This window comes from Schistocerca americana, chromosome 5, assembly GCF_021461395.2.
Source record: "Schistocerca americana isolate TAMUIC-IGC-003095 chromosome 5, iqSchAmer2.1, whole genome shotgun sequence".
Classification (NCBI taxonomy): Eukaryota; Metazoa; Arthropoda; class Insecta; order Orthoptera; family Acrididae; genus Schistocerca; species Schistocerca americana.
Genome location: NC_060123.1, coordinates 335,762,466 through 336,050,823, shown reverse-complemented (window position 1 = coordinate 336,050,823; position 288,358 = coordinate 335,762,466). Strand labels below are relative to the sequence as shown.

At 39.6% G+C, this 288,358-nt stretch overlaps 2 protein-coding genes across 2 annotated transcripts; one reads left to right on the top strand and one right to left on the bottom strand.

The window, feature by feature from the left end:
* Window positions 1-66,014: 66,014 nt before the first annotated feature.
* Window positions 66,015-186,623, bottom strand: LOC124615331 (golgin subfamily A member 2-like). The gene is made up of 14 exons (XM_047143130.1): window positions 186,294-186,623; window positions 185,977-186,138; window positions 155,767-156,768; window positions 119,889-120,084; window positions 112,446-112,753; window positions 107,510-107,704; window positions 102,369-102,593; window positions 84,593-84,811; window positions 83,747-83,853; window positions 75,511-75,661; window positions 75,171-75,363; window positions 67,254-67,433; window positions 66,935-67,174; window positions 66,015-66,780 (listed from the first exon to the last, which is right to left on the bottom strand). Exons 1-14 carry the CDS (start codon window positions 186,339-186,341, stop codon window positions 66,566-66,568), a joined length of 3,441 nt encoding a protein of 1,146 aa, XP_046999086.1. The 5' UTR covers window positions 186,342-186,623; the 3' UTR covers window positions 66,015-66,565.
* A 44-nt stretch (window positions 186,624-186,667) lies between these two features.
* Window positions 186,668-277,634, top strand: LOC124615332 (N-terminal Xaa-Pro-Lys N-methyltransferase 1). The gene is made up of 5 exons (XM_047143131.1): window positions 186,668-186,832; window positions 211,813-212,002; window positions 240,249-240,432; window positions 260,190-260,298; window positions 277,251-277,634. Coding segments are annotated over exons 1-5 (756 nt in total). The 5' UTR covers window positions 186,668-186,830; the 3' UTR covers window positions 277,522-277,634.
* Window positions 277,635-288,358: the final 10,724 nt, after the last annotated feature.

Genomic DNA, 288,358 nt, shown 5'->3' with positions numbered 1-288,358 from the left:
CCTGTTCAATACTTCCTCATTAGTTATGTGATCTACCCATCTAATCTTCAGCATTCTTCTGTAGCACCACATTTTGAATGTGTCTATTCTCTTCTTGTCCAAACTATTTATCGTCCATGTTTCACTTCCATACATGGCTACACTCCATACAAATACTTTCAGAAATGACTTCCTGACACTTAAATCTATACTCGATGTTAACACATGTCTCTTCTTCAGAAAAGCTTTCCTTGCCATTGCCAGTCTACATTTTATATCCTCTCTACTTCGACCATCATCAGTTATTTTGCTCCCCAAATAGCAAAACTCCTTTACTACTTTAAGTGTTTCATTTCCTAATCTAATTCCCTCAGCATCACCTGACTTAATTCGACTACATTCCATTATCCTCGTTTTGCTTTTGTTGATGTTCATCTTATATCCTCCTTTCAAGACACTGTCCATTCCGTTCAACTGCTCTTCCAAGTCCTTTGCTGTCTCTGACAGAATTACAATGTCATCAGCGAACCTCAAAGTTTTTATTTCTTCTCCATGGATTTTAATACCTACTCCAAATTTTTCTTTTGTTTCCTTTACTGCTTGCTCAATATACAGATTGAACAACATCGGGGAGAGGCTACAACCCTGTCTTACTCCCTTCCCAACCACTGCTTCCCTTTCATGTCCCTCGACTCTTATAACTGCCATCTGGTTTCTGTACAAATTGTAAATAGCCTTTCGCTCCCTGTATTTTACCCCTGCCACCTTCAGAATTTGAAATAGAGTATTCCAATCAACATTGTCAAAAGCTTTCTCTAAGTCTACAAATGCTAGAAATGTAGGTTTGCCTTTCCTTAATCTAGCTTCTAAGATAAGTCGTTGGGTCAGTATTGCCTCACGTGTTCCAATATTTCTACAGAATCCAAACTGATCATCTCCGAGGTCGGCCTCTACCACTTTTTCCATTCGTCTGTAAAGAATTCGTGTTAGTATTTTGCAGCTGTGACTTATTAAACTGATAGTTTGGTAATTTTCACATCTGTCAACACCTGCTTTCTTTGGGATTGGAATTATTATATTCTTCTTGAAGTCTGAGGGTATTTCGCCTGTTTCATACATCTTGCTCACCAGATGGTAGAGTTTTGTCAGGACTGGCTCTCCCAAGGCTGTCAGTAGTTCCAATGGAATGTTGTCTATTCCGGGGGCCTTGTTTCGACTCAGGTCTTTCAGTGCTCTGTCAAACTCTTCACGCAGTATTGTATCTCCCATTTCATCTTCATCTACATCCTCTTCCATTTCCATAATATTGTCCTCAAGCACATCGCCCTTGTATAGACCCTCTATATACTCCTTCCACCTTTCTGCTTTCCCTTCTTTTCTTAGAACTGGGTTTCCATCTGAGCTCTTGATATTCATACAAGTCGTTCTCTTTTCTCCAAAGGTCTCTTTAATTTTCCTGTAGGCAGTATCTATCTTACCCCTAGTGAGATAAGCCTCTACATCCTTACATTTGTCCTCTAGCCATCCCTGCTTAGCCATTTTGCGCTTCCTGTCAATCTCATTTTTGAGACGTTTGTATTCCTTTTTGCCTGCTTCATTTACTGCATTTTTATATTTTCTCCTTTCATCAATTAAATTCAATATTTCTTCTGTTACCCAAGGATTTCTACTAGCCCTCGTCTTTTTACCTACTTGATCCTCTGCTGCCTTCACTACTCCATCCCTCAAAGCTACCCATTCTTCTTCTACTGTATTTCTTTCCCCCATTCCTGTCAATTGCTCCCTTATGCTCTCCCTGAAACTCTGTACAACCTCTGGTTCTTTCAGTTTATCCAGGTCCCATTTCCTTAAATTCCCACCTTTTTGCAGTTTCTTCAGTTTTAATCTACAGGTCATAACCAATAGATTGTGGTCAGAGTCCACATCTGCCCCTGGAAATGTCTTACAATTTAAAACCTGGTTCCTAAATCTCTGTCTTACCATTATATAATCTATCTGATACCTTTCAGTATCTCCAGGGTTCTTCCATGTATACAACCTTCTATCATGATTCTTAAACCAAGTGTTAGCTATGATTATGTTGTGCTCTGTGCAAAATTCTACCAGGCGGCTTCCTCTTTCATTTCTTAGCACCAATCCATATTCACCGACTATGTTTCCTTCTCTCTCTTTTCCTACACTCGAATTCCAGTCGCCCATGACTATTAAATTTTCGTCTCCCTTCACTATCTGAATAATTTCTTTTATTTCATCATACATTTCTTCAATTTCTTCATCATCTGCAGAGCTAGTTGGCATATAAACTTGTACTACTGTAGTAGGTGTGGGCTTCGTATCTATCTTGGCCACAATAATGCATTCACTATGCTGTTTGTAGTAGCTTACCCGCATTCCTATTTTCCTATTCATTATTAAACCTACTCCTGCATTACCCCTATTTGATTTTGTGTTTATAACCCTGTAGTCACCTGACCAGAAGTCTTGTTCCTCCTACCACCGAACTTCACTAATTCCCACTAGATCTAACTTCAACCTATCCATTTCCCTTTTTAAATTTTCTAACCTACCTGCCCTATTAAGGGATTTGACATTCCACGCTCCGATCCGTAGAACGCCAGTTTTCTTTCTCCTGATAACGACATCCTCCTGAGTAGTCCCCGCCCGGAGATCCAAATGGGGGACTATTTTACCTCCAGAATATTTTACCCAAGAGGACGTCATCATCATTTAATCATACAGTAAAGCTGCATGCCCTCGGGAAAAATTACGGCTGTAGTTTCCCCTTGCTTTCAGTCGTTCACAGTACCAGCACAGCAAGGCCGTTTTGGTTATTGCTACAAGGCCAGATCAGTCAATCATCCAGACTGTTGCCCTTGCAACTACTGAAAAGGCTGCTGCCCCTCTTCAGGAACCACACGTTTGTCTGGCCTCTCAACAGATACCCCTCCGTTGTGGTTGCACCTACGGTACGGCTATCTGTATCGCTGAGGCACGCAAGCCTCCCCACCAACGGCAAGGTCCATGGTTCATGGGGGGGGGGGGGGGGGGGGGAGTGTCTAATAGCAACTATGAAATCCAACAGAAATTCTGCCGAGCAGCTATAGGGGGGTGGGCTGATGGTAAAAGCTGTCATTAGGATCAGGTGCTGGTCAGGCAGCGATGGTGAATGCCATCTGCAGTGCCCTTGGGAAATACCACTGCACTGGCTGACAACATCCGCAGCCCCTGTGGAAAGGACCACGCAGTAGAATTTCACATCTGCAATGCTCAAAGGATTAAGACCTCATTTGGGAACACAGCTCTTACATCATCAAACTTTTGAAAATACAGAAAACGATTTGCATACAATATGTAAAATTGGTTCCAGAGAGTACTGTCATTCTATCTTTACTAGACTCAGTCTACTGACTGTCGTAAACCTGTACATGTGCATCTGTGTAATATTTGTGAAAAACAGTAACATGAAAGGTGTTGTCAAGGAAGAAATTTGTGACTAAAATACTAAGGCAGATTATGGCATACCAATATACAGGCTAACAAAATATTGGTAACTCACACAAAGTGAATACTTTTAAAGTCATTCCTGCAACTAGAATGGCAATAACACTGAATTTTGGAAACAACAAAGTTGAGCAGGATCAATTTTTGGACAGGCAAGACTTCCCTGCATAAATGGATTAGTGGCATTATTGCCACTCCACCTACTACAAAAATGTTTGGTATGATAAAAATGCATTATAGTCATGCCTGTCACAGACATCTGAACATCAAATGTGCAAGCCATTATATAATAATAATAATAATAATAAATGCAGACTTTGCAAACAATAAATAGAAACAGTAGATCACATCACAAGCGGATGTACAATACTAGCAAATGCAGAATACCCCAGAAGACATGACAATGTAGCAAAAATAATACAACAACAGCTTGCCTTACAACATAAACTTATAAAACAACACGTTCCCACATACAAGTATGCACCACAAAATGTACTGGAGAATGATGAATACAAATTATACTGGAACAGAACCATTATAACAGATAAAACAACACCACATAACAAACCTGGCATCATACTCACCAATAAAAAGAAGAAATTAACACAACTAATCAAAATATCCATACCCAATACAACAAATATACAAAAAAAAAAAAAAAACAGGAGAAAAAAATGAAAAATACATCCAACTGGCTGAGGAAGTCAATGACATGTGGCATCAGGATAAAGTTGACATTATACCAATTATACTATCAACTACAGGAGTCATACCACACAATATCCACCAGTACATCAATGCAATACAGCTACATCCAAACTTATATGTACAACTACAGAAATCCGTAATTATTGATACATGTTCAATTACCCGAAAGTTCCTAAATGCAATATAACATATACCGTACAGTGAAAAGGAAGTCATGCTTGATCAAGGTCCGCGTCACTTTCCATTTTTTACCAGACATAATGTCTGAGAAAAGAAAGAAAGAATAATAATAATAATAATAATAATAATTTTATTGTCTTTAAGCCATTACAGCAATAGACAAAGTCATACACATAATACAATACAGTACAGTACATGCAATAAAAGAACAGAATTGTTAAGAACTTTACAGTTTAATATCACAGGTCATGAAATCCTTTATATTGTAGAATGGGTTTACAACTAACCAGTCATAAAGTGTTTGTTTGTGTTGTTGGTCTGGTAAATTTTGTATAGCTTGTGGAAGTTTGTTAAATAATTTGTGGCCCATAAGTTCATAACTGTTAACTGATTTTGACAGTCTGTGGTAGGGCATATAGATAGAGCTGTTTGTCCTAGTGCTGTAACAATGTATATTTGCCCTGTGTTTTACTTTAGGTAAGTTCTTTTTTGTGTAGATTAAAACATAATAAATATATAGGTTTATTACTGTCATGATTTTTTGTTGAGTGAACAAAGGTTTACAATGAGCCTTGTATGGTGAGCCTGTAATTATCCTAATAGCTTTCTTTTGCAGCAATAGTATATCATGCACACAAGTGGAGTTTCCCCATAAAATAATGCCATAGGATATGATGCTTTGGAAAAATGAGTAGTAAGATACTCTAACATAATTTTTAGGTACACAGCGCATTAATTGCCTTAACAAATAGATTACCCTAGACAATTTACCACTAATATACTTAATATGTGGATTCCAACAAAGTTTATCATCCAAATATACCCCCAAAAATTTAACACAACTAGGATCATCCGACGGAAACTTGTCTTTTAAACTAAATACCATCTGCTGGGTTTTGCTTTCATTAAGCAAGAACCAATTTGCTTTAGACCAGAGTGAAGCTTGCTCAATTGTCTCTGTAACACATGTTTTAAGGCTATTAAGATTATTACTGCTGTTCAGAAACGTTGTATCATCAGCATAGAGTACTGTTCTGGATTTAATAAATGATGGCAGGTCATTTATCATTATTAGGAAAAGGAAAGGGCCCAGCACGGATCCCTGCGGAATACCTACCTTAACTTGTTCTATGCTGGACATTTCTTTCCCAACACAGATGGCTTGCTTATGGTTTTGTAAATATGATTAATAGCTTAAGGCTGTTACCTTTAACACCATAAAAGTCCATTTTTTCGTGTAGTAGTGTATGTTCTACACAGTCAAAGGCTTTGCTTAGGTCACAAAAAGTCACTTGAGCAAAGCATTTATCTTCAAATACTTGATGGATGTATTTAACAACATTGTCTATGGCATCAATGGTTGACAGGTTTTTCTTAAAGCCATACTGTGATCCACTTATTAATCCTATGTTATCAAAGTAAACAGATAATTGTTGGTAAATATGAAGAGGACATCGGAGCAGAACACCTTTGCAACCATGGCGGCACGTGAGACACCCTGATGTATTTTCAGCTGACACCTTAGAGAGAATATGGATGCTCAAGCTTCCACTGTCATTGCATGTTACACTGTTTCAAGAGAGCGTGAGACCACAGATATCAAATTACACTTGGCTGATAGACTCCATGCAGTATTGCAATTACACAGGGAAGTAGATTTGAACAAGATAAATATTACTAATACTACACAGGGAGCTAACCTGCCACAGCAGGAGAGGAGTGGTTCTGCAGAAGTACAAACACTTACAAACTCGTACAAGGCTGGCAGTGTGAGATGTCATGAATCATGAAATTGACAGAGATGATGCAGAATACCAATTAACTGAGCTTAAATGCAAGCAGCTGACTCCTCCTGATAGAAGACTGTTGACCTGAGGTTCTTGGCCTTGAAAATAGAGCATATCAACACATCGCATAATGGCAGCTCATCACCAATGGGAATTTTTTGGTTTCATGAGAAATTCAGAGCAACAGCATGAAAATGTGTTCCCCTTGCAATTTCACATATCAGCAACAACATACTACTATTGGTGTCATGGACAACTGGAGTCAGTCATGCCATGTACGCCGCCACTCTGCTCCTCTCAGCTTGCACGGTCATCACTGCTCCCATCATTTAAATTTTTTAAAAATGAAGATTTTTAAATTTTAACTACCGCTTTCACCAGGTGATGGTACATTGGACATGAAAGGTGGGGGGTGGCTACAGGAAATGTTCATCATTATCATGTTATAAATAGCGTATATTGCCTGAGGATGCACCAATAAGTGGTGCGAAACTGGTCGTAGATTTAATAAAAATCATTGATACAGCCAGTGCAGAATTTTCTTTGGAAAAATGTTGAAGTTTAGCTGTGGTTGCCTGCCCTACAAAACAACTGGAGTGAAGCCTACAAGGTGTAAAGGACCAGGATAACATTTAGTTTTTTCAGCTTAAGGACCTTAGGATTTACACAGGGGATAGGGTGTGTATTCATCGCTTTCTGGTAGACTCTGGTTTTGCATTAAGCACTGTACCATGGGAACATTACCTCTCAGGCATAAAATCAATAAGGTCCTTGCTACATGCCATTAATGACACACCTGCGTGTCTTTGCAGAATAAGTCATGTCACAGTAGTTGTTGGTCGCAGTACACTTTCAACTGGAATTTTGTGATAGCAGATGTATCTGCAGACAATGGCCTCACCACAGTACCAGTTCTTGTCAGATACCAAAGTTAGGCTAGCACTTGGATGGATGACCATATGGGCTGACAAGCACTGTTGACAAGTGGTGTGCACTTAACCATTCTGAGATCGATTGAGGAGCTACTACTAGACTGAGAAATAGTGGCTCTGGTCACAAAAACTGACAATGGTGGGAGAGCAGTGTGCTGACCATATGCCCCTCCATATCTGCATCCAGTGATGCCTATTGGCTGAGGATAACATGGCTGGCACTCAGTACCGTTGGGCCTTCTGAGGCCTGTTTGGCTGGAGAGAGAGAGAGAGAGAGAGAGAGAGAGAGAGAGATGTATTTGTACCAATTATACAGGGGCAGATTTTATTTGTTACCTGTGCTTTCACTAGACTTAGGAAAAGGAATGATTATTTGTTCGGTTACTGGAAATTCAGTGCAGAGACACATGGACAATTTAGGTGCAACAACATGGGGAGATAAAAGAAAATGGTTGATGAGAATTATAGTCAATACAGAAAGGAGGCTGCCAGGACTCACACCAAATGAGAGGAGATGGCACACCTGAAAGCTTAAATGCAATCAGAAAATTCAGAATTACAGGAAGCAATAAGGAATTGTCTAGAATAGTTGGACTGAATACACAAGAGATTAGCAGCCTTGCAGTGCCAGGAGCAGCAGCAGCCACAGTTTCAGTTGGGGTAGCATATTGACACACTAGGTTGGGAAAGACGAAATGCACAGGTCAGTGGAGTGCAAGCCACCAAGATTTTATCTGGTTATGTTGACAAAAGAAAACACATGGTCAGTGCAATATGCAGACAAAAAGCATTCGGAGATGTTGTTCAAGGGACACAAGGTCCCTCAGTCTATGTCAAGGCAAGAAGATTTGCATCAGACAGATGTTGGGCAGCTAAACAAATTGTAAACAGACTTTTGCACTTAGGCATAGACCAGCCTTCTGCTAGTAACTGGGCATCGCCAATCCATTTAGTGCCTAAGAAGGATGGTTTTTATAATTGTGTGGAGATTGCTGATTACTTAACTCCCATACTAGACTAGATAGGTGTCCTATTCCCAAATTACAGGAGTGTTCACGTGCTCTGGCAGGTGCAACTATGTTTAGCATGATAGATTACAAGAAAGGTCTACCATCAAATTCCAATGGCGTCAAATGGAAGAATGGCCTCTTTGAATTCATGTGAATGCCTTACAAGTTAAAAAAATGCAGTCCAGACATGGCAGAAAATGAGAAAGGCAATCAGCAATAGGCACCCCAGATTGCTGTCATGCACAAACATGAGACATGAATCACACTAGTTTTGCCCCAGTTACATACAGCAGTGGAAGACTGTATGTGCTAGATTGTTCAAGCAACCAATACTTTCTCACTGACATTGTGACAGCATAGAATGCTTACTGGGTGCAGATTTCCTCTGATGTTTGCATCTTTCTAGCGACTTGGCACAGGGTACTCTCCTACACCACAGCAGTGGAGAGTCTGTTACGGGTATCATCAGCATACCACTGTCATTCACACAACTACCTTCAATCAACCTTGAAATTAACTTGCAGCCATTTTACCCCATCCCTGCACATAATAACTGCCAACAGATGCTCCTGGATATTATGACAGATCACCCATTGTCGTAATGACATCAGGTGAGAGACACTCAGCTCACGTGAAGAGAATCGTGACCTATGATCCAAAATCTGTGCAATTGCAGATGAGGTTAATGCTGCACACTCTTACTTGCAGCACCTCATACACGAGCAGCCATATCATTCCAACATTGCCATCACAAGTGAGACAGTGAGCACTGAGGTGCCGAACAACACACACACACACACACACACACACACACACACACACACACACACATCATTGGGGCAGCCTGCAACACCCGTACCATCACCAACACAGGTCAGTCCAATGCATTTCTCGCATGGTGCTTGTGCGCTCTCCCCTGCCTGGCATGACTCCCCACCCCTCAGGACTCATGTGCCATTTCAGTGAAGTGCTACCAGCACAAAGACTAGCCTGGGAAGACTTTGTGCAGCTAAGTCTGCTATAGATGAATTATTACAGGCTGGAACTGTCAAACAGTCTGACAGTCCTTAGGGCTTCAGCCATTCATTTCAACCCAAAAAAGGACATTGCGGTGATGCCCGTATGATTCTCGACAGCTATCTGATCCTGACCATTTATGGCTTCATCCATACCTTAACAGGTGACAGTGTTTTTAGTGTTTCAGATCATAGAAAGGTGCACTTGCAGATTCTTGTGGACAAGGAGGATATACCCAAGACAGTAATTATCACTACATTTTGGTTTTATGAATTTCTTTACATGAACTAAGGCATGAGAAAAGCAATATAGACTTGACAGAGGTTTATAGACAACATTCTCTTTAAGGTCACCTTCTGCTATGCATACCTCCACACAATGTGTTAGTCATTTCCACTTCCCCACATGAACATGAACAGCATCTCAAATTCATTTAAAAAAACACTGCAACATTTTGGTTTGTCATCAGTGATGACAAGTGTCAGCTGAGGGAACCTGAAGTTACCTTCTTTGGTTATTCCATAAGCAATGATTGGAGTATATAGGCCACCAAATACTGATGTAATGCTGTTTATGAATAAACTTAGTAGTGTTGTTGGTCAGGCCGGTTATAATGACCTTACTAGATTAGGTGACTTTAATATAGATGCAAACTCAAATAGTATAGTAAACTTGAAACTCAGTGATGTACTGACCTCGTACAGTCTTGCAAATATAGTGAACTCTGACACCAGAGTAATGGACACATGTTCCACTAGAATAGATTATGCTATAATCAACAAAGATGTTATAGATAAGGTAAATTACAGTAACTTAGATTTCCTTTATTCTGACCACTTCTGTTAGGTGATAGAATACATAAATCCAGTTGTGCCTAAAATCACAAAAATTATGCTACAGAAACAAATGCTGAATACCTCAAATGCTCTTAAAGGCAAACTTGCAAATGAGAAATGGGATTCTGTGTACCAGATAAAAGGGTCGGATGAGAAATGGAATGAATTCTACTCAACCCTACTGCATCATTATGAATATAGTTGTCCAGTCAGAGAGATCCAGAAGGTAGTTAAACACTGTCAGAATGGAAGTCATCCTAGGCAGAGACACCCACCAAATTTGATTAGGCTCAGGCAGCAAGTACATGATCTAAATCAGCTATATAGAGCTACTACTATGCAGGTTTTCAAGGAAAAATACAATAGGGCCAAGCAAACTTTTAAAACTGAAGTTGTTAACCTAAGGAAGCAGATCAAAAGCAAAACAATAGAACAGTCTGACAACATAAGCAAAGCATCTTGGAAGCTGATTGACAAATACCGAAAAGGTCCCAACAAGATGAACATGGAACCACTCAGCATAAGACATGAAGGTAACATAATGAAAAACTCAGATACTATATGTAATATTTTTAGTGACTACTACATTTCTGGCAAACAATCAACCCATATTATAGATTCACAGGTAGAGACCCGATGCCATCTCAACCAGTGTACCGAATTTGAATTTGTGGAAGTGAATGAGCAAGAGGTTTGCAGGGCAATATACATGCTAAAGAAAAAAAATTCATTTTCGTGGGATGGCGTATCCAGTGCCATTACTAAAGAGTGCTTAAAAGAAATCTCTAAACCTCTTACTCACCTGATTTATTTGCAGCATTAGAGAAAACATGTATCCACGGTTCTAAAAATGAGTGCAGTGAAACCAGTGTATAAAAAGGGAAGTAAAGAAGGTATCTCCAACTATAGACAAATATCATTAATCCCCACTTTTAGTAAGATATTCGAAAGCTTTATCCTTTCTCAGCCACATGCCTTTTTCACAAAACATAAACTGTTTGTAGATTCACAGCAGGTCTTCAGAAAAGAGCTAAGTATAACCACAGCAGTTACACAGTTCATCCATGAAGTTAAGTGTCTGTTGGACCAGAAGATGCAGACTGCAGGTATATTTTTGGACCTGACAAGAGCATTTGATACAATAAACCATAGGATACTTCTTAAAAAGCTAAAATCTTATAGTATTGGCGATCAAGCCATGAATCTTCTAACCACATACCTACTGAATCGTAAGCAAAGCACTAAATTGTCATACAAACTAGATAACAAAATCATGAACTCCCAGTCCACCAGTGTACCTGTATTACAAGGTGTACCACAAGGCACAATCCCTGGACCCTTTCTCTTCCTTACATATTTATATAAACAACATTGCACAACCCATTAACTCCCATATTGTAAGCTATGCAGATGACACATCAATCTTATTCTATGGAAGTGAATCTAATGAGCTAGAATCTCTTGCTACTAGTAGTGTAACAGAAGTAACAAAATACTTCAATGATCAGGGACTCAAGATGAATGTCACCAAAACTCAACTACTGACATTTAAAACAGGCACTTCTCACCACAACAATATGAATGGTGTGGGTAATATCTCTGCAACAGAAAATGGTAACTGTAAATTCCTGGTGTGTATGTTGATGAAAATTTGCAGTGGACATACCACATTAATTTCGTATGCAGAAAAGTCAGTAGTGACATATATCTCCTCAGCCAGCTTGCAAAGATAGTTCCTAGCCAAGCACTGAAATTGGTATATTATGGAACACTTAACCCCTTTCTCAGTTACAGAATTGAATTATGGGGCTGTGCAGCTGATGTACATTTAAAAAGAATGCTGCTACTACTACAGAAAAGAGCAATAATATATTGCATGGGATGGGACATAGAGACACATGTCATGAAGCGTTTGCACAGCACAAATATCTGACAATATATTCACTGTACATCTTCAGAATAGTTGTATTTTTTATAAGTCAACCAACAGAAGCTATCAAGGGCAGTGATGTGCATGATCACAACACTAGAACAAAGTGTAACTATTTCCACAACAGAACAACATTAAAAATGACTGATAGAAGTCCATATATCAGTGGTTTGATTTCGTATAACAAGCTACCAAACGCTCTAAGAATGTACACGGGAAATGTTCTTAAAACTAAATTAAAATCTTTTCTAATAGCAAAATGTTTATATCCTTTCAACTAATTTTAAGATAGTGATTGTAACATGAGCGATTAGCATATCAGTTGTAATGTGATAAATGTAAAAAATAGGCATAAGAGGCAACAGCTACAGAATATAGTGCATTTTATAAGTGTAAATATAACCATAGTATTAAGTCTGATGTTTGCAAAAGCCATCATTACAATGGCTCCATGCAAAGAAAATGTAAATAAAAATAAATAAATAAATAAATAATTAAATATGGCCTACTATGCAATGCACAGAACTCATCCGCTAGCTGCCACAAAACTATGATGAATTACACAAATTTCTTGAAATGCTGAACTTTTATCATCAGCATTCACCTCACACAGCTGCACTCAAGCACTATTAACGAATGCTCTGGTGGGCAAATACACATCTGGTCATGAGACCTTGTATGGACTTGGCAGATGCAATGAGCATTCAATGGGATCAAAGACAGCCTCTCTCAGCTATGACATCATCTCACTCCCTTCTAACCAACCTTCTATTGATCATTCTAGTGTGAGTGCTTCTGCCATTGGCATGCTGCTACAGCAGACAATAGCAGATGTACACTAACAGCTAAATTTTTCTCTAAGGAAATAACTGATTCGCAGCATAAGTGGTCGGCCTACGATAGAGAATTTTTCACAGTGTATGAAGTGATGCACCGTGTCAGAGATAATTATGATGGCAGAGCACTTACCATCTATGATACTCACCCATTTCTGGTAGACTCCATCCAAACTTATCAAAAGACTGCTGCTTGTGGTACTTTCGGCATCTAGATTATATTGTACTGTTTTCAATTGATGTCTGACATCTTCAAGGTGGAGGCACCATTGTTGTAGATTATCTCTCCTAGATCAATACTCTCTCAATGGATACTGACTGTGATGAGCTGGCCAAGGCAGAATTACAGGAGACACAACTACTCAGCCTCCTAGGCAACACCACAACTGACTTGCAAATCAAATCTTGCACTATTGCTGGTTCATAAGCACAAGTTTTGTGTGTCATGTCACAGAACTGTCTCATACCCCTTGTCCCATTCATTATGCCGAAGGCTATTTTCAGCTTACTGCATGGGCTGCCACACGTGTGGCCAGACGTGAAATGTGGCTCTAAATTGGTGTGATTAATTCATCCAAATGATAAAAATCTTAGTCATGTAGGTAAGGCAATTGCAAATGTTAATGCTAGGTGTCTTGTTATGGTAAAAATATATGGAAATAGTCCTATGAATTTATTAAATTGTATTATAATAAAAATTGAAATAAAGATGAATGTTGTTCCATTAAATGATTTGGGTCCTAATAAGGTTTTGAATTCATTGTGTAAGTTTAAATTTAATTTATTTCAAGTGATATTAATCTGTGATGGTGTGAGTCAGAACAATGATGGAATTAGTATTAGTCCTAAGAATATTCTAGTTCAATTTAATAACAGATTAAAGACATTAGTAGATGGGTCAGATATTGAGAATAAATTTTTCATTTTCAGGTTAGGTATTTTATTTCAACTGTTCTTTTTTCTGCTCCTTTATTAAGGTTATGTTTAAAAGAGAAAAAGTTTATTTGGTTAAATAAAATCAAAGTGGCTGAGTATATAATAAATAGGGAGAATCATATAAGTGACAGTATTTGAGGGATTTAGATTAATAGTTCCCCATCAGATGTAGATGTTAGTTTACTATTCTTTGGTTTAAGTGACCATTCCTTACTTTCAGTCATCTGATGTTTCAAGGTGTACTAATTATTTAGTTATAATAATATGACATTCCATCCTGGATTTACCATTGTTTGACTTAATTAATTAGTTCATTTTGATTGACACTCTGCTGCTATATTTTAACTAACTCCTCAGATTATCTTAGATAATCATTTGATGAATAAGTTCACTGAAGTTCTTTCAATTACAGTTGGTATAAACCTATGATTTGCATTCAAAAATTTCTGAGCATTGACCAAAAAATAATCCCAGCCAATTTATTGTAAGTGTTCCTCAGTTTATTTGTTCAAATGTGGCATCAATTTTAACTCCTAAAGTAGACACTACTCGTGGGTGAAGACCATCTGAAGCTCTTGTTACTTGCACTTGTTTATTTATAGGTAAAATTATTCAATTATCTACATTCAATAGTCGGAATCCATCCTTTTCCAGGTCTTGTTATGGAGTTGTATAGGTGTCAAATTCTGCATCTATAAAGTCCGAAAACTCATATCTTCAGTATCATTGTCATCCAATTGTTTTAAGTGTGGTTATTGCATCTATTGAATCATCAAGTAAATACAGTAAGCGTAATGAAGGTAATGCAATAAAAATTAGAGTAATAGCTGGTAACGCTGTTCAGTAGTTTCAATTAAGTGTCAATGAATTATATTTGAGTTTGTATAGGCATTGAATAGTATGTAGTTAAGAGCACAATGTACAATTACTGTAATTAATAATAGTACAACTTTGGTATGGTCGTGGAAGGGTGATAATTGCTCCATTAATGTGAAGCTCTGCCTTTAAAGGATAAATTTGATCACGTTGCTATTAAAATTTTTCTAATAAAATATTAAACCTATATTTGTAGAGCTTAAATCTACTGCACTAATATGCCATATTAAAATCCAGAAATTACTGGTAGTTTGAGTAACTGTGCTCTGCAGAGTGATTATTTTGCAGTCCAGTTGTGTCCACCCCCCATTAGCTGAGTGGTCAGCACGACGGAATGCCACGCCAAGGGGCCCCGGTTCGATTCCCGGCTGAGGAAGGAGATTTTCTCCACTCAGGGACTGGGAGTCGTGTTCCCCTCATCATCATTTCATTCCCATCTCCGATGTGCAAGTCACCCAATGTGGTGTTGAATGCAATATGTACTTGCCCTCGGCGGCCAAACTTCCCCAAATGCGGGACTCCTGGTCCACAATGCTGTAACCTCATTTCCATTCATTCAGTCGTGAATAAGAAAATAAATCCTGGAGCTGATAGTAATGCAGGGTCAAACTTTAACATCATTCCATATAATGCTGCTAGTCATCTGAATATCTTAATTACTGTTGGTATGGCAATAATTATTGTTGCTGATGTAAAATATACTCAAATATTGACATCCATTTCTACTGTACATATATGATGTTGATGATGATGTTTGGTTTGTGGGGCACTCAATTGCGCATTCATCAGCACCCATACAAAGTCCCTATTTTTACACAGTCCAGTTTTTTCATAATCCAATCTAGCCACTGTCACGAATGATGATGATGATGATGATGATGATGATGATGAAATGATGAGGACAAACACCCAGTCCCCAGGCAGAGAAAATCCCCAACCCAGCTGGGAATCAAACCAGAGACCCCATGATCCAAAGACAGCAACACCAGCCACTAGACCACGAGCTGTGGACATCTACGATGTGCTCATATGATGAATCTTATTAGTCCAATTGATAGCATACCATAAATTATACCTAGTGTTCTGAATGATTCAATTTTTCCTCTGTCCTGACGTACAATATGTGAAATAATACCAAATTCTGGTAAAAATAAAATATAGGCCTCTGGATGGCCAAAGAATCAGAATAGGTGTTGATATACAAGAGGATCTCTCCCTCCTGCTGGGTCAAAGAATGATGTATTTAGGATTCAGTCAGTTAATGGAATAGTAATAGCACCCGCTGGAACAGTAAACGAAAGAAGAAGATCTCTAATAGCAACAGATCAAACAAATAACTGTGTTTAATTTGAAGTTATACTTTCTGATCAAATATTAATTGCTGTTGTAATAAAATTTATTGCCTCAAGAATGGATGAAACACCTGCTGAGTCTAATGAGAAAATTGCTTAGTCTATTGAGGCCCCTCCAAGGACAATAACCACTGCTAGTGAGGGGTAAACTGTTCATCCTGTACCAGTGCCATTATTTACTATAGAAGATGTAAGAAGAAGGGTTAATGAAGGTGGTAGTAATCAAAAACTTGTATTATTTATTCAGGGAAATGCTATGCTTGATGCTCCAATTATTAATGGTACAAGTCAATTACCAAATCCACAAATTATAATAGGTATTACTGTAAAGAAAATTATTACAAATGTGTGGGCTGTAATAACAACATTTTAGACTTGATCACTTGTATGAATATAAAGAGCTCAGATGGAAACCCAGTTCTAAGCAAAGAAGGGAAAGCAGAAAGGTGGAAGGAGTATATAGAGGGTCTATACAAGGGGGAGGTACTTCAGGACAATATTATGAAAATGGAAGGGGGTGTAGATGAAGCTGAAATGGGAGATATGATACTGCCTGAAGAGTTTGACAGAGCACTGAAAGGCCTGAACATTCCATTAGAACTACTGACAGCCTTGGGAGAGCCAGTCCTGAGAAAACTCCACCATCTGGTGAGCAAGATGTATGAGACAGGCAAAATACCCTCAGACTTCAAGAAGAATATAATAATTCCAATCCCAAAGAAAGCAGGTGTTGATAGATGTGAAAATTACCAACCTATCAGTTTAATAAGTCACGGCTGCAAAATACTATAACGAATTCCTTACAGACGAATGGAAAAACTGGTAGAAGTTGAACTCGGAGAAGATCAGTTTGGATTCTGTAGAAATATTGTAACACTTGAGGCAATACTGGCCATGCGACTTATCTTAGAAGATAGATTAAGGAAGGGCAAACCTACATTTCTAGCATTTGTAGACTTAGAGAAAGCTTTTGACAATGTTGACTGGAATACTCTCTTTCAAATTCTGAAGGTGGCAGGGGTAAAATACAGGGAGTGAAAGGCTATTTACAATTTATACAGAAACCAGATGGCAGTTATAAGAGTTGAGGGACATGAAAGGGAAGCAGTGGTTGGGAAGGGAGTGAGACAGGGATGTAGCCTATCCTCAAGTTATTCAATCAGTATATTGAGCAAGCAGTAAAGGAAACAAAAGAAAAATTCAGAGTAGAAGAATAATTTGGAGTAGTAATTAAAATCCATGGAGAAGAAATCAAAACTTTGAGGTTTGTCAATGACATTGTAATTCTGTCAGAGACAGCAAAGGGCCTGGAAGAGCAGCTGAACCGAATGGACAGTGTCTTGAAAGGAGGATACAAAATGAACATCAACAAAACCAAAATGAGGATAATGGAATGTAGTTAAATTAAATCAGGTGATGCTGTGGGAATTAGATTAGGAAATGATACACTTATAGTAGCAAAGTAGTAAATGAGTTTTGCTATTTGGGGAGCAAAATAACTGATGATGGTTGAAGTAGAGAGGATATAAAATGTAGACTGGCAATGGCAAGGAAAGCGTTTCTGAAGAAGAGAAATTTGTTAACATCGAGTATAGATTTAAGTGTCAGGATGTCGTTTCTGAAAGTATTTGTATGGAGTGTAGCCATGTATGGAAGTGAAACATGGACGATAAATAGTTTAGACGAGAAGAGAATAGAAGATTTCGAAATGTGGTGGAATGCTCAAGATTAGATGGGTAGATCACATAACTAATGAGGAGGTACTGAATAGAATTGGAGAGAAGAGAAATTTGTAGCACAACTTGGCTAGAAGAAGTGATTGGTTGGTAGGGCATATTCTGAGGCATCAAGGGATCACCAATTTAGCATTGGAGGGCAGTGTGGAGGGTAAAAATCGTAAAGGGAGACTAAGGGATGAATACACTACACAGATTCAGAAGGATGTAGGTTGCAGTAGGTACTGGGAGATGAAGAAGCTTGCACAGGATAGAGTAGCGGGGAGGGCTGCATCAAACCAGTCTCAGGACTGAAGACCACTACAACTACATCTCCAATTAGAGATCTGGGTTGTCATAATTCGACATGAATAAGTATTCTTATTGATGTTCCTACTAATCCTGCTCCTGCACCAGATAGAAAATATAAAGTAGCATTGTCCTTATGCTTTATTGAGAATAATCATTTTTACAGTAAGATAGCTTACGTTATAGGTGGTAGGCTGTAAATCTATTTATGAGATACTTTCTCTCTTATCATCATTGGTCTTATATTCAATTATGATTCTAGACTGTAATTCTAAAGCTGTAAATTTTTACTAAGGCGTAAGGGATCATTCTTTTAACTACGACTTTGAAGGTTAGTAGTTTAATTAACTTAAGTTCTTAGTATAGTGAAATTAAGGTTGATGTTGAAATTAATTGTATTGTTGAAATTATTACTGTTCTAGGAAGAATGAATCTTGATTTTTGGGACTTAATTTTTATTGATCATGAGTTATCAGTGTATGATATAATGAGTGCTGAAAATATAATTTGTACATAATAACAAAGTGTAATAATAGTTAGTACTACTATAATTGCTATAAGGGTTGTTATGTTATTCTCCATAAATGATTGTATAACACTTCATTTTGGTTAAAATCTGAGGAAGGGGGGTAGCCCCCAAGTGATAGCCATGATAAGAATATTATAAATTTAGTGTCTGTTTTCATATTTCTTTCTGAATAAGTTTGATCTATAAAGAATAAATTTATTTGTTTAAATAATAAATCCATGATTAATTGAAGTAGTGAGTAGATAATAAAATGTAATTCTAAAGTGTTTTGTTTAACAGTTAATAATTCTTAGGATAATAATTCAAATGCATGTTCTTTGTTGAATACAATATTAGAGTACTATTATATTGGAGTGATTTTTTTTCATGTTATTAGTGTCACAGAATTATTTCAACTTGATGCATCCAAGCTTGTACAGCCTGACAGTGTTCTAAAGTAGGCCATCATGCACACCCAAAACACAGCCATTATTTGATACCCAAGTCCGCTTGCTACATGTTCACCTGGATCTTGATGGGCCCCTCCCTGAATCAGAAGGCTTCCGTCACAATGATGGCATCTGTTTGCTTATGTATTTCTAATTTTGGTTGGCCTGCCTCTATCATGACTGACCAAGGCTGCCAATTAAAATCAGCACTCTTCGCCTAGCTCTGCAACTTGTGCAGTGTTCAGTACTTCCGAAACACAGCATTTCACAGTCAAAGTGACGGCTTACTGTAGCACCGGCACTGCACCCTTATAACAGCACTTATGTGTCATGGAGGTGATTGGATGGAAACCTTGCTGTGGGTGCTCTTAGGTGTGTGTTTAGTGTATCGGTAAGACCTCCACACCTCCCAGCAGAAATCCTGTGTGCTTAACCCCTCACACTACAAGCAAAAGTAGTATCACCAACACAACTACCAATGAACTAGCAACTGCTTATACTCATCAGCGAGGTTAAGCAGCACATTGCACACCACAGGATACCACCACTGCAGGAACATGGATCACACAAAATATTTGTTCATCAAGCTGTAAAGGACTGAGTCGTCATGCTGAGGGGTGACACAGACCATTATGCCTTGTAACTATCTTATTCTGTCCCCCACAGAATGATAAAGTGGAGGGACGACACCTTTGATATTCTACTCCACAGAAAACTGACAACTGTTATAGTGAATCAGCTCAAGCCTGCATGGATACTATGTGATACCTCCAGTACAGCTGACAACACTACTGCCCACACAGATGCCAATATGCACATTGCCCAAGACAACATTAGTGCATTGGGTACGTTGAATGAGAGCCATATCTTTGAGTATGACTCGATGGGCACCCTTCTCAACCAGAGAATGTGTTAGTCGATGATTTCCTCGTTGTTGAAGAACAGTACAGGGAATGGCAGGCTGATGAAGGAATCTCTTCCTAGACAATTCGCTTTCAGCTATAAACTCTTCCTTAAAGTCAACACGGACATGATTATGTCATTGTTATTTGCTGACAGAAACCTTTCAATTGCCATTGCAAGGAAACAATTTCAGCTTCAGTGAGCGCTAATAGAGTGCAATAAAATTCCAACTACAACCTCGTTGTGAAGTGTTACATGCAGTTTGGGCAAAGGACACTTCATATTCCTTGTGTAGAATGAGGAAAAATGATCATCACAGAATGATATTAAGTAGGGAGTAAGTGGCAGAATATATCATGTGCGGGGATGTTTATTTTCGTATGTGCAGACATGAAATGGGAGGTGTGGAATACAAGAAAAAGGTTAGAGATGGTGACAAATAAATCACTTCACCTGCTGTGGGCAGCTACTTTTATGTTTTGGCATCATCACTTGGAAGTGGCTGGACTGTCAAAGAGCAACAGCGCTCCCCAAGAATGAAAACAAAAGACAAGGTGGTTTTGTGATGAATGATATACATTGTAATCTGAATTGTCATGTTGAGCCTTTGAGGTATATGTTGTAGGAACGTTGCATTCTATTCAAATTCAATAGTACACCCATTCATGGAAATGTATGTTTGTAAAAGGAACGTAGTGGATATTCTTTTATTGTGATATGACTAGAGGTTACCTTCTTTTGCTCCAGTAACAGATGCAGAATGTGTTGAAGTCAAGCCGTTCCTCCGCTACACATGGGCTTTCCGGGGCACTGATTAGTGGGACCTCTATTGCAAGAGTGTCAACTACAGCAATTGGATTAAAAGAAAAAGGTAAATACATCAGGCATTACATCAGGTGACAGATCTTATGAAGTGTTGTGGCTGTGCTTCAGCTAAAAGAAGGAAGCCAGCAGTTACCTAAAACCCTAAACTGACAAGAACCACACTTCATTTGGCCCCCAGTGTACAGGACATGTAGCATGTAGCAAACTGGATGCGGAACATTGTAGCAAAAAGCAGAAAATAAAGAACTGTGAATTTGCAAAAGCTCAAAATTCAATGAGTAATAAATCACAGCATGGCTAAGAGGAATGAGGATTGAAGAAAAGTAGAAGCTATAAGTGAATGGACATAAAATTCTGTAACAGTCCATTAAGAAGAAAGCGAAAGGAAATATCAGAACAATTAGTGAAATCTGAAGACAAACCATACTTATACAATTGTGGTACAAGTATGGTGGCAACTTCATGAGTCAAGTAAACAATGTCAACACATGAATAAAGGAATGTTTTAACTATGACTCAGTAATTTCTCGGCCGGTTAGGTTGAGAAGGATTTATGGTGGGTTTGCCAAAGAAGATTTTGAATCTTGACATTACAGTAGTAGCTGAGCAAAACTGCAGGGGTGCTGCTGTATGACACAGTGCAGTCTACTTGTCACTGTGTTCAAGATATCGGCAGAAGCGGGTGGTGCAAATCATCGCGATACATGGCCATGGACATGCAGTTGCATCAGTTACATGACATGAGAGTGCAGTTCATTGGAAAGGGTGAGTTGTTCGTAAAATACAGAAAACCTATTTGAAAACTTTTTTCATCCAGACAGTAACACAGTGCTTCAGAGTTATCATGTTTAAGAAAACTGTGCGGAAATAGAAGGTACATAACAGAGAATGTTTGTATTGTATGCCAGTCATAACTAGAAAAATGGCCACGGAGGCTCCAGATGGGTTAATGGTTTATGGAAACAACAGTCTGATGAAATGAATTCAGATTTTAAGAAATTAACTGACAAAGTAGATTCAACAAATAAGAAACTGTCTCACACTAGGAATGAATTATCTGACTAAGTAGATACTAATGTTAAGGAATGATCTGACAAAGTAGATTCTAATATCAAGAAATTATCTGATGAGATGGATTCTAATATTAAGGAACTATCTATAAAGTAGAGTCTAAAAGTAATGAACTGTCTGTCAAAGTAGAAAATACAAAAGGAGAACTAAAATTAGAGATGACAGAGCATGTCAAACAGGAAATAGAAGCTAAATTAACTAACATTGCAAGTACTTTCATCCAGTTGACTCATGAGTTGAAGGATGAGATCAATAAACAATGCGAGTAGTTCACAAGGAAGTAAAAGAGCAATTCAAATGATTAGATGGTAATACGAACAAAATAGGTCAATTTACCTTTAGAGAATTCTACCAGGTTAAAGAGCAAATCTCACAGGTGAATGAGTGTGTAAAGAATTGTGCAAAGAATTTAGAGAAATATGTAATCTGGGGGAACGGTTATACAAATTTGTAAATTCTACAGTACAGGAGAAAGCAGAATCACTTAATACTAACATTCTTGTTAAGGAAGGTGCTGAATTTGTTGGAACATATACCATTAAACAAGCAAACACCATGTAATGCATTATCTGCAAGAGTATTTTTAAGATGTAAACTATGATGTCTATTAACTGATAATAGGTCACAATTTATTAGCCATAATTTTAAAGAATTCTTGGTTTAGGAAGGAAAACACACATAAGTATCTCCAAGTGTAGCCCACAAACTAGTTCATGCAAGTGTGTTATGAAGAAATTAGGATGACTGTGTAAAACGTACTGTTCTACGAGGCACACTACCTGGGCACAACTAGTTCATGAATTTCAAGAAATCCTTAATGAATTACCACATATGTCAACAGGTTTAGCTCCTGTAGAAATTATAAATAAAACCGTTATAAGAGAGCCCTTATTAGAACTGTTTACATGACCAATTTCACCAGAACTTGACCCGGAAAAGTTGCAAGAAATGGTACAAGAGAATCTGATCACACAGACACAAAAAAAGAGTCAGAACTTTTAATGATAAGGCTATTGTACCAACCATTCAAATAAATGGTTTGATGTTAGTACACGATTTTCATCATAACTAGAATTTAAAAAAGGAAATGAGTAAATTTTTTCAGCTTTACAATGGACCTTTCAAAGTTCAGAATATACCACATCCAAAAACAGTATATGTAATAGACCCTGATACAGGGCACAGTAAAGGATTATACAATATAAATATAATTAAAAAGATTTAAGGCCCTAGGAGAGTTCACGCCATTTGCAAATTCTGTGGATTGATGACCACAAGCCTTCTGAGTTACACTTTTTCTGTATTTCTATCGTAGTTTCCTTGGGGGCAGTTTTTATCTTCATTGAATAATTTATTACATTTTATTGATATTATTCCTTCTACTATCGCTTCTACAGAATTAAAAAAGAGGAATAAATACAACACTGACAGCTGTATGCATGGCATCTAATGTTTATCCAATAATAATTGCATTAGTACATTTATGAAGATAGCCCTGAACTTAGTTAATAAACTTAACTATGAACTAACATTTCAAGGAAAATTCTGAAGATTTATGATGTACATGTTGTACTTAAAAAGCCACGAATAAGAGCGATTTTAGCTCCATTATCATATGACAGTAATAGAAAGTGACACATGTTAGCCATGCCACATATTGTAGGGGATAGAAGGCAAGACAAACTGATGGCATGCTAAAGTGCATACCTGATTCAGAAGCAAGATATGAAGAGTTAACAAGAGAATGAGAAGGCTGAATAACTAGTAACTTTTGTATTGTGTAAATCAAGTGATTATAAACAAACAATGAAAAATCCAGGATGGAATGTAACAATCTAGTAATTATAAGAAAGTAAAGGATGACCTATGATTATCCATAAGTAGAAAGGAAGATACATATGCATAAGAAGTATGTGTACTGATGTTATATATGTTACAACAGGAAACAATAGGAGTATTTATTGACTTTTCAAAAGCTTTTGACATGGTGGACCATAAAATTCTGCTATCAAAGCTTGAAAGATACGGTATTTGAGGTCTGTCCAACAAGTGGATCAGTTCCTTCCTGACTAATCATAAGCAGGCAGTGTGCATCAAGCACACAAATATTGAACTAAAAACTGTATCTAATCACTTATCTGACTATAAACAAATTAAATGTGGTGTACCTCAAGGATCAGTAATGGGACCCCTTCTGTTTCTTCTGTACATAAATGATCTAAGCTTAAATGGTGATGCATGCAAAACAATCATATTTGCAGATGACACCACGATTATACTAAAAGGAGACGACGATTAACAGTTACAGCAGACAGTAAACACGGTCACGAAACAACTTGGCAGCTGGGCACAGAGTAATCAGCTTGTAATAAACAGTAAGAAAACCATTGCTCTAAAATTCCACAATGTTCTTAACAAGGACATTTTTATCCCATCAGTCTCTATCAGTGATGAACCAGTTGGTAACAATACTGAAGCCAAATTCTTAGGACTTTGGCTGCAGAGTAACATCAGATGGAATAAGCATATTGAATATCTCAATGCAGAACTGAGCAAAACATGTTACCTTCTTTGTTCATTAAAATCATGCTGTAGTGAGAAAATAGTATTGCATGCATATCATGCATACTTTCATTCTCGTCTTAGATATGGGGTCACCTTCTGGGGAAACTCCAAAACAGCTAATAGCATTCTTAAATTACAAAAAAGGGCCATAAGAATCTTGTTTGGGTGCAAGCCTAGAGACTCTTGTAAACCCCTGTTTAAGAACTCTGGTATTCCTCTATTACCATGTGTATACATTATGGAAACCCTTTTGCTCTTTAAAGTAAATGTAATAGGCAAGGACTGGAGACTGCAAAAAAACGGTGATATACATGATCACTTTACCAGGCAAAACAGAAACTTACATATGACTCAAATCAGCACAGCACTGTGCCAAAAAGGTACTTTTCACATGGGAGTTAAGATTTATAACAGACTTTTGAAAACATAAAAGCTATCACTGAGGTCAATACATTTGGAAAATCTCTAAAGTCATATTTACAGCATCACTGCTTTTACTCCATTGAAGAATATTTAAATTTATGAAATGTGTTATATAAATACTTATGTGTAAAGTGTATTATTGTAACCTTAAATATGTATGCCTTGAAATGACTTTCAGCCTGTCTATTTATAACTTGACTTGTTCAATGTCTTATGCATAAGCTGCTATGTAGACAACAGGACCAATAAAAAAATACAATACAATACAATTACAAACAAAAGTAAGAAAAAAACCTTAGAAGAGAGGAGTTAAGATATTTGGACAGAGAACAATTAGGTAATGTCAGCAGAAAGCAATTACGGATCATTTAGAGTGAGAAAATATAGTTAAAGGGGGCTGGTAACTATGTTGACTGACGAAGTTAAGATGGGGCATACCCAAGTAACAAATGAGGTGTAGGAGAGGAAAAGGATAGGCGGGTCTGTAGGAGGAATGGCCTATATCTCAGTGTGGTGAAACTATGGTAGGAATGACCTGTACCATTTACTGTTGGTAGGAGAGAGGTAAAGTTAGAAAGATCCTTAGAAAAAATGGTCTATATCTTGGTATGGTGAATCCACTGAGGAAATTAGCTGTACCACATGCTCTTTTGGGGAAATAAGGGTACATCCACATTTATAATAGTATACAGGTTTGACACAGTGTAAGTGCAGTGAATAGAGAAGCTGTATAATGAGTGATGGTCACAATATGAAGCAAACTAGTTCTATAATCGAATGGATTTACCTGATAGTGGAGATGAAAATGGTTGGAGCAGGAATGTTTCATGTTTGTTCACTAAAGCTTGTACTGAGATTTGTCTCTAGAGGCCAAATAGCAGGCATATACCTGACAAACAACTCCTCATGTAATACACACACACACACACACAAAGCGTAGTTTAACTAAAATGAATCAACAAAACTAAAATGACTTGTTATTACAAATAAAGTTTATTCCCTTTTAAAGAAGAAAATAGTATCAAGTGCTTTTAAGTAATTAGGTTGTTCATAGATGTATGTTAAAGAGAAATTAAATTTCTTTTTGAGACTGTGAGAGGTCCCGATGTCTTTCCTTTAAGTGGGAGAATATGAAGTGTTACATGTCGTTTGGGCAAATAACATTTCACACTTCTTCTGTAGTACAAGGAAAGATGATTGTGACAGAATAATATTAAGTAGAGGGTATAAGGAGGTTGTTTGTGTTGTTGCCCCTGCATGATAATTCCATGAAATATTTGTCACGATTTGTAAGCAGTGGGTCCTTGAGGTAGAGAAATAGGCAAGCACCGATAAGTAAGTTTAAACAGTTTATTAACAAAAGACTGATTATAAAACACACACATGACACGCACCCATGATCACTGTGTCTGACATCCTAAACAGGATAATTACGGTCGTATCGAAAGGCTCCATGGTGAGCTAAGAAAAAAGACATATTCGTGCCTGAGGTCGCACTAGTTATATCAGCGTGCTACCAACAGCAGCCAGTTGCATACTCCCCTGTGGCGCACTGCAGCTGGATGTCTATTGACCAAGTAAATTGTCAGCATAGCAAGATAGGTCAGCTGGCGAGCACGTGTTACCTACTGTACAGCTATGTACAAACCCATAGACTCTTACATCACTCTCCTCAGAGAAAAAGAGCAACCGTAGGTGGCTCAAAATGACCTCCTGGGCATTATGAATCTATTTCACCGTTTGTGGCATTGCAACATGTATTTCATTTGCAGACACAGTAACGTTCGGTACAGAGAAGCGAGCTTTCAGGATGACAATTTCATACATAACAAATGCTGTTGACAAAAGACAAATTAGTAAAAGCAATAAAAACACAATTGTGACAATCAAGTATGCATTAACATTACTGGATGAATTGAAGGACTTAATTCTATTTGCTGCTTCAATGAAGTTTAACTCATTATTGGAAGAAATTACATTTTCATGGACATCCTGAATTAAATCATTCTCTTCAGTAAAACTTGATAAGGAATGCTTTCCATATGTTAATATGTATGAATCATTGTAATAAACAGATAACATTCTCGTTAATGGCAAATGTCCACTTTCATGAAATGTAGTTGGCAATACACTAAGCATATCAAATAGTTCACATGATAAATCACAATGTGTGGCATTCAAGATTAAGCCACTATTATTCAATTTGAGTGTAAAGAGTAGCTCAGGCATATCATAATTTTTACATGTAAATGTGATGTCAAGGGTGGAGTTAAATGAGAAAATTATACCTTCAGAACATTGTTTAAGAAATGGGTGATAAAGATGCGTTAAAATTCTAGGGCAGTCATCTCTTGGTATGATTCATAAACAATTCTTTCTCGCAGTTGTACACTCTACTATCTAAGAATGCTGCTGATTCAGGGCAGATTAACTTATGACTACATTTACACATATGCAAATCATTTTCTTTTAGGGACATGAAATATCTTCGATCCTTGCTTATCAGTAGATAATCATTTAGTATGTACTTTACATGAATACCTGCCTGTCTCCATTTCACAGGGTAAGTATAAATCTTATTCATTTCTAAATTATACTTTGATCTAGCAATGGGTATGGAAACAATAACAGTTAATTCATCTTCAATAATTAAAGCGCATGTGGTGGTTAACTTGTAGTAAGCACATAAATTGTGTGTTAACAGGGTAAATCTTAGTATATGTTGCATCTACAGGGTGTTTCAAAAATGACCGGTATATTTGAAACGGCAATAAAAACTAAACGAGCAGCGATAGAAATACACCGTTTGTTGCAATATGCTTGGGACAACAGTACATTTTCAGGCAGACAAACTTTCGAAATTACAGTAGTTACAATTTTCAACAGCAGATGGCGCTGCGGTCTGGGAAACTCTATAGTACGATATTTTCCACATATCCACCATGCGTAGCAATAATACGGCGTAGTCTCTGAATGAAATTACCCGAAATCTTTGACAACGTGTCTGGCGGAATGGCTTCACATGCAGATGAGATGTACTGCTTCAGCTGTTCAATTGTTTCTGGATTCTGGCGGTACACCTGGTCTTTCAAGTGTCCCCACAGAAAGAAGTCACAGGGGTTCATGTCTGGCGAATAGGGAGGCCAATCCACGCCGCCTCCTGTATGTTTCGGATAGCCCAAAGCAATCACACGATCATCGAAATATTCATTCAGGAAATTAAAGACGTCGGCCGTGCGATGTGGCCAGGCACCATCTTGCATAAACCACGAGGTGTTCGCAGTGTCGTCTAAGGCAGTTTGTACCGCCACAAATTCACGAAGAATGTCCAGATAGCGTGATGCAGTAATCGTTTCGGATCTGAAAAATGGGCCAATGATTCCTTTGGAAGAAATGGCGGCCCAGACTAGTACTTTTTGAGGATGCAGGGACGATGGGACTGCAACATGGGGCTTTTCGGTTCCCCATATGCGCCAGTTCTGTTTATTGACGAAGCCGTCCAGGTAAAAATAAACTTCGTCAGTAAACCAAATGCTGCCCACATGCATATCGCCGTCATCAATCCTGTGCACTATATCGTTAGCGAATGTCTCTCGTGCAGCAATGGTAGCGGCGCTGAGGGGTTGCCGCGTTTGAATTTTGTATGGATAGAGGTGTAAACTCTGGCGCATGAGACGATACGTGGACGTTGGCGTCATTTGGACCGCAGCTGCAACACGGCGAACGGAAACCCGAGGCCGCTGTTGGATCACCTGCTGCACTAGCTGCGCGTTGCCCTCTGTGGTTGCCTTTCCAGCACGTTCATCCGTCACGTTCCCAGTCCGTTGAAATTTTTCAAACAGATCCTTTATTGTATCGCTTCTCGGTCCTTTGGTTACATTAAACCTCCGTTGAAAACTTCGTCTTGCTGCAACAACACTGTGTTCTAGGCGGTGGAATTCCAACACCAGAAAAATCCTCTGTTCTAAGGAATAAACCATGTTGTCTACAGCACACTTGCACGTTGTGAACAGCACACTCTTACAGCAGAAAGACGACGTACAGAATGGCGCACCCACAGACTGCGTTGTCTTCTATATCTTACACATCACTTGCAGCGCCATCTGTTGTTGAAAATTGTAACTACTGTAATTTCGAAAGTTTGTCCTCCTGAAAATGTACTGTTGTCCCAAGCATATTGCAACAAACGGTGTATTTCTATCGCTGCTCGTTTAGTTTTTATTGCCGTTTCAAATATACCGGTCATTTTTGAAACACCCTGTAGCTTTCATTCAATTAATAGAAGGAGCTGTAGAAATTGTTCTGAACTACTTTCTAAGGCTATTCTTAAGTTAAGAGCATCGATTCTAACATTTGATAAACTCCCAATAATCCTTAACAAAAGAGTGTTTAAATCCAAGTGTGCACTCACAGCATTTAATCCTTGGAATAGTTCTGGGATTTTTGCATTCATTTCATTGCAAATTGCATGGATATGTCAGTTAAATTGCTTTACAGTCTGTTCAATGAAAACTGTGTGGTTAGTAATGGTTCTTTGCATATTCTTTAATATCATAATTGCAATTCAATTCAATTCAATTTTTATTATCACATAACATGCCTTATACAATCAAAGATTGTGACATAGGTCACTTGTCAGTCTTACACTATATATAATAATACTAAAAATAGACAATAAACTAATAATATATATCGTGTAACAAAATCAAAGAAGTATTTTAATTACAATAATAATGCATTGTGGCCATTCACATAATCTTCTACACTGTAGTAACATTTATCTTTCAGATATTTTTCCAGGTCTCTTTTGGTACCTTTTACATTTGGGTCATCCATATCTTTCCATATGTTATTTACAAATTTCATGCCCATGTAGTATGGGGTTTTTTCATATGATTTTAAACAGTAGGTAGGTAACATGTAGCTCGTTCTATATCTAGTATCATATTGATGCAAGAAGAAGTTGCCCTCAAAAAGTTGTGGGTTTCTTTTCATGAAAGTGAGAGTTTCATTGATGTATATGCTTGGAATGCTCATTAGATCTAGTTTTACAAATAAGGGTTTGCAATGTTGCTTTAGTTTTGCTTCCACCATTGTTCGGATGATTCTTTTTTGTAGTCTAAAAGTTCTAAGTAAATTTGTTTTCTTCAGATCCCCAGAAAATTATACTATACCTAATGACTGAAACAAAATACACATTATATACAGTTTTTCTTACAGCTAAATCAGTAATACTATACAAGATATTCATAATATATACAAGGCTATTCAGTCGACTCAGTATATTGTCCACATGGTGACTCCATAACAGGCTTTTATTGACTAATACACCAAGGAATTTGACACAGTCTGCAGTCTCTAATTTTTTGTCCATACACTTTATTTCACTTATAGACTGTGCAGATTGTTTTGTGGTGAAATGAACAATTTCTGTTTTTGTAAAATTTAATGTCAAGTTATTGTTTTTGACCCATGCCTCCACTTCCCCAAGTGTTTGTTCAATATGACGAATTAGGTCTACCTGATTTTTACAACAGACTACAGTTGTTGAGTCATCTGCATAGAGGATAGTACCAGACTGGACCTGACATGGCATATCATTAATATAATACAGAAAAAGTAGTGGCCCTAATATTGAACCTTGTGGAACACCTAATTGAGTGTGTGTGTGTGTGTGTGTGTGTGTGTGTGTGTGTGTGTGTGTGTGTGTGTGTGTGTGTCCAGCCAGAGAGAAATTTCTTGCCATTGATGTTAATAAGTACTCTTTGTTTTCTGGTTGCCAAGTATGATGACATCCAGCTAAGAGATTTGCCTTGAAAACCATAGCGTGCCAATTTTTGGAGAAGCAGGTCATGATTTACTGTGTCGAAGGCTTTGGACAGCTCACAAAAGATGACACACACCTTCTATCATCAAGACATCTGCTGACTTGTGTGACTAATTCATTTATTGCATGGATTGTGCTGCAGCTTTTTCTGAAGCCATATTGATTGCCTAAGATAATGCTGTTAGATGAATTGTGATTTTCGATCTGATCACATGCAGCTCTCTCAAATATTTTTGAGAAAATTGGTAACAGTGAGATTGGCCTATAGTTGTCCAATTCATCTTGTTTGCCTTTTTTATGTATGGGCAGAACTTCTGCATATTTTAATCGATCTGGGAAACATCCCTCAGCAAAAGATTAGTTGATTATGAAAGAGAGTGGATATGCAATACTGTGTCAGACTATTTTTATTATTTCAGTGGGGACTTCATCCTACCCCGCAGATTTTGAATTTTTTAGGGACATTATGATTTTGATGACATCTAAGATGGAAACATGAGAAAACTTAAAACATGGGCAATTGCTGTCTGTCATATTGGGCTTTGTTTTTGGTGGTGAACAGTCACCAAATTTGTAACAGTTTATGAAAATGTAATTGAATGATTCACAAATGGCACTGGGTTCTGTAACAGCTCTACCATTTATCACTATTTTAGAAGGTCATTTTCTCTCTGCCTCACTGCCAACTTCACTTCTTATAACAGACCAAACAGCTTTCGATTTGTTTTTTGTATTTGAAATCAAGTTATTATTCACAGTATGTTTTGCTAGTTTTACTATTTGTCGAATGTTCTTTTGTATGTGCTTACATACTTAACAAATTGAGGGCTTTGATTTACTTATGCCTCCATATGCAGTTTCCTCTTAGTAGCACTAGACACTCTAATTCCTTTTCTTACCCAGGATCTACTTTTTTGGGACCTGATCCTCACTGTTACAAATGGGAAGCATTCATTGAATATACCCAAGAATTCAGTTAAAAAGTTATTGTAATTGTCACTTGTGGAAGTGTGTTTGCTGACTGTCCACTTGGTTCGACTTAGTTTTTTGCAAAATACTTCCACATTTTCTTGACTGAAATTTCTACATCTTTTTGTTGTGCCGACTGAATTTTGCTTTGGTAGTGATACAAATAGTGCTTTATGGTCTGATACTCTTAGATCTAGAAGAAACTTTTCCTTTACATAATAATTATAACTACTTACAATGTTGTCAATACATGTTGCAGAGGTTGCTGTAATTCTTGTATACTGATCAAAATTGAGATTTAGCCTACTTGTGGCTACCATATTCTTTAAGTGTGAAGAAAATTTGTCATCAGTCCTTAGATCAATTAGAGATGTTAGTTGAATTTATACTGGACTGTTGTTCAAGAGCTAATATTTTGCCTTTAACTTCCAGTAGATCTCAACTAGTTAAAATACCAAATACAGTATGAAGGATACTCCCTCCAAATTCAAACCAGGCACGTTTACACCTAATTAAAGTTTTGTGTGGCAAAAGCCTTAAAAAACAGTAAATCTCTTGTTCATAATTAGCAAATGTAGACTCTACCTGCATTTTGGCTGTGATCTAGTTATTATATCAAGATGTACCCGTTTCCAAAATTGTATCATTACCCTTAACAGAATGAATTAGATCAATTTGCTTCTTTACAGAATTGAACTGTTGCTGGATTTTACTCAGATTGTACTTGAGTACAAGTTTTGCATTACTTGTTGAAACTACCATGTCTGACCGTTGTTCAAACAAAACACCTGTACTCTGTGGTGCTATTACTACAGTGTTGGTAGAATACACTATCATAGCAAACATTAGAATAAAAATAAACATGGTTAATCAGTTCCAAATACTAGAGTTAACAAGGAACATAAAATAAATGAGTTGCTTGTGGTAACCTGTGGAATAAAAGGTTTAGTTTCACTTGTGCACTCGTGTAATAGCTTCAATACTAAATTTTCACAACACATTCACATGAGCACATGACTGAAATACACACGCATTGCACTCTCACCCAATACACACATTTACACAGATTGTAGGGGTGTCTGGAACAGGATCTCTCAGAACGTGGCGATGCCTCGGCCTTGAAGTGTGGACTGTGACCTTGCAATTCTCGCTTCCTGGGTTTGAGAACAGCGGGTCTGCCTCTTGGTCGGTCCTCATTGTCTTGCGATGATACAGGAAATCTATGCAGAAATGGCTTTACACGATTGACATGAAATGACAGTCGAACGAAAGGGCAATTGGAGCTTAAGAGTGAGTGGCGACAACACCTCCAAGATTGGATATGGTCCTTTCCAAAACTTCTCAAACTTTTTGACTTGACTCTTCTTTAACACCACGTTGCTCAGATACACAAGATCTCCAACTCGATACTGTGGCACTGCTGCTTGGCAGTCATGTTGTCTTGCTTGCTGAAGAAAGGATTGATGATTTCACTGTTTCACTCCCCTCCATGATTCCTTTAGTTTGCGTTCTAGATCCCTTACATGTTCATTGCTAATTCTGGCAGTTAATCATGCAAAGTCCAAGGGTGAATGCATTCTTCTTCTGTAGACAATCTCATATGGACTTAGGCCAGTTGAGCTGTGAATCTTGGAATTGTAAAAACTTACCAAGTACGGTAAACAGACATCCCAATTGTCGTGTTTGCTGCCCACATAATGGCTAACCATTTTAATAATTGTTCTGTGGGCTCGCTCGACTCTTCCATTTTAGTCAGGGTGCGCTGGTGTAGTCCTTAACTAAGTTATTTGCATGAGCTTATGAGTCTGTTTAAGTAATTCATTCATAAAATTCGTTCCTTGATCACTAATTATACTTAATGGTGATCCAAACATAAGAATCCATTCTTTTACAAAAACTTTAGCTATAGTCTCAGCACTTTGATCAGGTGTTAGTATCGTGAGAAGATATCTAAAGAAATGATCTAACATTGACAATATGTATTTGTTTCCATCTTTAGTCTTAGGCAACAGTCCCACAACATCTAGTCATACTCTTTCAAACAGTTCACTTGTCTCTGGCAGTTCTTGCAATGGTGCTCTACTTTTTTCTATATTATTCTGTCTGTTACAGGAATCACATTGTGAAACAAACACAAAAACATCAGATTTGTGGCTTGGTCACCAAAACATTTGAGCTGTTTTAATGTTTGCTGCTTTTTTATTGCAATGTCCTGATGACAAAGAATCATGTTGTTCTCTCATGATTCGTTCTTTCATGCTTTCTTGAATAACTAGGTGGTTACCTTTACTAGTGATTTTGTACAATAATCCATTGATTTCGACAAAACGTTGGTCATTTTTCCATAATCTGCATTATGGATCTTCTTCTTGAGCTGCCCTTAGCTCTTCTTCTTGACTTATTGTAACAGAAACATTGACTTTTCAACTCATTGCATCAGCATTCACATGTTGTTTACCAGGTCAGTGAATAACCTTAAATTGGTACTCACTCAGTCTTAATGCCCATCTTGTTAACCTGGAACTTGGATCCTTTAAGTTCAATAACCATTTAAGTGCAGCATGGTCTGTAATAACTGTAAATTCTCTTCCTGTTAAGAAACATCCGTTATGTGTTATACCAAAAACCAAAGCACAAAGCTTCTTCTCAGTAGTAGTATAATTACATTCTGCTTTGTTTAATTGCCTGGAAGCAAAAGAGATTGGATGTTCATGACCATCAGCTTCTTGAGACAAGATTGCACCTATGGAAAAATTGGATGCATCTTTTGAAAGAATAAAAGGTGTACTGAAATCTGGATAGGCTAACACTGGGACTGTGGTTAGAGCAGTTTTAAGTTCTTAAATTGCATTTTTGCATTCTGTTGGCTCCTTTCTTCAGTAGCTGTGTCATTAGACATGCTATATTCGCATAACCAGCTATAAATTGTCTGTAGAAATTTGTCAATCCCAAGAATGATTGTAGTTCTTTCAAATTCTGTGGTTCAGAAAAATTCTTTACATCTTCAATTAACTTTGGATCAGGTCAAACACCTTCATTGGTTACAACATGACCAAGGTAGTTAACCTTACTTTGTGCAAAATGACATTTATCTATTGATAAGGACAGGTTTGCATTTCTTATAAGCTCAAAAACAGCTTGTAGTCTCTCAGTATGTGCTTGATGTTTTCACCAAAAATTATTACATCGAGGTAAACAAGTGCTTGTGTTGGGGTGAGCCCTCATAAAACTGAATCCATCAGGCATTGAAATGTAGCTCTAGCATTACGAAGTCCAAATGGCATACGAAGATACTTGTATACTTCTGTTGCAGTTACAAATGAAGTTTTCGATTGATCATCTGGATGCACTGTTAACTGGTGATAACCACTTGTTAAATGACATACTGAAAAAATTTAACATGTGGCCAAGTAATCCAAGGTTTGCATTAAATTTGGTAAGGGTAAATGTTGGGTCACAGCATTCAAAGATCGGTAATCAACACAAAAACAGAACTGTGGTTCTCCAGAAATTGATTTCTTCTTTACAATTACAACAGGCAAACACCATGGTGGGTCTGAAGGGTCTCTTGGTTTTATAATTCCAGCTTCTAATTGTTCTTTAATCATGTCTTCTACCAGCTCTCTTTGACTAAATGGTATTCAGTAAGGTTCTGTATGATTGGTGCTGCATTCCCTGTATGAATACGATGCTGAACTAAAGGAGTGACAGGTAAATTTGCACGTTCTCAGAATAAATATGCATTCTCCAGCAAAACAGGTGCTAAAATCTTCTGTTCATCAGCTGTCAAATGTTCTATCTTCTTCCAAATCTTGCACTTCAGTTCATAATTAACTTCGTCTCCTCGTTGCAATTTTGCGGTACTGTTACAAAAATCTGTGTTTATAACTGCAGCATTTGTTACCTCATCTGGAATCTGTATTACATCACTTTTACTTACGCTCAGCACTTCAGCAACTTTCATTCCTTATGCAAAACAACATCCTCATTACTCATATTTGTTATTGTAACTGGAACTTTTGCGACATTCTGTCTCACCATGTCTCATTAGCGGACAAGAAATCAAACCCAAGTACACCAACGTAATGCGTTTCATTTTTTGAAACTACTTGCACCCTTGCTGTGTATTTACCTTTATTTTTATTTTCACCTTCATCTTGGCCTTGGCCAAGAATTAATTCTACATCAGCTTCTCCATAGTTACGTAGTTTCCTCTGTTTAACCCTCGCACTTTTAATAGCAGCAGTTCAATTTATCCCTTTTATCTATGCAACAAAACAATTAATGAGGTCTTTGCTCCTGTGTCAATAAGTAGTTTGATGTTTCTCCTATGATATACAGCATGTATCATGAAGTCATTTTGGTCTGATTTTCGCTAGAACTAACATGAATCACTGTCTTTGGCAGGGGGTGGACAGAGTGGTAGCCCGTACGTCCCTGTACTCTTTTAAAGATCTGGCAGATTGTCTGTTGTTCGCATTACCTTTCTTCTTGTTCCAACAATCTCTCAAAACATGACACTGCATCCCACAATGATACCAGATTCGATTCTCTTTACAATCCTTATGCTTGTGACCCAACTTATTGCATCTGTAGCATTGTGCTGTTGTGTTTAAAACTCTGCGTTCTTGTTTCTGCATCTCATTCAGTCGTCTTAGTGCTTCAATGAAACCAACAGCTGATTCTACTGCTTCCTGAAACGTTTTACATCATGCCAATCTAATAGATTTGCTTACTTCCTCTCTGTACAACCCATGAATAAATGTGTACAAGGCTCTCTGGTCGCCTTCAAACAACTAAATGTGATTTTCATTTTCATCTTCTACTAACTAGTACGTTTGAGCATTGATGTTTCGAATTCTGTCAGCAAACTGCTTGATAGATTTGTCTCATCACATTTGCAAACTGTAAAGCTGCTCTCTGTAAAATCTGATCACGTTTTTACATTGAAATCTCTGAACAACAACTGTTCTAAACTCATTTCATGCACGTAGGCTCCACGCTAATGAAATCTTGTGCTGCTCCCTGAATTCTTAATTTGGCAACCACTAGCTTATCGGAATCTGTCCCTGATCCTAACAGGGCGCCACCTTCAAGTTAACAAAAAACCGCTTTCACATCATCTTCGGATTTCCTGCTAAACACTGGTACTGACGGCAATAATGAAAAATTCTTTATTGTAGTTGTACTGCATGAACTATCATTTGAAAATTCTTTCAGAATGTTACGGTTGCTTCTTTCTATTTTTAACTGTTGAATCTCTTCTTACAGTTCATTAATAACAGTTTGTAGACCGACAATGTTACTCTGACTGGATTGTGGCATTTTGTCTAATTTAATGCCAATGAATCACTAAAGTGTAAAATAAAAATCCATCACTGCCTTTCATATTCTAGCCAAACTGGAGTAGACCAACCTGAATTCCAGCGTTGGATGTTTCTGCATAGTCGGAAGATGTTCATGCTGCTGCTGCTCGAAGTTCATGTTGTGCTGCACCTCTTCAGGACTGTAGGTTTTCCATAATGATCCCCATGCTGACACCACTTCTATAAGGAGGTTGTTTGCCTTGTTGCCTCCAGATGATAATTACATGAAATATGTGTCAGGATTTGTAAGCAGTGGGTCCTTGAGGTACAGAAATACAAGAGCACCGAGAAGTAAGTTTAAACAGTTTATTAAAAAAAAAAGGCTGATTATAAAACATGCACGCTATGTGCACCCATCATCACTGTGTCTGACATCCTAACACCAGCTAATTACGGTCATATTGAAAGGCTCCATGGTGAGCTATGAAAAAAGACATATTCGCGCCTGAGGCCATGCTAGTTATATTGGCGCGCTGCCGACGGCGGCCAGTCGCTTACTCTCCTGTGGCACACTGCAGCCGGACACACGTCTACTGATGAAGCAAATTGTCAGCATTCCAAGATAGGTCAGTTGGCGAGCGTGTGTTACATACTGTACGGCTACATACAACCCCATAGACCCTTACAAGAGTAAGTTTCAGAACATATACTGTGCACAGGTATTTGTTTTTGTATGGGCAGACATTAAATGGGAGGTGTGGAATACAAGAAAATGGTAAGAGGTGGCAACAAATAAATGGCTTCACCTGCAGTGGGAGGGGCCTTTTACATATTGGTGTTGCGGCTTGGCAGTGGCTTGACCATCAAAGAGCAGCCTCGCTCTCCAAGAATGAAAACAGAAGACTAGATGGTTTTCTGACTAATGAAATGTATTGTAATCTGGATTGTCATGTAGAGCCTTCTAGGTGTATGTCATATAAAATCTGTGTTCTACTCAAATTTATGAGTCCATTAATGATCTATACACTCATTGATGGAAACATAAGTTTGTAAAAGGAATGTAGAGGATGTGCTTTTTCATGTTATGAGTAAAGGGTATCTTCTTTTGATCCAATAACAGCTGTAGAATGTGAAGAAGTAAGCCTTTCCTTGGCTACATGTACTATTTCAGAGGCACTGATTAGCAGGACCTTTGCTTCAAGAGAGCCAGCTACTGCAACCAGATTAAAAGAAAAAGGTAAACACATCAGGTGTTATGTAAGATGACAGATCAAATGAAGTATTCTGACTCAGTTTCAACTGCAAGGAGCAACCCAGCAGCTACATAAAACCCTAAAACAACAAGAAAACACTTCAGTTGCTTCCACAGCCCAGCTTCCTGCTCTCCCACTCCTCTTCAATGCAGACCGCCTACCATGCTATGGCTGACCATGCTGTCCCCCTCCTCCCCTTGTTCAATATCACCTGTGTTAAGATATGACATAGAACCTAAGCCACAACCTCTCTACCACCACGTTGAAAACAGCAGCCAGTCGTGGCATGTTGGGTCATGTGGTCCTGCACAAAGATGATGTCACTCACAGTGAGCTATGGGTACCACCTCCACCCCCTTCAGTTCTCTGCAATTGTGGGGGTCTATCTATTGCCTTAGCAAACTTTTTGATCAGAGGGGCAAAGTTCTGATATGCCACTATCTTTGACTGGCAGTTCACTCTGATCGAGAGCTCTGTGCATGTAGGCTCAACTGTGTACTGCGGTATTGCCAGATAAAGTGTACATTATCTGCACTTGCTGCTTACATTATTCACTACAAGTATTCCTATGCATATCCTCTTCATGCATGGAAGAGACATTGGAAGGGTTCAGGGTGATTATATGACGGTAATGCTCAGATTTTAAAACCAGATTTTAAATTGTAAGGCATTTACAGGGCAGATATGGGCTCCAACCATACATTATTTGTTATGTACTGTGTGTTAAACTTAAGAACTTGCAAGAAAGAATGAAATTAGTGAGACAGGACCTGAATAAGCTGAATGAACCAGAGATAATCGAGAGTTTGAGGGTGTAATATCTACTATACTATTTAGAACCTTCATCCATTTTAGCAGACACACTTTAGCTTGAGTAACTTTGAGAGATGAAATTGTGAAGGCAGCAGAGGTTCACATATGTAAAAAGACAAGGCCTAGTAGAAATCTGTGGATAATATAGGACACATTGGATTTAACTGACAAAAAAAGAAAATATAAATATGGTGCAAATGAAGCACGTGAAGACATCTAAAGAATGAGTTTGGCATAAAGTGAAAAATGGCTAAGTAGGAATGGATAGAGAATGAATGCAAGGTTATAAAAGCATGTATACATACGGGAAATACAGATACCACATACAGGAAGATTAAAGAGACATTTCAATTAAAAATATGCATCTGTATGAATTTTACGAGCTCAGATGGCAAGCCAGAAATAAGCAAAGAAGGAAAAGCTGAAATGTGGAAGGAATATAATTATAGAAAAGCTCTGAAAGGGAAAAGAACTTGAAGACAATATAGCTGAAAGGAAAAAGGAACTAAATAAAGATGAAATGGGAGGTGTGATACTGCAAGAGAAATTTGACAGAGCACTGAATGGCTTAGTGGAAACAAGGCCCCTAGAGTGATGACATCATCTTAAAATTGTTGAGATCCTCTGGAAAGATAGCCAGTCACAGCAAAACTTCTCCACCTGATGTGCAAGATAAATGAAACAGGTGAAATAATCTCAGACTTCAAGAAGAATGTAAGAACTTTGATTCCATAGAAAGCAGGTGCAGACAATGTGACTTTAAAAACAAAACTATCAGTTTAATAAGTCATGGTTTCAAAATACTGACACAGATTATTTACAGGAGAATGGGAAAACTGGTACACGCTGAGCCCAGGGAAGATCAGTTTGGATTCCTGAGAAATGTAGGAACACACAAGGCGCTACTGATCAAACAGCTTATCTTACGTTCATCAAACAATGGAAAATCCAGGATGGAATGCAACAATATTACAGAAAGGAAAGTTGCTACATATATATATATCTGCAGTCCCTGGCTTCAGTTGTCAGAGACTGCAGTAGTCATGTGTGCGCATGTTGCATTTGCATGCATATCTGTGTGTGTGTGTGTGTGTGTGTGTGTGTGTGTGTGTGTGTGCGTGCGTGCGTGCGGGGGGGTTTTTTTTTTTTTTTTTTTTTTTTTTTAAAAGGAGGCCTTGTTGTGCGAAAGCTTATTTGTGACAGTCTTTTTGCTGTGTCTGTCTGTGACTCAGCACCACCACTATATGGTGAGTAGCAACTTTCCTTTTCATAATATTGTTAAGTTTATAGCATTTATAGACTTAGAGAAAGCTTTTGACATTGTTGACTGGATTACACTTTTTGAAACTATGATGGTAACATGGATAAAATTCGGGGAGTGAAAAGATATATAGAATGTGCAGAAACCAGTCTGCAGTTATATGAATTGCAGGACATAAAAGAGAAGCAACAGTTAAGAAGGGAATGAGACAGGGTTATAACCTATCCCTGATGTTACTCAATCCATACACTGAAACCAAACAAAAATTTGTAGAAGGAATTAAAACTGAGGGAGAAGAAATAAAAAATTTGAGGCTTGCTGCTGACACTGTTATTCTATCAAGACAGCGAGTTATAAGAGCTGTTCAACAGAACTGACAGTAGCTTGAAAACAGGTTATAAGATGAATATCAACAGAAGTAAAACAAAGGTAAAGGAATGTAACTATATAAATCATGTGATGCTGAGGGAACTAGACTAGGAAATGAGACACTAAAAGCAGAAGATCAATTTTGCTATTTGGGCAGCAAATTAACTGACAATGGTATAAGTAGAGATGATATAAAATGCAGACTGGCTGTACCAAGGAAACCATTTTTGAAAAGACACACTTGTTAACATCAAATATAAATTTAAGTGGTAGGAAGTCTTTTCTGAATCTATTTGTCTCAAGTGTAGCCTTGTATGGAAGTACAAGAAGAGGCTCAGACAAAAAGTGAACAGAAACATTTGAAATATAGTGCTATAGAAGAAAGCTAAAGATTAGATTGGTAGATCATGTAACTAACAAGAAGGTACTGTACTGAATCAGAGAGAAAAGAAATTTGTGACACAACATGACTAAAAGGAGCAACTGGTTGACAGGACACACTACGGGGCATCAAGGAATTGTCAGTTTGGTGTTGGAAAGAAGCTTGAAGGGTAAAAATTGTAGGTGGAAACCGAGAGATGAGTACAGTAATTAGGTTCAGATGGACATAGGTTGCAGTAGTTATTCTGAGATGAAGAGGCTTGCACAGGATAGAGAAGGGGGCAAGGTGCATCAAACCAGTCTTCAGACTGAAGACCGCAAAAATGGCACAGACAACTATTAATATGGTACTCAAACACTGAGCTTAGTTTTGGAATGCATAAGATGAAAGGAAATGTCAAAACACCTAAAGATTACACTGGACCAACATTTCACCTGAAGTATACACACAAAGGATCAAGTAAGACAAACTAACAGTAAGGATGAATGTGACCATCCTACGGTAGACACATTAGAATACAGCTAGGATTTGTGAATATGTCAACAGATTTGACTGAGTGTCTGATTGTAATAGATGATGAGTCATTTATTCTCAAACACACTTATCAAATTCATTTCCATTGACATTCTTCAACTCACAACTGTTTACATAATTATGATATGCTAGGAATGGAATACAGAGATTTTAAATGAAACTTCCAATTTGAGAATCGAACCAATGGTGTAATGTCTGCTACACTACATAGAATCTTTATCAATTTTAGTAGACATATTTTACAAAATGCATAGCATAGCACTATGAAGTAACAGGACAGTTTTAGGATATATTATGAATGACTCACAAGTCTAATTTTATTTTTACCACAGGTTAGCTTAACCCAATGAAGTATGTGGAGTTTAATTGAAGTTGACAAACACTAGTAATTAAGTTAATTATTGTTTTATTTCCTGTTTAATATTAGCATGATGCACATTTTTAGCATCACAGCATTAAAAATTATCATAATTGTGAGTGCCTCCCTTGGCCTATTTAGCTGTGTTTTGACGAATTGCTATGAAACACATTCAAATCATTTGATGGTGACTTGCTAAGAAGTTGAAACTAGTAATGATACCATATGTGCGACCTGAGACTGAAATAAAATCATAAAAGCAATTAAAAAAACAATCATTTATGTCTCAATCACCAAGTTTCCCAAGGACAGTATGCCTAATCTGTTGAAATTAATCCTGACCTGTAGATGTAATGACATCAATCCTTGAGTCTTTCTTTTTGATTTATGATAATGAAGATTTTTCTGTGCCTGTGCATCTTTTTTTTTCTATGTGTGTTTTCAAACCACTTTGCTTTTTTTCCATACTTGAGAATTGTATGTTATTTGCAACAACCTTACAACTTTTTTTTGAGCACAAAAACTCTTGTCATACTAATTTTTGAATTATCTGTGCTTGTTATTTACTTCATTTGCCATCAGTTTGGGCTTGTCACATGGCCTCATCTTCAGACACTTAGTTACTGTTATCGAAATGAAATACCTCTTCAAGTATATCTTGCCACTGAATCACATAATTGTCTAATGTGGTAAATATGACATTGTCACAGTCATTTTATAGTTTATTTATTATATTAGAGGGTGCAAAAGGATATGCTTGCTTATTTGTGCCCAAGTGCCTGAAGCTGAGACTATATAAGACCTTGAAATCAACAGCAAATAAACTAAATAATGAACACAGCTGAGTGTAAAATTAGAATGAAAACAGCTTGCGTGCTCTAAAACAAAATAATTGACAGCTGAAATCTTCATTATCATGGTAGCAACAAGATAATATTAGTTTCTTAAATCTCATGGAAATGGGAATGCATGCACCAAGTAAACAAATACTTCTGAGGAACGCATGAGGAGCTACAGGAGCAGTATGGCAGAGGAAGAGTACCATCAAAACACGGTTCACATATCAGGGAGCACATGGGAAGGAGCTAGCAATACAGAAATGGTATGACTTCTGTTTCAAGTCTTCTGCATCAACAACAACATAAGCAACCTGAAACATCCTGTTAAACTGAGCATCTATTGTCTCACTTTTTCCATCCATTCACACAGTTCTCCTCAGCCTTTGTATCAAAAGATACCTGCCCTTTCTCTCCCATGAAGCAGATAGTTTTCATTTCCTGGGGTGCTGTGCTGGCAGCAGTCAAATGCCTGTATTATGCAGATTGACTGTCTGGGAGCTATTGATATAGTCTGAACAGACTGAAATCCATTTAGCTTGCATTCAAAGGGCTAGTTCTGAAGCTCAACTGTTCACCAATCACTTTCCAAAGATATTTCTGGATGTACAGTACATAGAATGATGTTACACATTGATTTTTAATTTCTCTTTTCCATTTACTGCAATTTTCCCTCATTATTGCCTTTATTCTATGGGGTGATCAGCGGCCCCCATTCCTTGAAGACCCCAAGGCATTGCGCTAATTGTCTTTTCCTAGTTATGTCCTTGAACAAAAGTCAAATTAATAATAAGCTTCATATGACAGGCGAAACAAAACTTCTGCCCAAGTGAACCCTATTTGCTGAATTTTTTTTTAACACATTTGAGAGTCAGACTCAGAATAAGTGTTTTATTAATTTGTATTTTTTGTGTTTAAAATGTGCTGATCCTTCTTTGTAGCATGATCTTTAGTGAGATTCAAATTTTGTTAGTATACTCACTTGAGGGTGAAGATAAATTTATTTATGTATTCTCCACAGACAAACATAAGAATTTGTTTTTGAGTGTGGACATATTTTACACTTCCTCTCATAAATTTATGGAGACAATTACAAACAATACAGTTAAAAAATTACATAGCTTGATTACTGATACTACACTCCTGGAAATGAAAAAAAGAACACATTGACACCAGTGTGTCAGACCCACCATACTTGCTCCGGACACTGCGAGAGGGCTGTACAAGCAATGATCACACGCACGGCACAGCGGACACACCAGGAACCGCGGTGTTGGCCGTCGAATGGCGCTAGCTGCGCAGCATTTGTGCACCGCCGCCGTCAGTGTCAGCCAGTTTGCCGTGGTATACGGAGCTCCATCGCAGTCTTTAACACTGGTAGCATGCCGCGACAGCGTGGACGTGAACCGTATGTGCAGTTGACGGACTTTGAGCGAGGGCGTATAGTGGGCATGCGGGAGGCCGGGTGGACGTACCGCCGAATTGCTCAACACGTGGGGCGTGAGGTCTCCACAGTACATCGATGTTGTCGCCAGTGGTCGGCGGAAGGTGCACGTGCCCGTCAACCTGGGACCGGACCGCAGCGACGCACGGATGCACGCCAAGACCGTAGGATCCTACGCAGTGCCGTAGGGGACCGCACCGCCACTTCCCAGCAAATTAGGGACACTGTTGCTCCTGGGGTATCGGCGAGGACCATTCGCAACCGTCTCCATGAAGCTGGGCTACGGTCCCGCACACCGTTAGGCCGTCTTCCGCTCACGCCCCAACATCGTGCAGCCCGCCTCCAGTGGTGTCGCGACAGGCGTGAATGGAGGGACGAATGGAGACGTGTCGTCTTCAGCGATGAGAGTCGCTTCTGCCTTGGTGCCAATGATGGTCGTATGCGTGTTTGGCGCCGTGCAGGTGAGCGCCACAATCAGGACTGCATACGACCGAGGCACACAGGGCCAACACCCGGCATCATGGTGTGGGGAGCGATCTCCTACACTGGCCGTACACCACTGGTGATCGTCGAGGGGACACTGAATAGTGCACGGTACATCCAAACCGTCATCGAACCCATCGTTCTACCATTCCTAGACCGGCAAGGGAACTTGCTGTTCCAACAGGACAATGCATGTCCGCATGTATCCCGTGCCACCCAACGTGTTCTAGAAGGTATAAGTCAACTACCCTGGCCAGCAAGATCTCCGGATCAGTCCCCCATTGAGCATGTTTGGGACTGGATGAAGCGTCGTCTCACGCGGTCTGCACGTCCAGCACGAACGCTGGTCCAACTGAGGCGCCAGGTGGAAATGGCATGGCAAGCCGTTCCACAGGACTACATCCAGCATCTCTACGATCGTCTCCATGGGAGAATAGCAGCCTGCATTGCTGCGAAAGGTGGATATACACTGTACTAGTGCCGACATTGTGCATGCTCTGTTGCCTGTGTCTATGTGCCTGTGATTCTGTCAGTGTGATCATGTGATGTATCTGACCCCAGGAATGTGTCAATAAAGTTTCCCCTTCCTGGGACAATGAATTCACAGTGTTCTTATTTCAATTTCCAGGAGTGTATATATTACATGTAAAAGTGGAAGTATTAGATCCCCTGAAAGGAATTCTTTAATGCTGTGAAAAGAATTATTGGTAAGAAACTCTTTCAAGGCCATTTTGAAGCCCCTTCCACTTGAGTTCTTTCTTGTAATTTTTTGGACATTTGTTATAAAATTTGATACCCATGTAATAGTGCCTGTTGTAGGCAATTTTTGTATTACTTCTTTCCAGATGATAATCACAGTCCTTCCTAATACTGCAAAGGAGCACATCTCTATTTAGTCTAGCGTACTGCTTGTATTTTAAAATTAGTTGAACAGTTTTGTAAACATATATTATACATTTGAAAATCCCTTTGGAAGACTCATGACTAAGCTTACACATGATCCTTACCATCTTTCTGAGGGATGAATACCCTATTTACATGATTGGCAACAGCACACCCTTCGTACTTCAATTCCATATGTGAGGTATGGATACACTAAAGCATAGCAGATGAAACTCATTTGCTCACAATTAAGAACTTAGCATTTTCCTCATTGCATAAATTGATTTTCTTAATGTTTGGCATTACAAATCGACATGAGGCTCCCAAGAGAGGTGCCAGTCTAACATTATGCCAAGGAAAGCCGTTTTATCATCCAATTTTATTTCTGTGCCATCATCAGACACAACACTACATTGTGCTTCATTGTAGGGTCATCACTGAATGTTAAGGCAGAAAGAACCAATAACAGTTCTTTTTGTGCAGTAGAAAAGTCTCTGACATTTTTAAGTCTTATATTGCAACTGTAGGTGAGTGCAGATACTAAAAATGTTTATATTTTATGTATACTGATTTCCGAATATCTTAGCCAATGATTAGAAAATAAAATAGTGTGAATACTCTCTAAAATGGTAAAGAATCCTACAAAATTTACCAGCTATATTTAACACAGAGAACTTTTCAATTGCTTATTGAGGGGTATGCTTATGCGCTGACTGCTGGCTGCAGAGAGCACTCCAGCCAGACAAAGGTACCCATTCATGGGCTGACTGTGCATGCTGCCAACAAACAATTTTGACATGACTCTTGAGATGAAAGCAGGACTGGCAAACCACAGGAAGTTGGGTAAGACAAGACAGAGACAGAAGGGAAAGACTGTCCACAAAGAAAAAATTACAGAAAGGCTAGCATTCCTGACAACAGGCAGAGACACTGAAAGAAACACCATTCCTTTCATTTATACACTTGCACAGGCATAGTCTGTAGATGCGCATTCATAAAAGTAGTGTTTAGTGAAATATTGTTTTAAATTAATATTGCTGCAAGCTATGTTAAAGTGATGTTCCAATCAGAATCCCAATCACAAAAAGTCCACTTCAGCACCTCTTCTTTCTGCAACCATCAGATTTTCAAAGGAATAGGAAGGAAATTTTTAACAGTTGATTTCCTTTTTCTTGTGTTTCATAGTTGCAAAATTTGAAAAATTACACAATTGCCCTCTAGTTTAAATTTCCATTCAAGGCTTACTGAATGTGTGCATACATTTCCCACAATTGTCCAACAAATTGTGTATTCTTTGAATAGGATGTTCAGAAATTATGATTTACATAGGACACTTTACTGACTACTACAAGAAAAAAATGAAGTAACAGAAATGCGATATTTTGTAGAGAAAAAGTGCTGTTTCAAATGATGATTAAAGCAAGTATGGATCAGGTATGCCTTCTGCAATACAAGGATTTGAAAGACATTTTTTGAATGGTTTGTTTTTTCCGTCCCAAATACCTCAAATACTGTGGACCAAAAAGTCAGAATACTTGCAAGTTTTATAAATAAGAAACTGAACAATAAGATAACAAAAGAAGAGCTTTCCAAACCAGCTACACAATCCAGTCATATTAATGTGACTACTGTCTACTTTTGACATCAATGTGCAACAACCCTCATAGATGGCTGGTGGCAGCACTAGCAGTGGAGGGTATATAAAGTGTGTTGGGGGATGTGAAAAACAGTGCAGTGTAGTTTGTAATGCAGAAATAGAGTGATTTAGCTGTTGTCCAAACAAGCATTTCCAAAATGCTCGAGTCTGTAAATTATTTACTTTCTGCCAGGGTTAAAGTATACCATGCGAGGCAAAATGGTGCTATCCAAAAATGGTGCTGAAACAACTGTGATGCACTGTGGGCCATAGATAACGGGTGATTGAGGGCTGTGGAGATGTGTAAAAGTGAATAGATGTGCAACTGACCATGCAGATGAACGAAGGGGCTACCAACAGTTTCTCTTCAATGGCCATTCAGTGAATCATCTTTTTTGTTCCATCAGACAGATGGCTGTTGGCGTATATGGCGTTGAAGGTCTGAAAGTCAGCACCCTGCAACAATTGTTGGAAGCATCCAGGCTGGAGTCCATTTCTGGGTGATCCATCATTCTGGCAGGCACAGTGGATCAACAAAAATATGCTTCTATCCTTGGGGAGTATGTCCATCCCTACACACAGTTTATTTTTCCTCAGCATGATGCACCTACCTGCATGACAATGCAATATGTCACACAGCCCACAGTGTATGTGTATATGTATGATTCAAAGACCACCAACCATACCCCATTGGCTACCAAACACCCCAAATTTAAACACAATCAAGACTCTGTGGGTTCATCTTAGTCGAGCTGCTCATGCCATGTATCCTCATCTGAGAAACCTAGCACAGCTGGCCACGACACTGCAATCTGCAAGGCTCCACATCCCTATCGGTACCTGAACCTCACTAACTCTTCCTGCATGTCTCACAGTGACCTACACTGCAAAAGGTGGTTATTTGGGCTTTTGAAAACTGGTCATATTAATGCGACACTATAATGTATGTGACTATATCTACCTATTTCAACTTTCGTAGAAACTAAATTTATCAATGGCTATGAGTAGTGCTTAGAGCAAAAATGGTGAATAAGACGATGTAAAACTTATGAAATGTGGACAACACAAACTGTTCAACTGCTTCACCAAGTTACAATTTTACTAGAATTGTTATCTGAAATACAGCACTTCAAACATTGCCAAAAATTTTGAAATGTCAGCACAACATTTTGTTATCCTCCACTTAAGAGACACCTACTCACAAAATTTGTGGGCTAGAAATTTAGTCACTCAGGAATGCCACATAAAAAAGTTGAAAACAATCTGAAATGGTTGAGTGGAGATATCTAGACCACTTGGTATGAAATAAACCTATTGGACTTTTAATTGAGACGTATTTTCTCTTGAGATCATAACAGTTGTTTTAAAATATCTGCTAACCAACCAATCACAGATGTGGAAGCTTCTCCTTCACTCATCCACTACAGCTTGTCTCTTGGTTTTGAGAAACCTCTAAGGACTGTATTGATGGACGGTCATGAATGATTCTGTGATAGATGTTCATCTACAACTGCAGCAACTCCTCTTTTTCTGAGGTGGATAGATTTCTTGCACATTAAAATACTGTCCAAAGAATTGCCCTTCTTTTGCTCTAAATAAACATTTTGATGGCTTCATCACCAGCTTGTGATTGTCGAATGTGGTAAATGTTTGTCGCAGATGAAAGAGTTGTTCTATCTTAGTAGATGGTACTAGGCCTATAAGGAGGTCATCAGCATACACAAAGCATTAAGTTGAGGTCTAAAACTGAGTAAACTGGAATTTGATAGAGAGCATTGAATAGCATGATGATAGATAAGACTTGCTTTCCATGTATGTTCACTGCAAATTATTAAATATGCAACACTGGCTAGCAGGTGGTATCTTCAGGCATTAAGTTGTCAGAGGCAATGCTCAACTGATTTTCAAACCGCAGCAGATTCCTTGTGTCGGTATGAAGGAGACTTGTTATTTTGCAACTTTGACTCTACCAGTATAAGAAGCAGTATCATAACTATGTGGCACTTTGGTTCATGGAGCTGAAGTAAGTGTTGATTAACAGTAGAACCACCAGAGTGGTCAAAATGACGGCAACACATTTTCAAAGCATTATTTTGACCGCAGTTTTTGTCATATTGCAATGATCTTCAGTAACTTTTCCAGGTTGAAGGTCAGAATCACCCATACTAAATATATTTAGTTTTTGAAAAATGGTTAGGACATTGTTAACAAGTATACCTAGAACTGCAAGAGTGGTAATTTTGACTGATGTATTTCTTATTGTAATAAAAGTCTTACGACATGTCCTCCTTTCTCTGGTTGAGGTTAAATCTGTTAACAATCAGTCTCAAAACATCAATAATATGCACAATAATGAAATTATTTTAATTTACTTATGTCCATTTTTTGTCTCTGCGTCCCCAGTCATATCGTCATTTGTTAGCTCATAGAAACATAGTAATCATGGCTCACAGATCTCCATCGCTTACCAATGCAGAATTGTTCACTCTTTATCATGATATTGCAGATGATAAGTCTGAAGCAAAATGTGACCTAGATGCAGAAGACCTAAGAGTAGATGGGGGCTAAGATTACTGCCAACCAAACAATCACTCTGGAAACAGTGATTCACATTATGCTGAAAATGTAGTTGTTCAGCCAGGTTAGTAATAATTATGAAATGCATTATTTACATGTCAAAATTCAACTTCCATATAGAATTCAGGATTTAGATGACAGTTACTCTGAGCGGACACTTCTAATTTGAAGTTTTCTATTGTTCTATTCCAGCAGCAGAAAATGTATCACGTAAAAGAAGATCAGAAAGGGCAGATCAACACATGCCTCCCAGGACTACATAATATGTTGCTGGGTATTGATGGCATCACGGAGAGGACTGTAGCAGAGTTTGGAAAGACCAGATAAGGCAGATTGGCGAGTCATAACAAAGTGAGAATAAATCCAGGACGTACACCATATTCAAAGTGGTATGTTTCTGACACTAGTGTAGTGAGTGCATGATCTGTTCACTGATGAATCAGTATTGAAAGACATAAAATACTGAACAGAAAGAGAGCAAAACATGTTCTAGGAAATGAAATGTGGAGTGTAAATTTGGAAAAACTGGAGGATTTTATTGCTTTATTGTATGCTTGTGGTCTTCTTAGAGCCAATAGTACTTAACTTGAAGAACTGTGGTCTAAAAAGTGGAGCCCCACCTATCTTCAGTAATACAATCGGCAGAAAATGTTTTTCAGAAATTCCAAGATTTTTGTGCTCCGACATTAGAAACACAAGATCAGAACATTTGAAGACAGGTAAATTCTCTTTAGTATCAAAAGTTTGGAATACAAATTCATTGAAAATTGCCATCTTACCTACATTCCAGGTGAAAATCTGACTGCTGATGAACAGCTTTTTCCAAGCAAAACAAGACGTCCACTCTTACCGTATATGTCAAACAAACCAGAAAAATTTGGAATAAAATTTTGGCTTCTTGTCAACGTTGACTCAAAGTTTCTGTGCAGTGGGTTCAATTTTTTTTTTTTTTTTTTTTTTTTTTTTTTTTTTTACAACAGTGAAACTGGGCGAGAAGTTGAGAACAAAAGGTACTAGCATTGCTGGAACAATTAGACGATCAAGAAGAGAATCCCCTATGCTGTGAAGGCTAATCTTTATGTCTCAAATCTCTTCAAACATTCCAGTGGCACTCTTACCGTACTTAAAGGCAAAAGAAACCAGAATGTGCTCCTGTATAGCACTTTGCATTCAGAAATTGAACTTCAAACTGGTCCGAAAAAAACTCCAGAAACAATGGATTTCTACAACAATACAAAATATGGTGTTGATGTGGTGGATCAAATGGCAAGAAAATACACTGTTCGAGCTGGTATTCATAGATGGCCAGTTCATGTATTTTATTTATAATATTCTTGACTTGGAAACTATCAATTCATTTTCAAGAAAGTAATAGAGATGAAGATTACTCATTGAAATTATATCCTGAAGCTAGCAGAGGAGCTTCGTATGGGGTATATTGACTTGAAAAGTAACTTGGTGGGAACATATGCTGAATCTGGAAACTCAAATAAAGAAGTGTAGGAACAAGACAAGTTATATCTGCAAAAAGTGCGAACGCCGAGTGTGTGGTTCTTGTTCAAAGGATGTAACTAAGGACGTGGTACTAAAGATATGCAATTCACATCAACGAGTGCAAATAAACTGAAGAAAAAGTCAGGCAGTGATTTACATATATGTTGTGGTATGTGGACTTGACAAACAGATTTCATGACTACTAGTGCACTACATAAAATATTACATCAATTAATTTTATAGTAATGAGTACACAATAAATACATCAGCTTCTTTACTAAAAGAATTTGAAATAAAAACTGTGTTTGTTAATTAGATAAAACATTTCTAAAAACCCATTCTTGCTTGTAATAAATGGAAAAAAATATTAAATTTGAGAAAAATTATATAATTCATCTTATTTTAGAATTTTATAAACCTAAAACACACATTTTAAACGATGATAATGAGAACAAAAATATTGGTCAAAATGAACACATTGGCAGTTTTAGGTATACCAAAAATAATAATTTTCATATAGAGGTCAAAATCAACGCATTGGTGGTTTTAGGTATACAATATGTTCCAGCAGTTCGTATTAAGTAATCTTCAGGAACTACTGAAGTATCTAATTACACAATGAATCAGCAGTAACCACTCCTGAGGCAGCACTGTTGGCAGGGTGCAAATGCTCATGACTAACTAACTGAGTCTATACTCAGTTAAGTGAAAGCCATGCACATGAGGTAGGGTCCCATGACAATATAAAAAATGGTTTGAGGAATCCGAGCGCAAAAAAACAGTGATGCTGCAGGGGACCATATTTCCTAATTAAACAGTCAAATTGTTGATACAGTGACTATATAAGTCAAGAAATCAAATTTCGATATTTAAATAGTAACTAAGGAGTCAAGTCACTACAGTTAAAGATGAACTGAGAGATCAAACTGCAAATATAAATTTAAAATCTGGCAATTTAGACAACAGAGTAACCAACACAAAGGGCAGGTTTTAAATTGTTGGTTAAGGAGTAACTGATAAGGTCAAATTTCACATTGGGAATATAACTTGTATAGTAAAGTTTAATCTACTAGCAGTGGTTGCAAGGTAAAATTTGCAATTTACTGAAAAGGTTACTGGACATGAAAAGATGATTAATGAAAAAGATGATAAATATAAGAACAGTGCATCAATGTGGAGTGTAATTTACTTAATGTCCAAAAGAAATTACATGGTTTGACTGAAAGTGTTGATACAATTTTTTTTATTCTGCTGATTCTAATGTATTGTCAAACATGCCAGTGGAAAGTGTCCCTGAAGATGATAGTTTGCACATTGTCAATTTGATACGACACTGAAAAGATAATTTCATCACCGATAATTTAATTATTTTCAATTTTTTAAAATTATTATTTTTATTATTAGTATTAAAGAATTTACATGCAAATTTTGGATAAATGTTGGGAAAGGACTAGTTAGTGATTATCTGGAACAAAATTAGAAATTTTGTCCTTATTGGAGGAAGATAAATTGTAATTAAATTAATGAATTATGTAAGAGAAAGGCAGGGATGAACCGAGATCTGCTTGCATGAACCTCAGAAGCACATACACTCTTTGCATGTTATTTGCTTGGTGAGCACAGGACACCTTGTCATGTAGCACTGCTTTAATTTTCTGTTTCTCTGCTGGGTTATCCTTAAACTATCCTATCAGTCTGTCAAACATTACCTCCTATTGTATATTGCTATTCTTCTTTTGAAAGTTCAGATTAGTTTTACAGAGGATTATTAGCATGCAGTTAGGTTACTCATGTGTTCTTAAATAGAGATTACTTTTTTAAATTAAATACTAACTGTACCTGGCCATACACTGCTGTGGCTCAGTCTGATTAAATGGAAAAGAAAGAAAAGAGAAAGTACACATTTCTAGTATGTATGGGAATTTGATATATGTCCTAATCTCCTTCTTTCTGCCCCCTCCCCAATCTGTCCATCTCCTCCTACTTACACCTTTCTCTGTCCATCACATCTTCCCCCCCCCCCTCCCCACCCATGTCCATCTTCTCCTATCCATTGTATATTCTATATGTCCATTTCCACCCACTCCTCTGTCTATCTTCTCTTCCCCCTCTCTCTGACCTTGAGTCTTAGTTACAGTTATTGCAAATTCTGATTCTGTAGTCCGAATGTATGATAAAGTATCATTTAAAATTTGGAGTACTTGGTCAAGAACTTTGAGAGACTTGTTAACTATGTTTCACTATTACATATATTTATCTTTTTCCAAACATTTGGTAGAATAATGTGCAAAAATTTGAAGTAAATCCGTCAAGTACATTTTTGTAACAATGTGTCCCCCTTATATGTTGCATATATGTTGTAATATACATATTAAAAAATATGTAGCCTATGATGACGACGATGAGGTCCCATACTCAGAGGAGCATAGGGATGATGCGGGAGACCCACGCCGCCGACTAGGCAAGGTCCTAGAGGAGGTGGTTTGCCATTGCTTTCCTCCAACTGTAATGGGGATGAATGAGGAAGATGAAACAACACACCCAGTCATCCCAAGACAGGGAAAATCCCTGACCCCGGGACACGGGATCCTATGTGCAGGAAGCTGTAGTGCCCCGAGAATTTCAGTGTAAGCCCTAAAGACACTTTGCTTTCCACATCCTCGAACACCCGATATTTTAAGTACGAGGGTGAGAGAGTGGAGATGTGTCTACCTTGCCGCCGATTAACCTGCTATAGTCTTTGGAGAAGAGGAGGTTGTGAAGATCGACACAGTCATCTGACCCAAGAAGAAGATTGGCTGCATACAATACGTGAATCTACTGTGAGATACATCCGAGTCTTGCATCCCAGTATCACACTGTGTCCTGTCGTCCGAAAACCATTAGAAAGTGAGAACGCTACCTTAAGACCACGAGCTGCAGACTTCTCTTTATATATTACATATTTATTTATGTGTGTATTAAAAACAGGTATGTAAAAACACATGCATACTCTAATGCAATGTTGTTCCAAAATTTTTAAGTAAACAGTGATGGACTTTAAAGATTTTAAAAAACAAACTTATGTATTTTGCTAACACTGCACCACCTTTATATATACAATATATACAGGGTGGAGAAAAATTGTGTCACGAAATTTTAACCCTGGATAGCTGATGCCAGTAGAAACTATGCCAGTAAAATCTATGGACACAGAGGCTGCCACCTCCGTATGCGCTGTTTTCACCAAGATGACATCCAGTCAATGAGAAGCCATCCACTGCTTATAAAAGCGGAAGCCTCACCGGTCCATGACGGTCAGTTTTACCCCTGACGAAGATGACGGAGGTAGTCATCGAAAGCTCGGGATTCTATCCAAATTTGACGCGGAAAGTAGACTGAGAACTTTTTATGCAATACAATTTTGCTTGCAAATTTCTGTAGTAATTATAAAGTTAGTTACTGTTGTGATTTTGAAAAGAATTTGGATTTTCAATTAGACTGTCCTTTCTGCACTGCAGAATGCTAAATTGTACTTCTAATAGAGATTTTTCATGTTCGTCTTTGAAAAGTAATGCTGTGTAATGCTAATATGAGCTGTATATAATGTTTAAGAGTAAATATTTAGTGGCACAAGGTATTTCACATTACCAGTATTGTAAAATCCTCAAGCATCTTATTCCGAGTGTGGTGAACACAGGTCCCAAGTTATGTAAGATTATGTTTCTTTCTTCTATGGTGCTCCACTTTTTCATACTCACTGTTTATCATTTCTTATTGTTATTTCTAACCTTACTTTGTCAGCTGGCAGCAGTAATAATACAAGATGTAAAGATCTTTAGACATACTTGTGAAATGAATTTTATTATATGTTTGAGCAATGAGAATTGTTCTGTGGCTTTTGGAATTAGTGCCACATAGTGAGAGTTTTATATAATATGCTTCTGACTGGAATGATACATTTTTGTTTTTTGATTTTGTCTTACCTGGGTTGATAATATACTGTGCACATGAATTTCGATTATATTTTGATTATTATTATTATGCTGTAATTGAAGAAATTGTATTTATTTTAAATTACTAAATGGGAGACACTGAATCAGAATTGTATTGTCTACTGTCATTGTATATACATAAAATCAGTAATGAATAACAGTTCTTATAAAAAATAAAAAAATAAAATAAAAAAATAGAAGTTTTGTTAGGATATCTGTAAGGACATGTCATAGCAAAAACTTTTTTTACAAGTACCCCGCTCATGCTTAGAAATAGAGTATGTGTGAAGAGTTAAACAAGTGGACAAGAACTACTTTATTTATTTCATTTCTGTGATGTGACCAGATTATCTCTGACATCGTTTAAGAAGGCAATCAAAGTGTTGATGAAGGTAGATCAGTTACTTATAAAAAGGCAAATATAACACGTCAAGGTAAGACAGTAGCAAATTTTGTTCTTTCCATACGTGACAAATGGCAAATGCTTACCAGTATACAAAATCTGAAATCCAAAAACAATAAGGGTAGAATGTCAAAAATTATATGCCCTAAAGGATAAAAAATTTCACAATGTGTAACTGAGACAAAATTATATTCACTAAAAAAAAGAAAATTTTAAATGCCTGGAAAATCATCTAGGGCTGATAAGCAAAAGTGTAGCAGAGCTAGTGAACATTGGATACGAAACTGAAGATGGCAATGACTATGGTATGTGGACTTCCAGATGAATGGGATGCAGTAGTTACAGCTTTGTGCAGTTTGCCAGATAATGATTTTATGTCACTAAAATTAAAAGGCATTTGCTTGCTGAAGATGCCAGACATCATGACTAAACAAACATTCAGCTATGTCCTTGAGAGGCAAACGATGAAAGAAGTAACATGAAAAAGTTCTTTTGTTTTTTACAATTTTTGCAGTCCGTCCTGAAAAGGAAAAATTAAAAAAAAAGAAACAATGTGCTATTACTGTGAGTGCTTGCTTCAGCACAGTCACACTGAATAGTGGATTCTGGGGCATCTCATCACATGGTCCCAAACGAAAGTTATTTTTCACATGTTGACAAAAATATTTTAACTGCAATCATAACTTTAGCTGATGACAGAAAACCAGAAGAAACCAGGGGACTGGCACAGTATGGGTGAAAGTAGCTAAAACATAGGATTAGCTAAAGAACTAGTATTAAAAAAAAATTACACAAATTGTGCTCGAGACTGATGAAGCAATCTTATCTGTGAGACAGTGCACTTAAAATGACAAAAAGGTTATTTGGATAAAGAAGGTTGCAAGATCTATGATGAGTCCAGAAGACTGCCCATTAGAACTGAACAGAAAAGTCATTGATATCGCATAAATATGCAGCTATTGTGGGGGAGGGGGGAGTAAGTCTGTGAAAGTAATGAATTTAATACAAAATCACTAGACCTATGAATGATGCATGTCAGTAAGAGCACAATCAAATACAAACAACAATACGATAATAAACAGGACAAGTGAGAGTAGGGCTGTCCTCCCAGGGTTCGGTATAAACTTAAGTATGTAGCTACAACAATTACTCCTGGATGGAAAAATAAGGGAAAAGCAATTACTTACACACAGAGGACTGGTGCATGGAACACACAACAATGTAATAGAAAAAAGTTAACACCAGGTTTTGAGCTCTTTTTCTACTAAGGGTCCACACATTCACATCCGTGAACATACGCACTCACAGTATGATGAGACTCACTAAAAAAGTTAACACTCTTTTCTACTCTTACTAGAAAAAGGGCAAGAGCTTGAAAGCTTGTGCTACCTGTTTTCTATTACATGTTTCTGTATGCCAGGCATCAGTCTTCTATAAGTAAGTGGTTGTCTTTCATTTATTTCATGAAATTTTTTACCTATAAGTTTTGATGAGTGAGTTTCCAAGTATGAAAACATGTGACATATATGGCCATACCTTTTAACTACACTGACTTTGAAACTTAATTTTTTACACTACCAAGGAACCGTAGACTTAGTCTCAAACATAAAGTTCAACTTGATACCTTTACCCATTCCTGCAAAAAATTGACTTGACACATTGAGAGACAGATGGACAACAAAGTTATCCTATAACAGTTCTATTTTAACTGATGAGGTACAGAAACCTAAAAAGAAAGCAGTCCTAGTATTAGACTGTGGAGAAGATGAAATAAATCTGTGCGAAGACTGTGTGGTAGGTAAATCCATATGAAGTCCATTTCCAAAAACTGCATCACAAGGCTCAAAGGAATGAACAACCTCTTTAGAAAATTTTCATAGTGATTTCATGGGACCTATTGATTTCCAAATGGGAAGCAACGGATATTAATTTAATGAGTACTGTGAATGATGCAAGCAGATACATATTTGTGCATTTCTTTTAAAAAAGAGTGAAGTTTTTGAAGAATCCAAGAAATGGAAGATTCAAACAGAAAAACAAAGCAGTAAATACTTTAAGAGAATTTGCTCAGACATTGGCTAGAATTATGTTTGTGCAAATGGTTACAGTTTTATGAATCAGAGGCAGAATGGTAATGGACATGGTAAGGTCACAGTTGCTGGGAAGCATTTTACCAAAGTGTTCTTGGATTGAGCTGATGTACACCGTGGCATGCATAAGAAATCATGTTACAGATAAATACAATAATGAACAATTGCCTTTATCAATAGCGTATGGGTAGAATGTTTGATGTGTGTCATTTGTGGGTGATAGAATGTGAAGGTTTTGTTCACATACTAAAAAAAGATGTCATTCTAAATTATCCACAAGGGCAGAAAAAGCCATTACTGCATATTCTCTATGTGGTCAAGGATACAAAATTTGGATGAAAGACGCAAAACAGCTCGTGGAATCCAGGCACTGTATATTCACAGAATTATGAAATGGCAAATCTGCAACTGAAACTAAGGAACAGAAAAAAAAAATTATTTAAGTGTACAATAAAGGAACTTTACCATAATAAAGGAGCTTTACCATTTCCAAATACTGAAAATGAAATGCAAAGTAAAAGAGAAGATTCTAGCACTGAAGAGGAATTTTATGGTTTCTAGATTTGCAGGAAAATTTGGAAGAAACTGAAGGTAATGAGGAACTTATGGAACACACTGTTACTCCATAACATTGTGCAGGCCGAGAAAGGATGTAACACAAGAAAAAGTAAACTTAAGTGAACATCATCCACTGACACTTCATTCCAAAGTGAAGGCTTAAACTGAAGAAGCACAAATAAACAATGATGACCCTCTATCATGTCATGAAGTAGTTAATTCTGATGAGTCATCAGAATGGATAGTTGCAATGAATGAAGAAATTAAGTCCTTGAAGAATCATTGTGTTCAGCAATCTGTCAAGGTGTCTGGTGTAATTCCCACAAAGATCAGAAGTGTACTTAAAAAGAAGACAATTGGTAAGAAGTAAATTTGTAAAGCTTATTTAGTTGCAAATCAAATAGTCGCTGTAGATTTATGCTCCTGTTTCTAATTCTATCTATTGATAACAGCCAAAGTTGAGAAAAATCGGCATATTGATCACTATGGTGTGAAGACTGCATATCTGCATAGCAAATAAAAGGAAAATGTATATATGCTACAGCCAGAAGGTTTCATCAAAAAGGGCCAAGAAAGTTTGGTTTACATGTTAAACATGTCAATATGTGGACTGAAACAAAGTGGCAGAAGTTTGAAAGATCATTTAAATATCTCCCTAGATTGACTGACATTTATCCAAAATGATATAGATCCATGTACACACAAATTTAGTGCAAACTGTGAAAGCTATTCTCTCTGTATATGTGGATGATTTGCTTACACTGGCACAGAATGAATAGATGAGGCAAAAAGTGAAAAATCTTGTACAGAGTTGCACTGAAGTCAAATGCATGGCCGTGGTGTCATACAAATTAGGAGTGAAATTAAACACAGCAAAGATGGATCAATTTGTCCTTCTCAGAGGGAGTATATCAATCAATTACTTGATAGGTTCAGACATCAAAATGCTAAGGAGCTAAGGTTCTGATCAAAGGGAAACCAAATTTCCTTGATGCAAAATGTGATGATCAAGTTAGAAATACCCCATATCATGAGCTTATTGATAGCTTCCTTTACATTTCAGAGAGGACTTGGCCAGACAAAGTTCTCAGTGGTAAATTTGCCACAATTTTGCTCAAACTTTAATATGAACCACTGGAATGCAGCAAAAAAGGTACTAATATTATGAGAAGGAAAGTTGCTACTCACCATATAGCGGAGATGCTAAGTCGCAGACAGAGACAACAAAAAAACTCTCAATTCACCCCCCCCCCCCCCCCCCACACACACACACACGACTGCAGTCTCAGGCAATTGCAACCACACTGCAGTTGCCTGAGACTGCAGTCGTGTGTGTGTGTGTGTGTGTGTGTGTGTGTGTTTCCATCCTAGATTTTCCATTGTTTGAGGAAGGGTACTAAGATATGTGAAAGAAATAGTACATTAGAAACTCACCTGTTATCCCACTGGACAGATATTTCAGCGTTTGCTGATGCTGATTGGGCTACATGATGATCACAAAAATATTACTGGGTGTGTGATAATACTGGCAGGATCTCCCATGTACTGGAGGAGTATGATACAAATTGTAGCTGCATTGAGCACAATGGACACAGAATACATGCCAGTGGCAGTCTACAAAAGTGCAGTGGTACAGGTGAAATAGTTACTGAAGAGCCTTGAGCTGAAGGAACCGATTGGAAAGTCAGCACTTGTGTGGCATAATAATCAAGCAACAATTACATTATTCAAGTATCATCTAAATAAATCAAGAACAAAACATGTTGCCATGAAACACCATTTCATAAGGGAGAAAGTAATGAATGGAATGACTGCCGTTCGATACATTTTGATGGACAAAAATCGGGCAGACTATTTAACACAGCTACTGAACCATAATATTTATGACACCATTGTAAAAAGAAATATTACATTGAAATGATATGTGTGGTCACTCTTGGATATCATTTTAAAGAGGAGTGGAAGGGGGCAGTGTTAAAGAGTTAAGCAAGTGGAAAAGCCCTGCTTTATTTATTCTGTTTCATTGATGTAACTAGATTATCTTTGACATTACTTAAAAAGACAAACTTCATTCTGTTAAAAAAGAAGTTAGATTTTCTCTGTTTTGATGGTGTATGAAGTCTTTTTCTTTAAATAAACATTAATATGTGTGATACAACTGTTTCACATAATTCAAATAGTGTGGAAATGAAAATCTTTAAACAAAGTGAGCTATGTTGTAACTTGGTTGTGGTAATGTGGAATATACAAAAGTAGTGATATTTAAGCTTTTCTCTAGTGGTTGGTGATGAGATGGATATTAATGTTCTAGTTTTGTGATGCTCTTAGGTAAATGTGAGATTTATAATGGAATGGTAGGATTTCTTTGTTGGCTATTATATAAGGACTCTTGGAAGAAGAAGAAGAAGAAGAAGAAGAAGAAGATGATGATGATGATGATTATTATTATTATTTTTATTATGTTACATGGAGGAAGATTATGAGATTTTGTGTGTAGAGTTGAGGACTATGGTGAATGATATAGTGGTAGTGATGGTGATAGGGTTAAGGGTTTGAAGTCATGAAATGTAGTGTACTGCCTTCATTGAATCATACGTAATATTTTTACGGAGAAATATGAGTAATTTTGTGATCAATTACAAGCTTAGCCATTGACAGGAGAAAATCTAGTGCCCTAACTGTCAATCTGATGGTACTGTAATGAAAAGGAACTGTAGTGCATAATAAAACATAGATGTAAACTTTTTTAGTATGATTATTTCTATGTATCTCAATTTATTGATGAGGTAGATAATTGTTTTTCTAGTATAAATAGTACATTTGACTTCCAATCAGAAAGACTGATATACATCAAGAAAAACAATCTTAGCCAAATGCACTCTGCTTCACAACTACCACTAAGGGAAAGTCCCTGGCAGTACCAGGAAATGAACCTGGGATCTCATCATGGCTGCCAGTGGCACTAAGCACTTTTCTTCCTCCTTTTTTTTCCTAGCTACAGAGGTGGACATAGTGCATAGTACCATCTGATCATTTTATTACAGGCATGTGGGGTAATGTTTTAAAGATAATTATTTAAATCATTCTTAATAATGAAATACAGTTGCTGATTATAATTAATTATCACCATAAAACAAAGTAGAAACAAATCCCAGCGAATATAAATATTAACTGCAATGAAGAATGTAGTAGAAAGAATGTAGTGTGAGTATCACTGAAAAATGACAGAAAGACTTTATTAAATTAATTTAATTTGCTGGATGGGGTCACACACACACATTAAGAAATACTCTTAAATGATTACTATTCACAACCTGATTTATCTTAATGCACTGCTATGGTTTTTTTTTTCAATTATCTGTTAAAATGAACATCAACTTAAAATTTTTCAAGACCCTATATCAGTTTATATAAAGAAAAAGAAGAATATTCATCGTTGTTTACCTTCTTTCATTTCAACTTGCTGTCCATTATGGCTGAATCGCGGCTTTTTGATTGATAGATGTAGCACGTGCTTACTGATACTATTTAGTATACACACTTATCATCTTATTAAAGTATTCTAGTATGTAACTATTGTAAATGTAATAATTTCATAGAGAGAAAATTTTTAAAAAATAAATACAGAACTAACTCAGAATGCTCTATTCTTGAGGAGTCAAGTAGTAATTACAATTTCCATTACAGTTTTTCTTACATTCATCGCATGTGTAGGTGATTCTGAAGATAGTTACACATTTGACACATGATAATATGCTATAACCTAATGATGTCAATAATGGATGAATGAAACTGGGATTGATAGACGGAATTCTTTGCTGCGGGTAGTATGTCGAATGAAATACTAATGTAAAGAATCTTACAAGCTAAAGTGTACAAAATAAAATCACCTGTTACATTACAAACAGCTGAAAAAGAGTACAGAAAATTTTGGTTGACATACGTTTTGTCTTACTATAAGTTTCCCCTTCCTCCGTCCTGTCATTCACTCCCAACTGATGACCCCACATCATCTTCATTGTGCACTACTTCCTTCTGGCTCCAATGACTCTGCAACACATGCATAACTCATGTACCTGCCAACCCCTTCCTTCCTCATTCCCAGCCAACAAATCAGGTACCTCACTAGAGCCACCACAATATAGTCCACCTGCTGAAATGCAGCACTAGCACTGTTGATCCAGCCGGCATCATGTAGGAGCACAGACATGTGCATCCGTGCATGTGTATATGTGTGTTTTTTCTGTGTGTATTTCACTTTAGTTTGAAAAGGGATTAATCTGAAATCTAGCAAATTTTCTTTCTTTTTGTGTGTGCCTATCGACAACTTAATACTTCTGCTTTTGTGGTTGCCTTTAATACGAAAATATTTCCATTCCACCAGAACTTTCCTAAAACATTTATACTGTTTACATGAAAGGAAAATTATTTTTGACCACATAGGATACATCACTTCTGAGAAAAACTACAGTCGTATAACAGATGACTGACTGTATTTATCACTAAGAGAAAGATTGATGCTGCCTACAGGAAAATTTGAGACACCTTTGGAGAAAAGAGAAGCACCTGTATGGACATCAAGAGCTCAGATGGACAACCAGTTCTAAGCAAAGAAGGGAAAGCAGAAACATGGAAGGAGTACATAAAGATTCTACACAAGGGAGATGTACTTGAGGGCAATGTTATGGAAGTGAAAGGAGATACAGAGGAAGATGAGATGGGAGATATGACACTGTGTGAAGAACTTGACAAAGCACTGAAAGACCTAAGTCAAAACAAGACCCCAGGAGTAGACAACATTATAGAGCTACTGATAGCCTTGGGAGAACCAACCATGACAAAATTCTTCCATCTGCTGAACAAGGTGTATGAGACAGGCGATATACCCTCAGACTTCAAGAAAAATATAGTAATTCCAATTCCAAAGAAATCAGGTGCTCACAGTTGTGAAAATTACCAAACTATCAGTTTAATAAGTCACAGTTGCAAAATACTAACATGAATTCTTTACAGAAGAACGGAAAAACTAGTAGACGCTGACCTCAGGGAAGATCAGTTTGGATTCCTGAAACATGTAGGAACAAGCAAGGCAATACTGAGCATATGACTTCTCATAGAGGATACGTTAAGGAAAGGCAAGCCTATGTTTATAGCAGTTGTAGACTTAGAGTATGCTTTTGACAATGTTAACAGGAATACTCTCTTTCAAATTCTAAAGGTGGCAAGAGTAAAATACAGGTAGCAAAAGGCTATTAACAATTTGTATAGAAACCATATGGCAGCTGCAAGAGTCAATGGGCATGAAAGGGAAGCAGTAGTTGAGAAGGCAGTGAGATAGGGTTGTAGTGCCTATCCCCAATGTTATTCAATCTGTATACTGAGCAAGTAGTAAAGGAAACAAAAAAAAAAATTTGGAGTGTGAATTAAAATCCATGGAGAAGAAATAAAAGCTTTGAGGTTTGCTGATGACACTGCAATTCTCTCAGAGACAGCGAAGAACTTGGAAGAGCAGTTGAATGGAATTGACAGTGTCTGAAAAGGAGGATATGAGATGAACATGAACAAAAGCAAAACAAAGATAATGAAGTCAAATTATATCTGGTGATGCTGAGGGAATTAGATTAGGAAATGAGACAAAGTGGTAGATGAGTTTTGCTATTTGGGAAGCAAAATAACTGATTATGGTTGAAGATGGGACAATATAAAATGTAGACTGGCAATGGTAAGAAAAGTGTTTCTGAAGAAGAGAAATTTGTTAACATCAAGTATAGATTTAAATGTCAGGAAGTTTTCCCTGGAATTATTTGTATGGAGTGTAGCTATGTAAGGAAGTGGACGATAAACAATTTAGACAAGAAGAAAATAGAAGCTTTTGAAATGTGGTGCTACAGAAGAATGCTGAAGATAGGATGGGTAGATCATGTAACTAATGAACAGAATTGGGGAGAAGAGGAATTTGTGGCACAACCTGACTAGAAGAAGGGATCAGTTGGTAGGAGACATCCTGCTACATCAAGGGATCACCAATTTAGCACTGGAGGAAAGTTTAGGGGGTAAAAATCCTACAGAGAGACCAAGAGATGAATACAGTATGCAGATTCAGACAGATGTAGGTTGCAGAATTTACTTGGAGATGATGAGGGTTGCACAGCATACAGTAGCATGGAGAGCTGCATCAAATTAATCCTCAGACTGAAGATCAAACCGCAACAACAACACCACAAACTTACCATGATGTCTATATGGAGAGCTTTCTATGATCTATTTGTGATGACCTAGCTTTTAAATGTATGACAAGTTTCAGTGTAGTAATTGATGATTGTTTTTGTTCGTAAAAGGACTAAGCTTGTTTTGCTGCAGCCTAAGTTGATCCACTATCACGAAATCTCGCCTCAGTTTTCTGATGATATGACTGCTGTTTAACTCTTCCATTTCTGTTGCTCATTATGATAATGTATTTACTACATTTTGTCATGTGATAGAGAAACCTGATTTTGTTTACCACTCCTAGGAATCTAATTTTGTAGGACACTATGGTAACATTTCAATGAGGTGGTCAGCTGCTATTCAGTTTGTACAGAAGGACAATATGATGGTAACTTGATGAGAGAGAAAGTACAACAAAATGTGAAACAACACAAATGAATATCAGTATAGGAGTCAAAAAGGACTAAATGAACTGCGTTTCAAGAAAAGAAGGAGAAAATGTAAGTGTTACAAAAATTCGTTAGTCCGATAAGTAAATAACTGCTATCTTTTTCTTCTTGCAATAAATGTAAAAACTTTTATCACAATTGATTTGATTGCATCAGTGTGCTGGTGGTATTGCACCTGTAAATGTTGGTGTTTGTTAGATTCTGGGGGTGGGTGGGGGGTACTATAACCTAATCAAGTGAAGCATTTCACTTCATATGTACCAATGATAAAACAAAAATGAGTGTAAATTTGTTATTTTGATTAAGGTAAATTTGAGATTTAGCATTAATTTGTCACAGATTAAATAATTTCAAGAACCACAAATTTGAAAATAAAGTTATTTAAAAATTACACTACAGTGTCTAGTAATGTTTCATTTAACTTTCACATTTTTATGTAAAATTTATAGAATAGTAAATCAAACAATTTGTTTACTATTTTGCTTATAATGATTAATTGTACAATAAACTGTAGTGCAACAATTACTGTGAAAGAAATCATTGTTTGGATGATATTTATAGGAAATAAGAGATTTTATTTTCCTGTAGAGAATTTGTAATGTAACTGCTGTGAAGGCAAAAATATTCTCATATACAAGTTTATTTTGAAGGCAAAATACAGGATATATCTCAAAAGAAAATTGTGTTAACATGATTTAATATCTGATGCTGCCTGCACGATCCACTTCTGTTTATAAAGATAATTATAGCTCCGTTGTAATTCAAAACTTGAGGCAACATTTATCAGCCCTGAAGAAGAGAAACAAAGTTATTATATAACAAGGTAAGTTTCAGATTATGAAATTATTAAAGTGATAATGTCTTCTTTATGACCTATATGGAAGCTTCACAGTCAGAATTTTGAAAATTCACCACTGAAATTTGAGCTCTTGTTAATTGTTACAATATAGAAAAAGGACTGTTTAGACTTCAATGAAAGATCTGCAATTATATATGAATAAATGGCCATACTGGTCTGTGTGATTTCTGCCAAATGTTGTTGGTAGAGTTAATTTAAGTTGATCTGATGAGCAATTTCAGTGGAATTTTTTTCTCACACACTGCTGAGGTATTTATGTTATTTCATGATAAGAATAATAATTAAAGACAAACATTACACAATTAAATTTTAAATTCAATGTCCATGTATTTTCTTTTATAAATATTACAAAAGTAATTCATATCAACAGTTTCTTCTTTGCAAGTGTAAGACAGTGAAAAGTAATTTTAGTTAACTTTATTTACAATTTACAGATGTTACATATATACACAAAACTATGTTACATCTGCACAAAATTAATATTAAGAATACTTTTTACAAAAACTTCAAGCAAAAATAAACTTATCATTATTAGATTTATGCAGCTTTCAACCATTCTTGCCTTGATGATACAACAGCATCATGTGGTTAAAAATGATGATAAATATACTTTACGTAATTTACAGGTACAAAAATTGGCTATCAGAATTATGTTGTTGTGTTCTCACTTCACAAGAAAGATGTGAGGAGGCCTTATATATTGTATTACAGATACCTGAGAGAGCTGCTTCACAGAGCTAATGTAAGCTACATTATATGGAATGGAATCTTACCAAACAACTTCAGTGAAGCATATTTGCAGTCTCTCACCTTTACACTGCTACTTTTTTTGCAATTTAATCTCATTATGAGACTTTAACTTACAAATAATCATTAGCAGCAGTATCCTCAAAATACAGATATGCAGATGGTCTGTCTATAGTAAAAAATTTAGTATTACTATGAATACTACTTCAAACTGTCAAGAGTCTCCCAGAACACCATGGACACGGATGGAAGTTTTCAGTGGTTTGTGGATCCACGAGATTACTGCTTCCTATCTCAGACAGTAATGCTATAATTTTTTCAGCTGTGGCTTCCTTATTCATCACATTCTCTTGCAAGGCGGGACCATCAGATTTTTCCACTTCATGATGATGACTTTCACTCTCAGATGGAATACTAATATCTGTAGACACAGAATCAATGCAGCATAAGTTGAATTTATTTTTAAAAAATGAAATATCAACCATGTATTTAAAAAGTATTTTTTCACCATTTTAGAACCTATTAAACAGTTAGAATGTATAGGCACAGAGAAATTCATCAAGTCATGTTCTTACCTACAACTGCTTCATCTTGGTGAAAAACAGGTGTCACTTTACTTTCATCTATGTGAACATCAATATTTTCTGGTGAACTTTCTTTTTCTGACACCAAGTTTCTCACAAGTGCACTCAGCTCTTGAAGTTTCATTTTCATTTCTTCTCTGTCTCTGGATACTCGAGCCAACTGTTCATCATTTTCTTTAGCTCTCTGTCGCAGAATATTCCGCTGCACTTGATACAGAGCAATGTATTCTCCTGCATGTGAAGTGACACATCAGCTACAAAAATCCAATACCAGATAATAAAACTCTAACAAAATCTTTTCTTATTATACCTATGGTTTCCGTTTCGCCTTGCAACTGCAGAACCAAATGTTCAAGTCTCTGTTTTTCTTCAGAGAGTTCAGCAACTTCTTCCATGGTTTTCTTGAATTTTTCCTGGAGTTTCTCCATTGCTTCTTTCATTTCTACTGGATCTTCATGCAGCATTGTGGGCACATCTGCCTGGCTGTTATCTGTAAGTGAATATTTGCATAATCTCTAGCTACAAGATACAATGTCAAATCCTAATCATTTGTTATTCAACATAATTCCAGTAATGAAAACTTCCATCCAATATACTGTACATTTTAAAGTTTTTAACACAGGATGCTCAAAACTTTAGGATCAAAATATTCCAACAGAGGGTCCTTAACTTACTTGGAGATAAGGATTCAAAAATTTGGCAAGACACCGATACATGATCTTTAATAAGTAATACAGGAGAGGCATGTAGTTTGAAACTGGTAATGTTTCATAATCAATAACTGCCTGCCACATCAATGTTTGTGTACTGCTTTTCAAGGTAGGACTACAGTATACTGACTACTGACATCAGCTATTTATTCAGTCTCATTATTGACTGAAATCTAAAGTCTGAGGTTAATATGCTGTAATTATAGACTGAAAATAAAGACATGTGGAGCTTACTGACAAATGGTAAGAATCTTTTTAACTCATTTAAGTAACTAAGTTTACAGCTGTGTAAGATAATGGTTGTGGTGACATTAATGAAGTATGATAAATTAATTAAATGTGGTGCATATGTAACCTATAGGAGCACAAAGAAATATGTTACATACAGATTAATTCCTTCTTTCTCGCCCCATCCGATAAGTCTTCCCAGACCTGGGGTTCGGAGTGACTTTTCTGAAATCTACCTCTCTTCCTAAACCTCACCAGTACTTTTCCATCACCACTCTTCCTTCCACTTCAACCGTTCTGCCAGGAGGAGGAGCCACTGGTTCCAAAAGCTTGCAAACTTAAATATTTTTTACATGTGTGAGTAGATTTTTTTATCTGTTAATAAATAGTTTATTTTCAAAGAGTAATTAAATAATATTACATGCCTGAAATGTGTACATAGTGCTGCTGATAAGTACTATGAAATGAGATTCTACATGCTGCGGCATCAAATAAAATACTACTATATCCCTGAAGAATGCCATTCCCCACAGCTTCTATTTGCATTCAAAGTCCAAATGCCCCATCCACATCATTAATAGTAAGAGGAAGGAGGGAAGGAAGGTAGGGAGGGAGGGAAATTACCGTGCACATAAGAGATCTTTGACAATGCTTGCATCATCATTCTGTAACACAAATTCATTAACATGCTGGAAGTATAGTGCCACTTTTGGATCTATATGTTTAGTAATACAGTGGTTGGTGCTGAAAGCACCCATTAGTAAGGTAAGTTTATGTTTATCATGGAAGCAATTAGTGGCCCAGTTGACCATTTCACCCATATGTCTGACATCACAACAGATAATCTATTAAGGTATATGACTATTTCCTTTGTAGTTTGCCAACCATACTCAGTCATTGTTGTAGGATGCTTGTCAAATTCTTAGCATTCGATTATCCACCTGTCTCTCTTTTGCCATGTTAAATCGCAAACATGTACGACAGAAGGCCTCCAATTGGTGAGTTTGAGCGTCATGAATCCGTGTTTACAGATCTGCTGGCTGTTCAGACCAACATCCTCTATTAACAGCAAACAATGTGGAAGCTTCAGTAACCATTACAAGGTATGACAGTTGAACAATGTGTGTCAATGTGAGTAGGGAAGTTCACTTAAGACACTTGGAGAGAGAGAAAAAAAAACCCTCAACATATGTTACATGCTTATGGAATAGATAACTGGCCACCAATTGTCAGAAGGTCACCTTTGGGGCACCAGTTGTACTCCAGTTGAATGAGGCTTACTACAGCAAGTAGAGTTCTATGTGAGTGGAGGTTTATTTACCTAGCATCTCATAGAAGTTCCATAGTTCATATTTATTCTAAAACAAACACCGTCAATGGTTAAGGTGGGCTGTTAGGTAGTATACAAATGAAACACAGCAAACCAGATTGAGTGGTCAGCCATCACAACCATAATTTGTGTAATGTGACATAAAATATTTGTAACAGAACACACATCTATAGAGAGAATGTGGTTTTAGCTTTTAATTACAAAGGAGTTTCATGGGAGATGGTATACACTATCTATACAAAAGTGCATTTTATGGAACTGATGGGATACTGAAAAACTTCAAGCATTTCAGAAACAGAGCTCTTGTACTAGAAAATGCACCCTCATATCATGCACATAAATACATCCCTGCCATGACATAGGCACACAAATGAGATCACTAAAGTCATCGATACATCCAAAAAAGTAAATGTCAATTACAGGAGATTATGACATTTGTGTTGTTTAACACATCAGTCCTCCCAGAATACAACTGGCTTCATTTGCTTGAGATTAAATCACATATTTTAGCCCATTACAATGTTTCAAATTCTGATTATGCATCTTATAACTAATATCCTACCACCCAAAATTTATTATTCCTAAACCTTTCTTTGTATTTACTTCTTTGCTTTTTCGATATACAAGTAGTATAGGAGAAATCTTGCGTCTCTGCTGTACAACCTTTAGAATCTGATCACTTCTCTCTTTGTCTTCCATTCTTATTGTTCCTTATTTGTTCTTTAACATATTGTATATTGGATGTTACAAAACTGTTTATCATCTAAGATGCTCAATTACTTTTCTCCCTATTCTTTTGTATATTATCTGTTCAGGTGCCAAGCTGATTGTGGGATGACTTTTGCACTCATCTGCCTTTGCTATTTTAGGACTGTGTGGACGATATTCTTCCACAAGTCATATGGAATATTGCCAACCTCATATATTCCATACACTTTCACAACTGTTTGGTTCTCATATCCCTCAATTGTTTTAGAAAGCGTGCAGGAACATGCCAATCTGTTTTGTTTGGCTGCAGGTCTTCCAATGCTCTGTCACACTCTCAATCTAATACTGGGGCATTCCACGTCAAAGGGACCAATATTAAAAAAGTGCCCCACTTGACCATCTCCAAATTTAATTAAATTTGGTGTAAAGGTTCTATACAGACTTTGATGGTTCTATAACAAATTTCAGTCCAGTATCTTCAGTGGTTGAAGTTTTAGGGGTTTGTAAAAAGAGGCTACTCATCTTCGCATTACATATGAAGATGCAAATATGCCAAGTTTGCTATTGTAGTAGATGTTTGGTCATTTGCTTTAATATACCAAGACAACTTTTTGGCTGAATCACACCATAGCAAAAATTAGGGATTTGGCCACACCTAAATATAGATATAAAATGGCTAAAAAATTCGTCGGGCTATTCTGAGAGCCAAGGTTTGACCGACCACTGCTACTTTTCGTATGAACCACTCACAACAAAACTTCAGACGGGTATTTCTACCTATGATGTCTATATATGGATCAGATTTAATTCACATTGTATACCTAGATGGAAAGGATGTGCATTTCCAAATTTGGCCAAAAATTTTCTACGTGCAAATTTTACGGTATTTTTAGGGGGCGATATTTCAACTGTCTTGTTCAGTCCTCTTCTTCTTGACACAGTTAGAAAGAGCATGCTTAAGGTTTAAAAGCTGTGGTGGTGGTGGTTAGTGTTTAACGTCCCATCGACAACGAGGTCATTAGAGACGGAGCGCAAGCTTGGGTTAGGGAAGGATTGGGAAGGAAATCGGCCGTGCCCTTTCAAAGGAACCATCTCAGCATTCGCCTGGAACGATTTAGGGAAATCACGGAAAACCTAAATCAGGATGGCCGGAGACGGGATTGAACCGTCGTCCTCCCGAATGCGAGTCCAGTGTGCTAACCACTGCGCCACCTCGCTCGGTTTTTGAAAGCTGTATTGCTTGAAGTACTGTGCTCATTAAGTCCCATAATTATTTTTTTTATTTGGGTATATAAATCAGTTTCAAACATTAATTTAATACATGCCATAAAAACAAGTATAATGCACAATACAGCAAATTTGCAAGGCAAAAATACTAAAACGTCAGTTCCACTATTGGTTAAAAAGTTCTACTATTTTGTCAAGCACAGATTGTGGATAACTGTATAGTCTTCCTGATGATGATCTAGGTGGTGCTTCTAAAGTCACAAAAATATGTTGTTCAGGAATCCATCAGGTGTCTTTAGCAGTTGGCCACTGGAGGGAACAAGCAGAACCATGTGTGTGCATAATGCTGAAGATGACATCTTGTTGTTCAAGTGAAACATCACACACATTTCCAACCCACTAAAAATTGTCATACATACTTGCAAAATACTGTCCTGGTTGTAAACTTGCGATTGAGATTGCTGGAATTACTTAATCCATTTCGAATGCATTAACTGTGAATGCTGTAGCTTTAGCAGATATTGCTTAAATACAAATGGAAGAGTGCCAAAAATGTAAAGATATGGGCATCTTAATTGAGAAATTTAAGATTAAACTTCAGACTTCAAGCAATTGTATTAAAGATCAAATTTTGACTCTGCTCTCAAATAGCTGGACTATTGAAAAAATGGCTAAAGAATTTGCTGTTTTAACTAAAATGGTGATGGAGGCTAGGAAACTACCATTGGGAGATGTCCTCTTTTTTTTTTTTTTTTTTTTTTTTTTTTTTTTTTTTTTTTTTAAAGATGTTGAGTTTCCTCATTGATGTCCAGGCAAAAAGGATTGGGTTGCAGTAAGAATAAATGGGGAAAAGATTCATAAGAAGAAATGCCTGCTCCTTTGTAACTTGAAAGAAATGTTCCTTGCTTATTTTCTGCAATATGGAAATCAACTGAACTTCTCAAAATTTTGTGAGCTCAGGCTGAAATGGTGTACTACAGTTGGTGCTTCTGGATCACATTCAGTATGTGTATGTGCAATTCATTAAAATATGAATTATGTTGGCTTCACCAATTTCCATGCGAGATAACTACAAGGATTTGATGAAAAAACTGTATGCAGTTTGGAATCAAAAGAGTGTATGCTGAAAAGTTGTGAGGAATGTCCAGGAAAAATGCTACTTCAGGCTTTTCTTGAAGATGCTTATAAAGACTATGACACTGAACAAACAATGGAAGATTTCTTGGAGGCATCGATTTTGAAAATTACCGGTTTAAGAAGCCACCATCTTGTGTCGAAATACTAAATTTTATACCTTAAGCAGCTAAAAAGAAATCTTGCAGAAAATGAATTAATTATATTGATGGATTCTGCTGAGAATTATTCATTTGATCATCAAGATACTGTGCAAGGATTTCGTTGGGTGAATAGTCAGGCCACATTACATACATTTGTTGTCTATTTTGGTGGCAAAGAATGCCCCAGAGTACTAGCATTTATATGATCAATGACTGTCTCTGTCATAATAACATTGTTGTCTGTGCCTTTCAAATAAAATTAATTGCATATTCAAAGACAAAGATTGAAACTAGTAAGAATATTTATTACTTTAGTGATTGTCCAGCACTCAACATAAGAATTTCAAAAATTTATGTTGGCACAAAAAGGATTTTGGCAGTACTGCTGAATCGAATTTTTTTAACAATCTACAGTAATTGCCTTTATATAACCAAACATTGACTCAATATAATTTCTTCAAATTCTGTGATGATAGTGTACCAAAAGAGGACATTAAAAAAAATTACAGCCTGGTCAACAAACAAGGTTTGACAAGTGACATACAATATCTGGAACAAGAGAAAATCATAGATTTAAGCCAATTAATTGTAATCAGCTCAGAGTAAGAAGGGTTTCCTATGATGCTACAGCATTCACTGTTAATGCCTTCGAAGTGGATGAAGAAATTCCAGCAATCTCAATTGCAAGTTTACAACTAGGAGAGAATGTTGCACGCATGTATGACAATTTTTGGTGGGTTGAAAATGTGTGAAGTTTCACATGAACAACAAGATGTCCTCAACAGCTTTATGCACCCACACAGTTCTGTTAATTCCTTCCACTGGCCAACTGCTAAAGACACCTGCTGGATTCCTGAACAACATATTTTCATGACTTTAAGAAGCGCCATCAACATCATCATTAGGAAGACTATACAGTTATCGACAATCTGCCTTTGACAAAATTGTAGAACTTTTTAACCAATAATGGAACTGACTCTTTAGTATTTTTGTTTTGCAAATTTGCTGTGTTGTACATTATACTTGTTTTTATGGTATGTGTTAAATTAATGTTTGAAAAATGCAAGTTCCATAAATTAAACAATATAGCTTTCAAAGCATAAAGCATGCTCTTTCTAGCTCTGGCAAGAAGAAAAGGATTGAACAAGACACAGTTGAATGTTTTCCCCCCAAAAATACCCTAAAATTTGCACATAGAAAATTTTGGGTAACTTTGGAAATGCACATCTTTTCATCTAGGCATCCAATGTGAATTAAATTTGATCCATATATAGACATCATAGGTAGAAACAATCGCCTAAAGTTTTCGGATGATTGGTTCATGTGGAAAGTAGCAGAGTAGCTTTCAGAATAGTGCGACAAATTTTTTAGTTACTTTAGAGGCTTATATCCATATTTAGGTGACCAAATGCCTAATTTTTGCCATGGCGTGATTCACCTAAAAAGTTGTCTTTTTATAGTGAAAGAAATGACCAAATTTCTGCTAGAACTTTTAAAAAAGCCTAGCAAATCTGGCACATTTGCACCTTTATATGTGGTATGGAAATGGGTAGCCTCTCTTTACAAGACCTTAAAAATTCAACCACTGAAGATTGTAGACTGAAATTTGGTATATAGTCATTAAAGACCATATGGAACATTCACACCAAATTTCATTAGATTGGTGATGGTCAAGTGCGGATACTTGGTCCCCTTGACAACGAATGACCCTACTGGATTACGTATGTTCTGCAAATTTACACCCATACCTTGTTCTATCACATCAGCAGGCAGTTTCTCTCCCTCACAGAGGCATTCAATACATCACTTCCACCTATTCACACTCTCTTTTGCATTTAACAGCAAACTATCTTTTGAACTCTTAGTGTTGACACCTTCCCTTTAAAATTTTCTGTGGATTATTTGAAACTGTCCTTCTGAAGAAGGCTCCTTTTTTGAGTGGTTAAGTACTAGAATATAAATCCAAAGGTGCAGGTTCAATCCCCAGTCAGTCATAGTGGTCTTTTCTATCACCTGCCACTTCTTTCATCTCTGACAGTCTGAAAAATACCAAGTTGCACCAAAGACCCTAGTCAACAAAAATTGTTGCTACTCATATGTGTTTGGTTATGTCAGTTTGAAAGTTGAAGGAAAAGAAAGATAATCACTTGCACCCTCAATAGGACGGAGCCCAGGAAAGCACTTTGTGTCCAAACCATCCATGGATTGAGGTTGGTTTTACTTACTTAATGTGAAGACAGTAAAAGGTAAGAATGGAATAATAACATAAAACAATGGAGACTCAGTGCCAGAAAACTATAATGAGAGCAGATACAAGAAGGTAGAGATTAGGAAAGACTAGTCAGGATAATTGTGGGGCTTTTAAATTCTAAAAGCTTTTGTTATCCTGCCCATTTTTCCTTAGGTATCTTCCTCTCTTTTTTATTACTCTCTGTTCATTATTATTTTTTCAGTTGGTTTCCCCTTTTGTGCTACATTGTCTGACTGTGTGCAAATACTTATTCTTGCCTTCACTTGCCACACTGTAAGATACATTTTTTAAGTCTATTTTCAGCCTTCCTCCACTTGTGGCACAAAACCTAAAGCTTGTGTGTATTTATTATCCAAAATTTGTAAGTACTTATCATGCATAAATTTGCCACATCACACTACCTTAAATCACATAGGTAGCCTGCCCTCTGAAACATTATTACAATTTTGGGGGTCTCATGAATGAAACTTACTACATGGTAAAAACAAATACTAACCTGAGCTATTCTGTTTGGCCTGTTGTAGCTGAGATAATAAACTATCTCGCTCTGCCTCCAACTGTTGGATACTCGCAGAGAGAGATGAAATGACTTTGTCAGTGTGAACAGATGCAGCATCTGGCGGACTCTTTTGTTGTTCCATAACAACACGTAATTCTGAGTTTTGCAACTTTAATTGCTCAATAACAGCCTTTAAAGAAAATATTAAATTGATAACTTTAACTCAGAATAAATGTTTGCATATAGTATTAACTGGGCAAATGTTGCTGAGAAAAATATCATCATGACCACACACAGTAACTGTTACATAATCTGAAACAAATCAGAAGTAACTTACTTTTGCCTCTGTAAGTTCTTGATTTAGCAAACTGTACTGCTCATTTTGCTTAACTTCAGCATCATCATGTTCATCAGATACACTTTCCTCAGGCTGTACTAGCTTACTTTCAAGTTGCTGTAATGCAGCTTCTTTCTCCTGTAGCTGCTGCCTGAAAGACAATGAATTCTGTTACAAAATTTTAGATGACAAAACATAGATTACTAAGTGAGTTATCTCATTACTATTTTAAATACAGAAGGAGAACTGTAATCACAGTCTCAAATGTTCTGACTAAAGATGACAGAAGAGGCTGCTTATTAATCACAAAACAGAGAAATAGTACAGCAGATTTTTTTTTGTAGTCATCAGTTTTTTGAATGGCTTTATGCAGCCTGCAATGAATTTCTCTCTCATCACCTTCTTCATCTCAAAGTACCACACATCCTCAATTATTTGCTGCACAGATTTCAATCAGACTTCCCCTACAGTTTTTACCCTCTAGTATCATGGAAGTTATTCCTTGATGTCTTAAAATATGTCTTACCATGCTGTCCCTTTTTACTGTCAGTGTTTAGCATATGTAGCTTTATTAATGATACTGTGGAAAATACCTCATTCCTTACCTTATTAGACCACCTAATTTTCAACATCCTCCTATAGGATCACATCTTGACTATTTCAGTTTTCTTCTTTCCCTGTCTTTGCACAGTTTCACTAACACACAACACTGTGCCCCAAATGTATATTCTAAGAATGTTCTTCCTCACATTATGGCTTATGTTTAATATTCCCTGCTTTATCCATTGTGTGTTGTTTTGCTTCCAAGGTAGTAGTATTCCATCACTTCATCTACTCCACAGTCACAAATTTTGAGGTTAAATTTATAATTAACCTCATTACTTTAGTCTTTCTTCAGTTTACCCTCAGCCCATATTCTGTATTCATCATACTAATCATTCCATTCATAGCTCCTGTCATTCTTCATCATTTTCACTGAGGATTGGAATATATTAGCAAACCTTTTTAGTGAAAGGTACTAATGCAGTAAGCAGTGTCTACAGGCAGCCATTGGAAGGGAAGCCACCGCCAATATATGTGCGTCATGTGGCGCCACCTGGTGGTGACTGACTGCCGCTGATCGTGTGATCCAGGTTCACTCCTTGTTGTACTTTATAGCTGTTCATATTGCACCAATGCACAGCCAAGATCTGGTACCGCGCACCACGGAATTTGAATCCCCGCCAGACATCATGGACATCGAAGACCCATAGAGGTCTCTGTACCATCGCGCCGTAAGCTGTGGCAGCGCATGCCTCCTGGCCCACATTTGGAGTGAGGGCACCACAGTGGAACACGTGGTTGCAGCAGCCAATAGCGGCGTCCCCGATCATGTACTTAAGTGCCTGGCTGTCGCTCAGCCTGCCAGTCTAACCTCGTGTGCGTCTCAGGACATATCGCCTCGCATTAGACAGCGTATTGACTTTTGTGTCGCTTTATGAGTGGACGTGGTTGTCTTGTTTGGTTTGTGACTCTGTTGTCTGTTCTTGTTTTGTGTCGTAAGGTCCTTCGTTGGTCGTGTCCGTCCTCTCCCGTTGTGTTGTTGTTCGTGGGCCGCTCCGCAGGTCCCACCGCATTTGTGTCACTACAACCCTGTGACCGTTTCGGTCGCCGTTACAACACAAGATGACTTAGTTTGTTTCTGGTCTTGAGTGGTTACTGATCTGGAACTGTTGCAATGCTACGCCAACTCTGCTATGTCCTGGACTTGTTATGCTTTGTTCACTTCGTGAACTCAAGTCTATTGCAGACTTACAGCAATGTGTGTTTGTTTTCCATGGTTCTGTGTTCCCACCGGAGCAAGAGATGAGAAACAGTCTCTACCAATGCTACACAGGATATAAAAGAACTTTTATTTTATTTTCTCTGCAATGCAGATAGTAAACAGTAGCACCTACAGGCTGCATCTGTATCTCAAACTCTTTTTAATCCATGCAATTTGTTGTCTTCCTTTCTTATTCTTCCCTCTTAGTACCTATACATATTGTATATTACCCATCCTTTTCTGTAGATCACTCCTACTTTTCTCTGTATTTTGAATAAATTGAACCGTTTTACATTGTCAAATGCTATTTTTTAAGTCAACAGATCCTATGAATGTGTCTTGATTTTTCTTCAGTATTGCTTTCAGAATCAAGTGGAACATTAGAACTACCCCTTGGGTGCACCAGAAAAATTTTTCCCAGTAGCATCTGGCTGCTTGTTGCTACTGCTGATACACGACTCATCTGCATATGGGCATGAGCCCACTGGCAACTCAAACAAACGTGCGTTTTGTTGTAAAAGACGCATTTCCTTTCCAACTTTAAGTTTAAAATTTTTTATTGTTTATGTTTTATTGTTGTAGTCTACTCTGCAGTAGCGAAAAACAGTAATATTTTTTATTAGAGTATCAGTGCTTATCAGTTAAAATTACAAAAATTTAACTGAAAACTAGAACAATGAAAAATTCCCGAAATTTCAAAAAAATTCCCATGTTTTTCCCGGTTTTCTCCCAGACGAAAAAATTCCCGGGTTTTTCCCAGAAGTCCTGGGGTGTACACACCCTGGATGTATGAGGTGTTAAGCTGAATGTATAATAGTTCTTGCACTGATCTGCTCTTGCTGGCTTTCGGACTCTGTGGACGATATTTTTCCGAAAGTCAAATGGTATGTCTCCTGTCATTTTCTACACAACAACCGGAGTAGTTGGCTCATTTTCACTTTCGCCAACGATTTTACAAATGCTAAAGGACTGTAATTTGTCCCTTCTGGATTATTTGACTGAAAGGCATCCAGAACTCTGTTAAACTCTTACTTACACTGGATCCCCTGTCTTCCAAATCAACTTCCATTTCTACTTCTATCATGTCATCAAACAAGACCTTTCAATGTACTCTTTATACCTATACAGTCCTCTGTGTTTAGTAGAGGAATTCCAACTGCACTGTTAATGGTACCACCTTTGCTTTTAACTTCACTGAATCAGTCCTAGTTGCCATTTCTTTTTCGATTTCTTCACATTTTTCCAGCAACCATTTCACCTAAGCGTCCCTGCATTACCTATTTATTTCAATCCTTAGCGACGTATTGCTGTATTGATATTTCCCATCAACATTCTTGAACTTCCTTTTTTTGTCTACCAGTGGAATTATCATTACCAATGTTTCTTTGCTGATACCTTCCTTGCACCACGCCTGTCATCTCCATTCCTCTTGAACTGAAATGCCTGCTGTGGTTTTCATTATCGCAGTGTGTACAGCTTACAGAACTTCAAACGTATCTAGTCATTCCTCAAGTACTTAACTATCCCACTTTTTTACTCATTGATTCTACTACACAATTCTCTTAAACTTCAGTCTACTCTTCATTACTAAACTCCGATCTCAATATAGGTCTGCTCCTGGGTACATGTTACAATACACTAATGGATCCAGGATCTCTTTCAGACCATGATGTAATCCAGTTGGAATGTTCCCAGGTACAAGTATACCTCCTCCGCTTGTGGTTTTTGGATAAAGTTTCTGCTCTATTAACAGCTAAAATTTACTGCAGAACTCAATTGAGGAACATTTTTTCAAAACTCGATAAATGCAACAGATACAGTTTTTCATAAAATGAGTGTTTCTATTTTCACCTGAATAGATGTGTTTCAGCATTTGAATTTTTACATAACTGCTGGATCTCACTGACAGTATTGTAATGAAACATATTAAAATTTGATTTTTATAACAATAAATTAAGATGCAAATTTTCCACTTTTTTTTTTCAAAAGTCAATAAATGCTTATAATTATTGCTGGTATCAATTATGTTGCCTTCTTTAATTCCATGTTTTTTTTCAAAAACTAATTTTTTATGTGCTGTAGTGTTTATAATACGTCTGCATTGTTGTTAAATGTGTATTTTTGCATCTATTACTACATTCAGCATTTTTTTAATTTATATTTTTTCACTTTATTGAGAATACAAACCTTAATAACAGAAATACAATGGCACAATACAACATAACAATGATAATTATTTTAACATAATTGTTTAGCTTATATCATTAATATCAATCCTACATGAAGTGTGAAAAGAATAACAAGAAAGTATTGTATGCTACAATAACACTGTCACTGTCAAGCCTCTTACATCTATACATTATCCATTTAGGACATCTTTGTTAAACTCCTTTGCACCATCTGGACTTTCAAAATACACGTCTTTCTTCTTTTCTTTGCTTATCATATTTTGCTTTGGTAGAAGGGTGGATGTTAGTACTGTTGGATGGCATGGTTTCTTTCGTCTCAGGGTGTCAACTTACACTGGGTCTTGTAACGGTACTTCAATTACGTAACCATTACGGCACCTCATCTGAACCTCTCGATACCAGTAATATTCTACTGTTTTTCTGTTAACTACTTAACATATTTCTGAGACAACATTCAGATTTGATTTCGTTTGTGATACATCGATATGTTTATATTGCAATGATATTATTCTTATGTGTGTATTTTTTTTTTTGTCACTATTATCTTTGACGTACTTGTAACTCTGATTTTTGGGCGCGTAAGCGATAGTTAGTTAGTTGTTGAGTTGTTAGAGAGTTGGACCTTGAGAGGGTTAAGTCTTAGACGTCATGTTGGAAAGATGCATTTTGTAGTTGGCTTATAAAATGTGGGGAAGATGTTTTCAAGCATGTTTTGTATTGTGAAGTGATGTTTGTGTGTCATGTGATATTGCAATAAAAGCAATTAAAAGGAAGTGTAACTTAAATTCGGAGTGCTGATTATTTTTTTACATCACCATTGTCCAGCAAAAGTGTAATCTTCAAGAATGATTTGTGAAGCGCATCTACAAAACTTTTGAATATAGCAGAATAAAACTTAGGCCTCTTTGCATCCGAGCTTGGAGTCATAACCACCTAGATTTTAAACGATTGAGCCATGATTTTACAACGAGACCAGCGTTGGAAATACGAAAAGATGAGTGTCTAGTTTTTTTTTTTCATTATTACATGAAATGACTTTATTAACTGTGCTCTAATAACACCTGCCACATAATAACTTAGTTGTTGCCCGAAAATGCAGTATTTAGCAGCGTGAGCAACACCACAATCGTTCTTAAATTCTGAACTTTGTTGTGGTAGGGTTGTTAGAGCCTCCAGAGTATGTATCACTTACTGACACATTAATATTTTTTTGCTTTCTTGTGTGAGATGACGCACTGGCTGTTCATTTTGAAAGGCAGCTTGCATTTTAGTATTTTCTGTGCACTAACTTTTACATTTTTAACAGTCCAGTCTGTGTTTAGTACTGTGAGAGTATCATGCTCTTCTAAAATATCATAATATTCTTCAGGAGACAAGATGCTTTCTTTTTTTCTGTTAAGATTTTCAGTTCTATCTGTATTCAATAGCATGTCACTATGGTCATGAACAGGGAAGAAGTGATGAGTTTCTTTTTTTTTTCCCTTCCAAGAACGCTTTAAGCATCGTCCATCATACAAGTGTTTTTTTTTTTTTTTTTTTTTTTTTGCTGTTTCAAGAATCTTAAGATTAGATGTATAGTACTGGTGATTTTTTTTTAAATACAAGTCACAAAGAAAGCCCAGCAAAGCCAAAGCAACTTCACTGCATCCTCCTGAGGATTCTGTCCCCAACCAGATGTACAAAAAGATGCTTTCCTTTTTTTGTTGATCATGATGCACAGATTGTATTGGGCACAAAACCTCAGTGACTGATAATTTTGGAATAGCCTGATTTTACTGCAAGTCATACTAAATCTTAATGAAAGTTGGATTATCTACCTTCATTATATCATAAACCACTTTGCACGAGATTATAGAACATGTGTCTAGTTCGTAGTTCATTCTTATGTGGTAGACATGTTTCTGCTTTTACAACCATTAAACCAAACTTACAAGTGGAGCAGGTATTGGTATGAGGTGTCCTGAATGATACAAGGATATGTTTGTAAAATACTTGCTTGTATTTTTATAAGGAGCATTGTTTTAGTCGTAGATTTTTTCTTTTTTTTTTCACAGAACCTCTTGAACATTTTACTGACTGGGAGATCTGATGGCAAATAACCTCTTGTAAAATTCCCTCTTCCATAGTGGTTCTCTCTGCATTTATAACCAGTTATCTCCTTAAGATCCTTTCTGTTCTGTCGCCATCTCTCCTTTACTCTGGTAACCTTCCTCCTTCATGGACATGCCAGATACCCCTTGGAAAAGGGCATGACTAACAGGCACTACTTCACCATTCTCTTTTCTAATGGTATATAGCATCGTCACTGTTTTCTTACTTTTTTCACTCTGGGTGTCCGTTACTCTGCACTGAGGTAAAGAAATATTCAGAAATTTTAATAGAAACATATCTGGATCCATTTTATTTAATGATGCCACATGATGATGAATGTGGGAAGTAGCGTCACAGCAGAATCCAGCAGCTTTTGCATTCTTTCATTCCTTTAGCTTCTGATCGTGAAACCTCAGGTCCACGATTGCATTTAATGATAGGTTCCTTTTTACACTTTTTCCTTTGTGTTTCAGGTTTATGTAAGCTCTTCCTGAATCAGGTACGTAATACAATATTGGCATTGCTACTTTTTATTTTGGAGAGTAACTCGGGGATCTCGTTAGACACACTTCGGTAGTTTACTAACACGAGATTAAGCATATTTAAATCCTTTGGAATGACCTGTTTAGGCGAACTAACAATTTTTACAGTTGGCACACACACATCAGTGACATGAACTGGTAATTTTTCAGGCCAACGGTTTGTTTCTCGTGGGGAGGAACCTAATGTAAAAAACCCCCATGTGCACACCACAAGTACTGTGCTACCCATGTAGCTGCTTCCTGTGTGTAGTGCACCCCTGATCTATCGAGGGGCATCCTACAACCTTCCACCGCCTAGCGTAGGTCAAGGAATCTACAACCCTTTTTGTCACAGAGTTGACATAACCTCTGGTTTAGATTCTCCACTCGACTCCAAACCAGAGGACCTCGGTCCACTTTGGGCACGATGCTGCACATTATCAGCTTGGCTTCCACTCCTTGAGAGATGGAGGCCGCCTTCGCCAATTTAGCCAGCTGTCGAAAGGACCCAAGGATTCCTCGGAACCCCGACGACAGCATTGTTGGTGCCGACATTTGCAACAATCTGCAGCTGGCTGCAACCCGCACGCTCTATAGCTGCCAGAAGAGCCTCTTGCACATCCTGGACAAGGCCCCCCCCAGCAAGCACACTGAGTGAATGTTGGACTTCTTCCCCACCCTGGCCGCTATGTTCCTGAGGCCCTCCATGACCCGTCTAACATTGGAGCTCCCAATAACTAACAAACCCCTACTCCCACATGCCTTTCCGGACCTTGCTGAAGGAGTGGCCACTATCCTGGCAGAAGGTGCATTCTGATTCGGCTCAGTATTTTACATTTGCTTAACTGTTAACGATCACAGGTTGCACTATTCAGACTTATACAAGTGAGGTTAGAATTCACTGTCAGTATCACTATTCCTAATAAAACATATAAAAACTGCTACTTTCAATGTATTGAGTCTAAATGACACAAATAAATGTGAAAACGGAGTCAAAGGTCAACGCTATGCCATTACCATGCCTAACTCAACTTTGAAATTTTTTGCACATATCGAGCTTTGAATAAACGCTCCTCAATTAGTCTTTCTCCTCTCTCATTCCTACTACCAAGCTCATATTCTCTGGTAATTGTTTCTTCCATTCCTTCCTCCACTGTTAAATGGAATATGGCTGATTGATACAAACTTCAGTGCAAGTACAGGAGTAGCTCTTTAGAATGTTATATGTCTCAGGTATTGCATTAAAGGCACTAAGAACTGAAAGGCAGATTAAGGGTGAGGGTGGGGGGCCATGAGTTGAGTTTTCAGAAAACAAATCATTTGGTGAACACAGTTCTGGTCCCCTATGTATATAAGAGGTGAGGCACAGTATGTTGTTAATGAACACAGCCATGTCCCCATTACTTCTCCCAGTAGTGATACACTGTCTTTTCAGTATTAACGATTTTTTTAAACATAGAAGCACTGTATGTTTTTTACAGATGGATATTAAAAGGTCTCCCAGTAATATTAAAACTCATTTCCTCCACATGCATCTTGAGCCTACTCTCAAGTTTCACAGCAAAATGGGAATCAACTTATTGTTAAGTTTGATGTCTTTCCCTTTACCAATAACCATAAATTATAATTACCTTATGTTTTTCAGCTCATTTTCCAAATCCAGGATTTGTTCACACTTTTCTTTGTTTACGTGTTGCTCATACTGCAGTTTTTCTGTCAGTTCTAGTTTAGTATTGCTCTGAAATACACAATACGAACAGTTATTTACAAATATAATGGAAGGAAACGTTCCACGTGGGAAAAATTATATATAAAAACAAAGATGAGGTGACTTACCGAACAAAAGCGCTGGTAGGTCGATAGACACACAAACAAACACAAACATACACACAAAATTCAAGCTTTCGCAACAAACTGTTGCCTCATCAGGAAAGAGGGAAGGAGAGGGGAAGACGAAAGGCAGTGGGTTTTAAGGGAGAGGGTAAGGAGTCATTCCAATCCCGGGAGCGGAAAGACTTACCTTAGGGGGAAAAAAGGACAGGTATACACTCGCACACACGCACATATCCATCCACACATACAGACACAAGCAGACATATTTAGAGACATGTCTGCTTGTGTCTGTATGTGTGGATGGATATGTGCGTGTGTGCGAGTGTATACCTGTCCTTTTTTCCCCCTAAGGTAAGTCTTTCCGCTCCCGGGATTGGAATGACTCCTTACCCTCTCCCTTAAAACCCACTGCCTTTCGTCTTCCCCTCTCCTTCCCTCTTTCCTGATGAGGCAACAGTTTGTTGCGAAAGCTTGAATTTTGTGTGTATGTTTGTGTTTGTTTGTGTGTCTATCGACCTGCCAGCGCTTTTGTTCGGTAAGTCACCTCATCTTTGTTTTTATATACAGTTATTTACAAATACGTATTAAAAAAAAAGCCTTACATATTACACAGGTTATCATTCACATATAGTAACAATACAAACCATTGTCACAAACCCATTTTCAAGTTCTTCCAGCCGTTCTTTCAATTTCTGATTCTGCGCAACGGCCCTTGCAGCAGCAACTTTATCACTTTCGATAGCAGCCAACAATCGTTCTTTATTAGGCTGATCTTCTTTCATACTCTCTATCATTGACTCTAAGTCTTCTATCCTTGTCAATCTGTCTTTCAGGTCAGCTGACAGTTCCTCAATTTGTTGTTGCTATAAAATAAAGAACATGATCACTACCTCTCTGTACAATTTGAGATTATAGTAAAGAAGAAACTATATTTCTGTGCATAAATATACAACATGTTTTGTCATTTATTACTCTTATAACACATTCTAAGTGTCTGAGGTGCAATATAATGGTGTTAATTGCAACAACATTTCACATTCATGTGAACAACACTTGTCACGATTATCACAGGGAGAAAAGATAAAATGAAATCCTAGCAAACGGAAAAAGATGTTTTGCCCTAGTCTCATCCTATTATACATCTTTCACTCTATTCTTTGATAGATTTAATTGGATTGTATTAAAAAGAAAAAAAAAAAATGTTAGCACATATAATCTATATGCTTTCTTTTTCATAACTGATGAAGAACTGTAATTATTGATAAGCTCAATAATGTTACTCACAAGGTCAGTTCTGCTGTTGCAGTTGGTAGTTGGATCATTAATATTCTCTTTGTCAGTCCTCTGGTTTGATACGGATGACGATAACTTTTCTCATGTGCCAACCTCTTTGTCTCAGAGTTGCATTTACCCCCAACATCGCAAAGTATTTGTTGGATATATTCCAGTCTATGTACTACGCTATGGTTTTACACTATATGGCTCCCTCTAGTACCACGAGACTTATTCCTTGATCTCACAACATATGGTCCTGTCATACTGTCCATTCCTCTAATCAGTGTTTTCCACAAATTTCTTTCCTCACCAATTCTGTAAAGAACCTCCTCATCCCTTACCTTACCAGTCCACATAACTTCAGACACTCCTGTTGCGAATGCACATGCTGTGTTGGGATATTAAGAGTGGCAGTTTCCTGCCACAGAGCACATGGCTGGTGGTTACTATGGGGCCATGGTGAGCAGCTTGCATTTATGCAGCCTTGGAAAAATCCGAGCAGACGCTTGGCAGGGGCGCATATGGCCATGTTTGCGCATCTGGAGAAATTTATATGCCAGAGAAATTTATATGCCAGAGATAAATTGATAAAAACAGGACTAAATTATCTAGACACACCACAAAAATATATAATAGTTTAAAAGTTATTGATGTCTTAAAAGTTGTAAATTTATGAAAGTTCAAAGGCTAATATCTCAGTAATGCTTTGGCCGATTAATAAGAACAAAGTGTTTACGGATGCGGCTAGGAGAGCTGCATTGAGCAATTTTTGAATGAAAGGTCAGAATATGGGATTCGACTGAGAGAAACTGTGTTTTTGGTAATAAATAAATTCAAATAGACGAACTAGTGGCAGCATTCTAAAGTTTAAAGAGGTACATGAGTAATTAAGTATGTATTTTAAAAAGATATGACTTACCAAACAAAAGTGCTGGCAGGTTGATAGACACACAAACAAACACAAACATACACACAAAATTCAAGCTTTCGCAGCCAACGGTTGCTTCATCATGAAAGAGGGAAGGAGAGGGAAAGACGAAAGGATGTGGGTTTTAAGGGAGAGGGTAAGGAGTCATTCCAATCCCGGGAGCGGAAAGACTTACCCTGGGGGGGAAAAAGGAAAAAAGGACAGGTATACACTCGCATACACACACATATCCATCCACACATACACAGACACAAGCAGACATTTGTAAAGGCAAAAGACGTTCGACGTTCGAAAACGACCAAGTTGATCGCAATTAGGACTGCAGACAACAGTGTATTCTGCGAACTGTAAACAAACTGCTGAGTGTCGTGATCACATGTGAATTTTATAGTGAACTGTTGTAGCATCAGTTATTAATGGCCACCCTTACATAAAAGCCCCTCAGACTGCATTTTAAGTGTTTAGTGAATATTTTGAAGACTTTCATGGAAAAATAGAAATAAACTACTTGTTCAAATTATAAATCAAAGTGAGTGTTTCAATATTTTTAAGTTTCACTGCAATACCTGCCTGCATTGCTTTTTTATATTTTATTTCAGCTTGAAAATTGAGTTTACAACAGGTGTGAGCTGGCACCCTATGATGAAAAACGTAGCCAAACTCTGAAACCAGCTACATCTCTGGGCCACTCAATTAAGATGAGTGTTGACTACAACAAATATATATATTTTCATGCCATAGCATGTGTGGGGCTTGAGCTAACCATACAATCTACAGTGAGTAGTGCCCAGTACTGTCTTACTGTTGTGGCTTTCCCACAGCCCATGTTTCACTTACCTACAATGCTGTGCTCAATACTTAAATTTTTCAAAAAATTTGTCCTCAAATGTAAATGTAACTATCATGTGGCTTGGGCCTCCCAACGGGTAGATCGTTCGCCGGATGCAGGTCTTTTGAGTGGACTCCACTTCGGCGACCTGTGTGTCGAAGTCCTCAAATTAAGGTCTGGGCTTGTAGTAGTAGCCTTCTTTGGGTCAGGAATGCATTCTTTGTCTGTGCTAGTCTGCTTTATATGATGTCCTTGCTTTATTTGTCAAGTGTTATTTTGCTTCCAAGGTAGCAGAGTTCCTTCATTTCATCTACTTCGTGGTCCCCAATTTTGAGGGTACGTTACTCACTAATCTCACTTCTGCTCTCCTAATTACTTTCCTCTTTCTTCAGTTTACTCTCAATCCATATTCTGTGGCAGTGGACTCTTCAAATGATTGAGTATTTCCCATAATTCTTCCACACTTTCACTTGTCAGAAGAGCAACACCATCAGAAAATCTTGTCACTTATATTTCATCCTCCTGAACCTAAATTTTGTTTCTGTCATTGCCTCCTCTGATGTATAGTCTGAACATTATAGGGGTGAAAACTGTGTTCCAGTCTTACACCCTTTGTAATGAGAGTACTTTGTTATTGGTCTTTCATTCTTATCGTTCCTTCTTGGATCTGATAAGTACTGTACATTTATATATATTTTGCACTAAAGCTTGTACCAATTTTCTGAGAATTTTGAACATCTTGCACCATTGTACATAACTGAATGACTTTCCTAGGTGAACAACTACAAAGATGCCTAGATTTTTCTTGATCTTGCATCCACTATCAAGCACAATGCCTCTCTGGTGCCTTTATATTTCTTAAAGCTAAACAGATCACTACCTAACAGGTCCTAAATTTTCTTTATCATTGTTCGACATATTATTCTTGTCAGCAGCTTGACTGCATCAACTAAGACTGACTGTGCAACAATTCTCAATCTGCGCTGTCCTTGTTATCTTCGGAATTGTGTAAATGATACTTTTCTGGAAGTCCGAAGGTATATGCCCACTCTCAAATTCTATAAACTAAGTTGAATTGTAATTTGATTGCTATTTTCACAATGATTTTAGAAATTGTGAAGGAATGTTATCCATGACTTCCACCTTATTTGACTACACTTCTTCCAAAGCTCAGTAAAACTCTGACTGTAATACTGGATCCCCCATTGCTTCCAAATCGACATCTACCGTATTTCTACTTGTGTCACATCAGTAGACAGTTCCTCTCCCCAATAGAGACTTCAGTGTACCATAATGGGATGAACTGTAGTAGGGCTTAGAAGAAAGGACAGAGCACCAGGAAATGGGATTCGACCACCATCAGTCACTGACCCGACTGCTCAGCAACACTTAAAAGCAGCAAGACACTTCCTTGACACAGTTCTGTGTGTCAACACACTGGTATCAGCCTTCAGTTTGTCTATCTTCTGTCTGAGGACAAATAATGCAACACAGATCTGGAGAATTTAAATTTGTTCATTTACCCTACCATAAAATGGCTGACATTATGAAACTCCATAAAAAAATCATAAATCTGTGGGCTGGGATGAAATTCTGACAAAAATAGTAAGAACAGGATGTCACAATATTGCACACCATCTATGCCACATAAGAATTCAATCATTTGATGAGAGCTGCTGTCCCCATACGCTGTAATCTGCAGAAGTTTGATCTATCCACAAGACAGGAAATTTCTGCCCAGTATACTATCAATTTTTTTTTCTAAAATAGTTGAGCAAACAGTATGTAATCAATCAAAAAAGTAATAAAATAAATGTAACTTTATTCTTAATAACCAATATGGATTTAAGAAGGGGCAAAGTACTGTGCACACTATTAACAAACTGATCACTAAAATGAGCAAATGCCTTGATAACATTGCTGAATGTATCCAGCACCTTTTATCTCTCTAAAGCATTTGATCTCTCAAAGGCTTTTGATTGTGTAAATCATGGAATACTTCTAGATAGGCTCAAGTACTGTGGTATGAATGGGACAGTGCTCAAATGGTTTAAATCATATCTAACTGGAAGAGTGCAGAAAGTTGAAATAAGCAGTTCACGTAATATGCAAAAAAAAACCTGGCAATTTCTCAAACTGGGAAACAATCAAGAATGGAGTGCCGCAAGGTTCGGTCTTGGGTCCTCTGCTGTTCTTAATATATATTAATGACTTGCCATTCTATATTCACAAAGACGCAAAGCTGGTTCATTTTGCTGATGATACAAGTATAGCTATCACACCCAACAGACAAGAATTAACCAGTGACATTGTAAACGATGTTTTTCAGAAAATCATTAAGTGGTTCTCTGCAAATGGGCTCTTATTAAACTTTGACAAAACACAGTATATACAGTTCCAGACAGTAAATGGAATGACATCATTAATAAATATATACTTTGATCAGAAATCGGTAGCTAAGGTAGAATATTCAAAATTTCTAGGTGTATGCATTGATGAGGAGTTGAACTGGAAAAAAACACACTGAAGATCTGATGAAAGGTTTGAGTTCAGCTACTTATGCTATTAGGGTCATTGCAAATTTTGGCGATATACATCTCAGTAAATTAGCTTACCACACCCATTTTCATTCTCTGCTTTCGTATGGCATCATATTCTGGGGTAACTCATCATTTAGTAGAAGAGTGCTCATTGCACAAAAGCATGTAATCAGAATAATTGCTGGAGCTCATCCATGATCATCCTGCAGACACTTACTTAAAGAGCTAGAGATCTTCACTGTAGCCTCACAATATATGTATTCACTTATGAAATTTGTTATTAACAATCCAAACAAAGTCAAAAGTAATAGCAGTGTACGTGGCTACAACACTAGGAGAAAGGATGATCTTCACTACTCAAGGTTAAATCTAACTTTGGCTCAGAAGGGGGTAAATTATGCTGCCACAAAAGTCTTTGGTCACTTACCTAATAGCATCAAAAGTCTGACAGATAGCCAAATAGCATTTAAAAGGAAATTAAAAGACTTTCTCAATGACAACTCCTTCTACTCATTAGATGAATTTTTGGATATAGTAAGTGCGTAATATCCCTAACCCCCACATAGATATTAAGTGTCGTGTAATATTTTGTGTAATGTAGTATCTTGCATAGATACCTTTTATTAACCTGACACGTTCCACATCATTACGAACTGTCGTATTCATGATCTACGGAACAAGTACTAATCTAATCTAATCTAATCTAATCCATATGGTAAACCATAAACTGCTGCTTCATAAAATGGCTGCTTATGGCTTCCATGTAAAATCTGGTTATCATCCTAACTCAAAAATAGAAAACAGAGGATAGTTTCTCCCAGCATATTTGTCGATCGAATACTCCATGAGTGTAGTGCCGGTAAACAGTGTTCAACAGGCAGGGCAGTTAAACAACAAAAAGGTGAGATAGCCCAGTCTAGTTGGATGGAAACACAAGCAGGCATACCCTAGAGGTCCATACTAGGCTTGTTACTGTTCCTGCATTATGTAAACAACATGTCATTTAAGATAACTTCAGAAACAATTCTGTATGAAGACAACTCAGCAGTAGTAGTTTGCTATAAAAACAATGAAGAGCTAGTACAGAATACTGCAAAAAAATTTCAATAACTTGAAGAAAACTGGATAAATAATAATACTATGAAACTGAATCTTACAAAACACAAATTGTATATTTCAGGACCAAACATTCTGTTGGATATATAACACATTTAAATTATGATGTGAAGAACTTGTCACTGCAGATTCTGTTAAACTTCTTGGATTTACTGCAATGTGCCCCATTCAAAAGAGACGCCACAAATGTGTAGCAGTTCCTCCAAAATTGCACCGTGTAAATTGTGACATCTGATGAGGCAACACTGCACTCAGCAACATCAATTGACACAACAGTGCTGTGGCTTGAGTTCAGCATTCAGTGTTTAGCGACAATGTATCATCACTCTGTCGAAGAACAGATGTTTCTTGTAAAACAAATTGGATTACTGTTTCCATTAAGACATGTCAGTGAATGTTTGTTGAACAGTTTGGTGACCAGCATATACTACCTAAATGGCGCATTCAAAAGTTAGCGAACAAGATGGAGAGCAATGGAACTGTGTTGGATCTTCAAGGCAGGGAACAGCCGCCATTAATGGAAGAAAGAGTGACTGATGTGAAACAACAACTGTTGGCCTCTCCTGCTAAGTCAGTCTGACTTTTATTTCAGGAATGTGGAACGTCATGGAGCATGTCGCAGAACTGCTAAAAAGGTAGCATATATTCGTACAGGCTTACTGTTGTTCAGGAACTGAATGTTAATGACAAAGACAAATGCATTACATTTTGCCATTGACTTCAGCAATTTATTGCTCACAGACCAAGAATATTGCAGTACACATGGTTTAGTGGTGAGGCATGGTTCCACCTCTCTAGCTACGTAAAATCTCAGAATACATATCTGTGGTATAATGAAAGTCCTCATGCACTGGCAAGCAACCCCTGCATTCACAAAAGATTGGTGTGTTTTGAGCAATATCATGGCATCGCATCTAAGAGCCATTTTTTTTTTCAGTCTATAGTGTCAAGTGCAGTTTACGGTGAAATGTTGAAATGTTTTGGGAATTTGTGAACCAGTTCGACAATGAAGAACTTATTCAAAGCTGGTACCAACAAGATGGCACCACATGCCACATGTCTGGAGTTACCATGGCTGAGGTCGAATCATTTTAGCATCGGAGAGTGATTTCAAAATGACTGTGGCCCCCAACGTCACCTGATTTAACACCACTTGACTTTTTCCTCCGGGGTGGCCTAAAAGGCAAGGTCTATAGGAACAAACCACACAACTTGGAAGATTTACGAGAGAACATCATCTGAGAAAACCAGACAGTGTCTCCAGAGGTTCTGGCAGCAAAATTCGAGAATCTACAGCATCATCTTCAACTGTGTTTACAAATCGAGGGTGGTCACTTGCAGCATCTTTTGTTATTCAGCTTTATTTCCCCATGAACAAGGTATGACATGTTAATTTCATTTTCTGATTTTTATGCAAAGTGTTTAAGTGTAATTTAAGCAAATGTTTGTCTGTGGGGTCTCTTTTGAGTGGGACACGGTGTATAAACAAAACTGTTCATGGACTGATCACATGAATTGCCTCGTGAGGTGATCAAACAGTTTTGTTTATGCAATGAGAATTTTAAACAAAGTAACTGACTTAGCTGTTGAGGAAATTGTTTATCATGTACATTTTATATCAGTTGTTACATATGGCATAATTTTCAGAGGTGCTGAAAAATCAAAGCGTCTCAGAGTGTTCAAGCTACAGAAAAAATCATCAGAGGTATGATAGGAACAAACACTACGCAATCTAGCAAACCTATGTTCATAAGACTTAAGGATAATTCATTCTATGTTTTGTGTGTGTGTGTGTGTGTGTGTGTGTGTGTGTGTGTGTGTGTGTGTGTCCTCTTAATACAGGTATGTGTTCTTTTCCTATATTTATAAACTATAGAAACAATCACCACAAAATATTTAAAATGTTATAACACTATAGAAAAATTTAAGAAAGTGGAAGAAATGTTAACACTAATCAGCTTTTTATGTTGTAACGTGCTTGTGTATGTGTGCATATACTTTCTTTTACCACATGTATGTGTTGTTATACACTGAACTGCCAAAGAAACTGGTATAGGCACATGTATTCAAATACAGAGATATGTAGCTGGCCAAGTGTCTGGTGCAGCTGTTAGATTGGTTACTGCTGCTACAGTGGCAGGTTACCACGATTTAACTTGAGTTTGAACATGGTGTTATAGTCGGCGCATGAGCGATGGGTCACAACATCTTCGAGGTAGCGATGAAGTGGAGATTTTCCTGTACGACCATTTCACAAGTGTACCATGAAAATCAGGAATCCAGTAAAACATAAAGGAGATTGCTATGGTCGGAAAATGATCTTTCAAGAGCGGGACCAACGACAATTGAAGAGAACTGTTCAACATGACAGAAGTGCAACCCTTCTGTAAATTGCTGTAGATTTCAATGCTGGGCCATCAACAAGTGTCAGACTGCAAACCAATCAACGAAACATCATCGATATGGGCGTTCAGCACTGAAGACACATTTGTGTACCCTTGATGACTGCACAACACAAAGCTTTACACCTCACCTGGGTCCGTCAACACTGACATAGGACTCTTGATCACCGCAAACATATTGCCTGGTTGGACGAGTATTGTTTCAAATTGTATTGAGCGAATGGATGCTTATGGGTATGGAGATAACCTCATGAATCCACAGACCCTGCATGTCAACAGGGGACTATTCAAGCTGGTGGAGGCTCTGTAATGGTGCAGAGTGTGTGCAGTTGGAATGATATGGGAGCCAATACGTCCAGAGATGATTCTGACAGGTGACAGATATGTAAGCATCCGATCTGATCACCTGCATCCATTCATGTCCATTGTGCATTCTGACAGACTTTGGCAATTCCAGAAGGACAATGCGACACCCCAAGTGTCCAGAATTGTTACAGAGTGGCTCCAGGAACCCTCTTCTGAGTTTAAACACTTCTGCTGGCCACCAAACTCCCCAGACATGAAAAAATATGGAGCGTATCTGGAATGCCTTGCAACATGATGTTCGGAAGAGATCTCCACCCCTTGTACTCTTACAGATTTATGGACAGCCCAGCAGGATTCATGGTGTTAATTCCCTTTAGCAGTACTTCAGATATTATTTGAGTTCATGCCATGTCGTGTTGAGGCACTTCTGCAAGCTTGCAGGGGCCCTACACGACAATAGGCAGTTTCTTTGGCTCTTCAGTACATACACCTATGTAGGCATACAATTGTATTCATTGCTGAGTCACCAAAGTTTCAATCAAATGATTGTATAGGACATGTTATATGACAATATATTATATTATATTCTACAGTTAACGCTCAGCTCGGAAAAATGCCATTTTGTTTTGCAAAAAGTCTGTTATTGAGCTATATTGCTGGCTTGAAAGGTGTATGCACTGATCCACAAATTGCTGATGCCATCAAAAATTTTCCGATGTACACAAAAAATAAGGGAATTGCAGCCATATATAGGCCTATGTAATTCTTATAAAGAATTCATACTGAAATTCATTGAAATTGTGTGACTCACCATTCAATTATTTAAAAAAATGAAAAAAAAAAAAAAAAATTGTCTCCAAATTGTGACAGCACTTTTAAATCTAAAAGATTTATTACTTCTAGTCCAGTTCTTGCTTTTCCAGATTACCAATACTGTTGTGTGATGTTTACAATTTTATCTTGTGGTGTATTTTAAGCCAAGAAGTAAACAGACAAGAGCATCCAATAGCATATGTATCAAGATAACTTAGTTAAGGCAGAAAAAAATTATTCAGCTACTCAGGAAGAAATGCTAGTGCTTAATATGCGGAATAATTTATTTCTGCTGTTATTTATACGGATGATATTTCAAAGTAATAACTGATCTTGTGGCACTGAAATAGTTACTAGGACTTAAAAGATCCAACAAGTCATTTAACTTGCTGGATATTACAACAGTGAATTCACATGTTTTGAAGTAGCACACATCAATTAGGTAAATCGCACAGGAATGCGGATGGCCTCAGTCTCAAAATTCATGCCATGGAAGGCGACGAAACAGACCTGGAAGAATGGAGATAAGACAAAGTGCTGACCCACACTGTCAGCAGTTGGTTGTTAAGCATCCACAATTCAGCATGGAAGATGGAGTGTTGTACAGGAAGATTATTATCCATTTCATAATGATTGACCTTGACTTTAAGCTCATATTCTGGTCACACCGCATTACCAACATCGATATGTTATACATTTCCAGAGTCGTGGATATTTCTACTTTTATTTAGTGTATGAATATAACATTTTAGTTGAAATAGGGGTGACACACGTGGTAATATTTAAGAGAAACTGCGGTTTTTCTAGCTTTTTCGGAGTGTGTCAAGTTTAACGATGCATAAGATTCAGATCGTAATTAGGACAAATGCACAACCTTGTTCATTTACACGCAGATTTTTGTAATTTTCTGATTACTCGTTTGAGCGCTATAATGTCAGACGCAGGACACTGCGATTAAGCTTACCGTTGCAGTTAATGCAATGAGAAGGCACTTGTGTTACGCTTTAACTTTTATTGGCTGCATCATATGTCTTTACCAATTAAAACACCTTGTGTTTTTTAGTTAAGAGTTTGTAAAGCAATTGTGTTAGTAGCTGAAATTTATGCGAAGCTGTGGTGGAGTGTAGTTGTCATACCAGTGCACCGTTGCTTTTGTAATGCACCATAAGCACCTAAACATCAGCAAAGAATGACAACTTCGTAGTTGGAGTCCAGTACAGCACTGCTGCATTCAGTTTTTGTTGCAAGTAGAGAGATACTGCAAATAAATTCTCAGTATGCAAGCAGCTCACAATAAATGAACATTTGTATAGCACATTTCAACAGTACATAGAAAAGTTGATTAGCTTGAATGTGTAATTTTTGCAGTACAGAATAATGTCTGAAATAAAACCAACCTTAATCACTTTCATTGCTGGCTGAGGTCTCACTGCTGCTATTGGAGTCACTACTTGGATCAGCAAAGGTTCTATTGCTGTTTCAAGACAGTGTGCTCTTTGTGCATAACCATTTTCAAGTTTTTGTACAAGACTCACTGAATTCCTCCAGACACTTTGATGAACACTTACCACAGCAGAGCAACACAACTGTAAAGTATCATTTATTTTAACATTGTTGTTTTCCTTTGCTACCTTGTTCTTGACAAATGCCCTAATAAGTTAAATGGCGTTTAATTCACAATGTGCTCCAGGCAACCACAGAAGTTTAATTTCCTTGTCCACTTATTGCAATATACTTTGCAACAGGTATTCCTGTGCATTGAAGTGCTGTTGCGCTTGTTCCAGTAAGCCTGCTGTTGTAAATTCCTCATATGATGTGGCATTAGATGGAAATTCTACATTATCGCTTTCCATTCATTCAATAACAAAATCCTTTCTCCATTTCATAGATGGATTTCTTTGTACTGGATTTATCATCACGTGATATGGAGCCTGATCAAAAGCAATCACAGATGTGTTTGGTAATTTTTCAATAACACTCCTAAAGCATTTTTTATAATATCTGGCAGGCACTTATTTGAGAATGATAATCTGCACCTTCTTCTTGCCCAATAAAACATAAGCTGGCATTATACATGAACTCATCTCTGTTTCCAGTGTGGCACATTATAATCCTTTTTCCAGAACTGGATGGTGTTTGAATTCCTCCTTTCCAACCACTCCAATCTTATACATTTCCTCTGTGATAATTTTATACATTTTTTTATGCACAAGGTGTTTTTTGTTCCAGCCAACTAAACTTTCTGGAATGGTTTGCACCACACCAGCTCTCATCAATGTCTCAAATAGAAATGTTGCACAGGTGTCTTACTTCCCACAAGAATTTGTCCCTTTTTCCTGCAACTGATACTATAACACATTCTCTCACTGGTTACAGTTTGCATGTCACAAACATTCCATGAAGAATATTATTTAATAATGCTCATTCTAAAGCATCATAAAGCTTTCAGATTGTTAGCGTGTGTCTCAAAAGCCTTCAACTTAAGAGCATTTTGGGCGCCATGACCGACCTCATTTGAACTCTTCTGTCAAGAGAGTTAATTTGGAGCTGGAACGGCTGCTCATGTCGGGTGCGGGGTCACACATTGGTGTGGTTCATGTTGATTCTGTCAGTAGGTGGGATTATACTAGGCATGGCCTTCACCTCAACAGGAAGGGGAAGGGTAAATTGGCTGGGGAAATAGCAGGAAAGTTAAAGGGGGGAGGCACTGTCATGAGTGGTAAAATACCAGTGGTTATAGGATTCAGAAAAGACCCTTTTTTAGGGTAGGGAGGACAGAAAGAAAACAAATTTTAAGAGAGGTTAGAACTGAGACAAACCTTCAGTTTGAGAAAGAAATCAAAAAACATAATTCCAGCTTATTACATCAACATAAACAGCCATTGGTTAAGAATTTTCAACTGTCAGCAGATATTTTAACTCCATCCAATTTTAAGTCAGTCAATGTGAAATGTCAGCTATCTTTATTGCATCAAAATATTCGAGGACTGAGAAATAAAATTAATGAATTAACTATCTGCATAGATGAATTAGAGTCTTCAAACCCAGCTGACATAATCTGCCTCTCTGAACATCATGTGACCACTGGTATAGAACTTTTAAGTGTTACAGGGTTTAGGTTAGCATCTCACTATTGTAGATCAGAAATGGAGAAAGGAGGAGTTGCCACATTCATCAGGAACTGTCATAAATTTAAGAACATAGACATTCATAAATTTTGCCTAGAACAGCATATGGAAACATGTGCAACAGAATTAGATTTTCACAAAAAATCTTTCATAATATTAAGTGTATATCGAGCACCTGCAGGTAACTTTAATCTGTTTGTAAACCACCTTGAAGCTGTACTGGCCCATTTAACAACCAAAAACAAAGAAATAGTGGTTGCTGGTGATTTCAATGTAGATTTCCTTAAAGACTCTCCCAATAAGAACCTATTTGAGTTAGTAACACTATCATTCAACTTAATTCCCACAGTAAAGTTCCCCACTAGGATAACCACTTGCTCACAAACAGCCATTGATAATATCTTTATAGAAAAGTCAAATGAACAAAATTATATTACAAAACCAATAGTCAATGGCCTCTCAGACCATGACATGCAGTTCCTTCTGTTAAATGTTAATACTGAACAGGATATAAAATCTGTTAAATCTGAGCTCAAGAGGGTAATCAGTAAGCCAAAAATTGATTATTTTAGGACACTCCTCAGAGACATTCACTGGACTGATGTTTACAGTGCTCATGGCATGAATGAAAAATATAACATTTTTGCTAATAAAGTGCTTACCTTATTTGAACATTGCTTTCCCCCAAAACTTACCAAGGTTAGAGCAAAGTCTACAAAGAAGCCATGGATTACTCGAGGAATAGGGGTATCTTGTAAAACAAAAAGAAAACTGTATCTGTCAATCCGAAACATTTCCAATGTTGATGCTATAGCACATTATAAGAAATACTGCAAAATATTAAAGACTGTAATACGGATGTCAAAGCAAATATATTACAAGGAAAAGATAGTCATATCAGATAACAAAATAAAGACAATATGGGATATAGTGAAGGAGGAGACCGGTAGAACCAGACATGAAGAGGAACAAATAGCATTAAGAGTAAATGATGCATTGGTGACAGATGTGTATAGTGTTGCAGAACTTTTTAACAAACATTTTATAACTGTTACTGAAAAGATGGGGTTGTCAGGTTCGGTAGATGCTGCTATGGATTACCTTAGACCAGACATTTCAAGTAACTTCCATAATATGAATTTGACCCTCACTACCCCAACAGAAATAATGTCCATCATAAAATCTTTAAAATCAAAAACATCTAGTGGGTATGATGAAATATCAACAAAGTTAATTAAAGAATGTGATTCTGAGCTAAGTAACATATTAAGCTATCTGTGTAACCAGTCGTTTATCAGTGGAATATTTCCCGAATGGCTGAAATATGCTGAAGTTAAGCCACTGTTTAAGAAGGGAGATAAAGAAATAGCATCAAATTTCCGTCCAATTTCACTGTTGCCAGCATTCTCAAAAATTTTCGAAAAAGTAATGTACAGTCGTCTTTATAACCATCTTATCTCAAATAACATACTGTCAAAGTCACAGTTTGGATTTCTAAAAGGTTCTGATATTGAGAAGGCTATCTACACTTACAGTGAAAATGTACTTAATTCATTAGACAAAAAATTGCAGGCAACTGGTATATTTTGTGATCTGTCAAAGGCATTTGACTGTGTAAATCACAATATCCTTTTAAGTAAACTAGAATATTATAGTGTAACAGGAAATGCTGCAAAATGGTTCAAATCTTATATCTCTGGCAGGAAACAAAGGGTGTTATTAGGAAAGAGACATGTATCAAGCTATCAGGCATCATCCAACTGGGAACTAATTACATTTGGGGTCCCACAAGGTTCCATTTTGGGGCCCTTACTTTTTCTTGTGTATATCAATGACCTTTCATCAGTAACATTACCAGATGCCAAGTTTGTTTTGTTTGCTGATGATACAAACATTGCAATAAATGGCAAATCAAGTGTAGTCTTAGAAAGATCAGCCAATAAAATATTTGTAGACATTAATCACTGGTTCCTAGCCAATTCTTTGTCACTAAACTTTGAAAAAACACACTACATGCAGTTCAGAACTTGTAAGGGGTGTCCCAAGAGTATATGTCTAACATATGATGACAAGAAGATAGAAGAAGTGGACGGTGTTAAATTCTTGGGATTACAGCTTGATAATAAATTCAACTGGGAGGAGCACACCACAGAACTGCTGAAGCGTCTTAACAAATCTCTGTTTGCAATGCGAATTTTGTCAGACATAGGGGATATAAAAATGAAAAAGCTGGCATACTATGCTTACTTTCATTCCATAATGTCATATGGGATTATTTTCTGGGGTAATTCATCAAGCCAAGCTAAAGTTTTCCGGGCACAAAAACGTGCAGTAAGAATTATATGTGGTGTGAACTCAAGAACATCCTGCAGAAGCCTGTTTAGGGAACTAGGGATACTAACTACAGCTTCCCAATATATTTATTCCTTAATGAAATTTGTCATTAAAAATATATCACTTTTTCAAACCAACAGCTCAATTCATGGAATCAATACTAGAAATAAGAATAATCTTCACAAGGATTTAAAGTCACTTAGTCTTGTACAAAAAGGTGTGCATTATTCAGGAACACACATTTTCAATAACTTGCCAGCAGCCATAAAAAGCTTAACAACCAATGAAATTCAGTTTAAGAGAAGCCTAAAGGATTTATTGGTGGCCAACTCCTTCTACTCCATTGATGAATTTCTGAGGAAAACCAACTGATTTGTATATAAGTACAACATAACTTCTGCACAATTTCAGTGCAGTAATGTGTTCACTGAAAATTTGTGTGTGTGTGTGTGTGTGTGTGTGTGTAAGTATAATCTAACTTCTGCACCATTTCAGTGCAGTAATGTGTTCATTGTAAATAAGTATTACAGTAGTTGTATTACATGTTTCTTACCTTATAAATAAATATAAAACTTTTTTATTTTAAATTCAGTGCAATAGTATTTGTAAAATGACTCTTAGTGTTCATTAAAAAATGACGATCATTCCACTTGGGACCTGTGGAGTGGTACATTAGCTTATTTGTTTTAGTTTAAATATTTGTCATGTATTGTTGTTTTTCTGACATGTTCCACATCCTGGAGGACCTCCTCACTACGGATCAATTGGAATGAAAGTAAATCTAATCTAATCTAATCTAATCTAAAAGTGTCCATAACATTTCATCTTACACAGGTAATACACCACAAACAGAGAAACCATTTTTGACTTCATTCTATAATTTTTCTTTAATGAAAATTTGATTTATTTCTGGTTTAAAAGGTTTAAGCTTCAACAAATTTCACTATTTTCAGCTGTCATTGCTGCTTCATATTACTCCAGTATATAATGTTTCATTCCCCTCCGTGTGATACATACTGGCATGTTTTATTATTAAATTTCATTTTATTAACAGGTTTATTTAGCTAATCCTACAGATGATTTCAGTGGTCTATTGTGAATATGAAGATGTATTTGTTAAATTCTGGCTGTGCAGGAAGTAGCACTTAAATTATGACAATTGCTGCTAAAAAAACTATTCAAAAATCTTTTTTCTTACTCACTGGGATTTAAAAATTTACTTGTTTTGGAGATCAAAAGTGATATACACCTGTAAAGGATTCTCTGTGAAATCATTGTCTGTTGACTGATTAGTTACAATTCTAAGTATCTTCCTGTCTTATACTGATCTTTTCAATGCTATCTGCTACAACAATTATCTTTTGCTTATCTGTTTTACACATTATAATCCTCGACTTCCCCGATAATGTTGTCAGCTTTACTCCATCTCTTAGCCCATGCCCCATAACCCTTTTAATACTTCTGGCATTGATTTTCCACAGATTACTTCTCTTGACTATTCTTCCAAGGACGTTTTCATTTTGTACTGCATGTGTCACCTTAATTTTTAACATAATTCTGTAGCCTTCACTTCAAATGTTTTCAGTTTCCCTTAAAATGGAAACATCATTTCTATTCAGTGCGGAACTCCAAATGTGAGAGTCTAGCATAAAGACACTGACAACAAATAAAGAGCCTGCCCTTTTATTATGGAACTATTTACTAAATGACATTAGTGAGATATTATTTTCAAACCTTGTGCTCAGTCCTTATGCTGTGACAGATGTCATGAAAATTAATTGACTCAGTGGCCATAGATGAGCAGTTATTTTCAGACATATTTTCACTCCACCAGAAGGCATAAATGGTGGAGCTCCGACACAATGCCACGGAAAATGACATGCAGAATGTGTGCATTGGAAGTAACCCCACTAACTAAATGCATTTGGTATGTATCCAATCTTGCAGCATCAATCTCAATTCTTTAGTGGTGGATCACTTAGATGACTTTTTGGTAGAACATAAGAATATATCTTTAGGAAAAATGATGTTCTGTTTGTGAAGAACGTGAATGACTTGCTGTAAGGTATTATTTTTTAAATTTTTGACAGAATAACTTTTTTATAATAGAATCATAATTGGTTTAAACATTCAAAAGCCACCTCCGGATGCTGTGGGCAGCATCTCATGAGCAAGTGTTCATGTTAGTTGATAACACATGAACATCTGTTCATCACATACCACCCATGGCATCTGACGATGGCCTTTGAAGGCCAAAAACTGTTATAACTGTATCATAAAAAAGTGATTGTTTCAGAAATTTAAAAAAATACCATTTTAAAATAAGGACTTGTCTGTAGTAAAGTACTTGTCCATTACCACTGGGGATAATCAACTAATATCACTCCACAAATAATTCTTTAGTAATATCAGCAGACACTCTTCATTTTTGACAGAGCACATAGGCTATACAAATGATAGAATGTCTTAACAGTGTGTTTAATGTTGTTGAAATCAAAGTACAAGGATGCAAAACAAAATAACAACTCAACAAGAAATGGTGGAAATATATGTCTAAATTGAGCTGTGTTTATTCCTAACCAGCATCAATGTTTGTATAATCTCTGTTACTGGTAACATCAGCTTCTAAAGCTTATTAATCACTCTAATATTCTGGTTTAACTAAAAATTCAGTCACAATCAATCTAAGGATCTTATGGATTTAAAATGTTGACAGTGATACAAATGTGTCAACAGTAATTAATCTTACCTGTGAATCATTTATGTCATGAAGATGTTTCTTTTCTTCTTCTAAATCAGACAGTTTCTCCTGCAGCTTATGGATTTTGTCAGAATCCTCAGATGAAGTTGCCTTTGTTTTTACACTCTGCTGCTGCTGCTGTTGTTGCAGCTGTTTCTCTAATTCTGATACATGATGAATCAGACTCTGCTCCCTTGATAATAATGTCTCATTTTCTGTTGTAGCACTTTCAAGCTGTAAGGGGAAAAAGAACTCAGTGAAGTACATACTAGACCACTATATTCTGAAAGAATTATAACATTCTCAAACTTAAAACATTCTTTATCTAATATATGATAGAAATCAGAGTGTATCACTCATGTGTCCCTCATATGGCAATAGGCACTCCGAATTTGAAACAATGAGGCACAGTGAATAACAAGGTTCTGTAAAGGTTCTGCCGTGTTTCTAAGAGGACAATTTGGAAAGTAGATTTCTTTTGGTTACCAAGAAAATACTGATCACATGTTAAGACACTTTTACTATTTAAATGTTTAACCTACAATAAAGCTACTTCTTAGCATTTAACGTGACATTAAGGTGTTATGACGGCTGAGCTTTTACATATTCTCAATGCAGAATCATGTTCTCAGTGACTTTATCAAAATCTAACAACTTCTTGAAGCACCTTCTGATTTCATGAAACACCATTACATTCTGTTGAAGAGGTGGTAATCACTATGTTCTACATCAGTGGTGTGTGGAGCATGGTCAGACATATCACCTTTTAGACTTTCCAAGAATTCCTGAAGGCGTATGGACGAGCATTGTTGCAACAAAACCACAGCAGAAACCAACATGCCACACAATTGTTTTGGAATGCTTTTCTTAACTACTTTTCATGCTTCACTATATGCTAATGGACAGCTTCACTCCACCAACTGAACCAGCATCATGTTTCTCTAATCCTAAAAGATAATTAGCGTAACTTTCCTCAAAGAAAATGTCTTGTGCAATTCAGGGGTTTATCAGGTGAACTGGTCTGTGTCCAAAGGAAACCATTCAATCTCCCCATTGTACCATTATGCATATTTATGTGGGTTAACTGATTGCCCAGTATTGGTATGAGATAAGATGAATTTGTTGTACAACTGAACGCTAGTGGATCCAAGGGTTCAGGGTATGCCATGGCAGGTCCAGCTCGGAGACCACACCGGACGCGTCCTGGTGCAGAGACAAGCAGCATCACTGGAAACAGGTAAATCCCAACACTGGGAATTTGCACAACTGTCACTCACTTGGCCTTTGTACAGGAGATATGGTCCAAGGAATGGCGAAGTGTCAGACAATCCTCAATCTTAAAGATGGATAAGATACAGCTCTCTGAGATTCGACAATCGCTCACATTAAATAATGATGTAAAACTGAATATATTTGCAATCTCAAAAAAATCATGTGCAGCCAATGACACAATATTATTTCAATATTAGAACAGCTAGTAAACATTTTCACAATGTACCTCTGAATTAACAACTTTAAAATCTACATGTGATGTCAACGTATGATATCTCGGATGACAGCACTGCACTACAGCTATTATCCATGAAAGCTATACTGGGTGATCAAAAAGTTAGTATAAATTTGAAAACTGAATAAATCACGGAACAATGTAGATAGAGAGGTACAAATTGACACACATGCTTGGAATAACACGGGGTTTTATTAGAACCAAAAAAATTCAAACATTCAAAAAATGTCCAACAGATGGCGCTTCATCTGATCAGAATAGCAATAATTAGCATGACAAAGCAAAGATGATGTTCTTTACAGGAAATGCTCAATATGTCCACCATCATTCCTCAACAATAGCTGTAGTCGAGGAATAATGCTGTGAACAGCACTGTAAAGCACGTCCGGAGTTATGGTGAGGCATTGACGTCGGACATTGTCTTTCAGCATCCCTAGAGATGTCGGTCGATCATGACAAACTTGGGAGTGGGGGAGGGGGGGGGGGGGGGGGATTAATAAATAAATAAAAAAACATGTGTTTTGGAACGATCTTCGATGTGCAGCAACATGATGAACACTGCCTATTTTCATATTACGAAAGTATACATTCAAGTTCTACCAATTACAGCACGTTAGTGAAATTGAGATTGCGATGCTTTTGTAGCCAGTCATAGCTCATGTGATGTGATCTTGCCAAATCCACGTGATGTAGTCAGCCAATAGCAACATCACTGTTAAAAAGTGTGAAAATACAAATAGGAAAAGTTAATGGTTTAAATTAATGTACATAGTGTAGTTACAAGAAAAGCTAAGGTTTCACGTATAGTATTTGTCTTTTTTGCGTGTGTTGGACTTTAAGATACATCATGCAAATGTGCCAGTAAAATTTTAAATAATGACGTAAATGTCTGGTCTTCAAAGGGTTAAGCTTTAAACGAGAGTCAAATGCTCTGTAATTTAAGAAATTCAAAGGACATTCTTGTGCGTAACGTAATTCACCTTGTATAAAATTAAATTTACTTTGAAAGTAATGTTTTTCAAACCACCATTTGCAAATTTTCCTGTAACCTGTTAGAAATTCGTTTCAGCAATTATCATCAGACAACGCCAGAAAACAGGTGTTACTGTCTATGCGCAACTACGACATAGGAAGCCTGTATGTTCGTATGTATATAGCATTTCCAGATCTTGCATAACATTAAGAGATCTAACATTACATCATAAACGAAACAGGACATCAGATGATACTCTGAGAATATCAGAATTTCGTAAATAGTACTAAAATGCATAATTTGGCTTAAAGTGCACATTCATGTGTCCAGATTCACAAAGATGTAGGCCCCAACCTGATATTAAGCTTCTTGGGATGCAAATTTTCTTCAAGTACTGGTACTGTATTAGCTCATGTTTGGTTCTTTTTAATGCATAATGTTATACGTGTCGGAAGATGAAAACGTACATTTGAAATTCAACAAATAGTTGAAACTAACTAATGGTGTGGGAGGCAACACTTTGTTTCAAATAAATTTACTGCTTCTGCAAAAAAGACTAATAAAGGCAAATTTCTTTAGTAGATCGACAAAAATAATTTTATTGTTCTGCAAGGCGATTAATGCTTTACTGCTAAAAATGTGGAAATAAAATAAAATCTGAAAACTGAAACTAATAACATATTTTAGTCTTCCATAATTATGTGAATTATTTTAATTCACTTGATAAGCTCACAGCCACAGAATTATATTTTGTTTTCATTTAACATGGGAGCTGTAAATAAAGAGTAAACAGCAAAATCACTAAAAGTGGAGACTATTCCCTCTCCCTACTACAACTCGGACTGCTCTGCGCATGTGTGAATCTGGCAGCTTGGGAGCGGCAGAAAAATTTTCCCAGGTAGAATCTGGCTGCTTGTTGCTACTGCTGATACAAGTAACACTCCTAACAGCTACACTTCAAGTAGCTAGAAGCGGTAGAAGGTAGTGCTCATACAACTCTCGACAGCGCTTGCGCATGAGCCCACTAGCAACCGTTCAAATGAACCTGTTGAGAACAGTTGCGACACCACGGTCATCGGAAGCAGTTTGTTATTATGAAGAACTGCATAAACTTCACCCTAAAGCCTATGACACATTTCGCTGTCGGCAAATGCTTGTGTGTGCACTGTGTTTCATTGTTTTAAATGGCGCATTTCCTTTGCAGCTTAAGTTTTATTTTGATTTTTTGTCTCATTTATGTTTTATAGCCACAGTATTGTTCTGCAGTGGTAGGACACAGTAAAATTCTTTGTCAGAGTATCAGTCCTTACCAGTCAACATTACAAAAATTTAACTGAAAACTAAAACAATGAAAAATTCCCATAATTCTAAAAAATTACCAGGTTTTTCCCGGATGAAAAATTTCCCGGGTTTTTCCCAGATCTCTCGTTTGTCCGAGGTGCATACAACCTGTGACTGATTCTGGGTGGTTAACAACTGCTACAATACTCTAGCTTCTGAAGGGAGTTTATATTTTGAGACGTCTGACTGTGCTCCTGAGTAGGACTTTAAATTTTTCCACTTGCATTGGGAACAGAGAGTAGATCGAGTATGATCTGCAATTCTTTACACCATAAGTGTTAATTTATGAATCATCATGTTGAACTCTGAAATACTGTGAGCTGGTGAATCTTTCGTATATTGTCATCACAAAATAGACTTAGTTTTCATGGGTTTTGATGATTATTTAGTTTGGGGATTTTGCAAACATTCTCATATCACTTTCAATGTAACTTTACCGCATTTAATGACAGTATTTAATGTCTGTACTTTAACTGAATTTCGTAGGACCATTCCCTGTTTGTTCGAGACATCCTTTCTTGAATAAATATTATTCAACATAATTCTCTGTTGTCTACATCAATTACAAATGTTAGAATAAAATCCTTGTTCTTAAATTATTCACTTCACTTTTTTATTTATTTCTGTGCATTTTATTAACTTGCAATTCTTGTCAATGCACAGACTATCTTACTGCGCGATCGCAGCTACAGATAATTATTTACACTGAATTGGCTGCAGTGCATGAAAGGAGATGTGCGCCGCTAAACCCTATGAGTACATTGAGCTATTCATTTTAAACAGAGCTGTGCACAGACCAGCTATTTAAAGTGTGAGTAACTGCACGTAGAGATGAAACTGGTTTGCTGGTATGGGATACTGTTTAGAACAGCAACTCAGCAGCAGAAAACTACTAGGTACCGCCATTCACAAAGAAAAATCAATGTCTCATCATCCCTAACAATGTAACTGAGAAAATGATTACCTTTGTCTGCATAATGTGGCAGAAACTAGTGATCTGAAGCTTTCGGTTATATTATAATTTACATTAGCACTTTTACAGCGTAACATTTCAATAAAAAATAAATCATTCTACTGTACAGCACTAAAACAAAATGTACAGCTCTGACTGCTTCCCACTCCACTCCATGGAATCTGTGGAACATGATTCACATAATGTACACAGTAGTAGTACTTGTAGTAGTAGTAGTAGTAGTAGTAGTAGTAGTAATAATAAAGTTAGAATGAGCAATGGTAACAATGCTTTAGACAGTGATGGATGGCATGCTGTCAGCATTTATGGAAAAGAAGAAGAGGACAGGATCCATAATTACAAAGTATTACAGTTACCTTCGTAGCCAAACTCTGAAGCTGGGAGTTGAGTTGTTGAACATACTGTTGGTACTGCTGACTTGCTTGGTCTCTTTCAGCAGTAACAGACCTAACTGCTTGCTGAAGTTGTGCCACCTGATGCTCTAAACTAATTTTCTGCTGATTTAATGTTTCCATTTGGCTGTCCAGCTCTGTGTTACCAGATATACTTAACTGAAATAGTAGCAAAGAGACTTAGAAATAGTAGCAAAGAAACTTATATCATTACACAATCATTTCAATTTGCACGGAAGTAGGTGTACGTAGTGAAACCTTTTGGTAGAACATTTTTTAACAGGTTACCTAAAGATACAAATTGTATTATTGTTGGAAAAAGATTGAGCACCGTCATAATGAGGTAGAGGTGAACATGTGTTTTGTACCTTGTTCCAATTGTTTCATTGTAGATATCTTGTCACTAAGTTGAGTCACACTTTTATCATTAATTTCAATAAAGAAGAATAATTGTTACTATGAGTTATAAATGAACTTGTTGCATTCCTTTCACAAAACAAAAACAAGAACAATAAAAAGTTAATTTTATATCAGTACTAAAAATCATCACCATCCTGCACACTTAATGGCTTTTATGTAGTTACAGCATTTGAAACTCAGTGCTCAGTCGACAATAATGCAGATGAATATTATAAAACTGAGGCTGAAGCTATCTAATACTCATGGCTAGCCTAAATAAGGACAAAACTTACAAAATCACTCTCTAGAAGTATAATGATTGGAAGCTCTGAAGCAAAAAAGTAGTTCATGAGACATCAACAAGTACAGTAAAATCAGGTTACAGCCTAAACCTGGAGTGTGCAAAAAGAGGTAATATCTTCAAGTTTGTGGTGCTACTAAAAACTCTGTGTTTAAGTAAGTCCATTTCTAACTTTTATTTCAATCTCATATTGCAAAATTTTTCCTTCAGAACTCACAATTTCTTTCCCTGCTGCTTTATTTCATTCGAAAATTTTTTATTTGGAAACATGTGCATGGATGTGCTATAGGTTGCCCCGCTTCTTTAGTTACCAGGCAGACCAGATGTAGTTCATATGCTTCAGTAGCGGATGGTTGATCGGCATGAGAAGAAACATCAAAGCTGTCACAAACTAGGCATGATAGGCAGTATATTATACATATTATGATGTAGGTGAGGAATATTATAGTAAAGGAAAATACATGTACGCTAATTATGAAAAACAGAGGGCAATGTTAAGGAGGTCAACAGTGCGAGGAAATCAGATAAAACTGAGTAATGTTGAGACACGCAGATTAGGAAGGGTGCAGTGAAAAATCTTAATAGGAAATGGGGAATTGAGAGAGAGAGAGAGAGAGAGAGAGAGAGAGAGAGAGAGAGAGAGTATGAGGGAGGGAGGGAAGGGGGAATGAAAATAGATTAGGAAATGTATCACCAAGAATGTAAAATGTTAAAAGATGTTAGGGACGAGATACAAGAGTTCTTTGATAGCAGAGGTACCAAACAAGAACAGATAATGACAAATTTGCCCCGCTGAACAAAAGAAAAAAGTGTATTTTAATAATACAGAAAATGCAGTTGATAAAAACATTGAAAGATCAGAAAAAAGGAAGGTATTGTGCATCAGTTGATTGAACATGATGCGAAACTGACAAAAAATATTGAACACTGAAGTAAAGAAACAAAATGTTCTGATTGCCAATATAACAAATCTGAAATCATAGTTGACAAAGTAAACGAAAAATAAGCCCTATAATGAATATCTATTACAAATGATTAAAAAGGTACCAAATTTTAATATGTAACTGTGCTGATATATATGAAGAGATATTGCCTGATAATAGGGGTGATGCTCCAGAATGTATTTTCCTAATTATGGCACTTGTAGAAACAGTCCTTTATCAACGGAGACTCATTATCTGCAGTGAGGGTGCTGCAGGGAGCAACAAAAGGATATGTTCTGCCCTCTTATTGTAAACAATTATGCACCATTAGTATTAAACAATTTGTGTAGGCCATCAATGTACTGTGCAAAAAAAAAAAAAAGGAAAAAAAATTGTTTCGCTTTGGGCATATATACGCGTTTATGGCAAAAACTGAGCTATCTATAGGAAAGAAAATATATAATATGTACACATCCACACAAGCAAGCACACTTCACGTGCACATCACCATTACCTCCAGTAACTACATGTGCAACAGTCTTTTCTTTACGCCTGTCTACAATTCAACATGTCATATTTGCAGTGAGTAGCACTCTATCCTCTTCACAAGGCTGTTTACCTAGACAGTTATGGTGATGTGTAGTACAACTGAAGACACTTATGAAGTCAATGTGTTGAAATTTTTAAGGTATGCTAGGCTTACAGAGTGTCTACTAAATCAGAAAGTTAAAGGAACAACAGTGTTTACTAATTCAGAAAGTTAAAGGAACAATGTTCTCAGATTTGCTTAGGCGATTGAATTTTGTGATAAATGTTATAAAATTTCAAGCAAGTTACTGATTTCTGTAGCAATTAAACAGTCTGTACAATATTGCTTTGAAAGAAGTAAAAGCAACTTCAAATCATAGTTTCATGAATGTTAACTATGAGGAAAGAAATAATAAAGGAGGAGCTGTTGAACAGGGTGGGAATATTGATAAAGAATACACAAATTTTGAACTATTGTTGTAATCAGAAAAAATGCCAGTTTAAAATACTAAAGGATAATAAATTGGGTTTTCTGTTGCTAAGAGTGGGACTTCAGTCAATTTACTGAATACATGTATGTGCGGTGTACAGAGGATAAATATGTATTTATTGAGGGTATTCTAAGTGAAAGAAAGCTACTACATGTGTCAAGAAGTAAATTAATCATTTATTGTGAGTAGAGTAAGCAAAGGGACACTTGCAGAATGATAATTCATTTGAAGAACTGTAGTAAATGGAGAAAACGCTACTAAATGAAAATATCAGGGATTATTATAAGCTTCGAAGGTATTACTACCAACTGGATGTCAACTGAAAGCCCTGACTATTTGTAGTAGAAGCACATGTTCCAAACTTCACTTTCCATGCTGTGTTCTAAATATGGAAAGTCAACAGTAGGGAATGACAACCCACAGTTTAAAATATAAATTGCATCCATTAAGATCTGCTACAAAACTCTAAGAGAGCAGAGTTTTTATATTTTTACCAGCGACAATTTGATTTATCTCATAACAGGAAAAGTAAATATTTTACTATTTTAAGACCAAGTTTGTGTTCACTTATGTTACATGTCATTGTGGCATAGGTGAAAGAGTCTTTTAAATAGAACATCCAGTTAAATACAAGGTATAAAAGTCATATTCATATTGTCTTCAGTGACCAGATGTCCCCTTCTGATTGGGACAGTACCATTTTTCAACCTGTGGTCCTGGTGTCCCCTGACAAGAGTTTGTCAGGATGTCTCTTTCTCCCATTTTATTAGAAAAGTAGCATTTATTTTTTATTCTCTGTACTATGTTAAGTAATACTTAAATCTTTATGTTCATAAATTCTAAGAACAAAAGTTAAGTTATTGATGGTCAAAATTTTTTATGAAACAAAATCATCTAAATGGCAGCTCTGCCGACATTGTTTTGGTGCGCACGCTTAACTCTGACAATTTGATTCCTTTCTCACAGAAACTTGGTGACAGTCAGAGTGTGACATGCATTACTTTGGCAGTTTGGTGAGAGTGAAAATGAAAGCATATGTTCATTGTTGTGTTGCAAGATAAGTAAGTATCTTAGCCTATGGCGCAGAACTTGAAACTTATAGAGAATTTTAAATTAGTTCATGATAATTATGCATAAATCAACAGATAGTAAGTCTTTTTCCCTCTTACTTTATCTTCTATCGTAAGTAAATGTTCATTAAGAAAATGTGATTCGATTCTGATGTTCATTGCACCATTTGTAACATCAAGTTTTGTGTGTGTCAAGGAGGGAAGAGTGACACTGAGCAACATCTAAATTCAAGTAAACAGAAAAAGGCAGAAATTGCTGCTGTGTCATCCAGAAGTGTAACTTCATTGTTCCAGCCAAATTCAGCAACAGACCATGAGTTTAATGAGCTGCAGTTGAAGGAGCCTGGCCTTACCACATGGCTGAAGAAAACTGTAGTTTTCACTCAAATGACTGCGCTCTGAAACTAGTAAGAAATTGGTTCAAACAGAAGTTCTCTTACAGTTGCACTAAGACTGAAGCCTATTTAAATACATTTAGCAAAGAGTTGGCTTAACAACCATAACTCTATTACGAACAAATCATAAAATACATCTCGCCTCCAGCAAGACCAAGAATAGCTTTTTAAGATTTCAGAATTCAATTGTTCTTGTTATTTGTAACAATGGTCACTGATATGATTAGCACAGAATAACCTAGAAGTTCCACAGTTCGTCCGTATACTTTCACTAGAACTTACACGGATTGACCGACAAGTACGTGCCGTTTGGCCGCAGCGTCTACCTTCTGCTCGCGACTGATTTCACACCTGCACACACAAACAGGTGCTGCGCAGTAGGTAGGATTCTAGCATCCCACTTTCATATCTAAAATATCGTGTGTTCGAGATGGTGGGAGGCCGAGTGGTTCTAGAATTTACACCGAAATTCTCAAAACACTACAATATGGGTTGTGTTAAGACAGGCTATTATGACATTTGTATTATGACAAACATGCTTTTCCCAATTGTTTAACAGCTGTAGACAATCACTTACGAAAGGCTGTCCTCTCATTTAAGTTTTGATCTCCCTCCATAGTCAGCATTTGGATAGCAAAGGGAAAGAGATACTGGTATACAGTTCCTGATCATGACTATGCATCAATATTTTAACATTTTAATCATACAAGTGTTGTCTACATAGTGAGGCTATGTGATGTTATTGGGAGTGATACATCTGTTAGTGCTCTCTCTCTCTCTCTCTCTCTCTTACCTGCTGAATTCTTAGCTGGGTTAGGGAAAGTTGAGACTGCCTCTCTTGTAGCTGCTGCTGAAGTGATGATACTTCTGATGTCTTTGTATTCAATTTCTGTTGAATTTCTGATTTCTCTTCTTCAGTCTCTTCCAAGTGCTTTGTCACTAATTTATTCTCTACTTTTAATTTTTCCACTTCTGCTGACAGTTCCTTAACCATAACCTGCAACTGCTGATTGCTTGTATTTGATGCTGACAATTCCTTTTCCAGTTCTGCAACTTTGTGCCTTGATGCTTTCAAACGCCCTTGCAGTTCTTCCACTTCACCTGAGAGAAAGTGTGTAAAAATTTTATACAGTAAGTTATTTACCAAACAACTCTTTAATGTTATTAATGAAACAATTGGAAATATGGAATTATTTAAAGGGAATATCTTGCATAAGAAGTTCCTTTTGCGAATATGGTAGACATTCTGACATACTGGATCGAAAGGTCCACAAATTGGTCTACCATCAATCATTAAAATAAAATTAAAATAAACTGATGCAGGGGAGATCCCATCACAACTTTGTTTAACTGTTGGTAGAGTATTCCGCCACATTGGAAACAGGTGGTAGTGAGCACGTGACAGAACAGTTTCACGGAATCTTGGTCAAAATGTAGTAATGTCAAGGAGCCTTCTATCGACACCTGTGTGAAAAGCGAAGTGACATCAAAACTGAACAGGAGATTGCCCTTGACCAGATACATTTTTTCGAGCACATTCATGAACTCTGTTGTGTTTTTGACATGATGTGAACAGTGACCCACGATAGTTGCTGCGCCAAGTGTTTAGCTATCCCATATATTGGTGAATTTACTTTGTCCACAAGTGGACATAGTGGAACTCCCTTCTTGCGTGTCTTTGGGAGGCCATACAGCCCTGGTGGTATCGGTGCTTTCAGGTACAGCCTTCTGACCACATTCTTGTCCATTCCCAAGTTGTAGGAGTGAAATGGTCTTCCTTGTCACCGTTGGAGTACGATCCTTTTCTACTTGCTTTTAGGATAGGTTTTGTACTAACATCTTGATCTACTTCCAGTAGTCAGCTGTTCGTAGTAGTACTATCATATCGCTTTTATCAGCTGTTAGGAAGACAGTGTCTTCGTCTTCACAGAGGTCACACATCACCCTGCATTCTGTCGCAGAGATTTTAGTTTTCGGCATTTTTACTTTGTCAATGACCCCGCAGCTCTATCTCCTTACCTCTTTGGCAGTACCAGAGTGAATTCCCTGAAAGGCTCCCTTGACACTCTTGACGATTCCCCATTTGTTCGGTTGGTTTAATGATTAAAGGGACTAAACTATGACTGTAACAGACAATTCAACAAAACTACACACCGTAGGAGGGCCTAGGGTGCGAAACCTAAGGGAAGGAAACCCTAAGGTCTACGAAAGAACAAAAAAGCCTAGACAAGGGAATAAGAAAGTAGAAAAGGGGGAAGGGAAAAAAAGGAGTGAGATGCCTCATGCAGGGAGCAGCCAGAGGACCCCAAAGGCAGAAAGTGCAATTGAGGACATACCCCTCCCAAAATACCCTGAAAAGACTAGAGATATGGAAAGGTTTAGAGAAGCACAAGAAAACAGAAGAAGGAACACCCAGTCAAACAGAACAAGCAAGAAGGGGGAAGAAGAGCATAAGATTGAGTAGGCCAAAGGCTAGGGCGGGCCACAAGGTCCACAAAGCCCCTGTCTGCTCTGGGCAGAGGAGGCAACAGGGTGTCCTGCCAAACCATCAATGCGCTGATAAGGCTGAAGCATCCCCTGTTGGAGAGCACAGTTAAAACCCCCTTCATGAATAAACCATAAAACCAGGTCACCCACTGATGCATTGACTGCTGACACCGGTGGTGCCGCCCATCGCAGAGTGGCTAGGTTAGGACAATCCTGCAAAATGTGGACCTCAAATTGGCATCACAACACGCAACAGTGGGGTGGACATCACAATGGAAGAGATGACAATGAGTCAGCCAAATACAACGATGCAAAGCCTGCAATGGACGATGGAGTCCTTGAGAGAGGCTCAAATCAAGGATCTCCACAAAGTCCTTTATCAGCCTAGTTTGTTCAGCAAAGACGGAGGAGTATACCATTCCATATTCCAAATCCTTAGGACGTGACGGCATAATACCGATTGAAGTTCCAATTCTGGAATAGTGATCTCAAGAGGTGACATACCTATAGCCAAATTTGGCCGGCCTGTCAGCAAGTTCATTCTCCAGGACCCCTACACGACCCAGGGTACAGACAAAGACCACTGATTGTTGACACTGTTCAAGAGCATAAAAAGAATCCCGGATGGTCAGGACCAAGGGGTGGCAAGGGTAACACTAGTCGAGAGCTCGTAAACTACTCAAAGAGTCGCTACAGTTGAGGAAGGACTCACTGGTGCAAGCACAGATATGCTCAAGATCACAAGAGATGGTTACCAACTCCACAGTGAAAACACTGCAGCCTTTTGGCAAGAAGCAGAGTTCATTACTTTCCACATTAATGTAAGGAAAGCCATCATGACTGGAAGCCATTGAGCCATCAGTATAGACTACTTCTGAACTCCAAACTGTGTCAAGAACGGAGAAGAATTGGCGGCAGAGGCCCTCAGGATGAGCCAAGTCTTTCACATCTTTTAAGAGGTCAATACAGAGCTGTGGATGCAGGATGCACTATGAAGGAGTATGTGGGCTGCCCCCAGAGAACAGATGGTAGAGGGGAAAGCTGGAGTTCTGGAAAAAGGGACTGGATATGGGTGACAATGTTAACCCCAAAACATGGGCCACTGTTGTGGGAGGTGGATCTCTGTATCTGGAAAGAAGAGATGGTAGTTCAGACGCTCTGGGGAGCATCAAATGCTTAAAGCATAAGCAATCAGCCGTTGTTGGTGCAGAAACCGCAATAGTAAAACCCTTACCTCCACTAGGAGGCTGATCATGGAGCTAGTCCGAAAGGCACCCGTTACCAGCCATACCCCACAATGGCGTATGGAGTCTGGAGTCTGTATCTGTAAAGCTGAAGGTGATGCTGATCCATATGCAAGACTCCTGTAATCTAGACAGAGCTGGACCAATGCTGTGTAAAGCAATATCGGAGTAGAGCGGTCTGGACCCCAGTTGGTATTACTGAGACAGCGAAGAGCACTGAAGTGCGACCAACATGTCCGATTTAGCTGATGAAGATGGGGAAGGCATGTCAACTGAGCACCAAAGACCAGTTCCAAGAAATGATGAGAGTCCACTACACTGAGGGACTGGCCATCAAGGTAAAGATCCGGATGGGGATGGACTGTACGACAACAACAAAAATGAACAACACAGGTCTTTGTGGCCAAAAAATGGAAGCCATGAGTGAGAGCACAAGATTGTGCTCACTGGAGAAAGAGAGACCTGCAGGGTCATTGACAAAGCAAAACTGTCAAAAACAAACATCTCTGTGGCAGAACACAAGGCAATACATGACAATAAAGGCAATGTGACAGTACCACTACAATCAACTGATTACTGGGAGAAGACCAAGACGCTAGAACAATACCCAGTCTGTAATGAAGTACAAAATGATCCTACGCCAACGGTCACAAGGAAGAACATTTAACTCCTAAACAACTCGGGAATGGAAAAGGATATGGTCAGAAGGCTGTAACCAAGAGCAGCGATATCACCACAGCTGTATGGCCTCCCAGAGATACACAAGAAGGAAGTTCCACTGTGTCCCATAGTGGACGCAATAAACTTAGCAATATATGGGATAACTAAACACTTGGTGCAGCTACTAAAGCCTCTCGTGGGTCACTGTTCACACAATATCAAAAACTCGATAGAGTTTGTGAAGATGCTTCAGGAAACGTATCTGGACAAGGCTGATTTCCTGGTAAGTTTCGATATCACACCGCTTTTCACACGGACACCACTAAAAGACTCCTTGACGTTATTTGGGAGTCACTTTGACCAAGACACTGTGGAATTGTCCTGCCACACACTCACTACCACCTACTTCCTATGCGGTGGAATGTTCTACCAACAGTTAAATGGAGTCGCCATGGGAGCCCCTAGCACCTGGCATTGCAAATCTATATACATGGAGCACTTTGTGGGAACGGCTCATGAAACGCATGCCACGACACATTTGTGGTGTGGCTGCAAGGTGAAGAAAACCTGCAAGAATTTCCTGACCACCTTAACAGCATACATGACAATATGAAGTTACTAAAGAGGTAGAAGAAAACAGATACTTACCTTTCCTTGATATCCAATAAAGCAGAAAACTAATGGCATGCTGAGACATTCTGTCTAAAGAAAACAATGCACATGGACCTGTATTTAAATGCAACTAGCTGCCACCATCTGGCACAATGGGAATCCATGCTCACCACCTGGGTGCGTAGAACATAGCCACATGCAAAATGGACGGTCTACCCACCGAGTTGCATCATCTTCACAAAACCTTTTGCAGGAACTGCTACCCAGAAACACAGATAAGAGGCACTCTCTGGCAGAACAAGAAGAGGAAAGAAGATGACCCGGTAGACGACACAAAGCACCTGGCGTACCTCCCATACACTGGACCATCCACGACCAAGATTTCCAGCATTCTGGAGAAAAATAACATCAAAACCATTTTCCGTTCATTGACTAAAATGCTTGCCTCAGTTAAAGACAAATTAGGACTACAGACATCTTGAGTGATATCTGCGAATGTAGCTAGCAGTACATTGGCCATACACAGAGGTGTACCTCGTAGCACCACTCACAACATGTGAAAAGCATTCGACTTGGCCAAATGGACAAATCTAAAGTTGCAGAGCACAGCCTGAATGAAGGTCATATGTTTAACTTTGAACAGACAAAGGAGCTGTGGCAGGCAAACTGGATCTGGGACTATCATCAGAGAGGCAATGGAGATAAAAGTCCATGATGATCTTGTCAACTGGGATAGTGGTTTCCAGCTATCTCTGCATGGGATGTGGCGGTTGAAAGAATACACCAAGAGCACTATCTTGTAAAGGGCATGAAGGCAGCACATGGAATAGACAGGCAGTGCAAGGACATGTCGCATGCCCCCCCCCCCCCTCCCCCCCAGTGTGCCACAAATTCATACCCCCCCCCAAAGCACGGCTCTCTCTCCATCACTGTCTGTGACACATTTCTGGAGGCACCCTAATGATTCAGCCACTGGAGACGAGGTAGAGGAGCCTGTGGTCTGGCAACTATAAAGACATGCAATGGACATGAACCTGAGGGTAACAAGTAGGAAAATTGCTGAAACACTGACACAGAATGACGTCTTGACTCCAGTAAACTTTGTCAGAGATTTGCCGAGAAAGCCTGCATTCCAATACAGCATTGATTTTATTGTAATCAGAACTGACAACAAAAAATAGCTTCATTATTTTAATCTCTAAGCAAGACATTCAAGCAGTGTGTGATGTTATTTTCAACATCTCTATGTTCTCCTTCATTAACTCTTAACGGTGACATCCCAGTATGTATTTTGCCTCAAAGAATTTTTTTGCGCCCTCTGACAGTTAGCAGAAAGAGCAACGAGAGAGAAAATGATTCTTTATTAAATTCTACTTAAGATCTTAGTTTTAATTAGCATAGTCAAACATGATTAATCCTTTGACTACTTCATGTGATATTTAGCAGATGTGTGACAGATATAGCTGTGTCACTCCTCTCACCATGTACTGTGTGCCGAACACATCCAGTGTGTTGTTCGGTTGGATTTACAGCAAACTCAAAGTGTGGCGAAATTCTGTTGAAAGTACTGACAATGAAATCATATATTTTACATTGTATTGTCATCTGTTGGCTTTACAGCAGTGTACAACAATTCATGAGTGCCCAACGAAGTGCTGACTTTGAAGTGAGAAGTCAGTCACATACTACACATTTAAACACCATCTTTTGGGTTTAGACCAAATGATAAGGGATGCAGATAGTGTGCCAATAGCTCTACAGTCGATTAGATTTCATATTTCATCTCTACTGAGCAACTCTTGCACTACACACTTCGCCATTGCCGACCTCAAGGCAACAGTCTGCATTACACTACAGCCACGTAAACATGGCTGCCGCCATTGTTGCTCCCGCCAAGTGTGAATTATGAAATGTAATTCGGTTTCTGCAAGCAGAAGGGAATAGTGTAGCAGAAATTCATTGGAGAATGAGCCGAGAGTATGGTGATAACTTTGTGACTTATGGTGTTATGCGTGAATGGAGCCGAAAGTTTAAAGATGGCCAAAATGACGTGCATGATGAAGAAGCCCAAGGACTCAAGTCTGTCGTTACAGCCAACCTTGTAGAATGAGTTGACAGAATGGCTAGAGAAAAATCACAGGTTCACCATAACTGCTTTGTCTACAGAAATTCCAGAAGCTTCAAGATCTGCCGTACACTCTCTTGTTACTGAACATTTAGGCTACAAAAAACTTTGTGCTCGTTGGGTTTCAAAAATGTTGACGGACTCCCACAAAAGTCAATGAATGGAGTCAGCTTTGGATTTCCTTAACCATTATCATGATGAAGGAGAGAACTTTTTGAAATCAATTGTTACTGGAGATGAAACTTGGATCCAATATGACGAACAGGAAACAAAACGACACAATCACAAAAATTGATGCATCCAAATTCACCAAACAAACCAAAAAAAAAAAAAAAAAAAAAAAAAAAAAAAAAAAAAAAAAAAAAAAAAAAAAATTCAAACATTCAACAACAGAAAGGTTATGGTTACCATGTTTTGGGACCAAAAAGGTGTGTTGCTTGTAGACTTTATGCAGCCTGGAACCACTATCAATGAAGCTGCTTATTGTGAAACTTTACAATGTTTGTGGGTAGCCATTCAAACAAACAATAAGGAATGCCGACTTCAGAAATCGTGTTGATCCATGACAATGCTCATCCACACACTACTGGCACAACCCAATGGTTCCTTGCACAATTTCAATGGGACATTTTTGATCATCCACTGTACAGTCCTGACCTGGAACTCAGCGACTTTCACCTTTTCCCTGAACTGAAGTCTTGACTAGGAGGGCAGCACTTTAAAACAAATGAAGATCTTCAAAACAACGTCTGAAATCATTGGCGGCAATATTTTTTGAAGAGGTTATTGGAAAGCTTGTTCACAGGTACGATAAATGTCTAAATCTTTTCAGTGATTATGTTGAAAAGTAACCATAAGTGTAAAAAACTTTTGGTGATAAAATAATTGTTTTCTATGAACTTGTCTTTTATTTATAGCCTATCGGAGGTTGGGGGGGGGGGGGGGGGGGGAGGGAATGGCCCTCATACATTTACACTGGTACCAAAGTGATGTTGCAGTCAACCATACTCAGGGTCCAGCATATTGCTGTGGTGGTCAACCACATCAAAGGGTGAAGCAATGTTTGCAACTCATAAAATAAAATTATCTCCAAGCATACTGTAACAACCTGCTTTTTGTTTTGCTAATTGTTGACTTTTGTTTAAAGCTGATTGCAGTTCCGTCTTTTCCCCTACAAGTATTCCAACAGTCTGTGCATGAAGCTGCAGTTGTTCTTGTAGAGGGCCGACTTCTCTTGTTAACTCAGCTTCAGACTCTGCACGGACTTTACCAAGATCAGATTCCAACTGCGACAAACGTGATTGCTGTGAAGTGGGAAAGTTTAGCCATTAGTAATTGTCTCTTCAATAAGGATACAGCAAAGTTAAACTTTAAACTCTAAATATACAGCAAATGCAGAACCTAAACCATATACATGAACTACTGCAAAATTGGTAAGACCACAAGAATGAATCTTAACAAGTGAATGTATTAACATTTGGAGGTACATGTTTTCCACATATGAAGACCAATTACTACTTCACTCAGCACCTAGGACGAAGAAATCGCTAAAGGAGTACTGTTCCAAAATGCAAGGGTGAGTCAAATGTAAACCTTAAATATTTTTTTAAATATTATTTATTGTGCAGAAGTGGTACAAAGCTGTATCACTCTTCAACATAATCTCCCCCACGGCCATTGCAAGTTCTCCAGTGCTTACAAAGTGCATAAATTCTCTTAGAAAAAAATTCTTTTGGTAGTCCGCGCAACCACTCATGCACCGTGTGGCGCACCTCTTCATCAGAACAGAACTTCTTTCCTCCCATTGCGTCTTTGAGTGGTCCAAACATATGGAAATCACTGGGAGCAAGGTTTGGTGAGTATGATGGATGAGGAAGACACTCAAAATGCAGGCTTGTGATTATTGCAACTGTTGTACGGGCAGTGTGGGGCCTTGCATTGTCATGTTGCAAAAGGACACCTGCTAACAGCAATCTACGTCGCTTTGATTTGGTTGCATGCCGCAGATGATTTTTTAGGAGGCCTGTGTATGATGCACTGGTGACAGTGGTCCCTCTAGGCATGTAATGCTCCGAAACGACACCTTTTTCGCCTCAAAAGAGAGTCAGCATAACCTTCACTGCTGATGGTTCTGTTTGAAACTTCTTTGGTTTTGGTGATGAGGAATGGCGCCATCCCTTGCTCCCCCTCTTAGTTTCCGGTTGGTGGAAGTGAACCCAGGTTTCGTCCCCAGTAATGATTCTTGCAAGGAAGCCATCACCTTCTCGTTCAAAGTGCTGAAGACGCTCTTCACAAGCATCAACAAGTCGTTCTCTCCTTTCAGGAGTCAGCTGCCATGGCACCCATCTTGCAGACACTTTGTGAAACTGGAGCACATCATGCACAACGTGGTGTGCTGACCCATGACTAATCTCTAAACATGCTGCAATGCCATTCAGTGTCACTCGGCGGTTTTCCTTCACTATGGCTTCAACTGCTGCAATGTTCTGTGGAGTCACAACTCATTGTGCCTGACCTGGACGAGGAGCATCTTCCACTGAAGTCACACCATTTGCGAACTTCCTACTCCATTCGTAGACTTGCTGCAGTGACAAACATGCATCACCGTACTGAACCTTCATTTGTCGATGAATTTCAATAGGTTTCACACCTTCACTACGCAAAAACCAAATAACAGAACGCTGTTCTTCCCTGGTGCAAAGTTGCAAGTGGGGCGGCCATCTTCATACTGACACTGCAATGGTACGTGTGCATCTGCACTATGCTGCCACCTACAGGCCATTCTGCACACTGTTTGTAGTACGCTTACCAACTTAAAGGATAATGGCACGAAATTTCGATTTGTTATTACAAATTTAAGGTTTTCATTTGACTCACCCTTGTATCTTCTTACTGAAGCCTACAAGTAAATGACAAATGAAAACACACAGTAAGGTAGTAAGTTTAAGAAAATCAGCAAATTATTTAGTATTAGTCCAATCTGATATCTTGATGGGACTAACTTCCTTGTGTAGTGTGAATACAAAACAACTGTTCCCTACAATTCAAAGCAGTGACTATGTTACATTCACTTCAAGCACTGGATGCCATTGGTCTTTGACCACAATCACATACTGAACTGCATAAAAAAAATTCTCTTGAAATGAGTAAAATGAAGAAAATATTGCTGAAATACCAGAGATTTTTCTTTCTCTTAATTCATGTTCAGACTAAAGCTGCAATTAACTTCAATTTCATGAAAAGTTGTTGACACTATCACAAATGTAAGCACTCTCCTTTTTGCATCAGAACTACAAACCATCTCCTGCACTGCTTCTGATGTACAGTTTTGTGGAAAAATATTGTAAAGCTATTGTGCTCAGATTCAAATTTTGTCTTAGTTCTGAGAAAAAACACCAACAAAGTGATAAAATTTTGTCTCCACTATATTTTCAAAATACATTTCCCACAGGGGTAACCTATGCGTGCACACTTACTTAAATGTAAATTGACACATTGGCTACATTAACACAAACACTATATATATTATTAGTGAGCGTCAGCAATTGGGCATGATATTTGATTGATTTCTTTAACCACTTAAAGAGTGATTTATGTTTTAATAACTCCTGCATGTACTTATGCCAAACCTGTCTTCCTTCACTCCTTTTATAATTCTCAAGCTGAAATACTTTTTACAAGTCATAGTTACCATTCTATCAACTGTTGCATTCCAATCTATTTCTCTCATTTTTAAGCACATGTACCGCAACATACTTTCTCTACAATCCCTGCAGCCATATAATATACCTGTAATTATTTCCATTTGTATTGACATTACTCAATAATTCCATGATTGTTTTTACCATTATGTAGAGCCAACAGTAATTCATCTGATGACTTGCACTATATTTTCAAGAAGTTCTTGTTTTTGCACAATCCTTCCTCTTGTCGTCCAAGGGAGTGCTATAGGCTTCGAAACCACAAAAAAATATTAAATTTAACCTCACTTGAGATGTGTTTACAAAATATTTAGTTTTGAATTGGCGAGTGTTGAGAGAGAGACTGCTACTTGTTATGGTTACTTATATTGGCACGTTGCATTTTAATGTTTTCCACATAGATTTACTAGCTGTAGCTATTGAACTTTTAGGTAAAAGTTTTTGGTGAATGTCACAATGAAAGAGTTGGAAGAACATGGGCATGTGAAATTTTGCCGTAAACTAGAGAAAATTTTACAGAAACATTTTAACTGCTTTACTGAACATGTGGACTGAACTGCATGAAACCTACCTTATTGGCCATGCTTCCTACCACTTATCCGTATTCGTAGATTCAGGGATTCGAAAGTTCTGTTAGCTACATTGCAAGTAGCATTGTTAAAGCCGTAGTACAAATAATAATTTACTATAAATAAAATTCAGTATTTACAAATGTACAAATATTTTCTTTGAAGATACTGTTGTAATCACGTAAGTGTTAACCTACAATATCAATTAAACAGCAGCTAAACTGTAGAACTGTGGAAGTATCAACCTTTTTAAAAGTAGCCACATTCTTACTAACTGGAAGCATTACAGAGGACATTTATTGAATTAACATCACACATCACCATCTGAAATAAGAAATATCATAATGACTACAAAAAGCAAAAGTTCACATGGAATGGATTATATCTCCAATAACTCATTACAAAATTATGGCCCTATAATACATAATGTTCTTAGTCCTTTAAGTAATGAATCGTTAACTCGGGATGTTTTCCCGAAAGACTGAAATATGCCACTGTTAGGCACCTATATAAAAAGGCTGACTCTAAAGATGTCAATAACTACCGTCCGGTGTCACTCCTTGAATCATTTTTTAATAATTTTGAGTTGGTGGTGTACTCTAGGGTTTTCATCCACCTGTGTTAAAATGGGATATTCAGCCAATCACAGTTTGATTTCAAAAGAGATCTTCTACTGCAAGCTATTTATACATTTCCTGAGCTAATAACATAATGTTTATAATGGTAAACTATCACCAACTGGGATCTTCTGTGATTTAATGAAGACATTTAATTGTGTCAATCACAATAATCTGTTTGAAAATTTAACATTTTAGGGAACACAGTTCAGCAAATGCCTGGTTCAGTTCTTATTTGAGAAAGAGAATGCAGAACATTATCTTAGGCTGTTCAATTAATACAAAGAGAGATGCAACATCATCTGCATGAAGAGAAATTGCAGTGGTAGTCATATATAGTGTAATTATTGGCCCATTACTATTCCTGCTTTACATTACTGATATGCCATTCTATTGCAATCAAGAGGCAGAATTAGTCCAGTCTGGACATGACACATCCAATGTTGTGAAGCTGAGCAAAGAAGCATCAACAGAGAAAATAGTAAATGATGTTTTTGTGAAGTTTACAGAATGGTTTTGCACTAACAGTCTTTACACTTTGGAAAAAAAAAAAAAAAAAAAAAGGTTGCAGCTCACCAAGTTTTGTACTGCTAAAGACATTCCACTGACAATTACATTCTTAGATGTGCAAACTGATGAAAACTTAAACTGACATGCCATACAGAAGTCCTGCTAAATTCTTTAGGTTCAACTACTTTTGTCATAGTAATAACTGCCAACTTTGGCGATACAGACTACAGTAAGTTAACATATTTTGTGTATTTTCATTCATTGATGCCTTGTGGGATAATATTCTTGGGTAACTCCTTGCTTAGATAAAAAGTATTTATTGCAAAAATGAAACTAATAAGAACTATGTATGGAGTTCACACAAATACATCTTTAAGGTATCTCTCTGAGCAGCTGCGGATAGTAACCTCAACCTAACAGCACTCCCACAGAGTACTGCAACTTCCACAGTTGTATAAACAGAAAAGAAACCCAGGCACCACTTAGAATCATACATCTGAATGTGTAGTATCTTCGAAATAAATTTAGTATACTAAAGGTATTTGTAAATGACCATTTGCCACATTCATTAGTGTTAACTGAACATGGTCTAAAATGTAACGAAATTAGCTACTATAAACTAGATGGTTATGTAGTGGCAAACAGTTACTGTAGGAAGCAGCATAAAAGGGATGGAATTGTCATCTTTGTCACTAAACATATTCAGTTTAAGAAACTTGCACTTTTAAGTGGGTGATATTGCAATTCAACTAAAAGAGCATGCAGTAAATGTGATAAAACAAAGTAATGGGAATATATAGGCCACCTTGCGCAGATGTAATCCATTTTCTTAACAGTTTCAATACTTTAATTAGTCACAATGGTCTCAATGACCTTATGTACTTGAAGACTTTAAAACTGACACAAGCTCCAGCAACATAGCTAACATAAACCCCTTAGACATATTAACTTCTTAAATCTTAGAAATATAGTTTCCATGGATATTAGGATCTGAGCTTCTAGTTCTACCAGGATAGAGTACGCAATAATTAAGAAATTGCTGAAGACACAGTTAATTATGGTAATATAGACTTTCATTACTCAGACCACCTTGCACAACAGATAGAATACAGAAATCAGCTCCTAAAAAAGTAACAAAATTGTTAAAATGAAAGGAGCTTTGAATAACAGTTACGAAATGGGCCCAAAGTAATGAACCATAACAGTCCACTAACATAAAACTGGAAACCGATCAATGTTCTGCTAATCCCAGATTCTGCCTTATGGCCTGTTTTGGCCTCATTGGCCAGAAACTGATTGGTAATTATCGAAAGGCTTCCTCTACTAGGGATAGCAAAACCTTACACATTATACAGGATAGTAGTACTATAAAAGCCCAAAAGCAATATGTAACCTTTCTAGTAAGTATTTCATATCACCAATAGGAAATCTAATACACACTACAACACACATTACAAACGCGCACTGAGAGAAACTAAATCACATCATTCAAACACTGGACTTTGAATTTGATAAGGTTAAGGAAAATGAAATAAACAGGATAATCCTCAAATTACAGAAAGAAATATTCAGCTGGTTGGGATGGTACCACAAGTGCTGCAGTTGAAATATGCATAAAATAAATAGTTAAATCACTAAGTTACCTCATCAACTGTAGTGCTGGTGAAAACTCTTATCCTAGTAGTCTAAAAATAAGCATTGTTAAATGAGTGCATAAGAAGGGAAGCAGACAAGAGGCTTCAGACTACTACCTAATATCAATGCTCCCTACTTTAGTAGTGTGTTTGAAATGGTTATCACTTCTGCACTCTCTGCTTATTTTGCAAAAAACAAATTGTTAACAGAAAGACAGCACGGCTTTAGCAAAGATTGTTGCACAACAACTGCAATTAGTGAATTCCTCCACAATGTGTACATCCTAGATTAATGAATGAACACAACTGGTGTATTCTTAAATCTTTCCAAAGCCTTCAGATCAGTTAACCATGAGCTTTTCATTAAGAAACTGAAAGCTTACAATATCAAAGGCTCTGCACTTTAATCCATAGATTAACCTAACTGTTCTCTTTTGTAACAGCAGTACTTTATTCAGGTGCAGGTTTGCCATACAGCCCCACAACTCAATACCATAATTAACAAATGGGTGAATTGTTCCACATCCTGCTGCGAAACATTTGTCCAACATAAACAATGGAAACGTGAGGTTGGAATATCAACAGCATTAGGAACTGGATAGATTGCTATTCACCGTAAAGATGACTCGTCAAGTTGCAGACAGGCACGACGAAAAGGCTGTTACACATTTAGCTTTTAGCCAAAGTCTTCTTCAGCAAAGCAAATATGCACACATTCACACAAAAAGCACGTCTCATGCACACATGATCACTACGTCCAGCATCTCCAACCAGAATACAAATGTCACATGAACAGCAATCTGGATTGGGGTAGGGGTAGAGGGAAGAAGGGCACTGTCTGGCAGGATGTGCAAGGACTAGAGACTGCCAGATCCATAGTCCAGAGTGGGGGCATGCAGGAAAAAAAAAAAAAAAAAAAATTACGAGTGGAAAAGGGAATGAGAGGAAAAGGAGAGGAACAGGGAAGGGGAATGGACAAGCGGGTATGCCGGCAAACAGTAGAACACAAAAAGAGTGAGGAAATGTGAATAGGGGAGGAGGCAATATGACAAGGGGGAGGAAGCTGTAGGGTGGATGGTGTGGAGACAGTAGGTTACTGGTACATAAAGATGGAGGAGGGTTCTTGTGGCAGGTCTATACGAATCTGTTTATGGGCCATCTGGAGAAAAAAATACTAGCCTCCTAAAATTTCAAGGACCTCATCTGGTTTATATCCATTCACGATATCATCACGATCGGAGCTCAGGGACAGGATATCCTATCCCCATTCCTTCAACCTCAACACCTTCTCTTCCATCGACTTCAACTAGTACTCAACCCAGTGTTCCACCTTCCCAGATATTGACTTCCTCTTCTCTGATCGCTCCATCCTCACCTCTGTCCACATCAAACCCTCCAAACACCAACAGTACCAGCATTTTGACAGCTGCCATCCCTTCCACATCAAAAAATCCATCCCACAGCCTTGTCACCTGGAGACGGCCAACAGCTCCCATTCCCAGTATGCTGAAGGTCTCACTGAGGCCTTCACAGACTATCCCCCGAAGCTAGCCTTATACCACATTCTTCATCAGGGCTTTGATTATCTATCATCATCCCTGAAATGAGGGACATCCTACCCAAGGTCCTTCCCACCCTTCCTAAAGGGGTGTCTGTCACCCACCCAACCTCCACAACAACCTAGCAGATCCCTATGCCACTCCTAATCCCAAACCCTTGCCAGAGAGATCATATCCCCGTGGAAGACGCAGGTGCAAGACTTGCCCAATCCACCCATCAGCACCTCCTATTCCTATCCTGTCACAGGCTTACATTAGCCCATCAGAGGCTGAGCCACCGGTGAAAGCAGCCATGTTCTATTCCAGCTCTGCTGCAACCATTGCAACCAACCAGCTGTTCACCAGGATGAATGGCCACCCCAAACCTGCGGCCAAGAGCAAAGTAGACCACCCTGTAGCACAACATGCTGCTGAACATAATATGTTTGATTTCAATGGCTGCTTCACAACCCGAGCCATCTGGATCCTCCCCTCCACCACCAGCTTTCCTGAAGTGTGCAAATGGAATTTATCCTTACAACACATTATCCACTCTCAAAACTAACCTGACCTCAACCTATGGTAACTTACTGACCCCACATCCTCCATCCAACAGATTCTGTCCCACTGTCCTATCACCTCCTCCCTTTTCAAATTCTCTCACCCTCTCTGTACACCATCCTCTGCCAATGTTCCTGCCTGTCCTTTCTCCTTCCCTGCTCCTCCCACTTTCTACTCCTCATTTTTCTCCCCTCACACCCCACCTCCCGATGCTGCGCCTGGTAGTCTAGTCCCTGGATGCTGCACCAGACAGCTCTCTTCTCACCCCCAATCCATACCCTGTTATCCTTCCCCCTTCCCCGCCCCACTCCATATTGCTACTCGTATGACAGCCACATTCCAATTGGACTGATAGCAGTAATGTGTGAGGTGTGCTGGATTGTGTGAACGTGTGTGTGCTTTCTTTGCTGAAGAAGGCTTTGGCTGAAAGCTATAATGTGTAACAACCTTATTGTTGTGCCTGTCTGCAACTTAATGGGTCATCTTTTTGGTGAAGAACAATCTATCCAACACTTAATACTGTTGATACTCCAACCTGGAGTTTCCATTGTTTGATTTTGCCTAATGGCTTTTCTTCCACCCCCCAACTCTGTGCTATTTTCCTTTATTACCATCTCTGATGTGCTGGTCTTCTCAGTGGCCATTCTCTCTCTTCCTTCATGTGTGTTTTCATTGCCTTCGAAAACGCAGACGCTCTGACTTCTGAGCCCCATTGTATGAACAATCTCGTCCATGCACAGCACATGGCTACATGACTGCACTGATTGTTGGTGGAGAATCTCATGCTCAAAATTCTTCCCAAAGATAATTATAATATTCCTACAGTGTGTAAACTTTTAGATGGCAGACCTCTCCCTAGTCCTGAATCGGTAGAAGTCGGTAAACGTCGGGAGGCTTTGGTAGGCACGCAGTTTCGACTGCTGCCAACATTACGTAGCTGACTGTGTTCTACAAGGTAGCCATTGTCGTCTGCTTCGTTATTGTTTTGCGCTGTACTGTTCTGCGTGTTTTTATTGTGCAGTTGCGCTAAACATTATCAAAATGAGTGAAGAGACAGTTGCTGGCCCATCTCGGGAGTCGCCAACAACCCCTACCGGCAGGCCTACGGTTAGAAGGAAACCAGTATTACGTAGCGATGCTTGCAAAATTATTGGATGAATGGTTTGTGAGCGCATAGTGTATATAACGATTTCAGTTTCGTTTACAAACAACATTTAAAGCGAGTTTTACTTCCAAGCCTTTTGTTTACTTTCATGTAAGCATGACGCGCAATTTGTAGTGCCAGCACTGCAACTGGTAGGTGTGCCTTGTCTCCCCCCCCCCCCCTAACGGCTCCAACTCCACTCACCAGCCAATGCTTGCTTCCTCCTCTCTCCCCGCACTCCCCTCACAACTCTGCCGTCTTACAGTTAACATACTGTACAGATCATATTTCCTCCCTCATCCTTGAGCATTTCCACATTTTATTTTCCACACCTACCCATGCCACATGAACTCCTATAGCTCATCCACTTGTTTTTCCCATGATTTTGTGCATTTTTTATTTGTTTGTGTGTGTTTATGAGCATTTTTCTATCTTCACATATTTCTGCATATTTTCACATATTTGTGAGTGTTTTGAGTATCTGTGCATGTTTTTGTGTGCCTGTATGTATTTTTTATGCATTGTTTTCTGTTATCCATCTATCCTCACAACCACCCGACACCTTCATTTGCCCATGTTCTACATCATTTACTGTTTCCAACACCATCCCTGCACAATGAACCCTGCTCCATCGTTCTGCAACATAAAAGTATCCCTTTCCCCGGCTACAGCCTGGTCCCACATCCCGTTCCTTAAATGCTGCCTAAACCATGGAATCTCCCCCATAGCCTAATTATAAAAATTCCTTTTCTGGATCCCACCCCTCTTTTCACAATGACCGCCATCTTTTCAGACTCTGCTAGTTCCTTTCCCTCACAAATCCAGTACTGCAAAAACACATTTCCATGGCACAGGCAACCTAGAAACACCTTTGCTCCCTCCGCAAGATACTGCTACTGTGCAATCGCAACTACATACATCACATCTCTAAAGCTGAAATCCTTTCTCTCAAGCACCTGGAAAGAGCAGTCCAGACACCACCTCCATAAGTTACCCAATTTGGTAACATCCTACTGCCATCTTGTGATACCCCTATCCTACTTCAGTGTTCCTCCTAGCCAACCCCTAATAACACCCAGACACAGCCTATCAGATCTTTTCATCTTGTCACATCCCCGAAAACTCTCTATCAACACTCCAAATCCAGAACCCAAACAATTCCGGAATGCTACCGTCAACTTTACCAACTGTGCTCCTCCCCCAATCCTACCTAACCACTCTTCAGTCCCTTCCAGGAACTCCTTACCTCCAACTTGGCTACACTATCCTTCATTCAGGGTGTATACATGGACAAGGAAAAAAAATTCCCGGATTTCCCAGTTAAAAATACACTTTCTCCCGGGCTGAAACATAGTTTTTCCCTGTTAATTGACAGTATATTTTCTCTCGGAACTGTACAGCTTATCAATCCTTTGAATGGTTATGGTTTTATATATGGGCGTAGAATTTCCTGGCGCTTTGGAAATAAACACCTTTTGGAAAGATGTTTGATGTGCAGTAACATGTACACTGCATATTTTCGTATTACGAAAGTATAAATTCGAATTCCACCAAACACCACATGTTACTTTCCGAAGCATTGCAATAGAGATTGCGATGCGTATTTGTAAGCCAGTCATAGCTCATGTCACATGATCTCGCCAGCCAATGACAGCGGATATTCAGAGCTTCGGACACGTGGTGTAGTCAGCCAATAGCAACATCACTGTTCAGTAGCACGAACACACGAACAGGAAAAGGTAATGGTTTAAATTAATATATATAATATTACTACAAGAAAAACAAAGCTTTCACATATAATATTGGTCTCTGAGGCCAATACACTGCAAGAGAAGCTAAGCTTTCACATATAATGTTGGTCTTTTATGCACATATTGCATTTTAAGATATATCACACAAATGTGCCAGTACATTTTTTGAATAACGACGTAATCTTCTGGGCTATAAATTCTTCTAAGTGGCTCGTCATCAAAGAGCTGATTTTTAAATGAGTCCCAGATTCCCAGTGAAGTGCGCATCGACCTGATATTAAGCTTTTCCATGTGGTTTCGGGATGTAAATTTCCTTGGGTACCAGTACTTTGTTATCTCATGTCTGGTTCTTTGTTATGGCATAATGCCATACATGCTAGAAGATGAAAACGTACACTTGAAATGCACTGAACAGTTGAAACTAGCCAATAGTCTGAAATTAAACCCTTTGTTTCAAATATACTGACTGCCTCAGCGGAAAAGATTAATAAAAGAAAATTTCTTCAGCAAACCGATAAAAAATAACTTCATTGTTCTGCATGGCACTTAATGCTTGACTGTCAGAAAGGTGGAAATAAAATAAAATCTGAAACTAATAACGTATTTTAGCCTTCCGTAATTACGTGAATGTATTTTAATTCACATGATAGCTCCCGGCCAAAGAAATCAATTTTGTTTTCATTTGACATGAGTGCAGTACACAAAGAGGAAACAGCAAAATCACTAAATGTAAACACGGGTCACATGCAGACTACCCGCTTCCCTATTATAACTAAGACTGCTCTGCGCATCAGACCCGTATCTACGATATTTCCGAACCGGGGCAATAGTAGATAGTGGCGTCGCTCGAGCGTTTGAGATAGGACGTCAAAAATTTAAAAAATCGAATTTTCAAAAATACGTTCATTTTGTAGTGCACATCTTTCTGAAGACTCTGATACATACAACATATGTGTACGAGGAATTGTAAGACATGTTATCTGATCTTAAGTGTGCCAAAGTGCAGTGCCACACCTCTTCACACAGCATTCTTCTATCGCACGTCACTGTATTTCGGTCTGTGGAATTGAAACGTGTATATTTTGTACTGGATGCCATCAAACTATATTCAGGACAGCAGAAATTGAAATGTCCTATGGAGCCTCTCCTGCTTTCAGTCGGCCGGTTTGACATCCTGCCCCTCTTTTTTCTTTTTTTTTAAAAAACACCTCTTCAGAAAATTTGCATTCTTTATTCCCTATTAGCTAACAACTTGCTGCTTTTTGTGACATAAAACTAAGTATAGGATACATAAAGCCGGTAAAGAGAAGAGACAAGCAAGACCGTACACATTTCTTCAATCCTTAGCTCCTAGAATTTTTTTCTCTCTAATCTTGCTACAACCTTACATGGTGTGCTTTCCTTTCTGCGAAAGGATCTGTTACCTCACCAAAGTTCGTCAAAAGTTTTGCTACTTGAGAAATAGAATGTCGTTGTCTAATACTGAAAAAGCTGTAACTACAAATAGGCCCAAGACTGGTGTGGTTTCTCAACCTGATTACCTATATTTTGTCACTGTCTGCGAGCTAAAACAAAATAGGCCTTTATAATACTGCAGCAATTGTAACACACGCCAAATAATTGAGACTGTTTTGGCAGAAATGGTCATTTTTACAACACGGCAGAATATAATTCACAAAGTACCAATATCAAATGCCTATTAGGACTACTACAAGCAAAAACCTTTACGTTAGGAAATAGTTTTACACTTCATTCATACGCTCCGGTTTCTCAAGCATGAGATCGAAAAGTAGTAGTGTGAAATTTTTATAGAAATTTGGAATCGTCTTATTCTTCCATAATTTGTGTGATGTCCCCGTTTCTTCTCCTTCCTCGTTCTAACAAACAATGTTGTCATCACTAATTCTGTATCTATTCCTGCCAATGTCAAAGGTTATTCACCGGTTAACTTCACTAACTCTGCCAGAATCACCAGTTTAGTTATCCCACAATTATTCTCTGGTTAGGCATTGTTACGTGTTCGTACAATGCGTTTTCCGCCCTACTTCCAGAATAGACCTGCTGCTAGATCGGCTGCCAGCCGGAGACTGTACAAATGGCCCTTGCTAGTATAGTGATCTGGCCAAAAATTTTCTGTCAAAATTTCATTTTCTTGGATACACCGGGAAGATGCTTACACAGCCAAAAGCCATGTTTCTGTAGGCAGAAGCGGAAGAAGATACTACTCAACTGCGCATGTGCATGATCCCACTCGTAACTGCTAAAACAAATCTAATGTTAACAGTTGTGACGTCATGCTCATTGGAGGCAATTTGTTGTTACGAAGCATTGCATAGTCTTCCTAAAGCCTTTGACACATTTGGCTGTTGGCAGACGCTTGTATGAGCACTGTGTTTTGTGGCTGTATATGACACACTTCTTTTGCAATTTAAGTTTTATTTTAGTTTTGTCTCTTGTTCACGTTTTATGGCTGCAGTATTATTCTGCAGTAGCAGGATACAGTAATATCCTTTGTTAGAGTATTGGTTCTTACCAGTCAAAACTACAAAAATTTAACTGAGAACAAAAACAATGAAAAATTCCTGGTTTTTTCCCGGTTTTCTCTCGGATGAAAAAATTCCCGGGTTTTTACCGGATCTCCCAGTTGTCCTGGCTCGTACACACCCTGTTCATTAGAATACCAACCTTTCAAAAGAGGAAAGGACAGCCACACACAGCCTGAAAACAGATCATGATCTAATCATCGTCCCTGCAGACAAAGTTGCCACCACTGTCATAATGAGTCGCAATGAGTACTAGGCTGAAGGCCTCTGGCATTGTCTGACTTGGCTACCTATAAACTATGCCAGAGTGATCCCACACCAGAATACCAACATAATGTCAAATTCCTGCTTAAAGCCTTAGGTTCCTTCCAGAGTCTCTCCCTTGAATCCATTTTCCTACTCACCCTATGACATCCCACATACCCACCTTCTACATGCTCCCTGAAATTCACAAGCCCAACAAACGTGGACGCCGCATTGTAGCCAGTTATTGTGCCGCCATTGGAAGGATTTTGACTCTCATTGATCAACACCTCCAACCAGATGCCCGTAATCCAGTCTCCCAGGTCAAGGATACCAACCACTCCTTTCACCGACTCTCCATCATTCCGACTCCTTTATCTGCTGAATTCCTACTCATCACTGTTGAGCCAACTTCCTATGCACCAACATCCATCATGCCCATAGTCTTAATGCTATTGAACACCACTCTTCCCAATGTTCTTCAGACTCCAAACCCACTACCTCATTCCTAATACACCTTACTAACTTTATCCTACCTCACAACTACTACTCCTTTGAAGTGAAGGTATAGAAACAAACCCACAGCACAGCAAACCTGTTCATAGGTCATCTAGAGGAAACCTTCCTTGCCTCCCAAAACCCCAAACCACTGGAATGGTTCACATTCATTGATGAAATCTTCATGATCTGGACTCAAAAAGCCAAGACACCTTATCCTCATTCCTTCACAACCTCAGCACCTTCTCTCCCATCTGCTTCATCTGGTTTTCCTCAAACCAGCACACCACCTTCATAGACTTGAACACCTCCTCTCTGATGGCTCTATCCACACCTCTGTCCACATCAAACCCTACAACAGTACCTGCAATTTGACAGTTGCCACCCTCTCCACATCAAAAAAATCCATCCCACACAGCCGTGCCACCTGCAGATGGCATATCAACAGTAACAACAACACCCTTTGTCAGTATGCTGATGGTCTTCACAAACACGTCCCCTATCATCTTACCACCACCAGAGCCATCTACAAAAAGAGTGCCTCTTCATTACCCAATCTCCCCCCCCCCCCCCTCCCCCGACTGGAACAACTGAATCACATCATGCTTTGAAATAAGGGACATCCTACCAAAGATCCTTCCTACCCCTTCTACAGTGGTGTTCTGTCACTCACCCAACCTCCACAATAACCCATTCCATCCTTATCCCACTCCAAATCCCAACCCCTTGGCACAGAGGCGTGAAAGACCCAGGTACAAAATCTGTCCAATCCACCGACATAGCATTTCATATCTCAGTCCTGTCACAGGTTCATCTTACATCATTAGAGGCAGGGCCACCAGTGAAAGCATCAAAGTTCTGCTGCAACCACTGTACATCTTTCTCGATTGGTATGACTACCAACCAGCTGTCCACCAGAATGAATGGCCACCCCCAAACTGTGGGCAAGAGCAAAGTAGACCTCCTTGTAGCACAATATGCAGATGTATATGACATGCTTGATTTCAATGGCTGCTTCATGGCCTGGGGCACCTGGATCCTCCCCTCCACCACCAGCTTTTCTGAACTGCATAGATGGGAGTTACAACACATTCTCCATTCCTGAAAATATCCTGGCCTCAACCTAAGGTAATTTACTTTTCCCACATCCTCCACCCAACAGTTTCCATCCCCTTGTCCTATCACCTCCTCTCATTTCACATTCTCTCACCCTCTTCGTGTGCCACCCTCTGCCAATGTACCCGCTTGCCCTTTCACCTTCCCTGCTACTCTCCTTTTCCTCTGCCCATTTTACATCCCGATGTTGCACCTGACAGTCTAGCCCCTGCATGCTCTGCCAGACAGCACTCTGCCTCCACTCTTACCCTCCTATTCCCCCCCCCCCCCCTCTCTCTCTCTCTCTCTCTCTCTCTCTCTCTCTCCTCTTCCCTTCCCCACCCATTCCAGACTGCTGCTGAAGTGACAGTCACATTCCGATCAGAGCTGCCAGTCGTAGAGGTCATGTGTGCATGAGGTGTGCTTGGTTGTGTGTGTGTTTTCTTTGTTGAAGGCAGTTTTGGCCAAAAGCTGTAATGTGTAACAGTATTTCTGTTGTGTGTGTCTGCAACTCAATGGGTCATCTTTAAAATGAGTACCAATGTAGCAATCTATCCTTCCCCCAACTTTGTTACACATTTAACAATGTGTTCCTTATATTTGTAGAGGCTTGTTGTATCGTTTATGACTAGGAAATGCAAATTAAATGAGTGCTGTGATATATATAATTACAATACTGGAAGTAAATGTAACTACTTCAGGCAGAGGACAAAATTAAAATTAACCTCTCAATAGTCCTTAGAGTAATGAGCAAATATGGTCCAACAAGCTGCCACGTAGTTTAGAAATTTGTGAAGCAAAGCTGTCCCCCAGGGAGTTGAAAACTTTCCTAGTAAACTGATGTTTGTATTCATTCGGTGAATTCCAAGCTACAAGTCATCTGTTGCAGTATGTGATATATTTAGAATATTAAGATGAATACATGCACCCCTGCTACAATATATGCAAGTATTATTTTTATCAATTTATAGCTCTGCCTATGTATGATGTTTGGTGTAGTCTTCAAGCTCAGTGATTTCTTGAAAAAATGTAAATAAATAAAATTTATATGTAATTAGCCCTTAAAAAAACTCTAAATGGCCAGCTTGCAGCTGTACAAATAATTTTATTTAGTTTTGTATCAGTATTCTATGTTTGTTCTGTTGAACTGTTCCACATCATAATATTAATTGTGAATTTGATCTATGGATCAGGGTAACTAACTTAAAAAATATAAACTTCACCCACAACTCCCATTGGCATTGACTGACCACCTTGCCATCCTTTGCAATTGGTGTCACTGGATGTGGTATGGAGGAGTGTGGCATCACCACAGTGCTTTCCAGGCTGTTGTCAGTTTTAATGGCCTGGAGCCACTATTATTTAGTCAATTGGCATCACTAGGCTGAGTGCACCGCATCCAGTCCTCACCAAAGAAAAATCTCTGATAGTACCAGGAATCAAACCCAGTCCTGACACCTCAGCTGTGGAGGCAGACTTACTCTATTAAATTTGCATGGCATAAGCATTGCCACCTTTTATCAGTCAAGAAGGCTTGGAGAGTGTTTCTGCTAGAAAGAGAAGATAAGCAATTGTATGCATTTCATTTACAGAATCAACTGACATCACGTAGTTCCAGTAATACAGACATAGAGGAATTCTGGCAAAGATTAAATAGACTGTAAATCGTGGACTGAAGAACAATGTGCCTAGTAAGTGGATTAAGGACAGAAAAGACCTACCATGGTTTAAGAACATAATTAGGAAAATGGTGAGCAAGAGAAGACTATTGCACTTTTGATTCAAAGGAGGACATGCAAATGATGACAGGCAAAGGTTAGTAGTTATTTGCGCTTCTGTGAAAAGATCTATGCACGAGGCACTTATTACTATCACTCTTGTAACATAGCTAAATATCTGGCCAAGAACACAAGAGAATTATAGTCCTATATAAAATTTCTAAGTGGGTCTAATGTTTCCATCCAATCACTTACTGACCAGTCTGATGTGACAGCACAAGATAGCAAAACAAAAGCTGAAGTTTTAAATTTTGCATTAAAGAAATCATTCACATAGGAGAATCTTACAAACATACTGTCATGTGACCATGGAACAGACTACTATATGAATGACACAGTGACAAGCATTCCTGGCATAGACAAACAACTGAAAGCACTGAAAACAAATGTCACCAGGTCTCAATGGAATTCCAATTCGGTTTTACAAAAAGTACTCTACAGTACTGGGCCCTTGCTTAGCTTGCATTTATGACACACTTCTGGCCCCACACAAAGTCCCAAGTGACTGGGAAAAAGCGCAGGTGATTCCTGTACATAAAAAGGGTAAAATAAGGAACCCACAAAATTACAGATCGCTATTCTTAATACCAGTTTGTTGTAGAATTCAAGATATTCTCAGTTTAAATAAAATAAAGTTCCTTGAGACTGAGAAGCTTATGCCCACAAATTAGAAAGGTTTTAGAAAGCATTGCTCCTGCAAAACTCAGCTGACCTTTTCCTCACACAATACACTGTGAACTATGGATGAAGGGTAACAGGTAGATTCCATATTTTTAGATTTCCAGGAAGCATTTAACACGGCATCCCACTGGAGACTGTTAATAAACATATGAGCATATGGAATAGGTTTCCAGATATGTAAGGGGCTCACAGACTACTTAAGCAATATAACCCAGTAAGTCATCCTCGACAGTGAGTGTTCATTAGTGACAAGTGTACCATCAGACCTGCTCCAAGGAAGCATGATAGGACCACTATTTTTTTCTGTTCACATAAATGATCTGATGGACAGGGTGAGCAACAATTTACGGTAGTTTGCTGATGATGCCATGGCGAATGGGAAGGTGTTGAAGTTCAAGGTTTGTAGAATGATACAAGGTGACCTAGATAAAATATCTAGATGGTGTGATGAATGGTAGCTTTCTCTCTATAAAAATGCAAGTTAATGTGGATGAGTAGGAAAAGCCAACCTGTAATGTTCAGAAACAACATTAGTAGTGTCCACCCTGACACAGTCACATCGTTTAAATATCTGGGTGAAACATTGTAAAGTGATAGGAAATGGAACGAGCATTTGAGAATTATGGTAGAGAAGGTGAGTGACTGACTTTGGTTTATTGGGAGAACTTTGGGAATAGGTGGTTCACCTATAAAGGAGACCACACATAGGACACTAGTGCAACCTATTCTTGAGTAATGCTTGAGTTTGGGGTCCACACCAGGTCGCACTAAAGTAAGACATTGAAGCAATTCAGAGGCAGGCTGCTATAATTGTTATCAGTAGCTTCAAACAACATGCTTCAGGAACTCAAATGGGAATTCCTAGAGTGAAGGTGTTATTTTTGAGGAACACTATTGAAAAATTTAGAGAACCGACATTTGAGGCTGACTGTCACACTATTTTACTACCACCAATATACATTTTGCATAACTATTACAAAGACAAGATATGAGAAATTTGGGCTCACATGGAGGCACGCAGACAGTCATTTTCCCCTACTGCAGGTGGAATTGGAGAGGACAAGACTAGCAGTGGTACAAGGTACCTTCTGCCGTATACCCTACAGTGGCTTGTGGAGTACGTACATAGATGTAGATGTATAGTGATAGTTTATTGCTAATACAGTATACAGATTATATTTATGTGATGTCTCTGGCTTGTGTTAATGTGCATCTTGACTCATTTCCCATCTCTGAAGATTCTTTATCTTGATGGGATTTACAGAACACAATGAATGAATGTAGTGCAATGTGAGTTGAAATCTTTCAAAGAGGGTAAATGGTTGATCAATGAAGACCAATGGCATGAGGATGTGTGTGGGGGAGGAGGGGGGGGGGGGGGGGGGGGACCTTCCTCAACAACAGATTACCACCATGTGGAGAGTCTAGTGGTGATTCACATACATATTGTTTGTTGATAGAGAGGTTTTGACTGAACTCATGGCACAAAATTGTAATGAAAGAACTTTACATGAATTGTGCCATTACAAAATTCATCCTTTGGTCATTGAAAGGTGAAAGGAACTGTATAGCATGAATATCAGTCAGGAGATGGTTGAGAATGCAAACAGTGATTAAATTTGCTGGTTATGTTGTGGCAGAAGATAGACTTGTCTAGGACAATAACACCGAAGCAAAAATGAAATGTCATGGTAGGTTGGGAAGCAGTTCATCACTTGACCAGAGAAAGCAAGAATGCACTTATTCAACATCAAGGTTCTGAAAATTGGAAAGTTACTGGATATCTTGAATTTATAACACTGCTGTAGAAGGGTTTTAACAAGTTTGCAAGAACTTTGCAGAAAGAGGTCTGAATTGTAGGTAAATATTTAGATTTTGTATCATAAAAGCATACCATATAACAAATTGCTTATGATATAGGAAAGCAGCAAAATATTGCACAACTCTTGTGTCCACTAACACCATTCTCCTAATTTGCCACCGGAAGACCTCATCCTGTTTCTCAATATCACAATCAAGTAAAACAGAAAATGTTTTCAGAGAACAGACAGGATTCAGAGATGTGAGAACTTGACACCATTCCAAACAATGCATTTCAGCAAGGAAATAAAAGTTGGTAATGGTGAGTCACCTGAGAGCGGACTATTTTATAATGACAGATTTCAATATGCTGCATGATAAAAAATAAAATGCCTGTAGCACAAGGTTGGTTCTTATTTAAAACCTCCCATACATTCATTTTTTATTATTTTTTGGTTAAATTTTAACATACCAGCAAAAGATGAGCCAAAGGGTCTAATCCGCCAGCCCAGTTTTGGCAACGGTAGCAGAGGACAATGCTTCTTCAAAGTGACTCAAGCCAGTTTTGATTTGTATTTGCACAACTCATGCGAACATTATGGAATGAGAACATCAACAGTTAACTCTAACATTATCAAAAGGCTTGACTGCTACTCACCATATAGAGGAGATGCAGAGTCACTGACACATACAATGAAAAGACTGCTATACATCAAAGCTTTCAGCCATAAGGCCTTCTTCTGAAGTAGAAAACACACACACACACACACACACACACACACACACACACACACACACACACACACACTCACTCATTCTCACAAGCATAACTCACAGACACACGATCACTGCATCTAGCCACTGTAGCTGGACTGTGAACTGCAACAGCACATGATGGGAGAAACAAATTGGCATTGGTGGTGGGGGGAGAGGAGGAGGCTGGGGCAGGGAAAGACAGCACAGTAGGGGTGGGGAAGTTGTGCTGCTTGATGGAGCATGCAGGGATGTGGTGGGGGCCAGAGAAGGGCTGCTAGGTTCTGTCAGGAAGATTGATTGAGGGGGGGGGGGGGGGGGTCAGGGTGGGGAGCAGAAAAGGAGGGAAGTACAGGAGGGGAAAAGACTAGTGGTAATGTTCTTGAGATAGAAGGTTGTGTAATGCTGAGATGGGAGCAGGGAGAGGGTTAGGTAGGTGAAGAACAGGGACTAGCGAAGTCTGAGGCCAGGGGGTTTATGGGTACATAGGATATCTTGCAGGAAGAGCTCCATCTGTGCAATTCTGAAAAGTTAGTGGTGGCAGGAAAGATCCAGATGGCACAGGTTATGAAGCAGTCATTGAAGTGAAGTACAATGTGCTGATCTCCATTCCTTATCTCACAAGTTACCTACCTGCCATCTGGACACAAAGGAGGACCCCCTGCCAAGTGACACAGAAGTACCATGCAGACTGGAACACCTGAATCACATTCTTCCCCAGGGTTTTGACTACCTTTGTGCACTGAAATGAGGAATGTCCTCCCAACCATCCTCACCACCCTTCACACTGTGGTATTCCATTGCCCACTAAACCTGTGCAGTATCCTTGTCCATCACTACTTCACCCCTTACCTCAATGCTCATATTCCTGCAACAGATCTAAATGCAAGACCTGTCCCATATTTCCTCCCACCACCACATACTCCAGCCTGGTCACAAGCATCTCCTACTCTGTCAAAGGAAGTGCTACTTGGGAAAGCAGTGAGGTGATATACCAATTAAGCTGCAGCCATTGTGCTGTTTTCTACATGGGCATGACAATTAACAAGCTGTCTGCCTGCATGAAGGACCACCGACAAACTGTGTCTAACTGACTGCTGGACCACCCAGCTCCTGAACATGCTGTCCAACAAAATGTACTTCACTTCAATGATTGCTTCACTGCCTGTGTCATCTGGCCCTTCTGTCACACCAGCCTTTCTGTATTGTACAGGTGAGAACTCTCCCCGCAATACACCCTACATTCCCGTAACACCCCAGGTCTCAACCTTCGTTACCCCCGTCACTCACCTTTGCATCCCATTCCCTGTTCCCACTCCAGCAGTAAACAGCCTTCTATTCCACTACTATTTTTTCCCCTCCTCTGTTTCTCTCCTGTTCCACTCCTCTCCCTCCCCTTCTCCAAACCACATGAATGAACCTGGCAGCCCAACTCTGTCTTAGCGCGTTCCGAAGTCCCTGCATGATCCCACAAGCAGCACTACACCTTTCCCCACCCCTACCCTGCTATTCCTCCCCTGCCCTTCCCTGCCCCTCCCCCCCCCCCCCCCACACACACACACCAGATTGCTTCTCCCATCAGCTGGTGTTGCTGTTAGCAGTCCAGCGACAGACAGTGGCCATGTGTGTGTGTGAGATGTGCTTGTGTGAATGTGTGTCCGTTTTCTAGTTCAGAAGAAGGCCTTTAGACTGAAAGCTTAAATGTACAATAGCCTTTTAATTGAACCTGTCTATGATTCAATATCTTCTCTGTATGATAGCAAGCTATCCTTTTCATAATATTGTTGTTATTCAATCCTGTATTTTTCTGAACAGTTAACCCTGGGTTTTCAACTTGATTTTCCTGAATACAAGTACTTGGTTTTTCACTCTCAATTAGGATAACTTTTCTCTGATATTGTTTACACACAGTGACAAGCCAAAACATTAGGACCAAGGCCCACCACGAGCCTGAATGCCATCTGGTGGTGTAGCAAGCACATGATGTGGTAAGGAAGGCGTATAAGTGAAAATATGGGCTGTAAATGGGGAAATCCACCGAAATAAGGGACTCCGCCGAAGGACAGATTCCCCCTCAAGGGTATATCTACTTTTTCTGAGGAGCTTGACTCCATGCAAAAACAGATCCTTTTAGAGGTGAGGGGGATTAGTACTCCTCCTTGGACCATCCGATTTACATGAAAATGTGTGTCAGATGGAACAAGTGACATGTTCCATGCAAAGGAGTGCGTGACACATGGGAAGCTGTGTAGTGAATGGAGCCTCAGGAATACCAGGTAACTGCCTCGGGCAATTAGCCTTACAATGGTGCAGTGTTCTGCTGGTATCGACAAATATATCCCCAATTCTCAAGGGACCAAAAAGAAACAAATCCAAAAATTAAGGGACTTGATGATTTCTCAAATACCCAACTATCAGGCAATTAATAAATGGAAACTGTTGCGACAACTGGATTGGGGGAAGGACTAGTCCAAAAAGTGGAATATTAGACCTTCGGGAAAAGACTCTCTAAGACTGAAGTGGGTAAAGAGATTCCTCCCACCTATAAGGCACAGAATGAGAGAACAAGGCAGGAGTCCTTAACTCTCACTTCCCAGGATAACCAATTCCAGAAAAAGCAGAGGTAGGAAACAGGGAAATAGTTTTTAGGGTGGCGATAATCCAACAAGGACAGCCACTTAATACCATCACCCTGCAGCAGGAGGAGCTAGTTCAGATGGCTCTCGTTGATAAGACTGGGAAAGGTGCAAGTGAAGGCCCCAAATTAGGAAGGGCCTATCTGGACAAAGGTGCTCTAAACTTTGTGGAGTGATAAGAACAAGAGATTGACTGAAGGATATGGTGTCCAAGATAGCTCCATGGGAGGAGGCAAAGCTGCTGGTCAGTTCCAGGAAAAGTGTTATAGTCAAAACTGTAGCTGGATCAGAAGGCAGCATGTAGAACTTTGGACAAAGAACAAAAAACAAAAACATGAAAATCATGTTTAAAGATAACTTCTGCAATGCCGGGCTTGAACAGTAAGTTTAATGGCTGGCCATGGAAACTACAAGCAACATCTGTACATAATGGGAATAGAGAAAGAAGTTCCCAAATGTAGACTATGTGGTGCACGCGATGAAAGCACACATTCACTCTTCCAATGCGATGCACTGAAGGCAAAAATACACAAAATATTTGCATCACAAATTCCTGAAGTGATTGTGTTTAATGAAGCACTAGTAAAGGGCACTGGATGGCTTTACTAGAATGACATGGAGAGAGACCACACAATAAACTTAGTTTTGGTTTGGGCGACAGGAGAAGACCGCTGTTGTTACGTCTCTCTGATTAAATCAAATCAAGGGCAGTTTTTCTTTATGGCTGGACACCTTGGAGTTAGCATTTCAGAATCTGCAAAGCTGGCCAACTGTTTGCAAGCAAATGATGTGAGCAGCTAAAGAAAGTGGTTGAAGCTATGAGTAAGCAACAAGGTGTTGGACATCCACATCTCATCACTATAATATGTGGAGGCTTTCCCACACTGTACAGTGAGATAGGCAACCACTTCTGGCAGACCTGACAATGGAATACAACACTGTTACAAACACAAGTGTTTCAGAGCACACCATTCAGTCGACATAACTGTACTTCGGGTTCTGCAGCAGATGACCCCCATTGTGTTCCCATGTTGACCAATGACACTGACAGTAACAACTGCAGTGGGCACAGGATCATGTAGTTACAGTCGTTTGAGAAGCAGAACTGTGAATTCACACTGATGTCTTCGCCACCAAATTCACCTGATCTGAACCCCATGGAACACACCTATGACACTATCGGGTGCCAGCTCCATGGTCACAAACCACTGGCCTATAATTTATGGGAATTGGACTTCTGCACAGACATCTGGTGCCACCTACCTTAAAAAACCTGCTGACGACTTGTCTCTATACTAACTAATTAAAAGGTCAGGCTTCATGGTGCACACTTCATCACTCAAGTGCTTTAGTATCCTCAATATCAGTCTATATTTGATGTCAGAACATAGTAGTCGGTTGATAACAACCTGCTCTCTTGGCTCTTAATGTTGGCTTTCACAAACCAAAATTGATACATTCCCTACAGGTAGCTCCTAAACTGGTCCCATGAGGCAGAGTGCACTCCATTTCAGTCCTCCCACCAAGGAAAAAATCTTGGCAGTACTGGGAATGTAAGTCATGTACCCCGTACATCTGTCAGACAGACTGTCCACTCGGGTACAGAGGAAGACAGATGACCCTGGTGCCTGTACATGAAATATTAAGTTTAATATACAATCAGTGCAGCCCCAAGTTCCTGAACTACGACACTGTTGTTGTGTGGTCTTCAGTCCTGAGACTGGTTTGTGCATCTCTCCATGCTACTCTATCCTGTGCCAGCTTCTTCATCTCCCAGTACCTACTGCAACCTATATCCTTCTGAATCTGCTTAGTGTATTCATCTCTTGGTCTCCCTCTACGACTTTTACCCTCCACGCTGCCCTCCAATACTAAATTGGTGATCCCTTGATGCCTCAGAACATGTCCTACCAACCGATCCCTTCTTCTGGTCAAGTTGTGCCACAAACTTCTCTTCTCCCCAATCCTATTCAATACTTCCTCATTAGTTATATGATCTACCCATCTAATCTTCAGCATTCTTCTGTAGCACCACATTTCGAAAGCTTCTATTCTCTTCTTGTCCAAACTATTTCTCGTCCATGTTTCACTTCCATACATGGCTACACTCCATACAAATACTTTCAGAAATGACTTCCTGACACTTAAATCTATACTCAATGTTAACAAATTTCTCTTCTTCAGAAACGCTTTCCTTGCCATTGCCAGTCTACATTTTATATTCTCTCTACTTCGACCATCATCAGTTATTTTGCTCCCCAAATAGCAAAACTCCTTTACTACTTTAAGTGTCTCATTTACTAATCTAATTCCCTCAGCATCACTCGACTTAATTCGACTACATTCCATTATCCTCATTTTGCTTTTGTTGATGTTCATCTTATATCCTCCTTTCAAGACACTGTCCATTCCGTTCAACTCCTCTTCCAAGTCCGTTGCTGTCTCTGACAGAATTACAATGTCATCGGCAAACCTTAAAGTTTTTATTTCTTCTCCATGGATTTTAATACCTACTCTGAATTTTTCTTTTGTTTCCTTTACTGCATGCTCAATATAGAGATTGAATAACATCGGGGAGAGACCAACACTGTCTCACTCCCTTCCCAATCACTGCTTCCCTTTCATGTCCCTCGACTCTTATAACTGCCATCTGGTTTCTGTACAAATTGTAAATAGCCTTTCGCTCCCTGTATTTTACCCCTGCCACCTTTAGAATTTGAAAGAGAGTATTCCAGTCAACATTGTCAGAAGCTTTCTCTAAGTCTACAAATGCTAGAAATGTAGGTTTGCCTTTTCTTAATCTTTCTTCTAAGATAAGTCGTAAGGTCAGTATTGCCCCACGTGTTCCAACATTTCTACGGAATCCAAACTGATCTTCCCCGAGGTCAGCTTCTACTAGTTTTTCCATTCGTCTGTATAGAATTCGTGTTAGTACTTTGCAGCTGTGGCTTATTAAACTGACTGATTGGTAATTTTCACATCTGTCAACACCTGCTTTCTTTGGGATTGGAATTATTATGTTCTTCTTGAAGTCTGAGGGTATTTCGCCTGTTTCATACTTCTTGCTCACCAGATGGTAGAGTTTTATCAGGACTGGCTCTCCCAAGGCCGTCAGTAGTTCCAATGAAATGTTGTCTACTCCGGGGGCCTTGTTTCGACTCAGGTCTTTCAGTGCTCTGTCAAACTCTTCACACAGTATCGTATCTCCCATTTCATCTTCATCTACATCCTCTTCCATTTCCATAATATTGCCCTCAAGTACATCGCCCTTGTATAGACCCTCTATATACTCCTTCCACCTTTCTGCTTTCCCTTCTTTGCTTACAACTGGGTTTCCATCTGAGCTCTTGATGTTCATACAAGTGGTTCTTTATCTCCAAAGGTCTCTTTAATTTTCCTGTAGGCAGTATCTATCTTACCCCTAGTGAGATAAGCCTCTACATCTTTACATTTGTCCTCTAGCCATCCCTGCTTAGCCATTTTGCACTTCCTGTCGATCTCATTTTTGAGACGTTTATATTCCTTTTTGCCTGCTTCATTTACTATGACAATAACAAATTCAAAATCAATGGCTTAAGTAAGAGTTTTCACTTTATTTATTCAACATGAAATGAATTTGATGAGATACATCATTCTTGATTACTTTTCAGATCCTTCCTGGCTTCAGAGAAATGTTCTTTCAGAATTATATTCAGTTTGTCAGTCAGCATGGCAGATCTTGTCAATAGACTCAAATCTTAAACCATTTAGATACATATCCAGTTTCTGAAAGAGCAAATAGTCTGGAAGTGACTAATCTGACAGATAAGATGAATGGTAAAATGTTGGGAAACGAACAACTGATTTACTGTTGCCAAATGAGCTGAGAAATTTTACTGCAGAAAAAACTTATGAGAAATCAAAGCAATTTAATATAAATTACTGGACTTGCGCTGGTGAGTAGCTACATTTCCTGATAGAAGAGTCCTTACTTATTGTTCTACCTGGTGACTAAATTCTTTGCAGACAATGTCACTACTAGTGAAAAACACTGTCAACATTGTCCTTGTCATGACTTTTGAAATAGAGGAAAAGGAAATTTTGTATGGGGTTTAATATCCCAGCAATGAGGTCAATGAAGAAGGAGCACAAGTTTTGAAAGGAGGATGATGGGGAAGGGAATCACACATGTCCTTTACAAGCTGAATCATACCAGCATTTACCCTAAGCCAGTGGTATTCAATTTATGTGCTGCAATGCTCTGGTGCACAATGATTGATCATCTGGGGTGCCACGGATTTGTTTCGCAGTTAGGGGCAAAGAAGACAGTTGTGGGAAATTCCATTTCAGATGTCAACCTGTGTGGCCTCCAAGGAATTCCACATTAGATGTTGGCCAGCCTGCATAAGCAGTCGTAACCTCAAAATTGAACTGTCACATGTTACACTTACATTTATTGCTGTGTTTGCAACCCATTTTTTATTATATTGTGACATTGTTATACAGCTGATAAACTATGGAAAAGTTTTTAAAATTTGTTAAGTGGAAGCAAAAAGTGAGAACCTGCTGAGCACAACAAGGAAAGTGGTAATGAGAGGAAACACAAGTATAGAAAATATGATAACAGTAACTTAGATTTTGGTTTCATGTGCTCTGTTGTGAAAAACGATAACTGTTCACATTGTGTTGTGTGTCTGAAAGTACTTTGTTTTTATATCCTACCTAGCAAATTAAAGTATTAGTTCATAAGAATAACATGGTCAAACCAAGAACATATTTTTCTAAGAAACTGACTCAAATGAAAGAACAAAAAGCATCATTTTCAAAGCAGGCAAAAATCTTGAATAAAGCACTTCTAGCATCCTACCATGTAGTTTACTGATTAGGAAAACGTTACGAAGCCTATACGACTGTGGAAAAACTAATCCTACCATGTGCTACTACTGCTTGTAGAGTCCAAATTTTTCCCATTTGTTTGTATAACACTACAGTTAGTCGTTGAATTCACGATTTGGGAGACAAATCATCATGAACAAATTATAGAAAAAATTATAGGAAGGGAGTTCGGTTTGCAGTTTGATAGGACCTCTGATAGCAGTAGAGATGCTCCTTTAAATTGCTATGTGTGATTTACTAATGACGAAGTTTTGATTTTTTTTTTTTTTTTTTTTTTTTTTTTTTTTTTTGGGGGGGGGGGGGGGGGGGGGGCAGTAAACACAGGTACTACAGGCAAAGATTAGATCATAATAGAGGACAACTGCATGACAGAATATCAAATTAACAGGGTACATTGTGTTGGCGTGTGTACTGATGGTGCATGATCCATGTTGGGGTGTTACAGTGGTCTACAAACACTTATCAGTGGCACAGATTCTGATATGTGGATGCACTGCATTATCCACGGAGAAGCACTTGCATCACATTTGAGTGTTGACACGAATCAAGTGCCGCAAACTGTCATAAATGCAGTGAATGTTATTAAAACTCATCCTCAGAAAGCTAGATTTTTTAGACAAATGCATCACTATATGGGGACTGAACATACATCTCTGCTATTTCATATCAGCACTCATTGGCTTTCCAGGGGAAATGTATTATCACACAATTTTGAACTTAGTCAAGAGGTCAGTTCTTACGTGGAAGAAGAAAATCACATCATTGCTAAGTGCTTATTAGGCACTGACTTTCTACTGAAGGTTGTATACTTATGTGATATATCTGAGAAGTTAAACTCACTGAATAAGGTTTTTTTTTTTTTTTTTTTTTTTTTTTTTTTTTTTTTTTTTTTTTTTTTTTTTTTTTTTTTGTAGGGTTTAAGGGCGCTCAACTGCTGAGGTCATTAGCGCCCAGTCACTGGTGTTAGAGCACAATGAATCTGCTAAAACTCAAGGGGATGGGGGGACATCAGAAGGACCTGACAAAGATGCAGATTAAATAAGTAAAAAGGTTAAATGTCTTTGGTCAAGCCAGTTAAAGTTATAAAACGCAGAATACAAGCAGCTGCTCGAGCGTCATCAGCTAAAACATCCGGTAAGGTAGATGGCAGGGACAGGACAACACGAAATTGACTAAAACGGGGACACGACAATAAAACATGGCGCACCGTTAATGCCTGACCACAAGGGCACTGCGGGGCTGGGTCACCGGAGAGCAGGTAGCGGTGGCTAAACCGCCAATGCCCAATCCGCAACCTGGTCAGAAGGACCTCCTCGCGCCGAGATGGTCGGGAGGAAGTTGTCCAAGCAGTTGGGAGCGGTTTTACTGCCCGGAGCTTGTTTCCTTGGAGGGATGACCAAGCATGCCACCACAAGGACACAAGCCTCTTACATACATCCCCACAAACGTCAGATGACGGGACACAATGGGAGGCTGGCCGAGGCTGGAGGACTGCAGCCTTGGCTGCAGCATCCGCAGCCTCATTCCCAGGCACTCCTACATGTCCGGGAACCCACAGAAAGCTGACAGAACCGCCATTATCAGCGAAAGAATGGAGGGACTGCTGTATCCGTTGAATCAAGGGATGGACCGGATAGGGAGCCCCAAGGCTCTGAAGAGCACTGAGTGAGTCAGTGCAGAGTACATACGATGAATGGCGGTGGCGGCAGGCATACTGAATGGCCTGAAGGAGAGCAAAAAGCTCGGCCGTAAAGCTGGAACATTGGTCAAGGAGCCGGTACTTAAAGGTGGCGGTCCCGATGACAAATGCACAGCCGACACCATCGTCAGTTTTGGAGCCATCGGTGTAAATAAAGGTGTGACCAGCAAGTCGAGCACGAAGTTCGACAAACCGTGAGCAATACACTGCAGCCAGAGTACCCTCCTTCGGGAGGGAGCTGAGGTCGAGATAAATACGAACCGGAGCCTGGAGCCAAGGTGGTGGCGGGCTCTCACCCTCTCTGAAGGTGGTAGGGAGGGCAAAATCCAATTGTCGAAGCAGGCGACGGAAGCGGACTCCGGGGGGCAGCAGGGCAGACACATACAACCCGTACTGACGGTCGAGAGAATCGGCGAAGAAGGACTTGTAAGAGGGGTGTTCGGGCATAGACAACAGCCGGCAGGCATACCGACACAGCAGTATGTCGCGCCGGTAGGTCAATGGTAACTCGGCAGCTTCAGCATAAAGACTCTCGACATGACTAGTGTAGAAGGCTCCGGTCGCAAGACGTATCCCCCGATGGTGGATGGAGTTGAGCCGGCGTAAGAGGGATGGCCGAGCGGACGAGTAGACGAAGCTCCCATAATCCTGCTTCGATCGGACTATGGACCGATACAAGCGAAGCAGGACAGTGCGATCCGCTCCCCAAGATGAACCGCTAAGAACTCTGAGGACATTAAGGGAACGTGTACAACGGGCCGCCAAATAAGAGACATGTGGAGACCAACACAGTTTCCGGTCCAACGTGAGCCCTAGAAACTTAGTTGTGTCCACGAATGGGAGAACAACGGGACCGAGATGTAAGGATGGCGGAAGGAACGCTTTATATCGCCAAAAGTTGATACAAACCGTCTTCTCTTCAGAGAACCGGAAGCCATTTGCCACACTCCATGAGTAGAGGCTGTCTAGACAACGCTGAAGGCAGCGCTCCAGGAGGCATGTTCTCTGGGCACTGCAGTAGATCGCGAAGTCATCGACAAAGAGAGAGCCTGAGACATTAGGTGGAATGCAATCCATAATTGGATTGATCGCGATGGCAAAAAGGGCTACGCTCAAGACGGAGCCCTGAGGCACTCCGTTCTCCTGGAGGAAGACGTCGGACAATACGGAACCCACACGTACCCTAAACTTTCGATCCGTTAAAAAGGAATCAATAAAAAGGAGCAGACGACCGCGTAGGCCCCACTTGTGCATAGTGCGGAGGATACCTCCTCTCCAACAGGTATCATAAGCCTTCTCCAAGTCGAAGAACACGGCTACCGTTTGGCGCCTTCGCAAAAAGTTGTTCATGATGAATGTCGACAAGGTCACAAGGTGGTCAACAGCGGAGCGGCGGCGACGAAAGCCGCATTGGACATTAGTAAGTAGTCGTCGAGATTCAAGAATCCAAACTAACCGAGCATTAACCATGCGCTCCATCACCTTACAGACACAGCTTGTAAGAGAAATGGGGCGGTAACTAGAAGGAAGGTGTCTATCCTTCCCGGGTTTGGGTATAGGAACAACAACGGCATCACGCCAACGCATGGGGACTTGACCTTCGGTCCAGACGCGATTGTAGGTACGAAGAAGGAAGCTTTTGCCCGCCGGAGAAAGGTGTGCCAGCATCTGAACGTGAATGGCATCTGGCCCCGGAGCAGAGGACCGGGACAGTGCAAGCGCACGTTCGAGTTCCCGCATAGTAAAGGGGGCATTGTAAGTTTCCAGATTCAGCGAGTGGAAGGAAGGTCGCCGAGCCTCGTCTGCCTCTTTCCTGGGAAGGAAGGCAGGATGGTAATGGGCGGAGCTTGAAACCTCCGCGAAAAAGCGGCCAAAGGCGTTGGAGACAGCCACAGGATCAACAAGGACCTCATTACCTGAGGTCAGGCCAGGTACTGAGGAGTGGGCCTTAATGCCCGACAGCCGGCGCAGGCTACCCCAAACGATGGAAGAGGGAGTAAAACTGGTAAAGGAGCTCGTGAAAGAGGCCCAACAAGCTTTTTTGCTGTCTTTGATGACTCTACGGCATTGCGCTCGGAGTCGTTTGTATTCAATACAATTCGCCAACGTAGGATGGCGGCGAAAGGTGCGTAAAGCACGTCGTCGAGCACGGATAGCGTCCCTACAAGCCTCGTTCCACCAGGGGACGGAAACGCGACGTGAAGAAGAAGTAGTACGAGGTATGGAACGTTCGGCAGCATTGATAATAACAGCCGTGAGGTATTCGACCTGACTGTCACAACTGGGAAAATCGTGGTCCGGAAAGGTCGCCAGGGAGGAGTAAAGTCCCCAGTCAGCTTTCAGTATGTTCCAGCTCGTAGGACGTGGGGATGGGGTGTGGTGCAGGAGACGAACGACACAGGGGAAGTGGTCGCTCGAATAGGTGTCAGAAAGGACATACCACTCGAACCGACGGGCAAGAGTGGTAGAACAGATCGAGAGGTCCAAGTGGGAGTAGGTATGAGTAGAGTCCGAGAGGAAAGTCGGGGCACCGGTATTGAGGCAGACAAGATTGAGATGGTTGAAGACATCCGCCAAGAGTGAGCCTCTTTGACAGGATGCAGGAGAGCCCCAAAGGGGATGATGGGCATTGAAGTCGCCAAACAATAAGAACGGCGGGGGAAGCTGATCGATCAGGTGCATCATGTCAGCTCGACTAACAGCAGATGACGGTGGAGTGTAGATGGTACAAACTGAAAAAGTAAAAGCAGAAAGAGTAATGCGGATAGCTATTGCTTGGAGTGGGGTGGTCAATGGGATGGGATGGTAATAGACATCGTCCCGAACGAGCAACATGACCCCACCATGAGCTGGGATACCGTCCACAGGGGTGAGGTCATACCGCTCCGAGGTATAGTGGGAAAAGGCAATACGGTCAGTCGGGCGCAACTTGGTTTCCTGGAGACCAAGGACGAGCGGACAGTGCAGGCGGAGGAGCAGTTGTAATTCCTCCCGATTAGATCGAATACCTCTTATGTTCCAATGAAACAACGCCATTGCTAGTCAAAAAGTTGGGGGAACGAGACGGGGAAGAGCTGGTCACCTCGATGGCCGCGGAGGGCCAGGTTGCGAGGGAACAACGCTACAACCGACGGGAGGCGGATCCGGTTCCATCGACTCGTCGCCAGCTGCGGCCGCTGTCCCTGATTGTGTAGGAGGGGCCGCATCATTTGCCGACAAAAGGCCGGCGGAGCGCCTGGCAGCAGAGCGTCCCGGCGAAACTGAGGACGGCCGGGAGCAGCGACTCACGGATGAAGCGTCAGACGAAACGCGCCGGGGTGGAGAGGGGGATAGAGACTTCTTCTTGGAGGCCTTCTTGGAAGGCCGAGGAGGCACAGGGATGGTGGGCTGGACCCGAAGAAGGTCCTCACGCGCGGGGTCCGTTTTGGAACGTCGGACCTCGGAAGCTGGGGTCCGGAACGTTTCCCCGATGGACGCCTGAGAAGAGGATCGCTTCTCAGGTGGCGTGGGGGGAGGAGGAGGAGGAAGGGTGGCCCCTGGGGCAGAGGGGGTGGGGGCCACGGGGAAGGAGGATTTGGAAGGGAGGGATTTGGGAGGCGGAGGCAGAGCCCCCTGATGGGCAGAGGAGGCGGAGGGGGGACAGGATAGGGGTGAGGATACCGCGGAAGGAGTGGACACAACTGAGGCAAACGAAGTGGTCAGTGACACAGGATGAAGGCGGTCATACATCTTCCTGGCCTCAGAATAAGAGAGCCGATCCAAAGTTTTGATTTCTTGTATCTTTTTCTCCTTCTGATAGGCGGGGCAGTCTGAGGATCTAGGCAAGTGGACGCCAGGACAATTAATGCACCGAGGTGGTGGGGTGCAAGTATGTTCCTCACGAAGAGGACGTCCACAATTGCCACAAAGGGGCTCAGCCTCACACCGGGACGACATGTGCCCAAAGCGCAAACACCTAAAACAGCGCATAGGAGGCGGGACGTAAGGTCGCACGTCGCACCGGTAGCACATCACCTTTACCTTCTCCGGGAGAACGTCCCCCTCGAAGGCGAGGATAAAAGCCCCGGTGTCGATGCGACGGTCTTTGGGGCCGCGCTGGACTCGCCGGACGAAATGCACGCCGCGGCGCTCCAGGTTGGCCCTGAGCTCCTCATCAGATTGTAGCAGGAGGTCACGATGAAAAATAACCCCCCTGCGTCCTATTTAGTGCCAGATGTGGGACAATGGATACTGGGATGTCCCCTAGGCGGTCGCACGCCTGGAGTGCCGCCGACTGTGTGGCAGAGGTGGTCTTGATAAGAACGGACCCTGACCGCATCTTGCTGAGAGCCTCGATTTCCCCGAAGACGTCCTCAATGTGCTGAACAAAGAACATGGGCTTGGAGGTGGCGAACGTCCCCCCATCGGTTCGAGAACAGACCAAATAGCGGGGGAAGTACTTCGCCCCAAGCCGGCGGGCCTGTCCCTCCTCCCATGGAGTGGCCAAGGTGGAAAGGGCAGGAGAACCAGAACTAGAAACGGTACCTTTTCTTTTGAAAGACTCGGCCGCAGAGCGACCTGATACATGTTGACGTTTCATCTGCGAAACGTCCGCCCCGATACCACCCACTCCGACCAGGGGCTCTCCCCACGGGCGCCACCCAGCCGCAGCAAGGGCCACCTGGCAGGATGACCATTGCCGGGAGTCCTGATGCCCCAAGGAGACGGGCATCTACTCCTTGGCCAACGTGGGGAGGGTGCAGCTCAGGTATCGGCAGTACGATCCCTGTGTTGTCAGGGGGCTACAACCTAGAGGGTACATGACGACCCCACCACAACGGGCTGGCTACCGTGCTGGATTTCTGGTGCCATGGAAAGTCCATCATGATCGCTGGTGCAGATGGAGATGCACTATGGGCGTAACTTGGACAACCCATCAGGCGTTTAGGCCCAATTTGAGGAATAATGGGTATGGTTACAACGCCGGTGCAATGCTGAGTGCCAAGGTCTTAGTGCACTTAGGACCAGTGGTACACCATGTAAGGTGTCCTTCCCCAAAAGGCTCGTACTTCTGTAGAATTTTGAAAAATGGAGGTCAAACCCCAAGGGGGACCATCACATAGAAGGCCGAAACGGTTGAAACTCCTTTTAGTCGCCTCTTACGACAGGCAGGAATACCTCGGGCCTATTCTTACCCCGGACCCGCAGGGGGATCACTGAATAAGTCTCTGAGAGAAACTGAACCTCTCTTCATTCATCTTATTGACAATGTTTTGGCCTTCAAAAGGAAGTTCTTCCTTTGAAGAGAAAAATGAACGATGGAGGAGAAATGAACTATTTCCCCAAGTTTGCAGTATTTTACAAATGACAATGATATAGGATCATTACAGAATTTTTATAACTGAAGGACATTTATCTGATGTTTATGTTCATTTTAAAAAAATTCTTTCCTGATAACTGTGATAGGTTTCAGTGGGTTCAAAATCCCTTCAGTAATGATTCTCCTTCCGGATTCAACACCGCAGAAGAGGAGGAACTGATAGAGCTTTCACCAGACTCTTCACTAAATGTGAAGTTTTCATGAATGATATTGCCAATATTTTGGTGTTCAGCATGAAAAGAGTTTCTAAGCTTGAGTCAGAAAGGTTTTAATTCCTTTTGCGACCTCCTATCTCTGTGAGAGTCAGTTTTCATTAGTGGCTGTAACCAAAACCGAATACAGATCAAGACTTTGAGTAGAGAAGGAAATGAGGGTAGCTGTATCTCATTTGATGCCAAGATTTGAGAAGTTGTGTAACAAGAAGAAAGGTCAAGTGTCGCTCTGAGGTGAGTAGTAATTTATTCACAACTTTTTTTTTACTAATTATTTCAGTTTATACAAGATATCTTACAAGGGAGCCATGGAAACAACATAGATGCTCAGAATGGGAGTCATAAACTCAAAAATGCTGAAAACCAGGCCTTAACTAATTTAGGATATCCACAGCTGGACATAGCTTTAATGAATTTTGAAAAGTACAATGTTTTTCAGTCTTGAGGATGTTTCATAAATCCATTTTGGAACTTCTATGTTTTAAATCAGGATCTTTGTGTGAATTATTCACTAAAAAATATCAAGTCTTCCATTATCGATACATTCAGTAACAGTAACTACAGCGATGGTTCTAAACAAGGTTGTCCAAAAGGCATTGGATAGATAACATTAACAGTAAGCCTGGGCAAAAGATCAGTCCAGCAATTTAGACTGCACTCTGTATTCCAACTAGTTATTTATTTTGTTTCTATCCAATTCATAATTAAATGTTAGAGAGCTGTTAGAGTCTTATATAATTTATATTCACACTTAATATTTACAACAGTTACAACAGTAACAATACTCACATGTTCCTTCAACTGTAAATGGAGTTGTTCATTCTTCTGCTGTTCCACAGCCAGCATAGCAGCCAGCTCCTGATTTCTGTGTTCAAGTTCTGATACACTATTTCTTTTATCATCAGAATTCCCATTAAATGTCTCGCTTATAAGATCATTAATTTGCAATGACATCTGAAGGAGACTCTCTGTGCTCGACAAAGGCAATGACTTAGCAGCAGTTTCTTCACACACTAATTTTTGAGCAACATTCAACTTTTCTGGGTTGCTATGTGACATATTTTCTTCTCCTTTAGGATTTAATTTCTTGCCTTCCTCTACAGAAGACAACTGTGGCAATGCTTGCTGAACAGAAATATCATCCACAGTTTCTCTAGGTAAGTCTATGGAAGAAGAGTTATCAGAGGGTAGAGTCTGACGTTTCTGGTGAGCTGTTGTCACTTCTGCACAATTCCCTGTCTCATTGTTATGAAATGTAGATGCTATTTTTGTTGAATCAAACTCAAAAGAGTCTGACACATTTTCATTTTCGGGGTTTCCACCCATGTAATGTGTATCAGTTTGAACAATGTCAGCGCCAGACTGTGGATTAGAAAATGCTTCTGTCACTTCGCTTGGACAAGGCTGACATTGTGATGATAAAGTAGTCACACCATTTACTGACTGCACTTTCTGGTAAATACTTTCCTGTGATATGAAACTAGAAGTTTGATAAGGAAAGGACGAATAATTACTGGAGTTCTCGGCAAGAGAATTTGATGTTGGAATGCTGTTGAAGAACATTTCTGCTTCATTATTAGTCGTCTGACTCGATGAAAACATGTCTGCAACACTAGGAGAGACTATCGGAGTAGTGCTCTGGAAAGAAATGTGCTGAGATAATGGATGTTGACTATTTTTGCTAGCATCACAACTTCCATTTACTTCATTTCTGCTGAAACTGTTGCAGTACTCTTCACTGTTTTTTATTTCTGGACTTGGACAGTAGCTTCCATCATCAGAAGTCTGGCACTGGAAAACAGTCAATGGAATTGTAAGTACGGACAAATACAAGCATATGTAAAGATGTTCATATTGGCACTCACAAAAAGGAAATATAAGACAGGTATAATCTGTTGACTTATAGGCAGCCTGTCAATTATGAATGGCAGTGAACAAGGCCAAACATTTATTTAGTGACTAGTTTATATTTACTGTTATATATTTTACAGGAAAAGTGTAACTGCCATTGTGAGCTCAAACATCTAAACAAATAAAAACAGTGCATCACAAGTAATAAATAATAAAAGAACATAATTTAATTGGATACATAAAAAATTTACTCACCAAGTGGCAGCAGAGCACACACAAAAGACTGCTGTGGTTGGCAAGCTTTCACTTGGGGAAGGAAGAAGGGTGAAGGAAAAGGACTGGAGAGGTCTAGAAAGAGGGGTAGATTTTGGCAAAGTCACTCAGAACTGCAGGTCAGACATCTAGGAAAAGAAGTAGATTTTGGGAAAGTCAGAGAGAGCCAGTAAGGGGGACTTACTGTACGATAAGTCGCCCCTGACCCACAGTTCTGGGTGATTTTCCCAAAATCTACCTCAGTTCCTAGACCTCTCCAGTCCTTTTCCTTCACCTTTCTTCCTTCCCCTTCAACACTTTTGCCTGAAGAAGGAGCCACTGGCTCCAAAAGCTTGCCAGTCACAATAGCCTTTTATGTGTGTGTATTCTGCCGCTGTTTGGTGAGTAGATTTTTTTATATATCCTATTAAATAATTTTATGAATAATTTTTTTTATGTTATAAAATAACTTCAGTATAACGTAAGACCAAATTATGAAACCCAAGTCATGTCATTCTAATGCAGTATCTCAAGTATCAAAAGGTGGATCTACTCAAGAAAATCATAAAATTATGAAACAGTATTGCTGCCCAATACTTACCTTCAGAAGGCAAATATCAGTACTGGAGAAACACTTACAAATACACAATAGCCTCCTCACTTTTGTAACAAATTATTCCTTCCTCACGGAGGAGTGGGATATATTAAAAGGATGAGCAGGTCACTCACAAATAAACCTACCCAAGAGATACACTTAGATTTTGATTGGATTTGAATATGTTTTAGTGTAGAGCAAAAGAAGAGAGAGACTTTTTTTTTATTTATTATTTTTTTTATATATACATGCCCATACCGCTGTTAATGGGGCGAAGTGTCCCCTTGAAAAAAACTAAGTTTGCTATTTCTGAATGAATACTATTGAAACAGTGATTGAATGTACATTTGGCAAAATGTCATTTTTTTTAAATCCCCCACCCATTTAGCATTTATTGACCTGAACAATTCTGCACTTCCTCATTCTTATACAGAATGAGGAATTTACAATAACCTTACAACAATAATGTGGAAATAAAATTAAAAGGAATGGTTGTAATAGAGGGAAACATTCCACTTAGGAAAAATATATCTAAAAACAAAGATGATGTGACTTACCAAATGAAAGTGCTGGCAGGTCGACAGACACACAAACAAACACAAACATACACACAAAATTCAAGCTTTCGCAACAAACTGTTGCCTCATCAGGAAAGAGGGAAGGAGAGGGAAAGACGAAAGGAGGTAACAGTTTGTTGCGAAAGCTTGAATTTTGTGTGTATGTTTGTGTTTGTTTGTGTGTCTGTCAACCTGCCAGCACTTTCATTTGGTAAGTCACATGATCTTTGTTTTTAGATATAAAATTAAAAGAATATATATAACTGGCACTGAAGCAGAAGCGGACACACACCAGGTGCATATACAGCTATATAGTGATATTTCTAGCTTATTTCTGACAAATGTGTCTTTGGAATAGCACTCATCACATATATGACTAAATTTGGTGCTAATGATGCTACATGTTTTGCTATTAGTCCAGGATGTTACTTCTGCAACTACGGAGAAGGTTGCTGCCCCTCTTCAGGAACAATAAGTTAGTTTGTCCTCTCCACAGATACCCCTCTGAGATGGCTGTACCTACAATATCGTTATCTTTATCACTGAGGCACACAAGTCATCTACTGTATCAAGGTCCATCGTTCATACCGTATCATATCTAATTCAGCAACAACAGTACCACAGTCTTATTTGAATGTTTATCACTAACAGTGACAAATGCCAGAAAGGAAAGCTCATAAATGAAAAAACGAAAAATGAAATTTCTAATGAAGATCATAGAACAAAAAAGGAAAGGCAAATGAGTTTACATTTCATATGATATCAAAAATGGGGTTATATGAAAAGATGTCTACCACAATAAAGGAAAAAAGGCTGGCTTTCTATAAGAACATGAAAAAAATGAAATCAGAAAGGGATTACTTCTTGTTGTGGTCTTCAGTCCTGAGACTGGTTTGATGCAGCTCTCCATGCTACTCTATCCTGTGCAAGCTTCATCACCTCCGAGTACGTACAGCAGCCTATATCCTTCTGAATCTGCTTAGTGTATTCATCTCTTGGTCTCCCTCTACGATTTTTACCCTCCACGCTGCCCTCCAATACTAAATTGGTGATCCCTTGATGCCTCAGAACATGTCCTACCAACCGATCCCTTCTTCTAGTCAAGCTGCGCCACAAACTCCTCATCTCCCCAATTCTATTCAATACCTCCTCATTAGTTATGTGATCTACCCATCTACTGAAACTAGAAGTAGAGAGGATATAAAATGTAGTCTGGCAATGGCAAGGAAAGCATTTCTGAAGAAGAGAAATTTGTTAACATAGAGTATTGATTTAAGTGTCAGGAAGTCGTTTCTGAAAGTATTTGTATGGAGTGTAGCCGTGTATGGAAGTGAAACACGGATGATAAATAGTTTGGACAAGAAGAGATTAGAAGCTATCGAAATGTGGTGCTACAGAAGAAAGCTGAAGATTAGATTTAGAAGGATGTAGGCTGCAGTAGGTACTGGGAGATGAAGAAGCTTGCACAGGATAGAATAGCATGGAGAGCTGCTTCAAACCAGTCTCAGAACTGAAGACCACCACCACCACCACCACCACCACCACCACCACCACAACAACAACAACAACAACAATCAATCTAATCTTCAGCATTCATCTGTAGCACCACATTTCGAAAGCTTCTATTCTCTTCTTGTCCAAACTATTTATCGTCCATGTTTCACTTCCATACAAATACTTTCAGGAACAACTTCCTGACACTTAAATCCATACTCAATGTTAACAAATTTCTCTTCTTCAGAAACGCTTTCCATGCCATTGCCAGTCTACACTTTATATCCTCTCTACTTCGACAATCATCATCAGTTATTTTGCTCCCCAAATAGCAAAACTCCTTTACTAATTTAAGTGTCTCATTTACTAATCTAATTCCCTCAGCATCACTCGACTTAATTCGACTACATTTCATTATCCTCATTTTGCTTTTGTTGATGTTCATCTTATATCCTCCTTTCAAGACACTGTCCATTCCGTTCAACTCCTCTTCCAAGTCCTTTGCTGTCTCTGACAGAATTACAATGTCATCGGCGAACCTCAAAGTTTTTATTTCTTCTCCATGGATTTTAATACCTATTCCGAATTTTTCTTTTGTTTCCTTCACTGCTTGCTCAATATAGAGATTGAATAACATCGGGGAGAGACTACAACACTGTCTCACTCCCTTCCCAATCACTGCTTTCCTTTCATGTCCCTCGACTCTTATAACTGCCATCTGGTTTCTGTACAAATTGTAAATAGCCTTTCGCTCCCTGTATTTTACCCCTGCCACCTTTAGAATTTGAAAGAGAGTATTCCAGTCAACATTGTCAAAAGCTTTCTCTAAGTCTACAAATGCTAGAAAAGTAGGTTTGCCTTTTCTTAACTAGCTTCTAAGATACGTTGTAGGGTCAGTATTGCCTCACGTGTTCCAACATTTCTACGGAATCCAAACTGATCTTCCCTGAGGTCGGCTTTACCAGTTTTTCCATTCGTCTGTAAAGAGTCCGTGTTAGTATTTTGCAGCCGTGACTTATTAAATTGATAGTTCGGTAATTTTCATATCTGTCAACACCTGCTTTCTTTGGGATTGGAATTATTATATTCTTCTTGAAGTCTGAGGGTTATTTCACCTGTCTCATACATTTTGCTCACCAAATGGTAGAGTTTTTTCAGGACTGGATCTCCCAAGGCTGTCAGTAGTTCTAATGGAATGTTGTCTACTCCGGGGGCCTTGTTTCGACTCAGGTCTTTCAGTGCTCTGTCAAACTCTTCATGCAGTATCATATCTCCCATTTCACCTTCATCTACATCCTCTTCCATTTCCATAATATTGCCCTTAAGTACATCGCCCTTGTATCGACCCTCTATATACTCCTTCCACCTTTCTGCTTTCCCTTCTTTGCTTAGAACTAGGTTTCTGTCTGAGCTCTTGGTATTCATACAAGTGGTTTTCTTTTCTTGAAAGGTCTCTTTAATTTTCCAGTAGGCAGTACCTATCTTACCCCTAGTGAGATAGGCCTCTGCATCCTTACATTTGTCCTCTAGCCATCCCTGCTTAGCCATTTTGCATTTCCTGACAATCTCATTTTTGGGTCATTTGTATTCCTTTTCGCCTGCTTCCTTTACTGCATTTTTATATTTTCTCCTTTCATCAGTTAAATTCAATATTTCTTCTGTCACCCAAGGATTTCTACTAGCCCTTGTCTTTTTACCTACTTGATCCTCTGCTGCCTTCACTACTTCATCCCTCAAAGCTACCCATTCTTCTTCCACTGTATTTCTTTCACCCATTCTTGTCAATTGTTCCCTTATGTACTCCCTGAAACTCTGTACAACCTCTGGTTTAGTCAGCGTATCCAGGTCCCATCTCTTTAAAATCCCACCTTTTTGCAGTTTCTTCAGTTTTAATCTACAGTTCATAACCAATAGATTCTGTCAGAGTCCACATCTGCCCCTGGAAACGTCTTACAATTTAAAACCTGGTTCCTAAATCTCTGTCTTACCATTATATAATGTATCTGAAACCTGTCGGTATCTCCAGGCTTCTTCCATGTATACAACGTTATGTTAGCTATGATTAAGTTATGTTCTGTGTAAAATTCTACCAGGCGGCTTCCTCTTTCATTTCTTACCCTCAATCCATATTCACCTACTACGTTTCCTTCTCTTCCTTATCCTACTATCAAATTCCAGTCACCCACGGCTATTAAATTTTTGTCTCCCTTCACTATATGAATAATTTCTTTTATCTCATCATACATTTCTTCAATTTCTTCGTCATCTGCAGAGCTACTTGGCATATAAACTTTACCTAAACAGAAAGACACAGGCCTCGCAAGTAAAAGAGGCACACCTACATTAAAATCTATGGAACTGGGGGGTCGGTAAAGATAATGCAAAATAAGGAGTTTCCTAGGAAGAAGAATGAGCAAGAGTGAATCAGAAAATGAGAGAATGCTGGATATAAAGCATAAACAACCCACATTAAGAGCTGGAGATAATTATATAATCATAAACCTTACAACAAAATAGATCAGAAACATAAGCAATACAAGTAGGTAATCCAAGCACAGCTACAAGTAGAGGGCATATGCCAGTGGCAAAGCAGCAGTTTCTCTTTATACACAGCACTAGTTGAGTCATAGCTCTAGTGTGCTTCTGTAAGGAAGTGAATATTAGTTGCATATTTAAATGTGTTGTCTTGTGTCAATTAACATACTTTAAGTGTTTTAGTGCATTTGCATTGCTATTTGCATTGTATGTGTTGGCTTTCTAGTGTAGCTTCACACTATCATAAGCACTACTGCTGCCCAATTTAGTTTGAATTTTTCAACTGCTGCACACTGTACTTGAACGATCAGTACAGATGCAGCCAAAGAGTCGAGTGCACAGGCCAGCAGCATCTTCTGTTTACACACAGAGTATAGTTCAGTCTTTGTTCTCACAACCTTCTGTGAAAAAGTGAATAATATCTTTGTTTAACTGTGTTGCCTAATTTATTCAAAGTGTATGCATATTTTTCAAACAGTAGTGTCATATGAGCTGACTTTGTAGTGTAGTGATAATTAACAGCAGCAATTAGTTTAAGGCAAACGTGGGTACTGGAGATATGACTGTCCCATTACAGCTCACAAAGCAGCTTGAGGTATTGCCCACTGCTGGAAGTACATCTGAGCCAGCATAGGACATCTTGTCTGTTAGGACTGGGTCTGATTGTCCTGAAAGTTTGGGACAAATGCAGAAAGTGAACCTCTGGTCTCTGGGAGCTCCAACATGACATGGAGAAACAACAGGCAGGTCAGGAAGGAAGATGAGTGTCCTCTCAATTTGCTTGCTCGGGGTCTCATCCCGGACGTGGAGGAGTTTTTGCCAGTGTCGACTTGGCACAATGAGTGTAGTAGTAGTAGTATGGTATTCTGCTTTACGGCAGGTCTTGTCATGGGTTAAGCCTCTTCCACTTTTGTCTGTCCATAGCTAGTCTCTACATTTCTGAGTATTTGTCTCCTTTGATATTGTCCAGCATTTGATATCTCCTTTTTCCTCTTCCCCTTTTTCCCTCCACCATTCCTTCTATTCCTTCCTTCAATAAAGTCCTTCGTCAAACAATCCAATCCAGTTCCGTTTTCTCTTTCTTATGACTTTCAGCATGTTTCTTTCTTCTCCAACTCTTCTTAATACTTCTTCATTTCTTACTCGGTCTTCCCACTTCACTTTTTCCATTCTTCTCCACATCCACATCTCTAGTGCTTCCAATCTTCTTTCATCTTCCTTCCTCAATGTTCAGGTCTTCGTACTACACAGTGCAACACTCCAGATGTAACATTTGGCAAGTCTTTTCCTCGAATCTTTGTTTAGTGGTCCGCAGAGTAATTTCTGTTTCCTCTTGAATCCTCCTTTTGCCGTTGCGATTATTTTACTAATTTCTGTTGAGCAATACATATAATCCATTATTGCACTTCCCTAGTAATTGAAGTTATTCACTTGCTTTATTTCCTCTCCCCCTCTTTTCATACGACGTTTTCTGCCCTTTCCTCCAATTACCATGCTTTTCATTTTCTTCTTGTTAATCTTCATTCCATATTCTTCTAATTTTGTGTTTAGATCATCCAACATTTGTTCAATCTCTCTTGCACACTCTGCCATCACAACCATGTCATCTGCAAATCTCATACAATCCACTCTCCGACCCCCTACACAAACTCCTCTCCTTCCATCAAAACTTTCATTAATAATTTCCTCCAGATAGCTATTGAACAGTGTTGGTGATAAACAACACCATTGTCTTACACCTCCTCCCAGTTCAATTTCTTCACTCATCACACCACCTATTCTTACTCTTGCTATCTGGTTCAAATATAAATTTCTAATTAGCTCTCTATCCCTCCAGTCAACTCCATGTTTCCTTAGGATAGGAGTTTGTCCATCTGACACAGTCAAAAGCCTTCTCAAGATCAATGAACACAACATACACCTTCCTTTGCTTCTCCATGTACCTCTCCGCTATCACTCTCAGTAGCCCAATGGCATCTCTAGTTCCCACTCCTCGCCTGAAACCAAATTGCTCATCTCCTATTATGCAATTCAGCTCTCCATATAGCCTTCTGTTGCGTGCCCTCAGCAAGCGTTTGGCTGCATGTGATATCTGACTCACTGTTCTCTGTTCCTCACACTTTTTGCTGTTATTTTTCTTTTCTATAGGTATTAAGGTACTTTCTGTGAAGTCCTTTGGCTATTTTCCTGTCATGTATATCTGATTACACAATTCGATCCACTCCCTTTTCCCTTCTTTTTCCAATGACTTTAACAGTTCTGCAGGAATCTCATCAATTTCCATTGCCTTTCTATTTTTCATCTTCTTCATAGATGCTTCAACCTCACAGTTAGCATTGAATTTCCTTTGTCATCATCTGCAACTTCATCTTCTTCTCCTTCACTTGTTCGGCTGTCTGCAGTGTATAGCCATTTTATATATTCTTCCCATCTTCTCATTATTTCTTGGGGTTCACTCACCATTATACCTCTACTTCCTTTAGTCCATTGTTGTTTCTATTTTCCCTGAATGTCGAATCCATTGCTTCTTTGTACATCAAATCATATTTTCCTTCTATCTCTAATTTCTCCCTCTTGTCACACTTTTCTGTCAGCCATTTCTCCTTCACTTTTTCTGTCTCCCCTCTTAATTCATTATTTAACCTCCTGTAGTTGCGCTTTTCTTCTGTGTTTACAGTTTTCCATTTCCTGCGGTCATCCATCTTGGTTATCACATCTGGTGTTAACCATTCTTTCTTTACTTTTTTCCTCTCCTTGACTCCAAGCGTTTCCTTAGCTGCCTTTTTGATCCAATTTTTAAAATGATTGCATCTTCCTTTTGTGCATTCCGTTTCCTGTCCTTGCATCATGATTTTACAATGTGCACACTCTAATTTTTCACAATTGCCTTTGTCTTTCAGTTTCTCAAAGTTAATGTGCTCTCTCTTCTGTCATTTCCAGGTCCTTTTCAATTTAACTAGAACCTCAGCCACCACTAATATACGATCTAAATAAATATCTGCCCCTAGACAACTTTTGACACTGAGTGTATGCAAATGCAAATAATAGTTCAGTGTATAACCAAAGTCTATACATTGCTTCACCCACAGCTGAGCCCATGTGATCATTCCATTTCATACTCCTACAAAGTGTTACTTCCAGGTGTATGTATGAGGTTTTGCTGGCAGCGACTTTGCACACTGAGTGTACCCAGCTGCAAATAATGGTTCATATATGACACCTGCCATGTGCATTCCTACAGTTGGGTGGCTGCTTTAGTGAAGATGTTTGATCAAATAGCAACAAACTGATCTGACCTCTTGGAGGATAATCACATAGAAACTGATATCAGTGAGGCAGTTGTAGAAAAAATATTATCAAAGTACAAAATTCAACTATATAAAAAAAAAGATTTTTGCGTTCAGCAAACTACATAAAGTGACAGTGTCATATTTCAAAAGGAACTTCAAACATTTAGTGCTGGAGAGAAGGATGTAGAACTACTTTGGCTCAAGTTTAGACAAACAGCTAACCAAGCACTCGATAGATATGTACTTAGTAGCGCACTTCATGATGGGAGAGATCCCCCACGGTATACATCACTGTAAAGAAACTCCTGATGAAACATATTACTGCATAATGAGTAAAACAAAGCATGGGACTACAGACAAGGAGATGTTGAATGAAACACATTGTTCTTCCTGTATATCATTCATGATGAACAAGAAAGGATGACAATGAAAGTACACAAAGCACACTCCACCACAATCTATAAGGTGGCTTATGGAGTACAGATATGGTCATAGATTAAATAATAAAATGGAGACTACACACCATACTACAGTGGTAAGATCAGAATGATTATATGTGTGCTGGTGCATAACAATGAATTACAAACTGGTAACACTAAAGGTATTTGAAAGACGGGCCAACAGAAAAATAACGAGTGCAACACAAAGCAAAGAGGTTTGGAAGATAAGAAACAATGATGAGATCTAGGAAAAAACATATATAATATCAGAGGTAACTGCAATGTGAAGATTGCCCTTTGTCTGTACACATCTACTGCAGGAAATAGGATGGTATAACAAAACAAAGATTCTGAATAAGGGAAGGCTGTGTAAATGTGACCACTCAATTTATAGATGAGGTGTTGAATGGTCAACAGCTACATTTCACATACAAGCACCTCTACACACACACACACACACACACACACACACACACACACACAAACACACATTTGCATCTATCTAAGCTGGCAGATGCAAATGTCTACATCTACATTTACATCTGTACTCTGCAAACCAACATTAAGTGCATGGCAGAGGGTACATTCCATTGTACCAATTATTAGGGTTTCTTCCCATTCCACTCACTTAAAGAATGGCTGAACACTTCTATGCATGGTGTAACTGTTCTAATCTTATCCTCATGATCCCTGTGCATGTCCCATGTAGAATCATTGTTTAAAGACAGTTCCTGAAAGTTTGTTAGTAGACTTTCTCAGGATAGATTATGTATAACTTCAAGTCCACCAGTTCAGCTTCTTCAGTATCTCTGTTACACTCTCCTACAGATCAAACAAACATGTGACCATTTGTGCCGCCCTTCTCTGTGCTGTATTTACATGAATGTAAGTGCCATTGAATGTAATGTGCACCCCAATTTTAAAAAAATTAAATTAATAAAAAAAGGAATTTTGGCACGTTACTGGTAGGGTATTATTGTAATTTCTTTTAATCAAACAGTGGAAAATCCAGAATGGAGTGTAACAATATTATGAGAAGGAAAGTTGCTACTCACCATATAGAGAAGATGCTGAGTCACAGATATGCACAGCAAAAAGATTCTCACAATTACAGCTTTTGGCCATTAAGGCCTTTGTCAAAAATATGCGCACGTGCACCCGCACACGCACACGCACACACCCCCGTGCGCGCGCAAACGCAACTCACACACACGACTGCAGTCTCAGGCAACTGACACAACACCGCGAACAGCATGATGGGAGTGGTGACTGTATGAGGGTAAGGAGGAGACTGGGAGGGGGAGGGATAGTATGGTGGGGGTTGGTTGGTTGGTTGGTTGGTTTTGGGGAAAGAGACCAGACAGCGAGGTCATCGGTCTCATCGGATTAGGGAAGGACGGGGAAGGAAGTCGGCCGTGCCCTTTGAAAGGAACCATCCCGGCATTTGCCTGGAGCGATTTAGGGAAATCACGGAAAACCTAAATCAGGGTGGCCGGACGCGGGATTGAACCGTCGTCCTCCCGAATGCGAGTCCAGTGTCTAACCACTGCGCCACCTCGCTCGGTGGTGGGGGTTGGTGGACAGTGAAGTGCTGCGGGTTAAACGGGGGGCAGGGGAGAGGTGGGGGAGGGGGGCGGGGCAGGAAGTTGAGGAAAAGGAGAGAAATAAAAAAATGGGTGTCGTGGTGGAATGACAACTGTGTAGTGCTGGAATGGGAACACGGAAGGGACTGGATGGGTGAGGACAGTAACTAACGAAGGTTGAGGTTATGGGAACATAGGACGTACTGCACGGAAGTTCACACCTGCGCAATTCAATAAAGCTGGTGTTGGTGGGAAGGATTCATATGGCACAGGCTTTTGAAGCAGTCATTGAAATGAAGAACATCATGCTGGGTAGCGTGCTCAGCAACTGGGTGGTCCACTTGTTTCTTGGCCACAGTTTGTTGGTGGCCATTCATGCGGACACACAGCTTGTTGGTTGTCATGCCTACATAGAATGCAGCACAGTGGTTGCAGCTTAGCTTGTGGATCACATGACTGGTTTCACAGGTAGCCCTTCCTTTGATGAAATAGGTGATGTTAGTAACTGGACTGGCGGTGGGAGGATGTATAGGAGAAGTCTTGCATCTATGTCTATTGCAGGGGTATGAGCCATGAGGTAAGGAATTGGGAGCAGGGGTTGTGCAAGGATGGATGAGTATGTTGTGCAGGTTCGGTGGATGGCGGAATACCACTGTGGGAGGGGTGGGGAGGATAGTGGGCAGGATAGTTCTCATTTCAGGGCACAAAGAGAGGTAATGGAAATCCTGGTGGAGAATATGATTCAGCTGCACCAGTCCTGGGTGGTACTGAGTCATGAGGGGAATGCTCCTTTATGTGGCCGGACAGTGGGACTTCTGGAAGTGGTGGGAGACTGGAAAGATAAGGTATGGGAGATTTGTTTTTGTGCAAGGTTGGGAGGATAATTATGGTCAGTAAAAGTTTCAGTGAGACCTTTGATATATTTTGAGAGGAACTGCTCATCACTGCAGATGTGACGACCACAGGTAGCTACGCTGCACAGAGGGGGCTTCTTGGTATGGAATGGGTGGCAGCTGTCGAAGTGGAGGTATTGCTGGTGGTTAGTAGGTTTGATATGGATGGAGGTACTGATGTAGCCATCTTCGAGGTGGAGGTCAACATCTAGGAAGGTGGCTTGTTGGGTTGACTAGGACCAGGTGGAGAGCAAACGGGTGGGAAGTTGTTGAAGTTCTGGAGGAATGTGGATAGGGTGTCCTCATCTTCGATCCAGATAGCAAAGCTGTCTGTGACTCTGAGCCAGGTGAGAGGTTTAGGATTCTGGGTGTTTAGGAAGGATTCCTCTAGATGGCCCATGAATAGGTTGGCGTAAGATGGTGGCATGCGGGTGCCCATAGCCATACTCCAGATTTGTTTGTAGGTAATGCCTACAAAGGAGAAGTAATTGTGGGTGAGGATATAGTTGGTCATGGTAACTAGGAAAGAGATTGTTGGTTTGGAATCCATCAGGCATTGGGAGAGGTAGTGTTCAATAGTGGTAAGGCCATGGGCATTAGGAATGTTAGAGTACAGGGAGGTGGCATCAATAGTGATGAGCAGGGCACCGTGTGGTAAAGGGACAGGAACTGTGGAGAGTTGGAGGAAGAAATGGTTGGTATCTTTTATATGGGAAGGTAAGTTCCAGGAAGTAGGTTGAAGGTGTTGGTCTATGAGGTCTACGACAGCAGAGATTCTCTCAGTTGGGGCACAGCGACCGGCCATGAAGTGAGCAGGATGGAGAGCTTTTTGAGGTGGCATTGTGATGTTGCTCAAGTTTCTGCAGGGCAAGAATTTCAATGTGTGTGCGTGTGTGTGAAATTTATTTTACAATGCTAACTTTCTTTCAAACAATATGAATGTATACATGAACTATAAAAAACAACAATAATTAATTTTTACGTTGCTCATTATGGTAATAAGTGACATTTTCATTATTTAAAAAAAAAAATAATAAAAAAAATGCCTAACTTGATTACCTACATGATATACAAAGAAACGTACTGTAAATTACACGTGTTATTCATCATTATTCACTAATATCATCATTACTGGAATCCTTGGAAGAGTCTACATCAGAAACAGATTCATTTTCTCCTTCCCCGCCATCCTCGGTGTCATTCCAGAGCGCAACATCTTCACTGCCATCCACAGTATTTGAAATACACCATTTCTTGAATGATTTTATGATCACTGGTGCTTCGATGAGTTTCCAGGCAGCCGAAACCCAGAGTGCAATAATGTAGGGTGCAGCATGTTTAATTTTTACTGTTGGAGTCAGTTCAAGATTCGGTTCGCAACATCATTTTTTGTACTGTTCCTGAACGTAACCTTTGAAAGGTTTCTTTATACTAATGTCCAGGGGTTGTAATACAGAAGTTATTCCTCCAGGACTAATAACAAGGTCACTGTGTAGGCTGTGGATCTCCTTTTTTACATCGTTAGTGAGATGACCACGAAATGCATCAAGACAAATCATTGATGATTTCTTGGAAAGCCCACCAGTATAGAGTTCCCACATATTTCAGAGCCTGTCAAGCATCAAAGTTTCAGTCATCCATCCCATCCCTTGATTCTGAACAATGAGGTCATAAGGGAATAGCTTTTCATTTTTTGGAGTCTTGGGGCTTGTTTTCCACTTGAACATTAAAAAAGAGAGGGAAATTTGTTCCCATCTTCTGTGATTGCCCGTATTACTGGCATGCCATTTTTCACACATGTTTTGATGGTAGCTTCTTTTGTAGCCTTCTCAACAATCATGTAATTATGCACCATTGCAAACCAAATTGGAGTCTCATCAGCAGTGCCTATTTGGCTACTGAAAATTTCTTCTCTTTCCGATGTGTGATAACATACTGCTGAAATTCTTGCAGTTCCTTCTCAAAACCCTGTAGAAGCTTTTGGCACGTTGTTGTACGGTGTCGCAGAGATATGCCCGCATTTTCACAAAGCCATCAACCCATTCCCAGCTAACCTTAAACTCTTGTTTCGGTATATTAAGAGCTGCAGCCAACTCTTGCTTTTTTTTTTTTTTTTTTTTTTTTTTATTATTATGGTGTTAATGGTCACAGGTTGCCCATTCTTTCTCCTTTCTCGAACAAATTCCAAAACATTTACTTCAACATCAGGATGTCTTCCTTTGCGAGCTCCAGTGAATTTCTTTCTAGTAGCGGTAGTTGCAAATAATCACAATTTCTGTTTCTTCCATAAGTGAACATTACTCTCAGCTACACTGCACTCTCTTCCTGCCCTTTTGTTACCATATTTTTCGGCACAAAGAATTACTTTACCCTTGAAAGTAGCTCCATACGATATTCTCTGCTTGCCTTCCATTTCGTGACTACCTAATGCAAACACAATGCAAAGTACTGTAGTAGGCCAACAATAATGAAACGAGGTTGAAGTACAACAATCCATTGTAATGTGTGGGACAGTAACTAAATTGCAACGAGCAAAAAAACACGACACATTCTATTTGAACCGACAACTGAAGAAAATTTCCTTTCGTGGCACTAATGGATTTTTTTCTGATGACTGCAAACAGAATTCAGATCTGGAAATATGTACCTTTTTTTAATCTGATAACCTCTAACCTGATTTATGTCTTCCTTTCTTTAATTCACAGGTGCCGTACCTACATTTTTTTGCTAGAGTTTAATAAATGTTTTGCTACTTTAGATCAACCACCTCCACTAGGACCTTGCCTAGTATGGCGGTGCGGGTCTCCCACATTGTCCCCTATGCTCCTCAGAGTATGGGACCTCATCATCATCACTTTAGATCACACAGGGTAAGAAATACCGGTGAACAATCCAAGTTTGTACTAGAATCTAATGCGCCAGCTAATCTTATGCGCACCCCAATTTTGAGTAATTCTGAAGGTAAAAAAATAGTGCACAAGATTCGTGTAAATATAGTATGTTCAATATCCCATGTTGGCCCCATACACTTGAGGAATATTCAAGAATGGGTTGCACACGTGATTTGCAAGCAGTCTCCTGTGCAGACTGATTGCAGTTCTCCAGTATTCTACCAGTAAACTGAAGTCTATACACTGCTTCTCCCATGACTGAACACATGTGATCATTCCATTTCATGTCTCTACAAAGTGTTACACCTAGGTATTTGTAAGAGTTGGCCAATTCCAACTTTGACTCGATGATACTAATAGCCATTGAACACCAAGTTTTTCCACTTTGTGAAGTGCGCAATTTTACATTTCTGAACATTTACAGCAAGTTGCCAATCTTTGCACTACTGCGAAATCTTACCAAGACCTGATTGAATATTTCTCCAGCTTCTTTCAGACAGTGTTCATTATAGATAACTGCATCATCTGCAAACTGTCTAAGGTTGCTTCACACCTGAAGTTACTTGTACATCTCAAGATGACTATCCATTGAAGATAACATGCTGTGTCCTCTCATCCTGGGAAAACTTACTTACAAATGTTCAAAAACCAGTATTAAGTTGGGAATCTAGAACCATACTACAACCCTCTACATACAGATATTGTAGGGATCATGAAGACAAGATCAGACTAATTACATCACACACAAGAATTTAATTTAAGCAACATTCTTTCCTCACTCCTTATGCAAATGGCATGAGAAGAAAGTCTAATATTTGGTGTAATAGAAGTGCTTCACAGAGGTTTGCTGAGTTTTGATATAGATTAAAATGTGTTTTAGATTGCTCTGAGACAGGTCAACACTGTCTGAAAGCTTAGTATTGTTTTCAATCTTGTTTATATGCTTGCTGACCAGTTAATGACACAGCTGAATGGTTACCTTTCATTCTTTCATTATTTATACGTTGTCCAGGACTTTCTATTTTTCTATTACTGTGCCCTCTGCCATGCACTTCACAACGGTAGATGTAGATGTAGATTTTAAAACAAATATTTTCATACTTCTGGAGCAAAAAATAAAAAAGAATTGGACAGAAACACAAAAATCAGAAACATCAGACAGAAACTAGTTTAGAACTTGAGATTTTAGGAGGCTGTAAAGGCAGGGGAAAATAACACAAAAATGATGGACAGAGTGCAGGAAAACGCAACATAAGAAGAAGATGGAGGAATATTGTAAAAAAGAAGACAAACAAGCACATACAATAATATTTTGGTTATGTGATCCCAGTAGAGTAGGTCATGACAAACGGGCAGAGGAGAGGGGTTGAAAACAAAGCAGGAGATAGACGAAGACACTTGCAGTGCTACTAATGGAATGTACGGTATAGAATGCCTTTGACATATTAAGTGCCGTGGAGATATTAATGCCCAATGCTTGACTGGTTAAGACTTAGTCCCTGGATGAAAGCATTCCTCCATCATAATTTAATCATGTATTGCCCACGACACTTAGCGTGCATTACAGATAGCACGTCCCCAATCAGGTGACAGGTTGTCTCTCTGTAACAACTACATTAAAGCTCTTATTACCTTTCCAATTCCAGACAGTCATATCCCATTATTTAAACAACATAATGGTTAAAAAATTAATCCTGGGCAAGGGTTAACACTTGCCACATCATCATTGTAGAAACAGTACTACATAACTACAACGTTAATTTGATGTGTAGACACAAAATGTGAGCCCTGTCACAGCACAGGGTTATAATTTATTATGTACTAGACTGTGTTGGAAAGCAGGCTCCAGATGATGAAAATACAGAGCATTACATGAAACACTCTCTTCACTGACAAAGAAACTTTTGTCCACTTGAAAGTTGCATATGAAGCCGAATGTGTGGTTTTGTGAGGGAGTGATTGCCACTGTATCAAACTGTATTTAGATTATCTGCAGGTCTTGAAGCATTTTCTAGCACTGCAATCTCCCTATAAACAACAGATTCATCCACAAACAGCCTTGCTGACTTGACACACCACTGTTGCAGTATTTCATTCTTACTCAGTTACAACTACTTGTTTCACATCAGTATAGATGCATCTTCAGGTTTATCTGTCGAGAATACGAGGGCCAATCCATGAAAACTTAAACCCAAGATGGATTTTTTTTTCCTGTAAGTGACGTTTGGTATGTGTTAAAACTGATGTAAAATAGACCTAACTCTGAGAAATTGTATAAACAACATGTGGCAACCATTATTGGGCAGCTCCATTTTAGGGAGATTTCTTATAGGTAAGTTTAGAATAACTTTGAAAATTAATGTTTTTTTTACTCGCATATAGACTCTTAGCCACATTTGCATATAATTTGTTTGTCATTATTACTTCATATTATACCTCACATTGAAACTTTAATTACCATGGTTTAAATGTCCCATTCCGTCAAAGAAAGTTGACTTTTTTTGTATTACATTGAAACAATTAATATTTATTCGATGCTGTTTTGTACACTAAGTGAACTTTATGTCATAAACATCCAGCAGCAACCTAATCTAAAATAACACAAAACACAACACCGGAGAAAGTTTTTAATAACTGTCCCATTTCGTCACAGACCAGTATACGTAGATCACTAAGCTCAGCATAGCATTTTTTCCAGTTATCCACAGTGTGTGAGAAGATTTACAACTGCAGCAGAAAGAGAGGGAAGAAAATGTTTCAAAAAAAATATCGAAGAATATCAGGGGTACAAAGAGAAGGGCAGGCAAAGAAAGCATGCTGGGGGGGGGAAAAAAAAAGAGAGAGAGAGAGAGAGAAAACTCACACTAAACATAACATGAAGCAGCAGTTTTAAGGGAGAAGGAGAGAATTCAAATGGGAGACTATAGATAGAAACTAAAAGAGGAGAAGAAGATAGAGCCTGTAGGACTGCATGGCACTGAAGTCACTTCCTGTACATCCAAGCAAGATTCACCTTGTGATCAAAGAAATACCAATGCCCTGTGTGAGATAATGATTTAGTCAAGTGATTTTATCAAAGCTCCTGAGACAAAAGATGTTGTGACCATAAGAGCAAATGAGGAAAAAGAAACATTTCAGAAGAGATTTATGTACACAGCTATTTCAGAGGCATATCAAATATTTAAAAACCAAAACCATTATAAGAAAGTGGGGAAACCTTAAATTCTTTTCAATGTGACCAAAATTTGTCCTTTCAATTAGTGAAATGCCTCACCATAGCAGCTCGTGTCGCTATCATGAGACCACCAATTTACTCTTGACTGCTCTATGTGAGTATAAGAAGGATATTCCTAAAACATTATTATAAGTAATCACTACATTAGTATGCGATCCTGAAAATGAAATACGCATGTCAAGCACATGTGATAATTATGGTATCAAAAATCTGCCCAGTCAGCTTAATTCCTTAACAGATGATACACACTGTTTCTGAAGCATTTGAAGAACTTGTTGAAAAAATACCCCAGTTCTTAAAACATTTCTTCGTGGAAACTTTGGGTACACATTTTCAAGAAAAAAGAAAGGTACTGTAGATGGTAAATAAATCACAGTACAGATTGACTTTACTGAAAATTATGCTGTCAGATTTCAAAACAAAATTAAATCTGCATACTGGAACTTTCAACAGATTACAATCTTTACAGCCGTTGCCTGAATAAGTCCTAGAATGGTATAAAGTTATGCAACTGTTACTGACAAAATATCACATGATAAACATACTGTCAACACATTCCTTCGAAGACTGATTTCTATGATCTGGGAAACTTATCCAGAGGCATCAACAATAAACATTTTTTCAGGGGGTGCAGCAAGCCCCTTTAAAAGCACCATTCTCTCTGTAATTTAACTCACCTTCAGGAAGAGTTCAAAGTTCTATGAAGATGGAACTTTCTAGCTACAGGTCATGGGAAGGACAGTGTTGATGGGGAACTGAAGAGATTAGTATGGCACCCAGAATTAGATGGGAAACATCTGGTCACTGCGAAGGAAGTTTCAAAATCGTTGGCGATGATATTTCGTTCTAAAGATGATGTGGATCAACAGAAGTCACAATTTGATGCCAGTGTTAAAGACATTAAGTGATACCTGATTCTCACTCTAAACACTACACTGAAGTGTATCCCCAAATAATGTGATTTACAAAGAGCGTACTTTTTCCAAAAAATGTTTCATCTTTAATTTTATGATGGCACATGTGTCCACACAAACATTGGAAATACATTCCAATGTTCAAGAAGGTGCTTTTGTGATGGTGAAGTTTATGACAAAAAAGATAGCTAAAAGTTCCGTAGGACAAATCTTACAACTTGAAAACTCTTAATGTGATATCTGTTTTACGAGAAAAAGCAACTCAGATTTCAAATTTGCATTCAAAAGCAATGACACATCATAGGTTCCAATTTCTGATACAATGTAAGTACTTTTGGTTCGTGGTATTCATAATCACCAGAGATTTTCATTCCCTGGTGTAGAATCACTTACATATCATAACATGAGTTCTGATGAAGACTGTTGATACTGTGACACTAGTAAAGTAATTATTTTATGAAAGATGAAGCTTCACAAGTTTTCATTTAGCACCTGTCCCTTTCCGTCAAATTAGTAAAAAATGATAACTAAAAACTAATGATTTCCACATAGTTCTCCAAATAGGCCTATTGGAATACTCTCTTTCAAATTCTGAAGGTGGCAGAGGTAAAATACAGGGAGCGAAAGGCTATTTACAATTTGTACAGAAACCAGATGGCAGTTATAAGAGTCGAGGGCCATGAAAGGGAAGCAGTGGTTGGGAAGGGAGTGAGACAGTGTTGTAGCCTCTTCCCGATGTTATTCAATCTGTATATTGAGCAAGCAGTAAAGGAAACAAAAGAAAAATTCGGAGTAGGTATTAAAATCCATGGAGAAGAAATAAAAACTTTGAGGTTCGCCGATGACATTTTAATTCTGTCAGAGACAGCAAAGGACTTGGAAGAGCAGTTGAACGGAATGGACAGTGTCATGAAAGGAGGGTATAAGATGAACATCAACAAAAGCAAAACGAGGATAATGGAATGTAGTCGAATTAAGTCGGGTGATTCCGAGGGAATTAGATTAGGAAATGAGACACTTAAAGTAGTAAAGGAGTTTTGCTGTTTCGGGAGCAAAATAACTGATGATGGTCGAAGTAGAGAGGATATCAGATGTAGACTGGCAATGGAAAGGAAAGAGTTTCTGAAGAAGAGAAATTTGTTAACATTGAGTATAGATTTAAGTGTCAGGAAGTCGTTGCTGAAAGTATTTGTATGGAGTGTAGCCATGTATGGAAGTGAAACATGGGCGATAACTAGTTTGGACAAGAAGAGAATAGAAGCTTTCGAAATGTGGTGCTACAGAAGAATGCTCAAGATTAGATGGGTAGATCATATAACTAATGAGGAGGTATTGAATAGGATTGGGGAGAAGAGAAGTTTGTGGCACAACTTGACTAGAAGAAGGGTTCGATTGGTAGGACATGTTCTGAGGCATCAAGAGATCACCAATTTAGTATTGGAGGGCAGCGTGGAGGGTAAAAATCGTAGAGGGAGACCAAGAGATGAATACACTAAACAGATTCAGAAGGATGTAGGTTGCAGTAGGTACTGGGAGATGAAGCTTGCACAGGATAGAGTAGCATGGAGAGCTGCATCAAACCAGTCTCAGGACTGAAGACCACAACAACAGGCCTATGCTTATATTAATACTTGATACGTGGCTATTGATTACTGAAATCATGAGACAGCACACCTGTATAGTTTCACAGAACTTCAGAGATGTTTTAACTTACATAAAACTTTCATTTTGTATGAGTGCCTCTCCGTCACAGGAAAATTAATTCATGTTTTTACTTCAGTTAACAAGGTATTTTACCTGTTTCTTGCTTTATCTGTTAAGAATAAAATAAACGTTTATAATTTGTTTTACATGTTATTTTTGTAACAATAGAGAATGAACAAAACCTTCCAAATGTCCCATTCTGTCACATGGAATGACCCACAAATCACAGGAAATTTTTTGAAATGATAGATATCCAGAGTACAATACTGCAGTGTCTGTGTTATTCTGAATTATGATCCAATGTTCCTTTGAACATACATGCATGCAATATCGTGTTTATCCATACACAGCGGGCTAGCAACTTTCAACTAAAAGTCTCACCCATATGGGAATATACATGACGGATGTACGAGTACAGGTTGTAGGAAAGTGGCTGATAACATACAGTAGTTTGGATATGCATGACAGTCATGTTTGAATAGCCTAATGGTAAAGCGACTACTTGCAGTAAGTGGAAAATCCGGGTCTGAGTCCCTGCCTGGCACAAATTTTCATAGTCATCATTCCATTATACAACTGATGGTTGCCCAAATTTACAATTGCGAATACATTTCATAGCAATACAGAACCACAAATACTATTGCATTCAACAAAAAACAATGACAAATACTCACAATGGTTATATTTTCATAGATGGACAATCATGGAATCCCAGCATTCGGGGAATTATGTACGTCAAGAGAAAAACTACATTGGTAGGCTGTCATTATAAAATTGAGTACACCCAAAAGATACTTGTTGAAATGTGTAAAGCATGACTGTCAAATAAACTGGGTCAAGAAAAAAGTTAGAAAAAACAGATAATGAATGGACACTAATGTGAATGGGAATAAATTAACTAACATCTATGGAAAATGATAATATTATAGCATGGAACCGAAACATCAAGAATAGAAGAAATCTGAAAAATAGATTACGGGATAGCATCCCGTAGGATATATTCCAGGATTCGGTAGACACCAACTGTGTAAAACCAATTGAAGTAATACTTAAAATCCTGTGTTATGTGCATACTTCTGCCGTATGGCTAACAGGTCAATGTCGTGTAAGCAACTCGTGGAGGCAAGCAATACGGTGGAAGGCGGAAGGTCTACGGTGCCAAAGAGGAAGACAAAATGAACACACAAACAGCCACAAGGAGGAAATTATAACTGGGAAAACAACCAAATGCTGGGAACTGCATTACATAACTTTAAGAAGTCCATAGTTTATTGCATACATAAAATGAAAGATAAAAGGTAATCTGCTTTATATCAGTACCACAGTATTATAAAATTGCCAAAGGAGTAGTATTTGAGTATTATACAGTTGCTCAATTAATGTGAAAACCATCCTAGTAACTACCAGCGAGAATTCATTCAATCAAAAGTCAATAAGACATTGTAGTGTCTCAAGTCAATCTGATTATTCAAAGTTGAACCTGGGGCTCACTTTCTTGCCACCATGATATGTATTTCTTCCAAAACATTTGAAACATTTCATTTTGTTTGTTAAATATAATAAACAAATTCTTTTCAATGTTGAAAATAGAGTGATACATTTCTTTTAGATGAACTGAAATAGCCAATTTGGGGTAGGCGAGGTTAACACGTTCTTCAAACTGTATATCAAAATTGCACCCAGGCAGACCTACAGTGAAACCCCTACTTTATGTTTTTGCACAGTCCAAACTTAGAAAACACAAAATTGAGAAAAATACTCAATCAAGGAAAATGTTAAAACCTCAAAATACACTACTGGCCATTAAAATTGCTACACTCAGAAGAAATGCAGATGATAAATGGGTATTCATTGGACAAATATATTATACTAGAACTGACATGTGATTACATTTTCACGCAATTTGGGTGCATAGTATCACTACCCAGAACAACCACCTCTGGCCGTAATAACGCCCTTGATACGCCTGGGCATTGAGTCAAACAGAGCTTGGATGGCATGGACAGGTACAGTTGCCCATGCAGCTTCAACACGATACCACAGTTCATCAAGAATAGCGATTGGCGTATTGTGACGAGCCAGTTGATCAGCCACCATTGACCAGACGTTTTCAATTCGTGAGAGATCTGGAGAATGTGCTGGCCAGGGCAGCAGTCGAACATTTTCTGTATCCAGAAAGGCCCGTACAGGATCTGCAACATGTGGTTGTGCATTATCCTGCTGAAATGTAGGATTTTGCAGGGATCGAATGAAGGGTAGAGCCGCAGGTCGTAACACATCTGAAATGTAACGTCCACTGTTCAAAGTGCCGTCAATGCGAACGAGAGGTGACCGAGATGTGTACCCAATGGCAGCCCATACCATCACGCCAGTATGGCGATGACAAATACACGCTTCCAATGTGCGTTCACCGCGATGTTGCCAAACACGGATGCAATCATCATGATGCTGTAAGCAGAACCTGGATTCATCCGAAAAAATGACGTTTTCCCATTCGTGCACCCAGGTTCGTCGTTGAGTACACCACTGCAGGCGCTCCTGTCTGTGATGCAGCGTCTAGGGTAATCGCAGCCATGGTCTCCGAGCTGATAGTCCATGCTGCTGCAAACGTCGTCGAACTGTTCGCGCAGTGGTTGTTGTCTTGCAAACATCCCCCATCTGTATACTAAGGGATCGAGACGTGGCTGCAGATCCATTACAGCCATGCAGATAAGATGCCTGTCATCTCGACTGCTAGTGATATGAGGCCATTGGGATCCAGCACAGCGTTCTGTATTACCCTCCTGAACCCACTGATTCCATATTCTGCTAACAGTCATTGGATCTCGACCAATGTGAGCAGCAATGTCGCAATACGATAAACCCCAATTGCGATAGGCTACAATCCGACCTTTATCAAAGTCGGAAACGTGATGGTACGCATTTCTCCTCCTTACACGAGGCATCACAACAATGTTTCACAAGGCAACGACAGTCAACTGCTGTTTGTGTATGAGAGATTGGTTGGAAACTTTCCTCATGTCAGCACGTTGTAGGTGTCGCCACCAGCGCCAACCTTGTGTGAATGCTCTGAAAAGCTAATCATTTGCATATCACAGCATCTTCTTCCTGTCGGTTAAATTTCGCGTCTGTAGCATGTCATCTTCGTGGTGCAGAAATTTCAGTGGCCATTAGTGTATGAGCAAAAACAAGCAATTGCCATATACGATTAAAAATCGTAATCCTCTCCAATACTTTGTATAAAATCTATCTAAGTCAAGGAAATTAAATGTACATCACAACATTTATACAATAACTTGTGGCAATGGATTTCATCAGTTCTTAAAAAGTTGAAGATGTGTAACAGTAAATAAAAACTCATCAAGAAATTGAAATTTTTATCTGGGTACAAGGTAATTGAGCTGTTTCCTGACATGGTACGGCCATAAATTACACGTTCAAACCAAGAGTTTTTGAAAGATCATCTATTGTGCTCACCCCCCCCCCCCCCCCCCCCCCCAAAAAAAAAAATTATTTATGAACATATTGAATTAAACCAAAAACATCACAGCAGCTAAGTGGTTAAATCATAAGCATAAATGCAGACATCTGCTTAATCACATACTTTGTCACCGTTGCTGTTACTATTTAATGCTTTTCTTACGAGCCGCACTTTCATGTGCTCACCACCATTAAAGTGTTATTTTAGGCTTGATGAGAGGACACTTAAAAAAATGAGTTTACTTCTCAAGCTGATATTACAAGCTTACTAGAAATTGGCTCAGTGAATTTCTGTACACTGTGTAAAATGTAAATTTGAAAGAAAGCTCAGGTGCTACAGTTTTGTTTCATGCCCTCTGCCACTGCTCCCAATCTTTATGATCTACAGTGCATTGGGTGTGTGTGGTGAAAAGTATATACACAAGTAGTGTATATAGTTGTTGTAACTATATCATGTCAGATTGGAACATGAGTCTTTAAAATGTGCTATCACAAAACCCTTGTTCTATTTCCATGTGACATCTGTCATAGCACATCATCTGCATGGAAAGTATATTTTCAGCACTTCACAAAATGCTTTTACCCCTACCTGCACTCTAGTCACTGAGGGGTCACTCCCCCTCTCCACAAATCCAGTAGATGAGCTCATTTTACATGTGTTCATGTGGTGTAGCGACTGTGCTGGCTATTGCGTCACTTAACACATTGCCAGCCAATAAGAGTTCACTAGCTGGAAATGGGCAACGATTGCTCAATTATGACCAAGAATACTCTTCGAGACTCAGTGTTTGAATATACTGGCTTGGCTCGGGACACTTTGTGTCGACTGTCTTGTTTTCCCATTACCTCTGCAACCTAGCAGTAGCGGTATCACAATTTTGCATGAAGTTATTAATACTTATTTCATTCACCTTTTCAGTGGTATGAGGATTAAATTGGGCAATTCACCTCGACGGTCCACTGTAAATGAAAATTTGAAAACAGAGTTAAGCTTTCAGTTTCTGTCTCATTCACTGGGAATTGGACACAACTGTTGGTGGCACTAACAGCCTTTACATACAACTATACTTTCTTTGGGTTTTGTGAAGTATCATTTGACAATATTCTGCTACGGCAGTCATCGAAGACATCACACATTGTTCTCTTCACAACCAAACGCATTTCATTCAGCATATATCTATTTACAGCCCTTCCCTTTGTTCTACGCTTATTATAGCTTACAGTAATCTCTGTTTATTTAGAAGTTTCTTTACAATGACTCTATACCATGAAGGTTCCCTCCCATTATGAACTGTTCTACAGGGTACATATTTACAGGCTCCTTCCGTGTCCTGGAAGTTTCAATCCTTCTTGATTTCCCAAAAGTGATTGGCTCAGTACCACATCTAAGTTTATTATTAAAAGTACAATCATATGGGGTATTAGATGAATTTTGTGACTACACTGAGGATTTATTGGTAGGGAGGACAGAGTACATAATTTTGAATGGAGAGTCATCAACAGATGAAGTAACGTCAAGGGGTCAATGGAAGCGTCTGATCCCACCCGTCTGCTTTGACCCATGACGTAAGGCTGTTGTGGTGTGTGACGTCATGACAGCGCGGAGTTTAGTTTGTGAGAGTGGCGTGTTTGTGTGTGTCATTGTTGGTGCTCTCTGGAGGTGTGTTTATGTGTTGTGTGTTAGGTGAAGTTTTTGGTTTAGTTTGCGTGTGTGGCATGATTATAGGTGGCATATTGTTGCAATTGGTGGTTCTCTCTGGTGGTGTGTTTATGGGTAGTGTGTTATGTGGTGTGTGGGGTTCACTTGCGTGATAGCATTGCACATGTGTGGTATCGGTGGTGACTGTGCTTTCAGCAGAATATTTTTCAGTGAGTTAACGATTTTGGTTTTGTTATGACGACATTACTGTAATTTTTTTTCTGTTCATCGTGTGTGAATTTTGGTAAATTGCTTTGTTTATGTCTTTGGTAGGTATGGTTATGACTGACAAGATCAACAGTTTTTGGTTGACAGCGATGATGGGGGACAGTGCGTTGTCTCTAATAAAATTTCTTCAGGTATTCGGCCTGCTGGCTGAAGTCGTGAAGTGTTCAGTGTATCGTGAAGAAATGACGCTTACTAAAGTTCTGGCGTCTCTGACCAGGGACGGCTATATGTGGAGATTCGTAGGGATAACAGGTCAAGGGAAGTGTTTTATTGCAATTTTGATTTTCTAGGTGTTCTTTTGTGGTAGGATTAAGTGTGGTGGTGGTGGTGAAAGTTTTGAGATTTATAGTGTGGTATCAGTAGTTGATGTTGATCTATATAGGTCAAGAGAAGTGTTCGAATTCAATTTCGATTTTCTAGGTGTTTTTTTGCGGTAAGATTAAGTGTGGTTGTGGGCAAATTTTTGAGATTTATAGTGTTGTATCGGTTGTTTCTGTTGACCTATATAGGTCAAGAGAAGTGATCGATTCCAGCAGATTTTGTGTGTAGTGGACTTTGGGAAGGTTGTGGGGTCTTTTTATTTTAGTGTTTTTTGTCGTTTGATGTAGTGGCATGTGTTTATATTTAGTTTGTCCCCACCCAAAAACCCCAATTTCCCACACTTGTCCCGTTAGTTTGATTAGGTTTTTTGTGGAAGATGTGTGTGTTGGTTTTTCGATGTATTTTCGTGTTTGTTGTCATGTTTACGTAATGACGTCATAGGCGTCATATTGGAATCGTCGTGGATGGTCATTTCCGCCATATTTGTGATGTCATGGGTCAAAGCAGACGGGTGGAACCTGACGCTTCCATGTCAAGTGTATCCACAGGGAAGTGCGTTAGGCCCATTGCTGTTCATGTTGTATGTTAATGACCTTACACACAATATTAGTAGTACCCTCAGACTTTTTGCAAATGGGATATTTACCTACTATGTAGTCTGAATGAAGCTGTCAGATCATGACAATATTTCAAGATTTGACACTTGCTTTAAATGCTCAGAAACGTAAAACTGGGTACTTTACAGAATGAAAAAAACATACTATCCTATGAACATAATATCAATGAGTCACCATTGGAATCGGTAAACAAATACCTGGGTTGAACACTTAGTGGGGACATGTTAAATGGAATGATCACATACGCTCAATCATTGGTAATTGGTAAAGCAGGTGGCAGACCTCGATTTATTGGTAGATTATTAGGGAAATACAATCCATCTACAAAGGAGATTGCTTGAACAGATCACTTGTGTAACCAATCTTGAATATTGTTGAAGTGTGTGGGATACTTCCAATGAGGATTAGCTAGGGATATTGAACATTTACACAAGACGGCAGCAGAATGGTCACAGGGTTGTTTAGCCTGTGAGACATGACATGTAACAAATGTTGAAAGAACTGAACAGGTAGACTTTTTAACGTACATAGAAACTTTTCCGAAGTCTGCTACCAGATTTTCAAGAACCAGCTATACATGATGATTCTAGGAATATACGAGAACCCCCTTCATATCACTCTCCTAGGGATTGCGAGGACATAATTAATTACAGCACTCATAGGCATTTAACAATAATTCTTCCTGTACTCTATATGTTAATGGGACAGGAAAATGCCCCAGGTAATAACTGGTACAGTGAGACATACTCTCTGCAATGCACTTCATAGTGGTTCACAGAGTCTAGATGTAGATGTAGGAGAGTGTCACAGAGATGGTGAGGAAACTGAACTGGCAGAATCTTGAAGACAGACACCTACAAGTTTCAAGAACTCGCTTTAAATGCTGATTCTGGGAATGAACTGAAAAATTCTACATATTGGTCCTGTTGGGATCATGAGAGCAGGTTTGGATTAATTACTGTGTACACAGAGAAGATTATGCGGTCATTCTTACTGCACGCCATATTTGAATGGAGTGGGAAGAAGCTCTAATAACTTATACACTGGGAAATAGGTCTCCCTTCAACCATGCACTTCACGGAAATACGGAAGCGTCCGATCCCACACGTCTGCTTTGACCCATGACGTCACAAATATGGCGGAAACAAAAACAAACACACACACACTTCCCACAAGAAGCGTAATGACACTAACGGGACAAGCGCGGGAAATGGGGTGTTTTGGGTGGGGGGCAAACTAAATATAAACAAATTTAGACGCCTTGCGTAGCTACAACATGTAAGTGAAGACAGCCATGCATGAATACCCACCACCTCCCCAGGGGTCGTAACACCTGCAACCCATAGAAGATAAAGATGCTTCAGTAGCTGATTAGCGTTTTTTGTCTTTTTTAAAAAAAAAATCTCACGGGATAGAACGAACAGATCACAAAGATAAATATAATAAACTAAAACAGAAATTCGAGGAAACATAATTAAAATAAGTAATAAGTGTTTTTAAATTAAAAAAAAAAAATCTCACGAGATAGAACGAACAGATCAGAAAAGTAAATAAAATAAAATAAGATAAAACAGAACTGGAGACAGCCACACTTAAACCAAACTCCGTGCCGTCATGACGTCACACACGACAACACCCTTACGTCACGGGTCAAAGCCGACGCATGGGATCGGACGCTTCTGTCGACCCCACTTCACAGTAGCCTGCAGACTGGGTGCAGAGATAGATCACAAACCAATAACGTATTATAAGTGTACTATAATGTTACTGTCACAGTGAGTGGAAGGAGTTTCAGGAGAATAGCCTTCAATGTGGATTTGTAATGGTGCAATTGCCATTAGCAGTCTTCAACTTTAGTATGTGGTGATTGAAAATGTATGTTGAAGATTGAAGAGTGCTAAACATTTGTTCTGAATAACAGTAACAGGTCTGCTCACAATAAAGTTTCTGTACTAAAAGAAACCCTAGTAACATGGTACAATGGGAAGCAACCCCTGCCACAAACTTCACACTGATTTGCAGAGTATGAACGCAGATGTAGGCTAATACAATTGTAAAACCATACACAGTGACTAAAAGAAAAGCTCACACATAAGCACCTTCATGATCTGAAATGAAAGGTAGGTGAGAAAATCCACATTTAATGGCTTATGTGTAAAAGCGCGATGTGACAACACATGCAAAATTTGTATTCAGCAACAGGTAACTAAATTACAATAAACGATTTTTAGTAACATCGTTTTGGAGGATAAACTAGAAACCAAATCCACTTTTCTTACAAGGGCATTGAAGGCCCTTAAAAGTTTTAGAAACGGTAGCAGACCGATCCGTATTCCTATTCATTAACACTTCGCACCAAGTAAGTGTAAGCGTGAAGTCAGTGGAAAAAAATGCCCATGCCTTACACCGTGGTTACGAACCTCTTGCTGGACCGGAGACGGCCCGGAGTCGAATACAAAACTCTCTTTCGTGGTTTTCTTCGCAGCATCATCATTAGAAAAATGTTTCGTTGTTTCTCTTCTCGGAGCGGATCTTGTACCGCTCAGTGTTGTGTCTTTTTCTTTTCTCTGGTATTCCTTCAGCTGTTCGAACGGAAATATATATTAATTAATCGCCAAGGAACACAACTGACGTGTCACAACAATTGGGAAACGGCAAATAACTACTGTTGCACTAAAAAAAGATATGACGATCGAAATTACCCCTGAACAAACGTTAGATTGTTTGAACATATTACCTTCCTCCGCGCTAGCGCTAATTTCTCCGCCTTACTCCTATCTGACATCCTAAATGTTTGATGTTTCCAATTTCAAAGCTGTCCAACCAAACTACCACCAGAAGATATGATTATCTTCGTCCAGCTGACACTGAAACACTACATCTTTATATCTGCAACTACATAAAATGTATCGTCAACTACTTTTAGCTGCTCCTCACAATTTCCAACGTAGAATAATTTAACCTGTAGTATGAAATTCTTTCTTTCGTCTGTTTTTCCTCGTGACGTGTGCAGAAATCGCGAACTGTAGCTTCCACGTAGCATTGTTATTAATGTCAAGAGACCAAAGTGAATGTCACTTGTTTATAAGCCAAAGACATGATAGATGAATTGTTTGTGTTTAGGCTATACATCTGTGACTTGTGTACAGTTAAGCTACGGAAAGCAATGTGTTGTGATAATTGTTTAATTTAATTAAATATAGATCTATAACACTCGTATAATTTCTTTTGCTTATTCTCGATGTAGTTAGTGCCAGTTACAAAGAAGAAGAAAATGTGAGTAATAGTAATATCATACTTATTTGCTTGCCGCAAATGCTAATTAATCGGCCGAAAATATAATCTCCTTTGTTTACCATTTACAAATCTAATGTTGTTTGACGCCGCATGATGTATGTTGTTTAGGTACTTTACGCTTCTACTCCTTATGTAGTAATGGGAATAGCTCCATATGTACTTGAAACCGGTAGTCAACCCGGTTGGAATAAGATCGTGTCGAATAGTAAACAAGTTTAAAATGAGTAATAGGTTTCAATTCTTGTTGTGTTTCACAAGATGGAAGACCCCATAAACAAAAAGATATATGTGCGTTAGATACACGAAGGCAAGAGTTTGATATTGGACCCCCTGAGAGATCTTCGTTGTGGACACAGACTGATATTTAGCGTAACTCGAGGACTAATATATCGAAGAGTGACACTTGAAATCGGTTAATTCATAGAAATACCTGAATGTAACAATTTGTAGGCATATGAAATGGAATGATGACTTTGTCTTGGTCGTAAGTAAAGCAAGTGGCAGACTGCATTTCATTGGTAGAATACTGGTGATATACAACGAGTCTACAAACGATATTGCATACAAAACACTTGCGCAACACATCCTAGAATATTGCTTGAGGGTGTGGAACCTGTACTGAATAGGACTAGCAGGAGATGTTGGATTTCACAGAGAAGTGCAGAACAAATGGTCATAGGTTTGTTTGAATTGTGCGAGAGTGTCATGAAGGTGCTGAAATATTTGAACTAGCAGATATTTGTAGGTAGATGCAAACCATCCCACGAAAGCCTACTTAGAAATTTACTGCAACTAACTGTAAATGATGGATCCCAAAGGAATCAGGAAGACAGGATGCACAGAACCTTTTAAACAATCATGCTTCCAACGCTTCACATGTGAATTGAATGGGAGGAATGCCCTAATGACTGGTACAATGGAAAGTATCAACTGCTGTGCATTTCACATTGGTTTGCAGAGTATAGGTGTAGATGCTGAAATATCATTGTTTCCATTCGAACAATTCTCAGTACAGTTTGGAAAACTTTTGTTACCAGTAACGTTGTCAATGTTTGACAAATGTTAGTTTTTGGAAATGTAATGGTAAGGAAGGAAATGAAGGTTTTGTCTCCCATTGACAGTGAGAGCACAAGCTCGGATTACGTAAGGATGGGGAGAGAAATAAGCCATGTGTCATGTTCAGATGATCATCCCGGTATTTGCCTTAAGCTATTAGAAACAATGGAAAACCTAAATCTGGATAGGCTCTTATTCCTTTACAGAAGGCCATTGCTATATGTATGTTAAGCCATTAAAAACCATGCAAAACCAATAAGTCTATCTGGATGGTTGTTTGTGTTTAGGCCTTGGGATTTGAACCTAACTTTTCCTGACTGTGTGTCTGATATATATTTGCAAGTTCAGAAACAATAAACATAAATTTCTCAAAGAATGCTTTCAAATCCTCGCACTGTGATCAGTATATGTCTAGTGGGCTACACAGCATTGCTTCCCTGTGTATGAAATTTCTACCCAATTTGGAACTAAATTACACAGAGTATTTTGTAACGTGTGATAAATCCTGAGATTATACATAATGTAACTATAATATATACCACTCCTTTTCCAGTGTTATGTAGTAGTTACTTATAGGGTCATAATTTCTTAAAATCATAAACTGTCGTCTGATTTGTTATCAGCCTGTGTTCAAAAACTACTAGTGTGATTGCTTTATATTCAGCCATGGTTGTGGCCAAAGCGCTAGTTTTAACAGGTTCAGCCACCCTAGCCTTGTGGAGGCAATTAATTTCCCACTTAACTGCCATGCATGAAGAGACTGGAATGGGCTGCCTCTGGCAGAAGCTCTGGATCCAAATAAATGTGAGCCTGGAAATCTGTGGCACACTTGAGGCCAGGTTTCAATACAAGTGCAAAAGCATCAAGAAGGTCGCCAAGATCCTGGAAGGGAAAAGTAGTAGAGGTGAGCTGAACCTTGTCATTAACGCAGAATTCAAGCAACGAGAAGGCATTCAGGCCGAGAGTGTTTCCAGCTGAGTGATTATTGACAAGAAACAAAGTTATCAGTCTTGTGACCTTTTTGTAGGTAATGTGATTGAGCCCAAAGTGGACTGGACCTGTCACCATTTCCTACCAACATACAGGAGGGTGGCGTCAGTTCTGGGGAACCAAGATGAGCATACTTTTGGAGGTTCACTACAGAAATGGTTGCTCACATGTCCATGTGGAAACAGCCATCTTTGTTCACAATAGTAAAGTTGATAAATAACTTGTTAGCAAAAGGATCACCCTGGGGAACAACTGCCTGAATTTCACACTCTGTCCCTTAATACATGCATGGAGTAGGTTCAGCTGCCATTGACGGTTTGTGGTAGACAGTTTGGAGATGCTTGTGGGTGCACTGTGCCCAGCAATCACAACAATCCGCGTACGTGTTGTGTTTTGAAGCAATATCATCACGATGGAAGACCACTTTGCTCACATGACGGTGTGTGACTAGTTGTTCAGAGACCATCAACAAATCAGAAATAAATGAATCATGATACTGCCTTCTGGGAAATGTTTTATGAGTTTTCCTGCAGTGCAGCATCTGGACTGCTGCTACTTGTACTACTTGTAGTCAAGTCAAGAGACGTTCATTTGTCACCTGCTTAATTTGAAAGTCTTTGCACATTGCAGAATATTGTCCAGGGAGGAGTTGTCCAGCTTGAGAGCTGCTGTACGTACTTCTGGATTGGAAGCCAGTTGGACCACTATCTCTCGAATTAAAGGGTGTTTACATGAGGTTTGCATGCTTGGTTTTCCACAAGTGAATTCAATTCAGTGACTCAGTCCTTGTAAATAGGTCACCCAGGAGTGATACGACTGACCAAGTTGCTTGTGATAGTGATGAAATTTGAGTCGCAATGCGACCACATGGAATTGTTCCGAATAATAGTTTGCAAGCAAAATACACATCTCCTTGAATGTGAGTGTAGTAACAAATGAGCCATTTTCTACAGCAAGAAAAACATCTCTGGGGAAGCCCAAGAAAGATCAGAGATCTGAAAGGCAGTAAGCCACTCTAAGTGCATGTCACAATCCTCCTTGGCATCATTAAAAAGAGGAAACATGGGTGGGTGACACGGTGACACTCTACCTGGGAAACAAATACTGTGGGTGCCTTCATCCCGCTTTCAAAATTGGAATTTCTTGATGAAGCAACTCAATTTGCAGCTGTTGGTGTTGTTGCTGTTATGGAAATAGCTCTTGTAACTGCTGCTGCAAGAGTTGCATGAGCTTTGTGTCCATAGGATTCTGCTAACCTTTTACCTTGTCATCAGTTATTGTGACCAGAATTTGACAAAGTCAGGAATGACTCAAAGAACACACAGAGGCTGGCTGACTTGTTGTTGGTTGTCTCCAGTGGATCACCGAGTGTGAACAGAGGACAACAGTGAAGAGTGAACAGTTGAAGATGGTGTGAGAAACAAAGAAGTGCAGCAAGTAATCCAAAAGGAGTGGCCAAGATTAGCAAAGTGGAAAAACAAGAACAGTAATGCGTGACAGCTAGCAATATGAGTGCAGTCAAATACACCACTGAAGGCAGAGCCTTGGTGCGGTAAGTTTTGTAGTGTGACCTTGAGCACTAATTGCCCATCGGGATGGGTGTAGCCCTACAGCACGAGGACAGCGCAGCTCTACAAGCACTTGCAGATGTAGCAGTGCCACTTAGGAGTCAACTTTGCGTTCCATACCCTCCAGTGCACTTTCAAAATTACCAGAGGAACCATTCCTGTATTTACCAGAAGTGATTTAGGGAAACAAAAAGAAAGTCTATGTCAGCATAGCCGGAGAAAGTGGACTCCATCATCCTGGATATGAGGTCAGTGTCTCAAAAGCTACAATGCCTACTTCAGTTGGTACCTATTATACAATGTTCTTTGATTTGCACACAGTTTCCTTCAGATAACTTATGATATAAAGCATAATTTTCCTCTTTATCGCTGTACGTGCTAGGAACACGTGCTGATGACTTCTGGGCCATGGAGGTACTGCTATGCTTTTTGCCCTAACTCCAGTCTGTTCAGGAATTGACTCTAGGGCCACAAACACTGATAGGGTCACAAACACTGAATTACACGTGCCATGTATGACTTCCTGCACTTCCCTCTGTCCACCTGAAACACTGAGTCAGTTCCCCCTATGATGAGTGAGATATTTAACTCCGGCGAATAACAAGACATTACTATGATGCACTTTACATCTTGAGACATGGCTTTCTTCTAAAAGCAATAAACTAGAATCATGCATTAAAATGCAACAGTGTGTCGTAGTTATCCTCTTTCATCTTTAATTACTAGTCTAAGTCCTCCAAGTAATCAATAATTGTGCGGTATGCATTGCTTATGAAGAATCTTTTAGCTGCCTTTTTAAACAGAAGTAATATTTTTCATCTGCTTAGAAAATGCTATTTCAAATTTTCTGTTCCTCGATAAATGTAAGTCCAGACTGGCTCTTGTTCCATGATTGTGTATAGAGCCATTAGAGAAGTAGTTAGTAATGTTTTCCCTGATATGCCAACAGGCTGTGCTCAGTTTTTTAAATAATTGTTTGCAGTGAGGTTACTGATTCTATAGTTATTTCTTATGACCCTTTTCTGCAGTTTAATAGTGTCCATGTTTCATGACTTTGATACCCAGGATATAGGAATAGTATGTCATCACAACACATTAGCTGTTACAAACTAATATCAGGGCACTAAGAGCATAACATGGTGATGCCATTCTTTTTGTCAGTTTCTTTGTGTGTTCATCTCATGTTAACTGACAATTGGTAGTCAACCATTACATGATATATAGATTTATCATCTGTGCTTAATGTGGCAGGGTTGTTTTCCATTTTTATGCTGCAGTGCACACTGTTCTTTTTCATTATGTCCAGTGTTAGCCTACTTCATACTGCTCAATCTGAAACATTGTTAAGGGTTTCATCTGCTTTCTTTCCGTCCGTCTCCTCCCCCCTCCCCCCCTCCTGTCTATGTCCATCTCCTCCCCCCCCCCTTCTCTTTCCATGTTGTCATCCCCACCCCAACTGATGGCCGGTGGCTACCCACAGTATTTCTTTCCAGGTTGTAACTAAAATGTTTACCAAATTTGGTTGAAACTGTTGCAGGGGTTTAGGATGAGCTTTTCCCAGTGGCTTTGTGTGCATACAAAAATGTCAAGAATATTTCACTTATATTTAATGTAATTTACAAGTATTTTTACACATATTTCACCTGTATCTTTAGTGGATTTAGCCTGTAGTTTTATTTTCACCCAGATCAATATTTATTATGTCGTATCTCCTGAACTATGTGTCATACATGATGTATTTTGTAGTTACATTCAGCAGTATATGTGGACACTTTCTGCCAAATGTGTTGTGAGTGAAGTTACTAGTAAATAAATAATAAATTAAAGCATCATACATGATGTGGCAGTTTTTCATGCATACAAGTGTTTATGATGTATCTCCTTAACTATGTGTCAAATGATGATACAATTTTGCTGGTACATTTAGTGATATATGTGAATATTGTCTGCAAAATGAGTCACAAATACTATTAGTAGTAAAGAAGTAATGAATTAATATGGTTTGCTTCCTGTGTCAGTTTTGCTGCATGAACAGCAAATGAGATACAATCTGTCGGCTTTGAAAAATGATGTCACAAGTTACCACAGATGGTGCTTTCCAAAGACATAGACGAATGTTGATAAACAATGGAATGTAGCACAGAGAAAACAGATCTTCGATATATACGACGTATATCCATATTTCGAACGTAATGTTTCATATATTGTTTTTTTCACAGTAGAAAGTCCTATTATCCTATTCTTCTGTTGATTGGTACAGGTCTATTGAAAGATAGGATACTAATGCTAGCGAAAGCAAGGAAAAAGTAACATATATAACATTGGCATGGAATACCTCAGTTGTCATATATAGGTTGTATGCTGTAATTCAGTTGACCTATATACGTCAAGTGAAGTACAGGATACAAATTTTACTTATGTCAGTTTTTCCACCTTCACTGCGAGTAGTTTCAACTGAAGAACAGTATACTAGTACTAGCAAATGCAAAAAACGCCAACAAACATAAAATTTGTATTCTGTACTTCAGTCGACCTATATAGGATACTAGTATTACCACAGGCAAAAAATGAAACAAATGTAAAATTTGTATCCTATGCTTAAGAATAAGATACTAGTACCAGCAAAGGTGAAAGAAGGCAAGAAGTGTGAAATTTGTATCATCTACTGCAGACCTACTTAGGTCAACTACAGAATAGAATACTGGTACTAGTTAAGGCAAAAGAAGCAACAAACATAAAATTTGTGTTCTTTACTCTAGTTAGCTGATTTGTATAGGTCAGCTGAAGAATAGGGTACAACCTTCGTAGTTCACCTGAGGTACAAGATACCAGTGTTACATAAGTCACTTTTTTTGCTTTCCCTAGTACTAGTATCCTGTTCTTCAATTGACCTACATACTACAGGATACAAATCAATTGCAGAGGAAACTGCAAGTGGAACGACTCACTATGAGACAAAAGTATAATTCAAAATTTGTACACAAATAATTTCTAAGTACCAAAAGCAACAAAAAGCATACACAATGTATATCTCGTAATAACACATTCATTTATTTTTATTTACAATTATGATGCTTCACCACAGAAGATAACTGAGTTACTATCTATGGCTCAAAAATAAATAAACTAATATCTATGACTAAAATACGATGTCAGTGGTCAGAGCCAACAAATTGTATCCCATCCCTCAGTTGACCCCAAGTCAACTATGGTGTTCTGTGCCAATGTTATGTTTGTCACTTTTTTTTTGTTCTTTCACTAGCACTAGTATCCCATCCTTCAGTAGACCTGTACAGATCAACAGAAGACTAGGATACCCCAGTCTTCATTAATTCAGTACTCTCAAATACTGGATGAATGAAGTATGGGCGTCATGGGCTACGCTTCTTTTTCACCCCCACCTCCACCCCCTTGATAGGTAGGTATATATAAAGTAGCTTATGTATTAATTCGCAGTATAAGCTATCTTCATTCCGAATTTCACCCAAATGCATCTAGCCATTTTAGCGTAAAGGAGTAGCAAACATATTAAGACACAGAACAAACAAGAGCGCGCGCGCACGCACACACACACACACACACACACACACACACACACACACACACACACACACACACACACACACATTCTTTTGTGTTAATGATATAGATTGTTTTACTAAAAAGTTATCATCAGCCAATGTGTGGACTATCTCTATCTCTTGCACCCTGTTTTGCAGGTAAGACTGGAACCATTCTTTCACTTTTCATCATACATGTAGTGCTTTCAATATGTTTAGTAGCATTTTATGGTTACCAGTGTCAAAAGCATTGAACAAGTCTGAGAATTTGTGTGTAACAGTCATTATTTGTCAAGAGCTCTCTTTGTGAACCTTGTAATGGCTGATATTGTACTTCTCCCACTTCGGAAACCAAACTGTACTTCATTAAAAAATCTTGTATTTATTCATGTAATTCATTAGTCTATCTTTCTTGATTGACTCAGTTATTTATGAGAATGAATACAGCAATGAAAATGGCTTGTAGTTTTCAGTACTTTGCGAATTCTTTGATTTATGTGTTGTTATACTTGAGTCTGCCTTTTCCAGATTTATGTTTTATGACCTCCAATACTACTTTGATTTTATTTTCTGCATTATATGTTATTTTGTAATTGAATGGTTTCTTTGCTTCAAGCAGTACTCTCCTGTATTTTTTTTATACCTGTGATAATAATCTAGGAACTGTAGATTAGTTTAGCGAATTGTAAAGAACTGACAGATTTAAGTGTCTGGGAGGACTTTCTAATACTGACCATTACCCTTTCATTTTCCTTAGCTGCTGCTGCAGAAGTGATTACTTTTGGAAATGTATCCTCAAAAACTAATGTAAATGATGTGCAGACTCTAGAAAACTTAGCATCTGTAACGTTTTCCGTATACACTTCATCTCAGGATAAGAAAATTTTAATGTATCGTAGCAAGTCTAGATATACTTATGGAGGAGGTCAAGTAGATACTTTAAAAAAAAAAGACCCACACACGAAGTATTAGATCACTTTATTAAAATTTGAACAGTCTAAAATACTTACCTTGAAGACAGTCCATGTCCACAGGGATGTGATTACAGTAGAACCTCGAGTATCAGATCTGTGATTAACTGACTCCTTGGATTATCTGGCTGAGTGTCCAACCATATTTTATCTATGGGTTTGAAGTTTATTACTGTATTCCTTTTAATCTTAAAGTTACGGTGTAGTTGTATACAGTTTCTTAAGTTACGATTAAGAAGTGCAAGAAACTCTGAAAGACTAAAAATTGGTGCAAATCAGAAAAAGAAACATGTTGTGTGCACAATCAAACAGAAACTAGGTGTTCTGCAAAGACATGGCAAAAGTGAGTCAGTTTCTAAATTAACCTCTGAAATGAGTATTGGGGTCATAACCATTAAAGACTAGAAAAAGAACCGAAAAGATAGTGAAGCTTTTTTGTTAAGTGTAAATGCTGAAAATTCTTTAAAAACTAGAAAATCGCTGAAAAAACCAAAACCAAAGCTTGAGCTCTTGGATGACACTTTATGGGTTTGATTTTGTCAGGAAAGATGTAAGGGGTCCACACATTTTGGACCCTATTACGAGGTTTAACTGAAAAGTAATGCCTCCATCTTCGTAACTCTTCAACAGTTGGCAGAATTGGTATGCGCCAGGTTCCGACGGAAAGCCTTAGCATTGAACGGTTGTGTTGTTACAGTGTAAAGTATGGAACCCTGTGCAGACGGTTGGTCAATGCAATTTAAGCTACGTGCAGTCTTTGAATTCTTGACAGCAGAAGGTGTCACCCCAAAGGAGATTTATCGGAGAATGAAAGCAGTTTATGGTGATTGTGTTGATGCGAGTACTGTGTGTCGTTGGGCAAGTAAGTTTAAAGATGTTGAGGTGGGAACATCTGACCTGCGTGACAAACAAAGAGTTGGACGTCCTGTGACAGCAACCACCATGTTTCACAAGCAAAATGTTGACAGATTGATTCAGGACAATTGTTATACCACTCAGAATGAAATTGCAAGTACAATCTGCATTTCACAAGAACGTGTGGGTCACATTATTGCTTTGTTTGGCTATTCGAAGATCTGTGCTCGATGTACACCCCGGATGCTGACTCCTGAAATGAAAGTGCACAGACTTGAAATTTACCACGAGCTCCTCTTGCATTACAAGAATGAAGGTGACGCCTTTCTCCATTCAACCATGGAACATCATTATGCTTCTGATGAAGACGTTGAGAGAACTGTGACACTGTGGTTGCGGAAACGAAGTGTCGACTTCTTCCGTGACGGCTTCAGAAAATTTGTTCATCGTTGGCAGAAATGTATCCAATTCGTTGGTGATTATGTGGAAAAATGAATATTGGTAATTAAAGATCACATTCTAAGGATTATTTCTGCATTTGATTCATTAAGATATTCCCATCCAAACCCAATTAATTAAGGTGGAGGCAAGTGAAGGTTGGCTTGACTGATGAAAAATAATCACAACATTAGACCCGTTTCTATTTCTGGTGAAAAACTTTCTGCTGATGAAGATATAGGTAGGGAGTTTGTTGAAAGTTTCAGAAAATAAACTGATAGCTGATCAGTTGTACAATATTGATTACAAGGGGCTAAACTGTAAAATGCTCCCTGAAAAAACCCTTGCCTTACAGGATGAGAAAGTCACAGGCACACAAGTAGGAAAGGGCAGTATTAACCATAGCAACATGCAGTAGTGCAAGTGGTGATCATAAATTGCCTTAGTTTATGATCATAAAATCTGAGAAACCAAAAGCCTTCAAAAATGTAAACATGTCAGCACTTCCTGTTCATCAGAAAGCTCAAAAAAGTGCTTGGATAAATGGTAAGTTGTTTAAAGAATTTTTTTATGCATTTATTCTGACAGTAACTTGAAATCAAAAACCTACCACCCCTTGCAACTGTTTTGCCAGACAACGCCCCAAGCCATCCCTCTGAGTCTGAACTTCAACCCGTCCACCCACCCATGTATCTTCATAGGATGCTGCAGGAAGAAGTAAGTCAGCACTTTGTTTAGATCAAACAAAAGAGAGTCATGATCTTTTTGAAGCAACGAAAAACTTCAACAACAAAAATGTGCAATTTATTCAGTTGCTCATGTTTGGGAAGAACTTAAAAAAGCCACTCTAGAAAAATCATGGAGGGAGGTTTGTCCTAGTCTGAAGCAAGAGCAAGAGGTTCTAGAAGCTAATGAGTCAGACACTGCAGATTTGCAAACTCTTAAGAATGATATCCAGCCTTCTGATGTAGAGAAATGGCTAGCAGAAGGTGATGCTGCTCCTGTTACCAGTGCAGAACTTGTGTGATCAGATCATCACTCTAGTTTTGCAGCAGTATGGTGTTGAGCAAGTGGAGTCAGATGATAAAGAAAAGGAAGGAGATGAAAAATCAGCCACTGTGCAGCAAAGGATAAGTTTGAGAGTGTTGTCAAACATTTGGATCACATTTTAAAATAGACATTCAGTGTCTCAAATTTTCTGCTTTCCTTTCTCTTTATCAGAAATGTAATTTTTTAAACTTGTGTTTGATTTATTACATTGTTTTGAGCTCTCTAATGACTTTTTTCGGTCTCTCCTCATTGTCTGACCTTTTTAGAGTTCCACCCTTCTAGAGTTCCAGCCTCCCTCTGGTCGCAAAAGTGATGGTTAATTGAGGTTCTGCTGTGTGTATTTGTTATTGCCACTGAACACTATAACTATTATCACTTGATGCAGTACAAAATGGTAGTTGCATCTTAGAGCACAATTGACTTTAAAATTTGATACTCAATTCTGAGTAGTAGTTCTGTTAGGGCACGGCTGGATCTGAGTTAGACAATGCTGTTGTTGTAGGTGATGATTGCAGAATGGGCTAAGTAGTTCTGTGCTCCGATATAAGCATGCTTCTTCCAGCGGCAGTGTGTGGAAACTCTTGAGGGAATGTCTATGCCGGGGTTTTTCATTTGATGCAGCACTGGCAGCGACTGACCTTAGCTTGTGGTGCCATTGTGAGTTACCAACTATAACCTGGAACCTCATTCTTCAGACAACACCACATTGGCAGCAACTGTCCTTAGCCTGTGGTGCCACTGTGATGTAACAACTATAACCTGAGACCTCACTCTTCAAACAATACCACATTCCTCTCCTCCTCCTCCCCTCCCCTCCCCTCCCCCCCTCCCCCACCCCCTGCCCACCAAACCTCCGCACTGTTGCTAGCTAGTGCTGGGTCACGTGACAGTGGTGGGAGGATGGAGGGGAAGAGGAGGCCTGAATGCAGACGCAGATGAGAAGACAGGGGTGGTTGATTGCAGCCCCCTGTCCGCATCCTGGTATCCACCATGCAGGTGACCACAAACACCAATCGATAAACAGGCCATGGGGTGCATATACCCACATCCTGGGACTCCAACACTGTGAGCAGGCAGACAGCAGCCAGAACTCCAGGGGCAGTGTGACGGCTGCCCAGGTGCAGTGCCTCCTCAGTCATTGACTCAGGCTGCAGGACAGGTGGCATGATGCTAATCTCCATTGGCGCTGCTCTGGAAGGTGCCAACCCAATGGGCAGAGAGGCTGTTGTAGACCTGAGCAGCCTGCTGGCTCTGTGGGCAAAAATTCTGCAGCAGAATTTCTGACATTTTAGCACCGCAGCTGGTTCTGGTTACACCAATGCAGCCCAGAGGAACATTGAACATTATAAAATGAATGATCCAATATTTGTGTGGTGACATCACAGTCCCAATGCTGTTTATTGCCAAAATTTTTAAAGAAAACTTCATCCTGTGGCTGAAACTTTTTCTGACCTTGTGGCTCGAAACAGCATATCCAGACACTCCGGGATGTTAATGGCATTGAAACAAAGGATGACACGCGTAAAGCTGAAATACTAAACACCTTTTTCCAAAGCTGTTTCACAGAGGAAGACCGCACTGCAGTTCCTTCTCTAAATCCTCGCACAAACGAAAAGATGGCTGACATCGAAATAAGTGTGCAAGGAATAGAAAAGCAACTGGAATCACTCAACAGAGGAAAGTCCACTGGACCTGACGGTATACCAATTCGATTCTACACAGAGTACACGAAAGAACTTGCCCCCCTTCTAACAGCCGTGTACCGCAAGTCTCTAGAAGAACGGAAGGTTCCAAATCGTTGGAAAAGAGCACAGGTAATCCCAGTCTTCAAGAAGGGTCGTCGAGCAGATGCGCAAAACTATAGACCTATATCTCTGAAGTCGGTCTGTTGTAGAATTTTAGAACATGTTTTTTGCTCGCGTATCATGTCGTTTTTGGAAACCCAGAATCTACTCTGTAGGAATCAACATGGATTCCGGAAACAGCGATCGTGTGAGACCCAACTCGCTTTATTTGTTCAAGAGACCCAGAAAATATTAGATGCTGGCTCCCAGGTAGATGCTATTTTCCTTGACTTCCAGAAGGCGTTCGATACAGTTCCGCACTGTCGCCTGATAAACAAAGTAAGAGCCTACGGAATATCAGACCAGCTGTGTGGCTGGATTGAAGAGTTTTTAGCAAACAGAACACAGCATGATGTTGTCAATGGAGAGATGTCTACAGACGTTAAAGTAACCTCTGGCGTGCCACAGGGGAGTGTTATGGGACCATTGCTTTTCACAATATATATAAATGACCTAGTAGATAGTGTCGGATAATGCTGTAGTACACAGAGAAGTTGCAGCATTAGAAAATTGTAGCGAAATGCAGGAAGATCTGCAGCGGATAGGCACTTGCTGCAGGGAGTGGCAACTGACCCTTAACATACACAAATGTAATGTATTGCGAATACATAGAAAGAAGGATCCTTTATTGTATGATTATATGATAGCGGAACAAACACTGGTAGCAGTTACTTCTGTAAAATATCTGGGAGTATGTGTACGGAACGATTTGAAGTGGAATGATCATATAAAATTAATTGTTGGTAGGGCGGGTACCAGGTTGAAATTAATTGGGAGAGTCCTTAGAAAATGTAGTCCATCAACAAAGGAGGTGGCTTACAAAACACTCGTTCGACCTATACTTGAGTATTGCTCATCAGTGTGGGATCCGTACCAGATCGGGTTGACGGAGGAGATTGAGAAGATCCAAAGAAGAGCGGCGCGTTTCATCACAGGGTTATTTGGTAATCGTGATAGCGTTACGGAGATGTTTAGCAAACTCAAGTGGCAGACTCTGCAAAAGAGGCGCTATGCATCGTGGTGTAGCTTGCTTGCCAGGTTTCGAGAGGGTGTGTTTCTGGATGGGGTATCGAATATATTTCTTCCCCCTACTTATACCTCCCTAGGTGATCACGAATGTAAAATTAGAGAGATTCGAGCATGCACGGAGGCTTTCAGACAGTCGTTCTTCCCGCAAACCATACGCGACTGGAACAGAAAAGGGAGGTAATGACAGTGGCACGTAAAGTGCCCTCCGCCACACACCATTGGGTGGCTTGCGGAGTATAAATGTAGATGTAGATGTAGATGAACGAACTGTTTCCATGGAGGCTGCAGGAGGTGCAACTGGGTGCAGTGACAATCACTGTAATAATTCTGCTGGCAACTTCCTATCATGTGGCTACGAGTAGAAGGGGGAAAGTTTTTAACCCTGTGTATCCACCTTGTGGGTGGCCGTGAAAACCAATCAAAAAACAGGCCATAGGATGCTCACCCACATCCAGGGACGCCGACCCTCTGGGTGGGTGGACAGCAGCCGGAACTCCGCTGCAGTGGACAGCTGTTAATGTTGCTTCTCTGGCATTTTTAATCAGTCCTAATGCTGAAAATGCACACTTATTACTGGTATTGTGCCCTGCATGCATTTGCTGCCTCAGGACTGATTAAAAATGTCAAAGAAGAACCATTAACAGCTAACCACTGCAGTGAATAACTGCGTCACAGGATTAAGGCTTTCTCCCATGTGTGGGAGGAGCAGAGTTTCCCCATGTGACTTCTAAGCATTTGGATGGAGCTGTAGTCTGTGTAAAAATTTCGTAGCATAGGAGCTGTCTTTGTTGACAGAGAGAGAGCTTTTAGCTTTTGCCAAGGCATGGCATAATACAAAATCTATCCCAGTTAGAAATTGTGTGACACATGATTCCCTGAGGTTAATTCATTTCTAATGAGGCAATAGTTTGTGAGAAGTGACAAAAATGACAGACAGGAATACTTGCTCAAGACATCATCCTAGGTTCCTTAAAATAATATACATAAAGGAGTTAATGCTAAAAGAAGCTGCTGGAGGTCTAGTTGGACACCTTGGATGGCGCATAACAGTAAGATTTACAAAGGAGAAGTTAAAAAGTTCATAGTTCATGGCCATGTTGATGGAACCCTTGCTTTTGGGGAGAATGATGATGTCAGGATCAATTCTAGGGTCATTAATAGCTGTTCGCTCCTATGTTTTTGTTGAGATACAGGGTCCATTGGGAAGTGTTTAGGGGAGGAAAAAGGAGCCAGGTTATAGATCAGGAATTCGTGGTAAGTCTGACGGCATGAAAGGTGGAGAGGGGATGCAGAGAATCTGTTGGAGGGATGTTAAAACTGTTTAAGACAAAGTTTAATGTGTTCTTTGGTTGCCTGTGGTCAAGTGAAAAATGCTTCTACAGGAAGAAACAAGTAAAAATAGAAGCAAGTTTGTACAAAGTCCAACATGGTTAGGTGTATCAGTTCCATCCCACTCCATAGCGGCTCTACAGCAGTAAGACACTAAAGTTAGTTATATAACATGTAACATTTTGATGACAGTGATTGCTTTATTTTCAGAGAAGCAGATTGTGTTAATTGGATTAAACAAACCTCATTCATCAACAAGAATAAGTAGTTTGTCAGTTTTACTCTTCAATTTCATATGTTCTGGTTCAGTAATGCACTGATATTATATAATGACAGTGATTAGATGACATTTTCTGACTAATTCTGAAACTGAATGTTTCTCACAATTCAAACTTCTCCTGCTTTTGTTCAGCTCCCTGTACCCGAAAAAGGCTGATTCTCTGAAACCTGTTACTATTGGTGATTCCCAGTTTCGACAGTGCCATCTCCTCCTGCTTCCTAGTTTCTTTGCAAGTTGTTTCCGTATTGACTCCCTTACTCTGTATCTCATCTGTTCTAACTAAAGCAGGAGACCAAACATTTTTCCACATTCATGAAAAAAGGTCTGATAGTGTCATACACTTGTTCTCTCTCTTTCCTGTAATCATTTCCCAAATCTCCTTTCTCTTTTTTCCTTAACTCATTCAGATCTTTTCTTACCCCATCTAGTTCCACACAGTTTCAGCGTTCATTGTAATATGTTTTTGCAGTTTGTACAGTGCACTGAATGACCATTCTTTATTATCCCCTAAAGTGTCAAAAATATGTTTATATGTGTGTTTTTGTCTGACTGTCTATTTTTCAGTTTCTTGCTATAACTGTCAAATCAGATTGTGGAACTTAGAATCTAATGTGATATCGAGAACAGATTTCACTATACATCCCCATGCAACTCCCACAACAAAATTCTATTCATCTGTGAGTCAAGTCATCTATGATGTAGGGTGTTTATGATAACTGTAGTAACACTGTTCACGTTTACGTCGCACTTCACTTAGCGTAGACCGGGACTGTGTCCTAGGCATGCCCGATGTTAACTGACTGGGCACGGCCCGTGCTGCCGGAGTTGTTCTTGTTGTTGTTGTTATGCCGCCAGAGGTCGCGTCCGAATTCTCGCGTGCCCTCTGGTGGACGGGACTCTACTTGCGGCAACTACCGTCCGTGACGCGCCGTGCCAATGTGTGCCTCCCACGATCTTTCTGGTGGCTACTGCACTCCTCCTCCTTCGGGGGGTGAAGCCACTGTGATCCACTGCGTCGGAAGGTGGAGCGTCGGGCAGGAGCGATGACCTCCACATCCATTGGATGGCCGGAGTCGAGGGGATCTGCCAACCCTCGAGCCGGAACCTTCGAATACGGCTGGAAGTGACCCACACGAAGAGGCCCCCGTCGTCCCACAACCGGAGCCTGGGACAGAACGGGCGACAAGCTGTCAAACTCCGGATCCTGTTCCACCTTGGGAGGGGCAAGACTCAGTGGCGGGGACGAAGGGGAAAGGACGACCACAGGTGAACCAGCCTCCTGAGAAACCGGGCCTGCTAGGGGGGCCGGCTCTTGCTGGGGCATCTCGAACGATGGCGATGCCGATGCTGGAGCTACTGGAGGCTGCCAAGGCCGAGAACCATCGCAGTGCGGCAGAGTCACAGCGGGGAGAGGAGGTAACGTCCCCTGTGAAACCAACACAGGTGCCGGCAATGGGGAAGCCGGTGTCCGAGAGGTCGGAGGGTGGGTGCCTGAACGTGGACGTAGCTGATTTTGGTGACGACGTACCACCCGGTCCCCCACCTGCAAGGTATAGAGCCGGTGGCCATTGCGGCGCAGGACCACTGCCGGTATCCAACGTGGATTGCGACCAAACCCACGGGCCCAGACCGACATACCCAGTGGAAAGCCAGGTACTCCGTTTTGTGAAGACTGGCGAGGGCCAAGCTGGAGGAGGTGCAGCAGAGTCCTAGGTTGACACCCATGGAGGAGCTCTGTGGGGCTGCGTTCTCCCATTGGTGTGGTCCGGTATGCCGTCAAGAAAAACATCAATGCTTCCTCCGCAGGAAATTCGTGCACATACTTTTTCATCTGCGTCTTAAATGTGCGCACTATGCGCTCGGCTTCCCCATTCAATTGTGGATGGAAGGGGGGAGAGCAAACGTGCCGAATACCGAAGCACCTACAAAAATCCTGGAAGGTCTGCGAAATAAACTGCGGTCCATTGTCCGAGACCAGGGTGATTGGCAGACCTTCCACAGAAAAGATTTTTGCTAGTGCCTGGATTGCAACTTCTGAAGTGGTTGAGGAGCAGCGAACCACATATGGGAATCGGGAATAAGCATCAACGACAATGAGCCAAAAGCCATTGAGAAACGGGCCCGCAAAATCGATGTGCACACGTTCCCATGCTTGGGTTGCCGGCGGCCATGAAGAGAACGCTGCCCTGGGAGATGCTTGTTGGCTCACACACTGGGAACAGGCGGCCACCAAGTGCTCAATTTCTCTGTCAATACCGGGCCAGTACGCATGTCTGCGAGCCAAGGTTTTAGTTCGGGAAACACCCCAGTGCCCCGCATGTAATAACGTGAGGACCTCCCTTCATAAACTTGCAGGAACAACCACGCGAGGAGCTGTATCATCGGTAGCCAGAAGGAGAACTCCTTCCAAGACCGAGAAGTGGTCTCGTAGAAGAAAATAATTACGAAGAGGGTCCGAGGCCCGGCCCGGAGGGCGGGATGACCACCCCTGCTGAATGAGGCGAACTACTTGCCGGAGAACCGGGTCAGCTGCCGTTTCCCTGGCAACTCGAGAACTAGTGATCGGGAAGCCATCAACCACTTGGTGGGACGCCACATCCAAATGAAAACACATAATTTCCTCTCGATCGAACGTAGGATCCGGGCCCACCGGAAGACAGGAAAGAGCGTCGGCTTTGGCATGCTGTCCTGTAGGGCGAAAATGAATGTCATAATGGTACTTAGAGAGGAACAAGGCCCAGCGCTGTAGTCTGTGGGCCGCCCTATCCGGAATCTGAGAGGCGGGGCCAAATAACGATATTAATGGCTTATGGTCAGTGATTAACTGAAACTTCGTGCCATACAAGAAAGGGTGAAACTTGGTAACAGCGTAGACAATGGCCAAAGCCTCTTTTTCCACCTGGGAGTAATGGGCCTGCGCGGGACTAAGCATTTTAGACGCAAACGCCAGTGGTTGCTCGGAACCATCTGCGTTGCGATGGGCCAGGACCGCCCCCACCCCATACTGCGAAGCATCTGTAGCCAGGACCAACGGCTTATGGGGATCAAAAGTAGCCAAACAAGGGGCTGACGTGAGGAGGCCCTTCAACGAGGTGAACGCTCACTCGCATGCAGGCGACCAATCAGAAGGAACACCCTTGTGCAGAAGGCAGTACAGGGGGTGGGCTATAGTGGAAGCCCTGGGAATGAACCTGTGGTAATAGGCTATCTTGCCCAAAAAAACTTGTAACTCTTTCAGTGAGGCGGGCCGAGGAAGGTTGACGATACCTTGGACCAAACTTCCTAGTGGCTGGATGCCGTGCCGAGAGATGGTGTAGCCCACATACTCAATGGACGGTTGGAAGAAGGTTGACTTATGCAGGTTGCAACGCAAGCCCACAGACCTGAATTTGAGAAAGAGGGTGCGAAGGTTGTGCAAGTGTTGCTTCGTGCTGCAGCCCGTGACAATTATGCCATTCTGGTAATTAATACAATGAGGGATTGTCGACGTGACATGCTCCAGATAACGCTGGAATATCGCCGGGGCACTGGATATTCCAAAGGCCAACCGCTGGTATTGGTAAAGGCCAAACGGGGTGTTGATGACCGCCAGCCGTTTGGAGTCCTCATCAAGTGGTATCTGATGATAAGCCTCTGACAGATCGATTTTCGAAAAATATTGGCCTCCCGCCACGGCGGAGAACAATTCATTAGCATGAGGCAAAGGATAGGTGTCCACCACCAATTGGGAATTAATGGTGGCCTTGAAATCACCACAAAGACGTAATTTTCCCGAGGGCTTCCTTACAATAACGAGGGGTGAGGCCCACTCACTGGAAGAAATGGGAAGAACGACCCCTAGGGCTGTCAGCCGGTCTAGCTCTTCCTTTACCTGAGGGCGGAGAGCCAAGGGGATCTGCCTCGCGCGTAGAAAACGCGGGCGAGCCGACGCCTTCAACGTTAAGTGAGCTTCAAAATCTGAAACATGCCCCAGGCCCTCCTCAAAAATATCGGGAAAGTCTGAGATCAAAGATTCCAATGATTGATAGGGAACGTCTTCGGAGACCAACTGTATGGTGTCAGCGATAGGAAAACCAAAAGCTTGAAAGGCATCCAGGCCAAAAAGGTTAGCGGAGCTCGCATCACTAACAACAATAAAAGTAATAGGCCGAGTGACTGATTTGTAAGTCACGTCGGTAGTGAATTGACCCAGTAGGGGAATGAACTGTTTACCATAACCGCGTAGACGCCGGTAAACTGGCGCCAACGAAGGCGATCCAAGGTCGGAATAAGTTTGTGCATTCAACAACGAAACTGCTGTGCCTGTATCTACTTGCAGTTGTAACCGGCGCGACCGAACCGACACCTCGATAAAGAGTTTGCGTGCCGATGCGTCGGGAGCCTGGCCCAATGAAACTTCCTGAATGTCAACGTCCATGTCCTCTGTACCTGCTTCCTTCGATTCTTTTGAGGCTGAGCGGCAAACTTTAGCAATGTGACCTTTTTTTTTACATTTGCGACAAATGGCCCAACGCTGGGGGCACTCTGACCGATCATGATGTATATAGCACGACGCACAGGATGGCAACAGGGGCCGGTGGCCGGAATTCTGTTTACACGCCGTGCGGGAGCGACCATAACGGCCGGATTGTACCGCTCGCACGTCGTCCACCCCGGACACAGTGGCCGCGGCCGCGCTGCCCTGAACCTCCGCGACATCACACCACGCTTCCAGCTGTTGACCTGCTGCGTGAGAGACTTCATACGATTGAGCAATGGACAGGACTTCCTCTAGGGAAGGGTCTTCTAACTGCAGGGCCCGTTGCCGGACCTCCCTATCAGGGGCCGAATGAACAATGACGCCGCGTACCATAACGTGGGCATACGACTCTCGCGACTGCTCCGTGACAAAATTACTTGCGACTAAGACTATGCAGGGTAGCAGCCCACGCCCGGTAAGACTGATGGGGCTGTTTCTTGCATTGATAGAACTCGACCCTAGCCACCACAACATGCGTGCGGCGGCGATAATATGAAGACAGCAATGAACACAATGCGTCAAAAGACAAGGACGAGGGTTCCTGCAACGGCGCTAGCTGCCGCGACACTTGATACAGCGAGGGAGATATCCAAGACAAGAAGAGAGCACGACATACCTCCGCATCGGCAACATGAAACGCCTGGAAATGCTGCCGAAGGCGATGTTCATATGCATCCCAATCCTCCGCCGTCTCGTCATACGGGGGAAAGGGAGGAGGGAACTGCGCCGGAGCAGACGGCGTGGAGAGCAACGCCGGAAGCACTTGTTTCATGGTGGCCATGAGCTCTGTCTGCTGCGCAACCAAAACCCGCACCAAATCCTCCATGCCATGGAGAAGCTGCGAAACCGGAACAACGACACAACACGCGAAAGAATGACCCTACCCGTCGCCAATTGTGTAGTAACACTGTTCACGTTTACATCACACTTCACTTAGCGTAGACTGGGACTGTGTCCTAGGCATGCCCGATGTTAACTGACTGGGCACGGCCCGTGCTGCCGGAGTTGTTGTTGTTGTTGTTGTTGTTGTTGTTGTTGTTATGCCGGCAGAGGTCGCGTCCGAATTCTCGCGTGCCCTCTGGTGGACGGGACTCTACTTGCGGCAACTACCGTCCGTGACGCGCCGTGCCAATGTGCGCCTCCCGCGATCTTTCTGGTGGCTACTGCAATAACTGTGTTTTAAGAATAACGCTGTTTTTAAATTTTTTGTTTTTATTTTTGATGAAGTTGAGTGTAAATTATAATGATTAATAAGTCAATGTGATACTTTAGTGTCTCAACTTTTGTAACCTTACTTTATCACCCTTTGTATGGCTTCCAACAATCATTCAATCAATGTCACATGAAATAAAAATATGGTTAATGGAACATAAGTTCAGTTATTAGACAGAAATCACAGTATGTATTTATCACAGTATTCATGTTTTACTTTTTACTCGTATAAACACATAATACAAAATGAGCTCAATAAAACAATAAATTCACTGCTATGGATGTTTGTAAAGTGCTCTTGGGCCTCTGTGTCACAGAACACCTTCAGTTCCTGCAGATTACGGTACTTTTCTGTGGCAAGAGGTAGCACTCCTGGAACATTGGACATGTGATCTCGTGTTACTGTATTGTCTCTGGAGGTATTATTATAAAACAGGAACTGCTATTTCAGACAGTGATATGATCTAGTTTAATTAAATTGGGTGTCATTAAATTCTTTAATGGCTTACCTTGGTAACTAGATGATGGGAACAAAAACTCTCCTTCTGAAACTTCGATTCATCTACTGTTCATCCAGCAGGAGCAGTGATAACTGATGTGGTGCAAGGTACATTTTAAAATTATTTAATTGGATAGATAAAAAATCTGCTCACGAAGTGGTGGCAAAGCACACACATAAAAGACTGTTTTGATTGGCAAGCTTTTGGAGCCAGTGGCACGTTCTTCAGGCAGAAGGGTTGAAGGGGAAGGGGGGAAAGTCACCGAGAACCACGGGTCAGAGGAGACTTACCGTACGGGATGAGAAGGAAAGACTCCGCAACAGTCAGTCTTTCCTTCTCATCCCGTGCGGTAAGTCTCCACTGACTCGCGATTCTCGGTGACTTTCCTGAAATCGACCTCTTTTCCTAGACCTCTCCAGTCCTTTTCCTTCACCCTTCTTCCTTCCCCTTCAACCCTTCTGCCTGAAGAGGGAGCCACTGGCTCCGAAAGTTTGCCAATCATAGCAGTCTTTTATGTGTGTGTTCTGCTGTCATATGATGAGTAGATTTTTTTATCTATTCAATTAAATAATTTTATCAATAAGGTACATTGTAAGTGTCACAGTGTGTGATAAGTGTTGGATTATGACATTCTGCCTTCATCTCCTAGCACACTGGACTCACATTCGGGAAGATGTCAGTTAAACCTGTGTCTGCCACTCTGGCTTAGGTTTTCTGTAATTTCCCTAAATCATTTCAGGCAAATGCCGGGATGGTTCCTTTGAAAGGGCACAGCTGATTGCCTTCCCCATCCTTCTCTAATCCAATAGGACCAGTGAGCTCACTATTTGGTCCCTTCCCCCAAATGAACCAACCAACCAACCAACCAACGTTCATCTCCTTAATAATTTGAGATGGAAATGGACATTTTGGTCAGTATCTTGGGTACAAGAAACCATTCCACTCCCGTGCCATTGAACCATCAACTTCAACAATGTTAAAAGGATGGGTTGTATGAGTGGATCTTTAATCATGTCCATCCAGCCCTTTGGAAGCTCAGCTTGATGACAACTAAGTACTTAATACTTTCCAAATATGAATGTCCTCTAACTGGGAATTTCACACAAATTGATTCAGAATGCATTGGATGGTGGACAAGGTAGTGGATGATACTGAAAAGAGTGTAGATTTTGTTTTGTCCCTCAAATGAGCCATGTAAGATTTTAAAATTTTTATCTCCGGATCGAGAATTGTAGTGCTTAATAATGCAGGAAAGAAGGTACAAGTACTTCATTTGGACCTTTCTTCCCTGTTGGTTCAGGACAAATAAAGCATTCTGCTTTACTGTCTTAGAGCCAGTGTATGTTATATAGATATAGAGAAAGCTGTCATGTATAATAGCCAATATTGGTACTGATTTTTGGACATGGAAGATTCTGTTGGAAATCCATCTATATCAATTCATAGTTTGTAAACTTGCGGTTCTCTGTTCAGATTATATTTTACACAGATAAAATGCATCAACTTTTTGGTGGTGTAGTTCAAATTTAATATTCTCTCTTCCTCTTAATATTATTTTGAACGACCTCCCCTTCCATCTGTTACTTGTGAGAGTGGTGCACCTAGAACTTTGAAAGTTATAGAAAACTTATAGAAAACCCAACAAGATATTAAATTTTGTATTAATATTTTATGATAGGTATCACATGATGCTGAACAGGTAGAATGTGTGTCTTTATATTTTAAATATCTTCTTGATAGTTAGTTCAGACAAGTACAGTTTCTTTGTTTTATTTATGCAATAATGACTGGAACTCTCTTTAAATAGCATGATGTGAGTGGAGTTGTTTCACTCTGTTCCTGCTGAAAGTTTGTGTGTTTGCTTCATTATTTCCCTCACTTTTTAACTGGAGACATGTCTTCATTTTTTATAGAATTGCTGATAGTGTCTAATCTTTTCTTTGAAATTCTGTGCAGTGATACAAGACCTTTTGACAAGCAGTCAATTCCGTCACTGTATTATCTCTCATTATTTCTACCTTATAATGAAATGTATAATCACACTAAGTGGCTACTGTCTCATCTGTGTGAAGCCTTTGGCATTGAAAATTATCAGTAGAAGTCAGTCCTGTAAGGTGACAACTTTGCTCATTCCAGTGCTTCAGTAGCTTGAGGTTAGATGTGAGTTTAGACTTTTCTGCATCAGTTAACATGTCAGTACAGTTCTTCTTGCAGTTGCAACACTCCTATTTTGTGTGACATTGTTCTAATTTTTTTAGATACTTCAGTTCATGTACCACAACTGTTGTCTTTTCCTAGAATTACCATTGCTGCTTGATTGTGGATATTCATTTATCAATTAAAACATGGACCACCAATGGATATTACACAAAACTCAGTTCCATCACACCACAAAGCAAAGAAGCTAATCTCTAGTCTGCTCTGTGCTTGTAAAATCATGAAGTTCAACAATATAAAAGAAAAATTGACAACAACATTGCATTTAACAATGTCAACAATGAAACTTGAATAAAACCAGACAAAAAGAGTCGATACAGTTCAGAAATCCACACCTGCAGGACTCCACTCTTTCTATTCTTGTTTTGGATGGACTTGACACATTTTCTCAGTGTATACCATATTTTTATCTAGCTGTAGCTACGAAACCCATTAAATTCATCTAGGTTGACCCAACTGAAAGTGTGCCTGATGACCTACATAATGATGCCATTAACTCATTTTTGTGAAATGTGTAATTAACATGTTTTTTTTTCCATGTTGTCTTCATATATAACGTTAACCATCACTACAGCCACAAGTCAGAAGGGGTAGGAAAGGGGGGGGGGGGGGGGGTTGAATCATTTCATTCAGTATTACATCAAACCTGAGAGCCAAAACTTACAGCAAGTTGAGCACCTCTCACGCAAGTTTGAAATACCAGTAATTTGATAAAATACAATCACTGATATAAAAGACTAGATCATTCTCATCAAAACCCCGTGTGTGTGTGTGTGTGTGTGTGTGTGTGTGTGTGTGTGTGTGAGAGAGAGAGTATGTATACTAGAAAAAAAGCAAGAACTCAAAAATTAGTTTGAATTCTGATTTTGCAATATTGCTGTATGGCTTATCATTTTAGATCCAAAATAAAACAAGACACAAAACTTAACTTCACATAATTTATTTCATTTTCATATTAAGTGTATTCACATTATTTAGTACTATACTGTGGCAGCATTTTGAAGGTCCTTCAGCATAACATAACAAAGAAACCTAATCAAATCAGTTTCTGTTATTGGGAGATTAATATACAGCATCTACTCTTCATACAAGAGAAAAAGAAGATATTCCAGTCTTCAGCATTAAACCACTTATAGGACTCCTCACCCAGCAAGTGTGTCAGTCTTCCACGTGCCACTCACCATATAGGGTTGTATCTTTATGTTTGTAATGGATTTAGATAAGGTTCATAAGCAGGCTACATTCAGATGCTGTACCATATTAGTTTGTGCACATTTAACTTTTTATTTTTCGCATGGAATTCTCATTGTTATTTGATTTTATTAATTCTGTGTTTGTGCGAACTTTGAATTGATTCTGCTCAAATTTCACACTGTTCTAAAATTTTGTACCATTTTTATTTTATTTTTGGTATTTGAATTCTTTAAGATTATAAAACTGTAATGAAAATAATTTTTGAAACATTCACCAGAGCCATGAACTGTCCCATTTTATAATTATAGTTAAATTTACATGGTTCCACATTTTTCACTTTTTTGTAGGGATTCATTGGCTACAAAAGAAGATGTAAGTGGCAATACATGCATCAATAATGAGGATTCCTTCTACAAACAGGCAGCCCAGTATTGGTCTGAAGTGCCTCCAACATTAGATGGCGTTCTAGGGGGATTTGGCTTCATTTCAAGTCCTGACATAAAAGGTTCACAGGATTTTTTGAAATTGTTATTTAAGGTAATGTGTGATTATTACTTCTTGTGTCAACTGTTGCTCTTATTTTAAAATGAAAAAAAAACTGACAAGTATTGAATACTAATATACTGCTGGATGAATAGCTGTGTCAGGTGGAAGAATTAGCTTCAGCTTGAGATTATTGTGATCGCATTTTGACAAACAGAGAAAGTTGTGCTGTTGTAAGCACCATGCATGCTGACCTGAACCTTGCAGCCTTGGAAAAGGACAAGTAAGGCAATGGAGTTATGGATAAAATCATTATAACTTAAATACGTGCAAACTGTGCTACTCTGTTGGTGTTAGTTGAAATAGATTTCTATGTTTTTCTATCATCAGCTAAAAGTTAACAAATACACTGTGTCCTCCCCATCTCACCCATTGCCTTGACCTCCTCCACTCCTCAGTTGAGTTTACTGCCTTCTCATACATATACCGTGATCTGTTTTGTTTATTTATTTATTTTTATGCTTGTCTACATACATTCTATCCAGAGCTTCATTCAGTCCCTTTTTCTCCCAGCAGATATGCAGTCAGTTTATAATCCTGGCATTTTAATTTGTCAGTCTTCTTGGAGGATTCTTATCCCTGATTCAATTATATGGTGTTTACTTATTATTTAATAACCAGAACTCTCTTTAGGGTTATCACACTGTAATGGAATTTTTCTCCTTGTATGAAATTAAGAAAAGGACGCCGTGTGACTAATGCTTAAGTAATAGAGTTCCTATTTTGATCTTATTACACAGCTTTAGGTTTATTTTCTATAAATAGAATAATGAAGTTGCTGTTCATGTGATGTCTCACACAACTAAAGGGATGAGTCAGTCATATTACTTAAAAAAAAAAAAACTGCCTCTGAAATTGTTATCAAATTTGTCTGAAGTGTACCATCAGAAATAGACAACAAATATGAATCCTCTGACTTTGGTACTCCTGTTATCTTCAGTTGTGTATAAGGTCCGCATCATAAATGGAAACTATATAGTGTGAACAAAAATATGTACATATTCCAGGCCACTAATGATGCCTTGCATATAGCACAAAAGCTCTGTTTTATTCAGTTGTGAGTAGACAGTCTCAAAGTAATAGTTACCAACATACCATAATATTATACACAACTGAGGAAGACAGGACTACAAAAGTTGAAGATGTTACTACAGCATTTCCTATCAGCATGTCTGACTAGTTCAAGAAAATACCTCTGAGTCTTCATAAGACAATACAGCACATAAAATTCAACAAAATTTGCAAGAGTAACAACTTATTTCCAAGTGACATCAATGTAAAGGTTAAAAACAGTTCTACGATAGCACAAAAGTCAAAACCATATACAGAAAGGTATTAGTTATTAAATGAAATTAAAATACTATATTTGAAGAAAGCATTACCTGAATACAGTACTGTATGAGAATCATTTACAGTTGGCACAGCACATAGGGAATCCTACAGTCCTCATGGCACTGATAGTAAAAACTGAAACTCTACATTCACGATAGTGAAACCTGTGCAAAATGAGCTTAAACAGAAAATAATGAAACTAATAACAAACAAGAACACAAACAAACATTTACATATGGATTGAGAAACCACAAGAAAATCAACACACGTTTCATCCATGTTTACTAAACCCGAAGGAGACAGAACTACACAAAAAGGAAAAACTGTTCTTGGAAAAAGGGTTTGAAACACTGCACCAAAAGCAGGTTAAACAACCAATACATAGAAAATCTCATAGTAGAAGCAGAACACAGTCTTACATGTGAATAAAAACAAAATATTTGTGAAATAAAAATAAGCTAAGAAGAATTCGTGAAACACTAACAGGTACAATATCTAAAGTCAAATTTTTGGGAGAAGTATCTCAGCCATTTGAAATAAAAACTGCAGATGGTTGGAAAATAAGAAGTAATGAAGAGATCTACAAAAATATATAGAAAATATCTGAAGTAATGACCAAACGAAGAGGAACCTTTTTCGGACACCTCTACCGAATGTATTGAAATAGACTAACAAAACAAATACTCCTACATTTCTGGAAGAAGAAGTGGATAATAGCATGGATTACAGAAGTAAGGAAAGATCTAGAAAGAAACAACATCAAAGAATCAGAAATAGCAGGAAGAAACCATTCTAAAAATAAAATACTAAATTTGGAAGGCTTTCAAAGCAAAAGAAGTAAAACAATCAGGAACAACATGGACAGAAGAAAGGAAGAGACTTCATGGGGAGAAAATGAAGGAATACTGGAAAAATAGGAAACAATGACAAAGTAAGAAGTGGAACAGAAATAATTAATAACTGAAATTGTTAATGTGATCCTAGTTGGTCAATACGATTGGAGGGGAGGGGGGAAGCTGAGAAGAGAATTAGTAAAAAAGCAAATAATGAGCACAATTAAACAAACCCAGCAGGGACACAATAAAAAAACACACACACACAGAACCATCCACCAAGAAAACACGAAAATTAATAACCCATAACATTTTAATAATGACAGCAGACAAGGGAAATGTAACAGTACTTATGGATAAAGAACAATATATCACAAAAACCTAGGAATAAATAAATGCTAGTTCCATAGAAAATTTAAAATTAGAAAAAATCGCATGATTTCTGCCAAATCAGTAGTGAACAGTTAAAAAACATTGAACACTCACTTACTGGTAGAAAGATTTTTTGATGTAGAAGAACCCACAAGCACCAACATTCTACATCCAACCAAAAATACACAGATGCACGACACATCAACGAGAGCAGTTATAAATTTCAGAAAAGTTCCAACATACCGCATGGTTAAACGTCTCCAAAAAATAATCATGGAGGACTATAAAATAGAAACCAGCAGTGAAAAGCACAGAGACCTAACAGAACATGTGCAGAACATAGAGGTGCCGCACACAGCATCACTGATTTAATTCAATTTATAATGCATATACACGTCCATCTCTTCACAGAAACAATATAAATCACAGAACAAAATCTCACATCTGACAGCAAGCAACATCACTACAGAAGTAATAACAAAAATAAAAAGTATCCTCAAATTGATAACCGAACAAAACTATTTCCAGCCAATATTTTTATCAGATATTTGAAAAGATAGCCACTGATTAAAGATTTAAAATCATATATGGGCAAAGATACGTGGGTGACATTATTTATCTGGTTGACGAGCCAAAAGAAAAAGTAGGTGAACTCCACTCTGAATCAACAAAATACATCAAAATAAAGTTCAAAATTGAAAAAAAAGATGATCAAATAAATTGTTTTGACATAACAATAATAAAAGAAAATGGCAACCATTCCTTTAACGGTTTCATAAAAACCAATGACCACAGACACAGTAATAAATTCCACATCTAATAATCCCCACAACCAGAATCTTGCAGCACTAAGATGCATGCTATATAGAATAAAGAGGATTCTGCTCAACAAGACTAACTCTGAAAAAGAAATGAGTATGATTACAGTCTCTCACACATGTGCGCACGTACACACGCACACACACACACACACACACACACACACACACACACACAAATAGAACAGATCACAGACACCACAAAAACACATTCAGTAGTGGGCAATAACATTCAAGATTTAGCAGCACTATCCAAAAACATAACATTCAAAAATGTGTTTAATTCCTAAAGCTGCGAAGTGTAAAAAAAGTTAATTTCAGATGGCTATTGTCAAAAGAAGAACAGCTGTAACAAAGGGAGAAGAACACAGCATGTAGATCAACGTACATGAAACCTGCGAGGGAACTTTAAATTATGACTGCATAATAGAAAAACGAAAATTACCAGAACTGTTTATAACCTATACGTATGACAGCCTACATGTAAATTAAATTGTATAAACAAAAATATATACATATTCCAGGCCAGTGAAGATGCCTTGTGAAACATGTGTGGCACAGAAATTGTTGTTTATTTCAACTTGCGATTAGACAGACTCAAAGTAATAATTATCAACATACTGTAATAATTCCTCAGAGGTTTACATTGCACTACTCAAGTTTCAGTATATTGAAAACACTAAAATACAATGTCTTTTCTATCATTGTGGAACTGAAAAAAGAAAAAGAATATGTTATGTTTCAGTTAGAGATGCTGCAAATTCCACTTCATTTTGTATCAGCATTAAGTAGGTATTTTCCTTTCAAAATTAAAAAGCAGATGAATTTGTGATATATCTCGATTTTAAAACTTTACATTGTCTTGGCCCACTTCATTGTGCTGACACAGTAGCGCAATTGCGGCAAGGGATTGTGTTGTGTGAAAAGGGGGAATGGCAGAAGGATTGGGGAAAACTGACTGATGACTGGGGGGGGGGGGGGGGGGGGAACAGGATCACAGGATAGTACTGTAGCACTGGAATTTGTTTCAGCCACGGCACACAATAGTGTAGAAGAGTGGATTGGGATGAGAAGGGAGGAGGAGAGAGAACAGTGAATGAGGGAGGCAGTGGAGAGGAAGGCGTGAGTGCAGGATGAGTGAACTTATTGTCAGCTGTTGGTGGGGAGGCTTGTGTACCTCAGCAATACAGATGGCAGGAACCACAATGGAGGGGTATCTGTTGAGAGGCCAGACAAATGTGTGGTTTCTGAAGAGGGGCAACAGTCTGGATGATTGACTGATCTGGCTTTGTAACATTAACCAAAATGGCCTTGCTGTGCTGGTGCTGTGAATGGCTGAAAGCAAGGGAAAACTACAGCTGTAATTTTTCTCAAGGACACGCAGCTTTACTGTATGGTTAAATGATGATGGCGTCCTCTTGGGTAAAACATTCCAGAGGTAAAATAGTCCCCCACTCAATCTCTGGTTGCAGACTACTCTGGAAGACGTCGTCAACAGCAGAAACAAAACTGGCGTCCTACAGATTAGAGCGTGGAATGTCAGACTCCTTAATTGGGCAGATAGGTTAAAAAATTTAAAAAGAGAAATGGATAGGATAAAGTTAGATATAATGGGAATTAGTGAAGTTTGGTGGCAGGAGGAACAAGACTTCTTGATGGTGAATACAAGGTTATAAATACAAAATCAAATAGGGGTAACACAGGAGTAGGTTTAAAAATAAATTAAAAAATAGGAGCACAGATAAACTACTACGAACAGCATAGTGAACACATTATTGTAGCCAGGATAGATATGAAGCCCACACCTACCACATTGGTACAAGTTTATGTGCCAACTAACTCCACAGACAATGAAGAGATTGAAGAAAAGTGTGATGTGATAAAAGAAATTATTCAGATAGTTAAGGGACTGGGGGGTAAGGAATGAAAGATGAAGCCACCTGGTAGAAATTTTCACAGAGCAAAACTTAATCCTAGTTAACACTTGGTTTAAGAACCATGACAAAAGGTTGTATATGTGGAAGAGGCCTTGAGACACTGGAAGGTGTTGGGATCTGGATAAACTGAAAGAACCAGATACTGTACAGAGTTCCAGAGAGAGCAGTAGGGAATGATTGACAAGAATGGGGGAAAGAGATACAATAAAAGAAGAATGGGTAGCTTTGAGACAAACCTCTCAAAAATGAGATTGACAGGAAGTGCAAAATGGCTAAGCAGGAATGGTTAGAGGAAAAATGTAAGGATGTAGAGGCATATATTGGTAGGGGTAAGATAGATACTGCCTACAGGAAAATTAAAAATACCTTTGGAGGAAAGAGAACCACCTGTATGAATATCAAGAACTCAGATGGAAAACCAGTCCTAAGCAAAGAACGGAAATCAGAAAGGTGGAAGGAGTATATAGAGGGTCTATACAAGGCTGATGTACTTTAGGGCAATATTATGGGAATGGAAGTGGACATAGATGAAGATGAAATGGGAGATATGATACTGTGTGAAGAATTTTACTGAAAGACCTAAGTTGAAACAAGGCTCCAGGAGTAGCCGACATTCCATTAGAGCCATTGATAGCCTTGGGAGAGCCAGCCATGACAAAACTCTTCCATCTGGTGAGCAAGATTATGAGACAGGCAAAATACCCTCAGATTTCAAGAATAATTTTATAAATCCAATCCCAAAGAAAGCAGGTGCTGACAGGTATGAAAATTACTGAACTTTTAGTTTAATAAGTCACGGTTGCAAAAAACTAACACCGATTCTTTACAGACAATTGGAAAAACTGGTAGAAGTCGACATCAAGGAAGATCAGTTTGGATTCTGCAGAAATGTTGGAACACGCAAGGCAATACTGACCCTATGACTTATCTTAGAAGATAGGTTAAGGAAAGGAAACCCACATTTCTAGCATTTGTAGACTTAGAGAAGCCTTTTGACAATGTTGACTGGAATACTCTCAAATTCTGAAGGTGGCAGGGATAAAATACAGGGAGCGAAAGGCTGTTTACAACTTGTACAGAAACCAGACAGCAGTTATTGGAATCAAGGGGCATGAAAGGGAAGCAGTGGTTGGGAAAGGAGTGAGACAGGGTTGTAGCCTATCACCAATGTTATTTAATCTGTATATTGAGCAAGCAGTAAAGGAAACTAAAGAAAAAATTGGAGTAGGAATTAAAATCGATAGAGAAGAAATATAAACTTTGAGGTGTGCCAATGACATTGTAATTCTGTCAGAGACAGCAAAGGACCTGGAAGAGCAGCTGAACGGAATGGACAGTGTCTTAAAAGATGGATATAAGATGAACATCAACAAAAGCAAAGCGAGGATAATGGAATGTAGTCGAATTAAATCAGGTGATGCTGAGGGAATTAGATTAGGAAATGACATACTTAAAGTAGTAAATGAGTTTTGCTGTTTGGGAAGCAAAATAACATGTAGACTGACTGTGGCAAGGAAAGAGTTTCTGAAGGAGAGAAATTTGTTTAAACGAGTATAGATTTAAGAGTCAGGAAGTCTTTTCTGAAAGTAGTGTCACCACGTACGGAAGTAAAACATGGATGATACCTAGTTTAGACAAGAAGAGAATAGAAGCTTGTGATATGTGGTGCTACGGAAAAATGCTGAAGATTAGATGGGTAGATCACGTAACTAATGAGGAGGTACTGAAGAGAATTAGGGAGAAGAGGAATTTGAGGCAGAACTTGACTAGAAGAAGAGATTGGTTGGTAGGATACGTTCTGAGGCATCAAGGGATCACCATTTTAGCATTGGAAGGAAATGGGAAGGATAAAAATCATGGAGGGAGGGTAAAAATTGTAGAGGGAGACCAAGAGATGAATAAACTAAGCAAATTCAGAAGGATGTAAGTTGCAGTAGTTACTTGAAGATGAAGAGGCTTGCACAGGATAGAGTAGATGGGGAGCTGCATCAAACTGGTCTCTGGACTGAAGACCACAACAACAATTTAGAGAAGCTGATGTTGGGGAGGGATGGGGGTTGGGGATAGAATCCAAATGGCAGGGGTGGGAAAGCAGCCATTGAAATCGAATATGCTATGCTCAGCAGTGTGTTCTGCCACTCTACTCTTGGTGACAGCTTCATGATGGCCATTTGTAAAATTGACTGGGTAGTTGGTGGTCATGCCCACATAAAAAGGTGTGCTGAAATTATCAGTAGAGAGGCATATTATATGGCTGCTTTCATATGTTGCACTGACTCTTATTATATAATAGGAGAGAAAGGAAATTTTGGTTGTATGGTCATCAACATTAGAGATGGAACACAAGTCCAGATTTATCAAGAGTGGGGAAGGAAATCAGCTGTGTCCTTTTCAAAAGAACCACTTAAGCATTCACCTCAATCAAATAAGAGAACCATGTAAAATCTCTGCCCTAATAGATAATCAATGATGTGGAATGTTTGGATATTGACTTAATAACCTAACTTTGCTTTATAGACAGGCTCTCTTTCTGCACATGTTCCTGCTCATTGAATAAGAATACTGCACTTACAAATGGTAGGAGACTTTTCATAGTCATCAAATTCTCCCTGGCTAGATGTAATCCTACATCTATTTATGTCTGCTACATCCAATAATTTATGAAGGCTAGCCATAAAGATCCATAGTAAATTTTTTTTGTAAATTGTTTCCAGGTACACATTTAAGTCCCTGTCCCAAAATACCGTAGCACACCCCTAGAACAGCCAAAACAAAATGGCACAGCCCATCTCCAGTGTATCAGTGAACTGCACTATTTTGTTCTGATTCCTCCAGTGGTGTGGTACAATGCTGTGGTGTGAGTATTTCTGTGTGTACCATGTACCAGAACTCTATACGTGTACCTGCAAACAAACAAAGAGTTAATTGTGTAACTTTATTTCTTCGGAGTAATAATTAAAACTTTGTAACTATCCCTTGCACATATTTTTACCTTTGTCTACCCCTACAATTTTTCCTCTTTATCATTCCAAAATTAACTATATGTGTATGCATTAGATGCCTTAGCATGTTGTTACTGAAGAAAGACAGTGTGCCAGGGGAGGGGCAACAGTAGTGGTTGTGTTCTGTTATGAATGGGCACAGCAGGGTAGCAGAAATGCAGTTTGACAGCTGAAGTCTGTGTGAAAACATATAACTCACATAACTTGTACACTACAGCTAGCGAGTCTGAAAACAGTGGTATTAACAGGTAATGTCGCTATAGCCAGTAATTTGACAAATAATAGACCTTCAAAACCAGTAGTTCCTCAATTGCGTACTGAAAAGGAATAGTAATATAAACAAAGGATCAACCAGAACAAAACAAGATCAGCCACACACTGCTAGAAGAAAATTTCATAAAACAAAAATAGGGAAGAAATTGTAGCAGAGTGAACAGTGTAACTTACTATGATACTGACAATCCAAAATGAAGAACGTGTGTCACACGGAAATTGTGTCATTACCAACAATATTACGTAAAAATAAAATTTTCTTATCCCTTTTCTGCAGCTTTCCAAACTAGTGAAGGCTTGGGAAGTACTTATAGCCATGTCTTATTGTGTTTATTGACTGATTGGAATAGCTAGTGATTCCTGTGACCCTCTTAAGCAACGTTTTTAACAAAATTTTTGCTAATTCATTTGCCTTGTCCATCAAAAATTTAATGGCGTTGCATACAAGGTGTCCCCAGCGGAGTGGTCAGTATACAGGAATACAACAGGAACAATCATTTGAAGCCAAAAAATTAATGTGGACCAATGCACTATTCTGAATGGTTTCTGAGATAGGACCCATGTAATGAACACTTATTTTCTGAATTATTCAATATATTAGACAATGTACACATGTACAGTAGTAAGTAAACATTACAATGTGCATTTTACAATGTATCGATTGAAAAATATGTGTTTTTAACTCGTGCACCTGTAAGCGTTATAGTACATGTCACATTACAGCTGTTATACAGTTCACAATAAATGTTTGAATATCCCACTGTCAATTTCAGTGCTTTTGTGCATTCTTGCTATAACATGTATTCTTGGCTCAGTACCAAAGCATGTTCCTTAATGAGGGCAGCAGCATCCATGATGTGACCAACTGTTCATCGTACATACACACTTTGTTTGTACACCTCGGGCTTCATCTGACACCATAAACAAAAATCTAATGGCATAAGGTCTGGCGATCTTGGTAGTTAGTTAACTATACTACCATGACGAGTCCAGCTGTTAGGATATGTGCAGTTCAGACGGTCCCTTATAATTCTGGTAAAATGTGGAGGGGCTGCATCATGCTGGAGGTACATTGCAGCTCATGTGGCCAGAGGAACATCCTCAAGGTGTCAACAAATGAATTTTCCAAAAATAGCAAGTAACTCTGTCCCGTCAATTGCTCTTGTAAAATGATTGGACCTATCAACATGTTACCGATCATGCCGAACCAGTTCCATGAAAACATGGCTTCATATCAATGAAAACAAATGACAATTGTCATTTAACCAGTGAGAAAATTCTAGTTGTGTGGTATTGTTGCCAATGTGAAGATTGTGGAACTGCCGTATGTGAAATGGTACATGTTTCCTGCAGGTAATATTCACCATACGTGTATTCGTGGGACATTGATACACGCAAAAAGTTTGTGTGTGTTGGTAGTAAGGCTATGCTGCACCATTTCACCAGTGTGCTGCTTTTTCTGCACAAGTTGTTGAACTACTCATTCAGAAGAGAGAGGGGTCTTGGAAGTATACCTGTTTCACACAGTGCACTGAAAACTCTGGTAAACACTCTTCAATAAGGAATTTGACATGTCGAGAAGTGCCTACAGTATTCTTTGACAGGAGCATGACCACTACCATCGCAGAAGCTGTAAACATACACTATAAATGCATGTTCTTCATCATAGTGTGTTTAAAATTAGTTGTGACTTTTGATGTTTGACTGACAGGAGGGGACGTGATGCCATTGCCTAGATAACACCAGTGGCAAGCCAGCTTTCCCTACTGTGCCACAAGTGGTTCAGTTGATAAAGAGCCCATGATTTCATGCTGTGGATAAACATTACCACATGCTTCACACCTTAGATGATGGATATCTGTGTTTGTCAGCTCTAATTTTAAAGTGATATTTTCTGATGTTGAATTATTCTGCAGCCATCTGGAATTGTGAACCAGTGTTTTGTGGTGGTGTTGCATTAATGAAAACACGGCAGTGCATCAGAACACGAGGTTCACATCAAAAGTTGTTGTCCAAGAATATGTTCACCAGCTGTGAAGATAATGTTATGCTGCAAAATATTCCACCGAATCTGACAATAGTAATGGATAGTGCACACACCACTCTGTTGTGAGAGAAAAGCTCCAACAATGCAGTACAGGAAAGCAGATATTTTGCTTTGGTTAGAAAGAAATGTTCCATTAGATAAAGTTCAGCATAGCATGTATAAGGTGGAGTTAATGGAACATACAGTGCTGTACAAGCCAAACACTGCACCTACCCGGTTAACAAACTAGCTAACACTAAAGGGCATAATTTAATCAGGATTCCTCCTTACCATGCTCATTTAAATCCAGCTGAGAATATACGGGGATAGGTGAAAAGGAATGCGGCAAAAAACAAGAAATTTACACTCAGTGAGGATGAAATGCTGACAAAAGAAGCTATTCCAAATGTTACACCACAGGACTGGTCTTGAGTTGTCAGTCATATCAAGAAGGTAGTTGGGGAGATGGGTTCATAAGGGACTGTGACAAGCTTTAAGTAATACGTTAGTTCTCTTGTTGCCATGTTAAAATATGCTCCTTTTGCCAAAACACAGCAGTGTCACCAACATTCTAATGCAGCTGAAAAATAAATTGCAACAGAATCCTGAAACAGTATAATATTAAACTAGTAAGTGAGGGCAAGACAGGTCAGTAGTTTATGAAAAAGGCCATTCTCAGTAAAAAGAAATCAAGATGTAACTTCTTCACTTATGTTGTTGCGGAACCCACAGTAATTTTTGTTTCCCCATCTATTGAAGTCCCTAAAAATTACACTATGTCATTGAAAAATCTACTGTTGCTTAAATATCATGCTAGATATGGGAGTTTTGCATATTAGTCAGATGGCAAAATACTCTGTTATTTGCAGCATGCTATGATTTGCCAAAATCTTATTTTGATATCTCAGACTGTTTATGAGATATGAGGGATCTGTGAATATTCCATTCTGGCTTTTTCACTGACGCATGCGTTCTTCACGACAGAGTGCTCTTTACATGCATTCAATTTTCTTGAGATTGGAGACAGATGACACTATCCTTCCAAGTTTAAAGAAGAATTCAATATGTTATCTACATTTCATACGGAGCAACATATGCCATAACATGGGCATAGCAATCCTTATTTTTCACTACAAACTTTAAGAATTTCTTTCAGTAGTTTATCTAATATCAAAATATCACAATAACTGTTACCATTAGCTATGTGATAGGCACTCATCATGATGCTGACGAAATAAGCTAAAAGATGTGCAAGAATCAAAGTTTATTACTGAATAGTTTCTTTAAAATCATTTGAGAAAGATTGCAGATCAGCTGGCTTACATGGCTTGCTGTTCACGCAGGTAAGCTAGCCTGACAGGTTCCGTGCTGAGTAGGTCTCAGATTATCGTCATCTGCTGACGTACTCAGCACATGCTGGCAACTACGCTTCCCTCCACTCGTTCCATACTGAACTGTCAAAAGTCACAACTAAGTTTAAATGCACTGTAGTGTAGATGTGTGGCATTTAGCCAGTGTGTGTACAAACACAGTTAACTGCTTCTCTGTCTAATACACTCTCAATCCCTCACAGCACTTCACTTACCACACAGCATGGACAACCGTGCGTTTGATGGGCAGATTTAATGGCAGAAAGGCATTCTGAAGAAGTTCACAGCAATGAGATGGGTTTGTGTAGAAGAAAACGTTGGAGCAGTTGGGTAGATAAGAGACATATGTGCAAGCCACTAGCCCGAAAGGAAATTTATGTTAAATGTGCTTCATCTCAGAAGCCGTTTGGAATAGGATTTTTTGTTCCTCAAATGAGCATTCCTGGGACCCCCTGTATTATCAGACGTGTGATTATGAAGAACTTTCTCTGCACTACAGTTGCTGAAACTGTGGTGTCCTGCTATGTGGTACAGAGATAGCAGGGGGAATGCTCAAAAGTGTGCAGCTTGGCAAGCTGCAGTCAACTGAAGTAGCTGCCCATTAGGAACAATGAAACTGACCAGTACTCAGGATGAGAATGCATTTCTATGCCGGTGCCACAGTATTTTGTACGAGCTGTATGCTGGCTGTGCCACACAGGTTAAAGACAGGCCACTGAGCCAGAGCCAAAGCCGTCACCCGTGTGAACAGCAATTCTGAAAGAATCTAAACATGTACTAATAGACATAATGAAGAATTCCATTTCATGGCATAGCAGGGAAAAATAAGTGTATCTCAACACTAAGAAAACCAGCTACCTCGGCTGGCTGGTGTATCCAGTTAAATACTGGTCTACCAGCCCATAGGATAGGCTGTAATGATCCTCTATCATGTAAATCTTTTCTTTGGTGAGGAGTTGTCATTAGGAACATTAGCAGATGTGGGCGTAGCTGTTGTAGATGCTGAGTGGGGTACGAGACTAGCGCATCACTACATTTTGAATGCTTGTATCCTTTCTTTTTCTTGCTTCACACAATTGAGGAACATTTTTTCAAAACTCGAGGAACACAAAAAAGTAGTGTGGAGCACGGTATGGAGGCAATGGTCAGGGGCGGAAGTACTGGTGGGGGTGTAGAGCAGATAGGCATGGAAATGGGTGGGCGCAGCACACTTGGGTGAGCATGGGAGGCTTCTTATGTGTAACAAGTTGCCCAGTAGATGTAGGTGGAACCGTATGCTGTTGGAATGTTTTGTTCAGCTGGAACATTTTGTTTAGTGCAGTAAGATTGCTCTCCAGGCGGCGAAAACACTGCAGTATGATGTCGTTGAGTGTGTTGTCATATCTGGTAGGCAGTTGCCTTGGGTAGCATCTGTGATTCAGCATGCACAGTGCAGGTTGTGCAACACAGTGGCAAAGTCTGCACCACCATCCACACTTGCATGCAGAAGAGTCGAAACACCGATGGAACCAGCATAGACATGTGACACATGGTGGGAGAGTGGCATCCACCACACAACAAGTTGTTTTGTTGTCTGGCGGCTGCTGTTGGGAAGTGCTGTCACTTGTGAGGCAGTGATTGGGCTGGGTCGTGTCATCTCACATTCAGATTGAGGCGTGAGGTAACGGCTAACTGCCGCAGCGGGGAGGGGATGCCGGCTTCTTCAGCTTCAGTTACGGTCGGGTGAATTCATGATACCTTGCCGAGCTGGGATGGCATGGTGACGGGGTGTTGTGCTCAGTGATATTCCATTGAATTCATGCAAGTTTGGGTTCCTGCCTTCGTGATTCAAGGCAAGATGGCTGCCATTGTTGTCGGCGTCAGTTGGGCAGAATAGTAGGGCAGAAAAAAATATCTGAGCACTGTTCAATTGGTTGAAAGACACAGCTGTGAAAATCTTTACTGTCTGAACATGCTGCAGTCGAAACAGCAGCGCTGATAGGAGCACGCTGTCTAATCAGTTGGATAGCGTGTCTCTGTCCGACACTGTAATGACACTTCATATCTGAATTTAGGTCCCTAGGAGATTGTTGGATGCAACATTGTGGATCACCAAACATGTCGATTATTTTTTCCATGTCCAAATGAGCCATCTCTTGTGCTTTGATGGAGGATGGAACACTGTAGGTGCATTGGGCAGTCAGTACTCTACACAACTGTGTCGATGTTTCAGGTTCAAACACAGTTTGACGCTTTGCACTTGAATGTTCTATGTCGTAGCATGGCACGTAAAACAAGGATGCAGGAAAATTACTGTCAGGTTGCAAGACACATTTAGCAGTGGAGTGCGATAATGGCAGCATTGTCATTTTGTGGTAATCATCTCAGTAGCAAAGCGAGAAAATACGGCGTGATGTGGTAGTTGGAGCTCACTAGTGTGGTACACTGGTTCATAGTGATGGTAAATGATGAAAAACACAGTGGTGTGGAGTACACAACACACTATATTTTAAAGAAATTGGTACGGACAAGAATACACATCATGGCACACTCAAGTCACTGGGCGAACTGAACTCTTATCATCAGTTGTCAGACAGAAAACTGCGAATTGTTTACTCTGGACAGTGGCGCTAATGTTCCCACATATGCAAAGAGGAAAGTTAAAAGTTTTGTTAATATGCACGTATAAATTTACTTTCTTCTGTTTCTTTTTATCTTTAACATTAATTATAAGGAAAGCCACTTTATTGTAAGTTTTGCATACAAAGACAATACTGGTATCATATTTTTCCATAAATGTTTGATGAGCAGAAGTGCAAAATAGCAAAAAAACATTATATAAATGCAACGCAAAATATAGGCTACAACAATACTAAACTGGGAAACCATTGATCACTTTCAGCAATGTTGTCATAAAACTCGTCTGCTCCTTCTGATACAGTAAAATGTCTTATACGTTTTAAGATATACTTTTTCTTTTCCTTGCAGACCCTGTAAATTTTTTGCAAGGTGGCTGCTTTGCTCACTTCCTGGCTGTAGTTTCTGGATTTACATACCTCAACCTCTACAGGGCTTCCATGTCCACCCCATTATCTGAATGGTCAGCGTGTTGGATTGCCACACATGGGGGCCCGGGTTCGATTCCCGGATGGGGAGGGAGATTTTCTCCCCTCATGGACTGGGTGTTGTGCTGTCCTCATCATCATTTCATCCCCATTGTCGATGCGCAGTTCGCCCTATTTGGCGTCACACTCAATAAGACCTGCACTTGGCATCCGAACTTCCCGACTGGGAACTCCCAGCCACTGGTGCCATACACTTATTTCCATTTACAGGGCTTCCATTACAGGTGTCCAGTACTGACAACAGTACTTTCTTCTTAGACTTTTCATAAGCCATCACTCGCTGAGCAGTTATTTTGAATGGGCTTTTAGTGCAGTGGACTTGAGAACCGTTGCGTTTCAGTCCTTATTTAGCATCTAGACGATGCCATGTTGTTCCAGCACTTTATAATGTTTAGTTGGTAAAAGACTATCTTTCTTTTTTCCGGTAGTCTGTGTCCAATTTACCAAACACTCAGTCAGGATTATAACTGTGACCACAAATAGGGAAATAATAAGCAGTGTCTTAAATTTTTTGCTTTCTTCAATTAATGTCATTAGTATGCATATCATTACTGTACTTTTGTTTTGACTGGTACAGGAATCAAAAAATAATAATAATTTTATTTTGACTATTTTCCGGCAGAGATGCTTCAAGGTTTCTGAGCGAATCAGTAGAGCACAGGGTATTTGGTTGCATCCTTTCAATCCTTCTGTTTCAATCCAAGTATAAAAAGTAATTCTTTCTCTTGTCTGTGCTCTAGAATGAATCATAATGCACAAACTGTATAGCCAAATGTATCTTGAATAGAGTACTTCACATATGAGAGTTTTGGTATTGGCTGATTCTGACATACTTTAACCATATTTGGAGTTTCCTCCTTCGTTATTGCATAGAACTTCATTACATGATGTTTTTGCAACCTTTAGTTTGTTATTAACTGATTTTGTTCTGCAGATCTGGTTCCTTTTGGAAGTCTGCCTTTGGACAACTCTGATTTTGCTTGAAATGTTGTGACACATAAAGGTATTGTCTGGCTGCCTTTTATCACTATGCTGTACCTTATTGAAACAGTATTCTTCCTTCTACATGAATTCTCGACAGTTGTTGTTGTTGTTGTTGTTGTTGTGGTCTTCAGTCCTGAGACTGGTTTGATGCAGCTCTCCACGCTACTCTATCCTGTGCAAGCTGCTTCATCTCCCAGTACCTACTGCAACCTACATCCTTCTGAATCTGCTTAGTGTATTCATCTCTTGGTCTCCCTCTACGATTTTTACCCTCCACGCTGCCCTCCAATACTAAACTGGTGATCCCTTGATGCCTCAGAACATGTCCTACCAAACAAACCCTTCTTCTAGTCAAGTTGTGCCACAAACTCCTCTTCTCCCCAATCCTATTCAATACTTCCTCATTAGTTATGTGATTACCCATCTAATCTTCAGCATTCTTCTGTAGCACTACATTTCGAAAGCTTCTATTCTCTTCTTGTCCAAACTATTTATCGTCCATGTTTCACTTCCATACATGGCTACACTCCATACAAATACTTTCAGAAACGACTTCCTGTCACTTAAACCTATACTCAATGTTAACAAATTTCTCTTCTTCAGAAATGCTTTCCTTGCCATTGACAGTCTACATTTTATATCCTCTCTACTTCGACCATCATCAGTTATTTTGCTCCCCAAATAGCAAAACTCCTTTACTACTTTAAGTGTCTCATTTCCTAATCTAATTCCCTCAGAATCACCCGACTTAATTCGACTACATTCCATTATCCTCGTTTTGCTTTTGTTGATGTTCATCTTATATCCTCCTTTCAAGACACTATCCATTCTGTTCAACTGCTCTTCCAAGTCCTTTGCTGTCTCTGACAGAATTACAATGTCACCGGCGAACCTCAAAGTTTTTATTTCTTCTCCATGGATTTTAATACCTACTCCGAATTTTTCTTTTGTTTCCGTTACTGCTTGCTCAATATAAAGATTGAATAACATCGGGGAGAGGCTACAACACTGTCTCACTCCCTTCCCAATCACTGCTTCCCTTTCATGTCCCTCGACTCTTATAACTGCCATCTGGTTTCTGTACAAATTGTAAATAGCCTTTCGCTCCCTGTATTTTACCCCTGCCACCTTTAGAATTTGAAAGAGAGTATTCCGGTCAACATTGTCAAAAGCTTTCTCTAAGTCTATAAATGCTAGAAAAGTAGGTTTGCCTTTCCTTAATTTAGCTTCTAAGATAAGTCGTAGAGTCAGTATTCTCGACAGAATAATAGAAAAACTGGTAGAAGTTGTTTTCAGAGAAGATCAGTTTGGATACCAGAGAAATGCAGGAACACATGAGGCAATACTGAAATTACAACTTACTGTAGAAGATAGCTTAAGGAAAGGGATACTTACATTTGTGGAATTTATAGATTTAGAAAAAGCTTTTGGCAGTGTTGACTGGAATCTCTCTTTGAAATTCTAAAGGTAGCAGGCATAAAGTACAAGGAGCAGAAATCTCATTACAACTCGTACAGAAACCTGACCACAGTTACTAGAGTTGAGGCACATGAGAAGGAAGCAATGGTTGACAAGGGAGTGAGACAAAGATTTTGCCAGTCACCGATTTTATTCAATCTGTACATTGAACAAGCAGTAAAGGGAACCAAAGAAAAAATGGAATAGGAATTAAAGTTCAGGGAGAAGAAACAAAAACTCTGAGGTTTGCCGATGGCATTGTAGTTCAGCCAGAGACACCAAAGGACTTGGAAGAGCAGTTGAATAAAATGGACAGTGTCTTGGAAGGAAGATATAAGATGAATATCAACAAAACAAAACAAGGGTAATCAAATGTGATTGAATCAAGTCATGTGATGCTCTGGAATTACATTAGGAAATAAGACACTTAAAGTAGGAGATGAGTTTTGTTAATTGGGTGAACAAAATAACTGATGATGGTCAGAGTAGATATGATATAAAATGTAGACTGACAATTGCAAGAAAAGAAATTTGTTAACATTAAATATAGATTTAAGTGTTAGGAAGTCTTTCAGAAAGTATTTATACAGAATCTAGCCATGCATGGAAGTGAAACATGGATGAGAAACAGTTTAGACAAGAAGAGAACTGAAGCTTTTGAAATGTGACACTACAGAAGATTAGATTGGTAGACCATGTAACTAATGAGGAGGTACTGAATAGATTCAGGGAGAAAAGAAATTTATGGCACAACATGACGAGAAGAACAGATCGATTGATAGGACACATTTTGAGACATCAGTAGATCACCAGTTTACTACAGGAGGGAAATTGGGGGACGGGGTGGTAAAAATTGTAGAGGGAGACCAAGGGATGACTACAGTAAGCAGATTCAAGAGGATGCAAGTTGCAGTAGTTATTCAGAGATTAAGAGGTAGGCATGGGATAGAGTTGCATGGGGAGTTGCATCAAACCCACCTTTGGACTGAAGACCACAACCTGCTTGTTCCCACCATTGATTGGGCTTTGGTCTCCAGCTCATGGTAATGAAGACAAGTCTCATCGCCAGTCACAAGTTTTCACATAAATCTCTGGATATTGGCTGTGGCATTGAAGGATATCACTGCACATGACCTGCATTGCTGTGTCTGTGCAGAAGTAGGGATTTGGGGACCCATCTGGTGGACAACTTCCCAAGCTTAAGGTGGTCATGTACTATGCAGTGCAGACTACTTATGGCAAGTCCTGTGGCTGCCTCCAGTTCCGTGAGTGTGATACACATTTCCTCCTGAATATGCTTTCCACTCTTTCAATGTTGGCAGGTGTTATCACAGTCACTTTTCTTCCAGAACTGGTTCCTTTCTCTGTTGATGTAGGATCTCTTTTTCCAGCCATACACCCAATTGTAAATTGGTTTTCATGATGGTACACATTCTGTCCACCCATGAACCATGGACCTTGCCGTTGGTGGGGAGGCTTGCGTGCCTCAGCGATACAGATAGCCGTACCGTAGGTGCAACCACAACGGAGGGGTATCTGTTGAGAGGCCAGACAAACGTGTGGTTCCTGAAGAGGGGCAGCAGCCTTTTCAGTAGTTGCAAGGGCAACAGTCTGGATGATTGACTGATCTGGCCTTGTAACAATAACCAAAACGGCCTTGCTGTGCTGGTACTGCGAATGGCTGAAAGCAAGGGGAAACTACAGCCGTAATTTTTCCCGAGGGCATGCAGCTTTACTGTATGATTACATGATGATGGCGTCCTCTTGGGTAAAATATTCCGGAGGTAAAATAGTCCCCCATTCGGATCTCCGGGCGGGGACTACTCAAGAGGATGTCGTTATCAGGAGAAAGAAAACTGGCGTTCTCCGGATCGGAGCGTGGAATGTCAGATCCCTTAATCGGGCAGGTAGGTTAGAAAATTTAAAAAGGGAAATGGATAGGTTGAAGTTAGATATAGTGGGAATTAGTGAAGTTCGGTGGCAGGAGGAACAAGACTTCTGGTCAGGTGACTACAGGGTTATAAACACAAAGTCAAATAGAGGTAATGCAGGAGTAGGTTTAATAATGAATAGGAAAATAGGAGTGCGGGTAGGCTACTACAAACAGCATAGTGAACGCATTATTGTGGCCAAGATAGATACGAAGCCCACGCCTACTACAGTAGTACAAGTTTATATGCCAACTAGCTCTGCAGATGACGAAGAAATTGAAGAAATGTATGATGAAATAAAAGAAATTATTCAGATTGTAAAGGGAGACGAAAATTTAATAGTCATGGGTGACTGGAATTCGAGTGTAGGAAAAGGGAGAGAAGGAAACATAGTAGGTGAATATGGATTGGGGGACAGAAATGAAAGAGGAAGCCGCCTGGTCGAATTTTGCACAGAGCACAACATAATCATAACTAACACTTGGTTTAAGAATCATGAAAGAAGGTTGTATACATGGAAGAACCCTGGAGATACTAAAAGGTATCAGATAGATTATATAATGGTAAGACAGAGATTTAGGAACCAGGTTTTAAATTGTAAGACATTTCCAGGGGCAGATGTGGACTCTGACCACAATCTATTGGTTATGACCTGTAGATTAAAACTGAAGAAACTGCAAAAAGGTGGGAATTTAAGGAGATGGGACCTGGATAAACTAAAAGAACCAGAGGTTGTACAGAGATTCAGGGAGAGCATAAGGGAGCAATTGACAGGAATGGGGGAAATAAATACAGTAGAAGAAGAATGGGTAGCTTTGAGGGATGAAGTAGTGAAGGCAGCAGAGGATCAAGTAGGTAAAAAGACGAGGGCTAGTAGAAATCCTTGGGTAACAGAAGAAATATTGAATTTAATTGATGAAAGGAGAAAATATAAAAATGCAGTAAGTGAAACAGGCAAAAAGGAATACAAACGTCTCAAAAATGAGATCGACAGGAAGTGCAAAATGGCTAAGCAGGGATGGCTAGAGGACAAATGTAAGGATGTAGAGGCCTATCTCACTAGGGGTAAGATAGATACCGCCTACAGGAAAATTAAAGAGACCTTTGGAGATAAGAGAACGACTTGTATGAATATCAAGAGCTCAGATGGAAACCCAGTCCTAAGCAAAGAAGGGAAAGCAGAAAGGTGGAAGGAGTATATAGAGGGTCTATACAAGGGCGATGTACTTGAGGACAATATTATGGAAATGGAAGAGGATGTAGATGAAGGTGAAATGGGAGATATGATACTGCGTGAAGAGTTTGACAGAGCACTGAAAGACCTGAGTCGAAACAAGGCCCCCGGAGTAGACAATATTCCATTGGAGCTACTGACGGCCGTGGGAGAGCCAGTCCTGACAAAACTCTACCATCTGGTGAGCAAGATGTATGAAACAGGCGAAATACCCTCAGACTTCAAGAAGAATATAATAATTCCAATCCCAAAGAAAGCAGGTGTTGACAGATGTGAAAATTACCGAACTATCAGCTTAATAAGTCACAGCTGCAAAATACTAACACGAATTCTTTGCAGACGAATGGAAAAACTAGTAGAAGCCAACCTCGGGGAAGAACAGTTTGGATTCCGTAGAAACACTGGAACACGTGAGGCAATACTGACCTTACGACTTATCTTAGAAGAAAGATTAAGGAAAGGCAAACCTACGTTTCTAGCATTTGTAGACTTAGAGAAAGCTTTTGACAATGTTGACTGGAATACTCTCTTTCAAATTCTAAAGGTGGCAGGGGTAAAATACAGGGAGCGAAAGGCTATTTACAATTTGTACAGAAACCAGATGGCAGTTATAAGAGTCGAGGGACATGAAAGGGAAGCAGTGGTTGGGAAGGGAGTAAGACAGGGTTGTAGCCTCTCCCCGATGTTGTTCAATCTGTATATTGAGCAAGCAGTAAAGGAAACAAAAGAAAAATTCGGAGTAGGTATTAAAATTCATGGAGAAGAAATAAAAACTTTGAGGTTCGCCGATGACATTGTAATTCTGTCAGAGACAGGAAAGGACTTGGAAGAGCAGTTGAATGGAATGGACAGTGTCTTGAAAGGAGGATATAAGATGAACATCAACAAAAGCAAGACAAGGATAATGGAATGTAGTCTAAGTTTTTATTTCTTCTCCATGGATTTTAATACCTACTCCGAACTTTTATTTTGTTTCCTTTACTGCTTGCTCAATATACAGATTAAATAGCATTGGAGAGAGGCTACAACCCTGTCTCACTCCCTTCCCAACCACTGCTTCCCTTTCATGTCCCTCGACTCTTATAACTGCCATATGCTTTCTGTACAAATTGTAAATAGCCTTTCGCTCCCTGGATTTTACCCCTGCCACCTTCAGAATTTGAAAGAGAGTATTCCAGTCAACATTGTCAAAAGCTTTCTCTAAGTCTACAAATGCTTGAAATGTAGGTCTGCCTTTCCTTAATCTATTTTCTAAGATAAGTCATAGGGTCAGTATTGCCTCACGTGTTCCAACATTTCTACAGAATCCAAACTGATCTTCCACGAGGTTGGCTTCTACCAGTTTTTCCATTCATCTGTACAGAATTCACATTAGTATTTTGCAGCTGTGACTTATTAAACTGATAGTTCAGTAATTTTCACATCTGTCAACACCTGCTTTCTTTGGGATTGGAATTATTATATTCTTCTTGAAGTCTGAGGGAATTTCACCTGTCTCGTACATCTTGCTCACCAGATGGTAGAGTTTTGTCAGGACTGGCTCTCCCAAGGCTGTCAGTAGTTCTAATGGAATGTTGTCTACTCCCGGGGCTTTGTTTTGACTTAGGTCTTTCAGTGCTCTGTCAAATTCTTCACGCAGTATCATATCTCCCATTTCATTTTCATCTACCTCCTCTTCCATTTCCATAATATTGTCCTCAAGAACATCACCCCTGTACAGACCCTCTATATACTCCTTCCACCTTTTTGCTTTCCCTTCTTTGCTTAGAACTCGGTTTCCATCTGAGCTCTTGATATTCATGCAAGTGGTTCTCTTTTCTCCAAAGGTCTCTTTAATTTTCCTGTAGGCATTATCTATCTTACCCCTCATGAGATAAGCCTCTACATCCTTACATTTGTCATCTAGCCATCCCTGCTTAGCCATTTTGCACTTCCTGTCGATCTCATTTTTGAGACATTCGCATTTCAGTATCTCTTCTGTTACCCAAGGATTTCTACTAGCCCTCGTCTTTTTACCTACTTGATCCTCTGCTGCCTTCACTATTTCATTATGTCATATGGTATCATATTTTGGGGTAGCTCCACAAACAGAGAAAAAATATTTAGAGTACAGAAGCATATAATAAGAGTAATGAGTAGTGTAAATCCAAGAATATCACGTCGAAACCTATTCAAAGAATTGGGCATATTAACCACAGCTTCTCAGTATATTTATTCCTTAATGAAGTTTGTTGTAAATAATACATCTCTTTTTCCAACTAACTGCTTAGTACACAGTATCAACACTAGGGATAAGAACAATATCCATAAAGATTTAAAATCACTTACTCTTGCCCAAAAAGGAGTCCAGTATTCAGCAAGACATATTTTCAATAAGTTACCAGCAACCATTAAGAGTTTAGTTTCAGACAAGGCACAATTTAAACGTAATTTAAAAGAATGTTTGATGGCCAACTCCTCCTATTCCATCCATGAGTTTCTCAACAAGTGCAGTAGACCATTTTCATGAAAATTTATTATACTTTAATTTTAGACAATACTTGGTTGTAACAGCCAAGTAAGTACCTACTGTGTGGATGATGGATGTATGGAAAGCAGATGTAAGTCTTAAGTCTGTAAATAATGGAAGTTTAATTTTAAATCTTGTACATAATCTGACTGTTCTTAACTGAGGATCAATGAAATGAATAATTTACTTTAATTTTTGACAATACTTGGTTGTAATAGCCAAGAAACTAGCAAATGTCTAAATTATGGATTTAATGAAAGCAGACGTAAGTATTAAACCTGTAAATATTAGAAGTTTAAATTTAATTCATGTACATAATTTTACTGTTTATTGACTCAGGATCTTTAAAATTAATGAAACTCAAGTTTTTCTAATTACATTTTTGTAATGTGTTTATCTGACATGTTCCACATCCAGGAGGATCCCCTCTTTTATGGGTCTATGGAACGAATAATTAATCTAATCTAATCTAATCTAATTAAGTCGGGTGATGCTGAGGGAATTAGATTAGGAAATGAGGCACTTAAAGTAGTAAAGGAGTTTTGCTATTTGGGGAGCAAAATAACTGATGATGGTCGAAGTAGAGAGGATATAAAATGTAGGCTGGCAATGGCAAGGAAAGCGTTTCTGAAGAAGAGAAATTTGTTAACATCCAGTATAGATTTAAGTGTCAGGAAGTCATTTCTGAAAGTATTCGTATGGAGCGTAGCCATGTCTTCTTCTTCTTCGGTTATCAACCCACAGGTTGGTTGGCAGCAGCACGCCATTCCGTTCTTTTGTCAACTTTCTTCTTCATATCTGCATAGGTCTGGCACCCGATGTCATTTATTACTTGTTGAATGTAGCTTAATCTAGGTCGTCCTCGGCGAGTTCTTCCTTCAATGATTCCTTCTAATATTCTCTTAATGAAATTGTTATGCCGTAAAATGTGACCTATGAAGGTTATTCTTCTTTTCTGTATATTTCGCCAAAGAGATCTGTTTTCTTTCACTCTTCTGAGGACATCTTCGTTTGTAGCCTTGTCTCGCCAGCTGATTTTTTCCATTCTCCGGTAGCACCACATTTCGAATGCCTCTAATCTTCTCTTTTCTTCTTTTCCACTAGTCCAAGTTTCACATCCGTAAAGGGCTGTACTCCACACATAGGTTTTCATGACTCTCTTTCTTACGTCTAAACTAACATTTCTACTCGTCAGTAAGTTTCTTTTTCCATTGAATGCTATTTTGGCAAGTTGTATTCTGTTTTTAATGTCACTTTTGCTCCTTCCATCTGCTGTTATTTTGCTACCTAAGTAGTTAAATTCTGTAACCTGCCCTAGTTTCTCTCCCTTTATTGTTATTCGTATGGGTTCATTGTAGTTCAGGGCGCCACTCACCATCACTTTAGTCTTTTTCTTATTTATTTTCATTCCATACTGTTCTTTTAAGGTGTTTTCCATTTCATTGAGTGCGGCTTCTAAATCTTCTTTCCTTTCTGTAATTATGGCGATATCATCTGCATATCGCAACATATCTATTTTCATTCCGTTAAGTTTTATTCCTACTTCAATATTCTCTCTTATTTTGTCTATTGCTTCTTGGATATATGCGTTGAAAATTACTGGAGATAGTGGGCATCCCTGTCTCACTCCTTTCCTTATTCTTGCTGTTTCTTCTTTGTTTTCCTTCTTAACTAAGGCTGTTTCATTTTGGTATATTTTAAAGATTATCCTTCTATCATTATATTTCAGACCAGCCTTCTTCAGAATTCTAAACATTTCTGGCCATACAACATTGTCAAATGCCTTTTCGAGGTCTACGAAGGCTATAAATACTTGTTTGTTTTTGGAAATTTGTTTCTCAATTATTAGTCTTAAAGATAAGATTGCTTCCCTCGTCCCTACACCGCTTCTAAAACCGAATTGGTCTTCACTTAGAGTGCTATTCAATTGGTTTTCAACTCTTTTCAAAATTATTCTTATTAGAATTTTTGATGCGTGTGAAAGAAGACTGAGTGTTCGATGGTTTTCACAGTCCATAGTAGATGCTTTCTTAGGTATGGGGAATATGATGCATTTCTGATAGTCTTCAGGAACTTCACCTGTTTTGTATATTTTCTGTATGAGTTGCAGTAATGTAGCTTTCATTTTGTCTCCTGATTTCTTAATTAGTTCAGAAGGTATATCATCAACACCTGCCGCTTTCTTATCTGGTAGTTCTTTTAGTGCTTTTTCAAATTCATCTTTCAGAATTGTGTCCCCTAGTTCTTCTTTCTCTACTTCTTCGCTTAATTCTATCATATTATCTGTTAGAGGGTCTCCTTGATATAGCTCTTCAATGTATTCTTGCCATCTCTTCAGCGTGTCATATCCAAATAGTACCTTGCCCTCTTTGTTCTTTATAGTTCCTGAAGATTTTACTTTCCGTTTAGCAAAGTTTTGTTTTATTGTTCTGTAGGCCAAGTCAGTTTTTCCTTTAACCATGTTTTCCTCCACCTCTTTACAAATGCTGTTGAGGTAATTTTCTTTTGCTTTCCTAGATTCTCTGTTTATTTGGTTTCTAAGCTTTCTATATTTGTTTTCGCTTTGCTCGTCAGAGGCATTTTTGTATAGTCTTCTTTCTTCCATTAGACAAATTATTTCAGGTGTTATCCACTCTTTCCTGTTTACAGGTTTGGCTTTCCCAATAAATTCTTCTGCTGCTTTATGTATGCCTTCTTTGATTTGTTTCCACTCCTCGTTAGTACTCCCGGGAATAATGTTTGATGCCATCTCATCAGTTTTCCGTGCATAAGGGATCACTAGTTCTTCAGACTTTAGGTTATCTCTGTTCCATACTTTGTTCGTTTTTCTCTCTAATCGCTTGAGTTTGAGTAAGCATTTCATCATTACAAGGTTGTGATCACTATTAATATCCGCAGACGGGTAGCTTCTGCAATCCTTGATTTGGTTTTTAAAACGCGATTTTACTAATATATAGTCGATTTGGTGTCTTCTAGTATCTCCTGGGGCTTTCCACGTGTACCTTCTTCTTTTATGGTGGTTGAAAAGGGAGTTCGCTATGACCAACTTGTTTTTGGCACAAAATTCAATTAGCCGGCTTCCTCTTTCGTTTCTATCTCCTAGACCATATTTCCCTACAATTCCGTCAACTTTCTCTTCTCCAACACTAGCATTCCAATCTCCCATTATAATTAAGTTCTCTTCACCTTTAACATAATTTATAACTTTGTTGATGTCTTCATACACTGTTTCTATTACATCGTCTTCTTCTGCCGATGTCGGCATATAGCCATGTATGGAAGTGAAACATGGACGATAAATAGTTTGGACAAGAAGAGAATAGAAGCTTTCGAAATGTGGTGCTACAGAAGAATGCTGAAGATTAGATGGGTAGATCACATAACTAATGAGGAAGTATTGAATAGGATTGGGGAGAAGAGAAGTTTGTGGCACAACTTGACCAGAAGAAGGGATCGGTTGGTAGGACATGTTCTGAGGCATCAAGGGATCACCAATTTAGTATTGGAGGGCAGCGTGGAGGGTAAAAATCGTAGAGGGAGACCAAGAGATGAATACACTAAGCACATTCAGAAGGATGTAGGTTGCAGTAGGTACTGGGAGATGAAAAAGCTTGCACAGGATAGAGTAGCATGGAGAGCTGCATCAAACCAGTCTCAGGACTGAAGACCACAACAACAACAACAACACATTCTGTATACTGCCACCAATTGCCTGTGAATATCCTAACTGTTTGCACCCTCCTTCCACGGAAATCACATCATCCATTGCTGTCCTTGATTATCACTCTCCCTGTTGTGCACTCACATAATGACAGCAGTTGGGTAAATGGACTGTACTGTGCAGGGATGACATTGTAGTGATTGTCCTACCTGCAACTGTAATGATGTGCAGATGATGCACCCTGTATGATTGGAATAAATAAAGGGGTCAATCAATATTGAGGCATTGTTATTTTGTTTCAACAGCATGTTGTCATTGAATTCTTGTCAAACAGGAAAAATATGCTAGTGAAATCCATCCCAGACATCAGTGTGTATATGGAGTTGAAGTGTGCAAGTCTTTGTCACTGATAGTGAAATCACAACACAACTGGCAGTAGGGCCTAGTACAATCCACAGAATTGTTTGAAGCTTGGGTTACTACAATGTTAATATCTGTTGGATTCCCTGTTTACTGATTGCAGAGCACAAAGTTCAGAGAAGAGCCATAAACCAAAATTTCTTCAGAGCTTTTGAAATGAAGGGTATGGTTTAGCGATGTTGTGTAAGACAGTGAAGCTAATTTCATCATTATGGGCATGAAACAAAATACCAGAGTATGGTATGGTAACATTCAGACTCACCCTCACAAAAGTAAGCAAGAGTAGTTTGCCCTACTGGGAGAGCTATGACCAGCATCTTACAGGATGTTTGCAGTCTGCTTCATTTTTGAACTTTGACAAATCATGAATGCTGTTTGCTACATACAGACACTTTTGAAGCACAGCCATGCATTGCACAGTAAATGACACAGGAAAAAGATCATCCTGAAGCACAGTAACATGCAGTCTCACACTGCTTGTGTCACTGGGTAGAAAATTGGGACATTTGAGTAAGGAGGACTTCCCCACCCTCAATACAGTTCCAACTTGACACTATCCGACTACCATCTTTTCAGTTCTGTGAAAGAACAGCTGCGAGGGCAATGCTACAAGATGCTGGAGGACATCCAAAAAGCAGTGTCTTTGAGCAGTTTGAATGGGCTTATAGCTCAAGGGCATCTTCTAACTTACAGAATGGTGAGAAAATGTGTCCAAAAAGTGGAAACCTTGTAGATTAATATGACATACATGGTCTCTATAAAAATAATAAATTAGGATTTATAATAATGGATTGCACACAACTTTCAGTATGGCACTCAAATAATTTAGATATTTATTTTGTGCTCTTATTGCAAGTTTTTTCTTACTGTCAAGCAACTGAATTACTGATTTATTAATAAAAGCACACATGTCCAGCTCTCAAATGTAGAGGGAGAAATTTTCCAGTTTATCTCAATGTTGTTATTTCTTTTTCAGATGAAAGATCCACCTTCACGTGAGACTGCCTTGGATTGTGGAGCTGGAATTGGACGGATAACTAAAAACTTACTTCTGCATCATTTCCAAAAAGTAGATTTGGTGGAACAAAATAGTATCTTTTTGAAAGAAGCAGAATCATACATTGGAAACAGTAAAAAGATTGGAACCTTCTTTAATGTTGGTGAGCTGAATTAAGAAAAAGCAAAATATTAATGAAACAATGGAAAATCTTGTTTGGATTATCAACAGTATTGTGTAAAGGATAGATTGCTACTCACCCTAAAGATGACGCATTGAGTTACAGATAGGCATGACAAAAACACTGTTACCTATAAGCTTTTGGCCAAAGCCTTCTTCGGGGGAGGGGGGCGCAGACCGCACACAAATTCATAGAAGCAAACGCACTATTAGCTCCAGCTGCTCCAGCCAGATTGCAACTGAAATGCATTGAATTGGAGCAACAATCAGAAGTTGTGTGGGGAAGGGGCAGGGATAGTAATTTACAAGTGGGACAAGAGGGATCAGTGCTGCCTGACAGAGCATGAAGGGACTGGAGGTAGCAGGACAGGCTTACCAGATGCAATGTCAGGAGACTGTGTGGAGGGAGAAGGGGGTGGGGAAATGGAGTGGAAAGGAGAGGAGCAGAGGAGTGGAAAAAAACTGGTGGGTGCAGTGGCAAAGAGCAGCACACAGTGAGGGTGAGGGGAGGCGAATTTGAGGCAGTGACAGGACAGACGGTGCAGAAACAACTGGGTGGAGGTTATGGGGACAGTAGGTTACCACAGGTTGGGACTAGAATGATTTCGGGAATGGAGGATGTGTTGTAAGGATAACTCCCATCTGAATCCTGTGGCATAGGGTTGGGATTGGGAGTGGCATAGGGATAGACTAGGATGTTGTGAAGGTTGGGTGGGTGATGAAATACTATTTTAGGAGGAGTGGGAAGGATCTCTGGAGAAAGTGAGAGTACAGATGAGGTGGAAGCAGGTGGGTAGAGGGTGTGGGGACAGGAGGTTGAGGCTGTAATGATTTTAGGAGTAGAGAATGTGTTGTAAAAATAAATCACATCCCAGGTGGCTCACATTGTGAAGCTGCCATTGAAATCAAGCATGTTATGTTCAGCTGCATTTTCTGCTACTAGTTGATCCACTTTGCCAGATAGGACTAACAGGGGATAGTGAACATATACAGAGAAGGGCAGCACAAATGGTCACAGGTTTGTTTGACCCATGGGAGAGTGTCACCGAGATGCTGAAGAAAGTGAACTGGTTCTCTCTTCAAGATGAACATAAACTATCCCAAGAAAGTCTACTTACAGTGTTTCAAGAACCAGCTTTAAATGATGATTCTAGGAATATACTACAACTCTCCACTTATGGCTCACATAGGGAATGTGAGGACAAAATTAGATTAATTACAGCACACGCATAGGCATTTAAACAGTCATTCTTTACACACTCCATTCATGAATGGAACAGTAAGAAACATAAATGGAACAGTAAGAAAACCCAATAACTGGCACAATGCCACGTATCCTGTGCCATGCACATCACAGTAGTTTGTAGAATATAGATGTAGGTGAATGAATTCCAGTACTACTCACACAACACACCAGGCGAAATGTCAGGCATTGTCAACCATTTTCACCACCTCTCTCACCAATGGAAGCTAGGTGGTTCCTACTCATATATTACTTCTTTCCAGACAATAAGTAGTACATGTACCGAATTTGGTTAAATTGTATCTAGGAGATGTGGAACATACATACATACATAATACACACACGAACATCCATTTATAATGGATGAGTCACATAAGACATAACACTCATTTTATTTCATGAACGGTTCCAGATATCAAGACAAGGTTTTTCTCAAGTGATAGTACACTAAGGAACATGTACTTTGGTACTTGATTAAGAGTCTTTAACTCTTGTATTGATCGAGATATTGAAGCAAGTATGTATTTTTAAATAGAATGATATACTTTTTTTTAATGGCGTCCAAAAGTGCATGAAAAGATGATTACAGTGATATAAAGCTTTTTAATGTTGAGGTTGAAACTCTTCACAAAATAATCCAAGAACTATTCTAAAATTGAAGGGCGAGTCAGCAAGAATGCATTTTGCATTGTAAACATGTTCATTCCACACTATGTTGTCATATCAGATCTTTCGACTCCTCACTTCTTGGCACTGTGGAAGTAGCAGGGATTTTGTTGTCTATCTTCAGGTCCAAGGGCACCCATATGTTAGTTTGTAAGTGGGTGGGGGTGCTAGACCTTGAGGTATGGAGAATTTTTAATATTTTGGAAGATGAATGGCAAAAATTCCAGCTCAATCCTATTACTAACCTGCATAATAGTGACTTTTAAATCATTTTCTTGGAAGAAAATCACCAAACTTCATTACATTCTGTCCTTTCCATAAGAGGTTGGGTGGGAACCCCTGCCCCCTCCCTTGCCCCCTGGGTATGGGCATCCTCCGGCAGGTCATCTCTGCTTCAACAATTCTTGCATGCAAATATTTACATCAGCGACGCGAAGTTAAGTATGCTATATTATACGGTGAATGGTGGCACAAAACGTGTTGCCAGGGAATGTGGGATCAGCTGGGGGAATGTCATTCGCATTTTACATTGACGTAAATTGCACCTTTATTATCTGTCACTACCTATCAGGCACTTGGAGGACACAATTTTGAAAGTCGCATAACATTTAGCTGCTTTACTTTACATCGCTTGGGAGATGATACTACATTTTTCTAGCATGTGTTCCTTACTCTCGAAGCGGCATTTACGAACCACGGTAATTTAAATTTATGTAACATGCACTACTAGCGAGCTGAAAATAAGCACTGGCTTCGTCAGGAATGATGACAGCAATTGTGAAGCATAAACCTATGTGCGGTGTCATAGGAAATTCCACTGTGGGAGCTTAATTCATTCCAGGGATGTTAAATGGAAAAATGTATGCGCAGTTTCTTACAAACATTCTATCTGTTCTTCTAGAAGAGGTACCACTGGCTAAGAGACAGTGTATGTGGTTCCAACATGACAGCAGCCCTGCTCACCCTTCCTGTGTTGCAATGCAAATACTGAATGAAAAGTTTCCTGACCATTGGATAGGACGGAATTCCACAGTACAATGAGCGGCCGGGTCTCTTGATTTGACTACTCTTGATTTCTTTCTATGGGAATATAGAAAGGTGCAGTTTATCATGAAGCCCCAACTACGCCAGACGATATATGCTGTCAAATCACCACAGTATGCAACAGCATATCGTCTGAAGTACTTCCATTTGTTCACGTATCCCTCAACTAGCAATTGCTATAACTTGAAGAGAAAAAAAGGGTGGAGAAGATGCACAGAGAAAGAGGGTAATGGATGACATGGATATTGATAAGGGGGGGAGGAAGGGATGGACAAAGAAAGGGGAAGGGGGAAAAGGACAGCGAAAGGGTAAAAGAGGGGATGGACACAGGGGAGGGGAGAGGACGAGGTAGACAGTGCAAGCAAGAGGAGATGGACAGAGATTTTTTTTGGGGGGGGGGGGGGGAGGGGAATGGGCAGAGAGAGAGGAGGAGGAGGACATGGACAAAGAGAGGGTCGGAGGAGATGGATAGCAAGAGAGGGGATGGGGGAGGGAAGAAATGGGCAGAGAGAGAGGGATGAAGACATGACCAGAGAGAGGGGAGGAGGAGATGGACAACAAGAGAGGAGAAGAGGTGATGGACTTAGAGGGGGCAAAAGATAGATGTACAGAGGGGGAAGGAACAGATGGGCAGAGGGAAGGGGCAGATGGATAGAGGGAAGGAGCAGGTGGGCATGGGGAGGGAGTAAGTGGAAAGACTGAAGGTGGTGGACAGAGGGAAGGAGCAAGTGGACGGAGAGTGAGGCAGGAGGAGATGGACAGGGAATCACTTGCAGTCAATGGGAGACAAGTTGAGCATATAATTAAGTAAAGTGGAAAACTACGTTTCATTAAGGAAGGTATTTTATTGGTGCAAATCGTCTGTCATTCTAAATAAACTGTTTAGTTTGTTTAAACTCTGTTCTGTCAAGTTACAATTTTGAGTGGTATTTATAGACACGTTTGTCTGGCAGTATGTGGTGTACTTTAAAATGTATTGAGGCTTCTCCAGTAAAAGACAGGTCAGGTATTTTCGTTTCCAAATCTAAGAAAGTTAATATATTGGTTTTCTTTTTCTCTTGAATATGGCTGTTTATCACTTGCTTCATATCTCAATTAATACAAGAGTTGAGACACTAAATCACATACTAAAGTACATGCCCCTTAGTGTACTATCTTTTTCCAAAAGATTTGTTTTGATACCTGGAACCAGTCACAAAACAGAAGGGGTGTCACGTCCAACAAGACTCACCCTGTATACATACTAGCTGCTCCTGACCCTCTCTCCGTCCCATGTCCTACTGGCCCTACCTGTATATCTGATCTGTGTCTCTCCCCCTCCCCCACACCCTTCCACAGGTTGTTGGCTGCTTCCCCCTTTTTCCGTATCCTCTCCTATCTCTAAGGCCATATGTCGTCCCTCCCACCTCTCTTTGTCCACCTGCTCCTTCCCTGTATCCATCTGCTCCTTCCCTCTGTCCATCTGTTTCTTCCCCCTGCGTGCATCTCTCTTCTGTCCCCTTCTCCCCCCACCCCCATCCCCTTTCTTGTTATCCATCTCCTCCTCCCCTCTTTCTGTCCATGTCCTCATCTCCCTCCCTCCCTCTCTCTCTCTCTCTCTCTCTCTCTCTCTCTCTCTCTCTCTCTCTCTCTCCCTCTCTCTCTCTTTTTCTCTCTCTCTCTCTCTCTGCCCATTTCTTCTCCCCCCCCCCCCCTCCCCCCAAAATAATCTCTATCCATCTCCTTCTCTTTGCTTGCATTGTTCATCCCATCCCCCCCCCTCTATCCATCCCCTCTTTTGCCCTTTCTCTGCCTTTTTCCCCCTTCCCCTTTCTTTGTCCATACCTTCCTCACCCCCTTATCAATGTCCACGTCATCTATTACCCTCTTTGTCTGTGCACCACCTCCGTCCTTCTTTTCTCCCCAAGTTAACACTCGCACGTCAATAGGAAGTTGCTGGTTCTTACACTCACATTATTTCTTTCCATATAATAAGTAATATGTCTGCCAAATTGAGTTGAAATCGATCCAGGGGTTTAGGAGCATCTTTTCCATGTGACTTTGCCCACGTACAAGTCACATATATTTCATTTGTATTTAATGCATTTCACACATATTTATACACATATCTCACCTGTATCTATATTGAATTTTGCCCTGCAGTTTTATTTTCACGCCTATTAATATTTATGATGTTGTACCTCCTGAACTATATGTCGCAGAATGATATATTTTTGTGTGCTTTAAGCTGCGTATGTGATTATTATCTGCATAATGTGTTTTCAAATAGAGTTAGTAGTAAGGAACTGATGGATCAAAATGTCATGCATGATGCAGCTGTTTTCCACGCATCTCAGTATTGGACATCTCTCCTGAACTATATGCCGTAAAATGATATAATTTTGCTGGTTCATTCAATGGTGTATGGGACTTCTGTGTGCAAAATGTATGACAAATACAATTACTGGTAAAGAAGTAATAAATTGAAATGTCATGTTTGATGCAGCAGTTGTGTTGCATGAACAGTGAAAACGTAGTAAGCAATAAACTTTTTTCCTTTCATCATTTGTGTGGGTTGTCAGTGAGAAAAAGTTTAGTACAGGTTTGAAGTTATGTGTAAAGTTTGTTGCATGCCACTAAGGGCTCTCATTCTCAAGTACTGGATGAGTATAGTCTGGCTGGTTGTGTGTCACGAGCTATATTACTTTTTCACCCACACCTCTTTATAGGTAGAGCCTTCTCCCCCCATCCTTCTGCCCATCTCCTCTTCTCCCATCTCTGTACCTATCTCCTCCTCCCCCTATCTCACTGCCTAACTCCTCCTCCCCCCATCTCTCTGCCCATATCCTCGGCTGCCCTCTCTCTCAATCTCCTCCTCCACCATCTCTCTCTGTTCACCTCCCCCCCCCCCCCCTCGCTTCCTTTCCATTTCATCCTGACCTCATCTTTCTTTCCTCTCCTCCTACTGCTTCCCCTCCTTCTTATCCATCTACGCCAGTCCTCCTCTCCCTATCTGCCTTCTCCTCCTCAACTCCTCATAGTCAACTCCTCCTCCTCCTCCTCCTCATCCTCACTCCTCCTCTCTCTCTATAGTCATCTCCTCCTGCCCCCTTTTCCTTATCCACCTCCTCCTCCCCCTCTCTGTCCCTCCTCTCCTTAACCCCTCTACTCTCAAGGGGCTCACATCACTTTTGTATGTAAGCGCTTGGCCACTTCGGGGCTGTTGCCCTTAGAGCACTACTTTCCTTTCCATGGTGCAAGTCTATTCTTTTTCTATTTTTTCCCTCTCTGTCTTTCTATTGGATCATCTTCTTGGTGTCAGTTGTGCTTTGATTTGGTTTTTGATTTTGGACACTCATTTTCTTCTCATCTAGCATCCCACAACTTTTCGTTCCTAACCATATGGCCACCTTCTTGGGTTAATATGCTCTTTTCCAAATTTTAAAGAAAGGCAGATTGTGTAGGAAAGATCACCCATTATGGCATATATTGCACTTTTTGTGTCTTTCTTTGTTTGTACCCTTCATTTCTTGCAAAGGTACTGTGCCCAAAATCCAGCATGCTAGCCACTCTGTGGTGGGGGGGGTGGGTCAGGGAGGGTTGGTCATCAAGTACCTGCATGGTGGTAGCCCCCCTGATGATGTGGGAATTGCGCTGTTGGTGCCCGACCTGGACACCGCCGTGCAAGCCAAGGAGTATGTGCCCATCATGGCTGGGCCACACAGACTCCAGCCAATGGTATACTGGCAAGGTAATGTTTGTGTCACTGGGTGGCAATTGTTCGGAGCCTCCATTCAAAGTGAGTGATACTATCACAGAAGATTAGCACATGAAACAAATTAAACTGTCATCCACTGGTGGTTACACAGCCCCAGCAGTCTCTTCTGAAGGTAAGACTTATTGTAATGTGAAGAGATATGACCCCAAAATGTTTGCTTCCCTGGCAACACCATGGGAGGCGCATAGGACTCAGAGACAGGGAGGGGTGGGGGGAAGTACTCTCCCTAATACTTACCACTGTTCTTCATTGACCACTTCGAGCACACTTTTCGGGAAGTAGTAGCAATCTCAATAATGAAAAGTGGCTCCGTTTCGATTAAAACAGACGCCCCCTGCTCAGTCACGGGTGCTGCTGGCCTGTGACAAGGTGGGCGACATCCCTGTAATTGTATTCCCCATAACAGTCTTCATATATTATGGGAGTCATCTTCCACCACAGTCTCCTTTTACAGACTAATAATACAAAATCAAATAGGGGTAATGCAGGAGTAGTTTAATAATGAATAAAAAAAATAGGAGCACGAATAAGCTTCTACGAACAGCATAGTGAACGCATTATTGTAGCCAAGATAGACACAAAGCCCCCACCTGCCACAATAGTACAAGTTTATGTGCCAACTAGTTCCGCAGATGATTAAGAGATTGAAGAAATGTATGATGAGTTAAAATAAATTATTCAGATAGTTAAGGGAGATGAAAATTCAATAGTCATGGGGGACTGGAATTCGATGGTACGAAAAGGAAAAGTTGTAGGTGAATATGGAATGGGGCTAAGGAATGAAAGAGGAAGCCACCTGGTAGAATTTTGCACATACCATAACTTTATCATAGCTAACACTTAGTTTAAAAATCATGAAAGAAGTTGTATACGTGGAAGAGGCATGGAGACACTGGAAGGTTTCGGATAGGTTATATGATGGTAAAACAGAGATTTAGGAACCAGGTTTCAAATTGTAAGACATTTCCAGGGGCCGATGTGGACTCTGACAACAATTTATTGGTTGTGAACTGTAGACTAAAACTGAAGACACTGCAAAAAGGAATTCAGACAAATGGGACCTGGGTAAACTGAAAGAACCAGAGGTTGTAGTGAGTTTCAGAGAGAGCGTTAGGGACCAACTGACAAATACAGGAGAAAGAAATACAGTTGAAGAAGAATGGGTAGCTTTGAGAGACGGAATAGTGAAGGCAGCAGAGGCTCAAGTATGTAAAAAGATGAGGGCTAGTAGAAATCCTTGGGTAACCGAAGAGATATTGAATTTAATTGACGAAAGGAGAAAATATAAAAGAGCAGTTGATGACGCAGGCAAAAAGAAATACAGACGTCTTAAAACTGAGATCAACAGAAAGTGCAAAATGGCTAAGCAAGGATGGCTATAGGACAAATGTAACGAATAAGATAGATACTGCCCAGAGAAAAATTAAAGACACCTTTGGAGAAAAAAGAACCACTTGTATGAATATCAAGAATTCAGATGGAAAAAGCAAAGAAGGGAAGGTAGAAAGGTGGAAGGAATACACGGGGTGGTCCATTGACCGTGACAGGGCCAAATATCTCACGAAATAAGCATCAAATGAAAAAACTAGGAAGAACGAAACTCGTCTAGCTTGAAGGGAGAAACCAGATGGCGTTGTGGTTGGCCCGCTAGATGGCGCTGCCATAGGTCAAATGGATATCAACTGCATTTTTTTAAATAGGAACCCCCATTTTTTTATTACATATTTGTTGTTGTTGTTGTGGTCTTCAGTCCTGAGACTGGTTTGATGCAGCTCTCCATGCTACTCTATCCTGCGCAAGCTTTTTCATCTCCCAGTACCTACTGCAACCTACATCCTTCTGAATCTGCTTAGTGTATTCATCTCTTGGTCTCCCCCTACGATTTTTACCCTCCACGCTGCCCTCCATACTAAATTGGTGATCCCTTGATGCCTCAGAACATGTCCTACCAACCGATCCCTTCTTCTGGTCAAGTTGTGCCACAAACTTCTCTTCTCCCCAATCCTATTCAATACTTCCTCATTAGTTATGTGATCTACCCATCTAATCTTCAGCATTCTTCTGTAGCACCACATTTCGAAAGCTTCTATTCTCTTCTTGTCCAAACTATTTATCGTCCATGTTTCACTTCCATACATGGCTACACTCCATACGAATACTTTCAGAAATGACTTCCTGACACTTAAATCAATACTGGATGTTAACAAATTTCTCTTCTTCAGAAACGCTTTCCTTGCCAATGCCAGCCTACATTTTATATCCTCTCTACTTCGACCATCATCAGTTATTTTGCTCCCCAAATAGCAAAACTCCTTTACTACTTTAAGTGCCTCATTTCCTAATCCAATTCCCTCAGCATCACCCGACTTAATTAGACTACATTCCATTATCCTTGTTTTGCTTTTGTTGATGTTCATCTTATATCCTCCTTTCAAGACACTGTCCATTCCATTCAACTGCTCTTCCAAGTCCTTTGCTGTCTCTGACAGAATTACAATGTCATCGGCGAACCTCAAAGTTTTTATTTCTTCTCCATGAATTTTAATACCTACTCCGAATTTTTCTTTTGTTTCCTTTACTGCTTGCTCAATATACAGATTGAACAACATCGGGGAGAGGCTACAACCCTGTCTTACTCCCTTCCCAACCACTGCTTCCCTTTCATGTCCCTCGACTCTTGTAACTGCCATCTGGTTTCTGTACAAATTGTAAATAGCCTTTCGCTCCCTGTATTTTACCCCTGCCACCTTTAGAATTTGAAAGAGAGTATTCCAGTCAACGTTGTCAAAAGCTTTCTCTAAGTCTACAAATGCTAGAAACGTAGGTTTGCCTTTCCTTAATCTTTCTCCTAAGATAAGTCGTAAGGTCAGTATTGCCTCACGTGTTCCAGTGTTTCTACGGAATCCAAACTGTTCTTCCCCGAGGCTGGCTTCTACTAGTCTTTCCATTCGTCTGTAAAGAATTCGTGTTAGTATTTTGCAGCTGTGACTTATTAAGCTGATAGTTCGGTAATTTTCACATCTGTCAACACCTGCTTTCTTTGAGATTGGAATTATTATATTCTTCTTGAAGTCTGAGGGTATTTCGCCTGTTTCATACATCTTGCTCACCAGATGGTAGAGTTTTGTCAGGACTGGCTCTCCCACGGCCGTCAGTAGTTCCAATGGAATATTGTCTACTCCGGGGGCCTTGTTTCGACTCAGTCTTTCAGTGCTCTGTCAAACTCTTCATGCAGTATCGTATCTCCCATTTCATCTTCATCTACATCCTCTTCCCTTTCCATAATATTGTCCTCAAGTACATCGCCCTTGTATAGACCCTCTATATACTCCTTCCACCTTTCTGCTTTCCCTTCTTTGCTTAGAACTGGGTTTCCATCTGAGCTCTTGATATTCATACAAGTCGTTCTCTTATCTCCAAAGGTCTCTCTAATTTTCCTGTAGGCGGTATCTATCTTACCCCTAGTGAGATAGGCCTCTACATCCTTACATTTGTCCTCTAGCCATCCCTGCTTAGCCATTTTGCACTTCCTGTCGATCTCATTTTTGAGACGTTGGTATTCCTTTTTGCCTGTTTCAGTTACTGCATTTTTATATTTTCTCCTTTCATCAATTAAATTCAATATTTCTTCTGTTACCCAAGGATTTCTACTAGCCCTCGTCTTTTTACCTACTTGATCCTCTGCTGCCTTCACTACTTCATTATAGTATGTAAAGAAATATGAATGTTTTGGTTTGACCACTTTTATCGCTTTGTGATAGATGGCGCTGTAATAGTCACAAACGTATAAGTATGTGGTATCACGTAACATTCCGTCAGTGCAGACGGTATTTGCTTTGTGATACATTACCTGTGTTAAAATGGACCGTTTACCAATTGCGGAAAAAGTCGATATCGTGTTGATGTATGGCTATTGTGATCAAAATGCCCAACGGGCGTGTGCTATGTATGCTGCTCAGTATCCTGGACGACATCATCCAAGTGTCCGGACCGTTCACTGGATAGTTATTTAAAGAAACAGGAAGTGTTCAGCCGCATGTGAAACGTCAACCACGACCTGCAACAAATGATGATGCCCAAGCAGGTGTTTTAGCCAATTTTGTGGCTAATCCGCACATCAGTAGCAAACAAGCTGCGTGAGAATTGGGAATCTCAAAAACGTCGGTGTTGAGAATGCTGCATAAACATCGATTGCACCTGTACCATATTTATATGCACCAGGAACTACATGGTGACAACTTGGAACATCGTGTACAGTTCTGGCACTGGGCACAAGAGAAATTACGGGACGATGACAGAGTTTTTACACACATTCTATTTAGCAATGAAGCATCACTCACCAACAGCAGTAACATAAACCAGCATAATATGCACTACTGATTAATGGAAAATCCACGTTGGCTGCGACAAGTGGAACATCAGCGACCTTGGCAGGTTAATGTATGGTGCGGCATTATGGGAGGAAGGATAATTGGCCCCCATTTTATCTATGGCAATCTAAGTGGTGCAATGTGTGCTGATTTCCTATGTAATATTCTACCGATGTTACTACAAGATGTTTCACTGCATGACAGTTTGGCGATGTACTTCCAACATGATGGATGTCCGGCACATAGCTCACATGCGGTTGAAGCGGTATTGAATAGCATATTTCATGACAGGTGGATTGGTCGTCGAAGCACCATACCATGGCTCGCATGTTCACAGGATCTGACATCCCCGTATTTCTTTCTGTGGGGAAAGTTGGATGATATTTGCTATCGTGATCTGCCGACAACGCCTGACAACATGCGTCATTGCATTGTCATTGCATGTGCGAACATTACGGAAGGCGAACTCCTCGCTGTTGAGAGGAATGTCGTTACACATATTGACATATTGCCAAATGCATTGAGGGTGACAGACATCATTTTGAGCATTTATTGCATTAATGTGGTATTTACAGGTGATCATGCTGTAACAGCATGCATTCTCATAAAATGATAAGTTCACAAAGGTACATGTATCACATTGGAATAACCGAAATAAAATTTTCAAACATACCTACGTTCTGTATTTTAATTTAAAAAACCTTCCTGTTACGAACTGTTCGTCTAAAATTGTGAGCCATATGTTTGTGACTATTACAGCGCCATCTATCACAAAGCGAAAAAAGTGGTCCAAGTAAAAAATTCATATTTCTTTACATACTACACAAATATGTAATAAAAAATGGGGCTTCCTATTTAAAAAAACGCAGTTGATATCCGTTTGACCTATGGCAGCACCGAGCGAGGTGGCGCAGTGGTTAGACACTGGACTCGCATTCGGGAGTACGACGGTTCAATCCCGCGTCCGGCCATCCTGATTTAGGTTTTCCGTGATTTCCCTAAATCGCTCCAGGCAAATGCCGGGATGGTTCCTTTCAAAGGGCACGGCCGACTTCCTTCCCCATCCTTCCCTAATCTGATGAGACCGATGACCTCGCTGTCTGGTCTCCTTTCCCCAACAAACCAACCAACCAACCTATGGCAGCACCAACTAGCAGGCCAAACCTAGTGCCATCTGATTTCCCCCTTCAAGCTAGACAATTTTTGTTCTTTGTAGTTTTTTCGTTTGCTGCTTATTTCGTGAGATATTTGGCCTGGTCAGGATCAGTGGACCAACCTGTATAGAGGGTTTATACAAGGGTGATGTACTTGAGGGCGATATTATGGAATTGGAAGAGAACGTAAATGAAGTTGAAGTGGGAGATATGATAATGTGTGAAGAATTTGACAGAGCCCTGAAAGACCTCAAGACCTCAGGAGTAGACAACATTCCATTAGAAATACTGATAGCTTTGGGAGATCCAGCCATCACAAAACTCTTCCATCTGGTGAGCAAGATGTATGAGACATGATAAAAGAAGAATATAATAATTCCAGTCCCAAAGAAAGCAGGTGTTGACAGGTGTGAAAGTTACCGAACTAACAGTTTAATAATTCACGGCTGCAAAATACTAACATGAATTCTTTACAGACGAATGGAAAAACTGGTAGAAGCGAACCTCAGGGAGGATCAGTTAGGATTCTGTAGAAATGTTGGAACATGTGAGGCAATACTGATCCTACGACTTATCTTAGAAGTTAGATTAAGGAAAGGCAAATCTATGCTTCTAGCATTTGTAGACTTAGAGAAAGGTTTTGACAATGTTACCTGGAATACTATCTTTATAATTCTGAATGTGGCAGGGGTAAAATAGAGGTAGCAAAAGGCTATTTACAATTTGTACAGAAACCAGACAGCAGTTACAAGAGTCAAGGGTCACGAAAGAGAAGCAGCGGTTGAGAAGTGAGTAAGACAGGGTTGTAGCCTATTGCCAGTGTTTTTCAATCTGTATATTGTACAAGCAGTAAATGAAACAAAAGAAAAACTTGGAGTAGGAATTAAAATCCATGGAGAAGAAATAAAAACTGTGAGGCTTGCCAATGACATTGTAATTCCATCAGAGACAGCAAAGAACCTGGAAGAGCAGCTGAATGGAATGGACAGTGTATTGAGAGGAGGATATAAGATGAACATCAACAAAAACAAAACGAGGATAATGAAATGTAGTCGAATTAAATCAGGTAATGCTGAGGGAATTAGATTAGGAAATGAGACACTTAAAGTAGTAGAAGCAAAATAACATGAAGCATGGCTGTGGCAAGGAATGTGTTCTTGAAGAAGAGAAATTTGTTAACAATGAGTATAGATTTAAGAGTCAGGAAGTCTTTTCTGAAAGTATTTGTATGGAGTGTCACCATGTACGGAAGTGAAACAGGGACGATAACTAGCTAGTTTAGACAAGAAGAGAATAGAAGCTTTCAAAATGTGGTGCTACAGAAGAAAGCTGAAGATTAGATTGGAAGATCAAGTAACTAATGAGAAGGTGCTGAATAGAATTGGCGAGAAGAGGAATTTGTGGCACAATCTGACTAAAAGAAGGGATCGATTGGTAGGACACATTTTGTGGTATCAAGGGATCACTAGAACTGGAGGGAAGTGTGTAGGGTAAAAATCGTAGAGGGAGACCAAAAGATGAATACACTAAGCAGATTCAGAAGGACGTAGGTTGCAGTAGTTACTTGGAGATGATGAAGCTTGCACAGAATAGAGTAGCGTGGAGAGCTGCATTAAACCAGGTTCTGGACTGAAGACTGCAACAACAACGAGTTGCATTCCAATCCAGAGCGATATGGTGTGCATTTTGTCTGTTGTGTTCAGCGAGGACCAAAAGACAACAGGATGGATACTGAAGCTTTTATATTGGCCTTTGAAGATGACCCATTGCCTGAGAAGGTCAAGATTGTAGTGTACTGCTGTGATATCAAGATGTACATTCCTTCTCCCTTGCAGTGCTACAGATTGATACAATTTGGTCACATGCCTTTGTGTTGTCTCACAAGCTCCATTTGTGGGGATTGTGGACATCATTTTCACACGAGCACTCCTTGTGCCCCTTTCCCTGTCTTTGTTGACTGTGGGAAAGGCCATATCCCCTGTCCACAGTTTTCCAGTGGGAAAAGAAAATCCAAGAATACAAGACCCTTGATCGACTCACCTCTCAGGGGGCTTAGAATGAATGCAATTTTCAACATCCTACACATAAAACGATGATGTATGTTATGGGTAAGGCTTTGTCTTCCTCTCTGGTGGCAGTATCGTTACCCTCCGTATCTTCTACATTGATTCCTTGAGGCCACTCAACTACACCTGCTTCCTGGTGGTTGGAGGCCCTCCTCCTACTGTTTCCCTCACACCTCTTTTGGGATAACTTCCAGTGGTGTCAGTCCCCAATCTTTAACTGGAAAAGCCTCTGCCCTCTCTGGCATCCCCTACCATGGAGGGGTCCTTCAGGACTGTACCTTCCCAGTACTGTGCTGACCTGCAACCAGATGCCAGCCTGTGTCTGAAGAAGCCACAGGTTGCAAGTCACAGGACTTCATGTTTCTCCTCTATCCCAGACAAGCTCTTACAGAAGTTGAAATCATTTAAAGAGTAGGAGGACAAGAAGAAGTCCTCCAAAAAGAAGACCCCACATGTTGTACGTTTGTACCTGAGACACCATTCCTGGTGGACCCTGTGGTCCTGGACCCACGACCCACACACACTGATTGAGTACAAATGCATATTGATGCCATATCCTCACAACCGTTGGCAGCAAGTGGCCCTGGCACTGAGGCAAGATCTGCCACCTTGGTCCCTTCATACTCCCACAGGATACTGATAGCATGATTCCCCAGCGGAACTGTAGCTATTTTTTCCTCCACCTAGCTGAGTTATGATGTTTCTTGTTCATTTCTCCTACTTTTTGCATCGCTCTCTAGGAGAGTTGTTTCCCAGCAATGCAGACGTCCACTGTCTACAGCTGTTGGGGCTATTTTAAGAACTGTACTTACTCTGGGGTAGTGTTTGCATGTGCATTCTGGACTCCCCTGCAAACACATGCAGCTCAATACAACTATGGAGGCTGTGGCTGTTCATGTGAAGATGTCTCTGGAGTTTACCATCCATAATGATGAGGATCTCCCTCCTGACTCTGAAGTGCCCCAGAACGCATTGTCTGCACTATTCTCTCAGCTCTCCCCACCCTTCCTAATATAGGATGACATCAGTACCCACAACTCTTTGCAGGGTGCAATTGCAGCCACTGGCCATGGTGAAGCTGTTGAAAACTTACTCGCAGAGCTCAGTCTTTGTCCTTCGAATCCTGGTGTTCCCATGCACTTCAGTGTGGCATATGGATCTTATTCAGCCATTGATATTTCCATTTGCAGCCCATTTCTTCTCCCACCCAATCATCAAAGAATCCATGATGACCTATGTGCCAGCAATAATTTTTCAATCATCTTGCCCCTCTGTCAGTGGCACCCGCTTGGGCGTCCACCCAGATGGGCTCTCTACAAAGCTAACTGGAATGCTCTCAACAATGACATTGCCCTTCTAATCCTGTCACATGGAGGTATCGATGCAGTTGTCCAGAACACAACTGCAGCCGTTCTCTCAGCAGCTGACTTAGCAATCCCCTCTTCCTTGTGATGCCCCCATCAGAAGATAGTACCTTGATAGACTCTTGAAGTCACTATAGTCATTGGAGGTCATTTATGGACTCTCCAATGCCACAAGCAACATCTGTTGATAGAGCGTCCCATTGCCTTTAAACAGCCCCATGCTTGGTTCCACCACCATATAAAACAACAGAAACGAGAATGCTGGAAGTGGTACGTTGCTACCATTGGATTGTGTGCTCCTTGTCTGCAGGTTTGGGCAAATATTTGATGCCTCTACGGACATCAGCCACATACAGTTATACCTGGCATCTCTGAGTGGTGGTGTCTGTACTGACCCAGATGCTGTTGCTGAACATTTTGCTTTGCATTATGCTTGGGTCTCTGCATCTGAGAATTATCATCCTTCTTTTCATGTCCTCAAACAGCAGGTAGAATGACTTCATCTATAATTTACTACACATCACCTGGAACCGTATAATGCTTGTCTGTGGGTTGCTAATGTCACATATTGCCATTTGCAACTGTATCTGGAGCAAAGGTGAGTTCTCATCTCAATGGCAAGAAAGTGTGTCCCAGTACTGGAACTGGGTAAAAACCCCTTTGAGATGGACAGCTATCACCCAATTAATCTCACTTATGTTCACTGCAAGTTGCTCGAATGTGTAGTGAACTGATGGCTGTGTTGGTACCCCAAGTTTTGGGTTTCTCCTGGGTTCAATCCTGATTTTTGTCCAGAACGTCTTGTGTGAGCAGCGTACTTTCTGGGTTTAAGTTAGTGCTTCGCACAGTATCGCCCCCCCCCCCCCCCCCAATCTGCAAGGTAATGGGGTCACATGGGGCTCTGTATTAATTGTGCCTCTTTTTCTAGTGGCTGTGAATGCTGTAGCTGCAGCTGTGGGATCTACAGTGTCACCCTCCCTGTATGCTGATGACTTCTGCATCTAGTATTGATCATCACCTGTGGATGTTTCTGAATGCCCCTTGCAGGGTGCCATACGAAAGATGCAGACTTGGGCTCTTGCCCATGGCTTCTGGTTTTGCGCCATCAATACATATGTCATGCACTTCTGTTGCTGTCACGCTGTCGATCCCTAACCAATACCCTACCTTGATGACCAATTGTGCAATGTGATGGAGTCTTGTCCCTTTTTGGGACTATTCTTCAATGACCGGTTGACGTGGCTTCCTCATCTTCACCAGTTTAAGCGACCATGCTGACCACACTGTAATACATTTCGCTGTCGCAATAACACCAACGGGTGTGCAGACTGCTCTACATTCTTGCAGCTCTACAAAGCCCTTATCCTGTCCTGTCTTAATTATGGGAGCCAAGCATATGGCTTGGCATTGCCTTCAGACCTGTGGCTGCTGGACCTGATACACAGTTGTGGGGTCTGACTTGCAGTCGGTGCCTTTCAGACCAGCCCTGTGAAGAGCCTGCTCTTGGAGGCTGGGGTCCGTCCTGTACATATCAGGTGCCAACAACTGCTGCTCAACCATGCAATATGCATTCTTTACTCCCTTGAGCATCTGAACTAATATATCCTTTTTCCAGGAAGGAAGATCTACCTCTCACAACAGAGGCAGTTCAACTTCAGTCTCTGCTCTGAAGTTCAACTCCCTCCCACCCCGCTCCCCTGTCCCTCTCACCTCTTGCCAGGGAGAAATTGCATGCACCCCCATGGTGTGTACCCTGTCCTCAGATCTGCCTCAGTCTATCATTTGGACTGAAAGGCTGTGTAGACACCATGGCTTTTTGCTACCCATTCTTGGGTGTCCTAGATGCATTCCGGGCTCAGAAGTGGTATACAATGATGGTTGACGGGCAAACTAGTTTTGCCTGCACATATCCATGGTGCAGTGAATTACACTCCCTGCTGAATGGATGCAGTGCATTCACCACGGAATTGGTGGTCATTGCTCAAATCCTCAGCCACCTTTGTTCTTGCACTTGCAAGACATTCTTAATAGGCAGTGACTCCCTAAGCAGTTTACAGGCTATCAACCAGTGCTACCCTGTCATCCATTGGTTGTGACTATCTAGGATCTCCTTTATGACCTTCACCAAACTGGGTAATGTGATCTTTGTATATACACATGGTCATATTGGGATACCATGGAGTGATTGGAATGATCATGTTGACTGATTGGCCAAGTTGGCTACAAGGTCACCCACTTTGGAGATCGTGGTACTGGAACTGCACCATGGTGGACTCTGCGCCATCAATTGTTGGAGCCTTGGAATACAGGTTAGTATACCCTGGAGTCTCCAAATAAACTGCACACCATAAAGGAGACTGCAACCATGTGGCTGTCTTCCCTTCATGCGTCTCTCAGGGAAGCTGCTGTTCTCTGTCCGCTGTGCATTGGCCACACTTGACTGATCCATGGCCATATTCTCTGACATGATGATTCACCCCACTGTTGGTGTGATATCTGTCTGACAGTGGCCCACATCCTACTGAAATGCCCTAATTTGGCCACCTTATGGTGAAACATTGAATTCGCTGACATGCTACCTCTGGTGCTAGCAGACAATGCCAAAGTGGCTGATCCGGTTTTATGTTTTACCTATGAAAGTGTCTGTTACACTTCTTTGTGATGTGAGCACATTGCCTTGTTGGCTGCTTGAGGGATTGGAGGGGTATCCTGTCACCTGCTCCAAACATAGGGGGCCAATGGGTGCCCTTGCTCAGTGGCCTAGTTTGTCTCCTGTCCTTCCCACCTTTTTAATTCTTCTTATTCTTTTCCATCTGTTGTTGGTTTACTGTCTCGCTGTCATTGTTCTCTACTGAGAACAATGGATGCAGAAGGTGCCTCTCCTATTGCATAATGTGCCTGGGGGCCTCCAGCTGCATTCTGGGAGAGGTGACTCTCTCACCATCGCCCTTTCACACCTCTCTCACTTCTGTCCCTTTGTTTTCTTGATTTACGGATACAGTCAGGTTCATTAGGATTTGTCTTTTGTATCCTTCCTCTCTGGGAAGGATACACAAAGTATTGATGGACTGATGATCTCATAGTGTAATCCCTTAATACCCTGAGCATCTACCCACCCACCTATTCACACACCCAACCACCGACCTACCCACCCACCCATCCATCCACCCACCCACCCACCCACCCACCCACCCACCCACCCACCCACCCGTCCGTCCGTCCGTCCGTCCGTCCATCCATTCATCTGTCCATACTCTCCTGCCTCCTCTCTCTGTCCATTTCATCCTCTATCCATCTCAACCTACCCCCAGCTATGCCCTTCCACACATGTAGTGTGTGTCAGTAAAGCAGGCTGATCATTACTCCAACACAACGTGCCTCTTGTGCAGGGCAGCCTAGCGTCAGGGTTTTCTCACTCAGAACAAACTGCTGTTCATTGAACCAAATAGAAATTCTGTTCAAGTGATCCTGAATCCCCCTACAGTCACTCAGTGACTATACTTCCCCATGTACAACAGCGTCATCACCAAACAGCCTCGGATTGCTGTATACCATATCCATCATATCATTTATGTACATGAAGAACAGATATGGCACTATCTCTCATCTTCAGAGTACTCTTGACGTTACCCATACAACGTGTCATATCTACCAATGAATATTTGAGTGACAAATGCCCTTTTTGTTTATAAAGACTATGTTAAATAGTTAGTTCCACTGAACAGAAGTGAAAGAGCCAATTAAAAAAATCTTTATTTATGTGGCTACATGCTGACTGTTCGTAAGTTTGTAATTGACTATTTATTTATATTCAGTATATGTTAAATTGAAGTAAAGGGAAATTAAAAACAAGATGCTTGCAAAATAGCTGTAAGTGACTGTAGACCAGAAAGACTATAGGTATGAGAAGAACAGATTTATTATGCCTATGTGAGGTGGAGACAGAGAGATGGGAATAGAAATTAGCAACAAGTTTCCTAAGAATTTTAAAATATATTAGGTATATTATTTTTAGTATTGCTGGATAATGTACAAGCATTTACTGAAAAGTTAGAAAATTTTCTGTTATGTCACAGGTCTTCAAAATTTCACACCAGAACCCCAAAAATATGATGTCATTTGGTGTCAGTGGGTTCTTGGCCACCTAACGGATGAAGATTTTATTCAGTTCTTCAGACGTTGCATGTAAGTTTCCTTCACTGTTTATTATGTATTGAAAGGTTCATTTTTAAGAGGTAAGGAGGGAGAGGAGGAGGCAGCAGTGATGACATTTCTTTGATGTTTGTTGATAAAGACAATAAAATTTCCTAATAAACACTTTGACAATATTCTGTTATGCTTAGTTGTACCAGACTGGAATATCATTGTAAATGTATGAAAATTTTTAATATTTTTATGACCATTCTGTCCTTATAATAAGAGTGGCTTCTTCCATAAAATTCATCTTTTACGACGGTTTGCTGAAAAGTAATGCCTCTGAATTTTTTATTTTGTTCTAAATATTGGTTGAGATATTACATGCCATGCATATTACTTGGTCTACTTTCACACTATGCTGATGCAAGTTGCAACCCTCTGGCACTAGAGAGCTCTGAATTTTAGCATGTAATGTGTCGGTGTGCAACATAACTATATCAGTGCATGAGACAGGAAACTGAAAGCAAGAATTCAAAGAGTTCATCCACACATGGAGTATCCTCTCCTTCAGCATGATGTCACTGCACTCAAGTGCTGTGACTTCTGCAAAAATCCGATGTCTTGGGTTTACTGTCAACAAGCGTACTCCATATAGTCGCGACTTGGCTCCATTAGATTTTCATCCATTTCCAAAACTTAAAGAACGCCTTCGAAAACTTTACTTTGAATGTAATGAAATGGTGCAAGAAAAAGTGAGGTTGTGGCTCTGTCAACAAATCCTGACATTCTGCTGTGTCAGTATCAACAAACTGGTCTCTCTTTGGGACAGACATGTTCGTTGGCAGTGTGGTCATGTTGAGAAACAAATATATAGACATGAAGAGCAAAGACGTAGAATGTTAATAAGTTTTAATCCATTTAAAAAGCTTTATAAGGTTTCAGATAAAAAAAATTGGAGGCATTGCTTTTCAGCACACTATCATAAATATTTTCTAACAGCAAAAGTAATAAATTTTTGATAATATAACACAGTTAGATAGATTTTAAAAAATCTATGGACCAAGTGGTGGCATATTTTTAAAAAAAAAGTTTTGTGTATGCAAGCATTCGGAGCCAGTGGCTCCTTCTTCTGGCAAAAGGGTTGAAGGGGAAAGAAGAGGGCTGAAGGAAAAGGACTGGAGAGGTTTAGGAAAAGGGGTAGAGTTCGAAAAAGCCACTCGGAACTATGGATCAGGGGAGACTTACCGGACGGGATGAGAAGGAGAGGCTTGTTGTTGGGAACTGCACTTGACGAGATTCAAAAACCTGAGAGCTTAAAGGTGGAAGACAAGGTAATATACAAGACAGAGATTACTTGTAAAATATCGTGCTTGAGTTATAAGAGTGAAAAGCTAAGTGATTGTGTGTAATGCAGGTGAGAGGGCGATGGTGAAAAATAGACAAGTCAGAAAATGAAAGAAGCAGAAAACTAAAACAGATGTAATAAAGGAGTAGTTATTGTGAAGAAATGCTGAGACAGAAGAAACTGATGTAAATTAAGGCCAGGTCAGTAGTGAGAACTAAGGACATGTAGTACTAGTTCCCACCTGTGGAGTTCCGAAAAACTGGTGTCAGAGGGAGAACCCAGATGGCGCATGTGGTGAAACAGGCACTGAGATCACGACTGTTACGTTGTGGAGCATGCTCTACAATAGGATACTGTGTGTTACCAGTATACACCCTCTGCCTATGCCCATCACCCTAACTGATAGCCTGGTGGTAGCCATGCCAATGTAAAGGGCCAAACAGTGTTTACATAGCAGCTGGTACATGACGGGTTGTTTCACAGGTGACTCTCCCTTTTATAGTGTATGTTTTTCCAGTTACAGGGCTGGTACAGGTGGCGGTAAGAGGGTGAACAGGCGAAGTCTTGCTGTGGGGAAGGTCACAGTGGTAGTAACAAGAGGGTAGAGAAATGGGTGCAGAAGGAGTTTAGGATCTGACAAGGATATTGCGATTGGGAGGGTGACGAAAAGCTATTCTAGGTGTGGTGGGAAAAATGTCAAACAGAATGGGCCTCATTTCAGGGCATGATTTTAGGATGTCATGGCCTTGTGGAAGTAGCTGATTAATACATTCAAAACTAGGATAATACTGAGTGACAAGTGGTGTTCTCCAAAGTCATTTTTTGGAGGGATCAGAAGTACCATGATTAGATGTGAGAGCCCCAGAAATCTGCTTTTGAACTAGGCTGATGAGTAATTACATCCAGTGAAGGCTGAGGTGAAGTGAGAATGGTGGTGTACTGCTGTAAAGAGCCTGAATCCAAACAAATACGTTTGATTCTCATGGAAATGACGGCAACTGTCAAAATGTAAGTACTGTTGTTAGTAGGTTTAATGTGGGCAGAAGTGTGTAGCTGGCCTTCGGTAAGGATGAGATCAACATCAAGGAAAGTGACATGGGATTCAGAATATGACCATGTGAAATTTAATTGGGAATTCTGGGAATTTTAACAGACTATGAGACCACATGTCATCAATGTATTTAAACCATACAAATCAAACCAGGGGCTGAAGGTGTACGGATCCCAGGAAAGCCCCCTCCAAGTGACCCATGAAAAGCTTAGCATAGGAAGGAGCCATCCTGGTTTTCATGGTCATATCCCTGAGCTGTTTGTATGTCTGCTCCTTGAAGGTGAAGTGGTTGTTGGTAAGTATAAAGTTGATTAAGGTAAGCAGGAAGGATGTCTTAGGTTTGGAATCAGGTGGTTGCAAACTAGGGAAATGTTCATCAGCAACAGACAATGTATGTGTGTGTTGTTGGTGTAGAGGGAGGCGGCATCAGTGGTGACAAGCAAGGTGTGTGGTGGGAGTGGGACCGACACGGATTTCAGTCGATCTAAGAAATGGCTTTAGTATAGGAGAGAAGTCTTTGTACTATAGGTTGCAGGTATTGATCAGCTATGGCAGATATACACATAGGGCGAGTGCTTTGAAACCAGCAACCATAGGACAGCCAGGATAATTGGGTTTGTGGATCTTAGGAAGAAGGTAAAAGATGGGGGTGCATGGTATGGGTGGGATAAGAAGTTCTGTGGATTGAGATGTTAGCCCTCGTGAGGGGCCTGAGGTTTTCAGTAGGGACTGCAGGTTAGTTTGAATCACAGGGCTGTGGTCTTGATGGCAGATGCTGTATGTAGAGGTGTCAGACAGGTGGTGTAGACCTTCACTAACTTACTCCTGTTACTCAAGTACCACTGTGGTAGATCCTTTGTCTGGAGGGAGGATAATGTTGGAGTCATCAGCTTTTAGGGAATGCATATTCTGGAGAGGACAGGTTAGGGTCATGTTTTAGGGTACTTGGAAAGGGCTGTGAAGTAATGCGGGATGTGAGGAATTCTTGGAAAGCTTGTAAGGAGTGATTTTGAGGTGGTGGTGGTGGATCAAGTTGTCAAACCGTTCAAGGCAGGGTTCAGTGTCAGGTTTGATGTTGGAAAGGTTTTTGGATTGGGTTGTAAAGTGATATTCCAAGTTGGCATTACAAGGGAGGAAAGTAGGTTCTCTATCAAAGCAGCATGATTATATGCAGATTTAGAGTGGAAAGTGAGACTCTTGTATAATACAGATAATTCAGGAGGGGAGACTACTTTAGATGAGAGATTGAGAACACTGTAGTGTTGTAACTGGTTTGTGTGATTATGATTTTTAATTGGTCTGGGAGGGAGTGGTGAAGACTGGGAGATGTTAAGGAAGCTGGCCAAGCTCAGGTTATAGGAGAGGAGTGGTGGTTGATGGTTTGGCTGGGTTAGGGATATGTAGAGGGACGGGAAGAGAAACACCACTGTTGAGGTAGTGTAAGAGAAGGTTGGGATACCTTTTCAAAGTGAAGTCTGGCATGTTGTAGTTGAAGTTGGCTTGGTGGATGATACCATCTGAGGAAATATGAGAGACAGATAAGTGCAGCATTTTGTTGGAGGAGGGAAATCTAGTAGAGTGTAAATTGGCAGATGAGGCATATGGGTCACAGATTAGCCGAATAAGTGCAAGAGATTGCTGTATTTGAAACTGTAAAAGAGCCTTGTGTATAGTAGAATTACATCCAGAAACAGGAACTTTCAGTGTTAGGCCTTTGGAAGTAACTCCAAGGGACAAGCAGGTTTCAAGAAACAGAATGTGGGACCTTAGTTTTCATAGTTGATAGTGCAAAACCATGTTTTTGAAAAGAGCAGATGTAATATGTGATGGGATTCATCGTTGCAAGAGAGTTTGCTTTGGAATATTAGAAATGATGGGAATGGCAGAAAAGAGAAACAGAAGATGGAAAACGATAGAAAAATGGAAGAATGGCAAGGAAAAAATCAGAAAGAATTGTAAAAACAGACAACGGTTAACCAGAGGTAACAAGTGGGTGAGAATTTCTTGCCAGAAAAGTGGCCAAAGTCATAAGAGAAAATGTTAGGAAAAGAAAAAAAATCAATAAGGGCCATTGTGAAAAAGAGACAACATTTTAAAAACTGGGCAAACAGAAAGGGAATGTCATGGGAGAAAATGTAAACTATTTGCTTGGCAAATAAAGTAAAGTTGGAGATGGCAATAAAAGTCAATCAGAACAGTTTGGTGAAAAATAAACACACAAAACCATGAAAGAATTGTATATAAATAAGGTAAGTGGAGAGTGGGAAAGAAAATAACTGTCAAATTTGCAAATAAATCAACAAAAGATGATCGGAAGAAGGCCGTGCAGTGTAGTGAAACATAAACAAAATGTTATATGGAAATTCGTAAATAACAGTGGACCTCTACATGCACAAAAGCCAATACTAGAAAAGATATAGGAGTAATGTGTTGATTAATCTGGGTGGTACAGGTAAATAAACGAACGGACTAGCAAATAAGGTAGAAAAAAGACGACAGTTTGAATAAGGCAGACAACAACAAAGACTGACAGGAGGGTTACATAAGAAGGAATAGTGGCCACATGGGCTAATACAACAATGAAAATGATTATTTTTCGACATTATAGTGTATTTCGACATTATAGTGTAACTGGATGGATAAAAAAAATCTGCTCACCAAGCAGCAGCAGGAGAACACACATATTAAAAAGGGTTTTAAGTATGTAAGCTTTCAGAGCCAGTGGCTCCTTCTGGCAGAAGGTTTGAAGATGAAGGAAAAAGACTGGAGATGTTTGGGAAAGGGGTAGAGTTTAGGAAAGTCACCCAGAACTCTGGGTCGGGGTAAATGTGGAAGACAGAGCAGTATCCAAGACAGAGAGTACTTCTAAAGCATTGTGTATGAGTTAATAAGAGTGAAAAACTGAGTGCATAGTATGTAATAGAGGTGGGAGGCTGATGGCAAAAAATAGATAGGTCAGAAAATGAAAGATATAGAAAACTAAAATCGAGTGTAGAAAAGAGTAGTTACTGCGAAGAAATGTTGTGACAGAAGAAATTTACAGTTTCAAATAAGCAGTCTCTTGCACTTACCCGGCTAATCTGTGACCTATAAGCATCATCTGCCAATTTCCATTCTACCAGACTTCTCTCCTCCTTCAAAATCCTGCAGTTATCTGCCTCTCATGCTTCCTTGGATATTATCACCTGCCAAGCCAAATTCAAACTGCAACAACGTGCCAGACTTCACCTCAAAAATCTATCTCACCTGATCCTAAAGTACCTCAACAGTGGTGTTTCCCTTTCTGTCTCTCTGCAGCTCCTTAAACAGCCACACCATCAACCACCACTCCTGTCCTACAAACCAAGTTTGGCCAGCCTCCATACATCCACCAGTCTTCACCACTGCCTCCCAGACCAACATAACTCATAATCAGTCATAACACTGGTTTTCTCAACCTCTCGTGTAAAGCACTATCTCCTTCTCAATTATCTGTACTATCCAAGGGTCTCACTTTCAGCCCTAAACCTACTTGTAATCATGCCCCTTTGATAAATGTCCTACTTTCCTTCAGGTGTAATTTCAACTGGAAATATCACTTTGCAATGCAAACCAGAAACCTTTCCAACAGCAAACCTGACATTGAACCCTGACTTGAACAGTTCTGACCATGATCCCAACTTGGTCCAACATCACAACATCAAAATCATGTCTTGCAAGCCTTCCAAGAATTCCTCATATCCAGTAATGCTTCACAACCCTTCTTCAGGTCCCTACAACATTACCCTAATCTGTCCTCTGCAGAATTTCAGGCCCTGCATTCCCTAAAAGCCAATGGCTCCTTCATTATCCTCCCACCAGACAAAGGATCTACTATTGTGCTACTTGACCAACAGGAGTACGAGGTCTGTTCAAAAAATTCCAGAACTTAAGCCACAAAATTTTTCTTCGCTACCTTTTTCTTATTGTGCATGGCCTCCGTTTAAATATTCTCCTCCACAATTGATATACCACTTCCAACACTTCCAGAAGCAGTGTTGGTACGCATCTTGCTTGATCACGTAAAATGCCATCTGTGAATTTTCTTTTATGTCGTTTAACATTGCGAAACTTCGTCGTTTCAATGGGGTTTTCACCTTTGGAAACAAAAAAAAAGTCCACAGGGGCCAGGTCTGGAGAGTATGGAGGATGAGGCATCATAGTCAATTTGTTTTTTGCGCAGTAGTCTGGTCTTGACTCATGAGCTGTGGGACGAACTTGGCAGCAACATGATGTGTTCCAAAATGCTGTGTCAGGATTTCATGATATGATCCAATTGAAGTGGCACATTATTTTGCAATCTCTTGGACAGTCAGTCTTTGATTGGCATGCACAATTTCTTTGACCTATCGGACATGAGCATCAACGGTAGGTGTCCAAAGGCGTCCTGAATAAGGGTCATCTTTAATTTCCATCTAGCCATTCTTAAATCATGAAACCCATTTGTAACACCGAGTATAGCTTAAACACTCATCACCGTAGGCTTCCTGCATCATTTTGTGTGTCTCTGTAAGTATTTTCTTTAGTTTCACACAAAATTTAATGCAGACATGTGCTCCTCTAACTCTGCCATCTCAAAATTCACACACTGTGTGGCACAACATTGTACTCAATACACCACTGAACAATAACAGACATACAACAATGAAACTTCCAGCAGTTACACATTAAACATAGGTGTGACAAGAAAGCCAACCACATTTCACTCCAACATACCACTGGTGTGAAATTACGAATGTTCTGGAATTTTTTAAATGTACCTCATATGACAAGGTCTATGCTAGCTGTCTGACATCTCTACATACAGCATCTACCATGAGGTCCCATCCCTGTGATTCAAACTAACCTGCAATCCCTCAAAACAGGCCCTCCACAAGGACTAACATCTGATCCACAGAACTTCTTACCCCACCCAAACCACGCACCCCCATCTTTTACCTTCTTCCTAAGATCCACAAACCCAGTCATCTTGGTCATCCTATAGTTGCTGGCTTCAAAGCACCCACCAAATGTATATCAGCACTAATTGATTAACCCATAATACAAAAACTTCACTCCTGTATTATAGACACCAGCCATTTCTTAGATCGTCTGTAATCTATGTCCATTCCATTCCCACCACACACCTTGCTTGTCACCATTGATGCCACCATCCTCTATACCAACAAACCCATGTACATTGTCTGTCTGCTGCTGAACATTTCCTTAGTCTGATTCCAAACCTGAGATATCCTTCCTGCTCACCTTAATCAACTTTATACTTACCAACAACCACTTCACCTTTGAGGAGCAAACATACGTACAAACAGCTCATGGATACGACCTTCGAAACCAGGATGGCTCCTTCCTATTTTCCTTTTCATGGGTCACTTGTAGGGGGCTTTCCTGGGATCCATAAGCCTTCAGCCCCTGGTTTGGTTTAAATACATTGATGACATGTGGTCTCATAGTAAGGCTGACCTGCTAAAATTCCCAGAATTCCCAATTAAATTTCACATGGTCATATTCTGAATCCCATGCCACTTTCCTTGATGTTGATCTCATCCTTACCGAAGGCCAGCTACACACTTCTGCCCACATTAAACCTACTAACAAAAGTACTTACATTTTGACAGTTTCTGTCATTTCCATGTCAAAATGTTCACGCCCATGCAGCCTTGACATAAGAATCAAACGTATTTGTTTGGATTCAGACTCTTTACAGCAATACACCACCATTCTCACTTCACCTCAGCCTTCACTGGATGTAATTACTCATCAGCCTAGTTCAAAAGCAGATTTCTGGGGCTCTCACATCTAATCATGGTACTTCTGATCCCTCCAAAAAATGACTTTGGAGAACACCACTTGTCACTCAGTATTATCCTGGTTTTGAATGTATTAATCAGCTACTTCCACAAGGCCATGACATCCTAAAATCATGCCCTGAAATGAGGCCAAATCTGTTTGACATTTTTCCCACCACACCTAGAATAGCTTTTCGTCACCCTCCCAATCGCAATATCCTTGTCAGACCCTAAACTCCTACTGCACCCATTTCTCTATAAAAGTGAGAGTCACCTGTGAAACAACATGTCGTGTACCACCAGTTGCAAATGTTTGTTCTGTATTATCAGTTACTTCTGGATGCAGGCCATTTCTCTTTCTTTTTTTTCGTATTTATCATTTCTGGAGGTTTCTTGAATTAGCCTTTGTGTGTATATTTGGACGAAATTGTTGAAAGTGTTCTTCTGAGTCACTGTATACAACAAGTGAGATAAAATGATGTGTTCGGTAAATACATACTTTTACTTAGATGGCACAGCCCAGTATTAGTTCTAGAACAACAAAAAGAAGCTCAGTAGCTGGGACAAATTGCATGCTGAGCTGCTGAAAACATTTAGTGACAATCAATGGCAAGTCCACTTGATAAAAGAATAATTGAAGAATAGGGCCCAACGTCATTGCAGAATGGCACACTCTTACGCACAGAATGTTTTGACCCTTTGCAGCACTGTGAAGTTGAATATGTGCATGGAACTGGTTAATGAAATAAAATTTCTTTTATGCAGCTGGTCACCTCTCTTATATGTCAGATTGTAAAAGAAGAGATACAACAGTTTATGGCAAGCAGAACTGTCAGACTGAATACACAAGATATAGTGGCAGGAATGTCTGCCCCATGCATCCGGAGATAATAGATAATGTTGAAGAGCACGTCTGTTGATCTTTAACACCAGTCTCCACCACAAATCATTGCGCCATGAAGAATAAACTTGGTCAACTGAGACAGTGCTGTAGCCATCAGACAACAACCTATCATCTGACCAATGCAAGCACAATCAACTCCTCCACCAAGCATAACAACCCGCAGAAGAAAATAACTCGGAAGGTGGAGGACAACACACTAGTATATTTTCATTATGGATGCCCTGGACACGTTGTATGGTTCTGCAGAAGAAGATGATGAATGATTGACAACTGTTCCTCGCTGTACGATGTCAACCATCACAACAGTTCTATAATACCAGTCTACTGCACACGATTACAATCAACCTGTGGGATGAAGTTCATCACCATACCCTAGTCATGGTTCTACCCAAGACACCGTAGCCATTCTCCACCATCATACGGAGATACCAGCCACCACATTCTGGAAAACTAAGTGAGACAACCATCTATAGAGCTGAGGCCACCACAGATGATAATTCTCTGTAGACAGCACTTACCAAGATGACAGGAAATTTCATTTACATCATCATTGTCACCCAAGCTGCCTGGGTGCTAATTGACTCAGAGGCTTCTTCTTCTGTAAAGCTGAATGCTTGTCATACCAGCTAAAGAAAACTATGTTCCATGATAAGAACGTGATTACACTGAAGGTCACAAATTGAAAATACATCCAGGTGACAGAAACATGTACTGCAAGAATAACTATCAATGAGATAATACAGCCCTTCGAATTTATTTTTTTAACAGAATTTAGTCATGTTCATTCTTAGATGGGAATTCTTGCAGCCATCACAAGCAGTTGTAGACTGTGGAAGACCAGAGCTCCAGACTGACAAAGCTGTTCCTACCAGCACACACACAAAGATTGCTCTGGGCATTTGTTTGCTGACGAAAACATTGTTACCTCGCTGTCATCAATGAAACAAGTTCCAGTCATCATTTGAAATGCTCAGTTAAACTGTGAAGCTTTTGTCGATTGCAAAAAGCTACCCAGACTCTTAAAAGAAATCTACAAGCCATTGAGAATCATAAGCACTATAGGTGGCCAAGGAGAACTTTGGCTAACTAATTGTCATGAGCAGCCACAGGTCATCCCTAAACAAAAGTGTGTAGGGATAGCCGAACCAGTCCTGGAAGGACAGTATAGTTGGCAGTGAACTGTGCTCCACTGCCACTACAGACAATACAGGGAGGAAGCTACCATCGTACTGTCATTTTACGACAGTTTTCAGGTGCTTTAAAATCCAGAGTGGAGAAAAGACAGACCAAGTGGCCAATGGTAAAACACTGTTTCAATTCTGGTTACCATCCACCATCATGCATATAGGGTGTTGCTGGCTGAACAGTGGATAATCCAGGAGGAAGAGGCTGCAAGATTACATCATTCAACCTTCAAAGAATCTTTGGGTCTCTTCTGTGGTCCTTGTGGAGGAGGAGGACAGCAGTTGCATTTCTGCATCTATACTACCAATGCTAGATTAAGAAAAGGCAAACCTACGTTTCTAGCATTTGTAGACTTAGAGAAAGCTTTTGACAGTGTTGACTGGAATACTCTCTTTCAAATTCTGAAGGTGGCAGGGGTAAAATACAGGGAACATAAGGCTGTTTACAATTTGTACAGAAACCAGATGGCAGTTATAAGAGTCGAGGGGCATGAAAGGGAAGCAGTGGTTGGAAAGGGAGTGAAACAGGGTTGTAGCCTCTCCCCGATGTTATTCAATCTGTATATTGAGCAAGCAGTAAAGGAAACAAAAGAAAAATTCGGAGTAAGTATTAAAATCCATGGAGAAGAAATAAAAACTTTAAGGTTTGCTGATGACATTGTAGTTCTGTCAGAGACAGCAAAGGACTTGGAAGAGGAGTTGAACGCAATGGACAGTGTCTTGAAAGGAGGATGTAAGATGAACATCAACAAAAGCAAAACGAGGATAATGGAATGTAGTCGAGTTAACTCGGGTGATGCTGAGGGAATTAGATTAGGAAATGAGACACTTAAAGTAGTAAAGGAGTTCTGCTATTTGGGGAGCAAAATAACTGATGATGTTCGAAGTAGAGCGGATATAAAATGTAGACCGGCAATGGCAAGGAAAGCGTTTCTGAAGAAGAGAAATTTGTTAACATTGAGTATAGATTTAAGTGTCAGGAAGTCGATTATGAAAGTATTTGTATGGAGTGTAGCCATATATGGAAGTGAAACATGGACGATAAATAGTTTGGACAAGAAGAGAATAGAAGCTTTCGGAATGTGGTGCTACAGAAGAATGCTGAAGATTAGATGGGTTGATCACATAACTAATGAGAAGGTATTGAATAGAATTGGAGAGAAGAGGAGTTTGTGGCACAACATGACTAGAAGAAGGGTTTATTTGGTAGGACATGTTCTGAGGCATCAAGGGATCACCAATTTAGTATTGGAGGGCAGCATGGAGGGTAAAAGTCATTAGAGGGAGACCAAGAGATGAATACACTAAGCAGATTCAGAAGGATGTAGGCTGCAGTACGTACTGGGAGATGAAGCAGCTTGCTTAGGATAAAGTAGCATGGAGAGCTGCATCAAATCAGTCTGAGGACTGAAGACCACAACAACAACAACAACAACAACAACAACAACTGACAATGGTGCAAAGTCATGAAAAAAGATGTCTACCCATTGTGGCTCATTGATGATATCTTAGACTGCTCGAATAGAGCAAAATATTTCTCCATTATGCACATGTAGAAAAACTACTGGCATATCGGGGTTGACAGGGCTGACCAGGAAAGACTGCCTTGATGACTCCCAACAGACTCTATGAGTTTAAATTTATGGCCATTTGGACTGTGTGATACTGCAGACCCTTTAGAACGTTTGATGGAAACCTGTTTTGTCACCTTGAGTGGATAACTTGTCTTTGCTATCTGGATGACATTTTCATTTTTTTGAAAACATTTAAAGAACAATTAAGCCACTTAACGAGCATATTGTAGTGCCTTCAGACAGTACACTCATGCCCAAATCCAAAAAAGTGCCTCTTTGCTGCCCAAGAAATAGAAATCTTGGGATATCTAGTGAATGGCAGTGGAGTCCATCCCGATTCAGAGAAAATAAGAGCAGTCATGGATTTCCTGACTCCTCGGCACATTCATGATTGAGAAATTTCCTTTTAATGTGTTCAAACCACCAGCAATTTGTAAAGAACTTCTGTACCATGGCAGATCCATTGCAAGAACTACTGCAGGTAGACACCAAATTTTCCTGGAACAAGGTGCAAGGATGGTTTTTTCTCATACTTAAGAAGGTGCTAACATCATCTCCAGTCCAGCATTGTGTGGTGAAAATGCCAACACAGAACTTCACGATGGCAGTAGTGGTTATAGAATAGTTGCAGTTCAGGAAGGTGCTAAAAACATAACAGCTTATGCCTCCAGAGTACTCTTCAGGTTCAATATGAACTATTCTAAATCCGAGGAAGTGTACCTTCCAGTTGTTTGGGCCACCAACAGGTTCTGGCCATATTTATTCGACAAAGCATTCATCATTGTGACAGCCCATCTTCTCTGTGCTGGTTGACTGATCTGAAAGATTGATCAAGTTGACTGACAGGGTGGGCACTAAAAACGGCTTCAGAAGTATCCCATCACTGTGGTATACAAAAGAAAATATGAACACAAGGACGCTGGCAGCCTCCCAAGGAAACCTTTGTTGGAGCACAACAGCATGGATGAAATCTCAGTCATCACTGCATTAAATGACATTGCTGCTGAACAGAGGAAATCTCCAACATTGCTGAAAACCATAAAAGGGGTTTAAATGGTTGTTCATCATCCAGCAGCCATTGGGGAAGAAATGGTTGCTTCTCATCCCAGCTCCCATTGGGACAGAAATGGTTGCTCGTCATCCCAGTTCTTCTGTGGCTAGCTATTTTGAACTATTTCCATGATGCTACAACATCTGGTCAGCTGGGACAGAATCAGGTATCACTGGCCAGGTCTCTATCAATGCATTAGACATCATGTGAGCTACTATAAGAGATACCAATGATGGAAGCACATGCCATAGTTACCTTGGGGGCATTTGGTACCAATTCTGGCTGCAGCAGCATTGTTCCACCAAATTGGAATTGACCTCTGGGAAGGTCCCTGAAGTTGACAAATGGAAATCGGTGGATAATAGTTTGCGCTGACTACCGCACCCGCTATGCTGTCATCAAAGTTATGTTGACTGCTGATGTTGCAGAAATTGCAAAGTACCATGTAGAAGACATCATTTTGAAGCACAGAGCATTCTGTGTAATGACCTGTAATCACGGAAAAGTTTTCCATTTGAAATAATTTCACATTGTGACATCACCCACAGGACGACAGCTGTCTACTATCCACAGACAAATGACCTCGCAGAGCACTTTAATAAGACATTGGGAGATGTGCTCTTGATGTACACTGATGTTGAAGAGAGAGGGGATACAGTTCTGCCATCCTGCCATTCACATACAATGCAGTGAAGCAAGACACTGCAGGCTTCAAATCAGTTTTTATGGCCCACAGTTGTGAGACCAAAATGACAATAGGTACACTGCTTCTGTTTCAGCTGGATGATATTCAGTATGACTATATGAAACATCTCATCATGAGAACCCAAGAAACAAGGCAGCTGGTTCACATACAGACCCCGGATGCTCAAAAGGAAGACCGTGGGCAATATAGCGTCAACCACCACTGTTGTGTATTTTTATGCCTGCGCAGGAAGTTGGACTATGAGAAAACCTACTAAAGACTTCTCTTGGTGATATTGTATTGTTCATCACTTGTTGAGTGTCGCATATTAAGTCAAGTATTATGGCCCTTCATAAAAAAGATAAAAGCACAGGCATGTGATCCATGTATACATATGAAGCCCTGATGCAGACCAAAGGCGCAGGATTGTGATAGGGGGTTCAAGGAAACTGAAGACACGCTCAACAATTGCGAAGCTTCTACAGAAGGGGCTACTTTGGATGCTCATCATATTGAAGAGGACATAACAACACGATCGGAATGTGAGGATCTGTCAGTGCCACCATACAGAGGACCATTGACAAGATCTAGATCCAGGGTGCTGTAGTCAGTTCCAATGAGAACTTCAGAAATAGCGGATTGTTATTTCTCCAGGAGAGGGAGCAGTGCCAAGAGATGTGGTGCATGCAGTGTGGCATAGTCACTGGTTGGTGTACCATAGGTAGAATTCAAAGCCAACTACCAGCAGTTATTTATTATTTAGTATTTACTATTTCTGGAAGGATCTCGAAATACCTTACGTTTGTGTACTCGATGGCTGCATAATACCAACATTCTGGTATATTTTATGCTTGTATAAATAGATGCACTCCCTATCCAGGAGTTCAATTCTGTTCTGTCTGTACATTGGTGTTCATAATAAATGTGATTTCTGTTCTAAGTGTCATATTTCGTTGATTACTTTGCTTTTGGATTTGGACTTGATAATGTGGCTATGAAATGACAGTATGATCTGTCCTCGGGGATTTCTAGATGAAGCTTGGGAAAATCTTGTACACTGTCTTCGTTATTTTTCAATTACACACCCACCAATTCTTTAACAGTTTAATCTGGTACATCCATTGCTAAATGGCCAACTGCAATAAAACAATGAAAATATTAGCTCAGTGTCACACAGGTAGCTTTCATTTTTTACAGTGTTGCCATTAGCATGGAAGGTAGAAATTGTATGGACCCTTAACCCCCCCCCCCCCCCATTAGAACTACTGGTAGCCTTGAGAGAGCCAGCCCTGACAAAACTCTACCATCTGGTAAGCAAGATGTATGAGACAGGCAAAATACCCTCGGACTTCAAGAAGAATGTAATAATTCCAATCCCAAAGAAAACGGCTGTTAACAGGTGTGAAATTACCGAACTATCAGTTTAATAAGTCACAGCTGCAAAATACTAACATAAATTCTTTACAGATAAATGGAAAAACTGGTAGAAGCCAACCTTGGGGAGGATCAGTTTAAGGAAAGGCAAACTTACGTTTCTAGCATTTGTAGACATAAGGAAAGGTTTTGACATTGTTGCCTGGAATACTATCTTTCAAATTGTGAAGGTGGCAGGGGTCAAATACAGGGAGCCAAAGGCTATTTACAATTTGCACAGAAACCAGACAGCAGTTATAAGGAAACAAAAGGAAAAAATGGAGTAGGAATTAAAATCCATGGAGAAGAAATAAAAACTGTGAGGCTTGCCGATGACATTGTAAGTCTGTCAGAGACAGCAAAGGACCTGGAAGAGCAGCTGAATGGAATGGATAGTGTATTGAAAGGAGGATATAAGATGAACATCAACAAAAGCAAAATGAGGATAATGGAATGTAGTCGAATTAAATCAGGTGATGTTGAGGGAATTAGATTAGGAAATGAGACACTTAAAGTAGTAGATGATTTTTGCTATTTGGGGAGCAAAGTAACTGATGATGGTCAAAGTAGAGAGGATATAAAATGTAGACTGGTAACGGCAAGAAAAGTGTTTCTGAAGAAGAGAATAGAAGCTTTCAGAACGTGGTGCTACAGAAGACTCGTGAAGATTAAATGGGTAGATCACATAACTAATGAAGAGGTACTGAATAGAATTGGAGAGAGGAGGAATTTGTGGCACAATTTGACTGTAAGAAGGGATTGGTTGGTAGGACATGTTCTGGTGCATCAAGGGATCATCTGTTTAGTATTGGAGGGCAGCATGGAGGATAAAAATCATAGACAGACACCAAGAAATGAATACACTAAGCAGATTCAGAAGGATGTAGGTTGCAGTAGTTACTTGGAGATAAAGGAGCTTGTGCAGGATAGAGTAGTATGGAGGGCTGCATCAAACCAGTCTCTGTACTGAAGACCAGACTTCTGAACTGAGGACCACAACAAACTGCTTTCATTGTGTTTGGGACACTGAAGTAAAAACTTTTCTTTCTGGCTACATATTTCTTTACTCATGGGTCTAAAATTGGATAATCACTTGTAGTAACTACAGGGTATTCTTTATTCTCTTGTGATTCACATCTTTATGCTTGTCAGCAATCTGTTGAGCAACTGTTCCAGTCAGTTTTTCTTTAGTATCTCCTTTCTGCCTATAATCTCTACTTATATCCTGCTCCTGCTTTTGGGTTGGGTTGGGTTGTTTAGGGGAGGAGACCAGACAGCGAGGTCATCGGTCTCATCGGATTAGGGAAGGACGGGGAAGTAAGTCGGCCGTGCCCTTTCAAAGAAACCATCTCAGCATTTGCCTGGAGCGATTTAGGGAAATCACGGAAAACCTAAATCAGGATGGCCGGACGCGGGATTGAACCGTGCTCACCCATGAATGGGCTTCTGGTGTAATTGCAGGTAGAGTGCAACCTTTTGTTTGCAGTGGCACGAGGTGCGGGAAGGTGCTGAGCTTTTTCCCAGGGAAATATCCTTGGTTCTCAATTTGATAGCAGACTGGGTGGACCTGGGACTGTCCTAGAGGGACTGGCACAAGGAAAAATCCCTGCTTCTAACTGTGATCTCCAAGGCTGGAATCTAGCACACTTCTTGTTAGACCACCACAGCCTCTAACCTTAATATGACTTGCTTTTTAAAGTATTACTTTTGGAATGTACTATGAATATTATTTACTGATCATGAATGTTACATTTTGTGATTGTTCTATTAAGTCTAAGAAATGCCTAATAAGCCATCAATTCCATCAAGTAGTAAAAATTTTAAAAAAGAATTTAAAAGATCACTTGTTTGATTCATATGATAATGCAATAAAATTATTGTTATTATGATAATGCAATAAAATTATTGTTATTATTTTTGAAAAACATGGATTGTCATATCTTTTGTTTTAATGTTTGTGCATATCACCTTATGTGTGTTCTCTTTTAGAAATGGATTGAAAAAAAATGGAATAATAGTCGTGAAAGAAAATCTTGCGTCCAGCAATTCTGTTGATGTTGATGAACAGGATTCCTCAGTCACGAGACCAGAACAATTGCTACTGCAGTTGCTTAATCAGTCAGGCCTCCGCTGTGTCAGACAACGCAAGCAAAAAAATTTCCCACAAGCTCTTTATCAGGTTAAAATGTATGCTCTCCGGCCTTCAGATCAGGCTGTTATTGTTTCAGACAATACTGCAAACAAAGACTGTCAAAAATAGTTCCTGATATATATTTCCTTTGATGAATCAATCTTCGTTAACAACAAATGATAAGTATTTATGAAACATCACTAAACATGTATTTAATAAATTTATTTAATTTGACAAACACACATTTTATTTTTCTCTAACATCATTACCATTTTTCCTACAGCTGTTTAAAGTACATTATGCAAGTCTTGGAAAATTGTGCGAGACAGAGTTATACAGGATTATTAAGAACAGATGGTGTGTAGAAAATAGAATGCAGCAATTATCTGTAAATGGAAGTATTGTATATGAAGAACTTAACATCAGAACAATGCACCACTAAATTTCTGGGAATGTATTAACAATATGAGACAGGAGAGATTACTACCCACCATATAGAGGAGCTGTCGAATAGCAGATAGGCACACACGCGACCACCCACTCACCCACCCCTCCCAGGTGTGTGTGTGTGTGTGTGTGTGTGTGTGTGTGTGTGTGTGTTAATGTGCCTGTCTGTTGTTCAGTAATATGGTGAGTAGCAGTCTATTATCCATTCTGAAGTTTCCAGTTTTGGAAATGTATTAAATATTTTACAGTGACTGTCTTCATATTTTTGCCTCTTCAACATGGGCTGCTTAGTATATCATCAGTAGAAACAGAGAATAAATACAAAATATGTTCAAAAAATGACAGGAATCTGTAATTTCATATGCTGTATTAGATCAATTTGTATAATTTTGTTATTGTATTGGTAAACCTAATTTTGGCCCAGCACTTTACCACTTCCTTCCTGGTCCTACCATTGCAATACACGTGCCTGAAAATAATTGGTGCAGTATGAGGCATATAAAATTGCAGCCTGTTGTCACCTGTCAAAAAGATTATGGAGGCTTTCACAGTATCAGTGATTAATTTGTAAAAAACTTGATGAGAAAATTGGTATTATATTTTGCTATAAGAACAGTATAAAGTGCAGAAAAGTCTTAGAAACATTAAATATTGTTGTTGGTGAGTCTGTTATGATTAAAAGAAGGAGTTTGAGTGGTGCACCATTTCGAAGAAAACCATGAAGGTGTTGAAGGTGACAGTCACCCTGGATGCCCCAGGACATCATCAACTGGCGAAATCATGGAAAAACGGAAAGAAAATACTTCAAACAATTGCCAGACCACACAGTAAGAGAAGTCACTGATTACAGCATAACAGCTGGCTCATGCCATGTTTTTTTTTTTTTTTTTTTTTTTTTTTTTTTTTTTTTTTTTTGGTATGAAACATGATCCAGCAAAATTGATCGCAAAACTGTTGAAGTTAGAACGAAAATGGAAGCATATGGAAGTTGCTCAGAAGCCACTAGGTCGAACTCGACAACAATGCAGAACAACTGAAACACATTGTAACAGATGATGAAACATGAGCTTACAGATGTTATGCCAAAACTAAGGTAAAATCATCCCATTCTTGAGTGCCAGGAGTGATATTCAGATTATACTCACTGTGTTATTCAATTTTAATGATGTAGTGTACAAAAGTTCTTGTCACAAAGTCGAACAATCAGTAAGGAATATTAGTTACAAGTTCAACACCATTTGAGTGAAGCAATCTGTGAGAAGGAGGTGGAGGGGGGTAGGGGGACATGCCTAGATTTTTTTTGGTGAAACACAGGAACAATGTAATGAAAAGGAAAAAGGATAGCTGCTACTCACCATACAGCGAAGATGGTGAGTCGCAGATAGACAAACAAAAAGACTGTCGCAAAATGAGTTTTCAGCCAACAAGGTGTTTGTCACACACACACACACACACACACACACACACACACAGTGGTTTGTGTGTGTGTGTGTGTGTGTGTGTGTGTGTGTGTGTGTGTGTGTGTGTGTGTGTGTTGTTGTCTATCTTTGACAAAGGTCTTGTTGGCTAAAAGCTTATTTTTTGACTGTCTTTTTGTTGTGCTTATCTGCTACTCAGCATCTCCACTATATGGTGAGTAGCAAGTATCCTTTCCATAATATTGTTACATTCCATCATGTATTTTCCATTGTTCAATTGTTTTACAGTTGGAGATGAAATACCAAATGTAAGCAAACACATAACTCACCTGTGGTTGAAGCCCATCCATCTGTACTTACAAGGAAAGCACTCCAACTTGAAAGTATAAAACTGAATAGCAACGATTTTAAAATACAGATATGTTTTTTTACCACTTGTTAAGGTCATACATCTTAAAACTTTGAATTTTTACACAGTTAATGTTCAGAGGGCAACAAATGTAAACACTCCAAGGCAAAAGTCACTGAACAACAAATACCTTGTAATAGACAATCATGAAAAGGAGATTCATAAGCCATAAATTAGGTACTGTTTGGCAAAAGCTAGATATTTGCTTGAAACACTGTATGTTAATGCATATAGCATTAGAAAGTCATATTTGTCAAAGTAGAAGCTGTTGTGTTGTCATACATTTTCCCCTTATTCATCATCAAAATTCAAACATAGATTTTCAGTTAATTCACATTGAAATGCAACAGGGCACCCTTGTTAGGCAATGTGGATGTGCCACCTCATTTTCAGCGTACCAAAGCTTTAGTCATCCAATTATCAAAAAGCTACAGTTGATACATTACCTAGATCTTCATCACAGGCTGTTCCCTCCTCCTGTTTTTAAGCACTACACTAACACCATGTTTGCTCGTTTCTGAAGAATAAGGAAAGATTGTACAACATAGTAACTTCTATTACATCTCAGTAAGTACTGTATATTTCTTTGACGGCTCATGTGAGCCTGTTGGTCGTCATTGTCTGTTGCATGGCATTTACGTCAGTAGATTCTACTTTAATAGTCTTTAGATTCATTAACCCTCAAATATAAATTTTGCACAAATGCATACTTTTACAGACAAGTGACCTTGATGGGAGTAGAACACACACATCTTTCTATTATAAAATTATTTTTATTCAGTTTCTGCTGTCCAATCTGCAGTACCCCCGTGTTTACATTAAAAATTATTGTGCCCTGGGTCTTGTATTTGTCATAAAACAAGAGGAAAACTAGGCCTAATAAATGAAAAGCACCAGTTTGCTTTTGTTGTACACTATTACTTTTATTTTTGTTGCCTGTTTTTCGGCTTACAAGGCCATCTTCAGACATTTACTGAGTATTGTTACCAAAGAAGTTACAATGTCTGCAAACAACATTGGAAGAGAAGTAACACATCTAGACTGAAGCAGAAACATACAGTAAGTAACATCTTTGACAGAGTGGTGATAATGCAATGAAAAAGTAAAAAATTGCACAGTAAATAAATAAAAATGGAGTAAACAGGAACAACTTTAACACAAAATAGGAACAGCATGCCTATATAACAGGTTCTATTAATAAACAACAATGGCCTGATTGCAGTTACTGGCAGTCTAATTTTTGGTAACTGGTGAGATGTATATCAATGAAGTGGTGGCTCCAGTACCCATATGGAAAACCAGTCACTTCCCCTGAATACGGAAGGGGATGTGAATACTTCTAGTTGGATAACAGTGTTTGTACTGTCAACCACATTCGCTTCCATTGGTTTGGTGCCACATGAGTAACTTTCTCTCTATCATGCCCCTAAGAAAATGGATACAAGATGATGCTGTTGTTTGGTTCAAAATGCATGGGAAGTGTTATGATTTGGGCTGTTTAGGCAACTTTGCATCAAATGGGAGTTGTAAATGATTTAATGCTAATCAGTGTCAGTTTTATGTTGTTTTAGCACGTCCTTTGTGCCTCCATTTCCTGTAATCTGCTGCTTCCTTCTTAATGTTGCTATATGTGCTGCCATCCAATACTTTATCCAGGAAATGAAATCTCCTCTTCCCCTGTGCAAATGGCTATTGGGTGTTCTTGATTTTGCCACAGGCTCTCACTTGTATAGAGTACAATTCCTGAACCCTTTCTAGTTTTATGGCAGCCTAGAAAGTGGCTTTAAGTTTATTTACTATTTTTGTAAAAGGCGAGTTACACACAAGCTAGTGGATAACTCATGCCAATTTATTTACAAGAGATGTACAGAGTGAATCACCTAAAACTTGCGCCACAAATATTGTGGGAATGGAAAGTGCTATTGATGTGTGGTTTTCACAGAATGAATTGGTAGTCAGGGGTTTGTATTATTAGCCAATAAATAGATTGTAATAATACTTAAAAAGCTTATTTCTTGTGCAAACATACATGTTTTTTAAATGGAACAATGCCTCTTGACATTAAGAAAAATCAAAGTAAGGTAAATTAGAATGTCAATAGTGTTTGTTGCAGGGTTCTAGTATGAGTCACTTACAAGATATTGTATTTTGAAAAGTTTGCACACCAACACTTATTTGTGCCACTCAACCTGCATAATTGCTAGGTACAATGTTGTTATATTTGCTTACAGTGTGCTAGTGTGTTCCTTGATTACATTTGCGACATAGTAGTCAGTTAGTGCGTGACAGTCGAAGTAGTAGGTCATGAGTGGATAATGGGATTTACCAATGCAGAAAAAGCTGGCATGCTAATGGTGCATGGAGATGGAGGAAGAATGAAATGCATTCTGTGTGGTATATGCCGCAAAATATCCCAATGGTCGTCAACCATCTTGACAGTTATTTATCATCCTCTTCAACCAGTTCCGTGAAATTGGTTGTGAGGCACCTAGACTTAGTAACAGAAGGAAACAAGTGATGACAGAAGAGGGGGGAATTAATACTCTTGCTGCTGTTGCCATTGATCCACACTAGCTCCCGCACAATCGCACAAGGCAAGTGTCCTACGCATTCCCCATTGACATAGGTTCCATTCCCATCACATCTCTCTCCAACTGCATTGAAATGAGTATGAGAATCATGTTAACTTCTGTACATGGGCATTAAAACAGGATGCTCCAGATGTATCATGTAGCTTGTTTAGTGAAGAACCCACATTTACTAATCATGGCCAGGTAAACTGGTGAAATATGCGTTATTGGTCTGTTGACCATCCCCGTTGGCTTCATTAGGTGCAGTGACAACATCCATAGAGTATAACATGGGGCATGGGATAGTGAACCATCAGCTCACAGGCCCATTTTTCATAGATGGAACAATGAACGTGCACAAGTATCATAGTCTCTTAACAGACCATCTTCCATGGATACTAGAAGACATTCCTCTGCAAACTAGGAGGAAACTGTGGTACCAACATGATGGCTGTCCAGTCCAAAGCGCATGATGTACTACAGCATGTCTTCACTAATTATTTCCAAATCCTTGGATTGGATGCAGAGGAGCTGTATATTGGTTGGCATGTTCTGTGGGTTTGGCACCTGTAGACTTTTTGCTGTGGGGAAAACAAAGACACTGTCTACAAGGACACACCAACTACACACAATGATATGCAACAACTTATTTTTGTAGCCTTATCAGACGTCTTCACTGAAATGCTAGCATGTGTGCAGCAATGTTTCTGTACCAGACAGGGAGCGTGTGTTGCTGTTGTAGGTGGCGATTTTGAACACAACTTGTGATGGTCAATTGTCTTGTTACTGGTCAGAATCTACATAACTAGTGTATGCACTTGTACTGTTCTTTAGGGTGTACTACCACAGGTATTTTACCAGTGTCAGTGTGGGAACTTTTCCAAATACAGTTTCTCATAAACTACTCTCTCTAAAATTCTGCAACAAACACCGATGACTTCTCATTCACACTGCTTTTATTTTATTAATGTCAATAGGCTTTATTCCATTTAAAAAATTATATCTCCAGAATGAGATTTTCACTCTGCAGTGGAGTGTGCACTGATATGAAACTTCCTGGCAGATTAAAACTGTGCCGGACTGAGACTCGAATTCGGGACCTTTGCCTTTCACGGGCAAGTGCTCTGCCAACTGAGCTACCAATGCACGACTCACGCCCCGCAGAGCACTTGCCCGCGAAAGGCAAAGGTCCCGAGTTCGAGTCTCGGTCCGGCACACAGTTTTAATCTGCCTGGAAGTTTAAAAAAGTATATGTTTGCACAAAAAATACATTTTCTAAATATTATTAAAATCCGTTGATTGGTTGTACTAGCTCCTGACTACCAATCCATTCTGTGAAAACCTCACAACAGATGCGCTTTTCATTTCCTCAGTATTTGTGGTGCAAGGTTTAAGTGATTCACCCTGTGTACAATATATCCTCAGAAATAGTGCAAGATAACTTGCAAATAGATGCATATTCCAAAGCAAATTTCAGTCAACACCATATCGGAGTTCCTCCTTAGACAAACAGGGTCCACGATACTAGTGCCTAACTCAGACCAGCAGCACATTTGTTGCACATTCGACAGATCACATCACAGCTGACTCGACCTCCCCTATGCCAGCTTGTATGCCAGATTCTGTCATGTTCCTGTCAGGAGGTGCTCCTAATAATGAGCGTGACATCACATCAGATAAGTTTCCATAGTGATATCAGGTGGCACCACTACAGCTGTAGTCAAAGATTCATCCAATGCTGAGGTAGGATGTCCTGTTGCTTCCTTGAGGATGGCTTCATTTTGGATACACTGCATAAGAACATCTTTCAGTAAGTAGTATCTGCAAATGAAGTTTTCCAGGCAGAAGTTGGTGAGGTCACACAGTTCTGCAAACAACTATCTGTACAACTAATGTGCCTATTTGTAGCCTCAGAGAAAAATAATAGAGCTGAAACAATAATATTTCTTGAAAATTACTGAGACAGTTTATGATGAAGTGTAAAAAATGGTGTGGGCATTCTGTCATTCTCAAGATAGAGCTTTGACAATAATGTAAACTCTTCCGATCCTGCCAATGTAGAATTAAGGCATATTACTGATGATCATGACATACTTTGTGAACTTGAAGATGTTGAGACAAAGATGCTGCAAAAGAGTTAGCCATTCTTGGCAGACAGAACTCTGCAAAAGTATGCTGCACTGATAACACTGCTGCTACTCTGCCATGTTAAAGTGACAATTGATGGTGGTTCCAGTTATTTCATTATCTATTGGTGATGGCAGCAGTGGTGCTGGTACTGACATTATGGTTGCTGTGCCCATTTTTGTTGCTCTTTATTGTGTGCTAGTTGCTAAAGAATCAATTGTTGTTGTTTCAGCAGTTCTGAAATGGTTGCATCCTTGTGACATTTATCATTGTATGATTTGAACTGGTAACAGATTTAAAAACAAATTCGCTCTGTTGTATGATTGTTGGTGATATGTAGAATAAGAGAAAGTTAACTGTACTTCTACATCTACATACATACTCCGCAATCCACCATACGGTGCGTGGCAGAGGGTACCTCATATCACAACTAGCATCTTCTCTCCCTGTTCCACTCACAAACACAATGAGGGAAAAATTACTGCCTGTATGCCTCTGTACGAGCCCTAATCTCTCTTATCTTATCTTTGTGGTCTTTCTGCGAAATATAAGTTGGCAGCAGTAAAATTGTACTGCAGTCAGCCTCAAATGCTGCTTCTCTAAATTTCCTCAGTAGCAATTCATGAAAAGAATGCCTCCTTTCCTCCAGAGACTCCCACCCGAGTTCCTGAAGCATTTCCGTAACACTCGCGTGATGATCAAACCAACCAGTAACAAATCTAGCAGCCTACCTCTGAATTGCTTCTATGTCCTCCCTCAATCTGACCTGATAGGGATCCCAAATGCTCAAGCAGTACTCAAGAATAGATCATATTAGTGTTTTATTGTCCACTAGACGTGAGACAGGAAGACTGTTATAATGCCCACTTATTGTGACTCCTCCTCGCACTTCCTATATGTTGTCCACCTCCAGCAGACAACAGTGGCAGCTATGGTGGAAGTCTTGGATCACAAAGTAAACGTGATGGGGTGCTAATTGGAGAGCAAAATTTAACTTCTGAAAAGCCTGTGGCACTATTTGGACCACTGAAAAGGGACTTCCTTTTTATGGAAATGATTTAACTGGTTTGACTATAGAGGCTGCCTGGGGAATAAATCATGTATAGTAATTCACTTTTCTGCCAGCACATTTATCGAATAAAAGTAACTTATGTAACAAGAAATTAAAATTGTCTATTCGTCTGTGGATTTAACAGTAACAGTTCTTGATGAAACATTCATCTGATCCACAATGGAAATTAAATATGAGACAGTTCCTGATTAAGTCAAAGTTCAAGTGCAACTTAGCCATAAGCACACATTTAGTAATCTAAGTTACATAAAGCCTAGTGGTGGAGGAAACAACAAGTTCATAATTTGCAGCAATAAGCACACAGTAAACAGTCACGACAGTCATTCCCCACAAGCACCTTTGCTGGACATGAGAATTGTTACGTGTAGCCATATGTCCACATTTTCCATACACACATCCAACAGGATTACTAAATCCCTTCTCAGTTCAACTGGCATTCAGAGCCATTAATTGACTGGCCTAGGCAGGGAAGGATGACGTGGCAAGACAGGCCGGGAGCTGGGTAAATCCAAGACAGAAACCTGGAAGACGTCTGGGTCTGTCTATGACAGTGGTGCTGTATCTGGAGCTTCTTGCATAGAACTGGAGAATTTAGCAAGTGGAGGCATTCCTGAGGGATGCTGCAGATCTGGTGATTCAGCTGTCAAGGAAGCCAGATCAAGATCCAGGTATATGTCCCATAGCTCATGGGGAGGAAGGACCAGGCAGCTGTTGTCTGTGACCCAGGATTGGGGAGAGCTACAATGTGGTGGTGATGGTGGATGCCCTGATGTAGGAAGATGCTGACCAGGGTGGCAACAGAGCTTCCCACAAGTTGTAGGCATGAACATCACCAGGTGCTCGCACAGTTCTGCCGTATACCCCCAGATCCATCCAGACTCTGTCCATGCATATGCAGACTGGGGCACCTGCAAGTAATGGCATGGCTACACCAGCTTCGTATGGCAGATGTGGATACAGGAGATCCAGAAGTGTCTTGTGACGGTGGCAACCCATGAACGAACGCTACTTAGCTTTTGCCTCTAAGCTGCACGGACCTGTCAGTCAGCCCATTTGAGGTTGGATGGAAAAGGGGTGTGGTTTTGCAGGTGCAAAAGCTTTTGAAATCAGTCTCTGTGACTTTGGGACCATTGTCACTCACGTGTGTGGGGTGAACCCCCTATCACAAGGATTCACTCCAGAGCTCCAACCATGACTGTCATTGTTGTCTACTGGAGGTGTACAACATATAGGGTGTTGAAGGAGGAGTCTGGGACAATTAACCAATTGACCCCCAAAATGGGGCCTGCACAGTCAATATGATCTTGGTACTGCAGCTGCACAGGTGACAGTGGAACAATTAGGGTGCAGTCAGCTGGTGTGTCTGGCAAAGGCACAAGTGTTGCACCATCCATGCATCATAGTCCTCAATCCAAGACCAGAAGACGTAACGGTGCTCCAGTTGCTTCATCCTGGAAATCCCCCTGTAGGATTTATGCATAAGCTGAAACACTTGACATTGCCGGGAGAACAGCACTACTACCCAGCACTTGTCATCTTCTGTAAGGAGCCCCACACATTGCCAAACTTGCCATTTTTGGAGGGAGCTCATTGAGTGATGGCTATAGTTATCTGTCTAATGGAAAACAAACTGTTTCCTCGTGGTCAATTTCAGGATCTGGAACTGCCAGAAGGAGAGAGAGCACATCTGTGTGCAAGTCAATAAACAGAGAGCCCATCGACAAAGACAATGCACTGACAGCTCTGGCAGTTTTGCTTTAGATTCAAAAAGTGATAAGAGTGGTATATGGTCAGTGATAAGATTAAATTTGTGACCTTACAAAAAATGTGAAATTTATGGACACCAAAGATGACCAATGTTTCCAGTTTTATCCGAGAATGTTCCTGAGCTACACCAAATATCTTTGACATAAACACAGTTGGCCTCCTGGTGCCATTCTCTAACTTATAAGAGAGAACGACCCCAATGCTGTGTGGGGATGCATCTGTTACTAATGCCAATAGCAAGTGAGTCTGGCAAGTCGCATGGCATGGCACTAATTGGAGAACCAAATTTAACTTCTGAAAAGCCAATTGGCACTATTTGAGCCATTGAAAAGGGATCCCATTTTTATTTACCGATGGATTATAAAGGGTGCCTAGGGAATAAATCACATATAGTAATTCATGTTTCTGAGAAATACTTGAAGGTCCTTGCTGGCATTAGGCACAGGCATGTTCTGAATGGCCTCTAGATATTTTGCGGTGGCCTGAAGGCTTTCTTGGCTGTGGATTTAACTTAAATAAGTGAGTACTGACTAAAAGAAGACATTTGGAAAAAGTTACATGTGAGTCTGTTTTGTACAAGACCTGCAAAAACTGGATGGAGACAGTGCAAATATTCATCTGTTGAACAACCAATAACCACAATATTGTCAATATAATTTACACTACACTAAATCCCTGCAGTAGTCTGTTCAAGAAATCTTTGGATTATAACTAACCAAAAACTGCACCAAAATGCAACCCATTATATCAGCAGAGTTTGAACTGCATGTTCATGATTGATATCCTCCATGAGTCCCCATCATCTGAAAATATGCCTCCATCAGATCTATTTCTGAGCATTAATGGTTTGCTTGAAGTCTTCACACAATCAAAGAGTGCCTCCAGACTTCCTGATCACCATGCGGGACAAAGCTTGTTGCTCTACTCTATCTGTCTCAGAGGTTCCCACACATTTCCTCAGACTTTGATAATCCTGGTACTTTGATGGAACTCCTCGTTTACTTTGAAGTTTAATAAAAATGAGAAAAACTTGTTTTATTCAGTGATTGCCTTTATTTTAAATCACAACTAGTAACAAAGAAATCATAACAATTTATCTGCTTCAAATGTATGTAATAATTATTTCTTTCCTTAACACATGCAGCAGAACTCCAAT

What these genes read in the sequence shown, in the direction of transcription:
- LOC124615331 (XM_047143130.1), bottom strand. Translation starts at nt 186,341, where the DNA reads ATGTCAGATAGGAGTAAGGCGGAGAAATTAGCGCTAGCGCGGAGGAAG. An exon ending in ATTAGCAAAACAAAAAGCAG is followed by an intron (nt 112,754 to 119,888) that starts GTTGTTACAGTA and finishes ACTTTCTCTCAG; the next exon opens with GTGAAGTGGAAGAACTGCAA. An exon ending in CCAAGATGAAGCAGTTGTAG is followed by an intron (nt 66,781 to 66,934) that starts GTAAGAACATGA and finishes CTGTGTCTACAG; the next exon opens with ATATTAGTATTCCATCTGAG.
- LOC124615332 (XM_047143131.1), top strand. An exon ending in TTTTGAAATTGTTATTTAAG is followed by an intron (nt 212,003 to 240,248) that starts GTAATGTGTGAT and finishes TTTCTTTTTCAG; the next exon opens with ATGAAAGATCCACCTTCACG. An exon ending in CAGTTCTTCAGACGTTGCAT is followed by an intron (nt 260,299 to 277,250) that starts GTAAGTTTCCTT and finishes GTTCTCTTTTAG; the next exon opens with AAATGGATTGAAAAAAAATG.